Raw genomic sequence first — 245,341 nt, forward strand, 5'->3', positions numbered from 1 at the left:
GGAAGATATTCATTCTCTCTCTCCCTCCCTTTCCCTCTCCCCTTCTGTCTGTCTGTCTCTCTGTCTCCGTCTCTCTCTCTTTCTCTCTCTCCCCCTCTGTCTCAGTGGAAAATGAATCTTTCAAAGTAGAAAATAAATCTTAAAAAACAAACTGCTTTTTACTTCATGTATGGAGAACATGAAGTTTGGGCCTTTCCTTGTAAGCAGAGGGTCTAAAACATTCAGTTAAATGTTTCCTGGCCGGCGCCACGGCTCACTAGGCTAATCCTCCGCCTGTGGCGCCAGCACCCCAGGTTCTAGTCCCGGTTGCTGCTCTTCCAGTCCAGCTCTCTGCTGTGGCCCGGGAAGGCAGTGGAGGATGGCCCAAGTGCTTGGGCCCTGCACTCGCATGGGAGACCAGGAGGAAGCACCTGGCTCCTGGCTTCGGATTGGCGCAGTGCACCGGCCGTAGAGGCCATTTAGGGGGTGAACCAATGGAAGGAAGAACTTTCTTTCTCTCTCTCTTTCACTGTCTAACTCTGCCTGTCCAAAAAAAAAAAAATGTTTCCTATATGTTCAGACATCCTGAACAAAGTTGTCATATCTCATTGTTTGAAAATGATAGCACATTATAACTAGAGGCTGGATATCTCCTAGGATTGTTAGTCCTCTACTAATACTCTCCCTTCTTCATTTCTTTATTTTCAGGAGTGTTGTGTGGACATAAAACTCAGTAAGACTTCTACTTCCAACTATGACAGAGAAACTGGTACCTCACTAGCCAAACTACATTAATCATAAAATTCGACAAAGTATAGCGGGGCAACTTCTTTTAGATGCTGGACAACATGCAGCACAAAACAGGATTCCCAAGAGATGGGAAGCTCCAGAGGTGAGTTTCATGAATGCGTTAGCTGTATGTTTAAGGATATCATCCTGACATCCACAGTGAGCTAGTATCCAAGTAGACCACATGTTCCCGCTGAGCAGAGGAAGCAGAAATCAGAGTTAGGGTAGTCAGTGGCTGGAATCTGTAGGGTGGGACAACAGAAAAAAGGAAGCTAGCCAGCGCCATGGCTCAATAGGCTAATCCTCTGCCTAGCAGCACCAGCACACCGGGTTCTAGTCCCGGTCGGGGCGCCAGATTCTGTCCCGGTTGCCCCTCTTCCAGGCCAATTCTCTGCTATGGCCTGGGAGTGCAGTGGAGGATGGCCCAAGTGCTTGGGCCCTGCACCCGCATGGGAGACCAGGAGAAGCACCTGGCTCCTGCCTTCAGATCAGCGCGGTGCACCGGCGCAGCGCGCCGGCTGCAGCGGCCATTAGAGGGTGAACCAACGGCAAAGGAAGACCTTTCTCTCTCTCTCTCACTGTCCACTCTGCCTGTCAAAAAAAAAAAAAAAAAAAGCATTAAAAAAAGTTTTTTTCCTATAGATAAGGCCTGTGTAGTTTGGTGAATTCTACTAAAATTTAAAGAATAATAGCACAATGTGTTATTTGAAAAAACAGAAAGCTCGAACACTTTCCAGCTGTCCTTTTTTCTTTTATGACTTATTTATTTTATTTGAGATGTGGAGTTACAGAGAGGGAGAGGCAAAGGCAGAGAGAGAGATCTTCTTTCCACTGGTTCACTCCAGAAATGGCTGCAAAACTGGAGCTAGGCCAGTCTGAAGCCAGGAGCCAGGAGCTTCCTTCAGGTCTCCCATATGGGTGCAGGAGCCCATGGACTTAGGCCATCCTCTGCTGTTTTCCCAAATTAGCAGGGAGCTGGATTGGCAGTGGAGCAGCCAGGACTTGAACTGGTGCCCATAAGGGATGCCAGCACTGCAGGAAGCGGCTTAACCCACTACACCACAGTGCTGGCCATCCAAATCATTTTAAGAGATCAACATAACCCTGATATCAAAATCTACCAAATTTAAGAAAATTGCAGAACAACAGTACTAATTAATATAGGTGAAGAAACCTTAACTAAGTACACAACAGATCAAATCCAGAAAAGAGTAGAAATATTATATTTTTCTTTTTTGTCTATCTTCTCTGCTGTTGAAGATTTGTATTTTGTGTGTTTATAATGGTAGTGATCATCATCACTTCTAACAAAGGACTCCCTTAACATTTCTTGTAGGGCCTTTCTGGTTACCGTGAACTCCTTCAGGTTTTGCTTGTTGTGAAAAGTCTTTACTTCTCCTTTACTGCCAAAGGATAGCTTTGCTGGGTAATAGTATTTTTGGTTGGCAAATTTTTTTCTTTGAGGACTTTGAGCACTTCATCCTATTCTCTCCTGGCCTGTAGAGTTACAGCTGTTAATCTAATGTGGCTTTCTTTGTGAGTACCTTGACACTTTTCCTGTTTTTAAAATTCTGTATCTTATTTTTGGGTTTTTTTGTTTTTTGTTTTTTGTTTTTTTTTTTTGACAGTTGTCTTGAAGACTCATCCTTTGGGCTTCCTGCACCTGGATTTATTTGTCTTTTTCAAGATTTGGAAAGTTTTCTATGCCTTTTCCTTCTTCTGGAACACCCATAATGCTCATTTAATAGTGTCCTGTAAATTTTGAAAGTTTTCTTTGTTAACTTTGTCTGATTTCAAAAAAAAAAAAAATCTGTAAGTTCTGAAACCTGCTCAATACTGCTAATGTGCTCATATATTTTTAGTTTCATTTACTGAATTGTTTAGCTTCAAGATTTCAGATTAGTTTATGAACTCTGCTGAATTCCTCATTCCTATCATGAACTGTCTTCCTAGAATTGTTGAATTGCGTTCTGTATTATCTTGTATCTCATTGTTTCCTTAAAAAAATTTTGGGGGTGGGGGTATTTGGTGCAGATTAAGCTGCTGGTCTGGAACCCCTTATCCCATATAGGAGTGCTCGATTCCTGGCTACTCCACTTCTCTGTTAATGTGCCTGGGAAGCAGTGGATGATGGCTGAAGTATTTCATTTCCTGCTACCCACGTGAGAGACCAAGATAGGAGTTCATGGCCCCTCACTTGAGCCTGGCCCGACCCTGGCCATTGTGGCCATTTGGGGAGTGAACCAGCAGATGGAAGAGGAAGATTTCTCTTTCTCCCTCCCTCTCCCTTCCTCCCATTTCTCTGCTTTTCAAATAAGTACAAAAATATTTAAAAATATTTTTTAAATTGTCAGGCAATTCATCAATTTCAGTTTCTTTGTGATCTGTTTCTGGAGTTATTTCCTTCGGTGGTCGTGCTAATTCTTTCATGCTTTCTGTGCCCTTACTGTTGATTTTTGGACATCTGGTTGGTCAGTTGCTTCTTCCGCTTTTATAGAATGGTTTTTCAAGTAGAAGACTTTGTGCTGGCAGTGTGTTCTATGGTGTTAGTTGGATATACTATATTGGCTGTGGATCTAGGTTGGCAATTTACGTAGTGTCTGTGTAGCTTCTTCAGCTCTAATCAGTGTTGGTGATATCTGCAGGTGCCTCAGTGGCCTGGACTGCAGCGTTGGTTGGGAAGCAGCTTCCTTAATTAGGGCAGGTTCATGGCAGCTGTGTAAAGTGGGACAGTACTGACTGACCCATTATGGAAGCATCCATATCATTAGACCTAGGGCCATAGTTCCTAAACTCTGTTCTTTTTAAAAAAAATTATTTTCAGGGCCTGTACTGTGGCTTAGTGGGTAAGGTGGGTGAATTTCTATACATGCTTCTGTGTTCAACCTGTTGCAATATATACCAGTTTTGGTTTAGGTAGATGAAGAAAAATGTCACTTCATACAGACATATAACGGGAAAAGAAAATAGTAATTAACAGTCTTTTCAGATAACAGTATCCTTTGATACTTCCACCAAAAATTCACAAATGATTGAAAGGTCTTGGTTTTTAAGTCAATTCTCATAAAAATTATTTCTAAAACTGTCTTGTTTGGATGTACTGCCAAAAACTACCTGCTCTTTGCATAATTGTTTTTACCATGATTAAGATAAGCTTTTTTCAGGGCTGGCACCGTGGCACATTAGGTTAATCCTCCGCCTGCGGTGCCGGCATCCCATATGGGCACCGGTTTCTTGTCCTGGTTACTCCTCTTCCAATCTAGCTCTCTGCTGTGGCCTGGGAAAGCTGTAGAAGATGGCCCAAGTGCTTGGGCCCCTGCACCTGCATGGGAGACCAGGAAGAGGCACCTGGCTTCTGGCTTTGGATCGGCGTAGCTCCAGCCGTTGCGGCCATTTTGGGGGTGAACCATCGGATGGAAGACCTTTCTCTCTTTCTGTCTATAACTCCACCTGTCAAATAAATAAATAAATAAATAAGCTTTTATTTTTAAAGATTTATTTATTTGACAGGTGGAGTTATAGACAGAGAGAGAGAGAGAAAGGTCTTCCATCTGGTGGTTCATTCCCCAAATGGCCGCAATGGCTGGAGCTGGGCTGATCCAAAACCAGGAGCCTAGAGCCTGGAGCTTCTTCCAGGTCTCCCAGGTGGGTGCAGGTGTCCAAGGTCTTGGGCCATCTTCTGCTTTCTCAGTCCATAGCAGAGAGCTGGATCAGAAGTGGAGCAGCTTGGACTGGAATCGGTGCCCATATGGGATGCCAACACTGCAGATGGCGGCTTTATCTGCTATGCCACAGTGCCAACCCCAGAGATAAGCTCTGAACAGCAGGGAATCATATTCCCTTTCTTTTCCCCACCAAAAGCACCCCTGGTTGTTACTATAAAGCTGTATGGCTACAAAGCAAAAGAGCAAAAAGGTCCACATGGCCTGTGTGAAACTTGGCTTTTCAGGACTGGCTAGAAGATACCTGGTACCTTTTCCCTCCTGGGCCAAGCCTCACATAGGTGAATTTCAGGATAAAATTCAAAAACAGTGTTTTAAAATGGTGCTCATTATTCAGTGTCTCATGTGAGACTGAGATTCTTCTCAAAGAATTTTTTCTTCCAGCCAGGTTCATCCATAAAAGGTTGTTTCTCAAAACTTAGAATGTGGTAAAAGAGGAGGCAAGATACAAGATTTTTATTAAAAGTAGTTTAATATTATGTAAACTTGGCATGAAAGCTATTTATTTTTAAAATTATATCTAAAGACAAGTCAAATGAAAAAACACACAATGTCTTGAGTTAACCTTTGCTTTTCCTGTATAGGCAAAATTATTGAGAAATGTTTATTATCCCTTTTGAAGTAGCTAATGGCTGTCGGTGGCAAATTCTTGTTGCTTCCTTCATTGCTGCTCTCCCTTAAACCCCCAAATCTCTTAGCATCACATCACTGAGATGCTGGCCCGCCCATCCTCACAAGTCTGGGGCCCAGTGGACAGCCAGGCCCTCCTCCTCCACGCCGGCAACCATGTCCGCGACGGCGTTCCAGTCGAGCTTGCTGAGGACGCTGCCGGTGCTCTCAGAGGCGCTGTCCGTGCCGCTCAGCCCAGCGGGGAGCTCCGGCTCTGCCTCTTCAGTCGACGACAAGTCCTAGCAAATTGCAAGAACAGTCAGTTGTGGTCCCAGCCCCTGAGAAAAAACTAAAACATGAATGAAGGTGCCAAAAGCTGCCTGCCTATCAAAGGGCTGAAGGGAATGTGGAGGGAACCAGGGCTGTGGTTGTCCTTCCCATCTGCACCGACAGGAGACTTGCACATTCCCAGACTCTGTGTCATCACTGACAGTAAGCTGAACATTACCTGACCTCTGTCGTCAGAGTGGACAGAAGCGATTTTGGTACCTTGAATACAGCTGTTACTGTGTTTATGTTGTTTTTTAGTTAAGTTTTCCATTTCTTTGTGTGTGTGTGTGTGTTTGTATGTGTATATTTTAATTTTCAATTTAATTTAATTTGAAAGGCAAAGAGAAAGATCTTCCACCTGCTGGTTTACTTTTCAAATGCCTAGGATAGCTGGGGGCAGCCCAGGCTAAAGCCAGGAGCCTGGAATTTATTTCAGGTCATATCTGAGCCACCTGCTGCCACCCAGTGTATGCATTAGCAGGAAACTGGACTGGAAGTGGAGCTGGGCCTCAGTTCCAGGCCCTCCAAAATGGGATGTGGGCATCTCCAGCAGCATCCTGACTGCGCACCAAATGCCTGTCTCCAGGGTCAGAAAAATTCTGAAATATAAATGCTTCAGTACTAAGCCAGAAGAGTGCTACTTTGCGTCACTATTTCTTTGTTTCTTTTCTCTCTTTTTTTAAGATTTATTTATTTATTTGAAAGGCAGAGTTACAGAGAGGCAGAAGCAGAGAGAGAGCTTCCATCTGCTGGTTCACTCCCGAGATGGTCCCAACAGCCGGAGCAGCACCAATCCGAAGCCAGGAGCCTCCTCTGGGTCTCCCACGTGGGTGCAAGGACCCAAGAACATGGGCTGTCTTCTACTGCTTTCCCAGGCCACAGTAGAGACCTGGATAAGAAGTGGAGTAGCTGGGACTCAAACTGGCGCCCATATGGGTTGCCGGCACTGCAGGCGGTGGCTTTGCCTGCTACGCCACAGCGTCAGCCCCAATTCACTATTTCAAACTGACCTAACATCATTTACTATTTCTACATTGCACTCCCCTCCCCTCCAAAAACAACCCTGAAAAACATGGACTTTCCACTAGGAAAAAGTGCAGTCTGGAACAGTGCTTACTTGTGAAAGGAAACTGTGCCTCCTCTGAAGAATCTCATGGATTTCTGAGGGTAATGTCCAGGGACTCACCACGGTCTCCTCTCTCTCATACTCTATACACACCTGCTTTGTGTGAGGCACAAGCCCAGCACTTCCTTGTTTTTTTGTATGTTGCCGACTATGACATGGATCATTAGAACCTTTAAAGGGAAAAGAACAAAGCATACATTGAGACTGACTTATTCATTAATTTGTTGATTTGTGACTTTTATCATTTTAGCTAATACAGTCAGATTTTACCTAATATTTCAATTATGAGTTCTGGATATAGTTCACTTTAGAGTCCTCACAATTTCCTGTCCTGTCAACATGTGATATGAAAACTGGGCTGTGGCCCAGTGGGTGAACGCTCTGGCCAGAGGTGTGGCATCCCATGTAGGCCCCAGTTCAAGACTCAGCTGCTCCACTTCCGGTCTAGCTCTCCACTGTGGCCTGGGAAAGCAGTGGAAGATGGCCCAGGTCTTTGGGCCCCTGCACCCACATGGGAGACCTGGAGGAAGCTCCTGGCTTCATATTAGTGCAGCCCTGGCCATTACGGCCAACTGGGGGGTGTGTGTGTGAACCAGTGGATGGAAGACCTCTTTCTCTCTCACTCTTGACTTTAAAATAAATAAATAAATCTTTAAAAATAAAAATTGAATTTTGGTTACCTTTAAGTAATGATAAATATGAGGACGACAGAGTTAAGTGAGGAAATGCCACAGATAAAAACAAAACACAGCCGGCACTGCGGCTCACTAGGCTAGTCCTCCGCCTGTGGCGCCGGCACACCGGGTTCTAGTCCTGGTTGGAGCGCCGGATTCTGTCCTGGTTGCTCCTCTTCCAGGCCAGCTCTCTGCTGTGGCCCGGGAAGGCAGTGGAGGATGGCCCAAGTGCTTGGGCCCTGCACCCGCATGGGAGACCAGGAGAAACACCTGGCTCCTGGCTTCGGATCAGCGTGGTGTGCTGGCCATGGTGTGCCGGCCACAGTGCGCCGGCCGCGGCGGCCATTGGAGAGTGAACCAAAGGTAAAGGAAGACCTTTCTTTCTGTCTCTCTCTCTCTCACTGTCCACACTGTCAAAAAAAAAAAAAAAACACACATGGACTCTTCAACACTGTCTCTCCCTCTCTGCGACTCTGCTTTTCAAATAAGTATTTTTACAATTAAAGTTGGACTTTAAAAAAAAAACAAGATTATTTATTTGAAAGAGTTACAGAGAGAAGGACAGACTGAGAAGAAGTCTTCCATTTGCTGGTTCACTCCCTAGATGGCCACAATGGCCGGAGCGGCACCAATCCAAAGCCAGGAGCCTCCTCTGGGTCTCCCACGTGGGTGCAGGGCCCTAAGGACATGGGCCATCTACTGTTTCCCAGGCAATAGCAGAGAGCTGGATTGGAAGTGGAGCAGCTGGGACTCGAACCGGATCGAGGGTGGCATCTTTACCTACCATGCCACAGTGCCAGCCCCAAAGTTGGACATTTAATGATCCTCTCTCTGCAAACAAAGTAAGAACTATACAGAAAACAGGTAGGGACATGGAAGACCTCAATACATTATTAAAGAACCTTATCAAAGTTTCTGGAATGTTGCATCCAAAAGAAACAGGATGTAAGTTTTTAAACAAATTGTTAAGAAAACAGATTTCATGTATTTCATAGGTATGATTCTAAGATAACCATACTTCCATCCCTCCACAATCCTCCTTCCTTCCTTCCTTTTAATTTTTACAACTTTATAATTTTTACAGTTTTTATAACTTTAATCCACTCCATAATTACATCCCACATGGGATGCCAGCACTGCAGGTGGTGGCTTTGCCCCCTCCGCCACAGCACAGGCCCCTGTAATCTCATCTTAAAACACTATTTTGGCCAGCGCTGTGGCTTAACAGGCTAATCCTCCGCCTTGCGGCGCCGGCACACCGGGTTCTAGTCCCGGTTGGGGCACCGGATTCTATCCCGGTTGCCCCTCTTCCAGGCCAGCTCTCTGCTTTGGCCCGGGAAGGCAGTAGAGGATGGCCCAAGTGCTTGGGCCCTGCACCCCATGGGAGACCAGGGGAAGCACCTGGCTCCTGGCTTTGGATCAGCACAGTGCACCCGCTGCAGCGTGCTGCCAGAGCGGCCTCTGGGGGGTGAACCAACGGAAGGAACACCTTTCTCTCTGTCTCTCTCTCTCTCACTGTCCACTCTGCCTGTAAAAAAAACAAAACACACACAATTTTTATATGCGTGAATAGTTTTAATTTGCATTTCCTTGATGATTTGTGGTGTTAAGCATCTTTTCCTCCAGGCCACTTCTTATAAAAAGCTGCATTTCATGTATGTATTTGGAAGGCAGAACAACGGAGAGAGGATACAGAGAAATCTCCCATCTGCTGGCCTATTCCCCCAGATGACTGTAAGGAGCTGAAGCCATGAGACAGGAACTCATCCTAGTCTCTCACAGGTGGACAGGACCAAGTATATGGGTCATGTTCTGCAGTCTTCCCAGGAACACTGGCAGGAAGTTGGATCAGAAGCAGAGAAGGTAGGACTCCATTCAGCATTCCAATGTAGGATGCTGGCATGAGGCTGGCCCCCTGTTGGCCAACTCCATGTTATCTTTGGGGAAATACCTATTCATGTCTCTTTACTCATTTTTTAGTAGGGTTATATGTTTTCTGGCTATTAAGTTGTATGAATTCTTGATAAATATGGTGTGATATCCCAGAAATCATTGCCAAAACCAATGTCAAGGAGCTCTTCTGTTTTCTTTTAGGAGTGTTGTGCTTTTGAGTCTTTGGTTTAGGTCTTTCATCTATTTTGAGTTGATGATGCACATAAGGATCCAGTTTTCCCAACATCATTTACCAAAGACACTATCCTTCCCCAGTGGTGTTTTCTTGAAGCTCTTGTCAAAAATTAATTCACCAGCCAGCACCACAGCTCAATAGGCTAATCCTCCGCCTGCGGCGCCGGCACACTGGGTTCTAGTCCCGGTTGCTCCTCTTCCAGGCCAGATCTCTGCTATGGCCCAGGAGTGCAGTGGAGGATGGCCCAAGTCCTTGGGCCCTGCACCCGCATGGGAGACCGGGAGGAGGCACCTGGCTCCTGGCTTTGGATCAGCACGGTGCGCCGGCTGCAACGTGCTGGCCGTGGTGGCCACTTAGGGGGTGAACCAATGGAAAAAGGAAGACCTTTCTCTCTCTCTCTCTAACTCTGCCTGTCAAAAAAAAAAAAATTCACCATAAATATCTGAGTTTAAATCTGGATTCTACTGAGTCCCACTGTTCTGTCAGTTTTAGACCAGTACCATACTGTTTGATTACTGTGACTTTGGATTTGGATTTTCAGATCAGGAGTGCGACACCTCCCACTTTGTTGTTTTTGCTCAGGGTTGCTTTAGCTATCTGGGGTTTCTTGTGGTTCCATGTGAATTTCAGGATTGATTTTTTTCTGAGAAAAATGTCATTGGATTTTGATAGAGATTGCACTGAAAGTAAATATTGCTTTAGGTAGCATGGACATTTTCATAATACTAATTCTTCCAATTCATGAGTATGGACTATCTTTCTACTTATTTATGTCTGCTCCAATTTCTTTCATAAATGTTTCATAGTTTTCAGTGTATAAGTCTTTTACCTTCTTGGTTAGATTGTTTACTTTTTTTTTTTTTTTTTTAAGATTTATTTACTGATTCAAAAGGCAGAGTTAGAGACAGAGAGAGGTCTTCCATCCACTGGTTCATTCCCCAAATGCCCACAATGGCCAGAGCTGAGCTGGTCTGAAGCCAGGAGCTTCTTCTGGGTCTCCCACATGGGTGCAAGGGCCCAAGCACTGGAGCCATCCTCTGCTGCTTTCTCAGGCCAGTAGCAGGGAGCTGGAGTGGCAGTGCAGCAGCCGAGACTTGAGCTGGCACCCGTATGGGATACTGGTGCTGCAGACAATGGCTTTACTGGCCTAGTTTATTTCTATGGCAGAGAGAGAGAAAGCACACTCCCCCACTCTGTTGGTTCATTCCCCCAGTGCCTGTAATGGCTGGCACTGGGGCAGGCCAAAGCCGGGAGCTCAGAACTCAGTCCACATCTCCCATGTCAGTGTCAGGGACCCAGATACTTGAACGACCATCATCTGCTGCCTCCCAGGGTATGCATGAAAAAGAAGCTGCAATCAGAATCTGGAGCCAGGAATAGAATCCAGCCTCTCAGCCGGCGCCGTGGCTTAACAGGCTAATCCTCCGCCTTGCGGCACCGGCACATTGGGTTCTAGTCCTGGTTGGGGTGCCGGATTCTATCCTGGTTGCCCCTCTTCCAGGCCAGCTCTCTGCTGTGGCCCAGGAAGGCAGTGAAGGATGGCCCAAGTCCTTGGGCCCTGCACCCGCATGGCAGACCAGGAGAAGCACCTGGCTCCTGGCTTTGGATCAGCGCGATGAGCTGACAACAGCAGCCATTAGAGGGTGAACCAACAGCAAATAGGAAGACCTTTCTCTCTCTCTCTCTATCCACTCTGCCTGTCAAAAAAAAAAAAAAAAAAAAAAAAAAAAAAAAAAAAAAGAATCCAGCCTCTCTAATGGAGGTGCAAGTGTCTTAACAGAAAGATTAAATGCCCAATCCACCATGGATTTTTCAGCATGTTGATTATATTTACTGCAACTTTATTGAATTCATTTGTTAGATCAAACCATTTCTGGTGCTGCTCCTAGGGTTTTTACGTACAAGACCATGTCATCTGCAAGTATGGACAATCTTACTTCCTTTCTGATATTGCTTGACAGTATTCCAATACTACATAAAACTGGTGTGATTGAGCATCCTAGCCCACGTGCCACATCTTACAGGGAAGACTTTATCATTTCTGAGAAACTTTCCTTCTATACATAAACCATTAAGAAATTGTATCAGGAAAAGCTGATAAAATCTTGTGATTTGTCTTCCAGTCTACTATGTGATATATTACACTGACTGACTTGTGTATATCAAACCAGCCTTGGATGCTGGGATAAATCCTACTTGATCATGAGGTATAATCTTTCTGATATACTGTTCAAGTAATTTTGCTAATGTTTTATTGAGGATTTTTCTATCAGTGTTCATCAGAGATAATAGCCTGTAGTTTTTTTGTACTGGCTTTGTCTGGTATTGTTAAGGTAATGCTGGCCTCATGAAACCTGTTTAGAGTGTTCCCTCCAACTCAGTTTCTTCGGGAGTTTAGGAAGTATTGATGGTCATCTTTGGAAGTTTACTGTTTCTTCAGCTATAAAGCTATCTGCTGCTGGGCTTTTCTTTGTTGGAAGTTTTAAAATTACTATTTCAGTCTCTTACTGGTCGTTCTAGGCTATCTTCCTGATCCAACCTTAGTAGGTCATTTTTCTAGTTTGTTGAAGCATAATGTTAGTCTATTTTTTTATTTATTTGAAAGAGCAAGAAAGAAAGATCTTCCATCCTTTGGTTTCTTCCCCAAATGGCAACAACAGCCAGGGCTTGGCCAGGCCAAAGCCAGGGGCCAGGAACTCCATCTGGATCTCCTATGTGGGTAACAGGGACCTAAGTACTTAAGCCATCATCGTTTGTCTCCTAGGGTGCACATCAGCAGGAAGGTGGACAGAAAACGAAGGTGGGACTCAAACCTAGGCACTCCCATATGGGATGCAGGTGTCCAAAGTGGCAGGTTAACACAATGTATCACAAAGTCTGCCCCCCCCCCCTTTAAAAGATTTATTTATTTGAAAGGCAGAGAGTTACAAAGAGAGAGATGGAGGGAGAGAAAGATCGATCTTGCATCCACCGGTTCACTCCCCAGATGACTGCAATGGCCGGAGCTGGGTCAGGCCAAAGCCAAGAGCCAGGAGCTGCTTCTAGTTCTCCCACATGGGTTCAGGGGCCCAAGGATTTGGGCCATCCTCCAGTGCTTGCCCAGGAGCATTAGCAGGGAGCTGGATGGAAAGTGGAGCAATGGGGACTTGAAATGGTGCCCACATGGGATACCAGTGTTACAGGTAATAGCTTTACCTGCTATGCCACAGCCCAATCTGCGTTCTTTCTTTCTTTCTTTCTTTTTTTTTTTTAAGATTTATTTATTCACTTGAAAGGCAGAGTTACAGAGAGGCAGAGGGAGAGAGAGAGTCAGTCCTCCGTCCAGTGGTTCACTCTGCAAATAACCACAACAGCTGGAACTGGGACCATCCGAAATCAGGAATCAGGAGCTGCTTCTGGTCTTCCACGTGGGTGCAGGGGCCCGAGGACTTGGACCATCTTCTACTGCTTTCCCAGGCCATAGCAGAGAGTGGTACTGGAAGTGGAGTAGCTCAAACCACAGCCCATATGGGATGCCAGCACCGCAGGCAGCAGCTTTATCTGTTACGCCACAGTGCTGACCCCCAATCTTCTTTCTTAATGTAAATTTATTGCTATAAGCTTCCCTCATAGAACTTTCTTTCAGCCAAAAGGTATGCTGGTTCCACAGTAGTTTATCTCAAGGTATTTTTAAATTTCCCATCATATTTCTTCTTCAATCTATTGGTTTAGGAACATGCTGTCTAATTTCCATGTATCTGTTATTAGTATCTAAGCTCATACCACTGTGATTGCAAACAATAGTTTCAGTCTTCTTACATTTTGTAAGACTTGTTTTATGTCTCCAAATATAGTCTACCTTGGAGAATGTTTCACATATACTATAGAAGGATGTGTATTCTACTGATGTTGGATGGGAAGTTCTGTATAATTTCTTCCTAAAGTATGGTTCAGTTCCCTACTAAGTTTCTGCCTGGTTGATCTGTCCATTGTTGAAAGTGGGGTACTAAAGTGCCCTACTATTATTATTGTATTGCTATTTCTCCCTTCATGTCCACCAATAGTTGCTTTATATATTTAGATGTTCCAATGTTGGGTATATATATACTATTGGTAAATAATGACCTTCTTGGTCTCTTGTAACAGTTTTTCATTTACAGTCTGTTTTCTAACTACCATCACCTCACTCTCTTTCAGTTACTACTTACATGGACAACATATATGTATCAGTGAATGCTCTCTATGGTCAAAGGTAAGTTCTATAAAAAGAAACCCCACGACAAAACCAGGCTGACAGATGTGTTACTGCTATGTAGGCCAGCACACACTGCCACTCTGTTCCTTTATAACAGATCGCCAAACAGTACCTACTAGTCTTAGAAATCTGAAAGAAATCATAAAACTAAACCCCTTACCTCCACCACCCTCAAGACAAAACTGCTTCTACTCATGCCCGACCTGTGTCATTCAGTGGGCCACAGTCTAACCTCCTACCTCAGAGGTGGAGCTACCACTATATAAAAGAAACAGATCTCTTGAGCTTTCTATAGGCAAGGTTTCACACTATATCTTTATATGCTTCAGAGAACATAAAATCTTATCTCTCTGGAGTACTTATAAACAATATAATAAAATTATATATACTTTCAACTATTTTTTTTTTTTAAGATTTATTTATTTACTTGAAAGTCAGAGTTACACAGAGAAGGAAAGGGAAAGAGACAGAAGTCTTTCACCTGCTGCTTCACTCCCCAATTGGCTGCAAAGGCCAGAGCTGTGCTAATCTGAAGCCAGGAGCTTCTTCCAGGTGTTGCACATGGGTGCAGCGGCCCAAGGACTTGGGCCATCTTCTACTGCTTTTCCAGGCCACAGCAGAGAGCTGGATTGGAAGTGGAGCAGCCAGGACTCAAACCAATTCCCGTATGGGATGCCGGCACTGCAGGCGGTGACTACCTGCTACGCCACAGTGCAGGCCATTCAACTGTTTCTAAGGACATCATATTTTGAGGTATTTTATCTGCTGGTCTAGACATTGTTAGATGTTTACTTAGAAAACAATGAAAAGCTGAGAGTACTCTAAACTAGAAAGTATTTTACAAAAACATAAAATAAGGCACTTTGAGAGAAAAAAAGTAGCCTAGGACTATATAATTAAAAGCACAGGAAATAATGCTTCTAGAATTCAAACTGATCCTATAATGCGTGCATGGAGAAAAGAATGGAAAAGGACCAGATACAGGGACTGGAATTGTGGTACAGCAGTTGTAAAGCCGCTGCCTGCAACACTGGCATCCCATATGGGCACCAGTTCGAGTCCTAGTTGCTCCACCTCAGATCCAGCTCCCTGATGATGTGCCTGGGAAAGCAGTGGAAGATGGCCCAAGTCCTTGGGCTCCTGGCTTCAGCCTAGCCCAGCCCTAGCTGTTGTGGCCATTTGGAGAGTGAACCAAAGAATGGAAGAACTCTGGCTGTCTCCTTATCTCCGTAAACTCTGCCTTTCAAATAAAATAAATCTTTAAAAAGAAAAGAAAAGAAAAGGACCAAATACAACAGTATTTCAAAAAGTTTGTGAAAAATACATCTATCTTTTCATTCCATTTACCTATGAACTTTCTGAAGACCCCTCACAGAACTTCTAGAAACTACATCCATCAACATTAAACACTTGACTGATGGGTTAACTAGCAAATTAGACATTGCTGGAGAGAGACGGTACCCAGAAAGGCGGCAGCAGTGGAGAGACAGGCATAAAAGCAGGACGAGACTGTTTGCTATTTCTCATCATTCTCGTAGTATATATTTAAAAAATCATTGTTTGCTCGTCGTCATTATCCTTAGCCAAATTTAGTTCTTTAAATGAGGATAACTCCACGACCTCACTGGGTTATTGTGAGGATCAAGGGAGATAATACACATAAGGCGTGACACAACGGTCAGCATCTTAGAGGAAGTACAGTATATTCTAAGATTCAAACACGTTGTTGAAGCCGGTTTCCCCTGCTGTAAGATGGGGGTAGGAGTTGCTCTATCTACCTACCATAGTTGGTGCATCTTCACTGTTACAAAATGTAGTTTTCAGGTGAGAAAAACTAATGTTTACATAGCCGGACTAGAAATTTACCTGAGGCTACAGAGTAGGCGGTGAACTACAACTCCAAATGCAGTAGCACCAGAGCTGCTCCTCTGAACTGCAGTACCACACAACCACCCTTCAATCTGAGCCCAGAGTGGACAGTGAGAGACAGAGAGAAAGGTCTTCCTTTTTCCATTGGTTTACCCCGCAATGGCCGCTGCGGCCGGCGCACTGCACTGATCCGAAGGCTGGAGCCAGGTGCTTCCTCCTGGTCTCCCATGCGGGTGCAGGGCCCAAGCACTTGGGCCATCCTCCACTGCACTCCCGGGCCATAGCAGAGAGCTGGCCTGGAAGAGGAGCGACTGGGACAGAATCCGGTGCCCCGACCAGGACTAGAACCCGGTGTGCCGGCACCGCAGGCGGAGGATTAGCCTAGTGAGCCGTGGCGCTGGCCCCAATACTCGAAATTTCTACAAATTTAGTATTTTTTTATTTTATCCCTTACCTGTTCGGAAGGTAACCGGAGACCTCACAGCCTTTTTTCCTGCCACTCTGGCTCCACCAGCTTTTCTCTGTATGGTGAAAGTGGTAGTTCCTATAAAGACAAACTTTTTCAGCCTTTCATAGGCATGCATGATTTTTCAATCTTATTGGCAAGTTCTTTGAGGACAGAAACTCTACATCTGCTCCCAAGTCCTGCTCACAATAGGGCCCAATAAATGGTATTTTATTTAAATCAAGAAAGCAAAGCAAAGGGAAAACCCTAGTTTGAAAGTTGGCATCGTTTCTCAAATTGCTAATGTGTTTTGACAATATCTCTGGCGACTGGAAAAGCCAGGGACGTAACAAAACTGTTAGCAGTAAACACCTACATAAATTGCTGCTACATTCAATCAAGTTTTCTTAAAATTAATAGCAACCATTTATTCTCTGTTATACAAAATGTCTTATTTATAATCCTCAACAACCCTTTGATGTAGCTTTCTTCTTTTTAAGGTTTATTGGAGAAGCAGAGTGACTGTATCCAGAGAGAGAAAGACAGAACGCTTCCATTTGCTGGTTCACTCCCTCAAATGCCTACAACAGCGAGCACTGGGCCAAGCCAAAGCCAGGAGCCCAAGCACTTGGGCCATCTTCCATTGCCTTCCCAGGTGCATTAGCAGGGAGCTGGATCAGAAACTAAAGTGCCATGACTAGAGCTGCTGCTCTGACACTGGATGCCAGGGCTGTAAGCAGTGGCTGAACCCACGGCACCACAATCCTGGCCCCTGAGGAAGGTTTTCAGTGACACAGCCAGGGCACAAAGTGAGCTCCAGAACTCGAACATGAAAGTAGTTCTAGATGACTGCAGACCACAAAGTTTTCTTTTTTATGCCTATGATGATTCATTACTAATTATATAGCCTTTGCATTGTGTTTTTAAATTTTATTTATTTATTTATTTGACAGGTAGAGTTGTAGACAGTGAGAGAAAGAGACAGAGACAAAGGTCTTCCCTCCGTTGGTTCACTCCCCAAATGGCTGCCACAGCCGGTGCTGCGCCAATCCGAGCTTCCTCCTGGTCCCCACACGGGTGCAGGGGCCCAATCACCTGGGCCATCCTCCACTGCCCTGCTGGGCCACAGCAGAGAGCTGGACTGGAAGAGAAGCAATCGGGACCAGAACTTGGCGCCATAGGTGGAAGATTAATCAAGTGAGCCACGGCGCTGGCCAACATTGTGTTTTTAATAGGGGGCCTAATATCACTCTTCTACATGTGCGTATCCGTTTTCCCAAAATATTTATGCATTTTTATTTATTCATTTGTTTATTTTAAAGATTTTATTTTATTTTAAAGTGACAGTCGGGGATGGAGGGAGGACAGGCAGATACAGAGAGAGAGATCTTCCATCTGCTGGTTCACTCCCCAAATGGCTGCAACAGCTGGAGCTGGGCCAGTCTGAAGCCAGGAGCCTAAAACTCCATCCAGGTTTCTCACATGGGTGGCAAGGTCTCAAGTATTCAGCTATTCACTGCTTTCCCGTGTTCATATGAGACGTGGCTTAACCTGCTGTGCCACAATGCCAGCTCCAAACTACAGTCAATTTTTAAATTGATGTAGCCTCCTGTCACAATCAGCGTAACAACTGAGTGCATCCCACGAGAGCCCAGGTTATCTGTATTGTTATCTAGGAAAGCCCTGAGGTCAAATTTGGGCTTCCCTCCCGCTCCTCGCCCATATCAGGGGACCTAAAGACTCTCAGTGTAGCCAAGTGAAATGGGGGGTTCTGGATGTGGGACAGGCCCCAAGTCAAGGCACTCAGAGAAATTAGAGGAGCCACTCCAGTTTGCCTCTCTTATCTTTGCATTATCTAGGATAATATGGTGCTGTTATGACACAGTACAAAACTATTATACTAGTCCATTAATATACTCACATGATACTATTGCTTACAAAAAGCTATCTTTAAGCAAAAATGTTAAGTAGGCATTTTTTCAGTTATTCGAGTATTTCATTTGTTCAGTGTGAGGGATAATAGTTGAGAAAGAGAATGTGGCTACGCTCAAAGATTTTAGTCTAGCACAGGGATAAAAAGTTAAAAGAAGCGACTACAATACAAACCTGTTGTTGCATTGCTCAAGAGGGACATAAACATGTGATTAAGGGCTCAGAGGACAGAAAAATAGTATTGTGGCCATGCAAGTAATAGCCTCAGACAAGTAATAGTCCCAATTTTGAAATGAGGATGTAGAATTTAAAACTGATCGTATCACATCAGAACAACTACAGAATCAAGATTAAAGATGACATCAATCACAGAAATGAGACATTCCAGGTATACAGGAGAATTTCAGGTAAAGAATGGGAGCACAGGGGCTGGCGCTGTGGCATAGTGGGTAAAGCCACTGCCTGCAGTGCCAGCATCCCATACGGGTGCTGGTTCAAGTCTCGGCTGCTCCACTTCCGATCCAGCTCTCTGCTATGGCCTGGGAAAGCAGTGGAATATGGCCCAAGTGCTTAGGTCCCTGCACCCACGTGTAAGACCCAGAAGAAGCTCCTGGCTCCTGGCTTCGGATCAGCTCAGCTCCGGTCACTGCAGCCAATTGGGGAGTGAACCAGCGGAGGGAAGACTCCCCACCCCCCCATTCTGCCTCTCCTCTCTCTGTGTAACTCTGACTTTCAAATAAATAAATACATCTTTAAAAAAAAGAATGGGAGCACAAAAACATGGCACTTGGTTGGAAAATGGCGTGCATGTCAGGGGAACGGAAGCAGAGGAGACAGAGGGTAACACGTGCCGCCTGGAAGGCCAGGAGGGAGAGGGTCTGCGCCTCCCTGCACGGGTCGGAGGGGAACCGAGGTCTTCTGGGCCCAGGAGTAGGACGACCTATTCCGATATAATTTAAGACTTGTTCATCAGATAGTATGAAATGACGGTTCAATGTTTAAAACCCTTGCCAATTTAAATATTTATTCAATTTTAGAAAATACTTAGTTTAAAAGAAAATTGTTTAAAAAGCATAGTTCCCTGGGTTTGAAATTTTAGCTTTAAAAAGAGAGCAGTGTTTCCTCACTGTAATTATCAAAACCAAGAGTTGGGCCAGGTTGTCAGCCTCGCAGTGAAGACTCTATTCCGTCATCAGAGGACCTGGGTTCAACACCCAGCTGCAATCCTGACCCCAAGTGCGTGCTAACACGGACCCTTTGAGGCAGTAGTAGCTGGGTTCCTGCCACCATGTGGAAGACCTGGATTCAGTTCCTGGCTCCCGGTGGACTGAGGAATGAACTAGCAGGATGGGAGCTGTCTCTGTCTCAAATAGGTCAACAATTTTTTTCTGTTAACTAAACTATGAAGGACTTTACCTAAAGGACTGGATTTTATGGGGATTTCAACTTTGCAAATTAAGTCAGTGGATTCCAAGTACACAGACTCTGGACCCACACTGGGATTAAATCAGGGATCTGCTACTTCCTACTTGTCTGATCCTGGCTAGTTATTTAAGACTTCTCTGCCTTGGTTTTCTCTTCTTTAAAAGGAGCATATGACAGTACCTGTTTCATAGGGTTGTCATTAAAGAGCTTAAATAGAACTTGGCACATAAAACTAGTTATTACAGATTTTAGCTGCATACATTTTCAATGTGTAATCATATTATGAATACATTGTACTGTAGTGATCCAAAGCCAAATATGGCAAAATTTACTAAAGAAAGGCTGGCAATAAATAACAGATATGTCTTCAAATGTAGAAACAGATGTTCAAAGGTAAAAACCTGGTATTTCAAACTGAGGTTATTAGCATTCCTCTGATATATCGATCCTGTAATCCATCAGACCTGACTTGTACAAACGGAGAAACAGACCACTGAGTAAGTTACATTTAATTCATATTATTACAGAACAGTCACTACTTTAAAAAGATTCCAGGGGCTGGCACTGTGCTGCAGCAGACTGAGCCACCATCCACAGTGCCAGCATCCCACAGGGGCACCTGTTCGAGTCCCAGCTGCTCCACTTCCAATCCAAATTCCTGCTAGTGTGCCTGGGAAAGTAGCAGAAGATGACCCAAGTCCTTGGGCCTCTGTACCCACATGGGAGACCCAGATGAAACTCTTGGCTCCTGGCTTTGGCCTGGCCCAGTCTTGACCATTGTGGCCATTTGTGGAATTAACCAGTGGATGGAAGATCTGTCTTTTCCCCTCTCTCTGTAATTCTTTCAAATAAAATAAATATTTTTAAAGATTTATTTATTTATTTGAAGGTCAGAGTTACACAGAGAGAAGGAGAGGCAGAGAAAGAGGTTTGTCTTCTGTCCACTGGTTCACTCCCCAAATGGCCGCAATGGCCAGAGCTGTGCCGATCTGAAGCCAGGAGCTTCCTCAGTCTTCCCACATGGGTACAGGGGCCCAAGGACTTGGGTCACCCTCTACTACTTTCCCAGGCCTTAGCAGAGAGCTGAATCAAAAGTGGAACAGCCAGGACTTGAACCAGCACCCATGTGGGATGCCACTAGTGCAGCAGCGGCTTTACCCACTATACTACAACACTGGCCCCAATAAATAAATCTTGAAAAAAAAAAACTTCCAAATTGGGGCCCAGTGTTGTGGCACAGTGGCTTAAGCCACTGCCTGTGATGCCAGCATCTCATGTGAGTACTGGTTTAAAAGATTGTATTTATTTTATTTGAAAGTTAGAGTTACAGTGAGAGGGAGAGACAGAGAAAAAGGTCTTCCTTCTATTGGTTCACTCCCCAAATGGCCGCTACGGCCAGAGCTGTGCTGATCCGAAGTCAAGAGCCAGGTGCTTCTCCAGCTCTCCCATGTGGGTGCAGGGGCGCAAGGACTTGGGCCATCTTCTGCTTTCCCAGGCCATAGCAGAGAGCTGTACTGGAAGTGGAGCAGCTGGGACTAGAACCGGCACCCATATAGGATGCCAGCGCTTCAGGCAGAGGATTAACCTACTGCACCACGGCGCCAGCCCCGTGAATACTGATTTGACGCCTAGCTGCTCCACTTCTGATCCAACCGTCTGCTAATGTGTGTGGCAAAGTAGAGGAAGATGGCCTAGGTATTTTGGCCCCTGCCACACTTGTGGGAGAATGGTTGGAGTTCCAGGCTCCTGGCTTCAGCCTGGCCCGGCTCCAGCCTTTGTGGCTATTTGGGCAGTGAACCAGCAGATGGAAGATCTTTGTCTCTGTGTGTCTCTTCCCCTCTCTATAACTGCCTTTCAAATAAATAAAATAAAATAAAATAAAAATTTAAAAGGATTCCGAGGGCCTTCTGATTCCAAAGCTAGAGTACAAAATCCTAGTACAACTAAGTGTTTATTAATACCTCGATTTCTGCTGAAATCAGAGTTCCTTTTTGCTAAGATTCATAGACTTTCTTAATGAAAACACAGAGATGAGGTCCAAATTACACAATAAAAAAAAAAAAAAAATCTTGAACTCTTACCATGTGGCCAAGGTAAGCTTTGAGGTTGCCCAAATGGTTGCCCCTTATTGGTACAACTTGGCTTCCTTGTGTATCTGGCTTTTCCAGGCCGATTTACTGGACAATTGTGACCATGTTGAGTCTCTCTAAAAGTAGAAAGCATTGTGATATTCCTAAAATTTCCTGTCAGCTACACTTTAATATTTTAACAACCCCATCCACTTGTTACTGCTTCTTCTGTACCTTAGTGACCTTTAACGTAGAGAACACTCAACAAAGACTGTGTCTCTTGTATCTCAACCCCATTCCTTTATTCACAGAACTTTTTAGTTATCTCTTCCCATTTCAATCTTTACACAGCTGGCAGTTATTCATGTGCTTAATCCCTGTTACATTCTAGAAAAGACTCAAAAGGAACCTCTGGTATTCTCAGTCGATTCCAAACTACACGAAAGGGATCTGGTTATGTCAAGTCTGTGTTAGTGGCATTTCCTCTAGCCACTTAACTTTTATGAGTAATAATTCTAATCTAATCATTTATTTTTGGCAAAGGCAGTAATTTTTAATATGTACTGAAAATTCATAATCACCTTATGAGTCACGATACATAACTTGCATGTTTATTTGTCATAGGAATTTTTTTTTTTAAGATTTTTCATTTATTTATCTGAGAGGTAGAGTTACAGACAATGAGAGGGAGAGACAGAGAGAAAGGTCTTCCGTCTGTTGGTTCACTCCCCAATTGGCTGCAATGGCTGAAGCTGTGCCGATCCAAAGCCAGAAGCTTCCTCTGGTCTCCCACACAGGTACAGGGGCCCAAGGACTGCTTTCCTCGGCCACAGCAGAAAGCTGGATCAGAAGAGGAGCAGCTGGGAATAGAACCAGCACCCGTATGGGATGCTGGTGTCACAGGCAGAGGATTAGCCTACTGCGCCATGGCACCAGCCCCTCCAATTTTTTTAAATTGACACATAATTATTTATGAGTTACACTATTGATTCACGTATACACTGGTAATACTTTTCTTTAGCATCCTATGTTTAATAATTCCTGCCTAATAGACTATATCCAAGCCCCCTGAAAGTAAAATACGTAATGATATCTGTAACTGAGTGAGAGAGTAACTAGGCAGTGTGAGGAGGGAAGCAGAAGTGGTTGGCTAATGGGGACTGACTGCTTCGATGAGAGGGACAAGGACAAGAAACAAGCAGAGCAATTAGTAGGAAAATTACAGAAGCAAAACAGATATACTGAAGTGCTTTATTATAGCTTAGGTAGAAAATTAATACCATTTTTGCCTGTTTCCTTAATAATTCTATAAACTTACAAAAACCTCATATTTATGGGGCTATTTTTTCTGTCATCGTAACTCTAAACAAGTTAGATGCAAATAAAGAGAACTTGGTCACAAAGTACATTTCTTCTGGCTGGCACCGCAGCTCACTTGGCTAATCCTCTGCCTGCGGCACTAGCACCCCGGGTTCTAGTCCCGGTCGGGGCACTGGATTCTGTTTTGGTTGCTCCTCTTCCAGTCCAGCTCTCTGCTGTGGCCTGGGAGGGCAGTGGAGGATGGCCCAAGTGTTTGGACTCTGCACACGCCAGGAGGAAGCACCTGGCTCCTGGCTTCGGATTGGCACAGCGCTGGCTGTAGCAGCCATTTGGGGGGGGTGAACCAACGGAAGGAAGACTTTTCTCTCTGTCTCTCTCTCTCACTGTCTAACTCTGCCTGTAAAAAACAAAAACAAAAACAAAACAAAAAAAAAAACAAAGTACATTTCTTCTGCTCAGGGCTAACTACTCCCAAATGACATGACAACCTTGTCTTACCTTCTTGGAGAAGGGCAGTGTTGCCATCTGGGAGACTGAACAGTGCTGGGTTTGGAAGGCAATGGTTTCTGTGTGGGTCCTGGTAGTTGAGCTGATTCAGATAACAGTTCATTCATTAGACTGTACGCCTGTGAGATTCGACGACTGTAGTGGTCACACAGCAGCAATCTTTAAACAAACAGACACCATTTACTGAAACAGTCGCTTTCAGTTGCTATTTCGAGAGGAAACAGTGCCTAAAGAACAGGAGCATCTTGTTTTTGTTACCCGATGTTTTTCCAATTCTTTTCCTTGCAGTGATATTTCCTATAGTTTTATGTTTATCAACAAAAGGAATATCATAAAAAAACAGAATTCCTAAGGCATTACCTAGGCTGAGTGACAGTGGGCTAGAGAGAATATGAAGGGAGGAGCTACCAAACTCACCTGTCTTTTTCATGCTTCATCTTTTGTCTCAGCCGGATTTCCCTTGAAGTCATATAAAACTGCACCAGAAGTAACCAGTTAGTTCATTATTGTTTAATACGAGTATTTAAAACATTAGACATAATTTTGCTACTTAGGAAACAATGCAAAATGCCATATCTGCTGAAACTTCATAACCTAGCTAGCACAAAACATGAAAATGTTAAAACATGGAAATTCAAATAAAATCCAGTTTCATAAATGGAATATAAAGTATATATGCAGAAGGGAAGCAAGTTACCAGCTGAATGAAAATTTAAAAAAAAGGAACATTTTAGGAGCAGAGATCCCTATCTGTTATACTCAATCTTGTGATTAATCTCACCAAGAGCTTGCTTGAAAAAGTAGAAATGAGGCCAGCGCCGCGGCTCAACAGGCTAATCCTCCGCCTTGCGGCGCCGGCACACCAGGTTCTAGTCCCGGTCGGGGCACCGATCCTGTCCCGGTTGCCCCTCTTCCAGGCCAGCTCTCTGCTGTGGCCAGGGAGTGCAGTGGAGGATGGCCCAAGTGCTTGGGCCCTGCACCCCATGGGAGACCAGGAGAAGCACCTGGCTCCTGCCATCGGAACAGCGCGGTGCGCCGGCCGCAGCGCGCTACCGTGGCGGCCATTAGAGGGTGAACCAACGGCAAAGGAAGACCTTTCTCTCTGTCTCTCTCTCTCTCACTGTCCACTCTGCCTGTCAAAAAAAAAAAAAAAAGAAAAGAAAAGAAAAGAAAAAGTAGAAATGAGTCAGACATTTAAAATCATCATTTTTGGGGCCAGTGTTGCAGTATAGCAGGTAAGGCCACCGGCCTGCAACACGAGCATCCTATAGGGGCGCCAGGTTCAAGTCCTGCTGCTCTACTTCCAATCTAGTTCCCTGCTAATTCACACAGTAAAAGCAGCAGAGGATGGCCCAAGTGCTTAAGCCCCTGCACCTACGTGGGAGACCAGGAGGACGGTCCTGGCTCCTGACTTCCGCCTAGCCTAGCCCCAATCATTGCAGACATTTGGGGAGTGAACCAGTGGATGGAAGATTGTAATGTCTCTCCCTCTCTCTCTGTGTACTCTGCCTTCAAATAAATAAAATCTTTTAAAAATAAAATCACCATTTTGATGCTTCAAAAAGTGCTACATCCACTGTAGCCTGTAAACTCTTCAAAAATGTATGCCCCAGAAGGCAAATAGACAAACATCTATTATATGCATCTCATGCCCCCAAATTATTGTTGTTACATGTAAGATTAAATCTTTTTGTACACAATTACATATAAAAAAATTGGCCACCCAAAGGTAAATTAGCTTTCTTGACGTCATCTACGGTAGTATCTATAACAAATTAATCTTAATGATTTCTGATCGAAATTCAAATGAAAGGCCGGCGCCGTGGCTTAACAGGCTAATCCTCCGCCTGCGGCGCCGGCACACCGGGTTCTAGTCCTGGTTGGGGCGCCGGATTCTATCCCTGTTGCCCCTCTTCCAGGCCAGCTCTCTGCTATAGCCCGGGAGTGCAGTGGAGGATGGCCCAAGTGCTTGGGCCCTGCACCCACGTGAGAGACCAGGAGAAGCACCTGGCTCCTGGCTTTGGATCAGCGCGATGCGCAGGCCGCAGCGGCCATTGGAGGGTGAACCAACGGCAAAAAGGAAGACCTTTCTCTCTCTCTCTCTCTCTCCCTACTATCCACTCTGCCTGTCAAAAAAAAAAAAAAAAAAAAAAAAGAAAGAAATTCAAATGAAAATTTTAATTATATTAACCCCTTTTTAATCCTATACTTGTAATCAAGTAGGAACTAAAAACTAAGAAATGTGCTTATAATTGTGAATAAGATATTGCAAACACTATGCCCTCATAGCTAATTTTTTCTAAATTTGGACACAACTCTAAACATCTTTTTATATAAAAAATAATTTATTTTATTTGAAAGGCAGAATTAGAGAAAGAGAGAGAGAGATTTTCTATCAGGTGATTCACTCCCCAAATGGCTGCAACAGCCAGGGCTGGGCCAGGCTGAAGCTAAGAGCCAGGAGCTTCATCTGGGTCTCCCATGTGGGTGCAGCAGCCCAAGTACTTGGGCCATCCTCCATTGCTTTCCCAAGCACATTAGCAGAAACCTGAATCAGAAGTGGACCAGTCAGGACTCAAACCAGTGCCCATGTGGGATGCTGGTACTTCAGTTGATGGCTTAACTTGGTAATGCCGGCCCCAATTCTAACCGTTTTGAAAGTGATGTTACCATGGAGAGGGAACATACACACACTTTAGCATTGTGGTTATATATCACAGTAGTCCCAAAGGTCACTATCATTTCCCTAAAGCTATCCAAAAAATATATTAACAACATGCTTTTTCCAAGAAAATCACACACTTTAGACAACAGTTCAATTATTTCTGCATGATTTGGTATTTAAATGGCATAGCCTTAGCTGAAAAATTCTTACACAACGTGTTCTTTTACAAATGACAAGAGAATATATATATATATATATATATATATATATATATATTTTTTTTTTTTAAGATTTCTTTATTTACTTGAGAGGCAGAGTTATAGAGAGAGAGGGGGGAGAGACAGAGAGAGAGGTCTTCCATCTGATGGTTCACTCCCCAGATAGCTGCAATGGCCAGAGCTGGTCCGATCTGAAGCCAGGAGCCAGGAGCTTCTTCCACATGGGTACAGAGGCCCAAGGACTTGGGCCATCTGCTGCTGCTTTCCCAGCCCATAGCACAGAGCTGAATCCGAAGAGGAGCAGCCAGGATACAAACCGGCACCCATATGGGATGCTGGCACCGCAGGTAGAGGCTCAGTCCACTATGCCACAGTGCTGGCCCTGTTATTATCTGTGTCTGGTTTATTTCATTTAACATAATAGCATCCAGTTTCATCCATTTTGCTAAGAATGTTAGGATTTCATTCTTTTTTATATCTGAACAGTATTCCATCATATGTTTATATACCACATTTTTTTCCTTTACTCTATTGATCACAAATGTTGACTGCTGTGAATAGCACTGTAATGAACATGGCAATGCATGTTTGCTACGCTGATTTCCTTTCCATTGGGTATATATCTGGCTTTCTCATCTGTGGAAGTTTAAAAAAATTAAACTTGGAATAGTGTTTAGTAAAGGCTGGGAAGGGTGGGAGAGATATTAGATAGAAGGAAATTTTAGTGTTCCACAGTACCAAGAGCTGAGTATAATTCACAATATACACTGTATAAAGAACAGGAAGAGAGGAGTTGTTAGGCTCCAGACACAAAAACAGGATAGTTGGTTGGATCAATTTACACTATACATATGGGAAACACTGGGCTTATATCATGAAAATACATTAAGGGGCCGGCACTGTGGCGTAGCGGGTTAACACCCTTGCCTGAAGTGCCAGCATCCCATATGTGCACCAGTTTGAGACCTGGCTGCTCCTCTTCCATCTCTCTGCTATGGCCTGGGAAAGCAGTAGAATATGGCCCAACTCCTTGGACCCCTGCACCTGCATGGGAGACCCAGAGGAGTCTCCTGGTTCCTGGCTCCTGGCTTTGGATTGGCGCAGCTCCAGCTGTTGTGGCCAACTGGGGAGTGAACCAGTGGATGGAAGACCTCTCTCTCTGCCTCTTCTCTCTCTGTGTAACTCTTAGGAAGGAAAGAAGGAAAGCAGGGAGGGAGCGAGGGAGCAAGGGAGGGAGGAAATACGTTAAGCATGGTGGGGCAGCTGTTCAGTGCAGTCATCAAGAACTGGTTTGGGATGCCTGCCTTCCCTATCAGAGTGCTTGGTGCACGTCCCTCCTCCATTTCTGACCTAGCGTCCTGCTGATGCGCACTGTGAGACGCAGCAAGCACGTCATCGCTGCCAACAACACAGCTTGGGTTCCTGACTCCTGGCTTCAGCCTGGCCCAGCCCTGGTTGTTGGGGAGTGAACCAGTGGATGGAAGACCTCTTTGTGTCTGTCTCTTTGTCACTGTCCGTGTGTGTGTGTGTTTTTCTCTCTCCATTTCAAATACAATGACAATATTTTTTAAATGTACAACTACTACATGTTAATCAAAAAACATTAAAAATAATGTGTTCTAATGAGGCTGAAAAAAATGAAGCATTTTATTTCATTTTAGATTAAACAAAGATAAAAATATATATATATAACCTAAATTAATTTTCATACTAATATGATTATCAAAGTAACACTGCATTTTTTTTTTCACTTTTTGAAGAAAAAAAATCTGACATAGCCACAGTGATGCCTATATTCAGGGCTCAGAAAATGAACACTGAGTGTTTAAAAGGCAGTTAAAGGGTGGATGTTTGACACAGCAGTTAGGATACACCACTTGGGAAGTCCTGAATTCAACTCAGCACTCTGCTTCTGATCCAGCTTCCTGTTGCTGTGCAACTTGGGAGGCAGCAGGGTCTCTAACACCCTTATCAGAGACCTGGATTGAGTTTCAGGCTCCTGGCTTCAGCCTGGCCCAACTCCAGCTGTTTTGGGCATTTGGGGAGTGAACTAGTAGATGAAAGAGTTCTCTGTCTCTAGGGCTGGCACTGTGGTGCAGCAGGTTAAGCCATGGCTTGAAATGCTGGCATCCCATATGGGTGCCGGTTCAAGTCTTGGCTGCTCCACTTCTGTTCCAGCTCCCCTGGAACATGCATCCGGGAAAGCAGTGGAAGATGGCCCAAGTCCTTGGGCTGCTGCACCCACATGGGAGATACAGAAGAAGCTCCTGGCTTCAGCCTGGCCCAGCCCTGGCCATTGCAGCTATTTGGAGTGTGAACCAGAAGATGAAAGATAGCTCTCTCTTTGTCTCTCCTTCCCTCTCTCTGATCTCTGCCTAGCAAACTTAAAATAAGTAAATCTAAAAAAAAAAAGTTATCTTCTTTTCAAATAAAATGACCAAAAAAGGGGGGCAGTTAAGAAAAAGGGGCCAGCGCTATGGCACAGTGGGTAAAGCCATCACTTGTGACACTGGCCATCTCATAAGGGTGCTGGTTCATGTCCCGGCTGCTCTACTTCTGATCCACCCCTCTGTAATGGCCTGGGGGCCCATTGTCGGGGCCCCTGCCACCCTTGTGGGAGACCCTGTGAAATTCTTGGCTCTTGGCTTCAGCCTAGCCTAGCATGGCCATTGAGGCCATCTGGGGAGTGAGCCAGCAGATGGGAAGACTTCTCTTTTCCCCCAATACCCTGTAACTCTGACTTCCTAAATAAATAAGAGAGCGAAAGAAAGAAAAGAAAAAAAAGGAAAAAGAGCAAAGAAAAGAAAAAATAAAAGCAAAACAAGGGCCAATATATTGTGGCAGCACTCGGCTAAATCGCCTGTGACAGCAGCAGCATCCCATATCAGAGTGCTAGGTCGAGTCCTGGCTACTCTACTCCTGATTCCTCTTTCTGTTAATGCTCCTGGGAAAGCAGTGGCCAGTAGTCCAACTGCTTGGGCCCCGCGACCTATGTGGGAGACACGAATGGTGTTCTGAGCTCCTGGCTTCAGCCTGGCCCAATCCTGGCTGTTGTGGCCATTTGGACAATGAACCAGAGAATGAAACATCTCTCTAACTCTATCTTCCAAATAAAATAAATCTTTTTTTTTTTTTTTTTTTTTTTGACAGGCAGAGTGGACAGTGAGAGAGAGAGAGAGACAGAGAGAAAGGTCTTCCTTTGCCGTTGGTTCACCCTCTAATGGCCGCCGCGGTAGCGCGCTGCGGCCGGCGCACCGCGCTGTTCCGATGGCAGGAGCCAGGTGCTTCTCCTGGTCTCCCATGGGGTGCAGGGCCCAAGCACTTGGGCCATCCTCCACTGCACTCCCTGGCCACAGCAGAGAGCTGGCCTGGAAGAGGGGCAACCGGGACAGGATCGGTGCCCCGACCGGGACTAGAACCCGGTGTGCCGGCGCCGCAAGGCGGAGGATTAGCCTGTTGAGCCACGGCGCCGGCAAAAAATAAATCTTAAAAAAAAGAAAAACAACCTCACACACACATTAGCCACTGTCTGCAGGTACAAGATTAGACCATATTAAAAAAATTCTTCATATATAAATTAATGTAGAAAATCAAATTTTAAAACAGCTTTCATATGCACAAAGCTGTTCAGCTGCCCCTAACTCTCACCAAAAATTACAAAGAACAACTCCAACTGGTCACCTACTCACTCAACTTCCTGGTTAAAATGCTAGAGCCATAATGAGCCTGGAGGAGAAAACAAGTATTTAAGCTAGTTCAAGCAAAAGTGGTTTGTACAGTATCCTGCTACATTTTCTGAAGTTTCTTAATTTTTCCTGTGTTAAGTAAACAGCGACTTCTAAACAAATAAAATTTATTCAAATTACAGTCCTCTTTCTCTTGACTATTTGACATGATAAAACTACACAGTCTGTGGTAATTCCACTCCCGGACGCGGCGGACTTACCGGATTGCTTCTGGGGCAGAAAGGCTCATGTTCTTGCCCTCTCTTTTCTGCCAGCTGATGTAAGTACTCCGCCATTCTTTCTTTCCGCTTTCTTTTCATCCACACTTGAATCTCTCTCCTCTCTCTCTCAGTTCTTTGTGGACCCCTGCCAGAGCAACGCTGAATCCTGAGAAACAGAACAAGGTTTCGTTTACTTTTCCATTTTCATGCAGATGGGAAGCATCAGGACTGACCACTACGTACTTCCCCTGCTCTAGGCAGTTCGCTAAATCTGCTCCCTGAAATCCGCTGAAAAGGGACTCAGAACGATCAACTCCCCTATACATTTGCTTTAAGCTCTTTTCTCTTTAAACTCTCTATGGAACTTTTAAGAATTACTTATTTACTTATTTGAAAGGCAGAATGAGAGGAGGAGGAGAGACAGAGAGGGAGATCTTCCATCTGCTAGTGAATCCCTGAATGGTCCGAACAGCCAGGGCCGGGTGAGGCTGAAGTCAAGAACTCCATCTGGGCCTCCCACGTGGGTGGCAGAGACCCAAGCACTTGGGTGCACTTGCCATCCTCTTGCCCAGGCATCCAGCTTGCCCAGGCACATTAGCAGGAACCTGGCTGAGGACGCAGAGAAGCTGGGACTGCACCACAAGCCTGGATTTGAACTCTCACACAATTGTGGTCTCCTACATGGCTCTACTCTGCTTACTATTTCACTATTACAGTCCTAATGGTTTTCTTTTAGACTTTCTTATCTATAATCTATACTCTAGACTCCATCACTTCCAGAACTTGTAACATAGAGGGAACTGTTCTGGATCTCCCCAGCTCCTGCTCGGTTTCATGTCCCACGTTCACAGTCCAGCCAAGTCAATGACCAGGCATGGCAGGAACGGTTGGGTTGGCCCATTCCTGCAGGACACGGGTGACTCTGGGTGACTCTGCCCTCCTGGAACTCTGTCTCCCTAACCTTCTTTTCTTCCCTCTCTCCTTAACAAGAAGGCCTCAGATCTTCATTGTGGTCTAATGTCTGAGCTGAATCATGGCCGGCCCCCCGCCATGAGTTTCTACAGATCTCTTAGGATACAGCTCAAACTCTGGTGAAGTACCGCCTTTGACTCTCCTCCCCTGAACCCCTTCAGCACACTGACATAACTTGGTCATACATTTCTGTCTCCAATCAAGAGTAGAAAACAAATTTTGTTATTTATCACTCTTGACATTTTTTTTCCCAAAGACTTACTTATTTGAAAGGCAGAGTTACAGAGAGGTCTTCCATCCACTGGTTCACTCCCCAGATGGCACCAAAAGCTGGTGCTGGGCCAAGTGGCAGCCAGGAGCCAGGAGCTTCTTCTAGGTCTCCCACAGGGGTACAGGTCCCAAGCACTTAGGCCATCCATCCTCTGCTGCTTTCCCAGGCCATAGCAGAGAGCTGGATTGGAAGTGGAGCAGCTGAGACTCAAAGACAGCACCCATATGGGATGCCAGCCTGTAGGCAGTGGCTTTACCTGCTGTACCACAGTGCCAGCCCCAACTTTTGACATTTAATAGACTGATAATGTAATATTTATGTCATTAACTTAAAAACAGCAGAAAGAAACTGGTGCTATGGCACAGGTTAAGTCAATATTCATCTCTCTCTCTCCCCCCTCTCTCCAATTCTGCCTTTCAAATAAATCAATCTTTAAAAAAATATTAAAGGTAATTAAATGTGCTAGTTTAGGAAGTTAGGGTTTACAATGTCTTGTTTTAAGGCCATAATATAGCAGATAAAGTCCACTAAATAAATAATCTTTCTTTTTTTCGGAGGGGTGTAGACTGTTTTCTGGTCACAGCCTTTAAAGTCTGATTATAACACTATTTTTACTGAGGCAGTAAGTGGAACCAAGCTAGGAAATAAAGAAGTATAGCTGCTCCTTGTAAAGCTGACTCTAGAAATAAAGTCAACAAGTGAGGCTGTGGCGTAGCAGGTTAAGCCACCACCCAAGATGCTGGCATCCCACATGGGTACCAGTGGGGGACCCAGCTTCTCTACTTTGTTTTTTTTATTAATACTCCAACCTTTATTTAAAACTCATGTGCAACTTGGCATTTTCCACTAGTTTGGGGAGCAGAACCCTTCACTAGCTTTACAAACTTTTGCTTAGGTGCTGCCTGTATAGGAGCTTTAGCAGCAGCCACTGCTGTCTTTCTAGATGCCTGCTTAGTTTTTCTGGTTCCTTGGCAGCCCTGCTGGCTTGTTCTCATTGAGTCTGACTTCAGGTTTCTAACTTCTCTTGGCCGTTATATCAACAAGAAATGCACCAGTGATGGCCTCTGGAATCTGACTGCACGGCGAGTTCTTTTCTTTTGGATTTCTTCCGGCTGCCCCTTTTATTTTCTTCTGTAGAGGACAGTCCAGTTTATCTGCCAAGGATTCCTCTTGGAAAGAAACTCAGACTCGCATTCTGTGTTAAGAAATGAGAACACCTTCCCATCAGTCCTCGTGGCGCCTCCCGTGGCTGGGATCGATCGTGCACCCACTGCAGCTGTACAGCTCAACCTTCACGGCAGCGGCTCCCCAGCAAGGAGAAAGATGGCAAAGGCTGCTCCCCTCCTGATCCAGCTCCCTGTAAGTGCACCTGGGAAAGCAGTGGAAGTTGGCCAAGTGGTTGGGCCCCTGACACCCATATGGGAGATCCAGAAGGACTTCCAGGCTCCTGGCTTCAGCCTGGCCCAGCCGTGACTACTGGAGACACTTGGGGCGCAAACCAATGGATAAGAGATCTCTGTCTCTCCCTCTCTCTGCCTTCCAAATAAAGGCAGGGAGGCAGCAGGCAGGCAGCAGGCAGGCAGGGCTGGAAGGCGAAGAGAAGGGAACTAAAGGGAAGGGGAGGGGAGGGGAGGAAGGAGAGGAGTAGAGGAGGGAGGAGATTAAATGTATGACAGAGTGTTGAGACCCTGGAAAAACTCACTGAATACAATGTGCTATACTGAATAAACCAGTTATGTAATGTTGGGGGAGAGGGGCAAATGACACATACACATCACAAAAACTAGTGATGAAGAAAAAATATATTCTAGAATAGCTTCAAATTTGTTTCATGAAAACCACATTAAAAATGTCCAATTCTGGCTGGCGCCGTGGCTTAACAGGCTAATTCTCTGCCTTGTGGCGCCAGCACACCGGGTTCTAGTCCCTGTTGGGGCGCCGGATTCTGTCCCGGTTGCCCCTCTTCCGGGCCAGCTCTCTGCTATGGCCCGGGAAGGCAGTGGAGGATGGCCCAAGTGCTTGGGCCCTGCACCCACATGGGATACCAGGAGAAGCACCTGGCTCCTGGCTTCGGATCAGCGCGATGCGCCGGCCGCAGCGGCCATTGGAGGGTGAACCAACGGCAAAAAGGAAGACCTTTCTCTCTGTCTCTCTCTCTCACTATCCACTCTGCCTGTCAAAAAAAAAAAAAAAAAAAAAAAAAAGTCCAATTCTGAACATTTTTGAAACACCAATATTTTCAATGGGTTAAAAGTGAATTCTTGGGGTGGACATTTAATCACCATTAGCTGGCCACGTCTTGCTTCACAGACCCAAGATTGATTCCTGCTCTGGTCTAACCAGGTTCCTGCCACACACTTGGGTGACCTGAACAGAGTTCCTGGGCTCCCAGCTTCAGCTCAGTGTAGCCCCAGCTGTTGCAGGTATTTGGGGAATGAACCAGTAGATGGGAGCGCTCGCTCTCTCCCTCTGTGTGTGTGTGTGTGTGTGTGTCTACCTGTCCCTCTCTCTCTGCCTCTAAGAAGAAAAAAAAAAAAAACGATTTTTTCAAAGTTTACCTGGAGATACTCTTAGCTTGTTGTTCTGTTAAGCCAAGCTCTTCACTGGAAACTCCACCGCCGGTTATCAGATCATCAATAATGTCTGCAATGTCAGTCAGGCCGGCCATCTGGAGCGCATCAACGGAAGCACTGCATTTGCAAATGTAATTTGAGAAACATAAATCAGCATCCACAACGTAATGAAACAACACTAAACGTGGGAAACTACGCCTTTCAAGAGTACCTGGACACAAAATGAGAAACACGTACCTACTGTTTCTGATATACTAATTTCTAGTATTCTAGGCTTTTCTAGATGAAAAGCCTAGTCCACAACCAATGACTTGGCAAAAGCTTTATAAAAGGCAAACTCTTAAGGACCAAGAAAAAAGTCTGCAGATTTTGCTGCTGAAGGTCAATACACATTTAGTGAAGGGAAATGTAGCAAATGGAGTCTATAGTCTGTGTTAAAATAGAAAGGTATGTAACAATTTTCAGTTCTCAGTGGGAATTTATTACATTTCTTTAAACCATGCAAAGATGTATACTTTAAGAGTTCACATATATATTAGCAAAATTCCTAGAACATATATTTTTACCCAAATTTAATTAAAATCAAGAATTAGCTTTTAAAATATTTACCTTTCAAATAATTCATCACTGTTATTCACACCTTGAAGAAAGAAATGTTATTAATAAAAATTTCAGGTCTTTTTTTGTTTCAATCAGTAATCTCATATACAAATCATATACTCAGAAAAAGAAATATTTTTAAATCTCTTTTGCTTTAAATATACACATGTTTGTCCTCCTCTTGAATACGCTGTTTGGTACTAAGCATTGCCTGTATTACAGGATTGCTTCCTAGAATCTTGAGTATTCTGTGGAATATTTTTCAGAGTACAACTCCTCTTTCTTTAGTACACAGATTTTTTATTTTATCCTTTAACTTTAGCTCTCACATATGAGGGAGACATAAGGTATTTGTCTTTCTGGGTTCAGCTTTTCATTCTTCATTCAACATGATATCCTTCAGTTGCATCTTTGGTACATGGTGTGGAATACCGGAATGCAACTGACTTTAAAACAAAACAGTGGCCGGCGCCATGGCTCAATAGGCTAATCCTCCACCTTGCGGCGCCAGCACACCGGGTTCTAGTCCCGGTCGGGGCGCTGGATTCTGTCCCGGTTGCCCCTCTTCCAGGCCAGCTCTCTGCTGTGGCCTGGGAGTGCAGTGGAGGATGGCCCAAGCCCTTGGGCCCTGCACCCCATGGGAGGCCAAGATAAGCACCTGGCTCCTGCCTTCAGATCAGCGCGGTGCACCCGCTGCAGCGCGCTGGGCGCGGCGGCCATTGGAGGGTGAACCAATGGCAAAGGAAGACCTTTATGTCTCTCTCACTGTCCACTCTGCCTGTCAAAAAAAAAACCCAAAAACCAAAACCAAAAACACACACACAAAAAAACAAAACAGTAACAACAAAAACCCTCTAGTAATCTGAAAGTAATACCTTTTGGAAGATATCTAATTTAAATCTAAGAAGCAAATTAGTTGAAAGAACAGAAACTAAGGAATGACTTCTTTAAACCTTGTTCAATGTTAACTACATGTCTTTAAAACAAACAATTTATTAAATCTTCTATAAGTTTACCTGGGAAAGACAAGTTAACACAGGGACTTCCTGCACAAGTTCTTAACCAAAATCAGCAAGCTTTATTCCTTGATTACCACAATTCCTTATTTTTCATTTCAAACAGTGATACTCAACCCCATCATCTATTTAACTTGCCAGAAGTGGCCCCCAGAATAAATCCATTCTCAGTGAGTGTTTCCAAGTATTACGACTTCAGAAGAATGTGCTAAAAAATGGAAGTTAAGGGCTAGCGTTGCAGCACAGCAGGTTAAGCTACCACTTGTGACACCAGCATCCTACACCAGAATACCAGCTCAAGCCCCAGCTGCTCCGCTTCCAATCCAACTGCCTCCTGGGAAAAGAGCAGAAGCTGGCACAAGTACTTGGGCTCCTGGCTTCCGCCTGACCCAGCATGGCTACTGAGGTCATCTGGGGAGTGAAACAGTGGATGGAAGATCTCTCCTTGTTTCTCTATCACTCTGCCATTCCAATAAACAAAATGATTTTTTTTAAAAAGGAAGTTAATTGCAAAAGAAGAAAACTAAGCTATGTATGATCATTAAAGCAAGGGAATAGCAACATAACTTTCCAAAATGCTAACTTTCAAGAAACAAGTGAATTTTGCACTTTGTTTTAAAAAAATATAAATAGGATTTCTTAGTTTATAATCAGACACTGAGTATTAGAGAAAAACATTGTACCTCATCCATTTTTTTTAAAGATTTATTTATTTATTTGAAAGAGTTACACAGGGAGAGAAAGAAAGGCAGAGAAAGAGAGAGTGAGACAGAGAGAAAGTCTTCCATCTGCTGGTTCACTCCCCTGATGGCCACAACGGTCAAAGCTATGCCGACCCGAAGCCAGGAGCCTCTTTTGGGGTGCAGGGGCCCAAGGACTTGAGCCATCCTCTACTGTTTTCCCAGGCCATAGCAGAGAGCTGGATCGGAAGTGGAGCAGCCGGAACTCAAATTGGTACCCATATAGGGTGCCAACACTGCAGGAGGCGGCTTTACCCACTATGCCACAGTGCCAGCCCCACCTCATACATTTTTACATGCGTTATGACATCTATGGATAGTTTTCCTTCTTTTTACTTGCACCCTAATTAAGGAAGCTAGTACAATCCTGAAAGCATCATCTTCTTAACCTGGTTCTTTTAATTTCTCTTCTCATAGTAACTTTTGTTTGCCTTAAACATTAAAAAGAGTTTGTACTAATCCCCATTCTGAAATAATCTTTGACTTTATCCCCTTATGTTCTCTCTCTTTTCTACTTCCTTCAGTGTCAGATTTTTTTTTTAAGGTTGTATTTATTTGAAAGGCAGAGCCCCTCAGGGGCTGGCGTTGTGGTGTAGCGGATAAAGCCACCACCTGCAACATCAACGTCCTATAGGGGCAATGGTTTGAGTCCTGGCTGCTCCACTTCTGATCCAGCTTCCTGCTAATGGCCGGGGGAAAGCAGTGGAAGATGGCCCAAGTGTTTGGGACCCTGCCACCCACATGGGGGGTCCTAAATAAAGGACTTCAGCCTGGTCCAGCCTTGGCTGTTGTGGCCATCTGAGGAGTGAACCAGTAGATGGAAGATTTCTCTTTCTCTAATTATTCCAAATAAATAACCTTAGGGAGAAAAAAAAAAAAAAAAAAAGGCGCAACGACAAAGAGGGAGAGACTGAGATATCTTCTATCTGCTGGTTCACTCCCCCAAATGGCTGCAACAGCTCAGGCTGGACCAGGACAAAGCCAGGAGCCTGGTTATCCTGCGTGGGCTGCAGAGAGGCCCAAATACTGTGCTGTTTTCCAGTCATATTAGCAGTGAGCAAGACTGGAAACAGAATAGCTGGGACTCAAAATGGCGCTCCAATATGGGATGCCAATGTCACAAGTGGTGGCTTAACCTGCTGCACCACAATGCAGACCCCTTTTGTCGGAATCGTTAGGCAATTTATACTTAAAGCTTCCTGAACCTATTTTTGTCTCCAACCATCTATACTTTTGAGAGAGTAGAAAGCCCTTTAAACTCATTCCTCATTCCTGACTCTCACGGCTCATGAAACTGTCACTTTTTCTTGCAGTTCTTTTCAGAGACTCTGCGCACCCATCCCACTGAGGAGGCTCTTCTTGCTCTCTAATGGGTAACACTTCACAGGTCGGTCTCTGAGATTTTCCGTTCTTCCTTCTTGCTTGCAAGCAAATGTCACATCCATGTTCCACTTCTTCATCTACAATTGCAGCCTATCTGTGCCCACTCATCTAGGTTGGTATCTCCTTAAACTGTTACATCTGGCTTCAAATTGCTCTATAGTTTGACATCATACTTAGTCATCCTTTGCTACTACCATCTGGCAATTCTTTTTTTTTTATTATTATTTTTTTAAAGATTTAGGGCCGGCGCCGTGGCTCAATAGGCTAATAATCCTCCGCCTAGCGGCGCCGGCACACTGGGTCCTAGTCCCGGTCCGGGCACCGGATTCTGTCCCGGTTGCCCCTCTTCCAGGCCAACTCTCTGCTATGCCCAGGAGTGCAGTGGAGGATGGCCCAAGTGCTTGGGCCCTGCACCTGCATGGGAGACCAGGAGGAAGCACCTGGCTCCTGGCTTCGGATCAGTGTGGTGCGCCCGCCGCGGCAGCCATTGAAGGGTGAACCAACGGCAAAAGGAATACCTTTCTCTCTGTCTGTCTCTCTCTCACTGTCCACTCTGCCTGTCAAAAAAAAAAAAGATTTATTTATTTACTTGAAAGAGTTACACAGAGAGAGAAGGAGAGGCAGAGAGAGAAAGAGAGTCTTCCATCTGCTGGTTCACTTCCCAATTGTCCTCAATGGCCAGAGCTGTGCTGATCCGAAGCCAGGAGCCAGGAGCTTCTTCCAGGTCTCCCATGTGGGTTCAGGGGCCATCATCTACTGCTTTCCCAGGCCATAGCAGAGAGCTGGATTGGAAGTGGAGCAGCCAGGACTCAAACCGGCACCCATATGGAATGCCGGCACTGCAGGCAACACTATGCCACAGCACCAGCCCCCTGGCAATTCTTAACAGCTATTTATTTTCTCCTCTTTTATCCAGTCACTGACAGCACCAGCTATTTATTCAGAATATCTCGTTTCTTCTCCTTTCCCACAACCCTTCGCAGGCCCTCACTATTCACAGGTCAGACTGAGTTAAAAGCCTACTAACTGGTCTGTGTCCCCACATAGTCTACTCTTCCTCAAAGCTTCCTCCATCTCTGTTCAGCACGATTCCGAAGTACAAAACGCTGTAAAATCCTCAGATGCAACTGGAACTACTATCACCTAGCCTCACGAGTCCTGTTTAACTTCATTTGTCAACCCTCCCCCAGGGGAGGGAAGAGGAAAACTTCCAGTAACCAAGAAAACTCAGTAATGAAACAGATGCCCCGCAAGATGCTCTCCACAGCCCAGTCTCACACAGCTCAGGTGAGAGGAAATGACTGTCCCCCTGCGCTGATGACTAACACTGCAAAGGACTCAGGGAAAACAATCTGTAAGTTTTAAAGTCAGCTTCTTAATAGCTTTTATTTGAATAACAGCAATGCCATTTAAAAATAGCATTATTGGCCAGCATTGTGGCATAGTGGATTAAGCTGTGGCCTGTGATGTTGCCATCCCATCTGGATGCTGGTTCGAGCCCTGCTGCTCCACTTCTGATCCAGCTCCCTGATAATAGCCTGGGAAAGCAGTGGAGGAAGGCCGAAGTGCCTGGGCCCTGCCACCCACATGGGAGACCAGGAAGAAGTTCCTGGCTTCAGCCTGGCCCCACACTGGCCATCGTGGCCATCTGAGGAGCGAACCAAAGGATGGAAGATATTCTCTCTCTCTCTCTCTCTCTCAAAAATAGCATTCTTTACTGCTTATATTACTTTATTAATGGTGATAACATACTGTAAACACTCAGTAAAATAATTTTGATCAACCATCAACATCTGAGAGCTAAGGAAAAAATTTCCAAGCTACTGTCATTGAAATGCTGTATTTACCATGCCCTATTTCATATGACAAAATATACTCATTAGCACTAAAGAATATCACTGCTAATTTTTCCTTCCATATAAAATGGAACAAAAAGTGCTGCTAAATCTAAGTCTCAATATCTGCAATGGTAAAATGGAGATAATAAAACTAAGCCATGGGCCAAGCTTAAACTAGAATCTCTGCATATAAAAAGTGATCCGGCATAAGGAAGACCTTTCTCTCTGTCTCTCTCTCTCACTGTCCACTCTGCCTGTCAAAAAAAATTAAAAATTAAAAATTAAAAATTTAAAAAAAAAGTGATGTCTAGCACATGGCAGAGCCTCAGTAATTTGCAGCCAGTATTTTGTTTTCAAATTAAAATTCAAAGTTCTCATAATTTGCAAAGTTTAAATTTCTAAATGTTTGTGAAAATTAGACATGGTAATTCCAGTTGTTATTCTCATCTATTTAACCTTAGTTACAGAGAGATACGTGGCTGTAGTACACTTTACAATGGTGACAATATAACACACTTCTTCAGATGAATGGCTCAAGTTTTAACTTCCATGAGGTAAGTATTACACAATGGCTTCCACAAATTCTTCCTAATGTGGTCCCACTAAACACAGTTCAATAACACTGTGGTAGAAAGTATAGGTAAATAACAAAGATGAAGAACAGTACCAGGAGAAGCAGTATTCTGGCCACTGGAAAGGCTGACGGCTGAATCAGCAGAAGGAAATACACAGGTTTTCTGATGAGAATGATTTTCTGTTACTGAAAATTCAGCTTCTGAAATCTTGTCACTCTGATCTTCCCCATCCATATGAGTCAGGACATGCACTAATTCAGAACACATATTACAATTAAAAGAATACACTAGCCAAAAAAATCACATGAAAACAATTTATAATACTTCCACTGGCATCACAGATATATCAGAAGTTTGTAACATAATATTCTGATAAATTTTTACTGTATAATGAATTAATTTAATATGAAACAAAATTCTTCCATAGTAATAAAAAAACAATTTAAAAGGCATAGAAACCATACCAGAAGAACGGACAGAACGTCAAAAGAACAGATAGATTTGGAAAAAAGTACAGAAGTTTTATATGTTAAAAATATAGTCACAAAACTAAAATCATGAGGAATGGGTGAAAGAGCTAAGAGGACAGCAGAAAAGAGAACTGGCAAACTAAGAGGACAGATCCAAGATATCTGTGAGAACCCCACGGGGATAAGAGAGGGACTTATGGAGGGTGGGTCAAAGAGATAAGGGACAGAGTGAGCTCTAACAAACCTACAATGGACGGTTTGAGGAAAGAACAAAGAACGGGGTGGACACAACACTGCCAAGCATACCACGTGAAAGTTCCCATTAACCGAAGAGTCATTACTACCTCAATGGAAGATAAACACCTAGACACATTGTTTCAAAACAGCAAAATAAATCTAAAATGAGAAATCTTATGCATTCAGAGATATAAGGACATGCAATTAGACTGACTGCACATGGTGGATACTTAGTGACCAGAAATGTCAGTTGACAGGGCAGGCATCTGGTCCCATGATTAAGATGCCAGTTAAGACACCCACATCCCAAATTGGGGGTGTCCGGGCTAATACCCGCATCCACTCCTGACTCCAGCTTCCTGCTGATGTGGATCCTGGGAGACACTAGTGATGGCTCAAATAATTGGATTCTCACCAGCCATATGAGAGATCTGGATTGAGTCCCTAGTTCCTGGTGCTGGCCCCAAGACCAAGGCCACTGGGGGCACTTGGGAGGGAACCAGAAGTTCTGTCTTTCTGCTTCAAAAATTTTTTTAATAAAGAGAAAGAAATGGCAGAAGATAACTTCAAAATGGTGATGGAAAGCAGTGTTTATCCTGGAATTCTATATTCAGTTATAAGCTATCACTCAAAAATTATAGTACAATCAGTTATTTTCAAAGGCGAGAAATTTACCACTCACAGACTACATGAAAAAAATAAAGAAAATGAATATTTTAAGAAGTATCAGACAGGATGGTTTTTTGAGAACACTGAAAAAGCTGTCTTCTTTTGATCAGACTGAATAACAGAGTGCAGGCATAAACAACCAAAGATACAGTAGAAGGGCCAGCGCTGTGGCTCAGTGGGTTAACGCCCTAGCCTGCAGCGCCGGCATCCCATATGGAGTCCTGCCTGCTCCATTTCCAATTCAGCTCCCTTCTGGTATGCCTCAGAAGGCAGTGGAGGATAGCCCAAAGCTTGGGCCTCTTGCATTCACATGGGAGACCTAGGGGGAGCTCCTGGATCCTGGTTTCGGCCTGACTCAGTCCTGGCTGTTGCAGCCATTTAGGTAGTGAACAAGAGAATTGGAGATTTTTAATTTTAAATATTTCTTAAAAAAAGAGATACAGTAGAAATAAACAATATCACTCCAATCTCATCCTTTCAATAAAAAACAAAAAAACCCTTGCCTGGCCTTAACCAGAGCCTCCAGAGTCAGCTCACCTGACAACCTCAAACAGAGGCATAAGCACAAGCCCTGTGCAGCCCTCAGCTGTGTGTAACCAGTGGCTCAGAATCCACAGAAACTAAGATCCAGGCCACACTGCCTGCTTCTGGTGTCAAAGCTCGAGGAGGTTATTGGCTTCTCAGGGGGAAAAACGACCTTGAGGTGGGAGTCAATTACATTACAAAAATAACCCTAAACTAAAAATTGGGAGGCTGATGTCTTCAGTTCACATATTGAAAACTATTCCTGATTCCGGTATTCCAAGAAACAACATTATTCTTTCTGATCAACCCAACAAGGCTCAGTCCCAGCCCCTGCCACGCCCACAACAAACCTTCTTCAGAAATGCTGATGGTTTTTGAAGCTAATGGTTTTTCAATTTCAGAGCCAGGAGACAGTTCCTCATGATCCACCTGTCCAAACTGCAGAAAAAACACACACAACAAAACAACAGTTACAGATTTTATACACTGCTCGTATCAGTATCACAAATAATTTTATATAAGTTTTAAACATTTGCATTAATGCAACAAATAAAAAAAAGTGAATTAAATCCACTCTGAGCTAAATGATAGAGATCAGTGCAGAAGAGATTTTTCTTTATTTGTACCTTATATTATAAAGAATTTAAATTTTGGGGGGCCAGCGCTGTGGCGCAGTGGGTTAATCCTCCACCTGTGGTGCCAGCATCCCCTATGGGCACTGGTTCGAGTCCCGGCTGCTCTTCACATCCAGCTCTCTGCTATGGCCTGGGAAAGCAGAAGATGGCCCAAGTGCTTGGGCCTCTGAACCCACATGGGAAACCCGGAAGAAGCTCCTGGCTCCTGGCTCCGGATCGGCACAGCTCCGGCCGTTGTGGCCATTTGGTGAGTGAACCAACGGATGGAAGACCTTTCTCTCTGTCTCTCTCTCTGTCTATAACTCTACTTCTCAAATAAATAAACAGAATCTTTAAAATATAATTTGAATTTTTTTAAAGATGTATTTATTTATTTGAAAGTCAGAGTTACACAGAAAGAGAAGGAGAGGCAGAGAGAGAGAGAGAGAGAGAGAGAGGTCTTCCATCCACTGGTTCACACCACAATGGCTGGAGCTACACTGATCCGAAGCCAGGAGCTTCCTCCAGGTGTCCCACGTGGGTGCAGGGGCCCAAGGACTTGGGCCATCTTCTACTGCTTTCCCAAGCCACAGCAGAGAGCTGGATCGGAATTAGAGCATCCCATATGGGATGCTGGCACTGCAGGCAGCGGCTTTATCCGCTATGCCTTTCCTTCTCTCTATGTAACTCTGACATTCAAATAAATAAATAAATCTTTAAACAAACAAACAAAAAAAAAAAACAGAAAAAAAACCTTTCATTATAAAGAAAATTAAAATATATTATTTCAAAAAAATAATAAATATTAATTCAGAAAAAAAAAAAAAAGAGGCTCAGGAAAACAGCAGGATATAATTTGAGAACACGAAGGAACTTTGACTACCATCTCAGCAAAGGCATTTAAAAGATGAGGGAACACGGCCCTGGGGAGATTCAGTGACTTGCTTAATGGTAGAACACAGATTTCCACCCAAGTCTTCACGGCTCCTGTTTGAGTTCTAGCTACTCCACTTCCTATCCAGCTTCCTGTAATGCACCTGGAAAAGCAACAGAAGATGGCCCCAGTGCTTGGGCCCCTGCTACCCAGGTGGGAGACCCAGATGGAAATCCAGGCTCCTGGCTTCAGCCTGGCCCAGCCCTGGCAGCTGCAACCTTCTAGGGAGTAAACCAGCAGCTACTCTGTGTGTCTGCCTCTTTCTGTAACTCTGCCTTTCAAATAGAGTTAATAAATCTCTTCCTTTCAAACTGTCTTCCAAACTTGTGTTACAATTATTACTAAACATTCTAGTAGCAACTCTTCAGTGTATATATAGTTGTACTGCTGTTACAATCAAAACCAGGAGAACAAAGGCAGTCGTTAAGCAGACATTTACCCAGTACCTGCCATGGGCAGCACAAGGTTTAGCACCCACCTTCCAGTCTCAACGGCCTGGGCTGATAGGGAAGCTCTCCCACAATTGTTAGGAACTTTTCAGAAATGCCAGCCCCTATGCCTCCCTCACAGATTCAGCAGGGCTTGCTTGCACATTACCAGAAAAGCTAGCAGGGTGACCACCACACAGCTGTCCAACTGTCTAACGCAGCAGATCCCGGAGAGCTCCTTCTTCAAACGCCTCCACTGGCCAGCTTCCTCCTGGGTCTCTTACAACCCTGGGCTGTTCTCAAGCCTGCATGTTGAATCCTCATCCTTAAAAAGGAGTGTGCCTGGACTCTCTCCTGTGCCACCGTCTGCTCTCTCCTACGATCTGAACTCTCCTACCTAGTGATTCCAACATCTGAACCTCCAGCAAACACCTAACTTCTCAGCTCCAGGAGCATATATCCAATACCTACAATCTCACAGCACCTCATGTTTCACATGTGCCTCCCTCCCCAAACCCATGCGTACATAAACACACACGAGCACTTCCTCTGCCTGAGTTTAGAAAGTGGCCCCGGTGTTCACCCAGGCTGGACACCACTGTGAATCTGTTCTCTTCTTCGTGTTCCTTAGCTGATACCTCTCTAATTCCTGTTAGTGTCTCCCTCTAGGGAAGGTTTACCTGGATTACTATTGCATACCTTAGGTGTTTGGGATCCACTGAAAACTTATCAGTGGACCTCACATAAAACTAGCAGCATAGGGATCATTTGTAAAGCTTGTTAATAATAAAGATTCCTGAGCTCTATCCCAGACTTACTTAAAAATCAGAATCTCAGGGAACCAGGGCCCAGGAGTTTGCATTTATAACAAGTTTTGAAGATGATTCTAATGAGCAGCAAGGTCCAGAACCCCAGTGAGAACAACTGGCCCCCCTGTTCCCGGTCTTAGCCTTTCCAATCTACCCTCCACACGATGCCAGCAAGTCTGGTCACGTCACTTTACTGCCGAAAGCTCTGCAGTGATCCCCACTGCCTGCTTGCAGGATGAAATCCCAGTCACTGGACATGGCAAACAATGCTTCTTTCCTTATCTATCTCCCACCGTTGTCTACTGCTACAGTGGCAAAGCGCAGACCCACAGCCTCTACCTCCAGGTAACGCTGAGACACTGCCCGGCACCTCCCACCATGCGGCATCTTTCTGCTTTGCCCACATTCTCCCTACCTGATGATCACTCATCTTCTGGAGCTCGTGAGTCACCTCTGCAAAGCCTCCTCTGATGCCCACAGCTGCACTGGCCCTGCTGAGTCACAGCAGGCCAGGCGCACCTCGGAGTCCTCACCTGCTTCATGTTTTCTTGGTGTACAGATTCAACACCTTCTGTTAGAGTCTAAGCTCCCCAGAGTGAGTAGGCACTCTGCCTTACTAGGCTTTCCATCCCCAGAACTTAGTAACAGGCCTAGCATGTAGTAGATGCTCAATAAATGTGGAAGTGAATGAATGCAAGGGTGAGCAAGCCAGAATTAAGATTAGATTTGGAAATAAGTGAAGCCTCTGGCTTTAGCTGTGCTTACTAAACTAGCTCAGAAACAGGAGGAAAAGGTTTTATGAAGGACTTTGACAGCCAACATTCAATTTGATATGATAGTTCTAAGCCCGAGTTAAAAAATAAAATCAAAATAACCAAAAAACCCATAAGAATATTAGTCCTAGATCATATTATAGAAAACCTCTAAGGAACTGATTACTAACCTCCTACATGAAGTATTTCAGAGAAATTGTGAAGAATTCAAAAGATAAGAATAAAAACATTTGTGAAGTTATAAAATCTTTCAGGGGCAGGTGTTTAGCCTAGTGGTTCAGATGCCTGTGTCCAGTATCAGAGGGTCTGGGTTCAATTCCTGGCTTCAGCTCATGACTGCAGCTTCCAACTAGCGCAGAGCCTGGCAGGCAGTAGGTGATGGCTCCAGCAGTCAGGTCCCTGCCTGGACTGAGCTTCCCAGTTCCTGGCTCTGACCCGTTCTAGTCCGGCCCAAGCCAGACCCCGCTGCCATGGGTATCTGGCTCGTACACTAGCACATGGGAGCTCCTTCGAACAACAAAAGAGTTTCAAACCCTTTAAACATAAATAAAAAGTAAACATCTTTCAGAAGAAAACAATTTGTAAGCCAGGATTCTTTGAAATCACATTCTGGTTTTGTAATTCCTGCATTTCTTTCTTCTTCTTCTTTTTTTAAATATTTGTTTATTTATTTACTTGAGCGGCAGAGCCACAGACAGAGCAAGGAAGAGACAGAAAGAGAGGTCTTCCACCTGCTGGCTCACTCCCCAGATGGCAGCAACGGCTGGAGCTGAGCAGATCCGAAGCCAGGAGCTTCTTCTAGGTCTCCCACGTGGGTGCAGGGGCCCAAGCACTTGGACCATCTTCTACTGCTTTCCCAGGCCATCAGCAGGGATTTGGATTTGGAATTGGAGCAGCCAGGATTCAAACTGGCACCCAGACGGGATGTTGACACCACATGTGGATGCTTAATCTACTACGTCACAGCACTGGCCCCAATTCATGTTTTTCTTTTCTGGTATGAAGCATAGGTTCAATTCTTAGAAGCTTAAGGGAGTGTGGTTCTCAACCAGATGTGACTTTGGGCCCCCAGAACATTTAGCAATGTCTGGAGACATTTCTGATGGTGACAATATTTCTGATGGGGTAGGGGAGCCACTGGCATTCGGTAAAAACAAGGGATAATACCAAATATCCTATATTGCATGGGACACTTCTACAACAAATAATTATCTGGCCCAAACGTGAACAGAGCTGAGGTTGAGAAACTCTAGCTTGTAGAAACCAAATCTCCGATTATTTCAAAAAACCAAGGGGCCAGTGCTGTGGCATAGCAGGTAAAGCCACTGCCTGCTGCGCCGGCATCCCATATAGGTGGCAGTTCAAGTCCCAGCTGCTCCACTTCTGATCCAGCTCTCTGCTATGGCATGGGAAAGCAGTAGAAGATGGCCCAAGTCCTTGGGCCCCTGCACCTGCATGGGAGACCCGGAGGAAGCTCCTGGCTTTGGATCAGCGTAGCTCTAGCCTCTGTAACCATCTGAGTGAACCAGCAGATGGAAGATTCTCTCATTCTCTCTCTCTCTGCTCCCCCCACCTCTCTGTAACTCTGCCTTTCAAATAAGTAAAACTTAAAAAAAAGAAAAAGAAAAACCAAGTGCCTAAAGTTGTACTACACTATAAATCTTTAACAACTCAGTTAAGAACAGAAAAATGAAAACTGAAGAGAATCTACCTTACTACTAGGCAGGTTCAGCATTTCGGGGCTGGGGAAATCCTGCTCTATGTTTTCAGCGATGTTCTGTATTGCTAGCAGCTGTTGGTCAATCTCCTGAAGCTTAGAGGTGAGACGTTCTAGGCGGCAAGCGGCAGGGCTTGGGGCAGGGCGAGGTGCAGAGATGTCCCGCGGGAGCCTCCACAGCAGATAACCTTCTGTAGAGTCCAACTCCATGCTCTGGTCTTTGAACTGGAACTCTGGTGTGGGCAGATCTAAATGTCAACAGAAGATCACAAATGATTAAGGGGATAGGCACTAGCACTGCTTGGGTTGCCCACATCCCATATCGGAGAGCCTGGGGTTGAATCCAGCCCCTATTTCCAATTTCATCTTCCTGTTAATGCACACTGTGGGAAGCAGGTGATAGCTCCAGGAAATGGGTCCCTGCCATCCACACAGGAGATCAAGATTAAAGTTCCTGTCTCCCAGGTTTCCTCCTGGCCCAGCCTGGGCTGCTATGGACATTTGAAGAGTGAACCACTGTTTATCTCTCTGACTGTTTTGTTGTTGTTGTTGTTGTTAGAGAAAGGTCTTCCTTTTTCCGCTGGTTCACCCCACAATGGTCGCTCCGAAGCCAGGAGCCAGATGCCTCCTCCTGGTCTCCATTCTCCACTGCACTCCTGGGCCACAGCAGAGAGCTGGACTGGAAGAGGAGCAACCGGGACAGAATCCAGTGCCCCAACCGGGATTAGAACCTGGGGTGCCGGCGCTGCAGGCGGAGGATCAGCCTAGTGAGCTGCGGTGCCGGCCTGACTCTGCCTTTCAAATAAAATTACATGGGACTGGTGCTGTGGCATAGCAGATAAAGCCACCGCCTGCAGTGCTGGCATCCCATACAGGCACCGGTTCAAGTCCCGGCTGCTCCACTTCCAATCCAGCTCTCTGCTATGGCCTGGGAAAGCAGTAGAAGATGGCCCAAGTCCTTGGGCCCCTGCACCCACATGGGAGACCAGGAAGAAGCTCCTGGCTCCTGGCTTCATATCAGCATAGCTTCAGCCATTGCAGCCAATTGGGGAGTGAACCAGTGGATGGAAGACCTCTCTCTCTGTCTCTCCTTCTCTCTCTTTGTAACTCTTTCAAGTAAATAAGTAAATATTTTAAAAAATAAAATACATAAAATTTTTAAAACCCACAAATGCAATACAGTTCCTTTTTTGCCCCAAAACCCTTCAGAGCATCTCCAATGCCTTTACCTTAAAGTCCAAATGCCTTAGCATGACAAAAAAGGCACAGGCACACATAATCTTTCCTATCTTCCACTCCAGCTTCATCCTGTGCCACTTCATTCAACAAACACTCCATCTGACTCCAAACATACTCAACTTTAATTTTCTCAAATTCAGTAGATTCCATCAAATCTGAGTCAGCACACAATCTCTTCTCTCAGTCCAAATGCCCTTTCTCTCTAAATCATACTTGCCTTTAAGGGTTTCACCTAGGTATCTGTCCCATTGCAACTTTCAAAAGTTGGTTGGTATAAAGGGAAACCAATGAGATACTTTAGCAGCCACAGATACTTGGTTAGATGTACATTTTAACAATCCTAACAGACTGAATGCCACAGACACAAAAGAGAGAATCAGGTAAAGTTAATTTATTTGTTAAAAAAAAAAAAGGTCCAAAAGCAATTCACTGACAGAGGCAGCATGGAAATTCAAGTATGTCAATTTAAATCTAAAAGCCAAGTCTTCCACTTTACTACACACTTTTCCAGCCTGAAAGACCACTGGCTCATTTTCCTCCACCACTGTGGACTCTGGCAGCCCCAGAACAGGACAGAGAAAATCAAAGTTTCAAAACCTGAAACATTGGCACCTAGGAGTCAGAGTTATAGTGTAGCAGGTTAAGCTGCTGCCTATAATGCCAGCATCCTATATAAGCACCAATTTGGAGACCCAGCTGCTCCACTTCCAATTCAGCTCCCTGATATGCCCCTGGGAATGCAGTGAACCATGGCTTAAGGACTTAGGCTCCTGCCAGCCAGGCTGGAGACCCATATGAAGCACCAGGTTCCTGGCTTTGGCTTGGCCCAGTCCCAGCCATTGCAGCCATTTAGGGAGTGAACCAGCAGATGTTAAGATGTCTCCTCTACCTCCCTTCTCTGTTAAGTCTGCCTTTCAAATAAAATAAATAAAACTTGGGGGCTAGCGCTTTGGCACAGCATGGTAAGCCGCTGTAAGCAGTGCCAGCATCCCTTATGGACACTGGTTCAAGTGCTGGCTGCTCCACTTGCAATCCAGCTCCCTACTAATGCAACTGGGAAATCAATGAAAGATAGCACACATCCTTGGGCCCCTGTACCCTTGTGGGAGACCTGGAGGAAGCTCCAGACTCCTGGCTTCAGCCTGGCCCAGTCCAGGCTATTGCAGCCATCTGGGGCATGAACTAGTGGATGGAAGAACTCTCTTTCTCCTCTCTCTGTAACTTTCCCAAATAAATAAATCTTTAAAAATAAATAATAAATAAATCTTCAAAAACAAACCAAACCAAACCTTGGCATGTGGTTTGTAATACATGTGCTCGAATACTTCCCAAGTTAGGGGCTCCCCCCACCCATTTCCTCCTTGCTCCTCCTATCTCCTGAGTATCCGTTGGCTATTGACAAGGACCAGGCATTACCAGATTCTGTACCAAGAATCTTACAACCACAAAGCAGGCTTCAGGCTGCCCAACAGCTGTGGAACCCAGTAAAGACATCAGTTCTTTGTTGCAGTAAGTCTGACTACATGCTGGATAATTATTACAGGGTATAGGAACTTCGGGTCGGTGAGAAGTATTCTTACTAAATCTTAGAAAAATTTACCACAATGCAACCTAATTTATTATAACACTGAATATTTTACTGGAAAAGCATTGCTGGTTACCATACCTGTTTATTTTCAATGTGCCAATTTAGAGTTTTCTTTGTAAGTATGAGAATTCCCATTTTAGAAAATGTTTATTTTTACTTTATATGAAAGGCAAAGAGACAGGGATAGACAAAGACAGAGATTTTCCATGCACTGGTTCACTCCCCAAATGCCCCTAACAGTCACAGCTGAGCCAGGCCAAAGCCAGGAGCCCAGAACTCAGTATTGGATTTCCATATGTGAGACAGGGACTCAAGTACTTAAACCCAGTCTGCTGCCTCCCAGGGTCTGCATCAGCAGGAATTTGCATGAGAAACAAAGGAGCAGGCACTGCACTACGGGATGCAGATGTCTCAAATGGTACCCTAAGCACTGTGCAAAAACACTGGCTCTGGAGTTCCTTGTTAACGTCAAGACACCGATGAACTCTTACAGAACATGTGAGAAAAAAAAAACATGGGGACAGAGATCTGTGGCCTCCTTACAAAACATCCATGAATACAAGCTTTTCAGTTATTTCTATCCTGTATTACCTGTCCACTCTCCTTGGCAAAGGACTAGCCTTTCTCTCATTTCTTTTACAGTGGTCAGTACTTATCTCTTTTTATTTTCTAAAGATTGATTTCTATACGTGAAAGGCAGAGTGATAGAAACAGACGGAGGGGAAGAGAAAGGGGAGGAAAATACAAAGAGCACAACCCTCCCTCAGCTGGTAAAGCCCGAAGCGCCATCTGGGTCTACAGCACAGGTGGCAGGGGCCATGACACTTCAGCCATCCTCTGCGGCCCTCCTAGGCACATCAGCGGGAGCCAGATTGGAAGCAGAACAGCCGAAACTTGAACTAGCGCTCTGATCCTGGCATTGCTGGTGGCAGCTTGGCTCACCATGACACAACGCTGACCAGTGCTTATTTACAATATGATAGTAATTCAGGGGACAGGGAGGGTTATCTTGGCCATTCACCTCTGTCCTGCAGCATGACTGGTGGCACAGGTGAGCAAACTTCAGGCTCCTCCACTTCTGAAATGCCTGCTCTCCAACTTTTTCCTTCCAGACAGGCTAGAGTCCCTTTAGCAGGTTTAGGTAAATCCACAGCAGAACTGGAACAGTCTATCAAGAATATGAAAGGCATAAAAAGATTCTAAATAAGGTAATTAGATTAACAGCACATTGATCATTGTGAACATAAACATCCAAAATGACAGTGGGAATACAGATGCAAGCAGGGTAACAATGCTGAATTAAAGAATTTTTCAAAAGCTACTTATTTAAAACAGAGGAAAAAAATTATTACCTTGACTGTTAAACTTGTGTGGGGGAATAGCATTAGTAATTGAAGCAGCCAGATAATGTAACTCTGCAGATGACGGGGCTTCCCTGTGGTCGCTCTGCGGTCTGCTAACACCGTCAGGGGGAGACTCTTCTGCAACAGGTGATTCCTGCGGATCATCAGCTTGAATGTCAATCACCTTTATGTAAGAGCGGCCAGTCTGAGTCAAAACACGTAATAAAAAGCAAACAAACAAACAAAAAGATTACATTCCTTTTCTTCCACATGGCTACTCCGCAAAATAAGGTTTAATTCTTCATTCTTATTTATAACAAGGTAAGAAAAGCTTGTATGTGGCCTAACTTAGTAAAAGCTACGGGAGTACATTATTAGTCTTCGTTTCCTAAATTTTGGGAACACAATAGTGCTTTCACCTTTCCTACAAAGCTACATATATAACATATTTTTAGCCTCATTTCACCTATTCAGTCGAATGATGTCAGGATGATCACTACACATTTTAGCACAAAACTAGACTGATTTCTGAATAAAACACAAACCAAACTCGTTACCGTAGGAAGTGCTGAAGGCGATAAAGCTTTCTCTGGTATTTCTGTGGAAAGTCTGAGGTTTAGACATACATCTGGAACCAACTGCTGAGGAACTTCCAAAGGCTGATGTTCTAGAAATTAAAGAAACAAAAATAAAGAATGTAAAACATGTCTGTAAATAGCTCAAAATAATTAACTACACCAAATTAACATCAAACTGTAAAATATATTTCTGGGAAATCTAAGTAGAAGCTTCATGTTTACAAATAAAACAAATTCTATTCTATTCTAAGGGCAATTTATTCTCTAGAGTACTTCCTAATTCAACATAGTCTGTTGCTTTTCTCACTGTGGTGACAGATACTTTTTGTTTTTTATCCATGGTTTCTGGCTCATAACTTTCTTCCCCAAGGTGGGTCACAGGAACTTTTTTCTTCCCTGTCTCTCTCTGACCTACACCCTCTGATAGAGAAGACCCTCTTACTTCATATTAGATTGTATCCTATACTCTGGAAAAACAAACACTACACGAAGGGTCCAAGAGGTGCTGAAACAGACAGGCCTTGCTGGTTTTCCCCACCTAGCCTATCAGCATCATGCTTATGCAACGAAGTCTCCATATAAAAATCAGTAGGACAGGGGCTGGTGTTGTGGTGTAAAGCTGCCACCTGCAGTGCCAGCATCCCGCAGGAGTGCTGGCTGAAGACCCGGCTGCTCTACTTCTGATCCAGCTCCCTGCTAATGTGCCTGGAAAAGCAATGGAAGATGGCCCAAGTGCTTGGGCCTCTGCACGCATGTCAGGGACCACAATGAAGCTCCTGGCTCCTGGCTTTGGCCTGGCCCAGCCCCTGCTGTTGTGGCCATTTGGGGATGAACCAGCAGATGGAAGATCTATTTCTCTGCCTCTCTTTCTGTCTCTGCCTTTCAAATAAATAAATAAATCTTAAAAAAAAAAAAAAAAGAAATATTCAGTGGTTTTTAGAATATTTACAGAGTCTATAGCTGAATTCTGCTATCTGAAGTTCAACTATGTCACAAAAGGAAGCAGGTGTTTAGCACAGTGGTTAAAACGCAAGTCTGTGCCCCACATTTTACAGTGCTTTCATGCCAGGTCCAATTCCTGACCCGTTTCCTGCTAAGGTAGATTTTTCGTGCGTGATGGTGACTCCTAGCATGGCACTCTGCACACATAATATTTACAAGTCACTGTTCTCAGAAAAAAAGAAACAAACCATACCTGGAGAGGAAGAAATGATTTGTTGATTTTTCCCACATTCAGAAACAGCTAGTTGAGAAGTGGCTTCCTTGTCTTGTAATAAATTAGGAACTTGAGTCCATAAGAAAAAACACAGGAAGAATTTTGCAAACACAAGGAATATAAAATATATGAATACAGATAATCATATGATTTGCACAAATGGTGGTAGAAATGTGGACTGACAACAATTTGATTTTAACATAAAATCAGATATTCTTTCTATGCACATGCTGGGCCTTTATCTGAATGAGTAACAAACTCCTACTAACAAGCAGCTGGCCAGCTTTAGAAGACAAGCCAGCACTAAGGCAAAGACCCTCCAAGGCTTGCTCAAAGACATGCCCAGATAAAAACACTGGCACGTTTTATTCATTTACACTAAAAACATCTTACACATGTTCAACCTCATTCAGAAAAAAAGAAAACACAAATTAAAATAATACTTTTTGACCTACCAGATTGGCAAAGTAAAAAAACAAAACAGAACAAAATCAATGACAAACGAAGGCTCTTGTTGGGCATTGCCTAAAATCTCGATTACATATATGGCGCCTGGCGGATGTTCGAGGGGCATGTCTGCAGCTGCAGCGGTTAAAATCAGACCACCGGCAAGGATAGGTCCGCTTTAGTTCTGGACACGTGGACAGTGCGTGATCCCTATACTTTGCTTAAGGTGCCCCTGTGCGTGCTCCACCCACGCCTGCATGACCTTTTCTCTGATTGGCTCCCCTACTGCGCAGGCTTTATAAGCCTGTATACTTCCTCAATAAAGCGGTTCCTGCTTCCACAGAACCCATGGGTGCTTGTGGTGTGTTCATCCCTTACCTCTCCCGTTTGCCTTGCTGGGGAGTGTCTGTAGTGGCCCCTGCTGGTCAGGGGCCAGCCTAGGGCTTGAGACCCCAACAGGCTCTTAGGCAAGAAGATATTTCCCAAAGAATTATTTATAGGAGAAAAAACTGGAAACTGCTGAATGCAGTTTAATACAAGTGTGCTTCAAAATGTCCACAAAAATTGGAACAAAAAGATAAGTTTATTTTTGTGCCAAAAAATTTTGAAATCCAAGCATCAAAAAGTTCATTGGAAATGCACACTACAAAAAAACTATGCATGGATTTCAAAAAATTTTAGCAAGAAAATAAACTTATTTTTTCATTACATTTTTTCCAAACTTTTTGAGGTATCCTTTTAGTTTATGACACAGCTGAAAAAAAGGAATATGCTTACAAAGTACTTTTTGGTGACACAGGGAAATATTCAATGTAAGGAGAAATCAAAGTGAAATGAGAAGAGTACAAAATAAAAGTACTTCCTGTTACTCAAACTTAATCCACTCCTAAAATTGTGCTGGAAAGTTTTCAAGTAACATTATTACCATATTTCAATGGGGAACAAAGGTGTCCCAGAGCATCTGATTTTCCCAGATATCATTAAATAACTCTAAACACCTAATAACAACACATCAAGGAAACCTACATAACTGTAAAGCATTTTAAACATCATTTCTTCAATAACATCCAGTTAATTCACCAGTATGCATGCAACATGCAATAATATTGAACACACCACATACAAATTACCTTCAACACTGCAGCAAGTTTGCATTATGTTCTAAGTATACTAAAATGAAGTAACTCAAGGAAGTTCCAAAGTTTGTGGAAAATGGAATTAAAATGCAAGTTTATATCGGTGCAAAATCGTGTGATATCCATTTATATGAGTATGTTAAAGAGTAACATGTACTCTGGGAGCTGGCACTGTGGCACAACAGGTTAAGCCATGGCCTACCACGCCAGCATCCCATATGAGAATGCCAGTTCGAATCCTAGCTGCTCCACCTCTGATCCAACCCTCTGTAATGTACCCGGGAAAGCAGCAGAAGATGGCCCAAATGCAGGGGACCCTGCCACCAATGTGGGAGACTCAGATGGAATGGCAGGCTCCCAGCTTCTGCCTGGACTAGCCCCTGCTGTTGCAGTCATTTGGGCAATGAGCCAGCAGTAGATGGAAGATCTCCGTCTCTCCCTCTCTCTCTCTCTGTCACTCTTTTTTTTCCTCTTCACTGTCTTTTTTTCTTTTGTTTTGAAAGCTTTTACTTAATAAATGTAAATTTCATAGCTACAGTTTTTGGCCTCTGTTACTCTTTCAAGTAAATAAACTGAATATTAAAGAGAGAGAGAGAGATTATAAAGGAGAATGTTCAAAGGTACCTGGACAAAAACAAACATGGGGACTTACGTGGGTTAGATTCTCAGGAGAAAACTACAGAAGAGGGCAATACCTAGACAATGAGGGTTCAGACAGTAAAGGAGGAACTTGTGGTATATATTTTATCAAACTGTCATTGGCTGGGGACAGTGCTGTGGTGCAGTGGACGAAGCCACCACTGAAACACTGGCATCCCTTATAGGTGCCAGATGGGCATTGGTTCCCGGCTGCTCCACTTCCAGTTCAGCTTCCTGCTACCACACCTGGGAAAGCAGTGGAAGATGGTCCAGTCCTTAGGTCCCTGCACTCACATGGGAGACCCTGGCACAGCACCGGCTGTTGTGGCCATTTGGGGAGTGAACCAGAGGATGGAAGATCTCTATCTCTCCCTCCCTCTCTGTAACTATACTTTTCAAATAAAATTTTTTAAAGAACTATTTATTTATTTGAGCAGGAGAGTTACAGACAGAGAAATGGAAAGACAGAGAGGTCTTCCATCCACTGGTTCACTCTCCACAAGGTCACAGAGGCCAGAATAGGGCTAATCTGAAGCCAGGAGCCAGAAGCTTCTTCTGGGTCTCCTATGTGGGTTCAGGGGCTTAAGCATTTGGGCCATCTTCCCCTGCTTTCCCAGGCCAGAGCTGGATCTGAGGGGAGCTGGATTGGAAGAGGAGCAGTCAAGACATGAATCTGTGCCCAGATGTGATCCCAGCACCACAGGCAGAGAGTGGCTTAACCTACTATACCATAGTGCTAGCCCCTCAAATAAATAAATCTTAAACAAAAAGTCCTAGCTATGCTGCTTTCAATCCAACTTCCTGCTAATGGGGAGGCAGCAGATGATCACCCAAGTGCTTGGGTCTCTGCCACCCACATGAGAGATAAAGATGGAATTTCTGGCTACTGGCTTCAGCATGGCCCAACCCTGGCTATTGCAGGCATTTGAGAAGCGAACTAGCATACACTCTCTCTCTCTGTCTCTCCCTCTTTCTGACACTCTGCCTTTCAAATAAATCTTCTTAAAAATGTTATTGCCAGACTGGCGCTATGGCGCAGCAGGTTAATGCCCTGGCCTGAAGTGCCGGCATCCCATATGGATGCCAGTTCGAGATCTTGCTGCTCCATTTCAGATCCAGCTCTCTACTACGGCCTCAGAAGGCAATAAAAGATGGCCCAAGGCCTTGGGCCCCTGCATCTGCGTGGGAGACCTGGAAGAAGCTCCTGGCTCCTGGCTTTGGCCTGGCCCAGCCCTAGCTGTTGCCTGTTGGGGCCATTTGTGGAATGAACCAGTGGATGGAAGATCTCTCTCTCTCTCTCTCTCTCTCTCTCTGCCTCTCCTCTCTGTGTAACTGTGTCTTTCAAATAAATAAGTAAATCTTTAAAAAAAAAAATGTTATTGCCAGGGCCAGCGCTGTGGTGCAGCGGGTTAACGCCCTAGCCTGAAGTGCCGGCATCCAATATAGGCGCCAGTTCGAGATCCAGCTGCTCCACTTCTGGTCCAACTCTCTACTGTGGCCTGGGAGAGCAGTGGAGGATGGCCTGGGTCCTTGGGCCCTGCACCCACATGGGAGACCCAGAGGAGGATCCTGGCTTGGGATCAATGCAGCTCTTGCCGTTGTAGCCAGCTGGGGAGTGAACCATCGGATGGAACACCTCTCTCTCTCTCTCTGCCTCTCCTCTCTCTGTGTAACTCTTTCAAATAAATAAATAAATCTTTTAAAAAAAAGTATTGCCAAAGGGTATGGTTACAGCTAATCCAGTTAATCTTCATCTTCTTCATAGTTTGTTATATCATCCAAATTTTCAATAATGAACAAATTATTTTTAAAATAATAGTCTTTTACAGTAAGATAATATTAGAGTTAAAAAACACAATTCTGTACAGTTAAACCATTTGCTAAAAGTCTGAAAAAAAAAAAAAAGATAACTATGAAACAATCAGCAAAGCACTATTCAAGATCCTACTTGTAACGGTTACTTGAATGAGGAAGCTGTCAGGCAACATTCCAGATAATGGATCCTCCAACACTTCCTATCTGCTCTCCTTCTGGTCACAGGACTTGCTCCTCCCATTCTGCACCTGTTATATTCCTCTTCCAGCTCCACCTTGACTAGCCCCAGCTCCAAGCCTCTCAACCTTACACATGGAATCCCAGTCAACATAATTGAATGGCATAAAATACCTGATTCAAAGCATTATTTCTACTGACCTAGGCTGCTATTCATGTCTATTCATTTAGTCATTGAATAAATATCTTTACTACCTTTTACTTAAGCTATCCTAAATTCAGTTTGTACCTGGGTTGGGCAGAAGAACCTGGGACAAATTATTGAAAGTTCCTTTTAAGTCGCTGCCTTAAAGACAAAGACTAGATCTATTAAATATGTCAAAATATATGGGTTTTAAAAAAGGGAACACCTTACCTGGGTCTGTATTTGTACTTGCATCATGACTTCCTATAGCTTTCTTTCTTACAGAAGCCATGAAATGCAGTCCAGCTGAAGTAGTAACATCATCTTGTAGCATTTCTTAAATACAACAAAACATTACAAGAGATCACTAAAAAGCCAACAGACCACTCTGGGAGCCCAGAAGCATAGTACCTAACTCAAGAGAGGTGAGGCAGGGCCGGCGCTGTGGTGCAGCAGGTTAAAGCCCTGGCATCTCATATGGACGCCAGTTTGTGTTCTGGCTGCTCCACTTCTCATCCAGCTCCCTGCTGATGTGCCTGGGAAAGCAGCAGAGGATGGCCCAAGTCCTTGGGCCCCTGCACCAATATGGGAGACCCAGAAGCTCCTGGCTAATGGCTTCAGATTAGTTTGGCTCCAGCCATTGCGGCCATTTTGGGAGTGAACCAGCAGAGGGAAGACCTCTCTCGGTAACTCTTTCAAATAAATAAAAATAAATCTTAAAAAGAAAAAACATAAGTAGTGGTTCAGATTGGGCCTACAGGTCACAGGCTGTCAACCACTGATTTGAAACACACACAGGACGGACACTTGGCCTAGCGGTTAAGATGCCCACATCCCATATGGGAGACCTGGGTTAGATTCCAGGCCTCAACTCCCACCAATTCCAACTTCCCACCAATGCAGACCCTGGAGGCAAAGGTGACCACCCATGTATGAGTCCTTGTTACAGCATGAAATACCTGGACTGTGTTCCACACTCCTGGCTCCAGCCACAGTGACTGTCAGCATTTGAGGAGGGAATCAGAAAATGGGAGCTTTCTCTCCCTGTTTGTGTGTATCTCTCTGACTCTCAAAATAAATATATAAATAAAACTTAACAACAACAAAACAAACACACATATCCCCCATATTTGTCAAAGATAATATGAAATTCATACTGAATATAGTTCTAGAAGCTGATTTCTACCTCTTAACTTACCTATTACAATATTCATGCAAATACATACCAAAAGGAATGTCAAAATCTTCCAAAGGCTGAGGAGCAAGATGTTCCTGTGGTTCCTAAATGAATAAACTATAATTAACTAAAGACATCTATTATTTTTGAAAACAAACAAACAAACAAACAAAAAACCATTCACTAGGAAGACTGCTGATTCCTTAACTACAGGTTCAGTTTCTATTTTTCTAGCTTAATTATTTGTCCTATCAAATTTTTTATCATAAAATAACTTTATAAGAGTTGACAAAATTCAGAAGTCCAGCAATAAAAAGGAGTATTAACAATTTAGTGTGAGGTTATTAACTTATGTGCAATTCTCCATTGCAGAGTCTCTTCAAGGCACAAATAGTTACTGCACCCCATTAAAATTTTTCATGGAGTCAACAAATATTTTAGGGGTAGGTGGTACAATGGTGCAGCAGGTTAAGCCACCACTTTTTTTTTCAATTTCACAGGTAGAGTTACAGACAGTGAGAGAAAGAGACACAGAGAGAAAGATCTTCCTTCCATTGGTTCACTCCCCAAATGGCCACTACAGCCCCCGAGCTAAGCTGACCTGAAGCCAGGAGCTAGGTGCTTCCTCCTGGTATCCCATGTGAGTGCAGGGGCCCAAGCACTTGGGCCATCCTCCACTGCCCTCCTAGGTCACAGCTGGACTGGAAGAGAAGCAACTGGGACAAGAACCCGGCGCCCATATGGGATGCCAGTGCCATAGGTGGAGGACTGACAAAGTGAGCCACGGCGCCGGCCCCAAGCCACCACTTTTAACACTTGCAACCCATTTGAGTACTGGAATGAGTGTTAGCTATTTTGGCTTCTGATGCATCTCCCTGGTAATGCACTTGGGAAGGTAGCAGAAGATGGCCCAACCTCCTGGGCTCTTGACACCCACATGTGAGACTAGCATAGAGTTCCAGGCTCCTAACTTTGGCCTGCCTGGCCTCAGCTGTTGCAACCTTTGGGAATGAACCAGCAGATGAAGATCTCTGTCTCTGGCTCTCTCATTCTAGCTCTGTGTCACTTTGACTTTCAAATAACAATAAATAAATACTTTTTAAAGACAACAACAAATATTTTTACTAAGTGCCTCCACACATGCTCTTGAGCCATGACTTAAAAAATCTATGTAAACAAAAAAAAGTGTAAAAAAAAAAAAGTGTACTTTTGTTTAATCTGTTATCACAAAAACAGCTCAACCCAAATTTAGCAGAATGCTTAAAAAATTTGATTTAAAATACAGGTTACATAACACAGGTTTCGCAAATGTATGCTTCGGGAATCCTAGAAGCACCTCAGAGATAGGTGAAACTGTAACAGAAGCCCAAATAACATACTACATGCATTACAGTGTTACAGAAAAAAAGTAAAATGATTTAAAATAGAGAAAAGCCACACAGGCAGGGTGTAAACTGCAGTTTCAGACTTGCCATCAGGATGCTTTAAATAATCCTATGCGCCTGATGTGGTGGGGAGGGAAGCAGTAGGAACTTATGTATTAAGTGACATAAGGGCCGGTGCTGTGGCATAGCAGGTTAAGCCACCGCGTACAGTGCCGTCATTCCATATGGGTGCTGGTTTGAGTCCTGGCTGCTCCACTTCTGATCCATCTCTCTGCTATGGCCTGGGAGAGCAGAAGAAGATGGCCCAAGTCCTTGGGCTCCTGCACCCATATGGGAGACCTGGAGGAGCTCCTGGCTTCGAATCGGCGCATCTCTGGCCATTCAGCCAACTGGGGAGTGATGAGCGGATGGAAGACCCCCAACCCCGCCTCTCCTCTTTCTGTGTAACTCTGACTTTCAAATTAATAAATAAATCTTTTTAAAAAAAAGTTATATAAAGATTATCCTACTCACTTTTGGGACTTCCAGCAATAAACCACAAACACACACCAAACTGTGTATATAAAAATCAGGGAAGAATCTATAGTTGTTCCATACCTTGAGTTTCATAACAACTTCGGGATCATCACTATTAATGATAGAATCCTCTGGCCGGAAAGTGACACCAGATTTTCTTTTTAATTTCTCGGATCTTTTCGCTTGCAGCTCTTTCACAGCTCGACGTCTCTGCCTATTAAAAACAGCAGCACAGCACAGAGCATACTTTCATTACTGATACAAGGTTATCACCCTAAACAGGAAAATAGCTATCAATACGTTATTTTCAATATCATTTAATTAAATGAGCAAGATTTTCTGCTGGAAAACAAATATAAGCAAAGAAAGAAAATTAAAGAAATATAAAATTATTTTAACATCCACTACTACTGAACTGACTATTCTATGTCAGTAATGGGAATATCAGCACAGGTTATTCTTTTTATTTTGTTTCCTATTTTGGAACTATTATGTAATTTTCCAACTCTTTTTTTTTTTTTAATTTTTTTTTTTTTTTTTTTTTTTTTGACAGGCAGAGTGGATAGTGAGAGAGAGACTCTTTTCATTGGCTGGTGCTACACACTCTACCAGACACCTCCATTTGCCTATCTGAAGGTGTGAAGCACACTTGGTCACCTCAGTGAACTTCCAGCAGAGGGAAAAGAGGTACACAAACGCTAAGGGGAAGACTTAAACAGGGAATATTTGGAAAAGAATGGAAGGAATGAGCAACTTCTGGAAAGAGAACCATTTCTGGTGATAATTTTAGTGTGATAACTGTGTAATTTTAAATTTATTTTCTAGATTCAGTAATAATCTACCAATCTATGTAAGTCTTGAACATCCGATGTAGGTAAAATACTGTAATAAGTGCTTTTCAGTCTTGTTTTTATGTTTGTTTTTAATTTATGTGAGAGGCATAGAAAGTTCTCATTTGCTGGTTCATTCCCTAAATATCTGAGGTGGCCAGGACTGAGCTGGGCTGAAGCTGGAACACAACCAGGCCTCCTTTGTAGGCAGCAAGAACCCAGATACTTGAGTCATTACTGCTGCCTGTCTGGTATGCACTGGCAGGAAGCTGGAATCAGAAGCCAAGTATCCAATCCTCGTACTTTTTTTTTTTTTAAATCAGAGTTACAGGGCCGGCGCCGTGGCTCAACAGGCTAATCCTCCGCCTTGCGGCACCGGCACACCGGGTTCTAGTTCCGGTTGGGGCGCCGGATTCTGTCCCGGTTGCCCCTCTTCCAGGCCAGCTCTCTGCTATGGCCCGGGAAGGCAGTGGAGGATGGCCCAAGTGCTTGGGCCCTGCACCTGCATGGGAGACCAGGAGAAGCACCTGGCTCCTGCCTTCAGATCAGTGTGGTGCGCCGGCTGCAGTGCACTGGCCGCAGCGCACTGGCCACGGCAGCCATTGGAGAGTGAACCAACAGCAAAGGAAGACCTTTCTTTCTGTCTCTCTCTCTTTCCCTGTCCACTCTGCCTGTCAAAAATAAAAAATTTAAAAAAATTAAAAAAAAAAAAGTTACAAAGAAAGAGAAGGACAGGCAGAGAAAGAGAGGTCCTCCATCCACTTGTTCACACCCCAGATGGCTGCAACAGCTGGAGCTGTGCCAATCCGAAGCCATAGAGCTTCTTCTGGGTCTCCCACGCAGGTGCAGGAGCCTAAGGACTTGGGCCATCTTTCGCTGCTCTCCCAGACCATAGCAGAGAGCTGAATAGGAAGTGGAGCAGCCAGGACTCAAACTGGCGCCCATATGCGATGCTGGCACTGTAGGCAGTGGCTTTACCTGCTACACCACAGCGCTGGCCCCTAACCCTTGTACTCTGATGTGGGATGCTCATGCCTTAACTGCTAGGCCAAAAACCTGTCACAGCTTTGTTTCTTTACATACACATTCACTGTCCTAAAACAACCTGCATCACCTACTCAACTGCTTCCTTTAGGAGTCTGGAGAATATGGAAAGATGAGTAACAATAGGGCTGGCATTGTAGCAAACCCCCTTACCACACCAGCATCCCATATGGGCGCCAGTTCAAGTCCCAGCTACTCCACTTCTGATCCAGCTCCCCGCTAATGGCCAAGAAGAGCAACAGAAAATGGTCTAAATACTTGGGCCCCTTCCACCCAGGTAGGAGACAAGGATGAATTCCCAGGTTCCTAGCTTTGGCCTGGCTCAGCCCTGGCAGTTGTCGTCACTTGGGGAGTAAACCAGCAGATCAAAGATCTGTCTCTCCTTCTCTCTCTCTGTAATTCTTTCAAATAAATAAATAAATAAATCTCTTTAAAAATATAATATACTGCTTCAAGTTTTGGACAGTACATGGACTATTACATGATACCAAGTATGCGAAAGATGAGAGCTTATCCCGTTGCAGAAATACAGGAGTGCTTCAGACTATGAATAGTAGAAAATAATTCCTTCAACTGATGATAGTATTTGTCTTACAATATAGAAACTGCTCAATGCAATAAGTGTTCAAGTGCATGACACTTAACAGGGAAACAATATGCAACTACAGGCTAGGAGGCAAACAACATGACTCACACCTTTAGGACTATGAGATTGTAAATAATAATGAACTTGCTTTCAAGCGGTACTGCCAAATGTCATTTAAAACTTGCCTTTTTTTACTGTCTTTTACTTGTCTTACTTCAGATGATTCAATTTCAGCCTTCAGAAGCTGCAGGTGTGCAGAATCACCTTGTTCAAATAAACTATGCGTCAGTTTCTGCTGGCTTTTTTTAAAGGCAAGGAGGTTTTCAAGTGGGATAAGTTGTGGCTTCTTACACTATAAGAAACAGCATAATAATAAAAATTAAAAACTCAGCTGTGCCATACGTTAAAAAGTAAGAAAAACATTTCCTTAAATGTTTTAAAATGTGCAAGAGGTAAAACAAATCCAACATTAACAAACTGACTTGGACTGTAAGATGAGCGTCCATATCTTAGGAAGAAGAGATTTTCCAGCACTAACAAATTCCACTAGATTGTCCTTATCCAGACATCAAGCCAGAGGCCCCATCTTCTACATTTTATTCCCATATTAAAAGATCACCCTTTACGGCCAGCACTGTGGTATAGCAGGTAAAGCCGCAGCCTGCAGTGCCGGCATCCCATAAGGGCGCCAGTTCGAGACCCAGCTGCTCCACTTCCGATCCAGTTCTCTGCTAAGGCCTGGGAAAGCAGCAGAAGATAGCCCAAGTCCTTGGGTCCCTGCACCCACGTGGGAGACCAGGAGAAAGCTCCTGGCTCCTGGCTTCAGAGTGGCCCAGCTCTGGCCGTTGCAGCCACTTGGAAGTGAACCAGCAGACGGGAGGCCTCTTTCTCAGCTGATCTCTCCTCTGTTTCAAATAAATCTTAAAAAAAAAAAAAAAAGTTCATCCTTCTAGGGCCAGTGTTGTAGTGCAGTGGGTGAAGAAGCCTCTGCCTGCAATGCTGGCACCCCATCTGAGTGCCAGTTCATGTCCCAGCTGATCCACTTCCAATCCAGCTCTCTGCTAGTGATCTGGGAAAAGTGCTTGGGCCCCTGGGAGATCTGGAGGGAGCTCCTGGCTTCAGCCTGGACTAGCCCCAGCCATTACGGCCTTCTGGGGAGTGAACAATCAGACAGAAGATTTCTCTCTCTCTCTCTCTCTCTCTCTGTGTGTGTGTGTGTGTGTGTAACTAATTTTCAAGTAAATCTTTTTAAAAAATCATCCTTTTTACAACTAGACATGAGATGGCATAATATCTACCATTTCATTTTAAATTATTGGAAAGGGAGGATGCAGAGGCATAGACATAGAACACATGAGCAGTATACTTAAAACTCCTAAAGCAGGGCATTGGGAACTTGGGGGCTCATTAAAAAAACTGTTTTTAGAAATTCAGCTCGGGTCCAGCATTGTGACCTAACAGGTTAATCTACCTGCAATGCCACCATCCCATATGGGCACTGGTTCAAGTCCTGGTTGCTCCACTTCTGATCCAGCTCCCTGCTAATGTACCTGGGAAAGCAGCAAAGATGGCCCAAGTGCTTTGGCCCCTGCATCCATATGGGAGACTTGGATGAATTTCCTGGTTCCTGGCTCCTGGCTTCGGTCTGACCCAGCCCTGGCCATTGTGGTCATTTGAGGGGTAAACCAGTGGATGAAAGATCTCTGTCTCTCCCTCTCTGTCCCTGTAACTCTGCCATTCAAATAAAACAAATCTTAAAAGAATTCTTCCCAGGGGGCCAGCTTCGTGGTGCCAGCTGCCCGCCTGTGACACTGGCATCCCTCACGGGTGCCAGCTAGAGTCTTCACAGTTCCACTTTAGATTCAGCTCCCTGCTAGTGTGTTTGGGAAGGCAGCAGAAGACGGCTCAAGTACTTGGGCCACTGCCACCCACATGGGAGACCTGGAAGAGGCTCCTGGCTCCTGGTTCCTGGCTTCAGCCTGGCCCAGCCCTGGCTGCTGGGGCCACTTGGAAGGGCGAGCCAACAGACGGAAGATCTTTCCCCTTCTGCATCACTCTTTAAAGTAAATAAATAATTTTAAATTTTTAGAAGATTTTCTTTTTAAGATTTACTTATTTTATTTGAAAGGCTAAGTTACAGAGAGAGAGACAAAGAGAAAGAGAGAGATCTTCCATCCACTAGTTCACTCCCCAAATGGCTGCACAGCCAGAAGTAGGTTGGCCCGAAGTCAGGAGCCAGAAACTTCTTTCGGGTCTCTCATGTGGGTACAGAGGTACAAGTACTTGGGCCATCCACCAATATTTCCCAGGTGCATGAGCAGGGAACTGGATCAGAAGTGGAGCAGCTGGGTTTCAAACTAGTGGCCATGTGGCATGCCAGTGTCGCAAGCAGCAGTTTTACCCACTAAACCACAGCACTGGCCCCTGCACTCACATGGGGGACCTGGCAGAAGCTCCTGGTTCCTGGCTCTGGATCAGCTCAGCTTCGGCCATTGCGGCCATTTGGGGAGTAAATCAGCGGGTGAAAGATCTCACTCTCTCCCTGTTGCTACCTCTCCTTAAAACGCTTTCAAATAAATAAAATAAATCTTTTTTTATAAAAAAATTAAAATACATTATAATTATTTTACGTTGTTTTCTATGATTATAAGCATTATTTTTAAAAGAGAAATGTACAAGAGCTTCTTACTGAATAGACAGTATTCAGAGTATGAGAAATGCCCCTGCTTTTGCATCACTGCACAGAAATGCATTACCATAGTTTCTGGAGATAGACGGGAATGAAGTAATGACAGTCCTGAGTGTTTTCTTTCTTCTGCAACAGCTCTGATGGGTACTGCAGGAACTGTAACTGATGCTCTTGAGGCCGGTGGAACTATCAAAGGAGGTTTAAGTTGCAGGTGTAATAAGGGAAGTCCAAGGGAATTCTGAGGAGGTATCTCCAGGGGCCCAGATTTAATATTAAGTATTTTTTCTGGATCTGCAAATACTGAAGAGTCCTGTTGAGGTGTCAAGTTTTCTAGTCCAACATCCTGACCCAGGTTCACATGCTTAGGGATCTCTGTAATCACAGTTTCTGCCCATTTCTTCTGCTCAGCAGCTTCCGTTATGGCTTCCATATTGTGCTGGCTTCCATTCACATGAGATACTGCAGTAGTGTGCACTACTCTCTGGGGCAGAGGAGGCTGGGAAGATTTGGAGAATCCCCAAGCCTCTCGTGGTTGGGCCAGAGGCCTGAAAGGAACTGGTGGAACTCTTCCTGTATGTAAACAAAGGGGCTTGAACTCTTGCTTAGGCTGAAACTGAAGCAAAGGAAAACCATCACCTGGACTAAAAGATTTTGCAAGTGGGATGAGTCTAGGCGTCTTCTGAAGAACAGAAGGTGTGGACAAAAGGTACAGGTGAGTATTTCCAGCAGCGGCTAGAGGAAACCCAGTGGGTGGTAAGCTTTCAGATGCTGGAGTCAGTTTTCTCTTCTGGGATTGGCTGCCTAAATGATGTGAAGGAATACTCCCTTGTGGAACATTCTGGAAGAGAAAAAGACATACTGTGTAAGTGTAGAATATAGTACACATTCTTCTTATTTGAAAAATGTTCAATATGTTTTGAAGAGGGTGGAATGTAATTATACTAAAAAATTATTTACTCAAATAACAAAAACCAACAGTAGAACTACTACATTACCTGTACATTCCCATTGCTTTGCTGATCAGATTGGGTAACTCCTTCTTGGCAGTGTGGGCTGTCCCTGCCAGGCTCTCTGTTGTACTCTCCCATGAATTGTGGCTTAATAAAAATCCTCTCCTTAAGATTTCTACTGTTCTCTTCAACACAACCACTCCCGTTTGTGGGGTTCAATACTTGGCTTCCCCGGAAATGCACAGACTGAGACTGCTGTAGAAGTTGATGTATATCTGGTAGGTTAGCAAAGGATGATCCTACTATTTGCATTAAGCTCATGAAGTTGATCTGTTGCAGCTAGAGTAAAATAATCAAAGAGTTATATGAGAAAAATGGAAAGATACTAAAGGCAACAATCATCTTAGTATTCTATGACAGTCATACCTTTGTCTCGTTATCTGTCAGACTCATGAATGCTGAGCAGGAAGCAAAGCCAGGAGAATTTTTTTAAAAAAATAATACTGAATTTTTGTTTGAGAAGCAGAAAGAGAGAGAGAGAGGAGGGAGACAGACAGAGAGCTTCTATCTGCTGGTTCATTCCCCGGATGCCAACAACAGCTGCGCATAAGCTAGGGCTGAAGCCAGGAGTCAGAAACTCAATCCAGGCTTCCAAGGTAAGTGGCAGAAACCCACTTGAGTCATCTTGCCATCTCTTAAGTTCCACATCAGCAGGAAGCCGGATTCAGGAACTGGTTATTGAACTCAGGCACTCCTATATGGGATGTGGGAAACTTAACCTGACATCTTAACTGGTAGGCCAAACAACTCGCCTGACACTGCTTCTTTTTATAAAGACAAAAAGAGGTGTACCTTCTTATCAACTGGGAATATGAATTATTTTTTTATTTTTTTATTTTTTTTTTTTGACAGGCAGAGTGGATAGTGAGAGAGGGGGGAATATGAATATTAACTCATGAATGACTTAGGACTATTTGTAATCCAGTTTCCATAAACATCCCAGAGAGCACAGAGGAGGGATCTGATGGAGTGGAACATAACTGAAGAACTCCTAGAAAGGAACACTGAGTGCAGCAGTTAAGATGCTGCTTGGGATGCCCACATCAGAGTGCCTGGTTCGAGCCCCAGCTCCTCCACTTCTGATCCAGCTTCCTGCTAATGAGCTCCCAGGAAGGCAGCAATGATGGCTCAAATACTTGGGCCCAACATGAGAGACCAGGATTGACTTCTGGGCTTCTGGCTCCAGCCCAGCCCAACTCTGAATTTTGGGGGGACTGGTAGAATGAATCAGTGGAAGATCCTGATCTCTCTCTCTGGCACTCTTAACACAAAGTGCCAGGAGCCACAAACCCAACTACTGGAGTCATTACCTACTGCCTCACAGGAAGGCAGTAGCAGGAAACTGAAATGCAGAATGAAGCCAAGACTCCAACCTCAGCACTCTGATACAAGATGAGGGCTCCTGAGAGCTGTGCCAAACATCTATCTCTCTATTTTTAAAACAAGATTGATTCATATAGTATATAAATTTGTCCCCAAAATCTGCAAAGATTTTAAAAATAGGAGATAGTATTGAGATAATATCTGAAGAAGCATGTCCTAGGAGATGCTTACCTAAGATATCTGAAGTATAAAATGCTGTAAATCTCATGTCGACTACAGCTGTGGATATAGCAAGGTGCCATTCTAGCATATAATGTGGGCCAGGTATCAAAAGGGCACAGCCAAACAGTGGATACAAGTAATGAAGATGGCAAGGATGGCTAAGATAGTGATTCTGAATCTCTTGTGTGCTCAGAAATTTTGCAGAACACAGTAAACGCATAGAAGTGTGACCATAAAACTTTAACAAATGCTTCTAAAACTTTAAGCTGGTAGAACAAGTGGTATTACAACACAGAAAGGGTAAACTGGGGAGAATAAGAATAAAACCAGTTTTGATAAGTGCCATGCAACAAGGGCCCTTAGACTAAAAAAGAAAATTAGTGCCAAGATTCATCATAAAATGGCATAATACATCACAAAAAAAAGTAGATACAAAACAAATGAGCATGAGACTTGAGGAAAATGAAAGCTTCAAGAAAAAACAAAAATAATGAAAAACTGTAAGTAGACAGAGAAAAGGATAATCAAGTGAAAAGACAATGACAGGAAGTCCTGGGGATCAGCAACCTGAAATGCAGCTGCCAGCTTCAGCCATGCCAAGTCCTGCTCCGTGGATAAAAGATATGATGTGACAGCCACTGCTACATGACCTTTGGAGACCTCTGAGCAGAAGCCCACTGATTTGGTTTGACTGCCCCACCTCAGCTCTGGGAGCAGCTGCAGTGCTAAGGTCTCAGTGAAAAGAAGTCACTGTGAGAAGGCAGGAGCTTAGCCTGGACTCCAGGCCCCGGAGTTGCCAACTTCTGAATGATCAACTGCTCAAAGCACAGAATTTACCTGCATTTTAATTTTACCTTGTATTTTTCTGGAAGCCTATCAATATTTTAAAATTTCGCATATGTCATGTAGGCTTACATATTTCTATAGTGATATGCTTACCTGAACTAATTTAAACATTTCATCCTGGAGCATCTGCCTAACAGAATCTGAAGAATCCGGTAACTGAACAGTGTGTTCATTCTGCTGTGTCTTCTGAGGAACTGGAACAGGTGTTTCTGAAGCAACACTGACTCCACTTGGTACCAGAGGTGGAAATGGGCAAGACTTATCTTTAAATGCAGAAATCTGTGCGCTATGTGGAAGAATTTAGATTAAAAAAAATCATTCAACAAAAAACAAACTAGATGTTTATTATCTAAATATTCTGACCCATTTTTCTTCAAATGTAAAGGTTATTCGGACAGCTGTCAGAAAATCTCCACTGTAAAGCCTGTTCCTCTAGTACCCATCAGTCACTGGACACTGCGATCACATTTTCATCTGAATGCCTTTATTCAAGGTCCTGTATGGTTAGCAATGTTCCCCTTCCTGGGCTGTTAGAACCCAAAACAGTTAACACTTTATTTTTAATTTGTTTGGTCCCTGTAGACTTCTGAGTTTGAGATATATCCAATCATTCCAATTAACTATACAGACTTCACAATTTGGATTAGAAATTAGTTTTTTGACTAAACTAAAGGGGCCAAAGTAGAGTTAAGAAAAGTAGATAAAGAATGGGTTTTAAAAATGTTCAGGGGCCAGCACTGTGGCATAGCAGGCAAAGCCACCACGTACAGTGTTGGCATCCCATATGGGGTACCAGTTCAAATCCAGGCTGCTCCACTTCCAATCCAGCTCCTTGCTAATGAGCCTGGGAAAGCAGCTGAGGAGGGCCCAAAGTCCTTGGGCCCCTGGACCCACGTAGGAGACCAGGAAAAATCATCTGCCTCCTGGCTTCAGACCAGCCCAGCTCCAGGCAATAGTTATTTGGGGAGTGAACCAGAAGACTGAAGACCTCTCTCTCTCTGTCTCTCCCTCCGTAATTCTGCCTTTCAAATAAATAAATAAATCTTTCTAAACAAATGTTTAATCCCAGGGCTGGTGCTGTGGTGTAGTGGGGAAAACCACCACCTGAAGTGCTGGCACCCCATATGGGCGCCGGCTCGAGCCCCATTTACTCACTTCCGATCCAGCTCTTTGCTATGGCCTGGGAAGGCAGAAGATGGCCAAGTCCTTGGGCCCTGCACCCACATGGGAGACCCAGAAGAAGCTCCTGGCTCCTGGCTTCAGATCGGCACAGCTCAGGCCGCTGTGGACAATTGGGGAGTGAACCAGCAAAGGGAAGACTTCTCTCTCTCTCTCTCTCTCTCTCTCTCTCACTCTCTCTCTCTCACTCTCTCTCTCTGCCTCTCATCTCTCTGTGTAACTCTTTCAAATTAATAATCTTAAGAAAAAATGTTTAATTCCTGAATCAATAAAACCAACTACTGTATTTGAAAAATCTCTTTCTGTCCTCCCTTCTCTCTAACTCCGCCTTTCAAATAAATTTTTTAAAAAGATTTTTACAGAGAGAGAGAGGGAGAGACTGGATCTTATATCCACTGGTTCACTTCCCAAATGGCCACAATAACAAAGGCTGGGCCAGGCCAAAGCCAGGAAATTCTTCTGCATATCCCATGTGGGTAAAGGGGCCCAAGGAACTGAACCATCCTCCACTGCTTTCCCAGGCACATTAGCACATAACAGGATGGAAAGTAGAGCAGCCAAGAACCAAACTGGTGCCCATATGGGATGCCAGTGCTGCAGAAAGTAGCTTTATTAACCCACTGCAGCAGAATATTGGCGCTAAAATAAATCTTTTGTAAAATGTGAAAAAATCATATTATGAACATTTCATTTCCAAACAAACTCCAGAGTCTACCTTTATAATAAGCTCTCACAGAAAAATGCTTATTTAGAAGTAAAAATTAAGGTTAAGAACAAGCTCTGTTTTTAAAAATTACTTTAGAAGGATTATTCCTTAAACATTACCAGTACTCAATATTTTCTAAGCAAATACATTTCCTAAACAAGGCAGTAGGTAATTACTGTATTTAAATAAACTGAACACTATTTCCAAAACGCAAAGAATATATTAAATTGCACTTAGGTTTATTCACTCATTCCATTTCAATGGTAAAATCCACCTTCCATCAAGCATCTAAAATACTAACTAACAAAACTATCTGGCAAATCCACTGAAAGTAAGCATTGCAACTGATCTGCCTATTTTATTTTTTTATAAGATTTAATTATTTATTCAAAAGTCAGAGTTACATAGAGAAATAAAGAGAGGCGGAGAGAGAGAAGTCTTCCATCCGCTCCCCAATTGGCTGCAACGGCTGAAGCTATGCAATCCAAAGCCAAGAGCTAGGATCCTCTTCTGGTCTCACACGTGGGTGCAGGGGCCCAAGGACTTGGGCCATCCTCTTCTACTCTTTCAGGCCACAGCAGAGAGCTGGATTGGAAATGAAGCAGCTGATGGCCGGCGCCGTGGCTTAACAGGCTAATCCTCTGCCTTGTGGCACCGGCACACCAGGTTCTAGTCCCGGTTGGGGCGCCGGATTCTATCCCGGTTGCCCCTCTTCCAGGCCAGCTCTCTGCTATGGCCCGGGAAGGCAGTGGAGGATGGCCCAAGTCCTTGGGCCCTGCACCCGCATGGGAGACCAGGAAAAGAACCTGGCTCCTGGCTTCAGATCAGCGCGATGCGCCGGCCACAGCGGCCATTGGAGAACCAATGGCAAAAAGGAAGACCTTTCTCTCTTCTCACTCTCTCTCACTATCCACTCTGCCTGTCAAAAAAAAAAGGAAATGAAGCAGCTGGGACTTGAACCGGTGCCCATATGGGATGCAGGCACTGCAGGTAGCAGTTTAACCCGCTACGCCACATTGCTGGCCCTGATCTGCCTATTAGGACAACTTTAAGGCCCAGTGCTGTGGTATAGTAGGTCAAGACTCTGCTGGCAGCACTGGAGTCCCATAAGGGCACTTTGCACCCCTCCCCAGGAAAAAATTGGTCTAGCCATTTTTTTACAGTCTCTTTAAGTCTTTAAAACACAAGTGTTAGGGGGCTGGCACTGTGGCATAGCCAATAAAGTTCCACCTGCAGTGCTGGCATTCCATATGGGCACTGGTTCAAGTCCCAGCTACTCCACTTCCGATCCAGCTCTCTGCTATGGCCCGGCAGAGCAATGGAAGACGACCCAAGTCCTTGGGCCCCTGCACCTGTGTGGGAGACCTAGAAGAAGCTCCTGGCTCCTGGCTTCGGATTGGTGCAGCTCCATTCATTATGGCCATCCCAGGGAGTAAACCAGCACTTGGAAGACCTCTCTGCCTCTGCCTCTCTGTGACTCTGTGTGGCAAATAAATAAATAGATATTGGAAAAAAAAAAAAAAAAAAAGACCTCAAGTGTCAGAGAAATGTGATTTGATGTTGATTGATTAAATGTAAGGCTGTTCATCTGGAAAAAAAAAAAAAGAGCATTACCACAAAAATATCAGGATGTGTGCCTGGGGTGCCCTTTCAATGCTCCACTTACTTACACTTATTCTTAGTTTTTTGTCCAAAGAGTTAGTAATTATTTTGAAATGATATAGTAGACATCATTTCATTCTCTTATTCATAAAACATGATTATTTCAAAGTGATACAGAAGGCAAAATGTCTTACCTAGACATTTCTGAATTTGTATCTGCACTGAAACATGGAGAAATGGCATGTTCAGGGTTTGAGAGGGCTTCGATCATGCTGCAAATAAGTTAATAAGTAATTAGGAAGCAAGATATTCTTTGCATTATCTAAGGCTTAGGTAATCTAATACTGAGCCATCTGAAGTCTAAACATCCTCCATTCCTGTGTAATGCTTACCTCATAATTACAATCTGTTTACATTTGTCTCCATAGCAATTAGTAACAGATCCAAATGAAAGCTAAGAATAGGTCTGAATGACTTAACACACAACTGAAACACTGCTGACTGTTTAGCAATGAAAACAATAGAATCTAAACAAAGACTAAACAAAGAGAACTTTAGAGGATAGTGGGACACAGGCTCACTTATGAGGAAGACAGGCAATTTGCTCAGCATACTGAAGAGTCCACTGTCAAAACTGAAACTGTAGCCGGCACGGTGGCTCAACTAGGCTAATCCTCCGCCTGCAGTGCTGGTACCCTGGGTTCTAGTCCCAGTCAGGGTGCCGGATTCTGTCCTGGTTGCTCCTCTTCCAGTGCAGCTCTTTGCTGTGGCCCGGGAAGGCAGTAGAGGATGGCCCAAGTGCTTGGGCCCTGCACCCACATGGGAGACCAGGAGGAAGCACCTGGCTCCTGGCTTCGGATCAGCGCAGCATGCCGGCCGTAGCATCCATTTAAGGGGTGATCCAACGGAAAAAAGGAAAACCTCTCTCCCTCTAACTCTGCCTGTCAAAAACAAAACAAAAAAAAACAACCTGGAACTGTAAAGACTAGCTTTTTTTTTATTATTTGAAAGTCAAAGTTACAGGCAGAGAGAGAAAAAGAGATTTTCCATTTGCTGGTTCACTCCCCAGATGGCTTCAACAGCCAGGGGAAGCCAGACTGAAGCCAGGAGCCAGGAGCTTCATCCAGATCTCCCAAGTGGTTGGCAAAAATGCAAACACCTGGGTCATCTTCTGCTGTTTTATCCAGGCCATTATCAGGGAGCTGGATTGAAGTGGAGCAGACAGGACATGATCCCGTGCCCATGTGGAATGCTGGCATTATAGGCAGTGTATTTTTTTTTTTTTTTTTGACAGGCAGAGTGGACAGTAGAGGGAGACAGAGAGAAAGGTCTTCCTTTTTGCCGTTGGTTCACCCTCCAATGGCCACCGCGGTAGGCGCGCTGTGGCCGGCGCACCACGCTGTTCTGATGGCAGGAGCCAGGTGCTTATCCTGGTCTTCCCATGGGGTACAGGGCCCAAGCACTTGGGCCATCCTCCACTGCACTCCCTGGCCACAGCACAGAGCTGGCCTGGAAGAGGGGCAACCGGGATAGGATCGGTTCTCTGACCAGGACTAGAACCCGGTGTGCCGGCACCGCAAGGCAGAGGATTAGCCTGTTAAGCCACGGCGCCAGCTTAGGCAGTGGTTTTAGCTACTATACCACAACACTGGCCCCAAGACTAGCTTTGTTTGTTTGTTTTTGGTTTTTAAAGATTTATTTATTTGAAAGTCAGAGTTACACAGAGAGGAGAGGCAGATGGAGAGAGATCTTCCATCCTATGGTTCACTCTCCAATTGGCCACAATGGCCAGAGCCAAGCTGATCTGAAGCCAGGAGCCAGAAGCTTCTTCCAGGTCTCCCACATGGGTGCAGGGGCCCAAGGACTTGGGCCATCTTCTACTGCTTTCCCAGGCCATAGCAGAGAGCTGGATCAGAAGAGAAGCAGCCAGGACTAGAACCGGCGCCCATATGGGATGCCGGTGCTTCAAGCCAGGGCGTTAACCCACTGCACCACAGTGCCAGCCCCCCAATACTAGCTTTTAAGAACAGAAATATCTTTTACTCGAAAAGGCAAATGACATTAAATGTCTCCTGTTAACTATCCACAATCAAACTAAACAAAATTGTATACTGAGAACAATAGAAAATTATGTTGCCTCTCTTATCCAAGGTAATTCTTTTTTTTTTTTTTTTTGACAGGCAGAGTGGATAGTGAGAGAGACACAGAGAGAAAGATCTACCTTTTTGCCGTTGGTTCACCTTCCAATGGCCGCTGCGGCCGGCGCATCTCACTGATCTGAAGCCAGGAGCCAGGTGCTTCTCCTGGTCTCCCATGCGGGTGCAGGGCCCAAGCACTTGGGCCATCCTCCACTGTCTTCCCGGGCCATAGCAGAGAGCTGGCCTGGAAGAGGGGCAACCGGGATAGAATCCAGCGCCCCAACCTGAACTAGAACCCAGTGTGCCGGCGCCGCAAGGCAGAGGATTAGCCTGTTAAGCCACGGCACTGGCCTCCAAGGTAATTCTTAACTCCTAAAATTCTAAAAATTAAGAAACTGCAACACAAGAAAACTGCCTTTCCTTTCTTTGAAGCCAGTAAATGAGGCAGCAAATGCTAAATCCATCACAGCCCTCATGGCCAGCACGCAGCAATCAGAGCACAACAGTGAAAGCAGATGTGTAATGTGATTCCTAATGGCTCTGATTCAGTAGAACTGAAATCAGAGTGGGTGTTGTGGTATACTGAATGAATTAAGGCCCGGCTTGAGACATCAGCATAACATAGCAGAGCACTGGTTCAAGTTCTGGCTACTCCAATTCTAACCCAGCTCTCTGCTAACACACTTGGGAAACAGCAAATGATGGCTCAAGTACTTGGACCCTGCCACCCACATGAGACCCAGATAGAGTTCTTGGCTTCGGATTCAATCTGGCCCTGGATTGGCTGTGGGCAGGCACTTGGGGAGTGAACTTGCAGAAAACCTCTTTTTCTGTCATTCTGCCTTTCAAATAAATAAATAAATGGACAGGCGCTATGGTGTAGCACATTAACCACTACCTATAATACCCAAGTCCCATATCTGATTGTCAATTTGAGTCCCAGCTATCCTGTTTCCAATCCACCTTCCTTCTGATGTGCCTGGGAAGCAGCAGATGATGGCCCAAGTACGTGAGTCTCTGCCACCTATGAGGGAGACATGGATGGAGTTTCTGGCTCCTGGCTTCAATCTAACCCAGAGCTGACTGTTGCAGGCACTTGGAGTAATCAGTGGACAGAAATCTTTCTGTCTCTCCCTCTTTATCATCCCGCTTTTCAAATGAATAAGTAAAATCTTTTTAACATAAATGAACAAAAATAAAAATGGAATCATTGTATAAAGGTGGTTCTGTAATTAGCAGCAGAATAAACTTGTTCTATTTGCAATTGTCTTTTATTTTGATAAAGCTGACAATGATAGGAGAACAAAAGGCATTCTGGGTATTACTGTTTATTTCATTTGACCAAGATGGAAAAGCATAACATTCATCAAAATCACTGACCACAGCTATAAATTTCCCTAAAAACACAATACCACTATAAAGTAAATTAAGAGGTAAACGAGCTTACAACCCCGCCCACATGCTTTCCCCTTACCTTTCTAGTTCAGCTGGTTTGTTCTCCTTATTTGTTTCCAATGGTTCTTCCCTTGGAAACTGGGCCACTTTTGTGAAATGCTGTTAAAATTAATGGTACCCAAAACAAAAGGAGTGAAGCAAAGAGATATTACTGTCTTGGATATTTTGAGTTTCACAGAAGCCACCTGCCCAAAGTAAGTTACAACAGTCTCAACACAAGTGAGAAAACCACACACTACGGAGTACCCCCAAGCCCTGCTCCGGCCAGATGCATACACCGCGTCGCTGTCTTTGGCCTATCTCCCTGAGCCACCACTGCACATTCTAACGTACAAAGACAAGATGACATGAGGAGACCTACAAACTGCAGATGACACACACTCATCACCACATGATTATTAACTATCCTTTGAAGACAACTGTAAGATCAGGAAAAATAATCCTTTTGAAAAGAACGGTTATAATAATTGGAAATGTCTACGCCCCACCTGGAAATTTTAGAGAAATATAGCTTTCAAAAAATAATACAGGGCTTCTGCTGTGGCGCCTGCCTGCAGTGCCAGCATTCCATAAGGGCACCACTTCAATTCTCAGCTGCTCCACTTCTGATCCAGCTCCCTGCTGATGAGCCTGGGAAAGCAGTGGAAGATGGCCCAAGTCCTTGGGCCCTGCCACCCACGTGGGAGAGCCGGACATGGAGCTTGGCTCCTGGTTTTGGCCTGGCCCAGCATCAGTTACTGTAGCCATCTGGGGAGTGAACCAGCGGATGAAAGCTCGCTCGCTCGCTCTCTCTCTCTCCCCTTCTCTAAGTCTACCTACCAAATAAACAAATAAATCCTAAAAAAAAATCCAATTTAAAAGAAGAAAAAAAAAAGTGCACGAGGGTGGATGTTTGGCACAGTGGTTAAGATGCCACTTGGGATACCCACATGCCATACTGGAGTTCTTGGTTCAAGTTTCAGCTCCTGTGTTTCTTTTTTTAAATTTTATTTTATTAGACAGGTAGAGTTATAGACAGTGTGAGAGAGAGACAGAGAGAAAAGTCTTCCTTCCGTTGGTTCACCCCCAAATGGCCGCCATGGCCAGCGCTGTGCCGATCTGAAGCCAGGAGCTTCTTCCTGGTCCCCCATGCGGGTGCAGGGCCCAAGCACTTGGGCCATCCTCCCCTGCCTTCCCAGGCCACAGCAGAGAGCTGGACTGGAAGAGGAGCAACCAGGACAGAATCTGGCACCCCAACCAAGACTAGAACCAATTGGAGAGTGAATCAGTGGATGGAAGACTTCTCTCTCTCTCTAACTCTGACTTTCAAATAAATAAATAAATAAATCTTAAAAATAAATGCTGCACAATTCTAGAATCCATAGTCTATGTTTAAGAGATAACAGGTAGTTTTGCTTTGATGTATGTTCTAACAGTGAATAAAACATTTGGGTATTATTTAAATATTAGACACAAAAGTTAAATTACTTAGTGTTTGAGAGGCAGACACAGAGACCACTTCCATCTGCTGTTTCACTTCCCAAATGTCTAAAATAGCTGGGCCTGGAGCCCTAAGCCACAGCTGGGAACTCAACCTGGATCTCCCACTTGAGCAGCAGGGACCCAGCAATGTGAGCCATCACTGCTGCCTCCAGATTTGCAAGAACAGGAAGCTGGAAACAAGAGCTGGAGCTATGGACTTAAACCCAGACACTGAGATAGGGGACAGGCATCCCAAACATCTCCATCACCAAACACCAGCCTCAAGGCTGAAGAATTTCATTTATTATTTATTGCCTTACTTCTTCTAATTTCTGTGGCAAATTCGGCACGCAAATGGCAATGTTGGAATTTCTGAGACTTCCTTCAGGTTCTTTGGCATCTTCTAGAGAGAAATAGAAAGAGAAAACCAATCATTTGAAAAATCATCTATTGACTTTTATATTCAAGGAATATTGTAAGAAATAGTGTAATGACAAATACAGCACTCACCAAAAAAGTTTTTTAATGTTTATCTATTTTCATCTACTAGAAACACAGAGCATTAGAGACAGAACAGAGAGAGGGAAAAGAAGAAAAGAGAAGATAAAAGACACCCACACACCCACACACCCACACACCCACACACACACACCCCTTCTTTCCAGGTTCACTCCCCAAGTGCCCACAACATCCAGGGCTGGGCTAGGCCAAAGCCAGGAGTCGGGAACTCTATCTGGATCTCTCACGGATATGGCAGGCAACTAAACACTTCAGTCATAACCTGCTGCCTTCCAGGGCACATATTAGCAGGAAGCTAGACTCGAAAGCTGAGTCAGGAGTAGAGCACAGGCATTCAATACAGAATATGAGTATCTCAAGCAGTATCCTAACTGCTGACCCGAGCACTGGGCCTTCACCAGCATCTTAGCTGGTAGGCCACATGCCCACCCCTGACACACAGCTGCTATCTTAAGGAAGACAAACAAGGAGAACAGTTTAAAGTAGGTTCACAGAAATTAAGAGACCTATAATGCTCATATAAGCAGGAAAAGATGACTAATAATTGTAAAAACAAAAAGTCACAAATATAAAAATACTTTAGATTTTCCTGGTTTTATTAAAATTATTAGATGTCTAATAATTGTAAAAAAAAAGTCACAAATATACAAATACTTTAGATTTTCCTGGTTTTATTCCTCAGTGCAGGGTGGGCACTGAGGCACAGTAGGTTAAGCTGTCAGTTTAGAGACTCACAAGCCACACTGGAGTGCCTATTTTAAGTCCCAGCTACTCTGCTACTGATCCAGTTCTTCATTAATGTATCTGGAAAAGCAGTGACTGATGACCCAAGGACTTGGATCCCTACTATCCACAATGGAAACTCAAATGGAGTTCTCAGATCAGCCCTGGCCCCAGCCCTAACTATTGTGGGCATTTGGGGAGTGAACCAGCAGATGGAAGCTTGCTCTGATTCTGTTGTTCTGCCTTTCCAGTAGATGAAATTTTTTTAAAAAGTTACAAGTTAATATATTCAATATTTATATATTTCATAAATGCTCCATTCTCTAATATTTGGTTTTAGGCTAATACAAACAAACTACATTGGCTATAAGACTAAATAAGTGGCAGCGGGTTAACACCCTGGCCTGAAGCACTGGCATCCCATATGGGCGCTGGTTCGAGACCCAGCTGTTCCACTTCTGAACCAGCTCTCTGCTATGGCCTGGGAAAGCAGTAGAAGATGGCCCAAGTCCTCAGGCCCCTGCACCCATGTAGGAGACCCGGAAGAAGATCCTGGATCTTGGCTTCGGATTGGCACAGCTCTAACCAGCCGTTGTGGCCAACTGGGAGTGAACCATCAGATGGAAGACCTCTCTCTCTCTCTCTCTCCCTCTCTCTCTCTGTAACTCTGACTTTCAAATAAATAAATAAGTCTTTAAAAAAAAAAGACTAAATAAAATTATCTCAGACAATATCACGTATCAATTTCTTTTTTTTTTTTTAAGATTTATTTATTTATTTGAAAGTCAGAGTTATACACACAGAGAAGGAGAGGCAGAGAAAGAAAGAGGTCCTCCATCCACGGTTTACTCCCCAATTGGCCACAACGGCTGGCTGGAGCTGTGCCGATCCAGAGCCAGGAGCTTCTTTCGGGTTTCCCAACGGGTGTAGGTGCCCAAGGACTTTGGCCATCTTCTACTGCTTTCCCAGGGTATAGCAGAGAGTTGGATCAGAAGTGGAGCAGCCAGGTCTCGAACCGGTGCCCATATGGGATGCCGACACCGCAGGCTTTACCCACTACACCACAGCGCCGGCCCCCATGTATCAATTTCAAATTAATAAACTGAACTGACCTTCATAGTCTGATAAGTGAACATCCATTTCCTCTTGTGTAAATGCTTCCACTCCTAATACATCCTCACTGATATATACGTGTTCTTCTTCAGAGTTAGGAGTCATAGGAATAAACTCATCACTTGTTTGTTTTATTTCAGGGTTTTCTGCTTCAGTCAGATTTCTATTGATGAAAATGCAGCAATGAAAATTACAACTCACTCTAGGAGAAATAACTTGCTTTCATTAGATTCATCTTTTTAAAAAAAGAAGCAACTTTGTTTTCATAAAGTTTTTTTTTGAAAAAAACATTTCTGGTACATGGCAGGAGCTTAAAAGGTTGTTCAACGGATGTCTGAAAATTTTAATTTTTATTTACTCAAAGTATTTGTAAGTGTAATTTACTTAAAATTACCATTTCACAAAAGAATCTTCATGCCCTAGGGCTTTTGCCTAGGTGTTCAAAGACATATTACTTCTAGTATTATTTTACTTGTAAAAATGGGAAATAGGTCGGCACCGCGGCTCAATAGGCTAATCCTCCGCCTGCAGCGCCGGCACACTGGGTTCTAGTCCCGGTCAGGGCGCCGGATTCTGTCCCGGTCGCTCCTCTTCCTGTCCAGCTCTCTGCTGTGGCCCGGGAGTACAGTGGAGGATGGCCCAGGTCTTTGGGCCCTGCACCCGCATGGGAGACCAGAAGAACCTGGCTCCCGGCTTCAGATCAGCGCGGTGTGCTGGCCACAGCACACCAGCTGCAGCGGCCATTGGGGGATGAACCAACGGAAAAGGAAGACCTTTCTCTCTGTCTCTCTCTCTCACTGTCTAACTCTGCCTGTCCAAAAAAAAAAAAAAAAAAAAAAAAGGAAAATAAATTAATATAATAAAGGGATCTCTCGGGAAGACTCAGCTCTTCTCTTAGATGATACATGGTTGACCAATAGGGAAGAAACATATTTATAATGAACAGGTGATGCACCTCAGAAAGCCATTTCTTGCTGCTAGCTAACGCTCATTCCTTTAACTTTCAAGCATTCAATACCAGACCAGGTATCTTCTATTGAAAAGGAGGTTATATCAGCAACTTACTTCAAGATACTTTGACAAGACTGCTTCTGATCATTTGTTTGCTCAGTGCCACCTCGAGCTGCTGCAACTGAACAGCCACCATCTGTTTCAAGCTTCCTCTCAGTACCGGGTCCAGTCTGAGACCCAGTGGAATGATTCTCTAGCACCTAAAACAAACCATTTATAGTATTTAGTATTGTTCATTATCGAACCCTTTATTTTTCACCATATTTTATTATTCATACTTTCTACAGAAATTCTGCTGATTCTTATTCCTTTATCAAGTATTTACTACATTTGTTCAACTCAATATTCACTGCTAGGCAATTATCAAGTCTTTATTTGTAAAAAGAAAATCTGACTCCCTACCTAGTATTCCAGAAATCAGCCTTACGAATTTGTAAGATGTCATCACTGTTCTCAGGCCACAAAACAAAGGCAATAGAAGTATCGGCATCCCACATGGGTGCCAGTTCATGTCCCAGCAGCTTCACTTCCCATCCAGTTCTATGCTATGGCCTAGGAAAGCAGTGAAAGATGGCCCAAGTCCTTGGGCCCCTGCACCCACATGGGAGACCCGGAGGAAGCTCCTGCTTCCTGGCCTCAGATCAGCCCAGTTCCAGCCATTATCACCATTTGGGGAGTGAACTAGCAGATGGAAGACCTTTCTCTCTGCCTCCCCCTATATGTCTGTAACTCTGCCTCTCAAATAAATAAATCTTTAAAAAGAAAAAAGAAAAAAAAAAAAAAAACCACAGTATCATGTAAACTGTACACTATTTACCTTAGGGTAACAGACACTGATCTCAAAAAAGAAAATGCATCAAAAAGGAAAAAAAAAAAAAAAAAAAAAAAAAAAAACCTGACTTCTTAAAAAAGGATTTACGTATTTATTTGAAAGTCAAAGTTACAGAGAAAGAGGGGAAGACAGCTTCTACCCACTGGTTCACACTCCAGATGGCTGCAACAGCTAGCGCTGGGCCAGGCTGAATCCAGGAGCTTCATCCAGGTCTCCCATGTGGGTGGCAGAGACCCAAACACTTGCACCATCTTCCATTGCTTATTTTCCAAGCCATTATCAGGGAAACAGTTGGGACATGAACCCATATAGGACACCAGCATTGCAGATGGCAGCTTTACCCACTACAGCACAATGCTGGCCCCCAAATTCACATTCTTTTTTCTAGAATGAACTATTTTAGAATGAAGGCACTTGCCACTGACTACAGAAAAGAAAGAGCAGCTACTAAATATCATCAGCTCCTCTACTGACACACATCTGCCCTCCTGGTTTAGTGACCCACCCTCTTCGGCCTAAGTACAAGACAGACAGACATCCTTTAATGCATGTGATGAGACACCAGTAATAAAAATTGGATCGCTATCTACTCCTTCTTCCTCTGAACCCAAACCTGAAACCTAAAATATAAAGGTAGTATCAGTTATAATTACCTCCTCTTTTTATTTTTTATAGAAACACATAAAACTTCAAAACCTCACAGCCTCTTCTCTAAGAACATGACAAACAGTGAACAACTCCAGTGCAGCAAGATGACCCAGAGGCCTCAGAGCCCCCTTCCATGAGAGCATGGAAGCTTCGGCAGCAGCATCCATAGCCAGGGCTGCAGGGCTCGTAGAGACAAGGGGTAACAGTGGATCTCCACAACCAAGACAGCCTGCCTGGTCAATGACATGAAGACCAGATGCCATCAGGGAGTCTGGGGTCATTCACTTTTTCCTAAGAGCATCCCTCAAGGACAAAGTTTTGAAGACCAGGCCTGTACCAAAGCAGAATCATGCTGGCCAGTGGAGCAGGTTGGAGGCATTTGTCACCATCAGGGAACAATGGCCATGTTGGCCTGGGTGTTAGATGCCCAGGGAGGCAGCCACTGCCATCCAAGGAGCCATCTTCCTGGCCGACCTCTCCACTGTTCTCATGCCACAGGAATAACGTCAGCAAACAAGAGGATACCCCAGGAACAATACTGGCAAGTCCCACACTGTCCCCTGAAGGTGACAGGCCACCATGGCTCTGTGGTGACCCACCTCCTCTCCACCACTGAGGTCCTGGCCCTGAGGTCTCAGTGCCCAAGAAGCTGCTGCTGATGGCTGGTACTGACAAATGCTAAACCTCAGCAATGGGCAGCACTGTCACCTTGGACAACTTCATCAAGGCCACTTTAGATAACATCTCCAAGACTACAGCACCTGAACCCCAACCTCTGGAAAGGGACTACCTTCACCTAGTCTCCCTGTAAGGAATTCACTCATCATCTGGTGAAGACCCAAACCAGACTGTATGGACCCGGGTTCCATATGTGTTATGATGTACCATTTTTATACAAGAATAAATTAAAGTTGGGGCTGGCGCTGTGGTGTAGTGGGTTAAGCCACAACCTATAGCGTCAGCTTCCCATACGGATGCCGGTTCGAGTCCCAGCTGTTCCACTTACAGTCCAGCTCCCTGCTAATGCACCTGGGAAAGCAGTGGAAGATGACCCAAATCCTTGGGCCCCTGCACCCATGTGAGAGACCTGGAAGAAGTTCTTGGCTCCTGGCTTCAGATTGGCCCAGCTCCACCCATTGCAGCATTTCGAGAGTGAACTAGTGAATGGAAGATCTCTCTCCCTGTGTCTCCCTGTAATTCTACCTTTCAAATAAATAAATCTCTCCACTGCAGAGGAAGCCTCAATGGGGTATCCCACCTCCTTGCCAGCTGCTCTGCTGAGCGGCATGCCCTGGGGTAGCAGCAGCTCCCTGGCCCTGCCTGTGCCGGGCGGGCGCCTCCCAGAGCTTACTGAGTAATTCCAAGGTCTGGACTGGTTTGGGTTGGGCAAGGGGCCTGTCGTGCTGCTGTGCTGTGGGGGTCATAGTAACCCAAAAGGTGTTTTCCCAGGTCCTAGGAGGGTGGCTCAGCAATCCTAGCCCAAAGCCCCACACAGGTGCTTCTGTTTAGAATCCAAAAGCTTGGCCTGATGCTGAGTTGTTCAAAGGCGGTGGGAATCAAGCCCAGCCACTCCTTGGTGGAACTCCCTCAGCGCAATGAGCTGATCTGCACAGAACTACAAGCTGAGAGTGGAAGCCTGCTGAGTGGTTTGTATAGGTTCCTCGTGGCTACTTCTCCTTTCCAGCCTCCTGCTAATGCCACCCACCTGGGAACAAACATTTCCCTCCCGCTTTGACCCAGCCTCTGCCCATTTGGGCCTTTGTGGGCAGGGCCAGCAGATGGGAGTGGCCTCTCGAAATAAAAGCTTTAAAACCAAAAAATAGGCCGGCGCCGCAGCTCACTTGGCTAATCCTCCGCCTGCAGCGCCGGCACCCCCAGGGTTCTAGTCCCAGTTGGGGCGCCGGAATTCTGTCCTGATGCTCCTCTTCCAGTCCTGTGGCCCAGGAAGGCAGTGGAGGATGGCCCAAGTGCTTGGGCCCTGCACTCACATGGGAGACCAGGAGGAAGCACCTGGCTCCTGGCTTTGGATCAGCGCAGCACGCCGGCCGTAGCGCCCATTTGGGGGGTGAACCAACGGAAAAGGAAGACCATTCTATCTCTCTCTCTCTCTAACTCTGCCTGTCAAAAGAAAAACAAAAACCAATAAATAAATAAATAAATCTCTAGTATTTAAAAAAAGTGAATTAAGCCTATTTAAAAAACTGCAACACTTGGGCCGGCGCCGTGGCTCATTAGGCTAATCCTCCACTTGTGGCACCGGCAACCCGGTTTCTAGTCCTGCTTGGGGTGCCAGATTCTGTCCCGGTTGCTCCTCTTCCAGTCCAGCTCTCTGCTGTGGCCCGGGAGTGCAGTGGAGGATGGCCCAGGTCCTTGGACCCTGCACCCACATGGGAGACCAGGAGGAAGCACCTGGCTCCTGGTTTTGGATCAGCGCAGTGCGCCGGCCACAAAACACACCAGCTGTAGCGACCACTTGTGGGGTGAACCAACAGAAAAAGGAAGACCTTTCTCTCTCTCTCTCTCTCTCTCTAACTCTGTCAAAAAAAAAAAACAAAAAATACTTAACATAAAGCACTTTCATTCTAGTTATTTTACGAATTAAAGGAAGCACTTGAAAAAAATTAAGACATAAATTATAAAGAACACTATCATTAGTTTTCCAATTTAGCAGATAAAAAATAAAATCTAAACTATACTCATTTGTATATCATAAGTAATCGATGTACTTACCTTAATAATGGCCTTTTTTGCCTTGTATGTAGCAAAATAAGGCTGCTCCAAAAGCCATAATGAAGTAAGAATGGCTGCTGAAGAGGTCCTTACACGAATTACTGGGTTGTACCCACAGGCTGACTCAGTCATACCAGAATCACAGAGCAGTCGTCTGTCAGACCATCTTATCATCCACTCCAGCAATCTTCCTATACGGCCAAATGTGTCATCTACCACTAGAGGAAGGTCTTCTTGAGGGTTAATATCACCACAGTGAATTGCTCTGAAAAGGTATCTTTTAGTTTTGGTGGACTCAGGAGCCTGAACTAGGTGTGATGATCTCTGGATCTGAGGTTTCTCTCGATTATCAGCTTGCATTCTGTATATTGGCTTTTGTTTTAAACCAAATAATCCATTCTTCCTTTCATTTTTACTGACTTCATTTAAAGAGTTCTCTAAAAAAGGCCTGATCCTTTGATTACCCAGTATTGAAGTTGAAAGTGCCTGGTTTTCTAGATTGATGGCACCTTCATCATTTAACGAGGACGATTTCTCAGAATCATGACACTCAGGAATAATAACAAAGCAAGATCCAGCTCTAAACACACTTTGGCTCTTGGTTTTGCCCTGACGTCGTTTTAAAGTTGTATGTACATCAAAAAGTAAAGAATTCAGTTCGTGTTCTCTAAGTTGTCCAGAAAAGCTGGTGAGAAATGGAATGCTAGGATTCCTGGAACTAAGTAGGTCTCTTTCAAGAACATAACTCAAGAAAAGATCAAGGAATTTAATATATTCATCATCATCACGTTCAAATTCCCAAACACCTATTATAGGAAGCGCATTTTGTGGTAACTTTTCATGATCTTCTTTCCTTTTAGGGTTTTCTTTCTGATCATTTGTTTTCTTTTTATCACCAGGCTTACCAGTCAATGTTAATTTCCTGTGACTGGAGGCATTTCTATAGCAAAAAAATTAAAAGACACAATTAAAGATTATTTAATTACTATCACTGATCTTAGAATTGTCATTAAAATTTTCTACTGATTAAGTCATGGATCGTTTCTGTGCCTTTACTATATCATTCAAATGAGGTTGGACCACATGACCTCTAAGTGTTTTCAAGGGAGGAACATTTTAAAAGGTCAGAAAACACAACACGGTATCTGTAAATAAGAGATTAGAATTTCTTGACAGGGCAAGTGTTCAGTACTGGGGTTAAACTGTGCTTGGGATGCCTACAGCCCTTATCTATTTGAGTGCCTGGGTTAGAGTCCTGGCTCTGGTTCCGAGTGAGCTTCCTTCTAGTGCATGGTGGAGGCACCAGGTGATGGTTCAAGCACTTGGGTTCCTGCCAAGCACGTGGGAGATCCAGACTGAGTTCTGGGCTCCTGGCTTTGCAGGGCCTAGCCCTGATGTAGTGGGGATTTAGGAAGCAAACAGTGACTGAGAAGTACCCTTCTCCCTCTCTGTCTCACTGCCTTTCAAATAAATACAAAATGTGTTCACAGAAATTTCACCATATGAGAACATGATTTTTTTTTCCTAGAAGGAAAAATTAGTACTCTAATAGAGAATTTATGAATACAAATAGAAATGTACAAATAAAAATCAGAAACCATAATACACATCTTAATTTAGGGTTCTGGTTTTCCTTTTAGGGTTGTCCTTTCAGGTCCCCTCATACCAAGTACAACAAGCAGGACTTCCCCTTTTTTTTTTTTAACACATAAAGGTGAGAACTTCTTCTCATCACTTTCAGCTATTACGAAACCTGCTGGGCAGGCACCTTAACTCCCATTCACAATTACTTTGAAGTTGTTTCCTGATCCTTAGTTCCCTCAATAAGAGAAGGGGTGTTAGGAACTTGGGCAGGAGTCATCATATCTCTTCTTATTGAAAACACGCAATAAGCAATCTTCAGAGTATTTCTCATGCTAACATTTAAGCATAGTTGTTTTGTGAAGCAAAAACGGCATTTAAAACACTATTAGATATGATTTAAGTACATATTGGCAGTAGATGTGATAATTTTACTCAAGGAAGACTGTTCTTGGTTAGTCCTTTTTTTTTTGACAGGCAGAGTTAGCGAGAGAGAGAGAGACAGACACACACACACACACACACACAGAGAGAGAGAGAGAGAGGGAGAGAGAGAGATGTCTTCTTTCCATTGGTTTACTCCCCAAATGGCCGCCACAGCTGGCACACTGCGGCCGGCGCGCCAATCTGAAGCCAGGAGCCAGGTGCTTCCTCCCGGTCTCCCATGCGGGTGCAGGGCCCAAGCACTTGGGCCATCCTTGGATGCCCTCCTGGGCCACAGCAGAGAGCTGGACTAGAAGAGGAGCAACAAGAGGCCGGTGCCATGGCTCACTAGGCTAATCCTCAGCCTAGCGGCGCCGGCACACCAGGTTCAAGTCCCGGTTGGGGCACTGGATTCTGTCCCGGTTGCCCCTCTTCCAGGCAAGCTCTCTGCTGTGGCCAGGGAGTGCAGTGGAGGATGGCCCTGCACCCCATGGGAGACCAGGATAAGCACCTGGCTCCTGCCATCGGATCAGCGCGGTGCGCCAGCCACGGCGGCCATTGGAGAGTGAACCAACGGCAAAAAGGAAGACCTTTCTCTCTGTCTCTCTCACTGTCCACTCAAAAATTAAAAAAAAAAAAAAAAGAGGAGCAACAAGGACAGAATCCGGCGCCCCAATCCAGACTAGAACCCGGGGTGCCGGTGTCGCAGGCAGAGGATTAGCCAAGTGAGCCGCGGCACTGGCCCTTGGTTAGTCTTTAAGTCATAAGAAGGATAAACTGCATTGCAGATACTGAAATTATAAAGAAAAAAATCAGCTTGAATCACAGTAACTGAGACCATAAGAAAGATGCTCCCAGCCAGCGCCAGTACTCTAATATCCTTTAGAGTAGGACAAGTAGCACTTGTCACTCATATTGTTATTCCTATAGCACAATCAGTGAGGGTTGTTTTGACTAGAAATCAACTCATCAGTGACATAAAAAATTTTGGGAACATTTATTTTTCCAAGGAAGCAGATGCTTGTGACACAGATCCCAACCGTACCTCTGAGAAAAATGCATCCTGTTTTTTCCTTCAATAGACAAAGCTTCAGAGCACGTCTCTGCTGTGTCTGCATCACTCTGAGCCACAGAACTACCCAGTTCTGTAAGTGTGCTTCTGCTGAGGCTGGTCCCCAGGGAAAACCTGTCAAAGCCTACAGTCTCTTCCGGTTTTTCTTCTTCAGCTGGTTCCCATATATTCATCTCAAAAGGACCTATATTTCTCTGTACTCGTTTTAGGGCTTTCACCCTCACTTTATGGACAGAATGCATGATGACAGACATCATCTCCTCCGTCTGGGGCCCTGGAAAGAACAGAACAACAGGGCTTACTGTCCATCAGATCACTTCAACTCAAGGCATAAGCAGAATCAATTCTGGTACCTTCTGGGAACACATAACATAACCAGAGAATAAGGCTTGTATCCACATTCCCATAGGTCAGGTCTTCCTAAGGTATTTATTGGAAAACTATGGGTGGCATTCTAGAGTACAACTGCAGAAACTAAAGAATGAAACAAACAGAATTCAGACTCGATTAAAAAAAAAAAAAAGTGCCCTGGGGGAAAAAAATTAAAAAGTCATGTAGCTATTTCAAAAATCAGAAAAATAAGTATAAAATGAACGAGTAATCTGTATTTTTTCCAATTTTCCATTTCAACAGAGTATAATCTTAGCAACACAAACAAGGACATACTTCTTACTACAAATAATAGGAATCAAGAGCAAGCCAAATTTTTCTAGGCCATTTATAGAAAAATTTTTGAACCATTAGTTTTAAAAATTTTACACAGGATGAAGACGTTTTAAAGCATAGAAAAAAGTATTAAAATAAATCACAGTTACAATAAGTGAAATAATGTACAATTAGAATATAATGACTTAAATAGTTGATTCTAACTCTTAAAAAAAGAGAATCATTTGAATTCTTTCAAAATTTCCACATGATGAAAGTACTTAATGCTACTGAAATGTACACTTAAAAATAGTTAGAGGTAGTCTAAAACTAAACAGTATAGTTCTGCATACAGGCATATAGACTTACCTCTCAGGGTATAGCCTAAAGAACTAATCATGGGGCTCCAAACCCCTAAGAATCGGTCGTATAAACACCATCTTCTCTGTTACAATGATCATATTAAATGTTAAAGGTAACAGATAGACCGGTCTAAGTTTAAAAGGAACGGCATAAATAACATCAAGTACCCGGTAAATATAACAGAATTAAAAAAGGAAGGAAGGACCAACATGGGAAGCAGTCCACACAGCAGACTTCTAGAATGACTTTCACATTACATAACACTTTGACCTCAAAATCAACCCATAAGGCTTCCTGGTCGGGCTAAAAGGCCTGCAAGAGCATCTCAGGCATGGAAAGACAAGACGCTGTGAAAAAAAACCCTTCACGGAGGATCTCTGTGAGACCTCAGAGGAAAGAAAGAGTCATCAAAGAAGGAGACACTCTTCTCTGAAGGGAGAGGAGAACATCCTCTTTGTTTATGGCCGTGTCCAAACGCCGATAGAGTCTATGGTCACAAAAGGCCTCCATAGCCTTGCAGCCCATGGTAAGAGCCTCGGATGATCACTGATGAAATAAATAAGAGTGTTAATTGTTAAAGGAACAGCAGTAGTCACTGCGCACTTGATCCCCAGGTAGGACCTTTGTCCCTATTGGATTGCAATATGAGAATCGACTACAAATTCTCTCCCCAAACTGTACTCTATGTGTTGTATGTGGGTGTGGGGGCAAATTGTTGAAATCAATCAGGGCCGGCACTGTGGAGCAGTGGGTTAATCCTCCGCCTGCGGCGTCAGCATCCCATATGGGTGCCGGTTCTAGCCCCGGCTGCTCCATTTCCGATCCAGCTCTCTGCTATGGCCTGGGAAAGCAGTGGAAGATGGCCCAAGTCCTTGGGCCCCTGCACCCACATGGGAGACCCAAAGGAAGCTCCTGCCTCCTGGCTTCAGATCAGCATAGCTCTGGCCGTTGCGGCCATTTGGGGAGTGAACCAGCAGACGGAAGACCTTTCTCTGTCTCTCCCTCTCACTGTCTGTAGCTCTACCTCTCAAATAAATAAAATCTTAAAAATCTATGATTAGCATAGAGTTGGTTCTCTGTATATAAAGTCATACTAAAAATGACACATAATGAAGAAGGAAATGGGAGAGGGAATGGGAGGTGGGATGGGAGCAGGGTGGGGGGCATGGGGGAAAGAACCACTGTATTCCTACAATGTAAAAATGCATTCATTAAATAAAAAAAAATTAGAAGAGCAAATTTTATGTTTTATCTAGTTTACCACCTACACACAAAAAAGTTCCATAAAACCGGTTATCTTGGTTGCATAGGATAAAACTAAAAGCATAAAGAAGCATAAAGGGAGAGGAAGAATACATGTTTTCAATAAATACATGGAATATACAAAGCACTATATGTTCATTTTATATACCTCATGTAATCCTCTCAATAAACATTATGAAGCAGGTAATGTTATGCCCATTTTACAAACAAGGAAATGAGACCCAGAGAAACTGAGCAACTTGCCTAGGGTCACACAGTTCCCAACCAACACAGTCATGACATGAACTCAGCCCTGTCTGGTTCCAAAACAACAGAATCAGCCCTTCTCGATGGCCAAATGCTTTCACCTTCTCATACACCTATCTGTCCGGAAAGGCAAAAATGCACTGGAATGGAAGGAATGGAAATAAGTGCTTTCAAAACAAAAGGAGAACCTTCAGCACTTTAGCTACCTGAGAAATTGCAAATAATAAATACCTTTTACAACGTAGTGCCTGAGTCTCTGTTGAAGAGAATGGTATTTTTCTCTTAAGGGAACCCTTATGTCCTCAGGATTGGGAAAGGCTTTCACAAATATTTCAGCTACCTTCAGAAAAATAATTTTTTAAGTTTTATGAGCAGCATATATTTGGTTTCCATACCTCAAACATTTTATTTTAATTCAAAACATAAATGTGTGTTCATTACTATTCTTTCAATGTCAGATCAAAGCTCTCCTTGAGCATGAATCTGCCGATTGGAGTTTAGCATTTAACTGTAAACTTGAATATTTAATTGAAAAATAAGAATCACATACATTAAGGCATGATAGTTTCATACACACACAAAGATCAAAAAGTTCACAGAAAAGGCATATTGTAAAAAAAACTATACATGATTTCAACAATTCTGCACCAAAATATGCTCATCTTTCAATTTCACTTTCCAAAATGTATTTATTTTTTTGAGAGACAGACAGAGAACTCCCACCTGCTGGCTCACTCCCCAAACACCCAGAGTCAGAAACTCAACTGAGTTCTCTGGATGGGTGGCAGGGACCCAAGTCATCACCTGTTGCTCCCAGGATGCATACTAGTAGGAGGCCAGCTAGAATCCAGTGAAGCTGAGACTCAAATCCAAGTTCTCTGATGGAGGATGTGCGCATCTTTACAGCTAGGACCAAACGCCCTAAGAACATTCTGAAGTACCTTTGTACGTTATGTGGTTACCAATGTCAAACTGACAAATACAACACCACACAAAGTTACCATTTTGTATGTGAAGATACTCCCAAGAGTTGATAGAAAATGGAATTAAAAGATGAGTTTATTCTGGTACCAAAAAACTGTAAATCTGCACATATTTTTTCATAACTTGCATTTTCTATGATGTTTTGAAGATTCCTTATGAACACAACTTGAAAATTTCTGTATCAAGATAAACTTGTTTTTAAATTCCATTACCAGGGGTTGGCACTGTGGCACAGTGGGTTAACGCCCTGGCCTGAAGTGCCAGCATCCCATATAGGCGCTGGTTTGAGACCTGGCTGCTCCACTTCTGACCCAGCTCTCTGCTATGGCCTGGGAAAACAGTAGAAGATGGCCCAAGTCCTTGGGCCCCTGCACCCGCGTGGGAGACTTGGAAGAAGCTCCTGGCTCCGGATCGGCGCAGCTCCAGCCGTTGTGGCCAATTAGGGAGTGAATCAGTGGATGGGAAGACCTCTCTCTCCCTCTCTGCCTCTCCTCTCTCTGTGTAACTCTGATTTTCAAATAAATAAATAAATTTTAAAATAATAAATAAATAAATTCCATTAGCACAAGCCTTCTGAAATACCCTGGTATGTGTATTTGACAGGACAAATAAAACCTCTTTCCTTACCAAATTTCAAGTACGCAATACAGTATTAGTAACTTTAGTCACCATGTTAAAAATTAGATTCCCAGAATTTATTCATCTTATAACTGAATGTTGCAACTGAATCCTCTGACCAACATCTTCCATATCCCTGTCCCGCTAGCCTCTGGAAACTACCATTCTACTATCTGCTCCCATGAGTCTGACTTTTACAATCTCATGTGTACAATTTAAATAGTATGTCTTTTGACCCTAGAGATTAAACTAAGTGAAATAAGCCAGATGTATATGGAAAGTCATCATCATTCTTAATTAAAACAAAATGAAAAATCAGGAGCCAGGGTTGTGACACACTGGGTTTAGCCACCTCTTGCAATACCAGCATACTAAATCAGAGTATCTGTTACAATCCCAGCTGCTCTGCTTCCAATCCAGTTCATTGCTAATGTGCCTGGGAAAGCAGCAGATGATGGCCCAAGTACTTGGTCCCTGCCACCCATGTGGAAGATCCAAATGGAATTCTTGGCACCTGGCTTTGGCCTGTCCCAGTCTCAGCTGTTGTGGCCATTTGGGGAGTAAACTAGTAGACGGAAGATTTCTCTATTTCTCCTTCTGTCTCTTTTTGTCACTCTGCCTTTCAAATAAATCTTAAAAAATTTAAATAAAAATCTTTCAAAATTTGATTCTGACTTACTTTATTTTCATCTACAATCACATTACCTTTCTGATTGGTGGCAATTCTCCAAGAAGGCTCAAAATTATATCCTGAATAAGTTCCTCAATATTAAAAAAACGAGAGAACGGCAGCATTCTATATGCCCAGTCCACTGCACTGAGACAGTGCTCAACCATACAAGAATCAAACTCCACTTCAAGGTCCTAAAAGATAGAAAAAATACATTTCCTTTTCAGTTTAGATGAATAAATCAGAATGACTTCAAAAGAAAGCTTTGCTACAAACAAATCTTCTATTAAGTAATAATTTGCAAAGTAATATTTGTTCATTTTTCTTATTCTTGAGCAGGTAAGTACCTTTCCTCCTTTCACATTTTCTCTTGCTTTCTGAAACTGTCTGCAACTAAAGGATAACTTGTCACGGACATGCAGCATCCAACACAAAGCACAAAGTTCTCTGAAACAACCTAAAGCAAGAAAACAAATAGGAAAGAACATTGTATGAGTGTGATATCAACACAACAACTCCACCCCTGCTGGTTTTTATTTTTTTTAAATAAATGTCTCCATTTTGTTGATTATGAAAGAAACATATTCTCATTTTAACACCTTATAAAAATCAGAGACCTTTCAGAATGTTTATGCATATTACCCTAGAATATTTCATGCTTATCAATATCATGCATATCAATATTGCATGCATATCAATGTTGAAAACATAAAATAAATAAATGATTGCATTTATTATCATTTACTTGCCTTATAACTTTGGAGATACTTTCCAAAGCCAACACACACAGTTCTATAGTTAATTTATTAGGAAACTCACTTATTGACATGCATTTATCAAACTGAATTTTTAATACTGTTTCAAATAATAATTTGTAAATTAAAAGCAATATAAGAACACAAAGATATAAAACCGTACTAGGTATGCTGTTTTGCAATTTATTTTCTACATAATGTATGGTGGATATCTTTTCATGGTGGTAACATAGACATAGTAAAGGTTTTTACTACCGATATTCTATTGTACAAAGCAACAAGATTTAACTACACACAATGCCAGGGCTCACACTTCAGCCAGCAAAGCAAGCTTCCACTACTCTGCTAATCTTAATTTTCCTTACTATAACTAAGTATGAACAATTAAAGCACATCTCTACTGTTGTGTGGTTAATATAAATGGTCAGAATTTTTCAGTTTCTACAGAAGCTATTTAACTTATTTTTAAAATAACCATTACAGAGCAAGAAAGTACAGTTTGAAATTATGGAAACTGGCCGGCACCGTGGCTCAACAGGCTAATCCTCCGCCTAGCAGCAACAGCACACCGGGTTCTAGTCCCGGTCGGGGCACCGGATTCTGTCCTGGTTGCCCCTCTTCCAGGCCAGCTCTCTGCTATGGCCCGGGAAGGCAGTGGAGGATGGCCCAAGTGCTTGGGCCCTGCACCCCATGGGAGACCAGGAGAAGCACCTGGCTCCTGCCTTGGGATCAGCGCGGCGTGCCGGCCGCAGCACGCCAGCCGCGATGGCCATTGGAGGGTGAACCAACGGCAAAGGAAGACCTTTCTCTCTGTCTCTCTCTCTCTCTCACTATCCACTCTGCCTGTCAAAAAAAAAAAAAAAAAAAAAGAAATTTGGAAACTGAGCAGAATTTAGGTCTTCTACAAATCCTATAAGCTCCCAGGGAGATTACCAGAATCACCTAAAGACATTTTTATACTACAACCCACCTTCCCCACCATCAACTTCTGATTGGATTTAAAAGAGTAGAATGACATCTAAAGCTTTAGATGAACTTTTAGGCCGTGAATAGAAAATTATTTACAAGAGGAAATACGAATAATAAATTTTCAATATAAACATCAAAATAAAGGCATACAGAATGGGCATTTGGCTTAGTGGTCAAGATGTTGATTAAGATGGCCACATCTGGGGCCGGCACTGTGGCATAGTGGGAAAGGCCACTGGCTGCAATGCCCACATCCTATATGGCACTGTTTCGATTCCTGACTGCTCCACTTGTGAGTCAGCTCTCTGCTATGGCCTGGGAAAGCAGTAGAAGAGGGCCCGAGTCCTTGGCTCCTGCACCGTGTGGGAAATCCAGAGGAAGATCCTGGCTCATGGCTCCTGATCGGCTCAGCTCCAGCCGTTGCAGCTATCTGGGGAGTGAACCACCAGATGAAAGACCTCTCTCTCTCTGCTTTTGTCTCTCTAATTCTACCTTTCAAAAAGATATCCATGTCCCTGGGCTGGTGCTGTGTCATAGAAGGTAAAGCCACTGTCTGTAGCCCTGACATCCCAAATGGGTGCCAGTTCAAGTCCTGGTTTCTCCACTTCTGATCCAGCTCCCTGCTAATGCACCTAAGAAAGCAGGAGAGTAGGATGGCCCAAATCCTGGGGCCCTGCACCCACATGGGAGACCTAGAAAAAGTTCCTAGATTCTGGCTTTGAACCAGCTTAGCTCTGGGAGTGAACCAGCAGATGGAAGTTCTCTCTATCTCCCTCTCTCTGGGACTGCCTTTCAAATAAATAAAAGATATCCACTTCCCAGAGTGGAGTACCTAACCTGAATACCCAACTCCAGCTCTTGACTTAGGTTTCCTTCCAATTCAGGCTCTGGGAGGCAGTGTGATGGCTCCAGTAACTGGGTTACTGTCACCAACATGGGAGACTTGGATTGAATTCCTGGCTCCCGGAGATGGCACTGTGGCGCAGAAGCTTAAGTTGCCACCTGCAGCACCAGCATCCCGTATAAGCACTGGTTTGAGTCCCAGCTACTCCACTTAAGATGGTCCCAGAGCCAGCGATGTGGCTCAGCGGGTTAAAGCCCTGACCTGAAGCACTGGCATCCCACATGGGTGCCAGTTCTAGTCTCGGCTGCTCCTCTTCTGATCCAACTCTCTGCTAATGGATTGGGAAAGCAGTAGGTGATGGCCCAAGTCCTTGGACCCCTGCACCCACATGGGAGACCTGGAAGAAGCTCCTGGCTCCTGGGTTCGGATTGACAAAGCTCCATCCATTGCAGCCATCTGGAGAGTAAACCAGCAGATGGAAGAATTCTCTGTCTCCACCTCTCTCTATAACTCTGTCTTTCAAGTAAATGAAATAAATCTTTAAAAAAATAAAAATAAAACAAGGTTGGCCACAGTACTTGGGCCTCTGCAACCACATGGGAGACCGGGAAGAAGCTCCTGGCTCCCGGCTTCAGCCTTGCCCAGCCCCTGCCATTGTGGCCATTTGAGGATAGAAGATTCTCTCTCTCTCCTTCTCTCCATATCTCTGCCTCTCAAATAAATAAATAAATCTTATAAAAAGAAAGAAATGAATGAATTCCTGGCTTCTGGCTTTGGCCCTAACCCAATCCCAAACATTGTAGAAATTTGGAACATAAGGCTGGCGCCGTGGCTTAACAGGCTAATCCTCCGCCTTGCGGCGCCGGCACACCGGGTTCTAGTCCCGGTTGGGGCGCCAGATTCTATCCCGGTTGCCCCTCTTCCAGGCCAGCTCTCTGCTATGGCCCGGGAAGGCAGTGGAGGATGGCCCAAGTGCTTGGGCCCTGCACCCGCATGGGTAACCAGGAGAAGCACCTGGCTCCTGGCTTCGGATCAGCGCGATGCACCGGCCGCAGCAGCCATTGGAGGGTGAACCAACGGCAAAAAGGAACACCTTTCTCTCTGTCTCTCTCTCTCACTATCCACTCTGCCTGTCAAAATAAATTAAATAAATTTTAAAAAAATTAAAAAATAGAAAAGAAAGAAAAGAAAAGAAATTTGGAAAGTAAACTAGCAGATGACAGTTCTCTACCACTTTTTTTTTTTTTTTTTTGACAGGCAGAGTTAGACAGTGAGAGAGAGAGAGAGAAAGGTCTTTCTTTTCCGTTTGTTCAGCCCCCAAATGGCCGCTACGGCCAGCGCGCTGCGCTGATCCAAAGCCAGGAGCCAGGCGCTTCCTCCTGGTCTCCCATGCGGGTGCAGGGCCCAAGCACTTGGGCCATCCTCCACTGCCTTCCCGGGCCATAGCAGAGAGCTGGACTGGAAGAGGAGCAACCGGGACAGAATCCAGCGCTCCAACTGGGACTAGAACCCGGGATGCCAGCACTACAGATGGAAGATTAGCCAGGTAAGCCATGGCGCCGGCCTTCTACCACATATTTTTAAGAATAAAATGATTTTAATAAGTAAAATGAAGGCATATAAATCATCTTTTTTACCCACTAATCTTAAGGAATCGTAAGATTTGGCATGCTGTTTTAGCAGATAGGAAATAGGAGCCAGAGTTGAGATACAGCAAGTTAGGCCACCAATTTTGTGGTTTTTTAATCACACTGTTTTTCAGTTTTTTTCCTTCAGCTAGATATACAATGTCCCAATTGATGTTTTTCTTTTTAAAAATGTATTTATGTGAAAGGGTAAAAAGAGAGAGACAGGGACAGAGACAAACACAGAGAGATCTATTCACTGGTTCACTCATCAGATGGCTGCATGGCCAGGGCTGGGCAAAGCCAAAGCCAGGAGCCAGGAGCTTCATCCAGGTCTCCCATATGGGAGGCAAGGGCCTAAGTAGTTGTGCCATCTTCTGTTGCTTTCCTGGGCCACCAGCAAGGAACTGGTTCAGAAGTGGAGCAGCTGGAATATGAACCAGCACCCACATGGGATGCCAGCATCACAGGCAGGAGCTTTAACCACTATGTGACAATGCTGGGCTCCAGAACAAATAAACTTAAAAAAAAAAAAAAGTATCCCAAATTTAACTAACGAAAACATGACAATGTCATAGGTGTTATAATTTGTTTTCTATAAAAATAGAAACACATGTACTAGCACACACATAATAAATGTATGGAAGTATTTCAAAAAGTTCAGGGAAAATGGACTTATACAAATATAAATATTTTGGTACAAAATTTTTGAAAAAATGCCTAAGAGAAACCTTCACGGATAAGGTATATTACTGAAAAATTATGCACACATTTTTAAAAACTTTTTGCAAAGTAAACTTTTTTTTTATATTTGACAGATGAGTTAGACAGTGAGAGACAGAGAGAAAGGTCTTCCTTCCGTTGGTTCACCCCCCTAATGACCACTGTGGCTGGAGCTATGCCGATCCGAAGCCAGGAGCCAAGGGCTTCTTCCTGTTCCCCCATGCGGGTGCAGGGACCCAAGCACTTGGGCCATCCTCCACTGCCTTCCCGGGCCACAGCAGAGAGCTGGACTGGAAGAGGAGCAACCAGGACTAGAACCGGTGCCCATATCAGATGCTGGCACTGCAGGCAGAGGATTAACCAAGTGAGCCACGGCATCAGCCCCTAAACTTTTATTTTATTTCAAGGTTTTTTTTTTTTTTTTTTTTTTTTTTTGACAGGCAGAGTGGATAGTGAGAGAGAGACAGAGAGAAAGGTCTTCCTTTTGCCGTTGGTTCACCCTCCAATGGCCGCCGCGGTAGCACGCTGCGGCCGGCGCACCGCGCTGATCCGATGGCAGGAGCCAGGTGCTTCTCCTGGTCTCCCATGGGGTGCAGGGCCCAAGCACTTGGGCCATCCTCCACTGCACTCCCGGGCCACAGCAGAGAGCTGGCCTGGAAGAGGGGCAACCGGGACAGGATCGGTGCCCCGACCGGGACTAGAACCCGGTGTGCCGGCGCCGCAAGGCAGAGGATTAGCCTAGTAAGCCGCGGCGCTGGCCTATTTCAAGGTTTTTTGAAGTTCCTTTGTACATCCATAGCTGTTAAAGTACAGTATTTACTAGTAAACACAGGATAAAAGATCATAGAACAAACGACATCAAAGTCAATAGTTTTGAGCCTGTATCAAATGAAAAATGTATCATCATTTATATTAAGGCCTAATCTCTAAGCCAGATGATCATCTTGGACAAACCTATTGCTTTGGTAGAAACGTCATCAAGCTTGTGGTCTCCAGTTGCTCCTGGTCTAAAGAACGCTATTCCTCCTTTACAGTAATTAAGCAAGGACTGAGGGAAAGGACTCAATGAAGGTAGGGACCCTTTCATTCGAATCTGGAAGTAAATAATAAAATATGTTAACTGTCAGTAACATAAAACATTTTTTTAGGGAAAGTATAAAGAACAAGGCAGGTAAGAGGAAGCATACAGAATAGAAAACAGCTCAATTTCTCTGAGCACTAGAAAAATACAGAGAAGTTAGTTGTACTCTCGAAAACTTAATTTACAAATATAATTAAAGAAATTTATTAAATTATATCTCAAAAGAGAAAAAAAGTTTTAAACAAATCATTTACACTCGTTAATCACTTTCCCTGTACAAATGAATCTAACACTATCTCTGGCTTTTCCCACAGGCATAAGAAAGATAATTTTAAAATTTAAGTATCTAGGGGCCAGCGCCATGGCTCACTTGGTTAATCCTCCACCTGAGGCACCGGCACCCCATATGGGCACCAGTTCTAGTCCTGGTTGCTCCTCTTCCAGTCCAGCTCTCTGCTGTGGCCCAGGAGGGCAGTGGAGGATGGCCCAAGTGCTTGGGCCCCTGAACCCACGTGGGAGACCAGGAAGAAGCACCTGGCTCCTGGGTTCGGATCGGCACAGCGCCGGCTGTGGCGGCCATTTGGGGAGTGAACCAATGGAAGGGAGACCTTTCTGTCTCTCTCTCTGTCTGTAACTCTGTCAAATAAATACATATATTAAAAAAATTTAAGTATCTAGGGGCTAGTGCTATGGCGTAGCTGGTAAAGCAGTCGCCTGCAATGCCGGCATCCCATTTGGGTGCCGGTTCAAGTCCCAGGTGCTCCACTTCCAATCCAGCTCTCTGCTATAGCCTGGGAAAGCAGTAGAAAATGGCTGAAGTCCTTGGGCCCCTGCACTCGTGTGGGAGATCTGGAAGAAGCTTCTGGCCCCTGGTTTCTGATCAGTGCAGCTCCAGCTGTTGCGGCCAACTGGGGAGTGAACCAGCAGATGGAAGACCTCTCTCTCTGCCTCTCCTTCTCTCTTTGTTTAACTCTGACTTTCAAATAAATAAAGAAATCTTTAAAAAAAGAAGACACATTTATTTCAAAAAAATTTAAGTATCTAAATCTTATCCAAGACAGAACCATGTATAGTATCTAAAAACAAGTTCTAAAATCTTATGTCTATATATGTAAATTTTAAAAAAAGTAATGGGCCGGCGCCGTGGCTCAACAGGCTAATCCTCTGCCTAGTGGCGCCAGCACACCGGGTTCTAGTCCCAGTCGGGGCGCCGAATTCTGTCCCGGTTGCCCCTCTTCCAGGCCAGCTCTCTGCTATGGCCCGGGAAGGCAGTGGAGGATGGCCCAAGTGCTTGGGCCCTGCACCCCATGGGAGACCAGGATAAGTACCTGGCTCCTGCCTTGGGATCAAAGCGGTGCGCCGACCGCAGCGCGCTGGCCGCGGCGGCCATTGGAGGGTGAACCAAGGGCAAAAAGAAGACCTTTCTCTCTGTCTCTCTCTCTCTCACTGTCCACTCTGCCTGTCAAAATAATAATAATAATAATGACAGAATTATAAAGTCACAATTTGGCAACATCTAAAAGTGATGACTCCAGGAAAGGATCATCAATTAAACAATAAATTAAGTAAAAACGAAGGGTTGATGGGGAACTTGACAGAAGATGTGGCATGACCCAAACTGATTAACCTTACTGACAATAAAAATGAAATAAACAAGCCCACGTGCCACCTGAAATGCTACAACAGGGAAGTATACCACACCTGTGAGGGATTCATTTTGAAGAAAATCTGAACCTTACCAAATCTATCGCAATGAATACAGACTGATCAACAGGTTAAAGAAAACAAAAGGGAAAGAACAGGTTAAACAACTTTAACTGAGGAAATGACTGAACTAGAGTAAGACACAGGATAAATTACTCAGTTTCTCTAACAAATCAATAAAAAAAAAAAAAGTGTGGAGGGCCATTACATATACAAGAAGAGCAATCTGAGAGACTAAACTAGAAAGGATGAGCAGCAGGTTTGTAATCTATTCTTGCCCTCTACTTAAGACTTGACCTAATCAAATCGCCTTTGAAGTGCATTAATGACAGACTTACTGTCAAATACATTAATGGGATTTACAAGCAGGATGCCACCAAGAGGTGGAAAGGTAGAGCCAGCAAAGAATTGGGAACCCCAGTCCTACAGCCACATGGAACTGATTTATGCCAACAACCTGAGTCTTTGCTTTAAAACATTTATTTATTTATTTATTTGAAGGTAGAGTTACAAAGAGGCACAGAGAGAGAGACTCTGAGAGACAGATCTTCCATCCACTGGTTCACTCTCCAGATGGCTGCAACAGCTGGAGCTGCACCAATCCAAAGCCAGGAGCTTCTTCTGGGTCTCCCACAAGGGTGCAGGAGCCCAAGGACTTGGGCCATCTTCTACTGCTTTCCCAGGAAATAGCAGAGGGCTGGATCAGAAGTGGAGAAGCCGGGACTCGAACCCATATGGAATACCAGCACTGCAAGTGGCAGCTTTATATCCTACACCACAGCACTGGCCCCCATCCTGAGTCTTAAAACAACCTGCTCTTAAAACTCTGAAGATATATGAAGCTGCTACCTTGATTGGCCTTATGAGAGCTTGGGGTCTAATGGTTGAGACACCTTGTCCATGGAATGGGCATTGGTGCACCCAGGACAGCAGTTACGATGCTACTTCAGATGTCTGTATCCTATACTAGAATGGGTGGGTGTGAGTACCCCCCTTTCCTGCTGATCCAGTTTCCTGCTAAAGCACATCTTGGAAGACGGCAGATGATAGTAAAAATGTGGGTCCCTGGGGCCAGCGCTGTGGCATAGCGGGTAAAGGCACCACCTGCAGTGCCGGCATCCCATACGGGCACTGGTTCAAGTCCCGGCTGCTCCATTTCTGATCCAGCTCTCTGCTATGACCTGGGAAAGCAGAAGATGGCCCAAGTCCTTGGACCGCTGCACCCACGTGGGAGACCTGAAGAGGCTCCTGGCTTCAGATCGGCGCAGCTCCAGTCATTGCAGCCATATGGGGAGTGAACCAGAGGATGGAAGACCTCTCTCTCTCTGTCTCTACTTTTCTGTAACTCTGCCTTTCAAATAAATAAATAAATCTTTAAAAAAAAAAAAAAAAAAAGGTGGGTCCCTATCACCCATGTGGGAAACCCAGATGGAATTCTGGATTCTGGTTTTCATTTGGCCTAGCCCTGGTTGTTGCAGGCATTTGAGAAGTGAATGATGAGATGGGAAAATCTCTGGCTGTTTCTGTCCCTCACTGTCACTGTTTTAAATAAATCAATTAAAAAAGAAGAAGAAGAGGAGGAGGATGAAGGATCAAGAGTCAGACTGACTTGTACTTCTCAGGAAACAGCAAAGGGGATAGATGCTGATTAGTGGAGACCATGGAAAATAAATAGCCAAGAACTAACTGACCTTTCATGCTCTGAACCTAAAGAAGCCCCATACAATAATACCTCAAGGAGAAGTAGGGTAAGACCCTAGGCTCAATTTAAACTGAGACTAATTGTGAGGTGAGGAAAGGAGTAACTATTATTCCCATTAGACACCACTATCTATTGCCAGCCAGGATGGGACTGACCCAGAGAACAAGTTCAGGGCCCTCACCTTGAGCACAAAGAACTAGGTCTGCCTAGGATGCTTACTGTATATAAGCCTGAAATCCACAGATACATAGGGCAAGGGTCCTTGGAACAATGTCACTATTAAAAATATTATAGTATAGGCCAGCGCTGTGGCTCAATAGGCTAATCCTCTGCCTGCGATGCCAGCACACCGGGTTCTGGTCCCAGTCAGGGCACCGGATTCTGTCCCGGTTGCTCCTCTTCCAGTCCAGCTCTCTGCTGTGGCCCGGGAGTGCAGTGGAGGATGGCCCAAGTCCTTGGGCCCTGCACCCGCATGGGAGACCAGGAGGAAGCACTTGGCTCCTAGCTTCGGATCAGCGCGGTGCGCCGGCCGCAGCACGCCAGCTGCAGCGGCCACTGGGGGGTGAACCAACGGAAAAAGGAAGACCTTTCTCTCTGTCTCACTCTTTCCACTCTGCCTGTCAAAAAAAAAAAAAAAAATTATAGTATAAATATGAGGGTAGTTTGCAGCCGGTGCTGTGGCATGGCAAGTTAAGCCTCCACCCGTGGCACCAGCATGCAATATGGGTGCCAGTTCAAGTCTCGACTGATCTACTTCCGATCCAGGTCTCTGTTAATGGCCTCGGAAAACAGTGGAGGATGGCCCCAAGTGCTTGGGTACCTGCACCCATGTGGGAGACTAGGAAGAAGTCCTTGGCTCCCGGCTTTGTATAGACCCAGCTCTGGCCATTGCAGCCATTTGGGGAGTGATTCAGTGGAAGATCTCTCTATCTCTCCTTCTCTCTGCTTATAACTCTGTCTCTCAAATAAATAAATAGCCCACCAGATTATTATCAAGCCCCTTCTATCAGGTTCTATTTGCCTCTCAATCAGAAAACTTAATTGTAACTTAGACAGCACCTTTCTTAGCACATCTAATAATGACTCTGTCCTTTGTTCTAGACCCTGTCTAGCGTACTTGGGCCTCATTCCTTTGTAATCATAACCTCTACTCTACCACCAATGGCTCTACTCCCAACCTGTGTGTACTGATGGTCCTCTTCCCCACTTAATGCTGTATAATTGTTCAAACCTGGTAAATGCCACTCTTAGGATCATTGGTTACTATCCTCACCCTGTCTTTTATGACCTTGTCGAAATATGATCAGAGTCGGCAAACTTGGAAGGCTTCCATAGCCTTGGCAACTCATGACGACAGCCTAGGGTGGTTACTGGCACCATAAACTAGAGTGTCAATTTGTTGGGTCAACAACAGGAGCCACTGTGCACTTGCTCCTCATGTGGGATCTCTGTCCTTAATGTGCTGTACATTTTGATTTGATGCTATAACTAGTACTCAAACAGTATGTTTCACTTTGTGTGTCTATGTGGGTGCAAACTGTTGAAACCTTTATACTAAATTGATCTTCTGTATATAAAGAGAATTGAAAATGAATCTTGATGCAAATGGAAGGGGAGAGGGAGCGGGAGAGGGGAGGGTTGCGGGTGGGAGGGAAGTTATGGGAGGGGGAAGCCACTGTAATCCATAAGCTGTACACTGGAAATTTATGTTCATTAAATAAAAGTTAAATAAATAAATAGTAGGAAAAAAAAAAGAGAGAAAGAAAGAGAGTACTTCAATAAGTTAGTGGAAAATGGAATTTTAAGTTTCTTTTGATAAAAAAAAAATTTTAAATCCAGGCACAGCTTTTTCATAACATGTGCTTTCCATGAACATTTTGAAGACCCCTCGTATTTGTACACGTTAGCTGTCCAACGTGGTAGGTACATAAATGACCAAGACATTTCTGTACCTTCTGCATGACTTTTCGTGCCCACCTCAACTGCAAGATATACCACTGCGCCACAGGGACTGAACAGTGAGCAGCTCGGAAAAGTAGGAGAACACGCTGAAGGATTCCAGACACCTTTTGGCGATTATCTTTTTCAGCTTTTAGAAGAAGATCATCACCATCTTCCTGGGGAAAATAAAACAAGTTTAGTGGCTGGTAATAAGAAAAAGTAAAATGTTACAGTGAAAATACAGATAGGTTATTGATATTTAGGGCTTCTCAAACTAGAATGCTCCTGGAGATTTATAAAGGCAATTCTGAGGCATAGACTATGAGATCCCAACCATAGCTCTTTCTAAAGTTCTCTCTCCCTTCAAACAATGTACAGTCCCAAGCTAACCTTAGTCCCAAGTCTTACTCTATAACACGTAAGCCCAGTACTCTTGACTCCACTGGTAAAACGTTTACAGAGCTTCTCTCAAGCAAAATGTGTTCCCTTCCTCAGCCAAGGCAAAGTTCTGGAGAAGAACACAGTATTGCTATTTACAAGACAATTATATCAGTTAAATAATCCAGCAGAAAAAAAAAATAAGGTTTCCAATCAAAGCAAAATCAAAATAAGTCTTTCAAAAAAGTGAGACAATGAAGTAAATAAAAGATGGAAAAATACGACTTCTAATTCTGACATTTGTTATTTCATTCTTATCCAAAAAAAAAAAAAAATGCCCAGCCTTTAAAAGATTAATGAGAAACTTCTTTATTGTGCTACATCACTATAATTGTTAACATTCATAATTGAATGCTTCCCACATAACCCAGTTCCTGAACTAGAAGCTTTAACAGCATTTCTCACTGAAGCTTCACAAAAATGCCTTGAAAGGCACAAGTAGAATATCTCCAATCTGAAATGTTCCAAAATCCAAAACTTTCTGAGTACCAATATAATCCAACTGGAAAATTTAATTCTGTGAAATTATTGAAAATACTTGGCCACAGCACACCTGCCGCAGTGGCCATTGGGGGGTGAACCAACAGAAAAGGAAGACCTTTCTGTCTCTCTCACTGTCCACTCTGCCTGTCCAAAAAAAATATTATTAAAAATACAGTATACAGGCTGGCATTGTCGCACAGCAGGTTTAGCGGCTGCCTGCTACACTGGCATCCCAAATCTAGAGTGTCAGCTTAAGTCCCAGCTACTCTGCTTCTGATCCAGCTTCCTGTTAATGTGCCTGGGAGGGTGGTGAGAGATGGTACAAGTACCTGGGCTCCTTGCCACCCACGCAGGACACCAGAATGGGCTCCTGGCTTTGGCCTGGCCCAGTCCTGAATACTGTGGCCATTTGGGGAGTGAATCAGCACATGGAAATGCTCTCTGTCTCTCCCTCCCTGTCATTCTCCTTTCAAATAAATAAATTCTTAAATATTGTATAATATCACCTTTAATATATGCAAATAAGGTAAGTACGGACTCATTCCCATGGTACCTCACTATATGTTTAGGCAAGTATTCCAAAATCTGAAAACTTTCAAACCCAAAAAAGACTTCTGGCCCCAAGCAAAACAGATAAGGGATATTCAACCTATACTATTATCATCTGTATGTTAAGGAGAAAAGAAATGTAAACATCAGTTTAATACATTCCCTGATAATATACAAGTTTATTTTAAAGACTGGACAAAACTCACTTCAAATGAATGAAAAGAGTAGACTACGCTTACTTCACTAAGAACAGCTGGCTGGGGACAGTACAATGGCGGAGCTGGAAGATACAAGCCGACTGGCACCAAGCCCCACAGCCTCCTGCTGAAGTCCTTGGCAGAGTCCATCAGAAGCTGAAATGACCCTGAGAGAATATCTGCATCAGCCATAACTGAGGCCTTCAGTACCTCCTGCACTGAACCAAACAGCAGGTTTGCATCTTCCTCTTCAATGGGATCTAGCAAACACAAAATCTGGTTAAAATTTACATAGAAACTCTCATTTTGTAGTATAAAATTTTGAATCTGAGAAAGCTAACAGTCTAGAACACACATATTTGTTGACATGCGAAACATCCAAACTTACAGAAATTTATGAACTATACTGTTACTCTACAATTATAAAAAACCACAGCATAAGACTTTTTCTTTCCAGAATTACTTAAGATTTAACAACTACACAATAAAGATATTCTTGGCATGTAACACTGTCAAAAAAAATACTTGAAGAAATATTAATGGGAAAAACAATGTCAAGAAAGACACCAAAATAGACACTAATTGAAGACCATGAGTGAGTAACTTTTTTTCCTTTTGTTTAAAATTAATGAGTAGTATAGAGGCAGAATGCTATGTATGCTGGTAAACTACCTAAATAATGGCCAGGACTGGGCCAAACCAAACTGGCACCTGGGAGCTCAACCCAGGTCTCCCACGTGGATGGTAAGAACTCAGTCACTTGAGTCATCACTGCTGCCTCCCAATATCTCCATCAGTGGGAAGCAGAGGAGGAGGAACAGGAAGAGCCAGAGGCAGAACCAGGTACTAAACTCAGACACTGCAACCAAGAACACAGGCATCATCCCATGTTGCTTTTTCTTAATTGTCTATCATAGTTTTATAATGATAAAAACTAGTAAAATTTACTTAAGCTAAAAAATAGAAAAATGCAAAATGATCCTATGTAAAATATGGCTTCAGCCATATAAAATAACTATATATATGTGGACATGTCCCAGAGGTAGAACACAAGGAAATGTAGGCAGCAAAGCTGGAGGCTTCAAGCTTTGTCTATTACAAATGTTCTAAACATTCTGCAAAATATAGATATAATACAACAAACACTCATGTACTGACTTCTCATCCTTGTCTGGTGATAACATTCACTTTATATTCTTTATACGAAAATGCTACAAATATAGTTGAAATCTCAAGGACTAATTACATTCCACTCCCTCTCCCAGCCAGAGGTAGCCACTCTCCAGAAGTTGGTAAACAGTACTGGATTCCTATGCTCTTTCTCTTTTATATGCTACTAAGATTTTCCAACTCCTTATCTATCTATCTGTCTACCTACATTATCTGTTTTTTAATATATGTAATATCAAATTAATCTTTTTCTTAAAGATTTATTTGAAAGACAGTTACAGAGTTAGAACCAGAGAGAGAGAAAGGTCTTCCACTCGCTGGTTCACTCAGCAAATGATTGCAACGGCCAGAGCTGAGCCATTCAGGAGCCAGGAGCTTCCTCTGGGTCTCCAATGAGGGTGCAGGGGCCCAAGGGCTTGGGCCATCTTCTACTGCTTTTCCAGGCCACAGCAGAGACCTGGATCAGAAGTGGCACAGACTCAAACCAGCACCCATATGGGATGCTGGCACTGCAGGCCAGGGCTTTAACCCACTGCGCCATAGCACCGGTCCCTCAGATTAATCTCACGTTTATTAATCTACTCTTATGATGGTCTTTTTTTATTTACAAGATTTGTTTATTTATTTGAAAGGCAGAGTTACACAGAGAAAAGGAGACAAGGAGGGAGAGGTCTTCCATCCACTGGTTCACTCTCTAAATGGAAGCGCCAGGCAGAAGCCAGGAGCCATAGGCTTCCTCCTGGTCTCTCACGTGGATGTGGGGGCCAAGGACTTGAGCCATCTTCTGCTGCTTTCCCAGGCTCCTCAGAAGTGGAGCAGCCAGGACTTGAACAACACCCATATGGGATGCCAGCCCTGCAGTCAGCAACTTAACCCACTGGGCCAGCTTATCTAATAATTTTAACCACCTGCTGAGTTTTTATTTTGTTTAAGTTTATTTTCCAATTATGTCACACCCCTGCTCATCTGCCGAGTTCTGAGGGGTTTGTTTTTCATTTTTCTTTGAAAGACAGAAAGGAATCTTTCACTGCTGCTTCACTGCCCAAAACGCTCAGAATAGCCAGGGTGCGCCAGAGTAAAGCCATGGTCTGTAAGTCAATTCCGGTCTTCCCCATGGGTGGCAGAGACCCAAGCACTTGAAGCCATCATCTGCAGATCAGAAGCAGGGAAGCCAGGTCTTGAATCAGGCACTCTGTTAGGGGATATGGGTGTCCCAAGCGGTGATTCAACCACTGTGCTAAACAACTGCTCCCAATTTTTTGTTTTTAAACCAGGTTTTCTGAAGCATAATTTACATAACAATAAAATTCACACCTGTCCAATTATATAGCTCAATAAACTAACAAATTTATAAAGGACTGTAAGAACATTTCAATCACTCCAAGTTTTTATGTATCTCTGTAGTCAATGCCCCCTTACTCCCAGGAAACCACTGATGTGTCTCCCTCTTCCCCTAGCTTTGTTTTCATAGAATTCCACATATATTGACTCACACAGCAGTGGTCTTTGTTCCTATTTCTTTCATTAACATCACAACTCTACAATTCATCTATGTTATCACATGTTATCCTTTTCTCTCCCCTTTATTATTTACTGTGGATTTTTATGGGACTATTGCACATGTTTATGCAATTCACTAGGTGATGGACAGCTGGGGTGCTTCTAAGTTTTGGTTATTAGAAAAAAGCTGCTATGCTCTGGCCTCAGAATCAGCCCTTAAGGCATTTGGATGTGGCTAAAAAGCCCATGAGAGCATTTCAGGAATGGAAAGCCAAAACGCTGTGGCAAAAAATATCCTACATGAAGGATCTCTGTGAGTGAGATCCCAGTGGTAAAAAGGGACCATCAAAGAAGGATGTGTACTTTTCTCTGAAGGGAGGAGAGAACTTCCACTTTGCTTATGGCCCAGTCTAAATAATGACGAAGTTTGTGGATTCAAAAGGCTTCCATAGCCTTGGCGGTTCATGACAAGAGCCTCGGGTGATCACTGATGTTATAAAAAAAGTGTCAATTGTTAACAACAGGAGTCACTTTGCACTTGCTCCCCATGTAGGACTTCTGATCTTAATGAGCTGTACAATGAGAATTAACAGAAAAACTTGTCTTTAAACAGTACTTTATACTTGGTGTGTCTGTGTGGGTGTAAACTGTTGAAATCTTTACTTACTGTAGAGTTGATCTTCTGTATATAAAGATAATTAAAAATGAATCTCAATGAAGAATGGCATGGGAGAGTGAGCAGGAGGGGGGGACAGGAGGGGTGGGAGGGCAGGTATGGGAGGAAGAACTACTATATTCCAAACACTGTACTTATAAAATAAAATTTATATTTATTAAATAAAAGCTTTCTAAAAAAATAAAGTTTATCATCCAAAAAAAAAAAAAAAAAACAAGCTGCTATGAACATTAATGTATGGATCTTTGGGTGGACCTATACCTTTATTTCTTTTATCACATACTAGAAACCTGCTCTTTGTTCTCTGCCAATTTCCCTTACTTTCTTTAAAATTTGGCCTTTATATAGATATATTTTATCTAGAAGCACTTTGTATCTACGTATTTATTGTAGGAGAGTTTCCAGGTCATCTAAAACAACATATTATCAGAACTAGAAGTTCAGACTGGTGGTATTTTCCTAGTTTTTTTTTTAAAATCCAACTTTTATGTAGTAATGTCTTCTCATTAACTGAAAAATAAGAGAGAACTGCACAGAAAATTATCAAATAAATGTTTATAGTCAGATTTCCAAGAATTAGATATTATCTCAAAGTTTAAATTAAAAAAATTTAAATTAAAAAAAAAAAAAAAACTTTTAAAGGAGAGAGAGCCTTTAGCCTAGTAAGATGCTGCCTGGGATGCTCAGCCCCATGCCTGGGTTCAGTGCCGAGCTCTGACTCCTAACTTCACTTTCACCCTGAGAGACAGTGGTAATAGCTTCAGTAACTGGGTTCTCTCTACCCAGGGCCAACCCTGATCATTACAGGTAACTGGAGAATGAGCCAGTGAATGGGAGCTGTTTATATCTCTATTTAAAAAACAAGTATGTTCTTTATAAAAAAGTTTGTAACTTTTTTTTTTTTTTTTTTGATAGGCAGAAGTAGATAGTGAAAGAGAGAGAGACAGAGAGAAAGGTCTTCCTTTGCCGTTGGTTCACCCTCCAATGGCCGCTGCAGCCGGCACGCTGCAGCCAGTGCACCACGCTGATCCGAAGCCAGGAGCCAGGTGCTTCTCCTGGTCTCCTATAGGGTGCAGGGTCCAAGCACTTGGGCCATCCTCCACTGCACTTCCGGGCCGTAGCAGAGAGCTGGCCTGGAAGAGGGGCAACCGGGACAGAATCCGGTGCCCCAACCGGGACTAGAACCTGGTGTGCCAGCGCCACAAGGCGGAGGATTAGCCCATTGAGCCGTGGTGCTGGCCAAAAGTTTGTAACTTGTAGAAATCTATAGGAAGAAGTCTCACTCTTTAATGAAGTCAAGCTTTAATAAAAACACAAGGGCAGGAGCCTGGTTAAACCACCATGGGAGGACCAGTTCAAGTCCCGACTGCTCTGCTTCTGATCCACCTTCCTGCTAACATGCCTGGGAAGGTAGCAGATGATGATGGGCCAAGTCCTTGGGTTCCTGCCACTCCCGTGGAAGACCTGGATGGAATTCCTGAGCCTTTAAAACAGCAGATGGAAGATCTCTCTCTCTCTCTCTCTCTCTCTCTCTCCCTCCCTCCCTCCCCACTACATCCCGTCACTCTTTCAAATAAATAAACAAGTCTTTAAACACACATACACACACAAAGTCCCCAGAGTTATCCTGGTTTTACCATCAAATACACACAACTGCACACAACTGATTTAATCATGTTTTGCCTTCTGTAAAACAGATAACTTTTTAATATATCTAGGAAAATCTTTATAAAATATGCAATGCTTTTTTTTTTTAATTTTATAACACCACTTTTTTAAAGTTAAAAAAAAAGTATCATTTACGCAGTAGGTAAGAGTTGAAGTAAATCACTTCAAGTACCATTCCAGGATCCCATGATCCTATGTCTACAAAAGAAAATGATCCAAATGTAGCAAAATACAATTAGTATAATGATATGTATAGAAAGTAAGGAAGTCGTTCAGTTACTAACTCTCACATTATGAGCTGTCATCAGTTTTGGATGCTCCTATGATTAAGTATAAATATCATACTTTATTTTGGGTAAGCTTATTTCAAAGTGCTAATATATTTATAGATATGTACAAACTTTTTTTGAAAACTATCACAGGGTTTATTTTAACCTGATAAATGTATCAGATCTTATATAGATAACACACCTGTAAACTGTTTACATTTTGAGTGGATTTCATTTCTTGTTTCCACAGAGGCTGGCTGACCCAAAAAACATTGCAATTTTTCCTGGAAAATCTGTGCTGGAGCCATATTTAATGGGAGATTCAGACCCTTTTTTTTAGACCTGAAAGAACATCATATCAAAGGAAATGAAACCAAATTTTGAGAAAATCAAAGATTTCACACAAGTACTAATCATGAAATTTTAAGAAACAATGGAATTCACTTTATCTGTCCTTTGTTTTGAAAATAAAAATTTGAGTAAATTCTCTATGAATGCTCCCCACAGTTAAGAGCCTATACATTTCTCCATTCATTTTTCCTTCTGTATTACATGCACATGCTATTCAAACAAACCAAAACTTGTTTTTTGCCAGATGCCTTTGCTCAAGCTTGGAGCGTTTTCTCTCTCATTCATTACTCAATTTGTCAAGAGCCTATCTGGGTTCCATGCCATCCCAAATGACATTTACTACATAAAATATTTTCCTGCATTTCCCCTTACTTGGTATTATCACATACCTCACGAGACCACTGGCAGTTTTCTTACCATACTATTAAATTTTTTTTTTTTTTTTTGACAGGCAGAGTGGACAGTGAGAGAGAGAGACAGAGAGAAAGGTCTTCCTTTGCCGTTGGTTCACCCTCCAATGGCCGCCGCAGCCAGCGCGCTGCGGCCGGCGCACCGCGCTGATCCGAAGGCAGGAGCCAGGTGCCTCTCCTGGTCTCCCATAGGGTGCAGGGCTCAAGCACTTGGGCCATCCTCCACTGCACTCCAGGGCCACAGCAGAGAGCTGGCCTGGAAGAGGGGCAACCGGGACAGAATCCGGCGCCCCGACCGGGACTAGAACCTGGTATGCCGGTGCTGCAAGGTGGAGGATTAGCCTATTGAGCCACGGCGCCGGCCCACCATACTATTAAATTATTATAATGGTTTCTCCTATTTTCTCTATTATAAAGCTTAAGTGTCTTAGGTATAGTGACACGTTTATATCTGCTAAAGTACTTGGCATAAGGCTTGGTACAGAGCAGTTAATTAAAAAAAAAAGGTGGGCCAGCACTATGACTTAGCAGGTAAAGCTGCCACCTGCAGTGCCAGCATTGCGTATGGGCACCAGTTCGAGTCCCAGTTGCTCTACTTCCAATCCAGCTATCTGCTATGGCCTGGGAAAACAGTATGGCCCAAGTCCTTGGACCCCTGCTCTCGCAGGGGAGACCCAGAGGAAGCTCCTGGCTCCTGGCTTTGGATCGGCACAGCTCCAGCCGCCGTTGCAGCCAACTGGTGAGTGAACCAGCAAATATAAGACACCTCTCTCTCTGCTTTTCCTTCTCTCTCTGTATAACTCTGACTTTCAAATAAATAAATCTTTAAAAAAAAAGACTCAATTGAAAAATATAGAAAAGATATAACAGTGCCACAGCATTCAAAAAGTTAAAATCATAGATAAGTTTAATTTGTTTTAAAACTCAAATCCTATTATGAAATAAACACTCCACTGACTATAAGCTCTTTTTCTTAGAATTGTTTTTTGAAGATTTACTTTTATTTATTTGGAAGTCAGAGTTACAGAGAGTAAGAGGGAGTGACAGAGAGAGAGATCCCCCATCTGTTGCTGGTTTACTCCCTAGATGGCCACAATGACCATGGCTGTTTCAGACTGAAGCCAGGAGCCAGCAGCTTTTTCCTGGTCTCCCATGTGGTGCAGGGGCCCAAGCAGTTGGGTCATCTGCTGCTGCTTTCCCAGGCACATTAGCAGGGAGCTGGATGAGAAATTAAGCAGTTGGTGGGGTCAGCATTGTGGCACAGTGGACTGGGTCTCTGCCTGCCACACCGGTATGCCATATGGGTGTTGGTTAAAGTCCTGGCTGCTCCACTTCCAATCTAGCTCTCTGCTATGGCCTGGGAAAGCACTAGAGGATGGCCCAAGTCCTTGGGGTCCTGCACCCACGTGGGAGATTTCAGAAGAAGCTCTGGCTCCTGGCTTTGGATTGGCTCAGCTCTGGCCATTACAGCCATCTGGAGAGTGAACCAGCAAATAAAGACCTCTCTCTCTATCTGCCTCTGCCTCTCTAACTCTTCCTTTCAAATAAATAAATAAATCTTTTTAAAAAAGAAAGTGCTATTTGGACAATGTTGACCTAAGGATTCCATTTAACATATTAATACCAAAATAAAAGATATATAACACATCTTTAGGTGAATATCATATTGCATGTTTCCCTAAAAATACACACCTCTTGAAACTGCTATCACGTTTACAGAAAAATTGGAAAGCTACACCAATTGAAACAGATGTCTTCCAGTCTCCAAGTTTATGTGCCAACCATACCGCCTCTGGAATCAGGCCACCAATAAATAGTAATTCAAGGGCATATTCAACGGTCCACACATTGGAGAGATTCTGATCTCTAACAGCACTTGCCACCTTAGAGTGTTGCAGAGGAATAAACCGAAGGGACTGATCTGTGAGCAAATTAAAGAAAATGGATATTCTACTTACAACTCATGTATCCAAACTCATGCCTCCTTACAAGAGTGTATTTATCTCTTCCACTATTATTTTCCACACAAAACCACAGCAAGGTATACCTACAAAATGGGCTACAATAATAGTACACATGTGCTACACCATTTTTATTTTTTTTGTAAGCACTGATGAGCTTTTTTGTAAACACCCTGTAACCTTATGGTCCAGGAAGGTCGTGACCAACCAAGGGCTTGATGAAAGAGATGTCACTGACATCCTCCACCCCTGGAAGGCAACAATGCTTCAGACAGAAATTCAGAAACAGAGTCAAAACAGAATCCATTTTGGTGATGGCAACCCAAGTGGCTTTGGCAGGATTTACAAATCCAAGAACTACACAAAGAAAAATAAATCCAAACACAGATTTACATGAACTGGTTCATATGAGAAGGAAAGCACCTCAAGAAAACTGTGAAAGGAGCCCAAGAACAGGATGGAGAAAGTTAGAGTGTTGCAAAGGCCAATGCTCCTGCTGGAGAAAAGCAAGATTCTGCAACAACTTTATTTTCAGGGAGTGGGCAAATTTTTCATGACAGGATTCATAAAATGCAGAAACTTAAAAAAAGTGCAAAGAGAAAATCGTTCCTTGACCACATTACCTGCTTTCGTATGCAGTGGAGGAAGAATATTCACATTGTGAGGTGGCAAAATGCAAAGCAGCTGGTTGGTGAAATAGGCAGTCATGAAGCGAGCCATGGCCTGGACAACTCCGAGTGCCGCCTCAGGATGCACGCGCCCAGCCATTCCAAACTCAGAGTGAGACGTCCCAGGAACTAAGGAACACGGTCAAAGGAGGTTCTGATTAAACCGTCACAAAGTAGTCACATCTAAGGTCCCAACATCATACAAAAAGAAAGTGATAATAAAAATGCTTCTTCTGAGATGCACACCTAAGGCCTAGAACAGCTAAACTGCAACCATACTTCCTGCCTATAGGCCCTGGAGTTACACCAGCATCCCATCCATATAAGAGTACAGGTTCAGGGCCGGCGCTGTAGCACAGCAGGAAAAGCTACCTGCAGAGCCGGCATTCCATATGAGCTGGTTCAAGTCTTGGCTGCTCCATTTCCGATCCAGCTCTCTGCTACAGCCTGGAAAAGCAGTGGAAGATGGCCCAAGTGCTTGGGCCCCTGCAACCGCAAGAGAGACCTGGAAGAAGCTCCTGGCCCCTGGTTTCAGTTCGGCACAGCTGCAGCATTGCAGCCATCTGGTCAGTGAAACAGCAGATGGAAGACCGCTCCCTCTCTCTGTCTCTGCCTCTCTGTAACAACTCTTCCTTTCAAATAAATAAATAAATCTTTAAAAAAAAGAGTTCACATCCAAGTCCTGGCTGCTCTGCTTCTGATTCAGCTTCCTAATGCACCTGGAAAGGCAGTGGAAGACGGTATAGTGACACGTTTATACCTGCTAAAGTACCTCGCATAAGGCTTGGTACAGAGCAGTTAATTAAAAAAAAAGGTGGGCCAGCACTGGTAAAACTGCTGCCTTCAGTGCCGACATCCCATATAGGTGCCAGTTCGAGTCCCAGCTGCTCCTCCCCGATCCAGCTCTCTGCTAGGGCCTGGGAAACAGTAGATGGTCTAAGTCCTTGGGCCCCTGAACCCACGTGGGAGACTCAGAGGAAGTTCCTGGCTCCTGGCTTCGATTTAGCGCAGCTCTGGCCAAGCTCCAGCCCATTGTGGCCATCTGGGGAGTGGACCAGCAGATGGAAGACCTACCTCTCTGTCTCTACCTTTCTCTGAAACTGTCTTTCAAATAAATAAAATAAATTGGGGCCGGCACTGTGGTACAGTGGGTTAACGCCCTGGCCTGAAGCACCGGCATCCCATATGGGCACTGGTTCTAGTTCCAGCTGCTCCACTTCTGATTCAGCTCTCTGCTGTGGCCTGGAAAAGCAGCAGAAGATGGCCCAAGTGCTTGGGCTCCTGCACCCACGTGGGAGACCCCAAAGAAGCTCCTAGCTCCCAGCTTGGCTTCAGATCGGCGCAGCTCCAGCTGTTGCAGCCATCTGGGGAATGAACAAGCGGATGGAAGACCTCTCTCTCTTTCTCTGTCTCTACCTCTTTCTGTAACTCTTTCAAATAAATAAAAATAAATCTTTAAAAAAAAAAAGGCGTACCTGGACAATCATCGTGTTCTTTTACAGGTAGTTGGGACCATCTCAGTATTTCCCTTACTAGCAGATCACACAATCCTTGAGCATCATTTAAATTGTAACTATAGAGGTAGCAGTATAAGAGAGAAAGATAATAGCGTGTCTGAAGAAAACATGTCCTTCTTCCTCCTGAAATGGCAAATAATTAAGCACGTTGGCAAGGAAATGCTGTTAGTCTACTGATCATCAGACAGGAGTGTGCAACTTGTAAAAACCCTTACTACTGGATGAGAAATCTTTTTCCACCTCTCAAAATAAATAGATACTGGTTAAGTAGATAAATGAATAAAGCATAAAAAGCCACAGCAGTAGCAAATGCAATCATTGGCCAAATTTGATCACATAATAGCTGCCAGTAGGGGTTAGCTCCAGAGTCACCAGCTGAGAATTTCTCTCATTTCAGCTGCATGCTCAGTCCTATCATCTTACTGAACTGTCCTTATCAAAAATGCTATGTAGGAGCCGGCACTGTGGCTCAGAAGGTTAATGCCCTGGCCTGAAGCTCCAGCATCCCACATGGGCGCCAGTTCGATCCAGCTCTCTGCTATGGCCTGGAAAGCAGTAGAAGATGGTCCAAGTCCTTCCACTCGCGTGGGACACCCAGAAGAAACTCCTGGCTCCTGGCTTCGGATCGGCGCGGGTCTGGCCGTTGTGGCCATCTGGGGAGTGAACCAGCGGATGGAAGACCTCTTTCTCTCTGTCTCTACGTCTTTCTGTAATTCTCACTTATAAATAAATAAAATAAATCTTAAAAAAAAAAAAGAATCTTGTATTTAGGATCTAAATCTCATTTTTCCCCCATCAATAATCAACCACACAAGTTTCAACACTAACCAAACAAAGGACATGAGACTTATCCAGAGATCCCTGCAAATATTCCTGGTACTACAGATTTTAAGACTAATTTTAAATAAGCATTTCTGATAGTCTAGTTGCCTATATAATTTGTACTCTATTTGGGCATTAAAATATTATGAGCATTGTAAAAGTTGGAATTATTTTTAAGCTCTGAAGCAAATTAAAATATGTTCCCAGCAAAACCACTGCATGTAGCATTATCATCGCTCCTGTACCTTTCTCTTGGGTTTCTTGTAGCGTCTGCTTCCACAACTCAACAGACTCTTCATATGAGCCTAACAGGAAACACTCTTCTCCTAGAAAGTTTTTAACCAAAAGTCAGTCATATTTACATTGCTTTATGGAACTTTTTTTAAAAATTCAGTGGACACATCTCAGCCAAAAATTATTTTTGAAAATCAAACTGCAAGCAACTAAAAAATAAAAGCCTGGTTAACGATTTCACTTATTTGTAGAAACAGAAATTGTTTATAATATACTGAGAGGGCCAGCTTTGTGGTGCAGCAAGTTAAGCGGCTGTCTACAATGCTGGCATTGCATATTAGAGCACCAGTTCGAGTCCCAGCTGTTCCGCTTCAGATCCAGCTCCCTGCTAACATGCCTGGGAAAGCAGAGGACGGTGGCCCTAATACTGGAGTTCCTACAACCCACATGGGAGACTTGGATGGAGTTCTGAGCTCCTGATTTCAGCCTGGAACAGGCTCAGCTGTTGCAGCTATTTGGAGAGTGAACCAATGGATGGAAATCTGTACATGTCTATGAGGATGTATGTGTGTGTACGCGCGGGTGTGTATATGTGTGTCACTCTGCCCTACAACTAAATCTTTTTTTTTTTTTTTTTGACAGGTAGAGTTATAGACAGTGAGAGAGAGAGAGAGAAAGGTCTTCCTTCCATTGGTTCACTCCCCTAATGGCCGCTTCGGCCGGCACACTGCGCCAATCCAAAGCCAGGAGCTGGGCACCTCCTCCCGGTCTCACATGCAAGTACAGGGACCCAAGCACTTGGGCCATCCTCCACTGCCCTCCTGGGCCATAGCAGAGAGCTGGCCTGGAAGAGGAGCAACCGGGACAGAATCCAGCGCCCCAGCTGGGACCAGAAACCAGGGTGCCGAAGCCACAGGCGGAAGATCAGCCAAGTGAGCCGCGGCACTGGCCAATAAATAAATCTTAAAAAAGAAAAAAAAAAACAAAGATACTGACCATTGATAGGTTTCAGTTCTAAGGTTTGGTTCAAGCAGTCTCCAGCAGTCTGTAAGTTGGCCTGTATATGACACAACAAGAACTTGACAGTAGACGCTTCGTGCGCCATCTTTTCAGTGAACTGTATGTCACCTTCTGGAACTCTTCCACCTAATTGTGTTTGATACCATATAGTTTTCTGGTACAACAATCTCCACAGAACAACCAATCTGCAAACAAAATAAGGTGGTCTTTAAAACCACATTCAGACTCGTTTAGCCCCCTTCTTAGCCTGTCTTTTGGACAAGCAAAATAGTGCCTAAAATATGGGAGGAAATATGTTCAGAAACAGATCAGATTTAAATACAGTACTGAGTCCAATATGTAACACATATAAAACTTCATAAGTGATTCATGCACCTGGGGTTAATTTTTCAATAGCACTTAACCAAAATCTTCAAATAAGACCACAAATTACCCAAGACCATATATACATATGTATATGTGTGTATGTTACATAACATTTGACATAAATGCTAAAATATCTTAACAAAAATTTTATATATTTACCAGCTACAAAATGGTATTTTAAAACATGCACTTAAATATTATTTATTTAATTATTTAAAGATTTAATTTTATTTGAAAGAGTTATACAGAGAGAGAAGGAGAGGCAGAGAGAGAGAGAGAGAGAGAGAGAGAGAAACTTCCATTTGCTGGTTCACTCTCCAATTGGCCATGACAGTCAGAGCTGCGGTGATCAGAAGTCAGGAGACTGGAGCTTCCTCCGGGTCCCCCATGAGGGTCCAGAGGCCCAAGGACGTGGGCCATCTTCCACTGCTTTCCCAGGCCACAGCAGAGAGTTGGATTGGAAGTGGAGCAGATGAGACTTGAACCAGCGCCCATATGGAATGCTGGCACTGCAGGCGGTGGCTTTACTCGCTATGCCACAGTGCTAGCTCCCTTAAATATTATTTAAATATCATAGTGCTTCGGGACCTGCACTGATACACAGGAGGCTGAACCACCTCCTCCAATGTCAGCATACCACATGCATGCTGGTTCAAGTCCCAGTTGCTCCACTTCCAATCCAGGGCCCTGCTAATGTGCCTGGGAAAGGATCAAGAGACGGTCAAGTACTTGGGCCCCTGCCATCCACATGGGAGATCCAGATTGAGTTCCATGCTCCTGGCTTCAGCCCGGACAAGCCCTGGCCATTACGGCCAACCATGCATTCAATCAACGGATGGAAGTGTTCTCACATTCTCTCGTTCTCTTTCTCTCCCTGTAACTTTGCTTCCCAAATAAGTAAATTTTAAAAGAAAAAATAGTGCTGTGATGCCAAGTGCTAACGGAAACAGGATTTCCTTCTGCAGAGATAAAAACGTTCTGGAATTAGTGCTAATGATTTCACCATAAAATCCACTGAAATACACACTTATGCAAGAGCGAATTTTACAGTACGGGATTTCTTTACTTTTAAAGATTTATTTGTATTATTTGAAATGCAGAGTTACAGAAAGACAGAGGCACAGGCAGAGCAATCTGTCATCTGCTGGTTCATTCCCCAAATGGGCACAACAGCTGCAGCTGACCTGATCAGAAGCCAGGAGCTTCTTCCAGGTCTGCCATGCGGGTACAGGGGCTCAAGGGCTTGGGCCATCTTCTACTGTTTTCCCAGGCCTTGGCAGAGAGCTGGATCAGAAGTGGAGCAGCCAGGTTTCCAATCAGCGCCCATATGGGATGCCAGCATTGCAGGCAACAGTTTTACCCAAGATGCCACAGCGCCAGCCTCTATTTTTTTTTTTAAACATTGATGAGTTTAATTCATTTTCTTAAGCTCTTTATTTACACATTTGAAAAGCAAAGTTAGAGAGAAGGACAGACAGAGAAAGCGAGAACTTCCATTCGCTGGTTCATTCACCAAATGGCCACAACGACCAAGGCAAGGCCAGATCAAAGCCAGAAGCCAAGAGCTTCATCTGAGTTTCCCACATGGGTACAGAGGACCAGGCACCTAGCCCATCTTCTGCACATTAGCAAGGAGCTGGATCAGAAGTGGAAAAGCCAGGACTCAAACCAGTGTTCATATGGGATGCTGGCCTGCACCATGACTTAACTTGCTGTGCCACAGCACCAGCCCCTATTTATGTCTTTTTAAAAAAGCAAAAAAATCTGATGAAAATGGTGTCCTAATTTTTAAAAAAGATAATAATTTTTTTTTGAAAGGCAGAGCTTCAGAGAAGGAGGAAGGAAGGGAGAGGGAGAGAGGGAGGGAGGAAAGTGAGAGAAAGAAAGAGAAAGAGAGAAAGAAAGAGAGAGAGAGAGAGAGATGTTCTATCAGCTGGTTCATTTTCTAAACGGCTAGACCAAAGCCAGAAGCCAGGAGCTTCATTTGAGTCTCCCACATGGGTGCAGGGGCCCAAGCACTTGGGCCATCTTCTGTTGCTTTCTCAGGTTCATTAGCAGGAAGCTGGATTGGAAGTGGAGCAGCTAGTTCTTGAACCAGCGCCCATATGGGATACCAATGTCATAGGCAGCAGCTTAGCCCATTATGCCAAAACACCGGCCCCAGCTTTCTAATATAAAAGTAAATACTTATGGCCAGCGCCGCGGCTCACTAGGCTAATCCTCTGCCTTGCGGCGCCGGCACACTGGGTTCTAGTCCCGGTCGGGGCACCGATCCTGTCCCGGTTGCCCCTCTTCCAGGCCAGCTCTCTGCTGTGGCCAGGGAGTGCAGTGGAGGATGGCCCAAGTGCTTGGGCCCTGCACCACATGGGAGACCAGGAGAAGCACCTGGCTCCTGCCATCGGATCAGCGCGGTGCGCCGGCCACAGCGCGCCTACCGTGGCGGCCATTGGAGGGTGAACCAACGGCAAAAGGAAGACCTTTCTCTCTCTCTCACTGTCCACTCTGTCAAAAATTTAAAAAAAAAAAAAAAAAAAGTAAATACTTATACCTATGTCCTGGCTGGTGAACAAGGTTCGTTACTTGAGGATGAATCTTGAAAGATGACTTCCATGACCAGTTTCCATCAGAGCTACGTTCTTGAAACATTTGAAAGACAGGCACCACCAGTGAGTCTTGATCTGCTGCTCTATTTCCATCGGTTGATGCTGAAGTAACTTCAGGCTGAAGACTGTATATACCATTTAAACTGTCGGTTACCATTCTGAGTAAATAAAAACAGGCTAAAAGTTTCTCTGAGAATAACTGACCCTTTTGTTGCTGATCCAGCAAAAGTCTTAAAGTATTTGAGGTCAGCTTTATCAAATATCCCACATCTTGTCTGTATCTCACATCCCAGTACTGGACTGATAAACACTGAAGAAAAAACTGAAAGGTACCAAGTACCCATGTGTTATGTCTTGAGTTCTCACTTAAAAAAGGATCAAGTTTAGGTAAAGGACTTTTTACAAACTGAAGAATGTAGAAAAAATGAGTAATACAAACCACTGTATAATTCAACATTAAATTTTTTTCTGTCACATCTTTTGAAATTCCTATTGTCCATGCTGCAAGTAGATTTTTCTGGATGGAATGCAGTTCTGTAATGGTTCTGTCTGCCTCCTTGGTATCATCCTTTGCATGTATTGTATCAAACATAGATGCAAACTCCAATCTTCCTTCCTTGACACTACTAAATAGCACATCATTCTTTTTGTTTGAAAAGGTAAAGAACTGGTTTGGAAAATATTTGCCTTCATTTGTTTCCTCTGCTTCAAAATCCTAAATATGATAGAAAGAAATATATTTCATATCACTTAATCCCTATTAGGCGAAATCACTCTGGTGTTCTCAAATTTCTCTTTCCTTTAATAAGGGAAAAATGAAATGTGTTTCTTCAAATAAAGTCAAGCTACAAGTACCTGACAATCTGCCGTCTCTTCATTCACCTTCCCTGTTTCGTTTGCCTGCAAAAATCTAGGGACAGAGGAATCAGCTGGACGTTCATTTCCTTGGTGTTTTAACAGGCTAGACCTTAGGGAATCCAGTGATCTTAAGTTCAGCCCTTTGCCTTTTGGCTACAGGAGAAAAGAGGAAAATCAGATTTGTAATTCCATTACAAGCAATAAAAAATGTTATGGATAACTGTATATAATTACAAACATAGTTTATAGTTTTAAATTTGACAAGAACAAGGAAGCGAATTTTACAAATGGTACCAAAAAGCACCATACCTTAGACCGTAACACACTTTGGTATGCTGTCTCAAGCCTCTGGGTTGAGTCAAGTAGTAGTGATCTCATGAGCATGGATGGAGACAGATTATCAAGAAACCGTAGGGTTGTGACCATGTATCCATCAGAAACAATGAGGTAGGGTAACCGTGAGTGTGTGTTTACAGAAAATTTCTGTCTCATAGGGTCATTATCAGAAGCTGATGAATCTACAGAATTCTTTGACTCTTGAAAATGCTGTGGTCTAGCAAACAACATCAAAATTCAAGAATCAGTAAGAGATCTTAAAGGAAACAATCATACTACTCCAAAGAAGAAGCAAAATAAGGCTACAGAAGAATGAGAAAACAAGCAGCTGAAACATATACAAACAGATTAAATATTGGGGCCAGCGCTGTGGCATAGTGAGCTAAGTCTCCATCTTCAGGGGCCAGCAGAAGATGGCCTAAGTATTTGGGCCCCTACACCTTCATGGGAGACCTGGCAGAAGCTCCAGGTTCCTGGCTTTGGATAGGCCCAGCTCCAGCAATTGCAGCCATTTAGAGAGTGAACCAGCAAATGGAAGAGCGCTCCCTCCCTGTCTCTCCCTCTAACTCTACCTTTCAAATTAATAAAATTATTTTTTAAAAAAGATTAAATGTGCTTATATGTATCTAGTTGGAAAATATATTGATTAAAAGATATATAGGTTTTTAATTTTTTCCCCAAATTGTAGTATTTACTTTTTTAATTTATATGCAAAATATTTCAGGCAAGAATTAAAAGTTTACTTTTGGGGCAGGCGCTGTGGCACAGTTGGTTAACGCCCTGGCCTGAAGCATCGGCATCCCGTATGGGTGCTGGTTCGAGACCCAGCTGCTCCACTTCACATCCAGCTCTCTGCTATGGCCTGGGAAAGCAGTAGAAGATGGCTCAAGCACTTGGGCCACTGCACCCACGTGGGAGACCAGGAAAAAGCTCCTGGCTTCAGATTGGCGTAGCTCTGGCGGCCAACTGGGGAGTGATCCATTGGATGGAAGAACTCTTTCTCTCTCTGCCTCTCCTCTCTCTGTGTAACTCTTTCAAATACATAAATAAATCTTAAAAAAAAATTAATTTTATTATTAAAGAGAATTAAACAGTTGCCTTTCCTAATAAGGAGACAGCCACCCAGAGAAAGAAGAGAGAGATATCCTACCTGCTGGTTCATTCCCAAAACACTTTTTCAATAGCCAGAGCTGGGCCAAGCTGAAGCCAGGAGCCAGGAACTCAATCCAGGTCTCCCAATCAAGTGGCAAGAACTCAAAAAGTTGAGCTCTCACCTGCTGCCCCTCAGTTACACATTAACAGGAAACTGGAATGAGGAATGGAGCCAAGACTTAACAGAGCTAAATGATTTATAATTACACACGAATACTACCTTACTTCATTCACTCAACCCTGAGAGACAGTAACTATCACCCTCATTTCACAATAAAAGAGACAGAGGCTTAAAAACTAACTTATCCAATGTCACACAACTAATAAGTAAAAGAACCAACATTTGAATCTTGCTCTGGCTCACCTCAAATTACAAATTTAAATATGGGATAGTTATTATGATACATGACGTTAAGCCACCACTTGGGATGCCTGTATCCCTTACTGAGTGCTGGTTCAAGTCTTGGCTACTCTGCTTCTCATCCAGTTCCCGGATTATGCACCTAGAAGGCAGCAGATGATGGCTCCAGTACATGGGTACTTGCCACGCATGTGGGAGACTTAGATGGAGTTCCTGGATCCAGGCTTCAGCCTGGCCCAGACCTGGCTGTTGTGGGCATATGGGGAGTGAACCAGCAGCCAATGGAAGATCAACCTCCATATCTCTCTCTCATACTTCCTTTCAAATAAATAATTTTTTTTTTTTTTGGACAGGCAGAGTGGATAGTGAGAGAGAGAGACAGAGAGGAAGAGGAAGGTCTTCCTTTTTGCCGCTGGTTCACCCTCCAATGGCTGCTGCGGCCGGCGCATCTCGCTGATCTGAAGCCAGGAGCCAGGCGCTTCTCCTGGTCTCCCATGCGGGTACAGGGCCCAAGGACTTGGGCCATCCTCCACTGCTCTCCGGGGCCATAGCAGAGAGCTGGCCTGGAAGAGGGGCAACCGGGATAGAATCCAGCGCCCCAACCGGGACTAGAACACGGTGTGCCGGCGCCGCAAGGCGGAGGATTAGCCTATTAAGCCACGGCACCAGCCTCAAATAAATAAATTTTTTTAAAAAATTAAAAAATGACTAAATTCTAAAGTCTTCTATCCATTTCCAACAACTTTTTCCTTTTGGGGAAAAAAGTAGACAAACTCATGTGCCAAGTTAATTTTGATTTTTAGTTTATCTAAGTGAAATTCTAACAAAAAATGCCATATTATACTTTTACCAACTTTTATAACAATAAAGATAAATTCTTAGTGTTACTGAATAATTAAATAATGTACTTACAAAGTCACAATGTCAAACTGTCACCATGATTAAGCCACAAAAAGAAACAGAAGAAAACTATAAATAAACAGATAATGAGATAACAGAAAGAATAAAACAATTTGAAATGTGGTATTGCTAAAAATAAAAATACACAGTAAAAATAACACCAAAAAAGAGAAAAAGTCTGTAAACAAATTAAAACAATTCAAATGTCTCACCTATATGTTATTAGAGGATGAAGAGGAATAAATTCTGCTGGTCCAAATTCTATGGAGCAACCAAACGTAATTAACGTTAGCAATTCACCTTGACACGTCAGTAAAACCAAGGAGCCACGTTTTAATATACAAGCCAGAAAAAGACTATCTTGAGTCCAGCTGATATCACCTATCCAGTAGGACCTACAAAGAGCAAAGGACACATTAGAAAGGGCTCTTGGGGCCGGCGCTGTGGCATAGTGGGTAAAGCAGCCACCTGCAATGCCGGCATCCCACATGGGTGCCGGTTCATGTCCTGGCTGCTCCACTTCCAATCCAGCTCTCTGTCGTGGCCTGGGAAAGCCCTGGAGGATGGCCCAAGTCCTTGAGCCCCTGCACCCAGAAGAGGCTCCTGGCTCCTGGCTCCTGGCTCCAGCCGTTGAGGCCAATTAGGGAATGAGCCAATGGATGGAAGACCTCTCTCTCTTTTTCTCTCTCCCTCTCTCTTTGTGTAACTCTGACTTACGAATAAATACAATAAATCTTAAAAAAAAAAAAAAAGAAGAAGAAAAAGGGCTCTTGACACTTCATAAGAGGCTGTACCAGGTACAGGTGACACATTTCAAATACTGAGGCCAAAAGTAAAGATGGGAATCGGCACACACATCTCATGAATGTCACTTCCTATTGCTCATGAACATGCACTACAATATTCCAAATGGAAATTCAGTTTCACAGGCAATTCAAAAACTGAAAATATTCCCTAAAGAGGCAAGCTGTTTAAAAGGCTATGACTTACCCCAACCTTCCTGAAAAAATAAGCCTTCCCAATCCAGGCTTTTCATTTCAGTGTCTCCACTTAACCAAGTATTCCTCTACCTACTAATTATTCCACTCCCAAGAAGACAGAAAAGTACAATGAAAGAGAAAGTATGTTCATTTATCTTCCGCATCACCAGACCCTCCTTCCTTAAAATACTTGAGGCTTTCTATAAATAAAACAGCTTTTAGAGTTTATCAAACACAAACACCAAAGGTAGGCTAAACTGGATCACATGATCCTACTGAATTATTATAGATTTAAATTTGTCCAACTATTAGAAATGAAAATAAAAACACTACTTAAAACACTTAAGAGTTCTTACCTGACAAGTGAAGTTGGAACAACAGGATTCTTATTACTACATCCTTTAAGGCTACCAGAGTGAGTAACAAAATTCACTGTGTTTACAAATAATACCTGAGTTGCCTAGAAAGGAAATAAAGACAAAAATTATTAAAATTATTTTAATCATTACTTCTAACTGTGGATACTGGAATCCTACTACATCAATAAACTACCCAGGGAGTCTTTCCCAACTTGCAAGGCAATGTTGACCACTAACAGCCCAACATATTAATGCTTCACCATAAGAACATAAGTTATCACTCTCTCTTCTTTCCTCCTTTTCGCTTATCCTCTTTTTAAAATATATATGTATTGGCCAGCGCCACAGCTCAATAGGCTAATCCTCTGCCTGCGGCGCCAGCACACTGGGTTCTAGTCCCAGTCAGGGCGCCGGATTCTGTCCCGGTTGCTCCTCTTCCAGTCCAGCTCTCTGCTGTGGCCCGGGAGGGCAGTGGAGGATGGCCCAAGTGCTTGGGCCCTGCACCCACATGGGAGACCGGGAGGAAGCACCCGGCTCCTGGCTTCGGATCAGCGCAGTGCCGGCCATAGCGGCCATTAGGGGAGTGAACCAATGGAAGGAAGACCTTTCTCGCTGTCTCTCTCACTGTCTATAACTCTGCCTGTCAAAAAATAAAAAATATATATGTTTATATTTATTCATTCATTTATTTATTTATTTAGAAAGTCAGAGTTACAGAGGGAGAGACAGAGAGTGAGAGATCTTCCATCCACTGGCTCACTCCCCAGAGGGCTACAACAGCGCGCACTGGGCCAAGCCAAAGCTAAGAGCCAGAAGCCAGGAATTTCATCTGGGTCTTCCACTTTGGTGGCAGGGACCCAAACAGTTGGGCCATCTTCACCACTTTTCCAAAGCCATTCAAACACTTGGGTCATCTTCCCCTGATTCTATAGATTAACAGGGAGCTGGATCAGAGTGGAGCAGCCAGGACCCAAAATGGCACCTTTATGGGATGCCGGCTTCACAGGCTGTCACAATGCCACCCCCTCACCCTCTTTTTTACTTAGATCAACTTTAAAAAATCTTGGGGGACCAGTGCTATGGCATACTGGGTAAAGTCGCCACCTGCAGTGCTGGCATCCCATATGGGTGCCGGTTCAAGTCCCGGCTGCTTCACTTCCCATCCAGCTCTCTGCTATGGCCTGGGAAAGCAGTGGAAAACGGCCCAAACCCTTGGGCCCCTGCATCCACATGGGAGACCCGGAAGAAGCTCCTGGCTCCTGGCTTCGGATCGGCACAGCTCCAGCAGTTATGGCCAATTGGGGAGTGAACCAGCAGATGGAAGACCTCTCTCTCTGCCTTTCCTCTCTCTCTAACTCTGACTTTCAAATAAATAAATCAATCTTTAAAAAAATAAAAAACTGGTCAGCGCCGCGGCTCAGTAGGCTAATCCTCCACCTTGCGGCACCGGCACACCGGGTTCTAGTCCCGGTCGGGGCACCGATCCTGTCCCGGTTGCCCCTCTTCCAGGCCAGCTCTCTGCTGTGGCCCGGGAGTGCAGTGGAAGATGGCCCAAGTGCTTGGGCCCTGCACCCCATGGGAGACCAGGAGAAGCACCTGGCTCCTGCCATCGGATCAGCGCGGTGCGCCGGCCACAGCGCGCTACCGCGGCGGCCATTGGAGGGTGAACCAACGGCAAAAGGAAGACCTTTCTCTCTGTCTCTCTCTCTCACTGTCCACTCTGCCTGTCAAAAATTAAAAAAAACTTTGGCAGCTCATTTAAATAACTTTACCAATATACAATGTCAAGTTGGATAAGAAAATATCAATTTGAAGCATGTAAAGGAGTACTATGGGAAAAAAAAAAAAAAACTATGTTAAAAAAAGAAATCTCTCCCAGGGACCAGTGAAAACTCTGCTTTTCATTTCCTCTTTAACCTTAGCAGCAACCCAGAGAACGAAGCCATCTCCTCTGCAGAGTCCCGGCTCTTCCAGGAGGCGGCGGACCAGGGCCCCAGCTGGGAGCGGGGCTTCTATTAGATAAACATTTACGAGGTTATGAAGCCCCCAGTGGAAGTGGTGCCCGGGCACCTCATCACATGACTACTGGACACGTGACTGGTCCACCACAATGTGCCGTAAGCCTCGCAGTCCTGCAATGGACCCAGGAGAAGAAGCCCAACCACCAGACACAGACCCATGTCAGGGTCAGCTGATTGTTAGCTCAAGGGAGTGGGGACTGGGCTCAGCTCCAGCCCCTCCTAGTCACCTTTGGTCATGATGGCTGGGGCCACACCTTGATCAGACACCAGAGGGCCACGTGGAGCCCTAAGCATCACCCACAGCAGGCCCAGAAGAAGAGTAAGAACTGCCAGTGCCACACACTCTACGTGGACTTCAGCGACGTGGGCTGGAATGACTAGACCGTGGCCCCTCCCCCCGAGGCTACCAGGCCTTCTACTGCTATGGGGACTGCCCCTTTCCACTGGCGGACCACCTCAACTCCACCAACCATGCCATCGTGCAGACCCTGGTCAACTCTGTCAACTCCAGTATCCCCAAAGCCTGTTATGTGCTCACTGAACTGAGCGCCATCTCCATGCTGTGCCTGGATGAGTATGACAAGGTGGAACTGAAGAATTACCAGGAGATGGCAGTAGAGGGGTGTGGGTGCTGAGATCCAGTAGCCCTTGAGGACACACACCCACACACACACGTTCCCATCCATTCACCCACACACTACACAGACTGCTTGCTTCCTTATAGCTGGACTTTTTATCCTCAAAAAAAAAAACCTAAACATTCACCTTGACCTTATTTTATTTTATTTTTTTTGACAGGCAGAGTGCACAGTGAGAGAGAGACAGACAGAGAGAAAGGTCTTCCTTTGCCGTTGGTTCACCCTCCAATGGCCGCTGCGGCCGGCGCACCGCGCTGATCCGAAGCCAGGAGCCAGGTGCTTATCGGCACCTTGACCTTATTTATGGCTTTACAGGCAAATGTACTGACCATATTGATCACATATTTTGACAAAATATATTTATAACTAGGTATTAGAAGAAAAATAAAATGAGTTATTATGTTTAAAGGTAAAAAAGATCTCAAAAGTGGAGTTAACTCACTCTTTCGCAGATTACTTCTAAGACAGTTCTGTTTACTGACCTTTGGGTCTTTCTGATTAAGAGTTACTGCCAGTGTCAGGCCATCTCTTGAAAAGGCAGAGATGAGAGCTCCTCTTGACTTCACTGCTTCACACTCAGGAATTAGACTGCACAGGGCACAGTCTCGTTGTGCCCAACAGACACGGTATGGCAATAATCTAAGGAAGCAACAATTGAAAACAAAGTATTGTAACCTTTTTAAAAAGATTTATTTATTTATCAATTTATTTATTTGAAAGACAGAATGTGAGAGAAATATCTTCACCCACTGGTTTACTCCCCAAATGGCTGCAACAGCCAAGGCTGGGCCAGACCAAAACCAGGAGGCAGGAACTCCATCCTAGTATCTCACAAGGGTGGCAGGGGCCAAAGTACTTGAGCCAACATCTGCTGCTTTCCTAGGCACATTAGCAGGGAGCTGGATGAGGGCAGATCAGCCAGGACTTGAAACGCCACTCCAATATGGGACGCTGGCATCGCAAGTGTCACTTTAACCCACTGCATGCCCCACACGTCAGCCCCAGTAACATAAATTAATAAATAGTTCATTACAATAAATTAAAGGGCGGCTGACATCCCTACATGTCACATGTATGTAGGAGGCTTCTTAGCGACCTTTCATCGACAGTGCAGAAGAACAGCTATTAGCTGGTTGAACAAGTTCATAATCAGAACTAGTTAGGAAGCCATGCTCCACTGTCAACCCCTAAAACACTTGCTTCCACTGAAGGTTTACATAAACGTGTTTTCACTCAGAAGGAGTTTTTATAAGGATTTTTCTAAGTAGAAACAGGGCATCTTTAAGAAAAGTGTCAATGCTCTATATTTGATCTGAGTGATGGATATACATGTGTATATACTTATCAAAGTTCATCTAGTTGTACACTTAAAACTTGTTCATTTTACTTCAGGTAAGTTATTTAAACAAGACATGAAGCAAAAATAATAAATCTTAAATACTGTTAAGTTCTTAATGTATCTTTTCGATTTTATTGGCTTTTGAGAATAAAATTTTTTTAACAAATGAGCTTTTGGAGTCAGTGCTATGGTATAGCAGGTTAAGCCACCACCTACAGCATCAACGCCAGTTCGAGTCCCAGCTGCTCTGCTTCCTCTGTAGCTCCCTGATTATGCACCTGGGAAAGCAGTGGAAGGTAGCCCAAGTGCTTAGACCCCTGCACTCACATGGGAGACCCAGAAGTTCCTGGCTCCTGGCTTCAGTCTAGCCCAGCCTAGGCCGTTGTGGCCATTTGGAGAGTAAACCAGCAGATGGAAGACTTGTCTCTCTCTCGCTTACTCTATCACTCTAACTCCACTTTTCAAATAAATAAATAAATCTTTTTAAAATTTTGCATTTTTAAGTTTAGAAATTTAAAAATTTTTCATTTTATTTTAAAGGCAGAGACAGAAAGAGATCACTCATCTACTGGTTCATTCCTCAAATACCCATGACAGCCAGGGCTGGACTAGGCTGAAGCCAGGAGCCAGAAACAAACCAGATCTCCCATATGGATGGCAGGGATCCAAGCACGCAAACCATCACCATGGCTTCTCATGGTGTGCATCAGCAGGAGACTGGATTCAGAAGTACAATCAGGAACCAGACACTCTGACATGGGACGCAGAGGTCCCAAGTGGCACCCTAATAACTGCACCAAACACACACCCTAGAGCTGAGCATTTAATAGGTACAATATTAATTCCAAATAATTATACTATTTTTACATTTAAATTGAGCTACTTCACCTTAAATACTTGGACATGAAATTAGGGGAAGAAAGGAGTCATAAAACACAAAAGTTGAAATTCACATTAACGATTACAAATGATATGTGTATGTGAGCCAGAAGATAACAGTGCTTACAAAGGGACAGAAAACAAGGAAGAAGAAAACATTTACCTCACCTTATAGGTGTAAACACATTTTCTTGCCATCGAATTGCAAGAAATGCTAGCTTCAGGTATTCCCCAGAATAAAAGCTAAATGAACACAGGCAGCAGTCTCCAAATAGCTGTAAATAAATGGAATATACCTTAGTATAATATTAATCAGTAAATAAAAATTAAGACATAAAAAGCATATAAACCTATTTCTCATCATAAATAAAACAACTGAAAAATACTGGGATCTTCTCTGTGTGACAGTTCTTCAAAAAGATCACGGAAAATCCTGACATTGGAAAATTATGAAAGGATTTCAAAATTTTATGCACCAAAATAAACATCATTAATTCACATTTTCCACGAACTTTTTAAAGTACATGCATATTTTTATTCTTAACATTCCACTAATGATAACGTAATTTTTTTCAAAGCCAGAAACAGGTCCCAAACGGAAAATCAGGTTGAAGGTTATTTTTTTTTTTTTTTTTTTTTTTTTTGCCAGGCAGAGTTAGACGGTGAGAGAGAGAGAGACAGAAAGAGATTTATAGACAGTGGGAGAGGGACAGAGAAAGGTCTTCCTTCTGTTGGTTCACTTCACTAATGGCCACTATGGCTGGCGCTGCGTCGATCCAAAGCCAGGAGCCGGGTACTTCTTCCCAGTCTCCCATGCGGGTGCAGGCACCCAAGTACTTGGGCCATCCTCTGCTGCCCTCCCAGGCCACAGCAGAGAGCTGGCCTGGAAGAGGAGCAACCGGGACTAGAACTTGGGATGCAGGCGCCGCAGGCGGAGGATTAGCCTAGTGAGCCACGGCACCAGCAGAAGTTTTTTGTTGTTGTTGTTGTTTTTTAAGATTTATTTATTTGGAAGGCAGAATTACAGAGAGGCAGAGGCAGAGAGAGAGGTCTTCTATCAGCTGGTTCACTCCTCAAATGGCGGCAACAGCTTGTGCTGGGCTGATCAGGAGCCAGGAGCTTCTCCCAAGTCTCCCAGGAGGGTACAGGGGCCCAAGTATTTGGGCCATCTTCCACTGCTTTCCCAGGTCATACCAGAGAGCTGGATAAGAAGTGGAGCAGCCATGACACAAACTGGCACCCATATGGGATGCTGGCACTGCAGGCAGAGGCTTTACCTGCTACGCTGGGGTTTACAATCTAGGAGTATTTGTATGTCTGCAAGGAATGTTAGTAGTGGTTATCTCCAAGGAACAAAGGTAGTAGTTAGTTACTATGAAGTCTGGGGGCAGTCTTTTTTTTTTTTTAAGATTTATTTATTTATTTGAAAGGCCATTATAGAGAGGCAGAGGCAGAGAGAAAGAGAGGTCTTCCATCTGCTGGTTCACTCCCCAAATGGCTGGAGCTGGGCCAATCTGAAGCTAGAAGCCAAGAGCTTCTTCCAGGTCTCCCACATAGGTGCAAGGGCCCAAGTAGTTGGGCCACATACTACTGCTTTCCCAGGCTAGAGCAGAGAGCTGGACTGGAAGTGGAGCAGCTGGGACTCAAAACAGCAACCAATTGGATGCCGGCACTGCAGGTGGCAGCTTTACGAGCTATGCCACAGCGCTGGTCTACAATAAGTTCTTAAGAAAATATTGTCATTTATTGTGGCTACAGCTGGAAGGATTCTTATATATTTACTACTTTTATAATTTTATAATAAATTAGGGCACTGCCCCAAGAAGGAGAGGAACATAATTAAAGTTCAAAATGCAGTTGTTGTTTTTTTTAAAGATTTCTTTTTATTTATTTGAAAGAGACAGAAAGACAAAGAGGTCTTCCATCTGCTGGGTTACTCCCCAAATGGCCAAAATGACCAGGCTAGGCCAGGCAGAAACCAGGAGCTTCATCTGAGTCCCATGTGGGTGCAGGGGCCCAAACACTTGAGCCATCTTCAGCTGTTTTCCCAGGTCCATCAGCAGGGAGCTGGATTAGAGGTAGAGCAGCTGGGCTCTAAAACAGCGTCTTTATGACAAGTTATATTTCTAAGCCAAGAAACAAGAAAGGAAGGGCCAGCGCTGTGGCACAGTGGGTTGGGCTGTTACCTCCAATACCTGCCTCACAGATGAGTGAAAGTAAGAGTCCTGTCTGCACCACTTTCGATCCAGCTTCCTGCTCATATACCTGGAAAGGCAGCAGAGGAATGGCCCAAGTGCTTGGGCCCCTGCACCCATGTGGAAGACCAGGATGGAGTTTCAGGCTCCTGGCTCCAGCCTGGCCAAGTCCCAGCTATTGCACCCATTTGGAGAGTGAACCAGTGGATGAAAGATGGAAGATCTTTTTTTGTCTCTCTCGCTCGCTGTCACTCTGCCTTTCAAATAAGTAAATAAATATATTTAAAAAAAAAAGAAAGAGCCGGCGCCGTGGCTCCACAGGCTAATCCTCCGCCTTGCGGCGCCGGCACACCGGGTTCTAGTCCCGGTCGGGGCACCGATCCTGTCCCGGTTGCCCCTCTTCCAGGCCAGCTCTCTGCTGTGGCCAGGGAGTGCAGTGGAGGATAGCGCAAGTGCTTGGGCTCTGCACCCCATGGGAGACCAGGATAAGCACCTGGCTCCTGCCATCGGAACAGCGCGGTGCGCTGGCCGCAGCGCGCTACCGCGGCGGCCATTGGAGGGTGAACCAACGGCAAAAGGAAGACCTTTCTCTCTGTCTCTCTCTCACTGTCCACTCTGCCTGTCAAAAAAAAAAAAAAAGAAAGAAAAGAGGAAGTTCTTAGTTCAAACTGCTTTTTTTTTTTTTTTGACAGGCAGAGTGGACAGTGAGAGAGAGACAGAGAGAAAGGTCTTCCTTTTGCCTTTGGTTCACCCTCCAATGGCCACTGCGGCTGGCGTGCTGCGGCCAGCGCACCGCGCTGATCCGATGGCAGGAGCCAGGTGCTTCTCCTGGTCTCCCATAGGGTGCAGGGCCCAAGCACTTGGGCCATCCTCCACTGCACTACCTGGCCACAGCAGAGAGCTGGCCTGGAAGAGGGGCAACCGGGATAGAATCCGGCGCCCCAACCGGGACTAGAACCTGGTGTGCCGGCGCCGCAAGGCGGAGGATTAGCCTATTGAGCCATGGCGCCGGCAGTTCAAACCACTTTTAATAAAGTTTTTAAAAATGGGATCTAGCCGGTGCCGTGGCTCACTTGGCTAATCCTCCGCCTGCGGTGCCAGCACCCCAGATTCTGTCCTGGTTGCTCCTCTTCCAGTCCAGCTCTCTGCTGTGGCCTGGGAAGGCAGTGGAGGATGGCCCAAGTCCTTGGGCCCTGCACCCGCATGAGAGACCAGGAGAAGCACCTGGCTCCAGCCTTCGGATCAGTGCAGCGCGCAAGCCATAGCGGCCATTTGGGGGGTGAACCAACGGAAGAAAGACCTTTCTCTCTCTCTCTCTCTCTCTCACTGTCTAACTCTGCCTGTCAAAAAAAAAAAAAAAAAGTGATCCAAGAAATATCAAAATATATTTTCCATTATTTCACAAGTATTATAATGGTGACTACAGATAGCTATGCCACTACATACTCTGCTAAACAGCCTTCACATATAACATTTTCTCTTTTATTTATTTTTTTATTTATTTAAAAGGCAGAGTTACAGAGAGAGGAGGACAGAGTGAGACAGAAATCTTTCTATCTGCTGGTACACTCCCCAAATGGCTGCAACAGCCAGGCATGGGCCAGGCCGAAGCCAGGAGCCCAGAACTTGTCTCCCACATTGGTACAAGGGCCCAAGCCCTTGGGCCATCTTCCACTGCTTTCTCAGGTACTTTAGCAAAGAGCTGGACTGGAAATGGAGCAACTCAGTCTCAAACTGGTGTCCATGTAGGAAGCCAGAGTCCTAGGCCAAGCCTTAATCTGTTACGCCACTTACTGTCTCTTAAAAGATCTTAATTCCCACAATAACCTCTCTGACTTGAATTTTTACCTCATTTTTTACAAAAACAGCATTCACTATGGCTTCTTTATCTTCAGGGGAAGGCAAAAGAACTGTTTTTTCAGGTCTGATCTGGGACCACTGACCCACCAATGAAAGGCATTTAGAAGATAAGATACTCGGGGATTCCAAATACTCCCAAAGAAATATGCATCCAGAAAGTGTCACAAGCAGAATTCTTTTCCCATTTCCAGATACATACAAGTACAGTCTCAAAGAGCATGCTAAAAAAAAAAAAGAAAAGAAAGAAAATCAACTTCTGAAGTCTGAATTCCCCCTAAGAAGGTATATAACTTACTGATATTTAAAATAAGAAACACAAATGATATTACATTCACGATGTCAAAACTAAGAAACTACTAATACAAAATACAAACAATATCATTTATTATTAATTACTTATTACATGCTATCAAGAATCCACTGTTATCACAGAAATGTTAAGCATGAGAACTTTTCATCTTCAAGCTGAATCTAGCTATCACAGTTGAATATACAACAATATATATATATATATAAATACATAGGCAGACATACACACACATACATAGTTTCAAAGCAATAATGGGAAAATGCTGTATCATCATTTCTCCTAGTTAAACCAATTTAAACAAATAGGAAAATCTTACCCGTTGTAGCTTTAATCACTTCCTTAGGTTTTTCAGCTACTTGTATGGTTTTCAAACAATCTTGATCTTTGTTCCAAATGAAAAGCTCCCCTGTAGCAAGCACCCCAGCCAGCCAGGCACCTGTTTCCAGAAATGAAATACAATTTTTATGATCTAATAGTTCCATTAACATTACCGTAAATTATTAAAAATTAGCCTAGCCTCTTGAAAATATCTGTGTTACTTAACTGTTACTGGATGTTGTGAGGACAGTAACATCCTTCAACAAAGGCTGCAGACTAGGAATCTTCTTCTTTGTCCTTCCTGATAGCAAATTAATTTCATTTATGAATTTATTATCCAAAAGAAAAACACCTTCATTTTCCTAAGAGAAGAAAAAGAAATATGATAGATTTCAAAGAAATCCCAGAAGTGAATTCAACCTCGTCTAAATAAGTTATTCTAGAAAGGAAAACAATATAATATTTTAAAAAAGATTATACATTTGTACCACAAAGAATAAAATATTAAGGCTGATACCGTACAGTATCCTGAAGATTGTTCATTCTATTTTAAATATCTCTTTTTAGAATTACCAGGTAAGATGATCTAATTTTTTTAAAGATTTTATTTATTTATTTGACAGGTAGAGTTACAGACAGAGAGGGAGAGAGACAGAGAGAGAGGTCTTCCTTCCTTTGGTTCACTCCCCAATTGGCCACAATGGCCGGAGCTGCGCCGATCTGAAGCCAGGAGCCAAGTGCTTCCTCCTGGTCTCCCATGTGGGTGCAGGGCCCAAGCATTTGGGCCATCATCCTCCACTGCCTTCCTGGACACAACAGAGAGCTGGACTGGAAGAGGAGCAACCGGGACTAGAACCGGCACCCATATGGGATGCTGGCGCTGAAGGCAGAGGATTAACCCAGTGCGCCACGGCGCCGGCCCCAATCTAATGGTTTGAGTCTCAAATGCTCCACTTCTGATCCACCTCCTGCCTCATGTGCCAGAGAAAGCAGTGGAGGATGGCCCAAGTGCTTGGACCCCTACACCCAATGTCGGAGACCCCAAAGAAGCTCCTGGCTCCTGGTTTCAGACCCACCCAGCTCTGGCAGCAGTGGCCATTTGGGGAGTTGTGGTAGAGTCCTTTGTCTTTTAATTCTTTCTAACTGACATGACTAAAGTTGTGGTAGAAGCCTTCCCAAAGTCAAAAAAAATGGAGGAATCTGTCCTGGGAATGAAATGTGGTTGTTCCCTGCTTGTACAGGTATGCTTCAACTGTAGTTACTATCTGCTCATATGTAACTATTTCCGGTTCTGCTTGCTAGTACAGAGCAAGGGTGGTAACCCTTGCCAATAACTATGTACAAATGCACAGTATTGTATCCATGCCTGAGGCCACTATGTAACATTAGAATGTTCAATCAAATGTAACCATGTAACCATATAAGGGAGATATAGAGGGTAAAACCGTATCTAAGGAAATAGCTCTCTTTGTGCTGGGCTCAGGCTGTTGGATAAGAAATTATACATGTGATGTAGTATAGGAGGTTAAGCCTCTACCTGCGGCACCAACATCGCGTCTCATGTGGGCTGTCTGTGGCTTGATCTCTGACTTTAACAATACTACAGGCAAGTTTTTAAACTATTTACTTTGCAGCAGGGATTTGGCACAGCTCTTAAACTACCATTTAAGATGCCACATCCCTACCAAAATGCCTGGGTTCAGGTCCCAACTCTGCTGGATTCCAACTTCCTGCTAATGAGTACCCTGGGAGGTGATACAAGTGCTTGGATCTCCAACAACCACATGGAAGACCTGGACTAAGTTCCAGCCTCCCAGCTTCAGCTCGCCACAGCCCTTGCTACAGCAGGCATTTGAGAAGTGAACAAGCAGATGGGAAATATTTCTATCTTCCTGCTTTTCAAATACATAAAAATTTTAAAAAGAAATTCAAATTATTCAAGTGTTTGGTGCACTGGTTAAGATGTTGCTTAGGATGCTCACATTCCATATCAGAGGGCCTATATTTAAGACCTGGAACTCCACCCAATTCCAGCTTCCTAATAATGTGCACCCTGGGAGGTAGCAGGTGATGGCTTCAATAGTTGGGTCCCTGGCACCCACTTGTGACACTCTGATTGAGTTCCCAGCTCTTGGCTTTGGCCTGGCCCTGCCCTAGCTATTGCAGGCAATCAAGGAGTGAACCAGTAGAGAGGAGATCTCTTGTGTCTGTCTGTCTGCCTCTCTCTCTCTCTCTGGCTTTCAAATAAAATGAACTAATTTCTTTTTACAAATAAAAATTACCCAGAGGCTGGCATTGTGGTATAGTGGGTTAACCCACCATATGCAATACCAGCTCCCGATATGGGCACCAATTTGAGTTCTGGCTGCTCCACTTTCAATCCAGCTCTCTGATAACGCACCTGGGAAAGTAGCAGAGGATGGTCCAAGTACTTGGGCCCCTCCACCTACATCGGAGATGGGGAAGAAGCTACTGGATTTGGCCTGGCCCCAGCCCAGGCCATTGCAGCCATTTAGAGAATGAACCAGGGGATGCAATATTTCTTTATCTCTTCCTCTGTATAACTTTGCCCTTCAAATAAATATTTTTTAAGATTTATTTATTTATTTAAAGTCAGAGTTACACAGAGAGAGGAGAGGCAGAGGAAGAGGTCTTCCACCCGATAGTTCACTCCCCAACTGGCTGCAACAGCAGGAGCTGTGCTGATCCGAAGCCAGGAGTTTCTTCTGGGTCTCCCATGTGGGTGCAGGAGCCCAAGTACGTGGGCCATCTTCTCCTTTCCCAGGTCATAGCAGAGAGCTGGATTGGAAGTGGAGCAGCTGGGTCTTGAACCAGCACCCAAATGGGATGCCAGCACTTCAGGCCAGGGTGTTAACCCACTGTGCCACAATGCCAGCCCCAAAAATAAATATATCTTTAAAAAGCAAAAACTTCATCCCATACCTACTAAATTGAAAATTTTGGGAGCAGGACCCAGCTGTCTTTTAATAACCTCTCCAAGTGATTCTTTCCAGGGGAAGTTAGCTGATGCTGTAATTTCCCACAGGAAATTAGATGAACACAATAATCATTATAAATTATAAGAGGATTTCCTACTTTCCTTCAGGTAAGGAATCCCCATAGATCACGCGTGCCATACCTGGATTATTCACACACTGGTGCATTTCATCTCCCCCAGTTACAAGAGTACTTTATAACACAGGAAAGCCACAAAGGGAAGAACAATGACTATTCCAGTAGGGCAAAGTTCAGATTAAATATTCCCTCTTGATAGATGCCATCCCACCTACTTAAACATGAAAAACAAATTTTTTGGGAAAGCAAAAGCATTCTTCCAGACAGACCCCTTAACATTCTAGAAAGGCTAACTTGCTCAGTATAATCAAAACAAAACCCTGCTCAGTGGACCAGGGATCCTTCTAGAGATGATGCTTTATTTCCTTAAAACCACAGAACATTCCTGCATCTTACAGGCCAGCACACATCTAACATAAATTAAACTGGTATTGTCTGAAAACAGAAAAACATACCTGTCCCAACCAGGAGACTCGTGGCCAAGGCTTTTTCTGCTTGATACTTGTTGATGTCAAAACTTCTAATTTTATCTCCATACTTGTTGTCAGTCAGGTAAAAACACTCACATGATGCTGTAAATGAACAATCATCAATAGCCCATATTCAGTTAGCTATCTTAACTTAGAACTTTCATAACATTTGACAAATTACTTTTTCAACAGCTCGACTTCTTTTTTTAAAGACACTGACAACGCATTCAACACCTCATTCTGAACAGGCCGAGCATATCTGCTTTCTTGTGAAGTTGCTTCTTAGAAGATGAAGGCAAACATGAAGTAGGAAAGGATCTGGACAGGGTGTCCAAGCAATTTGCCTTTCTCAGTGTGGCAGACTGCACTGTCCAAAGATGGTCACAATACCTCCCATCAAACACTCTTACTGTGACTTCGGTACTTCTCCCATTGAGTGTTGTGCCCTATGCCTCCTCTCACAAAATCAGGAAGATGTCTGTGGCAATCTTGATGGACAGGGTGTAACAGAACTGATGTTCTGCATTTTCCAAGGCTAAGTCCTACAAGGTAACACAGCTTGCTCCCTGGAATAACTCACAAAGCCTTCGCGCACCCTGCAAACATTCAAACCACCCTGTTCCCAGAAGTGCTCCTATTAAGCAGCAGCTCTGCGGTGGGCATCTGGGCAGCACCAGTTAAGATGCTGTTTGAGATACCTCAAATCCTATCAGAGTGCCTGGGTCCAAACCCTGGCTCTGCTTCCAAGTCAAGCTTCCTGCTAAGACACGTTTGGGTCTTTGCAACCTATGAGGGAAACTGGGACTCAATTTCAGGCCCCCGGTTTCAGACTGGCCCAGCCCCAACTGTTGCAGGCACTTAGGGAGTGAACCCGCAGCTGAAAGCGTTGTTTTGTTTTGTTTTTTTGTTTTTGTTTTTGTTTTTGTTTTGACAGGTAGAGTTATAGACAGAGAGAGAGACAGAGAGAAAGGTCTTCCTTCTGTTGGTTCACTCCCCAGCGGCTGCTATGGCTGGCACTGCGCCAATCCAAAGCCAGGAGCCAGGAGCTTCTTCCCGGTCTCCCATGCAGGTGCATGGCGCCCAAGCACCTGGGCCATCCTCCACTGCCTTCCTGGGCCACAGCAGAGAGCTGGACTGGAAGAGCAGCAGCCGGGACTAGAACCCGGTGCCCATATGGGATGCCAGCGCCACAGGCAGAGGATTAACCAAGCGAGCCATGGCGCCGGCCCCTGAGAGATCCCTTTCTATCTGCTTTTCAAATAAGTAAGTTTTTATGATCATGGAAATATGGATATAAAAGATAAGTTTATTGTGATTAAAAAAAAACCTTTTTAAACACTTGATAGTTTTTTCATAACAGTTATGAACTTTTTGACGATCCCTCAAAAGCATAGATCTCAAAAATACTCTGCACTAAAACAAAGTTACAATTCCATTTGGCCTAATCCCACTGTGGACATTCAGCACAGCAGTGAAGCCGTGGCACCGGACACCCACCTCCTATATAACAGTACCTGGGTTCCCGATCTTGCTCAACTTCCGATTTTAGCTTCCTCCTCTGGCACACTGTGGGAGACGGCAGGTACTTGGGACCCTCCTTACCACATGAGACACCAAGATTGAGTTCCAAGGCTCCTGTCTTCAGCCTGCTCCTGCCCCAGCTGTTGTGGGCATTTAGGGAGTGACCCAGCAGATGGGAGCTCTCTCTCTCTCTGCCTTTCTAACAAGTTAAATAGTAAAATAAAAGACCACATAGGCGTACTTAAATATAACCGGGTTTTAAAGATTGACCTATTTGAAAGGCAGCATTACTGAGACAGAGAAGCAAACACAAAAGAGAGACAGAGAATCTCTCATCCTTGGGTTCAATCCCCAGATGGCCACAAGGGTCAGGCAGAAGCTAGGAGCTTCATCTGGGCCTCCCACATGGGTGGAGGGGCCCAAGCATTCCAGCCATCTTCCGCTGCTTTTCCAGGCGCACTAGCAGGGAGCTGGATCGGAAGTGGAGCAGCTGGGACTCCAAGGGGCATCCGCACCCAGATGGGATGCCTGGGCGACAGGTAGCAGCTTTACCGGCTAGACTGGACTCATATACAACTTTCATAATTAAAATGTAACAAGCCTATCACTTCATCCTTTCATCTTTCAGTAGCCTAAAAACCATGTCTGTTATGAAGCAAAGTTTATTTCTGCTACAGACTCAAGTGCCTCTCGAAACACTAACGCTACTGACGGATAATAAACATCCAGAAACAAGTAAAATTAGTTAATGGAACGGGGGAAAAACTCAATGACGCTTAAGGAATGCTAGGAAGAATAAAAGAATATATCACACAGAGGAAAATAAGAGGAAATAAAAATATACAATGGGGGGGGGAGACTCAGTTTCAAAAGAGTAATTCAAGTTCTGCGGTTGTCACCGCAGACGGGCCTAATAAATCGCGTCCATTCCTTAGAGCTCGACTGATGACCAATGAGGGTCACACTCAGGGGCTTCCTGGGGACAACCTTGTCGGTGTCACCCCTAGGGACCCGTGAGGGGTGACCCGGACTCTGTGGGGGAGGCGGGGCAGCCCGATGGGCTCTGGGGCACCCTGGGGCGCGGCGGAACTGGCCCCCGGCCACGCCTGCCCGAGGGCGACCCCTCGGGGCTCCGAGGCTCGGTCGGTCTGCCGGGGCGGCGGCGGCGCACAGCTCCCGGGAGACCACGGACGGGCAGGGCGCGGCGGCCGGCGCGCGAAGAGGCGGGCTGCGGACCAGCACGGCAGAAGGCCGCATCGGGGCACCGAGGCTGCTCAGGACCGGACGGCGCGGGGAGCAGGAGCACGGGGGCCAGAAACCTGCGGGAAGTTACCTCCTCCGGCGCCAAGGCCGCCCCACGCCCGGAAACCGCGGCAAGAAGACGGGTGAGCCACGGAGCCCGGCGCCCGGACGCCAGCCTGCGCCCTGACGACCGCGGAGGGCGGGGAGCAGCGCCGCCGCCGCTAGGGCGCCTGCGCAGAACGGCCGGAAGCGCGGGGGGAAGCTGGCGCGGCGAGTTCCCGCCTCCCTCCCGGCCCCTGGCGTTCCCGGATCCCCGCGCCGGGCCAGCCTGACGTGTTCGCCAGGCTCGGCAGGGAGTCGTGTAATGCGTACCTCACGGAGAGTCACTTCCCTGGCGGAGTGACCTACTCTGGTTCTCACTCACCCTCCTCTTCTCACGTCTTTGTTGCTGGCCTGGCTTTGGAGGGCATTGCCTTTACCGGTCGCTAGGCCAACCATGTAAATCGGCCTCTCCATGGGAGCTCTGTTGTGTTGGTTTATCCTGGCAAACCAGGTAGAAGAATTTCCTGCTACATCAGCTGTGCGCAGTGCGATGAAGTGGCAGCTGGGACACCAGCTTCTCAGCGCCATTTAGCTCAGAGATTACAGAATTGATGTGGGTCATGTCCCACCCGAAATCGTCAACTAGTGTGCGAAGCAGAAAAATTCAGAAGAAATCTCAACTTTTCCCCACAATTCTGGGTTCCCATTTCTAAATCTTAAGATGTGGAAATAATGAAATACCTGTTAGGGGGAAGGGACCCCCACTGTACATTCAGCTAAGGTTTTTGTTTTTTACCCCACTCTGAAGCCTCCTTGACAGGGACTGCATACCTGGCTTCATCAGAACTTAGCATCCTGTTTTAACCATGTCCTATCCTCCCCCCTCCTTTTTTTTTTTTTTTTTTTTTTAAGATTTGTTTATTTTTTGAAAGTTACAGAGAAAGGTGGAGCCCGAAAGAGAGGTCTTCCATGCACTGGTTCACTCCCAAGTTGGCCACAACAGCTGGAGCTGCACCGATCCAAAGCTAGGAACCAGGAGGTTCTTCCGGGTCTCCCAAGCGGATGCAGGGGCCCAAGGACTTGGGCCATCTTCTACTGCCATCTGAGGCCATAGCAGAGAGCTGGATCGGAAGTAGAGCAGCCAGAACTCAAACCGGTACCCTTATAGGATGCCAGCACTGCATGCAGCAGTTTTACCTGCTATGTCACAGCACCGGCCTCATATCCTATCTCTTGAAAGTTTTCTGCCTGGCTGTTGCATGCAACCACAGGACCTGCCAGATACAACTGCTAGCTTCAGCTTGAGCTCATCAAACCCAAAAATATAAATTAAACACAAACAACCTCCCTCTAAGCCTTCTGCAGCTGCTGTGTCTTGAGACACAGCCCCTCCTCTGTGAAATAAACTTTGCCATTTAATTATTGCTAACCAGTCTTGGCTGTCCCACATACCTTGGCCTGCTAAATAGCTGCTCATTTTGTGGCGTGTGGCCATCACAGTAAGAACAGTGTGTGTAATTCTGGAGTTGGCTGCTCCCTAACTTTAGTTTTTAAAAATGCAGTGGGCTGAAGGGCTGGTGCTGTGGCATAGTACAACCACACGGGAGACCCAGATGAAACTCCTGGCTCCCGGCTTCTAACCGGCCCATGAGCTGGGCTTTGGCAGCCATCTGGGGATTGAACCTATGGATAGAAGATTTCTTCTTCTTCTTTTTTTTTTTTTTTTTTACAGGCAGAGTGGACAGTGAGAGAGAGAGACAGAGAGAAAGGTCTTCCTTTTGCCGTTGGTTCACCCTCCAATGGCCGCCGCGGTAGGCACACTGCAGCCGGCGCACCACGCTGATCCGAAGGCAGGAGCCAGGTGCTTCTCCTGGTCTCCCATGGGGTGCAGGGCCCAAGGACTTGGGCCATCCTCCACTGCACTCCCTAGCCACAGCAGAGAGCTGGCCTGGAAGAGGGGCAACCGGGACTAGAACCCGGTGTGCCGGCACCGCAAGGCGGAGGATTAGCCTAGTGAGCCGCGGCGCCGGCCGGATAGAAGATTTCTATGTCCCTCTCTGTCTGTAACTCTGACTTTCAAATACATAAATAAGTCCTTAAAAATAAAAAAAAAAATTTTTAAAGTGGGAGGGTGGACAGTTAGCAGTCAGGCTAACCCCCTGCATGGACAGTCTCTCAGCCAAGTACAAGATCACCCACATAGAACCAACCCTTTCATACAAGTACCTTATGAGGGCATGCCCACCACGGGATGTCCTAAGGACCTCCTAGCAGACTCACCATTGGGACACCAAAATTGGATTAAGTTTCCACTCTCATGGGATCATCATTTTGACTTTGGGATTTACTCTGCATGACCTCTGGAGTCAAACCCTATTCAAACCATAAGAGTGACTAAAATTTGCTAAAATAAAAAAAGTGCGAGTGATATGTCATAGTGATGCTAAGCATAAAAAGAGGAAGACAGTTTTGTCCCCATTCAAAAGATTCATGGGGCGAGTGTTTGGCTTAGCAGTAAGGAGACTGAACATCTACTGCATCCCATATCAGTACCTGTGAGTGAGTCTCGGCTCTTCTCCCAATTCCAGCTTCCTACTAATGTGCAATCTGGGAGACGGCAGATGATGGTTCAGATACTTGAGTCCCCACTCCCTTGTGGGAGATCTACATGGAGTTCCAGCTCCTAGCTTTGGCCTGGCCCAGTCCCAGCTGTTATGGGCATTTGGGAAGTGAAACAGTGGGTGGGAGATATCTCTGCCTCTGCTGTATGCCTTGCGAAAATGAATTCAAATAGATCATGGACATTTATATTATAGTTCAATCATCAATGCCCAGACTGCAATATTCTCAAGTGCAACTTCTCTCTGGGATATAGGGAGATAAGAAACATCTCAAGTAGGCTTTAAAGAAGAGGAATAGTTAAATTGGAAGCACATCCACCTGGTGATACCTGTGGCCTTCCAGGTGGAGCCATCTATTAGGTTCATTAGACTCATAGATGAGAAGCCCAATGTGAAAGCCAAGCCTCAACCTCCTCTTCACCTGCTCTGTGCTTTTTAAGGCCACCTGTCTTTAACATACAGTGAAGATTTTCTTAGCAACATGAGTAGATTCTGAGAAATGCATTGTCACGTGACTTTTATAAACGCTGGGAAATGCAGTTAGGTGATTTCATTGTGGTGTGAACATCACAGTGTACTTACAAGAACTTAGGTGGTGTCAATCATTTGCCCCATACGGCTCCTTGATAAAAATCAAGAGACAGTAAAGGAGAGGTCTGAGGCTACAACCAGCTTAACAGGGCATAGTGTTTTACAGCAAACCCAGTTGTTTGTAAGTAGAAGGAATACCCACTAGACTAATAAGCATAGTAAACACATAAGCCAGCAACATAGTAATGTATCAAGGCTTGTGTACTGTAGGTATTTGTGTTAGCATTTCATTCAAGTAGTAGTAACATTCTAGCTAGAACAGGCCACAAGAGAAGTTCGTATTGGAGATTCGAAGGTCAGAAGTGAAGTAGTGGAGGGCTTGCAGCTGCACCTACTTCCCTCTGATTCTCTTTCAGAGTCTCCAACTCCTGGCAGGTATAAATATTTAGCTCCATGAGAAAGACGCTAAGCTTCTGCAGGACAGCAATACCACCAAGGGCAGAAGCAATAAGAACTAATGTGTAGGGGCTGGTGTTGTGGCACAGCAGGTAAAGCCACCACCTGCAGTGCCAGCATCTCATATGGGTGATGGTTCGAGTCCCGGCTGCTCCTCTTCTGATCCAGCTCTCTGTTATGGCCTGGGAAGGCAGTGGAAGATGGCCCATATCCTTGGGCCACTGCACCTGTGTGGGAGACCCAGAAGAAGCTCCTGGCTCCTGGCTTCAGATCAGCACAGCTGCAGCCATTGGGGCCATTTGGGGAGTGAGCCAGAGAATGGAAGACCTCTCTCTCTCTCTGCCTCTCCTTCTCTCTGTGTGTAACTGACTTTCAAATAAATAAATAGATCTTTTTAAAAAAAAAAAAAGAAGAAGAAGAACTAATGTGTGTATTAGTCTGCCATCATGAGCTCTAGCTCATTCCTGCGGTTCCCAGGCCATCCTTACTCTCTTTCAATCTACAGCATCTTCCCTTGCTGCCTGTCAACTTCAAGTTCCGGCATCTAATGCAAAGAAAACAGCCTAACAGAGACTGCTTGAACTAGCTTTCCTGACCACATGAGGTCAAATCTCTGTAAACACACACACAGAGAGACGCACACACACACACCCGCCCTTTCTAATGCTATCTTCCCTTTGAATCCTGACTGATATAAATAATATTCAATGTCACAAAATGTGAAAAACATAATAAAATTATTTCCCAAATGTTCTATTAAAAGATCATCTTGGCCGGCGCCGTGGCTCAACAGGCTAATCCTCCGCCTTGCGGTGCCGGCACACCAGGTTCTAGTCCCGGTCGGGGCACCGATCCTGTCCCGGTTGCCCCTCTTCCAGGCCAGCTCTCTGCTGTGGCTAGGGAGTGCAGTGGAGGATGGCCCAAGTCCTTGGGCCCTGCACCCCATGGGAGACCAGGATAAGCACCTGGCTCCTGCCATTGGATCAGCGCGGTGCGCCGGCCGCAGCGCGCTACCGCGGCGGCCATTGGAGGGTGAACCAACGGCAAAAGGAAGACCTTTCTCTCTGTCTCTCTCTCTCACTGTCCACTCTGCCTGTCAAAAAAAAAAAATCATCTTTGGGGTATAAAGTGGTGGTACAATGGGTTAACCAACACCTGCCCTGCTGGCATCCCTTCTCAGAGTGCTAATTCAAATCCCAGCTACTCAGCTTCCAATCCAGCTCCCTACCAATGCACCTGGGAAAGCAGTGGAAGATGGAGCAATTACTTGGACCCCTGCCACCCACATGGGGATCTAAAAGGAGTTCCATGCTCCTTGGCTTCAGCCTCGCTCAACCTCAACCTTTGCAGCCATTGGGAAGTTAACCAGCAGATGGAAGATCTTTCTCTCTGTTTCTCTCTTTCTGTCACTCTGCCTTTCAAATAATTTTTAAAGTGTTAAAAAATAATTCATCTTTGTTAAAGTAGCAAAAAGATTACAGACATCTTAGTCCTTACACTCACATTCACCCTCCAGAAAAGACAGGTGTATTCCCTCAACCCAAGCTTTGCTCTGATTAGAACAACTCAAGTCACATATGACCTTGGTCAATCAGTGTGGCCTAAAGAGAACACTGTGCTGATTGGTTTAGGCCCCACCTAATGGCCATTTATAAACTAACCACCATGACAAGATAAAGTGCATTACCTAATCCCAGACTCTCCCTGTCACCTGAAATGCAGCTATTGTAAGTGTGTGAGTCAGTTGGAAGGTCACACGGTTGGGCAGACAATAATACCTGCCCAGAAGTCACTTTGACAGCCCTTGGGATTCAGTAGAGACCGTTAAGCTGAATCACACACTCAGCTGGAATTTCCTGAGTGGTCAGAGACAAAGAACTTTATTTCTCACGGCAAACGCTGTGGGTCCATATGTCATTTCCATAGGAGAACATCACCCCCTGATTTCTCTTCCTAGGCTGTACTTAAGAAACTGGACACAGGGGCCGGCACTGTAGTACAGCGGGTTAATGCCCTGGCCTGAAGCGCCAGCATCCCATATGGGTGCCGGTTCTAGTCCCAGTTGCTCTTCTTCCGATCCAGCTCTCTGCTATGGCCTGGGAATGCTGTAGAAGATGGCCCAAGCCCTTGGGCCCTGCACTCGCTTGGGAGAACTGGAGGAAGCTCCTGGCTACTGGCTTCAGATCAGCATAGCTCTGTCCGTTGCGGCCATCTGGGGAGTGAACCAGCAGATGGAAGACCTCTCTCTTTCTCTCTCTCTCTCTCTGCCTCTTCTCTCTCTGTGTAACTCTGACTTTCAGATAAATAAATAAATCTTAAAAAAAAGAAAAAAAGAAAAAAAGAAAGAAACTGGACGCAAAATAGTCAGATAGGAAACTATGCACAGATGCCCTGATAATTTACGAAGTCACTGGTGCCTATCTTAATCTTATCTTTAGGCTGGCGCTGTGGCTCAATAGACTAATCCTCCGCCTGCAGCACCAGCACACCGGGTTCTAGTCCTGGTCGGGGCACCGGATTCTGTCCTGGTTGCCCCTCTTCCAGTCCAGCTCTCTGCTGTGGCCAGGAAGTGCAGTGGAGGATGGCCCAAGTCCTTGGGCCCTGCACCCCATGGGAGACCAGGAGAAGCACCTGGCTCCTGCCTTCGGATCAGCGCAGTGAGCCGGCCGCAGCGGCCATTGGAGGGTGAACCAACAGCAAAGGAAGACCTTTCTCTCTGTCTCTCTCACTGTCCACTCTCCCTGTCAAAAAAAAAAAAATCTTATCTTTAGACAAGTGTAGTGGTATTATTATAACATGTGTCTTCTCAATTTCAAGTCCAAAGTTTCTCTTGTTTAAATAAAACTCATCAGGAGGAAAAAGACAACAAACTTGGAAAAAAAAAAAGAGTAGGTCAAATACTGAGATAAGGCCCAAATTCCTTCTCTGTCAGGGCAGAACTTAGCAAAGAACACACATGCTTTAAGGAAAGTTCTATGTTCTTTTAAAAATTTATTATTTATTTTAATTTGAAAAGTGGACAAAGAGAGATCTTCCATTCACTGGTTCACTCCCAAAATACCTGAAATTGTCAGGGCTGGACCAGGTCAAAATCAGGAACTTAGTCTAGGTATACCATACAGGTGGCAGGGACTCGAGTACTTGAGCAATCACCTGCTGCCTTCCAGGGTACACACTAGCAGGAACTGGAGTCAGAAGTGGAGCTGGGACTCAGGCACTTTGATATGAGATGTGGGTGTTCTAAGCAGTGTCTTAATTGTTGTACCAAACTCCCACCCCAGATTCTATATATATATATATTTTTTTTTTTTTGACAGGCAGAGTGGGGTGCAGGGCCCAACCACTTGGGCCATCCTCCACTGCACTCCCTGGCCACAGCAGAGAGCTGGCCTGGAAGAGGGGCAACCGGGACAGAATCCGGCACCCCGACCGGACTAGAACCCGGTGTGCCGGCACCACAAGGCGGAGGATTAGCCTAGTGAGCCGCGGCGCCGGCCCAGATTCTATATTTTAATCAGTAGTTCAATATGTGCTCACTTTGAGAAAACTTATCCTATAATTTGTGTACTTTTCTGTATGTTATTTGGATTAAAAATTTTTTTGCAAATATAATATATAGAAAGCTACCATTTAAACAAAAATAAAACTCTTTTGACTAAGACAAAAGGAAACTTTCCAGGGGTGGAGCAAGTTTTTGGATGTTGGGGCTGGCGCAGTGGCACAGTAGGTTAATTCTCCACCTGCAGTGCTGGCATCCCATATGGGCGCCAGTTCTAGTTCCGGCTGACCCTCTTCCAATCCAGCTCTCTGCTATGCGTTACTTACCTCGACTCTTAGCTTGTCAGGGACGGTAACCGGGGACCTGCCGTCTGCTCCTGTCTTCTTCTCTGCCTCCTAACCTGTTAGCCACCATGCGTGAGTGCATCTCCATCCACGTCAGCCAGGCTGGTGTCCAGATTGGCAATGCCTGCTGGGAGCTCTACTGCTTGGAACATGGCATCCAGCCCGATGGCCAGATGCCAAGTGACAAGACCACTGGGGGAGGAGACGACTCCTTCAACACCTTCTTTGGTGAGACAGGCGCTGGCAAGCACGTGCCCAGGGCTGTGTTTGTAGACCTAGAGCCAACGGTCATTGATGAAGTTCACACTGGCACCTACCGCCAGCTCTTCTACCCTGAGCAGCTCATCACAGGCAGGGAAGATGCTGCTAATAACTATGCCCGCGGGCACTACACCATTGGCAAGGAGATCATTGATTGACCTCGTCCTGGACCGAATTCGCAAGCTGGCTGACCAGTGCACGGGCCTGCAGGGCTTCTTGGTTTTCCATAGCTTTGGTGGGGGAACTGGTTCTGGGTTCACCTCCCTGCTGATGGAACGCCTCTCTGTCGATTACGGCAAAGAAGTCCAAGCTAGAGTTCTCCATCTACCCAGCCCCCCAGGTTTCCACAGCTGTGGTGGAGCCCTACAACTCCATCCTCACCACCCACACCACCCTGGAGCACTCTGATTGTGCCTTCATGGTAGACAACGAGGCCATCTATGACATCTGTCATAGAAACCTCGATATCGAGTGCCCCACCTACACTAACCTGAACCCCCTTATTAGCCAGATTGTGTCCGCCATCACAGCTTCCCTGCAGTTTGATGGAGCCCTGAATGTTGATCTGACAGAATTCCAGGGGACCTGGTGCCCTACCCCCGCATCCACTTCCCTCTGGCCACATAACGCCCCCATCATCTCTGCTGAGAAAGCCTACCACGAACAACGTTCTGTAGCAGAGATCACCAACGCCTGCTTTGAGCCGGCCAACCAGATGGTGAAATGTGACCCTCGCCATGGTAAATACATGGCTTGCTGCCTGCTCTACCATGGCGACGCGGTTCTCAAAGATGTCAATGCTGCCATCGCCACCATCAAGACCAAGTGCAGCATCCAGTTTGTAGATTGGTGCCCTACTGGCTTCAAGGTTGGCATTAACACCAGCCTCCCACAGTGGTGCCTGGTGGAGACCTGGCCAAGGTGCAGCAAGCTGTGTGCATGCTGAGCAACACCACAGCCATTGCTGAGGCCTGGGCTCGCCTGGACCGCAAGTTTGACCTGATGTATGCCAAGCGTGCCTTTGTTCACTGGTACATAGGGGAGGGCATGGAGGAGGGAGAGTTTTCTGAAGCTCGTGAGGACATGGCTGTCCTGGAGAAGGATTACGAGGAGGTTGGTGTGGATTCCGTTGAAGGTGAGGGTGAGGAGGAAGGAGAGAAATACTAATTTTCCATTCCTTTGAGCCCTGCAGTGTGTCACACTCACTGAACTTCAGCTTCAACAGTAGCTGACAGTTATTAGACTTTCCCGGCTACATTGTCTTCACTCAATGTGATCATGTCCGTCTTTTCCATGTGTACCTGTGAGATATTTCCATCATGTCTGAAAGTAAAGGCTGCTATGGTCTGGAAAAGCAGTAGAAGATGGCCCAAATGCTTGGGCCCCTACACCTGTGTGGGACACTGGGAGAAAGCACCTGGCTCCTCGCTTCAGAGTGGCGCAGCTCCAGCTGTTGTGACCATCTGGGGAGTGAACCAACAGAAGGAAGACCTTTCTCTCTGTATTTCCCTCTCACTGTCTGTAACTCTACCTCTCAAATAAATAAATAAAATCTTTAATTTTTTTTGGATGTTTATAACATCATCCTGTAGACCATACAAAATTATCAACTTAAAAATTAGCCTGCCGCCGGCGCCGCATCTCACTTGGCTAATCCTCCGCCTGCAGTGCCAGTACTCCAGGTTCTAGTTCTTGTTGGGGAGCCGGATTCTTCTCCAGTTGCTCCTCTTCCAGTCCAGCTCTCTGCTGTGGCCCGCAAAGTGGAGGATGGCCCAAGTGTTTGGGCCCTGCACCCGCATGGGAGACCAGGAGGAAGCACCTGGCTCCTGGCTTCGGATCGGCGCAGCCGTAGTGGCCATTTGGATGGGTGAACCAACGGAAGGAAGACCTTTCTCTCTGTCTCTCTCTCTCTCACTGTCTAACTCTGCCTGTTAAAAAAAAGAAAGGAAGGAAGGAAGGAAGGAAGGAAGGAAGGAAGGAAGGAAGGAAGAAAGAAAGAAAGAAAGAAAGAAAGAAAGAAAGAAAGAAAGAAAGAAAGAAAGAAAGAAAGAAAAGAAAATAGCCTGCCATAGATTTATTGAATTTCATGTTCCTCCTGTGGTTGCCTTGGTAGGGCCAGACCAATTAATTCTTCCTCAGGCTGTATATGGCCTCCTGGCTTGGCATTCCTCACCCTTGGTGTAGACTAAACTTTAAAGAATGAGTAGGGCGCTGGCAGTGTGGCATAGAAGGTTAAGCTGCAGCCTGTGACATTGGCATCCCCCATGGGCACAGGTTTGAATCCTGGATGCTCCACTTCCAATCCAGCTCCCTGCTAATGCGGCTGGGAAAGCAGTGGAAGATGGCCCGAGTGCTTGGGGCCCTGCATGCATGTGGGAGACCTGGAAGAAGCTCCTGTCTCCTGGCTTCAGCCTGGCCCAGCTCTGGCCATTGCAGTCATTTGCTGAGTAAACCAGCAGATGGAAGATCCTCTCCCCCCTCACCCCGTAACTCTGCCTTGCAAATAAATAAAATAAATCTTAAAAAAAAAAAAAAGGCTGAGTAGAATTTTGAGAAGTGAGTCAAGAACCATCACATGAAATAAATACAGGATGTATTCAAGAAATGTGAAATGAGCTCACTGTGAACTCACTGGCAGATATAACTACGAGGTAACTGGCAGACACCCTCTCTGAGAATAGCCACTCTAAGCACACAGGGAACCTTAGCAGCCAGAGTGAAAGTGCATGCCTTTGTCCTCTCTTGGTGCCCCACCTCAGCTAACTGGGCCACGGGTTGACATATGTCTTAAGGCAGTGGTGTGTAGGTAAAATATTTAATAGCCTGCTTTGGGGGAAAAGGGTACCATCATGTATAGCATTGCACAATTTTGTGGGGTGAATTCTTGCATCATGACTGATTTCAGATTAAAACCTGATACCAGGGAGCCTGTGATGTAGCCTAGTGCGTAAAGCCCACCAGTGATGTCGGCATCCCAAAAGGGTTCCAGTTTGAGACCCATTTGCTCCACTTCTTATCCAGTTCCCTGCCAATGCCTCTAGGAATGCAGTAGAGGACAGTCTAAGTGTTGGGCCCCTGCACCCACGTGGGAGACCAGGAAGAAGTTCTTGGCTCCCAGCTTCCGACTGACCTAGATCTGGCCATTGCAGCCATATGGGGAGTGAACCAGTGGTTGGAAGATCCACTGGTTCACTCCCCAGATGGCTACAACAGCTGGAGCTGGGCTAATCCTAAGCCAGGAGCCAAGAGCTTGTTCTAGGTCTGCCACGTGGGTACAGGGGCCCAAGGACTTGTACCATCTTCTACTTCTTTTCCCAGGTCATACCAGAGAGCTGGTTCAGAAGTGGAGCAGCCGGGACTCAATTCAGCACCCATATGGGATGCTGGCACTGCAGGCAGTGACTTACCCACTATGCCACAGTATGGGCCCCGTAATTGGCTTTTACCTGTAAGGATCCACTCTGCACTCTGTGGAGGAAGGAAAGAGAGCCTAATGAAATTGGGTTCCTATTAGGAAGATAAAACAGAAAATGAAGGGGCCAGTGCCACTGCGATGCTGGCATCCCAAATGGGCACCTGCTCCACTTCTGATCCAGCTCTCTGCTAATGCTCTTGGGGAAATAGTGGAAGATGCCCCAAGTGCTTAGGTCCCTGCCACCCATGTGGGAGACCTAGATGAAGCCCCTTGCTCCTGGCTTCAGCCTGACTCAGCCCTAGCTGTCGTAGCCATCTGAGGAGTAAACCAGAGGATGGTCTTCTTAAAAAATTGTTGATTAGATCATGTGCTGTATTTTATCCTATTTTTTTTTTGACTGGCAGAGTGGATAGTGAGAGAGAGAGACAGAGAGGAAGGTCTTCCTTTTTGCCATTGGTTCACCCTCCAATGGCCGCCCGGCGCATCTCGCTGATCCGAAGCCAGGAGCCAGGTGCTTCTCCTGGTCTCCCATGCGGGTGCAGGGCCCAAGCACTTGGGCCATCCTCCACTGCCTTCCCGGGCCATAGCAGAGAGCTGGCCTGGAAGAGGGGCAACCGGGATAGAATCCGGCGCCCCAACTGGGACTAGAACCCGGTGTGCCGGTGCCACAAGGCAGAGGATTAGCCTGTTAAGCCACGGCGCCGACCATATTTTATCCTTTCTAAGATACACTTTCCCCCTCTTCCATTTTAACATCTCCAAGTGGGATGAGTCATGCAGCAGCTGTCAGCCAGGTGGCAGTAATTTCCTGTGCACACGTATGAAAGCTTGCAGAACCGTCATTAACTGCTTGATAGAAAATTCCTGAGTGAACAGTACAACACTCTTAAGAAATATCTCAGGGGCTGGCGCTGTGGCACAGTGGGTTAAATCTCCAGCCTGCAATGCCAGCATCCCATATGGATGCCGGTTCAAGTTCCAGCTGCTCCTCTTTGATCCAGCTCTCTGTGATGGTCTAGGAAAGCAGTAGAAGATGGCCCAAGTCCTTGGGCCCCTGCACCCACATGGGAGACCTGGAAGAAGCTCTTGTCTCCTCGCTTTGGATCAGCTCAGCTCTGGCTGTTGTGGTCATTTGGGGAGTGAACCAGCAGAATGGAAGAACTCTCTCTCTCTGGCTCTACCTCTCTTTGTAACTCTTTCAAATAAAATAAAATAATTCTTTTTTTTTTTTTTTAAGAAAAAAGAAATATCTCACCAGCAATGTTCTTGATGGCCAGACATTGTTCGTTGGTTAGGGTCTGGAAAGAATCTGGGATTTTACTCTACTTGCAAGCTATCTTATTACTGTGTCATGGGTGCTAGCAGAAAACAGGAGACCCTGGGGTTAGAGACAAAAGATGTTATTTGGGGAGACAAAAGCTGCAGGCAGAACTATAAGATGTACATGACATCCCCCAAGCTTCTCTCTCTTTTTAAAAAAAATATTTATTTTATTTATTTGAAAGAGTTACAGAGAGAGGTACAGACAGAGAGAGAGGTCTTCCATCCACTGGTTCACTCCTCAGGTGGCTGCAAAGGCTGGAGCTGCCATAGCAGAGTTGGATCAGAAGAGGAGTAGCCAGAACTAGAACCGATGCCCAAATGGGATGCCTGCGCTTTAGGCCTGGGCTTTAACCTGCTGCACCACCTTGCCAGCCCCTCCCCGTGCCTCTCAATTCCTGGGTGACTGAGATTCCCAAAGTGGATCATGTGATAGTAGAGGACTATTGAGGTGAGGGATTTACTGTTTTTATAGTAAATGGCAAATCGGCTGGCTGTTTGAACGTTACCTTGGCAAACACAAACCTGAAAAACACCCTGGATAAAAAGCAGTGAGGGCCTTGCATTCTTGGCATACCTTGCAGGGCATGGAACACTCAGGATCATAGTGATCGCTTTGCCTAAATCATTTTTTGAAAGATTTATTTATTTATTTGAAAGACAGAGTTACACACAGAGAGAAGGAGAGGCAGAGAGAGAGAGAGAGACAGAGAGCGAGCGAGAGGCCTTCCATCTGCTGGTTCACTCTTCAGATGGCCGCAATGACAGGCGCTGCGCCGATCCGAAGCCAAGAGCCAGGAGCTTCTTCTGGGTCTCCCATGTGGGTGCAGGGGCCTAAGGACTTGGGCCATCCTCTACTGCTTTCCCAGGCCATAGCAGAGAGCTGGATCAGAAGTGGAGCAGCTGGGACTCGAAGCAGCGTCCATATGGGATGCAAATCTGCAGGCAGTGGCTTTGCCGGCTACGGCCATTGTGCCGCCTCCAGCCCAATTAATGTTGACAAGACATCAATATGCATGTCAAGAATTGTTTCAGGGGTGGGTGTTATGGCACAGATGGCTAAGTTACTGCTCAGGATGCCCACTTCTCATATTGGAATGCCTGGGACTAAGTCCCAAGATTTTATTTAGTTGAAAGGCAGATACAGAGAGACACAGAGAGAAAAGTCTTCAATCCAGTGGTTCACTCTCCAAATGGCCAGAACAGCTAGAGCTGGACCTGTCCAAAGCCAGGAGCCAGGAGCTTCTTCTGGTTTTCCCATATGGGTGCAGGGGCCCAAACACTTTGGCCATCCTCTGCTGCACTCCTAGGCACATTAGTAGGGAGCTGGATGGGAAGTGGAGCTGCTGGGACTCAAAGCAATGCCCATGTGGGATGCCAGCGGTTTACTCCACTGTATCAGAGTGCTGGTCCCCTGCATCTGCTTCTGATCCAGCTTTCTGCTGACACCCTGGGGGCAGCAGATAATGATTGGAGTTCCTGGGTCTCTGCCACTCATGTGGGGGCCCCAAATGGAGCTCCTGGCTCCTGGTTTTGCCTGGCCCAGTCCCAGCTGTTATGGGCATTTAGAGAGTGAACCAACAGATGGAAAATTTCTCTTTCTTGCCCCCCCCCCCCGTAAACTCTGCCTTTCAAATAAGTAAATAAATCTTTAAAAAGAAAAGAAAGGTTGGCGCCGCGGCTCACTAGGCTAATCCTCTGCCTGTGGCACCGGCACCCCGGGTTCTAGTCCCGGTTGGGGTGCTGGATTCTGTCCCGGTTGCTCCTCTTCCAGTCCAGCTCTCTGCTATGGCCTGGGAGTGCAGTGGAGGATGGCCCAAGTGCTTAGGCCCTGCACCCACATGGGAGACCAAGAGAAGCACCTGGGTCCTGGCTTCGGATCAGCGTGGTGCGCCGGCTGCAGCGGCCATTGGGGGGTGAACCAACAGCAAAGGAAGACCTTTCTCTCTGTCTCTCTCTCTCACTGTCCACTCTGCCTGTAAAAAAAAAAAAAAAAAAAAAAAAATCTCTTATTTTAAAATGTATTGATAGGCACCCATTAGTTCACTCCCCAAATGCTGCAGTAGCTGGGGCTTACCTCACGGTGAAGCTAGAAGCCTGGAATGCAGTCCAAATCTCCATGTGACTGCTGAGGATCCATCTTCACCTGCTGCCTCCCAGGCTGCATGTTAGCAGGAAGCTGGATGGGAACTGGGCCAGGACTGGAATCAGGCACCCCAGTACGTGGTGTGGATGCCCCAAGCAGTGCCAAATGCCTTCCACAAACTTAGTGAAGTATTATTGTGTGTGTGCATCTATGAAAATTCTGTACTTGTTCTGTTCCATTGCCAGGTGTATCCTACACCAACACCTCACCATCATTATGACTGTAGCTTTATAACCAACCTTGAAATTAGGTCATGTTCCCAATATTCTTCTTCTTCTTCTTCTTTTTTTTTTTTTTTTTACAGGCAGAGTGGACAGTGAGAGAGACAGAGAGAAAGGTCTTCCTTTTTCCGTTGGTTCACCCTCCAATGGCCGCTGCGGCCAGTGCATTACGCTGATCCGAAGCCAGGAGCCAGGTGCTTCTCCTGGTCTCCCATGGGGTGCAGGGCCCAAGCACTTGGGCCATCCTCCACTGCCTTCCCAGGCCATAGCAGAGAGCTGGCCTGGAAGAGGGGCAACCGGGATAGAATCCGGCGCCCCAACTGGGACTAGAACTCGTTGTGCCGGCGCCGCAAGGCAGAGGATTAGCCTGTTGAGCCACGGTGCCGGCCCCAATATTATTCTTTTTTTGAACTACTTTGGGTATTCTAGTACCTCTCAAATCCATATAAATTTAAAAAATTATTTATTTGGAAGGCCAAAAGACAGAGACAGAATATTCCCATCTGCTGGTTCACTCCCTAAATGTTTGCAACAGCCAGAGCTGGGTTAGGCCAAAGACAGTGGCTGAGAACTCAACTTGGATCTCCCACATGGGTGGCAGAAACCCCCTAGTTTTGCCATCACCACTTGCTGCCTCCCAGGCTGCACATTCGGAGGAAGTTGGGATCGGGAGTAGAGCCTCATTTGTCAAACGCAAGCGCTTGATATGTAGTGAGGACGTCCCAAGTGGTGTGTTAACAGCTGAGCCAAATGCCTGTCCCTCCATACAAAGTTTAGAATCAGCTTGTCAGTTTGCATGAAAAAGGGGGGTTGCTGTGGCATAGCAGGTAGAGCCGATGCCTGCAGTGCTGGCATCCCATATGAGCTCTGGTTCGAGTCCTGGCTGCTCCACTTCCAATTCAGCTCTCTGCTATCCCCTGGGAAAGCAGTAGAAGATGGCCCAAGTGTGTGGGCTCCTGCACCCACGTGAGAGACCCAGAGGAAGCTCCTGGCTCCTGGCTTCTGATTGGCGCAGCTCTGGCCATTGTGGCCAATTGGGGAATGAACCAGCGGATGGAAGACTCTCTCTCTGCCTTCCCTCTCTCTGTGTAGTTCTGACTTGCAAATAAATAAAAAAAAATCTTTTGTCTGCTTGTTGGCTCCCCAGATGGCCACAATGGCCAGGGCTGAATTAGGAACTTCATCTGGGTCTCCCATATTGGGCCAAGGGCCCAAGTAGGCCATTAGCAGGGAGTGGAATCGGAAGTGGAGCAGCATGGACAAGAACTAACACCTATAAGGAATGCTTGCATCATACCACGAAGCTGGCCTCAGCACAGGTCTTATACATTTTTGCTAAAATTAATCTTATTTTATGGTTTTTGATGCTATTTTAAATCATTGTTTTCTTTTTTTTTTTGACAGGCAGAGTGGACATGAGAGAGAGAGAGACAGAGAGAAAGATCTTCCTTTTTGCCGCTGGTTCACCCTTCAATGGCCGCTGCGGCCGGCACATCGCGCTGATCCGAAGCCAGGAGCCAGGTGCTTCTCCTGGTCTCCCATGGGGTGCAGGGCCCAAGCACTTGGGCCATCCTCCACTGCCTTCCCAGGCCATAGCAGAGTGCTGGCCTGGAAGAGGGGCAACCGGCATAGAATCCGGCGCCCCGACCAGGACTAGAACCCGGTGTGCCGGCGCCGCAAGGCGGAGGATTAGGCTGTTAAGCCACAGAGCCGGCCAAATCATTATTTTAAAATGTTTATTATGTGTTGCTATATGAGATGTATAATATGTATCTGTGTACCTTGGCCATGTACCTTGTGACCTTGTTAGTTATGCTGATGCATTCTAATACTTTGTATATTCAATAAGATTTCCTACAGGTCAATCATGTTGTTTGAATAATAACACTTCTGATTTCCTTTAAATTATTTGAAAGGCAGAGTAATAGAGAGCAAGATAGATCTCTCTGATTCACTCCCCAAATAGCCAAACAGCTATAACAGCAAGGGCTGGGTCAGGCTGAAACCAGGAGCCAGGAATTCCATTTGGGTTTCCCACCTGGGGGGCAGGGGCCCAAGTCCTTGGGCCATTTTCCACTGCTCTCCCAGGCACAATTCAGCAGTAAGCTGAATTGGATGCAGAGCAGCCAGGACTGGTATCAGATGCCAGTATCACAGTGGCTGCTTAATCCATTGTGCGACAGTATCAGCCCCTACTTCTACTTTCCTAGCCTGTCTTACACCTTTCATTTGCTGTAATGAAACTGTCATGACTTCCAATATCATACTGAGTACAAGGGGTATATATTTTTGTTTGCAACTTTAGTAAGCAAACACTTATTGTGTCACCAAGTGTCATTTTAGCTGTGCATTTTTCATTGATGTCCTTTACTAGTCTGCTAATGTGACTACTATATGCCTTGGGGCATTTTTGTCTATCCTGCTCTGGGTTAATGGAGTTTTTTGGGAATGCAAATGAGAGATGTAGTAAAGTGATGTGTGTCCAGTATCCAGTTCTTTAGGGAAGCTCTTCTTTCCTGTCCCATATGGCATGGGTGATGATCCTATACCATTATACCTGAGGACTGAGTATGAAACAGCCCAGCACAATCAGAGCCGTTCCTAGGTCTTTGCTGTTAAATTGTATCTCCTTTGAGTTAACAGGATGATGTTACACTGCCCATACCCTACCAAGTGGAATGCAGTGAACTGCAAAAACAGAGTGAACATGAAAAGAAGGGCAGAGTTGAGCTAGAGAAAGCTCTGATGATACAGAGGATCTGGACCTAGCAATGTGGAAGCAGATCTGTATCTGGGGGACTTTTTAGCTTTGAGACCAATAAATTATTTTTTGGTAAAATTCACTTGAAATGTATACTTTTGCTCAACTGCAATGGAATTCTTATCTGCCTTCCTAGGACTATATAACTTATTCTGAGAGAGAAGGGAACATAATATATTTAAGGATTTACATTTTTAAAAGACCACTCTGTTCTGAATGTGGAAAAAGGAATGGAGGAGGGGGTCAACCTAGCGGCAAGAAGACCAGACACTATTATAGGACTCCACGTGAAACAGGATAACCTGAATAAACCCTGAATTGGACATATATGGATTTGCATAGAAGTTGATGACTAGTTGGATTTGGAGGAAGTGGAAATAATTTAAATAATCCCTACTTTTTCATAGTAAAGACAGGTAGAAAATAGAGGAAGCAGTGTGGGCAGAGGGTAGGGAGAGAGGGCTGGGTTCAGATTCGCTGGTATTCTGGCAGAGGTGCTCTAGGATATCATTGAAGGGTGGACTGGAGATAGGATATGAGGCTCCTGAATCCAACGTGGTGAACTGACTGATTTCAGTTAGTCCTCCTGCTGATAGAAGCTGCCAGAGAAAAGATGACACAGCTTTAAAACAAATGCTTAATTTCAAACAGGCTGTAATGCTGTAGAAATAAACTTTGTTTGAAGTACGAGTAAAAACAATAGTTTAATATTTATATAACTATTTGAAGCAGAATAATGGAAGTGAATTAAGACAGTAATTAATTTTGGACTTAAGTCTCACCATTCAACTTCAATTTTATTTTCATGAACAAAATAGTTTCAGTGATTTGCTAAAGAACTCATAAAACTCTGAAGAATGTTTTATTAATAGAATTTAAAGGAAGACATTGATAGAAAATAGAAAGGAAATTATAAACTCTTCCAAAACCTTTCTTTTTTTTTTTTTAAGATTTATTTGGGAGGTAGAATTACAAACTGTGAGATAGAAAGAAAGGTCTTCCATCCATTGGTTCACTCCCCAGATGGCTGCGATGCCTGGAGCTGGGCCGAAACCAGGAGCCTCCTTCAGGCCTCCCATGCGGGTGCAGGGGCCCAAGCACTTGGGCCATCTTCTACTGCCTTCGCAGGCCTTAACAAGAGAGCTGGATCAGAAGAGGAGCAGCTGGGACTAGAACCAGAGTCCATATGGGATGCTGGTGCTGCAGGTGGAGGATTAATGCACTGTGCCACAGCACTGGTCCTAACATTGTAGTTCTTAATTTCCTTGATGTATCACTACAATTTTCCTCTTATGAGCAGGATAAAAAATGGAGGCAGAAAATTACTTGAGAATAAGTAGTGAAAGTCAAGATGAAGCTAATAAAACATTTAAGTTTATGTGGTTAGTAGACAGATGTTTTATGAACAAATCAGCTGTAAGTCAGGTACAATTAAAGAAATGTTGAACATCTATCACACAGATGTCAGGATCAATAACAGTTAAGTCAAATTAGGTTTTTCTCTTTCCTAACCATTTAGCCAAGCTAGAGTGACTCCCCATTATGCACTGTTTCAGAGTATGTTAAGCAATGAATCACTGTCTCTAAAAGGAATTTTCAGTTTATGGAGGGTTGGGTGGCATAGCCCCGCAGTTAAAATGCTTGTGTCCCATCTGGAATACCTAGGTTTGATACTAGTTCTGACTTCTGACTCCAGATTCCTGCTACTGCAGACTCAGAGGCATCAGTGGTGGCTAAAATAACTGTGTAACTGATATTCACATGGGAGACTTGGATTTCTGGCTCCTGGTTCTGACCCAGCCACTGGGTCTTGGCCACTGGGGTCATTTGGAGAGTGAACCAGCAATGAAATTGCTCTCTCCCTCTTTCTTACAAATAAGATAAAACAACAAAACCCTTAAGGAAATACATACTATGGAAATACCACATATGGATTTAAAAATCTTTTACACCAAAATAAAGTTATCTTTTAATTCCATTTTCTGACAAACCATTTAATTTTTAAATTTGAGAGACATAGACACAGAAGAGCCCTTATCTACCGGTTCATCTCTAGACTGTTAAGTTCACCCTGCTATGAACTTTTTTTTTAAAAAAGATTTATTTATTTGAAAGGCAGGGTTAGAGGCAGAGAGAGAGAGAGAGAGAGGGAGGGAGGGAGGGAGGGAGGGAATCTTCTACCTGGTGGTTCACTCCCCAAATGGCTGCAATAGCTGGAGCTATGCCAATCTGAAGCCAGGAGTCAAGAGCTTCTTCTGGGTCTCCTATGCAGGTAAAACGGCCCAAGCACTTGGACCATCTTCTGCTGCTTTCCCAGGCCTTAAGAGAGCTGGGACTCGTACTGGCACCAATATGGATGCCAGCACTGCAGTGAGCTGTTTTACTAGCTATGCCACAGTGCTAGCCCTGCCATTAACTTTCTGATGTACCCTTGCTAATTGTTTAATAGTCAATACAAAGAAACATGTTGAGTAAAAATCTGTTGACCCAGTGGACAAATGTGCTAAAATAATACTGCTCCATGTTGGATGCACTGACTGCCAGGAACCGCATCAAGTAGCGGGTGGAACTTGATCTGTTGTGAAAGGCCATATAGATTATTATTATGGATGCTAAGGTTCTAGAGAACTAAACATTAAGGGACTTAATTTCTTCCCTTATGGAATCTTACCCTGGCTCCCACCAAAGCTATTGTGAGTATCTGCCATGGAGCTATATTCTTAAACTCTCTCAAAGTGTTTGATGTGAATAAAAGGGATAAGAGTTCAGATTTCTGGCCATTCATTTTTAATTTTTATAGATTTATTTATTTATTTGAAAGGCAGAGTTACACAGAGGCAGAGGCAGAGGCAGAGAGAGAGACAGAGAGGTCTTCCATCTGCTAGTTCACTCCCCAGATGGCCAGGATGGCCAGAGCTGGGCTGATCTGAAGCCAGGAACCAGGAGCTTCCTCCTGGTCTCCCACATGCATGCAGGGGGCTAAGCACTTGGGCCATCTTCTACTGCTTTCTTAGGCCATAGCAGAGAGCTGGATTGGAAGTGGAGCAGCTGGGGCTCAAACCAGTGCCCATATGGGATGCCAGCACTGCAGGCAGTGGCTTTACCCGCTAGGCCACAATGCTGGCCCCTCTGACCATTTAATATGCTAGTGTATAGCCCTTATAAAAGATGACCTTCAACATTGTGAGCTGAGTATATTTAACATATATATTAATGTTAGTGTATAAATGTGCTTGTCATAAAACTGGAGTTATAGATATGTATCCCTTGCAGAAATGGAATCACACTTAAATTATAGCACTTAAGCAATCCCTTCATTTTACATAGCCATAACAAGACTCTTAAATTTACAAAACTGATAATATTAGCTTATATTAATTTTACATATTCATTCAAAAAGATTAAACTAAAACTGAAAAGCTGAAAATTCTGAGAGGTAGCAATATTCAATTCATTACATGTTAGAACCTCAAAGGAAAAAGGAAGCTTAATTCTGAGAAAAAATGTGGAGAACTCTATGTTCTGTAAAAATTTAAGTGTATATGAACAATTTTCAAGATATATTTTAAAAACTATTACACATGCATTAGTGACAACTAGCAGAACTTAATTACTCTTATAAAGGAGAGAGTGAGAGTCCCATCTTTTAGCTTTTGTGTTAACTGTGGTCATTCCCACTCTTCTCCTCCCTGGTTGCTATGACTTTGGGTCACTTGGTTTAGCTATTCCAAAGCTGTTAAAGACTAATTAAAAACTACATAACTAACAATTTTGCTTTATACTTGCATACTGTGTAGCTTGGGTAAAGCCTGCTGATTGTAGAGTAGGGAGGAGGAAACATAGGGAAATTTCAATCCTGTAGTATCCTCCATGAGAATTGTTTACAAACTTGACAGGCACCAGAATTCCCTGGGGGCTTGTTAAAAGCCCAGTAGGTTGACTCAGTAGGTCTGAGGTAGGAGCCATAAATCTCAATTTTTAAAATTCTCAGGTGATGCTGATGCTGCCGGTTTGAAGGTCTGAAGCATTCACTTTAAGAAGGGCTCTGGTGGAATCAGTAGTCACAAGGCCAAAGAGTTGGGTCCCTCCCTGTATACATTTTGAGGACACAGAACATTAGTTGCAGGTTTATCACTTGTTTCATAAACAACCACATATATGTCAATCTTCAACTGACTGGTAGCTGGAGGAAATATTCCAAAGATGAACCCAACATATAAAAATTTTATTTTTATTAGACTGTTATTTGCCTATTTAAGGACTGTTGTAGAATATAGTATTATGGGTACAGACTTATTTAGCTGGCCTGTTTCAGTTTTGATATCCATATCCTCGGAGGAACTTCAAAAGGAATAATAAAACTTTCAAATTCAAAGTTTCAGCAGGCAACAGAATTAAAAACCAGAGTTCTAAAATAATTGTATCCTTGCGTTAAGATTATAATCTTACTTCAGTTGTGTTTTTTGTTTTTATTTTTTAAAGATTTGTTTCCTTGAAAGGCAGAGTTACAGAGAGTAAGAAACCACTGGTTCACTCTCCAAATGGCCCCAACAGCCAGAGCTAGGCCAGACTGAAGCCAGAAGTCAGGAGCCTCTTTCAGTTCTCCCATGTGGGTGCAGGAGCCCAAGCACTTGGGCCATACTCCACTGCTTTCCCAGGTCATTAGCAGGGAGCTGGATCAGAAGTGGAGCAGCTGGGACTTGAATTGTCATCCACATGGGATGTTGGCATCGCAGGTGATAGCTTTACTGGCTACACCACAACACTAGCCCCACATCAGTTGTTTTTTAACCCAATTACTGGACAACAAAAATAGTGGTCATAAAATATAAGTCATTGGCAAATGTACTATTTGTAGACATAAGCAACTTATTAAAAACACATTTCTATTAAAATTGTTCTTAAAATCTTAGATTTAGAACACCTGATGTCTGGACCCAGCTGAGCTTTTATTTTACAAATCAAAATGCACATATGAAATTACATTACAATATTAATGAAGCCGTTCTAGCTTTGCTTGAAGAGACTTAAAATTCCCAGTAATGGCTTGTACTGCAGCTGAAGAGCTCATTGACTGGAGCTCAACCAGGTAACCACAAACAGCATCCAGGCAGAGATTGGTAAATCTTCTCCTGCAAAGGAAAGACACCTGATCAACTACAGATAACTCAGAAATATTTCCTGCTATAAGGCTTCTTCCCTCCAACTTCTGCTAATATTACTTAAGAGTTCCACAGAAGGGCAAGGATTAGATGACAAAGTAAATGGCAAATAAATGAAAATAGAGAAAGAATTTTACAAGGGAGGTCAATTACCATATAACCAACATTTTTCATTTGAAGGCTATAATAAAAAGGAAGCAGCAGGGGTAATTCCTGTTACTAAAATATCTACTGAAATGATCAATATCACATAGACATAATTAAAATGTCACAGTCATAGGTCATTAATTCAAAGCAGAAAGAGTTCAGAAGCAATTGACAAGTGTGGGAAAAAGGGAAAAAAACTACTTTTTACACAGGCTGATCAATCTAATTTAAATAGTTATTGCTATCACATTTTCTCCAAACTTTTTTACCAAGATATTTATTAGAGGTGCTTAAAAGCTTTTTCTAGAATTCAATATTTAATTTATAGTTACCTCTCACAATTTAAAACTTGGCTAGGATTCTCAACATATCTTGTCAATAGTACATGTATACAATCCAAAAGGTGCAGTGGCTTCTTCATTCTGTTCCAGAATGGATCCTACAAAGACATTACATAATGAATTGGAAGCCAATCTGTGTCAACTTATTTTTCATTTTTAAGATCTATTTTATTTATTTAAAAGGTACAGTTACACAACAAGAGAACTAAATATCTTCCATTTGTTGGTTCACTCCACAAATTGGCACAGAAGCTGGAGCTGGGCCAAGATCCTCGAATTCCACCTGTGTCTCCCACAAGGGTGGAAGGGGTCCAAACACTTGGGCCATCCTCTCCTGCTTTCCAAGACATGTTAGCAGGGAGCTGGATCGGAAGCAGAATCTGCTGTGCACTAAGCTAGCTCCGATTGATTTTCCATTGTTTATGTTAAAAGCAGTCATCAGGGTCTAAGCAAAATTATTGCTATTATAGAGCACATATGTGCAGTACTAAACATATGTGTGGTTATGGTTAATATTTTGAATAACGTTAAAAACTTTTGTAGTATTATTCAGGAAGAGTATTTGATCTATGAACCCAATTTGTAAATATCTTGCTTAGGAATCTGAGGTTAAGAGAAAAATCTGTCTTCTTCTATTGGCTGTGATAACACTTTTACTTTGAACTCAGGCAGTCTTAATCTGATATAATAAAAGAATAAAATAGTGGTCACACAATCTTAAGTCTGATTCTGACTTCACTAATACCTAGCTATGTGACTTGGAGCAGGTTACTTAATGTCTCTGCTCCAATCTTTTTTCATATAAGAAACTACTCTTGCTCATTTTTATTATAGGCTTATTGAGAGGCTCAAATGAAGAAACACATATAGAAGTGCTTTGTAAAGCACTGCATGATGCTACTGTAAAAAACACCATTTACGAGGCAGCGCTGTGGTGTAACGGGAAAAGCCACTGCCTGCAGTGCTGGCATCCCACATAGGCACTGGTTTGAGTCCCGGATGCTCCACTTCCGATCCAGCTCTCTGCTATGGCCTGGGAAAGCAGTAGAAGATGGACCAAGTCCTTGGATCCCTGCACCCGTGTGGGAGACCTGAAAGAAGTCCTGGTTCCTGGCTTGGATTGGCGCAGCTCCAGCCATTGTGGCCATCTGGGGAGTGGATCAGTAGATGGAAACATTTCTCTCTGTCTCTGCCTCTCTGTAACTCTTTAAAGTAAGCAAATAAAAACCTAAAAAAAAAAAAAAAGGACACCATCTAGTTCAAGGAGGTTTTATTTGGATATTTTATCCTTTGAGTAAAAACTCAGATTAGGGATGACCATTGTGGCATAAATGGTTGTGGTGCCGGGGATGCCTGCATTCCGCATTCCATACTGAAATGCCAGTGTGAGTCATAGATACTCTGCTTCCAACCCAGCTCCCCTCCCCCCCTTTTTTAAAAAAGATTTATTTATTTATTTGAAAAGCAAAGGCAGAGAGAGAGGTCTTCCATCTGCTGGTTCACTCCCCAGATGGCTGCAATGGCTGGAGCTGCAGCAATGTGAAGCCAGGAGCCAAGAGCTTCTTCTGGGTCTCCCACACAGGTGGAGGGGCCCAAGGACTTGGGCCATCTTCTACTGATTTCCCAGGCCACAGCAGAGAGCTGAATTGGAAATGAAGCAGCCGGGACTTGAACTAGCACCCACAAGGGATGCTGGCACTGCAGATGGCAGCTTTATCCACTGAGTCACAGCACTGACCTCAGACAGCTTCCTTTTAGTGCATCCTAAGAAGTAGCAAATGACAGCAAGTACTCAGGTCCCTGCAACCCATGTGGGAAACTCAAATGGAGTTCTGTGCTCCTGGTTTCAGCCTGGCCCAGCCCTGGAAGTTGATGGCATTTGGTAAATGAATCAGTGGAATAGAAGATCTCTTTTCCTTTCAAATAAATTAAAAACAAAAATGTATGTATAATCTTATAATGTTCAATATTGTGATAAAGATCTATAAGCAGCTGCTGCCGCGGCTCACTAGGCTAATCCTCCGTCTTGCGGCGCCGGCACACCGGGTTCTAGTCCTGGTCGGGGCGCCGGATTCTGTCCTGGTTGCCCCTCTTCCAGGCCAGCTCTCTGCTGTGGCCTGGGAGTGCAGTGGAGGATGGCCCAAGTCCTTGGGCCCTGCACCCCATGGGAGACCAGGAGAAGCACCTGGCTCCTGGCTTCAGATTAGTGCGGTGCGCCAGCCACAGCGCGCCGGCCACGGTGGCCATTGGAGGGTGAACCAACGGCAAAAAGGAAGACCTTTCTCTCTGTCTCTCTCACTGTCCACTCTGTCAAAAAAAAAAAAAAAAAAAAAAAAAAAAAATCTATAAGCACAGATACTTGATGAGGCTACATGAATAAATAGTTATTTTGTTCTTTTAAAGAAAATGACAATTTGGGGCCAGCATGGTGTCGTAGTAGGTGAAGCCAACCGCCTGCAGTGCTGGCATCCCATATGGGTGCTGGTTCAAGTCCTGGCTGCTCCACTTCTGATCTGGTTTCCTACTATGGCTTGGGAAGGCAGTAGAGGATAGCCCAAGTCCTTGGGCTCCTAACCTATGTGGGAGATCTGGAGGAAGCTCGTGTCTCCTGGCTTTGGATCAGCCTAGCTCTGGCCAATGCGGCCATTTGGAGGAGTGAACCAGTGGATGGAAGACTTTTTCTCGCTCTGCCTCTGCAACTCTACCTTTAAAATAAATAAATCTTTAAAAAAAGAAAAGAAAATGATAATTTTTAATGTCATATGTTTTTCCACACCCAGTTAAGCTATTCCAAGAAAAAAATACATATAATTATGTTTATTGTTATTAAAAAATTCATTTTAATCTTGATATACAACAATGCAACTTTCATTATCAGTTTTAAAAGTCTGGTGTATAATTTTGAATACTCAAACAATGAAAAAAATTTCTATTACAACTATATTAGATTAAGTGACAACATAGATATAAACATGCAACCAAAACATCTGACTCTATCTAGAAAGTTACTTTAATTAAAGAAAATAATTGTTTTGCTTAATATTTTCCTTACCCGTGATTTGAACAACTGATCATAAACTTCTAGTAGTCGAGGTAATGGCACTCCAATTTCATTCATCGTCTGTATTACGAAGCCCACATCCCAGTTCAAAGTACATACTTGCTGCTCTAAGAACTGTACTATGAAATCTGGAGAGGGAAGCAGATCAGAAATTAGGGTTCTATTTTTTTTTCCTGAAAGTCAGAGTCACAAAAAGAGGAGGAAAGACATGAACTGAAGCCCAAATAGGATGCTGACATCGTAGACAGCGTCTTTACCCATTATGCCACAAAGTGGCCTTTCTTAACTGTTGATCCTAAACGGAAAGTCTTAATCCTAACTAAGTAGTCTATAGGGTGAAACCTACTTAGAAAACATTACAGGGGCCAGCGCCGTGGCTCACTTGGCTAATCCTCTGCCTGCAGCACTGGCATCCCATATGGGTGCCGGGTTCTGGTCCCAGTTGCTCCTCTTCCAGTCCAGCTCTCTGCTGTGGCCTGGGAGGGCAGTGGAGGATGGCCTAACTGCTTGGGCCCCTGCACCTGCATGGGAGACCAGGAAGAAGCACCTGGCTCCAGGCTTCAGCACAGCACTGGCTGTAGTGGCCATTTGGGGAGTGAACCAACGGAAGGAAATGCTTTCTCTCTGTCTCTCTCTGTCAAAAAAAAAAAAAAAAAAAAAAAAAAAAAAAAAAAAGAAAAGGAATAAAATGTCTTCCAAAAAAAAAAAGAAACAATTATAAAAAATTGCTTAATGAGAGATATACACCAGAAACCAGAAAATCTAGAGAAAGTACAGTAGTAGTTGTCTAGGGCTTAATGGTGGGAAGAGATGAGAAGTAACAACTAGGGGCTGGTGCTGTGGCATAGTAGGCTAAGCCTCCACCTGCAGCGCCAGCATCCCATATGGGTGCCAGTTCAAGTCCCGGCTGCTCCACATCTGATCCAGCTTCCTGCTAATGGCCTGGGAAAGGAGCAGAAGATGTCACAAGTGCTTGGACCCCTGCACCTTCATGGGAGACCCTAAGGAAGCTCCTGGCTCCTGCCATCGCATCAACACAGCTCCGCCACTGTGGCCATTTGGGGAGTAAACCAGTGGATGGAAGACCTTTCTCTCTGTCTTTCCCTCTCTGGAAGTCTGTCTTTCAAGGAAATAAATAAATCTTAGAAAAAAAGTAACTACTAATGAGGACAAGGATAAAGTCATATCATGAAGGTTGCACAACTCTGTAAACATGTTAAAACCATTAAATTGTACACTTGTTGTGGAGAAGACGTTTGGCATAGCTGTTCAGATGCCCATGTCCCATAGTAGAGCCTGTGTGATATCTGTCTTTGACTCCTGACTCCAGCATCTTGCTAATGCAGATCCTGGGAGGCAGCTGTGCTGGCTCAATTAATTAGGTTCTGCCACCAGTGTGGTAGACCTGGCTTCCAGTTCTGGCACAGGCCTGGCTGATGTGGGAGTAACCAGTGGACTGAAGTTCTCTGTTTTTATCTCAGCCTTTCAAATAAATAAGTACAGCATTTATTTATTTATTTATTTATTTGACAGGCAGAGTGGACAGTGAGAGAGACAGAAAGGTCTTCCTTTTGCCGTTGGTTCACCCTCCAATGGTTGCTGTGGCCAGCGCGCTGCAGCCGGCACAGAGTGCTGATCCAAAGGCAGGAGCCAGGTGCTTCTCCTGGTCTCCCATGGGGTGCAGGGCCCAAGCACTTGGGCCATCCCCCACTGCCTTCCCGGGCCATAGCAGAGAGCTGGCCTGGAAGAGGGGCAACCGGGACAGAATCCGGTGCCCCAACCGGGACTAGAACCTGGTATGCTGGCGCCGCAAGGCGGAGGATTAGCCTGTTGAGCCGCAGCACTGGCCAAAATAAGTACAACATTTTTTCAGTGTAAAAATCTACAATATTTCGGGACCGGTACTGTACCATAGCGGGCTAAGCCTTTGCCTGCCGTACTGGCATCCCACATGGACATGGATTCACATCCCAGCTGCTCCTCTTCTAATCCAGCTCTCTGCTATAGCCCAGGAAAGCAGCAGAGGACAGTCCAAGTGTTTGGGCCCCTGTACCCACATAGGAGGCCCAGAAGAAGCTTCTGGCTTCTGATCGCCCACCTCTGGCAGTTGGGGCCATTTGGGGAGTGAACCAGTGGATGCAAGACCTTTCTGTCTCTTCCTCTCTCTATAACACTGCCTCTCAAATAAATAAATAAAATCTTAAAAAAAAAATACCTAAAATATTTTGGAGAACTTAGAAAACATAGAAGAGCTGGTGTAGTGGCACAGTGGGTTAGGCCACAGCCTGCAATAGTGGCATTCCATATGCTCATATGAGCACTGGCTTGAGTTGTAGCTCTTCTACTTCCATTTCACTACACTGCTAATGTGCCTGAGAGAGCAGGAGAGGATGACCCAAGTGTTTGGACCTCTGCTACCCATATGGGAGACCTGGATGGTGTTCCAGGCCCCTGGCTTCAGCCTAACCCAGCTCTGCACGTTGTGGCCATTTGGGGAGTGAACTAACAGACAGAAGATCCCTCTGTTTCTCACTCTCCATAACTCTTTCTCTCAAATAAGTAACTCTTAAAGGAAAACAAAAAAAGAAAATACACAAAGGTACCAGAAAAAAAAAAAGACTAGAAAACAGAGATGGGGGCCAGCGCTGTGGTGTAGTGGGTCAGGTTGCTGCCTGTAGTGCTGGCACCCCTTACTGGCACCGGTTCATGTCCTGGCTGCTTCACTTCTGACCCAACTCCCTGCTATGGCCCACAAAAGCAGTAGAAGACGGCCCAAGTCCTTGGGTCCTTGCACCAATATGAGAGACCTAGAAGCTCTAGGCTCCTGGCTTCGGATCGGCCCAGCTCTGGCCATTGTAAACATTTGGGGAGCGAACCAGCAGATGGAAGACCTCTCTCTCTACCTCAGCATCCCACTCCTGGACAGTAGTTATTGATAATTTCCTTTTAAAAATATTTATTTGAAAGTCAAAGTTAGCGGCTGGTGCTGTGGCACAGCAGGTTAACACCCTGGCCTGCAGCGCTGGCATCCCATACGGCGCTGTTTCGAGACCTGGCTGCTCCACTTCCAATCCAGCTCCCTGCTATGGCCTGGGAAAGCAGTGGAGGATGGGAGACCTGGAGGAGCTCCTGGCTCCTGATCAGGCCAGCTCAGGCCGTTGCGGCCATCTGGGGAGTGAACCATCGGATGGAAGACCTCTCTCTCTCTCTCTCTCTGCCTCTCTCTCTGTGTAGCTCTGACTTTCAAATAAATAAATAAATCTTTAAAAAAAAAAAAAAAGCAGTCAAAGTTAAACAGAGAAAAGAAGAAACAGAGATATATAGAGATCTTTCATCTGCTGGCTCATTCCCTAGAAGGCAGAATGACCATGGCTGGACCAGGCTGAAGTCAGTAGTCAGGAGCTTCTTCTACATCTCCCACATGGGTGCAGGAGCCAAAGCACATGGGCCATCTTCTGCTGCTTTCCCAGGAACACTAATAGGGAGCTGGATGGGGAGTGGAACAGCTGGGTCTGGGTGCCCAGATGGTATGACAGTGCCACAGGTGACAGCTTTACCTGTTATGCTACAATGCTGGTGCTGTCACTGACAAATTTCCTTGTTGTTTTAAGTGTTTATTTACTTGAAAGGTAGAGAAATAGATCTTCTATCCATTGTTTCACTCCCCAAATGCCTACAACATGCAGGGCTGCACCGCTGAAGCCAGAAGGCTGAAACTTCATTTAGGTCTTCCATATGGGTGATAGGGACTTTAGTGCTTGAGTTACCGTCTATTGTCTCCCAGGACATGCATTAGCAGGAAGCTAGATAGGATGCAGAGTGGCCAGGAGTTGACCCATGCACTTTGATACATGATGCTGGTATCCCAAACAGTGGATTAACTGGGTGTGCCAGATGCCTACTTGATAATTTCTTAGTACTTTGAAGTTTATTTACTTATTTATAAAGATTTATTTATATATTTGAAAGAGCTACACAGAGAGAGGGAAAGAGAGTGAGAGATCTTTCATCCAGTGCTAGGCTAGGAGCCTGGAATCACTGAAAAAACTGCTATCAAACTGTCATCTGCAGAATTTATCATTCAAGGGCTTGGAGACAGGCAACAGGAATTCTAAAAACTTTAAGCTCTAATCCAGTTTGAAGTCCCCTGGAGTTTGTCTGCCTTTGAGAGATAGAAAAGGGAAGGGTTCATTTTCTCTGAATTTTATTGGGTTCAAAAAATAATATAAATCAAAGCAAAAATATCCTACAAAGGTATCATGTACAATATGGTATTTATAAAAAAAGAGAGGGGCATGCATCCTATATGTGCAGTGGTTTAGACCTAGATGCTCCACACTAATGAGCCTGGGAAACCAGTGGAAGATGGCCCAAGAACTTGGGTCCCTGAACTCACATGAGAGACCCATACGAAGCTCCTGGCTCCTGGCTTTGGTCTGGTGCAGCCCCAGCCATTGGACCATTTGGGGAGTGAACCAGAAGATGGAGGATCTTTGTCTCTCCACTTTTCAAATAAATAAATAAATCTTAAAAAAAGAAATCAAAGTACTGATTCATAAGTATTCATATAAACATTTATATATATGTGTGCACACATATGTATATGCTATTTTATTTTTCTGATTAATGAAATGGCATGGAAAGCACGCAGTTTTAATATTGAATCTACAAGAAAAAAGGATATGATTATGTGGCTTTATTTTTTTTATTACATACAAGAAAACAGCCTTAAAAGTCATAAATGGTCTGTCAAGAAGGTTGAATGTTCATTCAAAAAAAAAGTAATCCAGGGATGGCATTTGGTCCACTGGTGAGAATGTCATGTAAGACACCCAAATTCCCATCAGGTTGCTTCGCTTTGATAACAGGTTCTATTCCTGAAAACTTCTGGCAAATGCAGGCTTTAGGGGCAGCATAGCTCAGTTAATTGGGTTCCTGTCATCCATGTGGGAAAATTAGATTGAGTTTCTAGCTCCTGGTTTTGGCCCAGGGCCACTGCAGCCCAGGCCATTTCAGGTATCTGGAGACTGAGCCAGAGGATTTGAGCTCTCTGTCTCCACTGGTGTCAACTAACTAAATAAGATCAAATAATGTTATATTGTAGAAAATTCTTTTTCTTTTCTTTTTTTTTTTTGACAGGCAGAGTTAGTGAGAGAGAGAGAGACAGAGAGAAAGGTCTTCCTTTGCCGTTGGTTCACTCCCTAAGTGGCCGCCACAGCTGGCACGTTGTAGCCGGCGTGCTGCGCCGATCCGAAGCCAGGAGCCAGGTGCCAGGTGCCTCCTCCTGGTCTCCCATGTGGGTGCAGGGCCCAAGAATCTGGACCATCCTCCACTGCACTCTTGGGTCACAGCAGAGAGCCGGACTGGAAAAGGAGCAATTCGGACAGGACCGGAGCCCCAGCCAGGACTAGAACCCGGGGTGCTGGCGCCGCAGGCAGAGGATTAGCCTAGTGAGCCGTGGCGCCATCCTGTAGAAAATTCTTATGTTTCTCCATATTTTTCGGAATACAAAGTACTTACTTAATATTCTACTTTACATGGACCTATGTTGCTTTCTTTGTTTTACAACTGAGGAAAACATCCTAGATTAGCAAAGGCCTCATAAAAGGTAAGCTACTTAATAATTATAGTCAGCATATTTGGTTAAGAAAGAGGTTCAAGTAATTAATATTTTAATGCAACTTTTTTCTATTTCAGAGAAAACTATGCCCTCCATGTGATAAAGAATGATGGATGGAATCAATGAGATTATCCAGGCACAAAATCATCAGCCATTTTTCTTTTTCTCTTCACAAGCCTGTATACAACTACCAACAATATAATCACTTACTGTCAGCACAATATGCAAACATGGAAATTTACTCAAAAGAGAGTTTCATACTAAACTATTCATTAATAAATTCTGCTATTCTTTGGAGGTCTTTCTGGAAAGGTAGAATTAAACTGCTAAGATAAATAGCAATGAATTCACTCTGATGATATTTATTGTTCCTTATCTTTGAAGAAAACCATCAGAACAAAATAAAACATGTCAGCATCTAAAGTTACTGCTTACCTAAAGGAAAGAAACGAGGAGTGCCAGCATAAATCTTGCCAAGGAGGACAATCTTGAGGCTAAGTGCATGCATTCTGTCTGGGGAGCTCAACGTTACGCTATCATTCAGTTCTGTAAGAAAGAGGCATCATTAGAAACCTAAATTACTTGTAATACACAGGCTATTTAATTTTTCTTTGATGTTCAAAATACTTTAGAATTGGTATTCTAAGCCACATAGTTAACATCTTCTGTTTCTGCTAGTGTCTGATACACTCTCGTCTTATCGTGCTACTGCTTATGAGATTTTGAGGAAGATGTTTCCGTATCCTTTACCAGGCAGCACAAATCATAAAAATGACACATCCTCTTCACTGAGCATCCTCCTAAATATTCATGTACAATTACCCCTAGCATACACAGATGCCCTACATTTACTCTCTGCTTAGACAAAGATGATTTTCATGAATTTTACATATATTCCCTACTAGCAGTTTGTGTTCCTGTATTGAGTCACTAAGTAATGAATGTTAATACGTGTATCACCAAACACTCACCTTTCTCTACTATATCCTGCCAAAGCGTCTGCACCAATATAGGGTCTGAATAACCAGCACAATGAATTATTGCAAGTTTACACTCTGCAAGTTTAAACGGGTCGGCAAATTCTCCATAAAGCTGTGGGAGAAAATTCCGAAATTAAACATTCAACAAGAGGTCAACGTTCAGAGATTAATAATGGAATCCTCCTTGAAAATTACAGGTAACCAGGGGCATCAATCTGGCCTAGCAGTTCAGACACTGGTTGGGATACTTGTATCCGTTCTGGAGTGCCTAGGTTCATGTGCCGGCTCCACTTCTGAATCCACTTTCTTGCGGAAGTGCATCATGGGAGGGAGCAGGTGATGGATCCCGTAGTTGGGTTTCTGCTACCCGTTTAGGAGATGTAAACTGAATTCCCAGCTCTTGGCTTTGGCCTGGCCCATGTCCAGCCCCAGTCCCAGATGTAGCATGCATTTGGGAAATGAACCTGCAGATGAGCAGGCACTCTCTCAACAAAATATTTTTTTCAAAAAGGAAATTAAAGATAACCAAATATTTAAAGTTCCTAGAATATGACACGAAGATATAGTAACTTAATGTAGTAAGCCATAACTCCAGATGAAGGATGGTGGGTAGGGGTGGGCGCTGTGGTGCAGCTAGTAAAGCTGCTGCTCTGGACACCCACATCTTGTATGGGAGTGCCTGGTCTGACTCCAGGATACTTGGGGCTTCCCTTCCAGCTTCCTGTAAACGTGCCTGGGAGGCAGTCAATGACCAATCATGTATTTGGGCCCGTCACCCACACAAGAGACTCAGCTGGGGTTCCTGGCTCCTGGATTAGGCCTGGCCCAGCCCTCATTGATGCATCTGGAGAGTGAACAAGTGAATGGAAGATCTGTGTCACTCTGCCTTTAAACAAATATCAAATCTTAAAAAAAAAAAAAAAAAAAAAGAGTGAATGTGTGATAAATACATTCAGATAGATTTTGACTATGTGTCATTTTTTTTTCTTGGTTGGAGGGGAGATGTTACAATGACATTTCTTTTAGAGTTACTGGTGTCTAAACTAGAGGTTGAAGAATCAGGAATACTGACAAATTTCAAGGTGTTCCCAGGTACTTGGAAATGAAGGGGAAAGAACTGCTCAGAGTGGTACAGGCAGAGGTTTGGAGAGTTAAGTAAAGACAAGCTGCTTTTACTAAGGTGAGAAGCAAGCTGATTTTCCACAGCTCTCAAGTGAGGCTGAAAGGTACTTCAAATCTACTGGACTGGAAGAAGAAGCTTAGTCTTTGCTGGAGTGAGATGCAACACTGGTGATCTGTTAGCCCAGCAGCAAACTGCCAAGCATGGCTTATCTTATTTTATAGTACTAGGTTAATCTTTCTCATGAAATGCAAAGCACACTGCAAAATAAACAAGGTATCTCTATAAATTAAGATATCATTCGGGCCAGTGCTGTGGCATAGCAGGTAAAGCTACCACCTGCAGTGCTGGCATCCCATATGAGTGCCGGTTTGAGTCCTGGCTGCTCCACTTCCGATCCAGCTCTCTGCTATGGCCTGGGAAAGCAGTAGAAGATGGCCCAAGTCCTTGGGCCCCTGCACCTGCATGGGAGACCAGGAAGAAGCTCCTGGCTTCGGACTGGCACAGCTCTGGCCAATGCGGACAACTGGGGAGTGAACCAGCAGATGGAAGACCTCTCTCTCTCTCTCGCTCTCTGTCTCTCCTTCTCTGTGTAATTCTGACTTTCAAATAAATAAATAATCTTTTTTTAAAAAAGACATCATTAAAAGAATTCCACTTGCTTTTTCATTACCTTAGTTATGTCCATTAGCTCAGAATCCAACTGAGAAACTGCATCCTGCACAGAAGAATGATGGGAATATTGCCTTTGTAGAGTCTCTTGTATCTGAAGTTGGATCCTAGCAACCTAGTTTGGGCAGAAAATAGGACAAAGTAATTTCTTTGTGATAAATTAGCAGGTACTTGAAGGGATGACTCCTAACATCTGATTAAAGGTTTGCTAAAATAATATACACACGACTAAGTTCTCTTCAATGGAATGTGAGTGAAAGAAAACTAAGTAAATTCAGAGCTGTGGTTTTTAAGAGTGAATGTGCTGGGGCTGGTACTGTGGCACAGTGGGTTAAAGCCCTGGCCTGAAGCGCCGGCATCCCATATGGGCACCAGTTCTAGTCCCTGCTGCTCCTCTTCCAATCCAGCTCTCTGCTATGGCCTGGGAAAGCAGTAGAAGATAGCCTTGTACTTGGGCCCCTGCACCCATGTGGGAGACTGGGAAGAAGCTCCTGGCTCCTGGCTTTGGATCGGCACAGTTCTGGCTGTTGTGGCCATCTGGGGAGTGACCCAGAGGATGAAGATATCACTCTTTGTCTCTACCTCTCTCTGTAACTGTCTTTCAAATAAATAAAATAAATCTTAAAAAAAAAAAAAAAAGTGAATGTGCTCCTCACATGTGCTTTTTTCCCCTCCTTCCTGGAAAAAATACAGCAAAGATTCTAGGGAACCAGAAAATGGCATTTGTGTCACTAAACCAATCATGTAGAGGAAAGATACCTGCTAATCAGGAACACCCACTGTGCATTTGTGTAAATGAGCAATAAGCTTCTGTATTTAAGCCATTATACTATTTTTGAGTCTCTTAGTTTAAGTTCAGCCTACTCTACTTCATAATCTACTTAACAGCTTCCAGAATGCATGAGCAATCTACTGATGGAAAATATGGAAAAAATATTTAGAAATGCTGGAAAATATTTTCTAAATTATAACAAAATCTTCAGTGCTAATGATTTAAGTGCTAATCCTTAAAATCTCTTTAAGACATTTCTAAAGGTGAAAAGAAATAAAAATATGTAGAAGGAAATTAATAATAATGACCTCTACAGACCTATTTTTATTAGGGAAAGAAAGGAGAATAGAGTAACTATGTGGCCGCTGCTCTCTGGGTACAGAGCTTGCACATCTTTAGCACTTGCCTCCATCTTCTCCTCTAATTCATGAAGGAATTCGCCATCCGCAGCTATGGAGGAGATGGCAGTGGAGCTTTTGGCACTGAGAATGGCTCGAGCGATGTATTCCAGCCGCTGCTGAAGTGAAATTTCTGTGCTAGGAGAGAAAATCCCTTATTTTTACATGATTTCTTAAGCGCTGAAGAAAGAAATGTCAGTAGGATACATTATTTTAAACCAAATAAATTGAAACTTGAAAAATTACCATTTATTTTCAAATAAATCTAAACATCTTGCATTTCTAATAAGAGTGTTGTGCAATTTTAAACAAAGTAATTTTTTGTTTATATGTAAAGTAACTTCCTATCTTAAAACTTTAGTTAAGTATAATAAAACTAAGATGCTTCTAAGAAAAAGTTAAGGAAAATTTTTATTACTCTACATACTCATTTCTGTACCTTAATATGGCCTCTATTACATTTCATCTTTCACACAGCATCTAGAGTAACCACTTAAAAACAAAAATCAAATTATGTCATTGCTCTAAAAAAACTACTTATTTAATTAAGAGGCAGAGACAGAGAGGGCTCTTGTCAGCTAGTTTACTCTTCAAATGCCTACAATGGCCAGAACTGGGCCAACTTGAAGCCGGGGCTAGGAACTCAGTCTGAATCATCCACATGGGTGGCAGGGACCAACCAACTAGTTGATGCATTACTGCTGCCTACAGGCTCCACATTAGCAGGAAGCTGGCATCAGGAGATGCATATCAGGGATCAAATCCAAGTACTCTGGTATGGGACGCAGGTGTCTTAACCACTAGGCCAAACACCTGCCCCACACACTTTCTCAAAACTCTCTAATTGCCTCCAGCATCCCAAAACCTCATTTCTTGCACTCGCTCTTTCACTATCTCCAACCTCATTGGCTTTCTCTTTCGTGCACAAAACACTACAAACTTGTATATTGTAGTACCATAGCACCCACCATTCTTACTGTGCTTAAGTCTTTTTTCCTCCATTTCTATACATAGTTGCTTACTTATTCTAGTCTCAATTTAAGTGACAGTTTTTCTCAGGTCTTTTCTGGCAACTCCTAACCAAAGCAACTCCCAATTCCCTGGATACTTTCTACTACATTACCTCTTTTTTACTGTCTAGCACCTTAAGTCACCTATTCACTTATCTAATCCTGCATATTTTAAACATCAGTAGTGCTCAAAATACATCTGCGGGCTGACTCAGATTATGCTCTGAGCCCCTGGCTTCAGCCTGGCTCTGCCCTGGCTGTTGTAGGCTTTTGAGGAGCGAAATAGCAGATGGAAAAATCTCTCTATGGCTTTTAAATAAAAATTAAAATAAAAAAAAAAGATTCAGAAGGTAGTCTGAATAAAGAGGGTCTTATGAATATACTTTTGATACCTCCGGCACATTATTTTTTAAAAAATGTATTTATTTATTTATTTTGCAGGTAGAGTTTTATTTTGCAGAGAGAGACAGAGAGAAAGGTATTCCTTCCATTGGGTCATTCCCCAAATGGCCGCTACAGCCGGCGTTGCGCCGATCCAAAGCCAGAAGCCAGGTACTTCCTCTTGGTCTCCTATGTGGGTACAGGGGCCCAAGCACTTGGGCCATCCTCCACTGCCTTCCCAGGCCACAGCAGAGAGCTGGACTGGAAGTGGAGCAGCTGGGACTAGAACCCGGTGCCCATATGGGATGCCGGCACCGCAGGTGGAGGATTAACCAAGTGAGCCACGGCACTTGGCCCCTGACACATTATTAAAAGCAAAAGTTTTTTTTTGTTTGTTTTCGTTTTTTTGACAGGCAGAGTGGATAGTGAGAGAGACACAGAGAGAAAGGTCTTCCTTTTGCCATTGGTTCACCCTCCAATGGCCTCTGCGGCCGGTGCATCTCGCTGATCTGAAGCCAGGAGTCAGGTGCTTCTCCTGGTCTCCCATGTGGGTGCAGGGCCCAAGCACTCAGGCCATCCTCCACTGCCCTCCCGGGCCATAGCAGAGAGCTGGCCTGGAAGAGGGGCAACCGGGATAGAATCCGGCACCCCGACTGAGACTAGAACCCAGTGTGCCGGCGCCACAAGGCGGAGGATTAGCCTGTTAAGCCACGGCGCCGGCTGCAAAAGTTTGTTAAGAGCTGGAAACATTAGGTAAATCTCAGTAAAAACATAAAAATTCTACCAATGTATATATAACATGCATGAGGTTTTATTTCAGAAATCCAGATGTAACCATATAGGATCCAGTCTTCAAACGTTCTTCCCAAAGAGAATATTATAGCATACCTGTGCATGTCAGCCAACTTGGACAGGACACGGGCAGCACTACTAAAACTTCTGTTTTTCTCATAATATCTCCAGAGTAAATCCATGTAACAGACTTTGTTTTGATCAACTTTGGCCATTCGAGCTAGATGTGGCTCCAGAAATGGAGAAGCGATCTGGAAATTGTAGAGTTGCTCAGACAAATGTTCTGACCATTTTCTCATTTGTAAGTAGACAATATAGTATTTTAAGACAACTATAATTGTGCCTTGTTTCATGAAAACAAACAAAATTAGAATTCAACATTAACAGATAAAAAAAGGGGCAATTTTTCTCGCACATGTTTCTGTTTCACTACAAGTTAAAAGGAAGAGTTTAACAGTTCCTTTAGATTGATAAAAATTTACCTTATTATAAATATTCTAATAAACTTTGATGACACAACTATTTCTGTGCAAAGGCAACCTTGAAATTAGCAAATGCTATGTATTCATTTTATAGACTGAGGATCACGGACACAACAGTAAAATGTCATGTGTGAAGTCTCCTAATAGTCAATTCAGTGATTTGTACCCCAAAATAGAAATTAACCTAACCAGCCTCCAGATAATAAGAAAATTGGAGCAACAGTCAACTCTGCCCCTCAGAAAGGATACTGCATTACTTAGTTTTCTTTTAATTTTTAAAGGTAGGCACAGGGCAAAAACCTGAATTTCCTGTAACTGTAAAAAATGTGCTTAGATTATTGCATTATGTGATTTAAAAACATAAATTGTACTGTAATAAAAATATTTCCTACCTGTAGCAGCTTATCTGCAAGATCAGCTTGTATTAGCCAGTTATAAAGGGCAATACTAAAGAGCTCATCCTTCGATCGCTGAGCCAGTTTAAGCATTTGTTCAAACTAAAATAAAGAAAATAGCAAAAATTAGCATAGTTAAAGCTCTGTTTCTAGACACCACAACACTTTAACCCTACAAACCTCTGGAGAAAAATCAAGCATCTTGAAATGGTAACTTTTAAGAACCTCCTACAATGAACTTGTAACACAGTGTACTGTCAGAAAGAAAAACATGCCGTGTCCCTTACATGATGTCCAGCTTCTTCATTACTCAGCATATTGGGATCAGACGACAGAACTGGGGGGCCTGGCTTTTTGGGTACACTGGGAGACTGAGGAGCAGCCTTACTTTGATTTACCAGTTCTTGAAGGGTGTCTGTAATGCATTTATAACTGTTTAATCTGAAAAAGGATAGAGAAAGGTTAATTACATTATTAAACTAGAAACCAGCTGATTTACCTTGTCAAATTTAAATATAAAATAACTTGAAGTCTATTGTGGAGAATATCTGTAGTATATTTGGTATAAAAAAAAAATACAGGGGCCGTCACTGTGGTGTAGCAGGTAAGGCCACGATCTGGAGTGCTGGCATCCCATTTGGGTGCCGGTTCTAGTCCTCCGGCTGTTCCACTTCCAATCCAGCTCTCCTGCACCCGTGTGGGAGACCTGGAAGAAGCTCCTGGCTCCTGGCTTCAGATTGGCACAGCTGCAGCCATTGTGGCCATCTGGGGAGTAAACCAGTGGATGAAAGACATCTCTCTCTGTAACTCTGCCTTTCAAATAAATATATAAATCTTAAAAAAAAAACACAAATCAAGGCTGGCAAGGGTGCAGTGGGTTAAGCAGCTGCTTGGAATGCTGGCATCTCACCAGCATCCCACATTGGGCGAGAGTTTGACTCCCAGCTATTCTGCTTCTGATCCTGCTCCTTGATAATACACCTGAGAAAGCAGCAGATGGGGGACCAAGAACTTGGGCCCCTGCCTCTGATGTGCAACACTTAGATGGGGATCCTAGCTTTGGCCTAGCCTAGTCCGAGTCATTAAGTCCATCTGGAGAATGAATTCACACAAAGATCAGTCTCTACATTTCCCTCTCTCTGTTGCTCTGCTTTTCGAATAAATGAATAAATATTTAAAAATAATAATATAAATCATGTACTTCTTCCAGTAACTCTGAGAACTGTTTGGTGAAACATAAAGGTAAAATCATGAAAATGATTATATTAGCACAATATATTTTCTTTCTTGACATATACTTTTTTCTTTTAACAGTATCTCTATTATTTATTTTTTAAGGGTTATTTATTTATTTGAAAGTCAGAGTTACACACAGAGAGAGAGAGAGATAGAGGTCTTCCATCTGCTGGTTCACTCCCCAATTGGGTGCAATGGCCAGAGCTGTACTGATCTGAAGCCAGGAGCCAGGAGCTTCTTCCGGGTCTCCCACGTGGGTGCAAGGGCCTAAGGACTTGGGCCATCTTTTATTGCTTTCCCATGCCATAGCAGAGAGCTGGATGGGAAGTGGAGCAGCCGGCTCTTGAACGGGTGTTCATATGGGATGCCGATGCTTCAGGCCAGGGCATTAACCCACTGAGCCACAGCGCTGGCCCTAACAGTATCTATGTTATTTGTGAACAGTTGAAAAGTATCCTTTAAAGTAAAATACTAATATTTACTCTGAACTAGAAGTGAGAAAACAAAATGGCAGTTTTGTTTTCTAAAAAGTGATCTTACTAAAAGATTACATCATTAAAGTCTTTAAAAACTAGAGGCACTTTTAAATTTAATTATTTTATGTATTTTTTATTTATTTATTTTATATTTAAAAATTTTTTAAAGTTATTTATTTATTTGAGAGGTAGAGTTACAGACAGTGAGAGGCTGCAATGGGAGGAGCCTAGCCGATCCGAAGCCAAGAGCCAGGAGCTTCTTCTAGGTCTCCCACATGGGTGCAGGAGTCCAAGCGCTTGGGCTGTCTTCTGCTTTCCAAGGCCACAGCAGAGCTGGATTGGAAGACGAGCGCCCACATGGGATGCCAGCACTGCACCCTCTGCACCACAGCACCAGCCCCCAGAGGCATTTTTTAAAATATTTATATGCCCTGAAGAGTTTTCATCAGACTACAATTTTATCCCTAGGCTAAGAACTATAATCTGAATTCAGATAAAACAAAAAGCTATTTTTAAATGAAAGCATAATTCCGTTTTGGAAGAGTTATATGGAAATATTAATTCTCTAAGACTAAAAATCAAAACTTTACACACACAAAAGTCTGTATCCATAAAGCTGTCAATCTGTTAAGGTTTCAGAACTCACCTTTCTTGGAAAGCCTGAAGTCCTACTATGTCTTCTTCTGGTTCTCCATGTTTATAGAAATGAAGTCCAAGACCCTGAGGATCTTTTTTCTCTGCAGCAGTGAGAGAAAGTTCCACTACACCCTCATAAAAACGCACTAATGAGAAAGAAAAGGTACAACTTACAGCACATTGCCAAACTGGATAAGCTTTTTTTTAGCTGGCACATAAAAATAACAGTCAAAGTTATGTCTCTACTGTACATCGGTCACCTAGAAATGACAACATAAAAGATTTCCCTCTTAAAATGCTTTTCCAAAAACATTAGCAGGGAGCTGGATTGGAAGTGGAGCTGCTGGGACTTGAACTGGTGCTCATATGGGATGCTGGAGTCACAGGTGGTGGCTTAACCTGCTGTGACACAACACTGGTCCTTCATAAAATATTTCAAACAGAAAGGTCCTAATATGCCTACAAGTCAGCTATTAGATACTTTTTTATATTTCAAATAACAAAGAGGAGGGCTTTAGTTCCTCCTGGGAAACAATGTACTATGATCCAAAATAATATCTATGTTAACAGTTAAAGACTTTGCGTTATGTTAGATTTGACATAAAATAATTTTAAAAGATCAAGTGTTTGGCCTAGTCATTAAGATTCCACTTGGGACTTGTGCACCCCCTATCAGAGTTCCTGGTTTAAGTCCTAGTCCTGTCAGTTTCCTGCTAAGGTACATCGTGGGAAGTTGCATTTGACTGCTCAAGTTTGGGTGCTGCCACCTGCATAGAAGACACAAATCGAATTTCTGGTTCCTGGTTTCAACCTGGCCCAGCCCTGCCATTATGGGTACTTGGGAATGAACCAGTGGATGGGAGCTCTGTCTGTCTCCTTCTCTCTAATATGAGGTCTGGTTCGACTCTAGGTTAATCCACATCTGATCCAGCTCCCTGTTAGTGTGCTTGGGAAAGAAGCAAAAGATAGCCCCAGTACTGATATGACCCATGATGGAGACACAGATGGGAGTTGCTGGCTCCTGGCTTCAGCCTCACTCGGCCCCAGTTGGTGTAGCCATTTGGGGAGTGAACCAGAGAATGGAAGATCTCTATCCTTCTGTCTCTCCCTCTCTGTAACTACCTTTCAAACAAATAAATCTCTTAAAAAAAAAAATCAAAAATTGTTAAGCACTTTAATAAATCAAGGCAACAATCTAATAGATACAGTAGTTTAGCTGAGTAAGAATTAAAGCTCTAGTGTTAAAAAGTTACATATTTCAAATTACAAAAACAGCTTGATAGCTTCTGCAAAGGTCAGTGCTGTCATCAAATACTGGAATAAACACATTTTTTTTTTTCCAAAGATTTATTTATTTATTTATTTATTTGAAAGGCAGAGGCAGAGAGGCAGAGAGGCAGAGAGGCAGAGAGAGAGAGAGAGAGAGAGAGAGAGAGAGAGGTCTTCAGTCCCCTGATTCACTCTCCAGATGGCTATAACAGCTGAAGCTGTGCCAATCTGAAGCCAGGAGCCTGGAGCTTTTTCCAGGTTTCCCACATGGGTGCAGGGACCCAAGGACTGGACCATCTTCCATTGCTTTCCCAGGCCATAGCAGAGAGCTAGATTGGAAATGGAGTGGCCAGGTCTCAAACTGGCAGCTTTATCTGCTATGCCATGGTGCCGGCCCCTGAAGTGAACTCTTACGTTGTATCACTTGGGCCACTACTGTGGAACTCTTAATCATTACCTTTCTTCATTCATATACTGTCATTTATCCTCTAAGTAAAAGATGTGACAAATTTTTTGTTTCTCACCTTGTCGATACTGAGCACAAACACTGGAAAGGTCCACTTGATTGCTGATTTTTTGGTATTCTTTTAATGATTCCCTTAACATCCTTTCCTTTTCTGTCTTATTCTGAACTTGTCGGGAACGCTGGAGAAGCTCATTTGCCTAGAAGACATGATAAAAAGTTAAAAGATATCAAATTAAGCAGATAGATGCTGTCAATAAAATCTTAGAGTATGTCTACATTTATATGTTTATTTCCATTAAAAATAAAAACTCTACAAAACTTACTTCTTAACTTTAGGCAGAAAAATTTCTGACCAAAAAATCCTAGCTATTCTTAATTCCTCTCACAAATATGTTAAGCAAGATAGCTTTTGTCTGGCAATTCTCTTGCCTAGTCAATACATTATTGGTCAGCAGGCAGTCCGTGTGATACTGATTTATTTTTTTTCCACCTGTAGGAAAGGATCAATAAAAATTGCCCCATTAAGTCTATTTCAATACAGAGTTACTAAAAGTTTTACTGATTTTCCTTAATTTCTAAGGAGAGAAACTGGTACTTTATCAGTTTTCCTTAATTTCATGGTGATTTTCCTTAATTTGTAACCTTTATCTTTTTAAGTATGTCTGAGAAATATTATAAAAAGATTATTGATGAATGGCCGGCGCCGCGGCTCACTAAGCTAATCCTCCGCCTAGCGGCACCAGCACACCAGGTTCTAGTCCTGGTCGGGGTGCCGGGTTCTGTCCCGGTTGCCCCTCTTCCAGGCCAGCTCTCTGCTGTGGCCAGGGAGTGCAGTGGAGGATGGCCCAAGTGCTTGGGCCCTGCACCCCATGGGAGACCAGGAGAAGCACCTGGCTCCTGCCATCGGATCGGCGCGGTGCACCGGTCGCAGCGCGCCAGCCGCGGCGGCCATTGGAGGGTGAACCAATGGCAAAGGAAGACCTTTCTCTCTCTCTCACTATCCACTCTGCCTGTCAAAAAAAAAAAGATTATTGATGAAAAGCTTAGAGTTTACATGAATTTTAAGAAACTAAGTATTCTGGGGCTGGCGCTGTGGCGCAGTGGGTTAACACCCTGGCCTGAAGCGCCAGCATTCCATATGGATGCTGGTTCAAAACCTGGCTGCTCCATTTCCCATCCAGCTCTCTGCTTATGGCCTGGGAAAGCAGTACAAGATGGCCCCAGTGCTTGGGACCCTGCACAAGCGTGGGAGACCTAGAAGAAGCTCCTGGCTTCAGATCGGCGCTGCTCTGGTCATTGCAGCCAATTGGGGAGTGAACCAGTGGATAGAAAACCTCTCTCTCTCTGCTTCTCCTCTCTCTGTGTAACTCTGACTTTCAAATAAATAAATAAATAAACTTAAAAAAAAAAAAAAGAAACTAAGTAGTCCAACTCTTCTTACACTTCTAAGGCCAGAGGTAATGAAGACATCTACGTAAGGTCATATATTAAGTAAAACAAGACAGTTCCCAAGAACACCTCCCAGAGGAAACATTGAAACAGGTAACAAACCTCATACCTTAGAACACACGGCATCGTCAGTGCTATACAGAAGGGGGCAGATATCCTGCAAGTGCAAACTAATGCCATCAACAGCAGCGTTGTCTCTGATGTAGCAGTTGATGAGAGAAGCAATTAATGCCCCAGTGAGTTCTTTGTCCCTGATTACCAGATCTTTAAAAGTAGTGATCTTCAGCTGCTCTTGAAATTCCTAGGAGTATTAGGAGAAACTCCTTTAATTTATAGATATATTTGCTTACACACAAAATGATGAATTATTAAAATAACATAGGATAGACATTATAATTAAAAAGATATACATTATAGCAACGAATGTTTGCAAGCTTTATAAAAATCAGAGTTAAAAAAATCACCCAGAGTAGGTCTATTCCAAACCTCTTGCCTTACACATGAGCAGAGTAAAGCCCAAGTAGAGCCAAAATTAAAGCCACACCTCCTAACCTTTAGTTGTACCCAGGAAATAAGAATCATTGGGTTACATAAAAAAACCTTGGGGCCGGCGCCGTGGCTCAATAGGCTAATCTTCCGCCTTGCGGCGCTGGCATACCGGGTTCTAGTCCCGGTCGGGGCGCCGGATCCTGTCCCAGTTGCCCCTCTTCCAGGCCAGCTCTCTGCTGTGGCCCAGGAGTGCAGTGGAGGATGGCCCAAGTGCTTGGGCCCTGCACCTCATGGGAGACCAGGAGAAGCACCTGGCTCCTGGCTTCGGATCAGCGCGGTGCGCCAGCTGCAGCAGCCATTGGGGGGTGAACCAACGGAAAAGGAAGACCTTTCTCTCTGTCTCTCTCTCACTGTCCACTCTGCCTGTCAAAAACAAAACAAAACAAAACAAAAACCTTGGGTTTGTATCATATTGTCCCTTAGTAATGTTTGAATTTTATTATTCAACATTGGTTTTCATCTGCATTTGAACAAATCTGCTAATTAAAAATGGAGCTTTAAATGATGTTAAATTTGGGGCCAGTGCTGTGGCACAGTGGGTAAAGCCACTGCCTGCTAGTGCTGGCATCCCATATAGGCATCAGTTCGAGTCTCAGCTGCTCCACTTCCAATCCAGCTCTCTGCTATGGCCTGGGAAGCAGTAGAGGATGGCCCAAGTCCTTGGGCTCCTGCACCCACACGGGAGACTCAGAAAAGCTCCTGGCTCCTGATCCATTCAGTTCTGACCATTACGGCCATTTGGGGAGTGAACCTCTGGAGGAAAGACCTTTCTCTCTGTCTGCTCTGCCTCTGTAACTCTGCCTTTCAAATAAATAAATAAGTCTTTAAAAAAGTTGCTAAATTTTAAAACTAAAATCATAAATTTACAGAAATAAAAAAATGGAGTTCTATAGTATTAAGGTTGAACAGCACTGTGGTGCAGCAGGTTAAGCTGCCTCTTTTGACGACGCCAGCATCCCATAGAGGTGGCGGTTGGTGTCCTGGCTGATCCACTTGTATTACAGTTCCCTTCTATTGGTCTGGAAAAAGCAGCAAAAGATGGCCCAAGTGTTTTGTCTCCTACTACCAACATGGGAGATCCAGAAGAAGCTCCTGGCACCTGGCTTTAGTCTGGCTCAGCTCTGACACTGTGGCCTCCTCAGAGGTGAAAAAGTAGATGGAAGACTCCTCTCTCTCTGTCTCTCCCTCTCCCCCGTAACTCTTTAAAATAAATGAATCTTTATATAAGAAAAGTATTAAGGTGATTCATACTATAGCAAAATATTTCATTTCGTTTTATGAATACTACTTCTTACTGGATTTCAGCAAATATTCAAGCTGTATTCAAATTTCTGGATAAACAATTTGCATTGCTTAAGCACACAATGGGTGATAACAAGGAAATAAACTTTGAAGATGGCTCACAAATACTGTCTCATCTAAAAATCAGCTTATATATTCTATGTTCGTCACCCAATAAAACTCAACATCACTATCACAGAAAAGGAAAGAGTTTTTCACAATTAACCATATTAGCTTGAATTTTAAAAAAGGAAAACAAAGTGTATGTTTAAAAGAAAAAACTGCAAACAAAAAACCCAAAACCATTCCTCAGGCACTCCTGGAAACCAGAGGACTTTTAACTTTAAAAAGTGGTGGGCTGGCGCTGCGGCTCACTTGGCTAATCCTCCACCTGCGGTGCTGGCACCCTGGGTTCTACTCCCGGTTGCTCCTCTTCCAGTCCAGCTCTCTGCTGTGGCCCGGGAAGGCAGTGGAGGATGGCTCAGATGCTTGGGCCCTGCACCCACATGGGAGACCAGGAGGAAGCACCTGGCTCCTGGCTTCGAATTAGCACAGCGCGACAGCTGTAGCGGCCATCTGGGGGGTGAACCAATGGAAGGAAGACCTTTCTCTCTGTATCTCTCTCTCTCTCACTGTCTAACTCTGCCTGTCAAAAAAATTAAAAAAAAAAAAAAAAAAAAAAAAAAAAAAAGTGGTGAAGAGTCAAGAATTAAGCACTTCTGGGCAATCAAACAGACATACAGAATAAAGAAAGTTTTATAATGAATTCAGGTAATAATACCACTTAAATCTTTTTATTTATTTATTTATTATTCTTTCTTTCTTTTATTTTTTTACAGGTAGAGTTAGACAGTGAGAGACAGAGAGAAAGGTCTTCCTTTTTCCGTTGGTTCACCCTCAAGTGGCCGCTATAGTCGTCGCGCTGTGCCAATCTGAAGCCAGGAGCCAGGTGCTTCCTCCTGGTCTCCCATGTGAGTGCAGGGCCCAAGCACTTGGGCCACCCTCCATTGCCTTCCCGGGCCACAGCAGAGAGCTGGACTGGAAGAGGAGCAACCGGGACAGAAGCAGTGCCCCAACCAGGACTAGAACCCAGGGTGCTGGCGCCGCAGGCAGAGGATTAGCCTAGTGAGCCGTGGTGCCGGCCACCACTTAAATCTAATAATTGTTAGTCTTATTATAAATTAGGATAACCGAACAGTTTGTATCTCCTAATATTTGAAAGAAAAAAGCCTTACTGTGAAGTATACTATTCTTTCTGAAATAAATGGATCTGAACCCAACTAAGCCTACATAGACTTAATATCCATTTGATAGAAGACGTATGAGGTAGGGCTGGTGTTGAGGTGAAGTGGGTTAAGCCACTGCCTGCAGCATCCCATATGGAAGATCTTTCTGTTTCTACTCTCTCTGTAACTCTGACTTTCAAATACGTAAATAAGAGGATTTAATTGAGGCCAGTAAAAGAAATATAAACTGTTCATTTCCTATGAGAAACATCTTTTTTTCTTTTCTATTTAGATTTAATTTATTGAGACCACAGCTACAGACAGAGAGGTCTTCCATCCACTGATTCACTTCCCAAATGGCTGTATCGCCTGGAGCTGGTCTGATTCAAGCCAGGAGCCAGGAGCTTCTTCTAAGTCTCCGTAGTGGCCACTTGGGGGGTGAACCAACAGAAGGAAGATCTTTCTCTCTCTCTCACTGTCTAACTCTGTCAAATAAATTTTAAAAATATATTTTAAATAAATGAATAGAGTTAAGAGTTCTCTCACATACCACGAAGAAGTTCTCATATACTGCAGAAGCTTGCGGACTTGACCAAATGATTCTCTCAAGTTATCATACTTTAGTGCATCTTCCTATAACACACTGAATCTACTGTAACCAAAATAATCCCTCCCACGTCCAAGTGTAAGATGAAAAAGCATGCCAAAGAAAACAACATTGCTTGTAGCATTAACAGATCTTAAAACAAAGAAAAAAATCCTACCTTCTGAAGTTCTCCCACAATGAGAGTAAACTGATGTTCACAAAGAAGTTTCCATAAAGCCAGAGCCTGGTAGGATTTTCGAACTAACTGCTGGATTGCCTGAAGTGAAACCTTTTCACTCAGTTGAGCCTCTAAAGATAAAACACAATTAATGAAATTTTATAAAAGTAACACAGTTTTTTAAAAAAGATTTCACTTATTTATTTGAAAGGTAGAGGGAGGGGGAGAGAGAGAGAGAGAGCGAGTCTTCTATCCGTTGGTTCACTTCCTAGATGGCCACAATGTCTGGAGCTAAACCAATCCAAAGCCAGAAGCCAGGAGCTTCTTCTGGGTCTCCCACAAGGATTTGGGCCATCTTCTACTGCATTCCCAGATCATAGCAGAGAGCTGGATTGGAAGTGGGGTAGCTGAGTCTCAAACTGGCACCCTTATGGGATGCTGGCACTGCAGGCAGTGGCTTTACCCACTACACCACAGTTTTAAAAAGCAAAAAAGAAAAGACTGGTGTTGTGGTGTAGGTTAAGCTGCCACCTATGACACTAGTATCCCATACTGGAGCACCAGATGGTCTCAGCTGCTCTGTTTCCAATGCAGCTCCCTACTAATGCACCTTGGAGGCAGGGGAGGATAGCTTAATAACTTGGGCCCTTGTCACTCATGTGGGGAGACCTGGATGGAGCTCCTGGCTCCTGACTTCAGCTGTTGCGGCCATTTGGGGAGCTAATCAATGAATGGAAGATCGCTCTCTGTCATTCTGCCTTTCAAATAAATCTTAAAAATGAAGAAATGACATGAGTTGTTTGCTTTGTTTCAAATAAATACTAACTTACAGCTTATATTCCTTTTGTTCTCCTCCTTAGCCCTGTTAAAAGCAACAGTAATCATCAGTTGTTATATTCATGTTTTTAACCTCTTGCTACACTTATATGTGCTTCTGAGTGTTTGTCTATGTATATACAAATATAGAGATATTACTATGCTTTTAACAACTGCACCATGCTTTATCTACTGAGTTAAATGTCCCAGTCTATACATACCAATAAATATAAATTTTAAATTTTCATGGCTGAGTGTTCTATCATGTAAATATACCACAATTTGGCCCATTTCCCTCCTGAAGGTCATTTAGAGTGTTTCCAGTGTTTTGTTACCAAAAAATAATTCAATAAGTATCCTTAAAAAAGGTCTCCTAGAACAGCCAAGTTTCTCTAGGAATGAGTTTTTCTTTTTTTTAAGATTTATTTAGCTTATTTAAAAGATACAGCTACAGAGACAGAGAAAGAAAGACACAAAGAGAGATATCGTGCATCCACTGGTTCACTTCCCAAATGGCTGCAATGGCTGCACCAGACCGAACCCAGAAGCCAGAAGCTTCATCTGGGTCTCCCACATGGGTACAGGGACTACTTGGGCAATCTTCCATTGCCTTCCCAGGCACATCTGCAGTGAGCTGGATTGGAAAGTAGAACATCTGGGAATAGAACTGGTACCCATAAAGAATGCTGGTACCACAGGTGGTGGCTTAACCTATTATGCCACAATGTTGGGCCTGGAATGAGTTTTTCAAGTCCTGGATTAACATGCATTGACAGGTCATATCAATTTAGTTTGTCATGATAGCTTTCCTACTACCTCTTCAATAAGAAGAACAGGAAAAAAAAAATATCAGAGTATAAAACAGGGAAGAGTTATTTCAGGAATTTTGTTTCAGTTATGTTTTTTTTTTCTTTTTTTTTAGTTTTTTTGACAGGTAGAGTGGACAGTGAGAGAGAGAGACAGAGAGAAAGGTCTTCCTTTGCCGTTGGTTCACCCTCCAATGGCCGCCACAGCCGGCGTGCTGCGACCGGCGCACCGCGCTGATCCGATGGCAGGAGCCAGGGGCTTCTCCTGGTCTCCCATGGGGTGCAGGGCCCAAGCACTTGGGCCATCCTCCACTGCACTCCCTGGCCACAGCAGAGAGCTGGCCTGGAAGAGGGGCAACTGGGACAGAATCCGGTGCCCCGACCGGGACTAGAACCCGGTGTGCTGGCGCCGCAAGGCGGAGGATTAGCCTAGTGAGCCGTGGCGCCGGCCTCAGTTATGTTTTTACACATCTAAGTCTTAATGTTAAATTTATTTCCCATTGGGGGAAAAATAATTTAAATCTCCTCAAGAACGTATATCTAGACATGACGCTGATGGCCTTAGGAGCGTGCATGCGTTTCCGCTTTTCATCAGATACGAACCACCAAAGAGGCTGTTTCAATGTAAATGCACCCATTTGTGTAAACCCTTACCAATGCCTTGAAATGACTCACTAAAGGCCTTACACCAATCTGTGTAAACCTTCACCAATGCCAAGGCCTTACTAAAGCATCACTAGCAGTTCTGAAAAAAGGACTTGCAAAATGGCAAATAGAAAACTATGGCCAGTAGGAGGGAAGAAAGTAGCATGGACCAAAAATTAAGGAGAGGTCATAATTAAGAAAGAAAGTTCTATTAGCAAAAATATTGGATGTAACAAATGAATGAAAAAGCACATTAAACAACTGAGTGACACAAAAATGTATGCAAGTATTATAATTCATATTTTGAATAATTGATGGTTATAGGGACTTTTCAGTGTCCTTGCTCTTTCTTTGTTACTATTTAAAATAGATAGTAAGCACAGCCAAATAATTGATTCATATTCACACTTCTGAAAAAAGGTGAGTCATTAATCATTAGGAAAATGCAAATCAGAATTACAATGAGATACCACTCAAGCCCATCAGAATGATTATTTAAAAAACCTCAGAAAATGTTGTTAAATGTGTGAGAAACTAGAAGGTACTGCTACAGGGAATGTAAAATTGTGCAGCTACTATGGAAAGCAGTATTGCAGTTTCTCAAAAATTTAACAGAATTACCATGCTATTCAGCAATTCCACTGTTGAATATATAAACAGAACTAAAAGCAGAAACTTGGATTTTTGTACATTTATGTTTACAGCATTATTCACAACAGTAATGCAGTATCCATCAAGAGATGAATTTAATAAAGTGTGGCATCTACCTACATGTAAATACGTATTACTCAGCCTTAAAAAAGGAAATTGTGACACATGATATAACACAGATAATCCCTGAAGACAGAATGATAACTGAATCTAAACAATCACAAAAGAACAAATACTGGGGGACCAGCGCTGTACCCTAGCGGGTAAAGCCACCTCCTGCAGTGACAGCATCACAAGTGGGTGCTGGTTCAAATCCCAGCTGCTCCACTTCTGATCCAGCTCTCTGTTATGGCCTGGGAAAGCAGTACAAGATGGCCCAAGTCCTTGGGCCCCTGCACCTATGTGGGAGACCCAGAAGAAGCTCCTGGCTTCGGATCAGTGCAGATCTGGCCGTTGAGGACAATTAGGGAGTCAAATAGGTGGATGGAAGACCTCTCTCTCTCTCTGCCTCTCCTTCTCTCTCTGTTTAACTCTGACTTTCAAATAAATAAATAAATCTTTAAAAAAAAAAAAAAAGAAAAAGAACAAATATTGGGTCAGTTAATCCTCCACCTGCAGAGCTGGCATCCCATATGGAAGTCAGTTCGAGTCCCAGCTGCTCTACTGGGAAAGGAAAATGGTCCAAATGCTTGGGACCCTGTACACATGTAGGAGACCCAGAAGCAGCTTCTGGTATCTTCTTCTCTATCTGTAACTCTGCCTTTCCAATAAATAAATAATTTTTTTGAAAAGATTTATTTAAAAAATTAAAAAATGAAGATTTAATTATTTATTTGAGAGGCAGAGTTATAGAGAGGCAGAGGCAGAGAGAGAGGTCTTCCATCTGCTGGTTCACTCCTCAGATGGCCGCAAAGGCTGGAGCTGAGCTGATCTGAAGCCAGGAGCCAGGAGCTTTTTCCCAGTCTCGTACATGGGTGCTGGGGACCAAGGAATTGGGCCATCTTCTACCACTTTCCCAAGCCATAGCAGAGAGCTGGATTGGAAGAGGAGTAGCCAGGTTTCAAACCAGCACCCATATGAGATGCCAGCACTGCAGGCAGAAGTTTTACAGACTATACCACAGCACAGGCCTCAATAAATAAATCATTTAAAAAAAAAAAAAAAAGAACCTATACTGTATGATTTTATTTATAGGGAGAATCACAGAGTTAAATTCACAGAGATAGAAATTAGAATGGTAGTTGTCATGGTTTGGGGCTAAAGGTAAAATGGGGAGTTACTATTTTAGGCATACAGAGTTTCATTTCTAGAAGATAAGAAGTTTGGAGACAAGTGTTGGTGATGGCTGCACAACAATGTAAATATATCAAATGCAACTCAGGTAAACACTTAAAATTGCCAAAATGTTAAAATGCTAAAATTTCTGATACATGTAATTCACTACCACAAATAATGTTCATAAAGAGAAAAGGTGTGTTTGTTTCTTGGCAGAGGAAAATACGAAAATGTATGGACTAAAAGAGTTTTGGAAGCATCTGATATTCAAGATTATCCCACTTTCCCATCATATCAATGATATTTTAATAAAAACATTCAATGTTATCAGGCAAATTACATCCTAGAAAAGTCCACTGTTTCCTATTCAAGTAATAAAACTCTTTACTGGGGTCATACACATTTAACTAATTAAAATAGAATAATGTACCATGAAACTTCCTCTGTAGCTCCTGTTGCATTTGCTGGGAATTTCCATTTTCAGGACGCATGAATCCCATCAGCCTTTGCTGTACTTTGGCACTAGTGCTGAAACAAAAATTGCAGAATATGTGTGTGTGGCTTTCTGACAACTTTATTGAGATATAACTCATTTACTGTACAGCTTAACAATCCAACATGTATAATTTAATCTTAAAAAGTACAACCCATGAAAAGTGCTCTTATCCATAAAAAATGAAATATGTGAAAATAAGAAAGAGTTCATGGGGACTGGTGCTGTGGCATAGTGGGTAAAGCCACAGCCTACAATGCTGGTAGGGAACAGTTCAAGTCCCGTCTGCTCCACATCTGATACAGCTCTCTGCTATCACCCAAGAAAGCAGTGGAAGATGGCTCAAGTCCTTGGGCTCCTGCACCCATGTGAGAGATGCAGAAGCTCATGGCTTAGTTCAGCTCAGCTCTGGCCATTGTGGCCATCTAGGAAATGAACCAGAGGATGGAAGACCTCTTTCTCTCTGCCTCTCTGTAACTCTGCCTTTCAAATAAATATATAAATCTTAAAAAGAAAAGAAAAGCAAGAGTTCATGGAATAAAAACTACAATGCCGGCCGGCGCCATGGCTTACCAGGCTAATCCTCCGCCTTGCGGTGCCGGCACACCGGGTTCTAGTCCCGGTCGGGGCGCCGGACTCTATCCTGGTTGCCCCTCTTCCAGGCCAGCTCTCTGCTATGGCCCGGGAAGGTAGTGGAGGATGGTCCAAGTGCTTGGGCCCTGTACCCGCATTGGAGACCAGGAGAAGCACCTGGCTCCTGGCTTTGGATCAGCGTGGCCACTGGGGGGTGAACCAACGGCAAAGGAAGACCTTTCTCTCTGTCTCTCTCTCACTATCCACTCTGCCTGTCAAAAAAAAAAAAACTACAATTCCAAGGAAAAAAATCATATCAGAGAGACTAAACAAATGTACTTAAAAAATCATTTGAGCTAGTCAAATGATTGACAACAGTAGTGAATACTAGAGAATGAAACAGATGGAATACAAAAGAAGCAACAGAAGAAAATTTATCAAAGCTAAGTCTTTTCATTTTTCAATTATTTATTTAAACGACAGAGACATAGTGAGACAGAGATCTTTCAACTGCTGGTCTACACCCCAAATGTCCTGAACAACTGGGCCTGGGCTAAGTCAAAAACCAGAAGGCCAAACCTCAATCAGGGTCTCCCAGATGGATGGTAGGGACCCAGGCTGAGTGATCACCAACTGCCTCCCAGAGTACACATTAACTGGAAGCTGGATGGGAAGCAGAAGAGTCCTAAAGTGAACCACGAATTCCATATGGGATGTGACTCTCCTAAGAGGCATCTCTAACCACTGCACCTAATACCTACCCCCTGAGTCTGGTTAAAATGTTTATTTATTTAAAGTTGTCGGATGGGGGATGGGAGGTATTGATCTTATTTGCTAGTTCACTCTCCAAATGCTGGTAACAGCCAGGGCTGGGCTGGGCTGAAACTGGGAATCCAGAATTCCATCCAGGTTTCCCACACGGGTGGCAGGGACCAAGAACTTGAATAATTACTGCAGCCTCCCAGGGTGCACAGCAGGAGCTAGAATCAGGAGTGGAGATGAGACTTAATCTGAGGTATAACATAGTATAATTTCTCTCGTGACTTCAGCTCCCTAGTAATGCATACCCTGGGAGACACACGTATTGGCTTAAATAGTTGGGTCCTTGTCACTATGTGGGAGGCCTGGGTTTGTCCATGGTCTAACTTTGGCCAAAGCAGGCATTTGGGATATGAACTAGCAGCCGGGAACAACCTTCCCAAACCTGGCTCGTTTCTCTCTCTATGTATACTGATTTATCAAATAAATGAATAAAAATTTAAAAATAAAAAAGGGCAACATTGGTTCATATGTTAAGATACACATAAAGTGTTCTAAATATTTTTATTTATTTATTTTTGACAGGCAGAGCGGACAGTGTGAGAGAGAGACAGAGACAGAGACAGAGAGAGAGAGAGAGAGAGAAAGGTCTTCCTTTACTGTTGGTTCACCCCTCAATGGCCACTGTTGCTGGCACGCTGCGGCCGGCGCACCGCGCTGATCCGAAGCCAGGAATCAGGTGCTTCTCCTGGTCTCCCATGCGGGTGCAGGGCTCAAGGACTTGGGCCATCCTCCACTGCTTTCCCGGGCCATAGCAGAGAGCTGGCCTGGAAGAGGGGCACCCGGGACAGAATCGGGTGCCCTGACCATGACTAGAACCTGGTGTGCCGGTGCCGCAAGCGGAGGATTAGCCTATTGAGCCACGGCACTGGCCAAAGTGTTCTAAATATTACAAATAAAGAAAATTTATATAATCTTCTCAGGAAACAACCAGATACTACATTTTAACATTCAAAAAGCACTCAAACGAAACAATTCTACAAAAATTCATCTGAAGATTGCCAAACAAGTAAACAAACATGTAATCACTATACCTTTTTCATAATATCAAGAAATACAAATGAGCTTTTTATGAGTAGGAAGTTATATCATTAAACACTTGCATATATGTAACTGAATATGTAATCATTAACAAAAATAAGGTGAATTTCCCCATTGGTTTGGAACATTCTAAAGGATACAAATATCACATAAAAGTATAACTACTTACATGCTCTTTTTGCTTTTAAAGACAGATATATTTATACATGGCTTAAATGCTTATATATTCATATCTAACAATTCTTTTGAAATTTATATATATTCACATTACTTTTATTATTATTATTATTATTATTATTAACAGGCAGAGTTAGACAGTGAGAGAAACAGAGAGAGAGCTAAAGACAATGAGAGAGACAGAGAGAAAGGTCTTTCTTCCTTGGTTCACTTCGCTAAGGGCCACCACAGGCAGCTCTGTGCCAATACGAAATCAGGAGCCGGGTGCTTCCTCCCAGTCTCCCATGCGTGTGGCAGGGACCCAAGCACTTGGGACATCCTCCGCTGCCCTTCTGGGCCACAGCAGAAAGTTAGACTGGAAGAGAAGCAACCAGGACTAGTACCCGGCGCCCCAACTGGGACTAGACCCGGGGTGCCAGCTCGCAGGCGGAGGATTAGCCAAGCGAGAAATGGCACCAGACAGTAGTATGTATTTTTTAAGATTTTTATTTATTTATTTGAAGGCAGAGTTACAGAGAGGCAGATTCATACATACACACACACACACACACACACATATATATATATATATATATATAGAGAGAGAGAGAGAGAGAGAGAGAGAGAGAGTCTTCCATCTGCTGGTTCACTCCCCAAATGGTCCCCATTGGCTGGAGCTGTGCCAATCCAAAGCAAGAAGCCAAGAGTTTCTTCTGGGACTCCCACATGCATGCAAAGGCCCAAGGACTTGGGCTATCCTTTACTGCTTTCCCAGGCGATATCAGAGAGCTGGATTGGAAGTGGAACAGCCAGGACTTGAACTGGTGCCCATATGGGATGCCAGCAGGCAGTGGCTTACCTGCTATGCCACAGTGCCAGCTCTATAATATGTACTTTTATACAATTTTAAAATGTCCATCTTAAGTATATGTCCATAAGAAACCTTTATAGGAACACTCAAAATTGTATTATTCCTAATAGCCAGAAAGCTGAAACACCCCAAAGGACAATCAACTGATGAACTGAGAAATCAAAGAAAGTAGTGGTTCATGCTACAACATTTGAACCTGGAAAACATTATGCTAAGGGAAAGAAGCCAGGCAGAAAAGGTTACATAGTGTGTATTTCCAAAATATATAGAACAGACAGATTTACAGTGACAGAAAAAAGCTTAGTGGTTGGCAGGGACAGGAAGAGGGGAAATGGTTAGTGAGTGCTAATGGGCACAGGGTTTCTTTGTCATGAAGATTCTGGAGTTCTACAGTAGTAATGGTTGCATAACCTTGTGAATATACTTAAACACAGTGACCTAGACTTTAAAAGGATTAATTTTATGGTACATGAATTACATTAAAAAAAACACACACAATGTAAAGGAAAAAAACAAATAAATGAACATTATTTATTCTTACTTTGGATTTCCTAATGGTCCTCCAGCAAACTGGGAGTTTCGGTCTAGAAATTCTTGCAAACCTTTTAATTCCTGCAACACTGATTCCAGCAGCTGGCAGGGAACACTACTTTCAATCTGTAAGAATAATCATTTAGAAACACTGAGAAAACATATATAAAGAGGATACTCTATAAATATAACTGAATATAAGGTATTCTATCTTTATAAAAAATTGTTTCTTTTCTTTTTTTAAAAGATTTGTTTTATTTATTTGAAAGACAGAATTACAGAGAGGTAGAACCAGAGAGAGAGAGGTCCTCCATTCCACTGGTTCACTCCCCAAATGACTGTAACAGCCAGAATTGAACTGATCCGAAGCTAAGAGCCAGGAGCCTCTTCTGGGTCTCCCACACGGGTGCAGGGGTCCAAGGACTTGGGGTATTTTCTACTGCTTTCCCAGGCGTTAGCAATGAGCTTGATCAGAAAAGGAGCAGCCAGGACTTGAACCGGCACCCATATGGGATGCCGGTGCTGTAGGCTAGGGCTTTAAACTGCTGCGCCACAGCGCCATCTCTAAATAACTGTTTCTTATGATCAATTCTCACTTGCTAACTAGAATAAAGGGCAATAAAGGAAACACATAACCTTCCCCTCATGTTTCAAAAAGATTGATGCAAATAGAAAATCAACATCTTCACTGCTTTCCATGTGATAATGGTCACTGCCCAGATCACAACACAGAGTAACTCCAACACCCAAGGAGGCTTCTCGATGCCCTGTTGTAGTTAGTGGTCATCCCATCTCTGAAGTGTCACATCTTACTTTTACTACTAGATTGATACTGTCTGCTCCTGAATCCCATACAAATGGAATCACATACTGTGTTAGGTAAATACTTTACTCTTACTACAAATGTGTTCTTGGAGCTGGAGCTGTGGTGCAGCAGGTTAAAGCCCTTGTCTGCAGTATAGGCATCTCATATGGGTGCTGGCTAAAGTCTTGGCTGCTCCACTTCTGATCCAGCTTCCTGGTAATGTGCCTGGGAAAGCAGCGGAGGACAGGCCAAGTCCTTGGGCCACTACACCCATGTAGGGAGACCTGGAAGAATATCCTGGCTTCGGATTCGCTCAACTCTGGTCACTGTGGCCATTTGGGGTGTGAACAAGCGGATAGAATACCTCTCTATGTAACTTTTTCTTTCAAATATATAAAATAAATCTTTAAAAAAAAAAAGAAATGTGTTCTTTAAAAGAGTATATGGGTGGGACTGGTACTGTGGTGTAGTGGGCTAAGCCTCTGCCTGCAGGGCTGGCATCACACATGGGTGCTGGTTTGAGTCCCAGCTGCTCCACTTCCAATCCAGCTCTCTGCTGTGGCTGGGGAAAGCCGTAGAAGATGGCCCAAGTCCTTGGACCCTGCACCCATGTGGGAGATCTGGAAGAAGCTCCTGGCTCCTGGCTTCCCATTGGTGTAGCTCCGGCCATGTGACCATCTGGGAAGTGAACCAGCAGATGGACGACCTCTCTCTGTCTCTGCCTCTCTGTAACTCTGCCTTTCAAATAAATATATCTTTAAAAAAAAACAAGAAAAAAAAAAGAGTATATGGGCACCATGAGTCATCGGCATCCTATCTAAGAGTGCCCTGAGTTAAGAGCCAACCCCGCTTCAGTATACAGTTTCCTGCTAATGTGCATACTGGGAGGCAGTAGGTAAAGGCTCAAGTAACTGGCTCCCTGCCACTCACATAAGAGACCCAAACTGAATTCCTAGCTCCTGGATTTGACCTGGCCCAGCCCAGGTTCTTGTGGGCATTTGCAGAGTGAACGAGTGAATGGGAGATACCTCCTCTCTTTCACATACATAGAGTAAATAAAACTTCTTAAAAAGAGAAAATTAGGAAAGATAAAAAAATTAAAGGTTATCATAGTTAAAAATATTTGGTATCCTTTCATTTTAAAGGGAGACAGTCTTATAAATCATGTTTGTATTCTAGATTAAAAAAGGAACTTACTACTTGAATTTGTAATAATACAAAGCATTTTTTCTGTAAAGATTCATTTATTTATTTGAGAGAGAAAGTTAGAGGTGCAGAGAAAGAGAGAGAATGTCTTCCATCTGTTAGTTCACTCTTTAAATGGCCACAAGGGCCATGGCTGTGTCAAGCCTAAGGCAGGAGCCAGCAGCTTCATCCAGGGGCAGGGTCCCAAGGACTTGCGTCATCCTCTGCTGCTTTCCCAGGTGCATTAGCAGGGAGCTGGATTGGAGCTGGCACTGAAAGCAGCAGCTTTACTCACTACACCACAGTGCTGGCCCCAGTACAAGGTTCTACAAGATGTTTTCTTTTTTGACAGGCAGAATGGATAGTGAGAGAGAGAGACAGTGAGAAAGGTCTTCCTTTGCCGTTGGTTCACCCCCCCAGTGGCCACGCTGATCCAAAGCCAGGAGCCAGGTGCTTCTCCTGGTCTCCCATGGGGTGCAGGGCCCAAGCACTTGGGCCATCCTCCACTGCATTCCCGGTCCACAGCAGAGAGCTGGCCTGGAAGAGGGGCAACCGGGACAGAACCCGGTGTGCCGGCACCGCAGGCGGAGGATTAGCCTATTGAGCCGTGGCGCTGGCCAAGATGTTTTCTTAAAACAGTCTGGAGAATATGCCAATGCAAGGAGATTGAGGTTGGGTCCATGAAATTTTTGTGTGTATAAGCCGAAGTATTAAGTAGTAAATTTTGACCAATGACTCTATATATCCTTCAACAAACTTATGAGTAAGATACAATAGTCTTATTTTAAAGTGAGTTATCAGGCTCTAAAATGTTAAGAAATTTACAAATGATCAGATAGTTAATAAGCGACACACAAAATGGGGGTAGATAGTTGTTGAACACAAATGTACATAAAAGAAAAATCACTGCATCTTAGTAGTAACATTGGGAAATGTGAATCAACCTAATAAATTATTTACACCATCAACTGGTTATATAAAAATCACAGTAGTAAACACACTTACTGCAGTGATCTCTCTGTTGCCACTCTTGAATACTCTCTCCACAACTAAGCTAGCATCCCAGATGTTTCTGAAACAAAAAATATTTTAATGGATTGTGCTATAAATGCATAAAATCAATTAACATATGTAGTGAATCCCTTTCAAGTAAATTTAAAAAGAAGTTTTTGGGGCTAGTGTTGTGGTGCAATGGCTTAAGCCCCTACCTGCAATGCTGGCATCCCCTATGTGAGCACTGGCTAGAGTCTCGGCTAATGTGCTCCCTGTTGATGTGCTGGAAGCACTGGAGGATGATCTAAGAACCTAGGCCATGTCACCCACGTGGGAAATCTGGATGGATTAGTGCTGTGCTTCTGGCTTTGGCTTGGTCCAGCCATAGCCATTGCAGCCATCTGGGGAGTGAACCAGAGGATGGAAGATCTCTTTCTCTTTTTGTCTGTCCCTCTGTCACTCTGCCTTTCAAATAAATGAGTAAATCAAAAACAAAAAGAGGCATATTCCTCAGATTTACTACATAGGAGAACTAATTAGGTATGAAAAAATTAGGTTAGAAAAAATGGCCACAATTCTTTATCCCATCCTATACATATTCCCTTTGTCTCTCCTTCTAGGAGCTTAAATCTATTTCCCACATTCCAAATCTGGACTGGATCTGAGACTTCCCTCTGGCCAAGTGAATGTGGCAGAAAAGTGAATAGTAGACTAGTTCTGAGCCTTGGCATCAAGACATGTTTTTCATGGAGCCCTGATACCACCAAGTGAATTATCCTCGGCTGGCCTGCTGGAGGATAGGAGACCATATGAAGAGCAGCTCAAGCTGTCTTAGCTGAGGTGATTCAAGATCAGTCAATAAATATTGCCAAACATGTGAGATTCTAGCCAAGACAAACACATCGCTCTTGAACCTCAGAGCTGAGTGTCTATGCATAAGAGAGCCCAGAAGATCAGAACTGCCCAGCTGATCTATAGACACATGTCCCTGAGTAAATTGTGGTGCTAAGAATACTATATGTTAATATATACACATATACATTTTGAGACCATGAATATTCAGAAATAAAATACCTCAATGAATGCAGATAGATAATAAAAAGGCTGAATGACAGAAAACAATCTCATCAGTGGAAAAGTGAACTAAATCTAAAGTAAAATTTTGGAAATAAACTGTCCCAACTTTAAACATATTTCACTACTCAAAGCAGAGCAATGTAAGCAACAGTTAATTATTTCATGAAAAACTTACCCCATGATTCGAGAAAAGTATATGCAGATACCATTGTGCTTTCCAGAGTACACAATCTCTGGTCCAGTCACACAACTCATACTGGTGGCCTGAGTTACAGGGGTTCCCACAGCACACACTGGAGTTGACATAGCAGGAGGCTGTATACCTTGTACACACACAGAAAAAAAAATTTCTTCAAAATATAACCCTAAAAATTCAAAATTATCTATAACTCAAGTTGCATCTGGACAGAAAGGTGGGGCCACTTAAAAAATCATGGACTAAAATGATATTTAATATGTTTTTCTTGATAATAAGAGACTTAGGTGGGTGCCTGCAGAGACTTTCAAGTGCTGACAATACAGAATAAAAAGGGAAGAAAGCTTGTAAATGCTGCTCCTAATGCTGGGGGTGAAACAGAACTGATACTACATATTTTAGCACCCAATTACATTCTGGCACCCACAAAAGGGGCTTTCCGGGTATGGTATTAGAGATCTGAGGTAAAGGAAATCAGGGCCAGAAAATACTTGCTCAGATATCACTTCTACTAAATGACACTTATTTTCAAGGGAAGATGGCAAGTTAGTAATTTTCACACTAAGCATGACAGATAATGACACCATAATGTTAGCTTTTCAAAAAGATCAGAATTAGCAATCCAAAACATAAAAAAAAGAGGTACCTTGAGATGGTGTTCCTAAAAAGGATGGATTTGGATAAGGACTACCACTAGGAGCAGGAGAACCTAAGAAAAGGAACAAGAATATGAAGATTTATAAAATCACCTTCCAGTCTTTAGTTCAGTCTAATCAAAATTAGACTCATAAGCTCTTTTTAAGCCTAGAAGTGAGGAGTGCTATCACCCACAATAGTCAGGAATTAGGGACTCATCTTATTCCCCATTCTGTAATACTTTCCACTTGGGAAAACAAAATATGGGAGTTTCTTATCATCAAGTCACTCATCTCTCTCATCTTGAGTGAACACCAAATGAGTTCTATAAATATTACTATGTACATATTATGCATGCTAGCACACATTAACGTTTCAATGTTAATAAAATCATCAATTTTATAAGTCAGACTCCGTAGATTTACCAATAATACAGTAGTAACAACTAAAGCACAATCAAAAGCTTTACTGACTGAAATATAAAAAGTGTTCAACATTCAAACTGCATTAGAAGCAACTTCATTTCAGTATTTCATACTCACTAGAATAGACAGGAGACCCCAAGAGGGGACCAACATTACTTGGAGGTGGAAGAGAGGTTGGAAATCTCATCTGCGCTTCACCACCGTACCTGTTTGTACGACAACAGAGGCTGTGTTTATTCAGTAAAACTGTCCATTATAAAAGGTGGAACTGTTCCTAGTCTTGCTCAGTTTCCAAATAAAGATTTTAAATATTGCAGACTTTAAAATCTAGTGCTGACAGCAAAATATATGTATTAAGATACATAATAAATAAATACATATTCAGTAAATGCTGACTTGATATTGCTCCTAGGAAGAATTATAAAGGACTCTGGTAACTTCTAAAAAGAGACCTGCAATGCATGAAATTAATGAGTGAATAGCACTGTGATTTTTCATACTAGATTATGGTCACACAGTGTTTTTTTTTAAACTTTTATTTAATGAATATAAATTTCCAAAGTACAGCTTATAGAAAATAATTTTTTAATACTGTACGTTGGCAGGCGCCGTGGCTCACTAGGCTAATCCTCCGCCTGTGGCGCCAGCACCCTGGGTTCTAGCCCTGGTTGGGGCACCGGATACTGTCCTGGTTGCTCCTCTTCCAGTCCAGCTCTCTGCTGTGGCCCGGGAGGGTAGTGGAGGATGGCCCAGGCCCTTGGGCCCTGCACTCGCATGGGAGACCAGGAGGAAGCACCTGGCTCATAGCTTTGGATCAGCGGCCATTTAGGGGGTGAACCAACGGAAGGAAGACCTTTCTCTCTGACTTTCTCACTCTCACTGTCTAACTCTTCCTGTCAAAAAAACAAACAAACAAACAAACAAACAAAACTGTATGTTGAGCCACTGTTTAGAAAACCTGTATTCCATAATGGAGTGCCAGTCTGAGTCTTGGCTACTCTTCTTCCAATCCAGCTTCCTGAAAATGAGCCTGGGAGGTAGCAGATAATGGCTCAAGTGCTTAGGCTCTTGCCACCCATGGGAGACTCAGATGGAGTTCCTGGCTCCTGGCTTTGGCCTGGTCCAGCCCTAGTGGTTACAGGCATTTAGGAGAATGATCCAGTGAATAGAAGTTCTTATTTTCCCTCTCTCTCACTCTTTCAAATAAATAAAACTTTAAAATCTCATGGATACCAAATTTCCTTACAATGATTCAGAATCCCTCAATACTAATGGAACACTAATACAAACTAGATTTAGTGTTGGAAGAAGCAAAAAACAGAGATCAGATAGTAAATGAGGTAGACACAGAAGTTAAGATCAGAAACCACAGAGAGAATAATGTATATATGTCTATTAGCATTATAATCTTTCCAGACTTCAACCTTTTATAAATGAATTTGAGCAATTTGCCTACAAAGTCCCTCAATTATCGGACCAGACCTTCAACTATCACAATACCATCGACATCCATTTCTTATTTTTTTATTTTTTAAAAAGAACATTTTTTTTTTTTTTTGACAGGCAGAGTGGATAGTGAGAGAGAGAGAGAGACAGAGAGAAAGGTCTTCCTTTTTTTTGCCGTTGGTTCACCCTCCAATGGCCACTGCGGCCAGCGCATCGCGCTGATCTGAAGCCAGGAGCCAGGTGCTTCTCCTGGTCTCCCATGTGGGTGCAGGGCCCAAGCACTTGGGCCATCCTTCACTGCCTTCCCGGGCCATAGCAGAGAGCTGGCCTGGAAGAGGGGCAACCGGGATAGAATCCGGCGCCCCAACCGGGACTAGAACCCGGTGTGCCGGCGTCACAAGGCGGAGGATTAGCCTGTTAAGCCACGGCGCCGGCCAAAAGAACATTTTTTAAAAAAAGATTTATTTATTTATTTATTTGAAAGGCAGAGTTACAGAGAGAAAAGGGAGGAGGGAGGGAGGGAGGGGGGGAGAGGGAGGGAGAGAGAGAGAGAGAGAAAGAGAGAGCTTCCATCCAATGGTTCACTTCCCAATGGCTGCAATAGCTTGAGTTAGTGCAAATCGAAGCTTTACCTACTATATCATAACACCACCAGCTCCCCAATGCAACCATTTTAAAAAAAGAATGGTCCACTACACAGAAAACCTCACACACCTGAAAAAAGCTCGAGTAGCCCAAGCAGATACTTCTCTGTCACAGGCAGCAGTGGAGCAAGCAAGGATAAGGCATGTTGCACAAGCCTGGTCTTCCTATTTAAAAGTAAAAAGAAAAAAGAATTATCACCTCTAAAATTAATAAATACCGTAAAAGAACGTTTGTTTAGTGCTGCATCGTGTTTCTGTCTGTGCCTAGCAATGAGAAGTTGGTCAATAAACAGTTTCTGACTGAAATCAGCTCCTATTACAAATTAACAATACTGATTTTGAAGTTCACTACAAGCAGTACTAGTAAAGCATGCTCCCCTCTCATCTAGTTTCTGATTTAGTTGCTGGCTATCTAATTTTTTTCTCTACATTTTAGAAAACCATAGAAAGAGCTAACATCTTTTGAGTATCATTAGTCAGGCATCATTTTTAGAGCTGAGTGTATATTAAGCCTCACATCACATACTGTTGTAACATTAACATTCTCTGAATCTCAGACAATGTATGTAATTTACCCTAGTGGCACTGGGATTTTTAACACAAATGGTTTCAATCTAGAGTCTGTGTATTTAACTTAGACCTGAAATTCGTTATTTTACAATAAATATTCACAGTATTGCCTCATAATTTTTAGTTATAGCGTTGAAACACTAAATGTCTCCAACTATCTCAAAATCCTTTCTCAGATCAGTAAGCACAAAAGGCTTATCTGGAAAGGTCTTGTGCTTTTAATAAAAATGCATTTATCACAAAACTTGAATACAAGACTATCAACATACAGTAAAAAGAATTTATCAACAACAGAGAATAAAACTTTGACAGTTTAAGTTTATAACATTAACCTCGCTCAAAATGTCAGAATACAGTCACGTAGACATATAGACTGATAAAATTACCTGTTTATTACAATACTTTAGTCTCAACTTACATTAAGTTTAACTACCATTTCCACTGTTTCATTATTTAAAATATCACATTAAGAAAGTATAATTACCTGATGTAGTTTAAAGAATCTTTCAATCTCTTCTCCATCTCCACCCACGTTACTCACAAGTAAATGCCTCAGTTGATCTACAGGTCTAAGTTTGTGAAACATAAGACTCCCCTAAGAAATTATAAAAACAAAGAAAACAAGTAATAGATTTTCCAAGCTTGGCTAGTAGCAACTTTCTCTGCTATCTTATTTAACAAAATAAACAACACCAAAAATAAAGAATACAAACTAGTCAGTTAAAAAGAGCATCTATATTTCAACTGAAAACCTACCCTAACCTACATATTCATAGAGAAGATTTTATAAGAAAACATTGTAGGTTGGCATGCTGATGCAGTAGGCTAAGCCTCTGCTTGAGGTGTGGACATCTCACATGGGCGCTGGTTCTTGTCCTGGCTGCTCCTCTAATAATCCAGCTCTCTTCTATGGCCTGGGAAAGCAGCAGAAGATGGCCCAAGTGCTTGGGCCTCTGCACCAGTGTGGGAGACCCAGAAGAAACTCCTGGCTTTTTACTGGCTCTGCTACGGCCACTGCAGCCATGTGGGGAGTGAATCAGCAGATGGAAGACCTTTCTCTGTCTCTCGCCCTCTCTGACTGTAACTCTACCTCTCAAATAAATAAATAAAATTTTTGTTTTTAAAGATTTATTTAATAAACAAAATATTTTTTAAAAAAAGAGAAGAAAACATTGTGCCCTTTCCCCAAAGTTGCCCCTCAAACCGCTGGATTAGAGTTCGATTATTAACATAGCATACTTGTACTATGCCCATTTAGAAAAAAATAAAGTTGGATCCATATCTATACCTTATACCAGGATAAATTCCAAGCAGATCAAAGATTTAAAGAACAAATTAAATTACAGTAGAAGAAATTATGAATTTAACTCTTAATTAAGAATTTAATAATTCTTAATAAATTCTTAATTTTTAGTTAAGAATCAATCTTTTCATAAATCTCATAGTGAGGAAACATTAAAAAAAAAACTTTTTTTAAATTAAGAGGCAGAGAAACAGACACAGAATGAGCGCCACATTTGCTGATTTACTCCTCAAATGCCTACAAAACAGTCATCACTGAGCCTGGGAGCTACAAACTCCACTCAGGTCTCTCACTTGGGTGACAGGAAACTACTTGTGCCATCATCACTGCCTACCAGACACTGTGAAAAAGCTAGAACAAGGGGCCAGAGCTAGGAATCGAACAAATGCATTTTAATGTAAATTACAGATATTCTTTTTTCTTTTTTTAAAGATTTGATTTATTTGAAAGGCAGAGTTGCAGACAGAGGGAGACAGAGAGAGAGGTCCTCCACCCACTGGTTCACTCCCCAAATGTCCGCAGCAGCCATGGCTGGGCGAGGTTGAAGCCGGGAGCTTCTTCTAGGTCTCACACGTAGATGACAGGGGCCCAAGACTGGGGCCATCTTCCAACTGCTTTCCTCAGATGCAAAAGCAAGGAGTAGAGCAGCTGGGACTCGAACAGGCACACATATGGATGTCAGTGTCACATCAGCATCTTTACCTACTTCACCACAATGCTGGCCCCTACAGGTATCTTAACAAGCATCTTAACTACTACGGCAAATGCCTGCCCCAAGATGGTACTTTTCTTTTTGGACAGGCAGAGTGGACAGTGAGAGAGAGAGACAGAGAGAAAGGTCTTCCTTTTTGCCGCCACGGCCGGCGTGCTGCAGTCAGCACACCACGCTGATCCGAAGGCAGTTGCCAGGTGCTCCTCCTGGTCACCCATGGGGTGCAGGGCCCAAGGACTTGGGCCATCCTCCACTGCACTCCCTGGCCACAGCAGAGAGCTGGCCTGGAAGAGGGGCAACCGGGACAGAATCCGGAGCCCCGACCGGGACTAGAACTCGGTGTGCCAGCGCCGCAGGCGGAGGATTAGCCTATTGAGCCGCAGTGCCGACCTAAGATGGTACTTGTAATTGCAAGAGATAATCCATTAATAGAGGGAGGTCTAATTCAATATGGCATATCCATACAAAGGAATATCTTTCAAATATAAAATAGAATGAGAAAAAACTTCATAAACTAATATAGAAAGATCTCCAAAATATATTTTTGAAATATAAAAAGCAAAGTAGATGAGGTCAGCATTGTGGTACAGTGGGTTAATTTAACATTTGGATGTTAGCATCCCACATTGGAACTGCAGTTTGAGTCTTGGCTGCTGTGCTTCTGACCCAGCCTCCTGCTAATGTACCTGGGAAGGTAGTGGATGATGGCCCAAGTATTTGGGTCCCTGCCAGTTATATAAGAGATCTGGATGGATTTCCTGGCTCTTGGCTGCAGCCTGGCCCAGCCCAGAATGCTGCAGTTATTAGGGCGGTGAACCAGTGGATAGAAGACATCCCTTGCTCCCTCCTTCTCTAATACTCTGCTTTTAAAATACATACATACATACATACATACATACACACATAAATATTATTTCTAAAAGAAGGCAGAGCATACAATAGTGTAAATATCATACTATCTCTTGCTTACATATCCATAACACATCTTTGGGAGGATTCACAGATACTGATATTATGGATATGCGCTGTGGTGCAGTGGGTTAACACCCTGGCCTGAAGTACCGGCATCCCATATGGGTGCTGGTTCAAAACCTGGCTGCTCCACTTCCAATTCAGCTCTCTGCTATGGCCTGGGAAAGCAGCAAAAGACAGCCCAAGTTCTTGGGCCCCTGCACCCGCATGGGAGACTGGGAAGAAGCTCCTGGCTCCTGGCTTCGGATTGGCGCAGCTCTGGCCATTGTGGCCAGTTGAAGAGTGAACCAGCAGATGGAAGACCTCTCTCTTTCTCTCCTCTCTGTGTAACTCTGACTTTCAAATAAATAAACAAATCTTAAAAAAAAAAGAAAAAAAGAAAAGATAGTTCCTTTTGTAGCACTTAGCATTTTTGGCATTTATTAACTACTCCTTAAGAATATTCCAAAAGGAAACATTCCTAACCACTTAAGAAAATAAATCTATTAACTGACTACTTCAGAATATTTGAAAGAATCATTAAATATTGCTTCTCTTTCCACTACAGCAGATATGTACGTACCTGTGCTGAGAGGAGAACAAATTTCTTTGGCGGTAACATGTGCTGCTGCACAACCACTGGTGAGTCAGTTATTGGAATATGATCCTTATTTAATGGCGTAATTATCTTGTCTACTTTCAATTCATCTATTGCAGAAAGAGCCCAGGAATGACCATCAACACGGGTTGTCATCTGTGTAAGAGAAATAAACACTTTACCCATCTGATTTAACTAACACAAAGCAAAAGCTTCATAAAAAGAACACAAAATACAAACCCAATCTCTAAGGAAATCTAGATTCAATATATTAGTAATACATCAATATGAATGTTCTCAAAAGTATGCATTGAATTTTTACTATCCAATTTGTTTTTCAAGATTCTATTTATTTATTTGAAAGGCAGAGTTGCAGAAAGAGAAGGAGAGAGAGACCTTCCATTTGCCGGCTCACTCTCCAAATGGCTGCAATAACTGGTGTTGGGCCAGGCAAGCCAGGAACCCGAAGCTTTTCCTGGTTCTCTCAACTGGGTGCAGGGGTCCAGGTACTTGGGCCACCTTCCGCTGCTTTCCCAGGTGCATTTGCAGGGAGCTGGATCAAAAGTGGAGCAGCCGGGACACAAATAGGCACCCATATGGGATGCTGGCATTGCAGATGGTAGCTTTATCCACTACGCCATAATACCGGCCCCCTAGTATCCTATTCTTTTAATCAAGTACTTGATACTACTAAACTTCTCACAGTAGAGGACAAAAGCAAACTATTCTTAAGATGAATGTAGGGGGCAGCACTGTGGAACAGCTGGTAAGGCCGCCACCTGCAGTGCTGGCTTCCCACATGACTGCTGGTTCAAGTCCTGGCTGCTCCACTTCCACAGTAAAAGATGGTCCAAGTCCCTGAGCCCCTGCACCTGCATCGAAGACATCAAAGAAGCTCCTGGCTCCATACTGACGTAACTCTATCCATTGGGGCCATCTGGAAAGTGAATCAGCGGATGGAAGACATCTCTCTCTATGCCTCTGCCTCTCTGTAACTCTACCTTTCAAATAAATACATAAATTTTTTTAAAGATAAATACAAACATTACTTACTAAATCACAATTCTATCAACAACTAAAGAATGGTTATCTTCCATATTTCCAAGATAAGAATAATCTATATTGGTAGGTTTAATGTTCATATTTATTGGCACATAACCTTTTATTCTCTTGTGAAGTTATATTTCTTTTCTAAGCTACTATCATTTCTTTTTTTAAAGAAAAGATTTACTTATTTATTTTAAAGGCAGAGTTACTAAGAGGCAGAGAGAAAGAGAGAGAGAAAGAGAAAGAAAGTCTTCCATCTGCTGTTTCACTCCCCAAATGGCTTCAATGGCCAGAGCTGGGCCGATGCGAAGCCAGAAGGAAGGAGCTTCTTCTGGGTCTCCCACAAGGGTGCAGGCGCCCAGGTGCATGGGCCATCTTCTACTGCTTTCCCAGGCAGGCCATAAGCAGAGAGTGGAATCAGAAGTGGAGCAGCCAGGACTTGAACCGGCACCCATAAGGGATACCGGCACTGCAAGCTGCAGCTTTACCCTCTAAGGCAAGCACTGGCTCCCCATCGTTTGTTTTAAAAAAGTATTTTAGTCGGAAATGCTTCAGGGGTCGGTGCTTTGGCATAGCGGGTAAAGCTGCAGCCTGCAATGCCAGCATCCCATATGGGTGCCGGTTAGAGTTCGCCTGCTCCACTTCTGATTCCGCTCTCTGCTTATGGCCTAGGAAAGCAGTAGAAGATGGCCCAAGCCCTTGGGCCCCTGCACAAGGTGGGAGACCCAGAAGTTCCTGGCTCCTGGCTTCAGATTGGCCCAGCTCTGGTTGTTGCAGCCATTTGGGGAGTCAAACAGCGGATGGAAGACTCTTCTCTCTGCCCCTGCTCTTCTGTAACTCTGCCGTTCAAATGAATAAATAAATATTAAAAAAAAAAAAAAACTTCATTATATAATTTCAAATATCCCAAAAGATTTAGAATATAGTAAGCATTATTCTTATATATGTTTTATATTCTTTTGCAGTATCATTATAACACTTAACAATGTAATAATTCCCTAATATAAAGGAATGCTTAGTCAATATAAAATTTCCTCTGTTGTCCCCAGTCTCTTTAAAGCTGTTTTTGGAACCTAGGACTTAATCAAAGTTCATAAACTATGTTTGTTTCTTTATATTTTTAAACTAAAGTCCATATCTTTGAGAACTTGAGCATTATAGAAATGAAATAATACGATGTATAGTATTTAAGAAAAACATTAAGATTTATCAAGTGCTTCCTGTTTGTAAGGCACCACTGAGTGCTTTATACTGAGGAACTCATTTAGTCCCACAACTCCATAAATGTAGGTACTATTATTAGAATTACAAATGAGGAATTAGAAAGCCAAGATACAGGCCAGCGCCACGGCTCAATAGACTACTCCTCCGCCTTGCAGCGCCGGCACACCGGGTTCTAGCCCCGGTCGGGGCACCGATCCTGTCCCGGTTGCCCCTCTTCCAGGCCAGCTCTTTGCTGTGGCCAGGGAGTGCAGTGGAGAATGGCCCAAGTGCTTGGGCCCTGCACCCCATGGGTGACCAGAAGAAGCACCTGGCTCCTGCCATCGGATCAGCGCGGTGCGCTGGCCGCAGTGCGCCAGCCACGGCGGCCATTGGAGGGTGAACCAAGATACATTGAATCCTGTGCTCCACAACTTTGAGGAGGTGAAGTTAGAGTTCAAACCATGGTACCATTCCTACCCTATCCCCAACCTCACCCCCCATCAAAATTATATCCTCAGGGCAGCATTCTCAACAACAGCATTCTTACTGAGTTCTAAATCCTCCTATCACAGCGGAAGATATTTAGTAAAAGTTCAAAGAATAAAGGAAAGAGAGAAGCACTCCTTGGGGGTAGTAACTGTGGCACAGTGGGTTAAGCTGCTACCTGTATCCTATGTGGGCTCCAGTTCAAGTTCTGGTTGCCCCACTTCCAATACAGCTCCCTGCTATTGTGCCTGGAAAGGCAGTAGAAGATGGCCTAAGTCCTTGGATCCCTGCCACCCATGTGGGAGACCTAAATGAAGCTCCTGGCTCCTGGATTTGGACTGGCCCAGCCCCAGCTTTTGCAGCTATTTGGGAAATGGACCAGTGGATGGAAGAGCTTCTCTCTTTAACTATGTCTTTCAAATAAATAAATAAATAAATAAATCTCTAAATCAAAAGACGAACAAAAAAAATCCCTTTATTTCCTTACCTATCTATTATGCCAATTCCATGAAGCAAGTCATAAATTTGGTAGAGCTCATTCAAACCACACTCCCAACTCCAACCCTAGAAGTTGGGTTTTTTTGTACAACTTTTCCCATGCATTTCATTAGAAGGGCTCAAGTTTGAGAATAATTAGAAAGCAGTCAGTGACAGCTGAAACCAAAACAGAGCACCCAACATTCACACTCCAGTGGGGGGTGGTGTATCTGGTTTGATCTGCAGCCTCTGGGGACTTTGCAGGGATACCTAGGAAGTCAGAGATGAGCAGGACACCAAAAGGTAGCAGAGCGAGGCCTTCCCCCAAGCTCCTGGTGGGTTTGGGAGTAGGACTGGGAGGCCCAAGTGGATCCCATGAGTGTGTTCATGGCAGCCTTGCCCCTCTCCCAGGATAACTACACTGACTTCATGGGGTATATGGTGGTACTCATATTTGCTTTTAAAACAAAACTGTGTGTCTGTGTATTAAGAAGAAAGATAAAACAGGAAAAACATTAGTAATTCTCTCAGGTAGCGTTCAATGTACCATTTAAACTGTAAATTGTTACAATTTACAAAAGAAATTTATGTATGTAGGTAAAATTACAGACTAATTCTAAGTTATAACTAAAACGGGATGGTTATATTTTTAAATAGGACAGTGATCATTTCAGAAAACACACATGTATTTTCATGTATATTATTGAAGACATTTTAAAAAGGTCCAATATTTTATTTAAAGATGTTTTTAAATGATGACCATAATAACTTCTAATCTGACAGAGTGAAAACAAATAGGATATATTTGTAAAGTATGATTTTTAGCCATATAATATAAATTGCGATGATTTGAAAATGATTTGGCTCCCAAACACATAGAAGACTTTAAACTACAAACTCGTAAATTAATGGCTTAGTGCCATTAATGGTGGAATTATGATGACTGAAAGGTAGACCTACTGGGAGGTTCTTAGATCGTTAGAGGTGTGGTCTTAGAAGGTAGTCCTTATGAAAGGGTTGTTTATAAATGCTGAGCTTAGCCAGCCTCCATCTCTGCTTCCTCGCTTGCCATTCGGCTCTTTCTACATCCGTACTCCTTACTCCAACACTATTGCCCGAATCACAGCCCACACCAATGGAGCCGCCCTATCTGGACATGAACCTCCAAAACTATGAGCTAAATAAACCTCTGGTTTTTACAAAGTTAGTTTTCTCATGTATTTCAGGGTAGTGATAAAAAGCTAATACAGAAGCAGACAGTAGTAATTAAAATATAAAGCTCCTTATGCTATTAGTTTTTACTTAACATTATATGAAAGATTAGAACTCTCAGGATAACGTACCTGGGTTTCCATCATTGGCTTTTGGAATGGAAATGTATCATGATTGACACACCATAAAATGTCATTATCCTCATTTTCTGAAGCTGCCATCAGTAGAATACCTAAAAGTTTCATATATACAATTTTATTAAACAGTGTCAAATAATATGCATCCTTAATAGCATTAATAACATTAGTCTTAATAAATTTATGCACATCAATCTTTTTAACAAACTTATAAGCAAAATTAAATTCTCTCAGAGAACAAGTAAACAAGGGTAGAGCAGAGTCATTAGGTATTCTTGAGCTGATTCTATATTTCTTTCAGAAGGAACCCCCCCATTTTTTACCAATTCATATTTCTTAAGTTAGGATATATTTTATAATCAATACGTTCATCAATTTACTTACCAACAGAATAAAAATTCATTTAGTAAATAAAAAATACTGTGACTTACAATGGATATTAAATATTCAATGAAATAGAGTATAAGTACAGTAATAATTAAAACACAGAAAAAATAAAAATGATGAAGATACTAATGGAATAGCAGAGAAAAAGTACCAAAGAAGCAGTCTCAGCAAAAACTAGGTAATACAGTCTGATTTAGAAATTTACTGTCACACGATCAATTGCAGCTCCTCCAGCCTAATATGCCCTCTCTGACTTTAGTGGTACCAGTAATGACCCACTAGATAGTCTCAGCTGAGAACATAATTAATTAATAAAGCATACAATTGGACTACGAACAGTTGAGTTTATATCAAAGCAGCCAAAGATGTTTATTCACTTTTAGCATCTTAGAGTTTGAAAAATGCAATATATTGCATGAAAACACAATTAAAAACCGCAGTACTTTGTCCTGAATACATATCTAGCTTTCAAACTGACTCTTCTTTGTTATAGTATCAAATAAATAGTATCCAAAAGAATAAAAATACTTAGGAATAATCTAACAAAGAAGCAAGGCTGTACAGTGTATACACATCACTGAAAGAAATTAAAGGAGACCTAAATAAAAAGATAACTGTGACTTTAACATAGTTAAGATGGCTATAATTTCTAAAGTGATCAAAAAAATTCAATTCTAAAAATCACAACTGCCTTTTTTTACAGAAATTGACAAGTAGATCCTAAAATTCATATGGAAATGCAAGATTCAGAATAGTCAAGTAATCTTAAAACAATTTCAAAACTTACACAAAGCAATAGTAAGACTGCATGTTACTGGCATGAGGACATATAAGAGTACTTCAGAAAGTTTTTAAAAAATGAAATTAACAAATATTTAGATACAAAAAATCTAGAAATAAATGCATTGTTTTTCGTAATATATATTTCCTATGAAATCTTCTGAAGACTCATCATGGTAGTGCAAGAAAAAGAATTGAGATTCTAGACAGAACTCATACACTTAACGGTCAATTCATTTGAGAAAACGGTGCCAAACCAATACAATGGGGAAAAAATACTTTTTCAACAAATGATGCTCAGAAAGTGGATATCCACATGGTAAAGAATAAAACCAAACCCCTATCTCATAAGACTTATAAAAATTTATTCAAAATGGATTAAAGGCCTTGGGCTGGACTTGTAGCACAGTGGGTTAAGCTGAGGCTTGCTATACCAGCAGCCCATATGGGAGTCTGGAGTCCCAACCACTGTACCTGCAATCCAGCTTCCTATTATAGCACCCGCACAGGCAGAAGATGGCCCATGTACTTGGACTCCTGTCACTGCCTAGCTCAGGCATTGTGGCGTAGCAGGTTAAGCTGCTACCTGCAGCACTGGTGTCCCATATGGGTGCCAGTTCTAGTTCTGGCTACTCTACTTCCAATCCAGCTCCCTGCTAATGCACCAGGAGAAAGCAGTGAAAGATAGCCCAAGAGCTTGGGTCCCTGCATTTACATTAGAGACCTAGAAAAAACTCCTGGCTCCTAGTTTCAGTCTGGTCCGGCCCCACCAATTGTGGATACTTGGGGAGTAAACAAACAGAAGAAAAATCTCTGTCTCTATAACTTGGCTTTTCAAATAAGTATTTAAAATATTTAAAAAAACCTTAATTATTAATCCTGAAAAGTCTGTCATCACGATTTTTCACTGTTGCGTGCAGAATTCTACACATCCATAGACACTGACATAGTATTAGAAAAAGTCTTTGATTGTTTTTTGGCCTTTTGGCTAAGATCAAGTGAAGAAAAATCATTTGAGTTTTTCTATTTTAAAGGATGAGTTCACAAAGCCATGTATAAGATGTATAATACTGAATTTAACAAGATAGTTCAAAAACAAAGCTAATAACAAGCTAAAATTAAATCATAATTAAGAAATAGTTGGATTTAAAAATGGGGTTTTAATATACACACCAATTGAAAAATACTCAAAATATGTCAGTATAGAAAAAGAACACTGGATAAAAATCAAAAATTTTAAACTTTATTAGAACATTTGTTTATTAATTATTTTTAAATGCCTCAAAATGCCTTAAAATTTTAAAAAATTTAAGAATCCCACCTAATATCTGATAGTATTTCTTAACTTACCTTTACTATAAAGGGCTTTATGTACTTTGGAGGGCTTTTCCACTGTCGAAGATGCTGAGAATCCAGGAGGTAAGCGGACGTGAACTAGTGTCAGTGTGTTAGGACGTGCTAACGGCTGTCTGAACGGACAAGTGCTAAAATATAATCGAACACCTGACGATGGGGTAAAATTATTTATCAGTAACAGAAAATAAAGGATCTGAGGTACATATGTATTAAAGCAATGCTATATAGAAACTCAGAACTCTGTTAAAACTCTGTTAAAACCATATACCACTTTCCTAACTGACCTTAAATTGTCTGAGAAACAATTCTAACAAAATGGGGGCTGATGCTATGGTGCAGCGGGTTAACGCCCTGGTCTGAGGCTCCAGCAACCCATACGGGCGCTGGTTCGAGACCTGGCTGCTCCACTTCTGATCTCACTCTCTGCTATGGCCTGGGACAGCAGTGAAAGATGGCCCAAGTCCTTGGGCCCTTGCACTAGAGTGGGAGACCCGGAAGAAGCTCCTGGCTCTGGATCATCGCAGCTCTGGCCATTGTGGACAACTAGGGAATGAACCATCAGATGGAAGACCTCTCTTTCTCTCTGCCTCTCCTCTCTCTGTGTAACTCTGACTTTCAAATAAATAAATTAATTAATTAAAAAAAAAAGAAAGATGTTACTTGGAATTAGAGTTGAAACAACACATTTTCAGAGGAACATGGAACAAATCAAAGGAGACTGCTGCAGCTCGGGCTCGGTCACTAAATCTGAGGCACTCTACCTTTCCTGCTATAAAATGAGGAAACAGATGACACAAATCTTCCTATTGTCAATAGGCTTAATTTTATGAATTATTAATATGGTTTGATAGCTATTATGGAAGTAAAAACATTTCCAACCATAAATTTCCAATTCTAAGGATTCCAAAAAGGCAATAGTAGATATACTGATATGAAGAAAACTTACCTGCATGTGTGACAGCCAGTAACTGACAGTCCAGTGATTCAGAATTTTCAATCACTGCTATTTGAACAATTGGCTTAAAAACAGAACGATCAATGGTCCTAAAAGAAAGGAAAAAAAACTAAACTGTATTTTAAAGATGTGTCTTCTAAATTATGAGAAATACTTTCCATCAAGATTTTTACATGTCTAAATGTGCTAATCTTTTAGGAAAGTAATACAACATCAGCAAGAGCTGGTACAAATTCCCTGACTGTGTAGTTTGCATTAATATTTTTAAGATTAACTTCATTATTGAACAAAGGTTTTCTTAAAAGACTAAAATATTAGGCAAATGGTGGGTGGTAAACAAATGTTCTCAGAGCACCAAATAATCATTGTAAAGATCGTTACTGGGGCCGGCGCTGTGGCGCAGCGTGTTAACGCCCTGGCGCCGGTTTGAGACCTGGCTGCTCCACTTCCAATCCAGCTCTCTGCTGTGGCCTGGGAAAGCAGTTGAAGATGGCCCAAGTCCTTGGGCCCCTGTGCCCACGTGGGAGACCTGGAAGAAGCTCCTGGCTTCAGATGAGTGCAGCTGTGGCCAATTGGGGAGTGAACTAGGGGAATGGAAGATCTCTCTCTCTCTCTGCGTAACTCTTTCAAATAAATAAATAAATCTTTAAAAAAAAAAAAAAAGATTGTTACTCATTAAAAAGGGGGAAAATGGATCCTTAAATGGGAGAGATTTGGTGACCACCACCTTAACCAAGTATTCAAAAGTGGGAAAACTGATACTATGTGCTTTCTGACACAATGCAGTAAGAAGCTTCCATCATCTTAATACTGGTTTTAAGAAAATACTACTAAGAATCTATAATAAAGAAAAAGAGAAATTCAGAAATTGGGATGGGGCAGATGTTGTGGCACAGCAGGTTAAGCTACCGTTTTGAATGCCTACATTCCACAGTGTAAAGCCAAGTTGATCCCCAGATATTCCGCTTTCAATATAATTTCCTGCTAATGCCCCTGAGGGGCACCCCAAGTACTTGAGTTCCTGCCACCCACATGGGAAACCTGGATAAAGTTCCTGGCTGCTGACTTTAGCCTGGCCCAATCCTGACTGTTGCAGGATTTGGGGGAATGAATGAGTGGATGGAAGCTCTCTCTTACATGTTTCTCCCTCTGTGTCACTCTGCCTTTCAAATAAATTTTAAAAAAAAATCTTTAAAAAAAAAACTGGGACAAGCTATAAATAATTCTTTTGCCTCTCTCTCCCAAATGTCAACATTATAAAAAGTTAAGCTGGCGAGGAGGCTGTTCTATAGAAGAAACTAGACTGATGGCATACTTAAGCTCTGTTAACCAAAGGAAAATGGAAAAACAGCCATAAAAGATTTGGGGGAATACTAGGAAATTTTAATATTGTGTGATCATTATCAGGCAATGTTACAGACTTACTGTTAATTTTCTACCGTGCTTACATAAGAGACTTAAGAGGTCAAAGCTGGGGGTTGGCACTGTGGAGTAACAGTTATAGCCGATGCCGGCGGTGTCAGCCTCCTATATCAGCACTGATTCAAGTACCAGCTGCTCCACTTTCGATCCAGCTCCCTGCTAATGTCTGTGGGAAAGCAACGGAAGATGGCCTCTGTACCCACGTGGGAGACCCAAAAGAAGTTCCTGGCTCCTGGCTCCCGCCTGTTTTGCCCCTAGTCATTGTGGACATTAGGGGAGGAAACCAGAGGATGGAAGACCTTTATCTCTTGTATCTCTCTCTCTAACTCTGCCTTTCAAATAAACAAAATAAATCTTTAAAAAAAAAAAAAGTATGCTTATAAGTAAAAATCTTAACAAATGGTAACTTTATTTTTTTAAAAGATTATTTATTTGGAAGGTGGAGTTACAGAGAGGCAGAGAGACACACAGAGAGATCTTCCATCTGCTGGTTCACTCCCCAAATGGCCACAATGGGCCGATCTAGAGCCAGGAGCCAGGAAATTCTTCTGGGCCTCCCACATGGGTACAGAGGCCCAAGCAGTTGGGCCATCCTCTACTGTTTCCCATCCCAGAGAACTGGATTGGAAGTGGAACAGGCGAGACTTGAAATCAGTGCCCATATGGGATGCTAGAATTGCAGGTGGTGGCTTTACCTGCTATGCCACAGCGCCGGCCCCAAATGGTGACATTAGATAAAAGGTGTATCAGACTTTTTCATTATTTCTTTCATTTTATCTGTGGATTTGAACAAATTTCCAAGATAAAGTTGGGGAAAAAACAAAATCCTCTGTTTTCTACTTTTTGTTTTCAGAATTATTTTGCCACTAAAGAGCAAAAGGAAACATGTTGACTTTTAGATATCTGATTGCAGCACACAGACAACAGAAGCTGAAAATCTGAGGCCTTTACTACAAGGAAACAAAGTCTGTAGCTGGACAAGGCAGTTGGTATACATGCAAGTAGCAGGGTCAAGTGTTTAAAGACTTGGCTTCCAGGTTGGGTTTCAGCAGTTAGAAATCAGGCAAATCACAACACCTCTTAGTTTAGTTTCTTTATCTTTAAAATGAAGACACTACAATCATGATATATTACATTTTTCATTTGTGTAAATAATAAGATAAATCAAACTGTACCACATAGGCCCATTAAAAGGGTGGGTAGTTAGGGCCGGTGCTGTGGCAGCGTGGGTCGAGTCACTGCCTACAGTGCCAATATCCCCTTTGGGTGTTGGTTCGGGTCCTGCTCCACTTCTATCCAGCTCATCTGCAAATGTGCCTGGGTAACCAGCAGAAGATAGCCTAAGTCCTTGGCCTCTGCACCCACATGAGAGAACCAGAAGCTCCAGGCTCCTGGCTCTGGACTGGCCCAGCTCTGGCCATTGCAACCATTTGAGGAGTAAACCAGCAGAGGGATGACCTATCTCTCTCTGCCTCTCTGTAATTCTGCCTTTCAAATAAGTCAATCTTCAAAAAACAAAAGGGTGAATAGTTAAAAGAGATGCATCCTGACTCATCGCATCCTAGTCAGGATCCCTGAAATAGATCAACCAAACTTAAAGTTCCAGGCAAAACATACAAGCTGCCTTTCACACCTGTTTCAAACAAAACCTAAATTATTATCATTTTCAATGTTTTTACCTTCTAGATTTATTTTGAAGAAGGAATAATTTTAGCATACTATACACAAAGAGTATAATTATACCTACAAATGAAATGTCTTATAATCAACTGCCATTATTACCTAGCAATGTTTCCGGCAGCAGAGACAATAGCATTCTGTGAAACTGAGGCAACTCTGCTCATTCCTTGTCCATCATGGCCCAAATCATAAACCTATAAATAAAAAATCCTTCTTACTTAAACATGTTTATATACCATACACATTATGTCAAATAAAAAATTTTTTGAGGATACTTTAATTTTGTTAATTGCTAGAGATACGCCAACCTCAGAGATTTGAAATTTCATAAAAAGGAGCCATAAAAAGTGGTTTGGAGGGGCTGGCACTGTGGCATAGTGGGTGAAGCCAATGCCTGCGTTGTTGGCATACATGTGGGAGCTGGTTTGAGTCATGGCTGCTCCACTCAGATCCCATTCCCTGCTATGGCCTGGGAAAGCCACAGAAGATGGCACAAATCCTTGGGCCCCTGCACCTGTGCCACAGACCTGGAAAAAGCTCTTGGCTTCTGGCTTCAGATCGGCACAGACTCTGGCCATCTGGGGAGTAAACCAGCAGGTGAAAGACCTCTCTTTCTGTCTCTGCATCTCTCTAACTCTGCCTTTCAAATAAATAAATAAATAGAAAAAGTGGTTTGGTTTTTTTTTTTTTAAATAAGCACACAATGCACAGGAAAGAAGAATGGATATTATGAATATTCTTCCTTAAAAATAGGGATTTGGAATATCATTTAAAACGCAACCTAGATTCTTGCTTCCTACTAGTATGTACCCTGGGAAGCAACAGGTGATGGCAAAAGTGCTTGGTTCCCTACCAACTAAAATGAAGTATGCAGGTTGAGTTCTGGGCTCCTGCTTTTGACCTGGACCTACCCTATGTGCAGGCATATCAGGAATGAACCAGTGAATGACAGCTACCTCTATCTGACTGAATGTCTTTGTCTCTCATCTGTCAAATCAAAAACTAAAACTAAAACAAAGCAACAAAACGAGGAATTTTTTTCACTCTTAAATGGTAGTATATTAATACTTACCTGTATTACACCTTTCTCTGATCGTGTATATAAAATATTTCTAGAATTATCTATAGCAATTTGAACAATAGGATCTAAAACAAAGACAAACAATCCAAGAATTAATAAATTGAACACACTATCCACTTATACCAGATTCAAGTTGCTAAATTAGAACTCTGCATTCAGTGGCTTTCCTGTCTTGTTGTGTAGTTCAGCCCTATTTGTATAAGGCCCAAGCCACAAACATTCAGACACAAGAACACATGAAAAACAGATGTCAGACACGGTCATTGGGTTAACGGCGTCAAAAGTAAGTTCTTTGTTTGTTAACAGATGTTAAACCAAACCAAAAAAAAATTTCTAGACTACTTCTTCAATCTGTAGCCTTTAAATGTAATAAAAGCTAGAAACATATAAAATAACTACATTCATATCATTTTAGCTTAATACTTTATTGTGTGAAGGAAGAGCATTTTTTTTAAAGATTCATTTATTTGAAAAGCAGAATTAGAGAGAGACAGGTCTTCCACTCACTCCCCAAACGGCCACAAACACCAGGTGTGGGCCAGGTCAAAGTAAGAGCCAGGAGTTTCATCTGGGTCTCCTACTTGAGTTGTGGGAGCCTAAGCACTTGGGCCACCCTGCACTGCTTTCCCAGGGGCATGAGCAGAGAGCTGCATAGGAAATGGGAGCAATTGGGACTCGAACTAGTACCCGTATGGGATGCCAGCACTGTAGGCTGCAGCTATACCTGATACACCACAGCACCAGCCCCAAAGGAAAATAATTTAAAAATTCATCCTATCAACATTTTCAGGTGTATATATCTTATTTTACCAAAGTATTTTAAAATTATTTCATCAGTGTAAATCACACAGTTCATCAAAAACTCAGATATATTCTTCTTTTTTTAAATTAAGGTACTTCTTTCATTGCCAAAAGATTACTTTATTTGAAATATAAGCATTAAGTTAATTTTGGGCAATGCCTGTTTAATTTTACTGATAAATCAATTTTTTTGTCAACTCATATATATTCCCTCAATCTACAGAAATACATCAAAACTTTGTATATGACAAGGATTCTGCTTAAGAATTTTTTCACTGGCCAGCACCGCAGCTCACTAGGCTAATCCTCCGCCTGCGGCGCCAGCACACCGGGTTCTAGTCCTGGTCGGGGCGCCGGATTCTGTCCCGGTTGCTCCTCTTCCATCCAGCTCTCTGTTGTGGCCCGGGAGTGCAGTGGAGGATGGCCCAGGCCCTTGGGCCCTGAACTTGCATGGGAGACCAGGAGAAGCACCTGGCTCCGGCTCCTGGCTTCAGATCGACGCAGCGTGCCGGCCGCAATGAGCCAGCCGTAGCGGCCATTTGGGGGATGAACCAACAGAAAAAGGAAGACCTCTCTCTGTCTCTTTCTCTCTCACTGCCTAACTCTGCCTGTCAAAAAAAAAAAAAAGAATTTTTTCACCTGTATGCTTATAAAACAACTACTTTTGAAAAAGCTGTTTAATAACTGGAAGTAATATATAGAAGCAGATATGATCTTTTTATACTGTGAATTTGTTGTAGACTAGGCAGAGCATATATTAGATGTCTGAATATCTTTCTCACATATACACATACTTTGGTTTGAATTTGTGTAGCTGTTTCAATATATGTTCCATCATGTTACATTTATAGAAAATAAGTAACTTTGGGATAAAATCCATACGTTCTCCTTGTCTTATAAATTCTTCCCCCTTTAAAAGACCTGATGAGTTTATAAAAATTGCTATTTAATGTGACAATGAGCGAGTATTATGACACAGTGAGTTAAGTCGCCACTTGCAATGCCTGCAACCTATATGAGTATCAGCTTGAGTCCTGGCTACTCTGCTTCCAATTCAGTTTCCTACTAATAAGTCCTGGCGGACAGTAGATGAGGACCTATGTACTTGGGCCCTGCAACCCACATAGGAGGCCTGAGCTCCCGGCTTTGGACTTGACCAGCTCTAGCTGATGCAGACATGTTGGGAGTAAACCAGTGGATAGAACTCTTTCTCTCAGGGCCGGCGCTATGGTGTAGCGGGTAAAGCCGCCACCTACAGTGCCAGCATCACAAGTGGGTGCTGCTTCAAGTCCCAGCTGCTCTACTTCCAATCCAGCTCTCTCCTATGGCTTGGGAAAGCAGTAGAAGATAGCCCAAGTCTTTGGGCCCCTGCACCCATGTGGGAGACCTAGGAGAAGCTCCTGGCTCTTGGCATCCGATCAGCATGGCTTCGGTCACTGCTGCCAATTGAGGAGTGAACCAGTGGATGGAAGACCTCTCTTTCTCTCTCTACCTCTATTTCTCTCTGTGTAACTCTGATTTTCAAATGAATAAATGTATCTTTAAGAAAAAAAAAAAAAAAAAAGAAAAAAAGAAAAAGAAAAAAAAAGAGGGGGCTGGCACCATGGCTCACTTGGTTAATCTTCTGTCTGCAGCGCCGTCATCCCATATGGGCACCAGTTCTAGTCCCGGTTGCTGCTCTTCCAGTCCAGCTCTGTTGTGGCCTGGGAGGGCAGCAGAGGATGGCCCAAGTACTTGGGCCCCTGCACCCATTTGGGAGACCAGGAAGAAGCACCTGGCTCCTGGTTTCGGATCGGCGCAGCACTGTGCCAGCCGTAGTGGCCATTTGGGGGGTGAACCAACAGAAGGAAGACCTTTCTGTCTCTCTCTCTCTCTCACTGTCTATAACTCTATCAGTCAAATTAAAAAAAAAAAAAAAAAAAGGAGTTCTTTCGCTCTCCTATATGGGTCACTCTACCTTTCAAGTGGATGAAAATAAATTAAAAAAATTTTTTTAAATATGAAAACAATTCTGTGGCCAGCGTTGTGGCACAGTGGGTTAAGCTGCTGCCTGCAATGCTGGCATCACATATGAGCTCTGGTTCAATTTGCGGGTGTTCCACTAGTGATCCATCTCCCTAGTAATGCCCCTGGGAAAGCAGCAGAAGATGGCCCAATACTTGGGCCACTGTACCCACATAGGAACCCCAGATGGAATTCCTGGCTCCTGACAGTGAACCAGCAGATAGAAAGCTCTCTCTCTGTCTCTCCTTCTCTAGTAACTCTGTCTTTCAAATAAATAAATCTTTAAAACAAAACAATTCTGATTAGGAATGACAATTTGTGGAGCCAGCCTTGTGGCATAACAAGTAAAACTGACACCTTAATGCCAGCATCCCATGTGGGCACTGGTTAGTGTGCTGGCTGTTCCATTTCCAATACAGCTCCCTGCTAATGCATCTGGAAAAGCAGAAGATGGCCCAAGTGCTTGGGCCCCTGTACTCACATGGGAGATCTGGATCAAACTCTTGGCTCTGGCTTCAGCCTGGCCCAGCCCTGGCCATTGGGACCATCTGGGAAGTGAACCAGATGATGGATGATCTTTCCCTCTGTCTCCTCAACTCTCTCTGTAACTCTGCCTTCCAAATAAATAAATAAATACATCTTTTTTTTTTTTTGACAGGCAGAGTGGATAGTGAGAGAGAGAGAGACAGAGAGAAAGGTCTTCCTTTTCAGTTGGTTCACCCTCCAATGGCCGCCGTGACCGGTGTGCTGCGGCCGGCGCACCGCGCTAATCCGAAGCCAGGAGCCAGGTGCTTCTCCTGGTCTCCCATGGGGTGCAGGGCACTTGGGCCATCCTCCACTGCACTCCCTGGCCACAGCAGAGAGCTGGCCTGGAAGAGGGGCAACCGGGACAGAATCCGGCGCCCTGACCGGAACTAGAACCTGGTGTGCCGGCGCCACTAGGCTGAGGATTAGCCTGTTGAGCCACGGCGCCGGCATAAATACATCTTTTTTTTTTTTTTTTTTTTTGACAGGCAGAGTGGACAGTGAGAGAGAGAGAGACAGAGAGAAAGGTCTTCCTTTGCCGTTGGTTCACCCTCCAATGGCCGCTGCAGCTGGCGCACCGCGCTGATCCGAAGGCAGGAGCCAGGTGCTTCTCCTGGTCTCCCATGGGGTGCAGGGCCCAAGCACTTGGGCCATCCTCCACTGCCTTCCTGGGCCATAGCAGAGAGCTGGCCTGGAAGAGGGGCAACTGGGATAGAATCCGGCGCCCCAACCGGGACTAGAACCCGGTGGTCCGGCGCCGCAAGGCAGAGGATTAGCCTGTTAAGCCACGGTGCCGGCCTATAAATACATCTTGAAAAATAAAAGGACAAATGTTTTACTTACCATCTTCTGAGAATGTGAATTGTAGTAAGGAAGGAACAAGAAAAGATAGTGAACTCTTCGAGTGGTTTATTTTCCTACACCGTTGGCTAAACCAACCTGCTTCTGCCTTAAAAGATAAAAATAGAAAGATGACTTGTGAAAGTAATACAAGTTGTCATAATAACCACTATATACCCATATTTACAAAAATTTTCAAATCTTCATGAAATACCAAGGATTGTAAACAAAGTAAGGCTTATTATCCAAATTTAATTATTTATTTTAGGCTCAGAATTAAAAATAACTACTAAGTACAAGGATTTCAAAACATAATTATGAAGGTAGGCACATGGCGCAGCAGGGTGAGCCATGGCCTGCAGTGGTGGCATCCCATATGAGCTCTGCACCTCCCATGCAGCTCCCTAGTCACGCTCCTGGGAAAGCAGTAGAAGACGGCCCAAATCCTCAGATCCCTGCACCAATGTTGGAAACCTGGAAGAAGCTCCAGGCTCCTGGCTTCATCTTGGTCCAGCCCCAACCACTGATGCCATTAGGTGTCTTCAGCAGCATATGGAAGATATTGCTCTCTGTCTCTCCTCCTTATTAACTCTGCCTTTCAAATAAATAAATAAATCTTTCTTTTTTAAAAAGGGCCATAATTATTTCAAAATCCAACTGAGACTCAAAACATAACGAGTAATCCAATTAAAGCATAATTTCCAGAAATAAACTATGCATTTGTGTGTGTATACACAAAAAATATGTAATATTTATATATACACATACATCAATGTGTATGTCACAGTCTATAAAGACATGCAAAGAATTGATAACGGCTTGTCCCTCTGGGAAGAATACTAGATTTTGTTTCCATGGTGTAATCACTGAAGACTACAGGTTTAATTTTACGCTTGATTATTTTCCACTAGTATATATAAATGTCTTTATATAATCAGAATATAAAACCAAGCCCATCTTTTTTCATCAAAAGAGAGGGAAAGGAGTTCAAGTCCCAGCTACTGCACTTCCAATCCAGCTTCCTGCTTATGTGTCTGGGAAAGCAGAGGAGGGACCAAGTGCTTGGGAAGAAGCTCCTGGCTCCTGGCTCTTGGCCCACTCCTGGTCTTTGTGGCCATCTGGGGAGTGAATCAGTGGAAGGAAGACCTCTCTCTCAGTAACTCTTTAAAAAAAAAAAAGATGCTCAGATCCTGTTTCAGAGGACCTGGGTTATATCCCAGCTCTGCTACTGTTTCCAGATTTCCGGCAATGTACATCTTGGGAGGAAGCAGGTGATGGCTCACATAGTTGATTACCAGACACCCATGTGAGAGAAGTGGATGAATTGCCACCTCCCAGTTTTACCTCGGCCAGTACTGGCCTTCTGAAGCATTTGGAAAGTGAAACACGGGATGGGAGCACTCTCTATCTCTCAAATAAGTCACAAAATAGTTATTCAAAACAAGAGAGAGGGTAAAAAGTTTATGACAGACTTACTTGGTATGCTACTTCATATAAACAGCCATCCTTTCCAGCCAAGAAAATTCTGCCATTATCAGTGGAAGTTATTGTTAAAAGGTATGTATTATCAGTGGGAAGGGAGTATAAAGGATCTGGAAGCAACTGCATCCCACCAGACATACTGTCATTAAGAATTCCAGAACCTAATTTTTAAAAGAAAGAATACAATAATTATTAGCTTTTTCAAGATCAAAAAAATGATCTTTGTAGTATCTTCAGAATTCATTCCTACTAAATTCTTACTTGAAAGTGTCAATATTTTGAATTACTACAAGTCTGATACAAATAATTTGATAATTCAAGTTAAATAGAAACTATAGTACACATAAATATATAAAATGTGTAGTAAAACATTACATAAAAAATAATTCGAATTATTAAATTTCAAGAAAGAGCCTGAAGATTTGATAGAAATATTCAATTGAGTCACTGGAATCAAGCATTTCACCTAGTTTTTTTTTTTTTTTTTTAATTTTATCGTTTTTGTTTTGTCCCCTTCTCCCACTAGAAGATCTACAGAGGGCAGGAAAACCATTCAGAAGTGGATTAACAATATAGAGATCTTACAGTAAGTTATTTATATTTCCTGCTCAAAATCTTTCTTACCTTATTACTTTAAGGAATCAACAGTATATCTGAAAAATACTTTCCTATCTGGTTGGTTTTTAATTGCCCTCCCAGATAGAAGGCAAACAAGGCACCCAAAGGGAAGCATCTTTCTGGGATTTTTCCAGCACTATCCAGAGGGGTGGAATCTGGTATCTTAACACTTAGTTTAAATAATTTTCAAAAATCCCTATTTCCTGATCAGTCAAGCCCCAGAGAAGGCACTGAATTGCACTGCTGGTCTGACAACCTGGCAGATACACACTCACAGATGTCCAGTTCCTAGGTCACAGGGCCCACAATGTGAGACCACGCCCCAGCCACTCTCAGCTTCCCTTCCTTAAGAAATGCCATGTTTACAACAAAACCTCTCATTGATCCAGTCATTAAATGTTTATGGATTCTTCTCTATCTTTCTCAAGGAGCAGCTCCTTGAATGTCTGCCAGGACTCAATGAAGACCCACTGAGAATAAGGCACTGCGTTTGGCTCTTGGATTAACTCATTTCCTGTTGCTATAGCAAAATACCCAACGCTGGGTACTTTATAAAATGCAGAGGTTTGGCTGGCCCAAGATTCTGATGATTGGAAGAACCCAAGAGCACAGTGTCAGTGTCTAGCAAGGCACAGATTAGTTTTTAATAAGACTACTTACTGTCAACATAATGTTTTAAAAAACATAACATGGGTGCTCGCTTCGGCAGCACATATACTAAAATTGGAACGATACAGAGAAGATTAGCATGCCCCTGCGCAAGGATGACACGCAAATTCGTGAAGCGTTCCATATTTAAAAAAAAAAAAAATAAAAAAAAAATAACATGGGCCGGTGCCGCGGCTCAATAGGCTAATCCTCTGCCTGCGGCGCCAGCACATCCAGTTCTAGTCCCAGTCGGGGCGCCTGATTTTGTCCCGGTTGCCCCTCTTCCAGGCCAGCTCTCTGCTATGGCCCGGGAAGGCAGTGGAGGATGGCCCAAGTGCTTGGGCCCTGCACCCCATGGGAGACCAGGAGAAGCACCTGGCTCCTGGCTTCGGATCAGCACGATGCATTGGCCGCAGCGCGCTGGCCACGGTGGCCATTGGAGGGTGAACCAACGGCAAAAGGAAGACCTTTCTCTCTGTCTCTCTCTCTCTCACTGTCCACTCTGCCTGTCAAAAACAAAAACAAACAAACAAAAAAACATAACATGGGGGCCAGCATTGTGGCGTAGCTGGTTAAGCAGCCACCTGCAATGCTGGCATCCCATATAGGTGCCGGTTTGAGTTCTGGATGCTCCACTTCCATTCCTGATCCCTACTGTACCTGTGAAAGCTGTGGAAAATGGCCCAAGTGCTTGGGGCCCTACACCTGCATGAGACCCAAAAGAAGCTCCTGGCTCCCAGCTTTGGGCTGGCTCAGCCCTGGCCATTGCAGCCATTTGGGGAGTGATCCAGCAGATAGAAGATCTCATTCTCTGTTTCTCCCTCTCTCTGTAACTCTGCCTTTCAAATAAATAAATAAATAAAATTAAACCAATAAATAACATGTGGGCTGCCATACCTGTCTGCAAATTAGCATAGCTGAGTCCAAGGATTACTATATCCACAGGGGTTGCCAAAACCAGGAGGTGTCGTACATGAGGTTGAAAGATTCCTTAAAGAAGACAAAATATAGGAATTATTTTTAGAAAAAAAGATGCATAATTTAAATAGAACATAGTTTTTCATTACGAGCTACTGATTAAATAGTATATAAAATGTTTGAATCCAGTAACTTCTGATGTTAATGTATGATGATTTATATAAGTAAATAGCAGTAGAAAAGAACCACTTCAGGAAACAATCACTTCAATAGCAATCACTTCAGTATATAATAGCATTTAAAAAGTTACATTTTAAATAGTTTCAGTTCATTAAAATCTAAGACTTATACTTTCACATCCATGTTCATAGCAACATTCATTATTCATAGTATCTGAAAGGTGAAAGTAATTCACATATCCATGAACAGAAGATTAATCAAAAAGTAGCATCTATATACAATGTACTTTTATTCAGCCCTCAAAAGTGAATGCTGATACAAGTTACAACATGGCTATACCTTGAGGATATACGCTAAATGAAATAAGCCAGTCAAAAAAAAAAAAAAAAAAAATCACGGCCGGTGCCGTGGCTAAACAGGCTAATCCTCTGCCTTGCAGCACCGGCACACTGGGTTCTAGTCCCGATCGGGGCGCCGGATTCTATCCCGGTTGCCCCTCTTCCAGGCCAGCTCTCTGCTGTGGCCCAGGAGTGCAGTGGAGGATGGCCCAAGTGCTTGGGCCCTGCACCCGCATGGGAGACCAGGAGAAGCTCCTGGCTCCTGGCTTCGGATTAGCGCGGTGCGCTGGCCGCAGCGCACCGGCCGTGGTGGCCATTGGAGGGTGAACCAACGGCAAAGGAAGACCTTTTTCTCTGTCTCTCTCTGTCACTATCCACTTTGCCTGTCAAAAAAATAGAAAATTAAAAAAAAATTTTAAAAAAAAAGTAAGTATAATAAAATTTAAAAAGGCAGACTCATACCATTGAAGAGAATTAACCAGAAAACAGCCCCAATCACTTTATAAATTTCTAATTATAAGCAATTTGGAACAAAACTTCATTTGGAAACTCAACTATTTATCTGTATAAATTTACTTCTTACCAGCTTTTGGTTTCACAAGCCCCACAGCAAGAATAGTCTCACTAAGTCCATCAAAATAGGCAAGGTCTCCTCTGTCAATAATTGAAGAAAACATGTTACACATATAAAGAAAACAAAGTTGTATCTTACATGCTCTTTAAAGGTTAAATAAATTTAGAGAAGGAACATAATGAAAAAATAAGTCAGTATACCCAATTGTTTTATTCTAAAGACTATAGACAAAGACCTACCTAAGGCCATGAAAAATACACAAACAAAAAAGCAAATCTATTGAGTCACTTCAATAAGTTATCAAGAGGCCCACTTAAAAGAAATGCAAGGAAAACAGATGTCTTAAAAAAAATGTGGAATCTCTGAAAAAATCATCAGTACTATCTTTACTGCGGGGTTAGAGCTTGGGACCTATATCTGTACTACTCAAGAGAACAAGCTTGTAAAGGAAGGCTCTTGGGCCTCACTGAGAACTACTAAAACGGAAATCATATTTGAACATCCCTAGATGACTGGCATGCATATTTAGAAGTACTGATCCAGATGCTAATGAATGAAAGATAAACCAGGAAGCTTTTAATGAGTGGGGCACTGGCTACAATGAGGTTTGTTTAAATTCTAACCACAGTAAAGCCTTAAATACATACCCATCCTCATAGTTCCACATGAAAATGTCACTGTCAATGGTGAGCCAAGCTCTGCTGATAGGAGGGAATACGCCCATCATGCAGTTACACTGCATATCTGAGGTAGTGTGGATGTAAGGTAGAAACGGCTCAGTCTCATTTTTCAAAAATTTGCTTCAAAAACTTTTGACTTAAACTTGATTTTAAACATCATGATCAGTCTACAATTTAATAAAATAGCAAGCCATTCATATACTTCAACATACTTTAAATAAAACTCTTACACAAAATATAGCAATTAAACACAAAATAAGAATTCCAGTAATGAAAATACCATTTTTCACAGAGTTAAATAAAAGCTAATAGGATACGTCCAAACTGTTCGACAAGTTCAGGTGGGAGAGGAACTCTTCGGATGGAACTGATCTCTGGAAGATTGGGTACCGAGAGCAAACCTGGTCCTTGGAGAGGATAATCCATATCTGACATGCCAGAAACGGTGGGACTGTCTAAAAAAAAAAAAAAGAAAGAAAGAAAAGAAAGTATTGTAATAATACACTGCTCATCAGTTGGGCATAGAGAAGCATTACAAGCCATAAAACATGGTGCAGGAGACAGTTCCACAGAGACAGAGAAAATAAAGTCATTCTGAGCTGACACACACAAAGTAGGCCTGAGAAATTCCATTTTTTAAATGATCAAGTACTTCATCTCTGCAAATGATTTTTTAAAATGATTTATTTGAAAGGTAAAGTGAAAGAGAGACAAAGAATCATCCATCCACTGGTTCAATCCCCAAATGCCTTCAACAGCCAGGGCTGAGCCAGGGCAAAATTAGGATCCTAGAACTCCATCTGGGTCTCCCACCTGAGTCGCAGGGGCCCAAGCACCTGCCTTTCCAGGTGCACTAGAGGGAAGCTGGATCAGAAGCAGAGCTGGGCAGGAGCTGTGGCATAGTAGGTTAAGCTCCGCCTGTGGTACCAGCATCCCACATGGGTGCTGATTTGAATCCTGGCTGCTCCACTTCCAATCCAACTCCCTGTTAAGGGCCTAGGAAAGCAATAAAGGTGGCCCAAGTGCTTGAGCCCCTCAACATAAAGGAGAGCTCCTGGAGACCAAAAGGAAACTTCAGGCTCCTGGCTTCAGATCGGCTCAGCTCTGGCTGTTGCGGCCATCTGGGGAGTGAAACAGCAGATGGAAGACCTCTTTCTCTGTAACTCTGGGACTCCGTGCCCATAAAGGATGCTGGCGCTTAACACGGGTGGGCGCTTAACCTACTATGCCACGGTGCCAAGGCACTGGTCCCAATAAATCAATCTTAAAACAAAACAAAATACAGCAGAGCAGCCAGGTCTCAACCAGCCCTCTGAAATGGGATGCTGGTCTCCTAAGCAGAATCTTAACAACAATTGTCCTAAAAAATTCCATAGTTAACCTGGGAAGGTTATCTTTTACAGCAACTTACTCCACAGTAGCTTAGTGTTTTTCCATTATTTTATTAATCTTAAAATGGAAAGTATTTATAAAACTGTGTAGAAATTTGTAGATCAACTAACCTTGGGCAGAAAAAGATCACAGATGGGGGAAAACAGCTTATTGTCTTTCCCATTTAAACATTTACAGGTTAAAACAGTCCACGCCTTTTCCCTCTAGACTTCTCCCTCACACAAATATAACAAAAACAAATGCTAACACAAGGACTGTTTTACTGGGGAGAAAAGCCACAGAGAGTTTTATAAAACGCTCTCAGCAGGCATTCCTTCTCTTAAGACTCAGGTCATGAAGGGCAGGTAGCTGGTCTCCTCAGCTTGTCCTCCCTGGTCCTGACGCTGTGCTGCAGATCTGACTGATGACATAATCATCCCAGGCATCTTTTTAGGAATCTAGATGTTGGGAGGAACTGACATACAAAACAATTTTTGAATAATGAAGATTTAAAGAACACTCATAAGTAGGAGAAATATACAATTCATTTCTATGGACAGATGACCCAGCTTCAACAATTACCAGTAAGACTCAATCGTATTTCATTTGTAACACTGTTCACTCCTTCTCCAATGGATCCTTTGTAAAGCAAATCCGTATTTCATTCTAAAATGCAATTTTAATAAAATACTGCATATTTTAAATGGCAGTGGGAAGTGAAAGAGGAAATTAATTTTAGTGAACATGGGAATCATTAAAAAATACTTCAAAGAAAAACAGAAGACTTTGACAAGGAGTCTGGAAGAAATCTGTCAGGTAAATTAGAAAGAACATTCTAGAAATTATAGACTTTGGGAGTGAATCTGCAGATGGGAAGTCTGTTTCTCAAATAATCAGAAATAATTTCCTTTTTTTAAAAAAGTATTTATTTACTTGAAAGGCAGAATTAAGAAAGAGGTAGAAGGGCCGGTGCTGTGGCATAGTGGGTAAAGCTGCCTCCTGCAGTGTTGGCATCCCACATGTGTGCTGGTTTGAGTCCCGGCTGCTCCTCTTCTGATCCAGCTCCCCGCTAATGTGCCTGGGAATGGTCCAAGTGCTTGGGCCCCTGCACCCACATGGGAGACCTGGAAGAAGCTCCTGGCTTCTGCCTGGCCCGGCTGTGGCCACTATGGCCATTTGGTGAGTGAACCAACGCATGGAAGACCTCTTTCTCTCTACCTCTGTGACTCTACCTCTCAAATAAAATCTTTTTTTTTTTTATGAATATTCTTTTTTTTTTTTTTTGACAGGCAGAGTGGACAGTGAGAGAGAGAGAGAGAGACAGAGAGAAAGGTCTTCCTTTTTGCCGTTGGTTCACCCTCCAATGGCCGCTGCGGCTGGCGCGCTGCAGCCAGTGCATCGTGCTGATCTGAATCCAGGAGCCAGGTGCTTCCTCCTGGTCTCCCATGGGGTGTAGGGCCCAAGCACTTCGGCCATCCTCCACTGCACTCCCGGGCCACAGCAGAGAGCTGGCCTGGAAGAGGGGCAACCGGGACAGAATCCGGCACCCTGACCGGGACTAGAACCCGGTGTGCCGGCGCCGCAAGGTGGAGGATTAGCCTACTGAGCCGCGGCGCCGGCCTCAAATAAAATCTTAAAAAAAAAAATGTAAAATTCTGAAGAGGGAGCTTCTTAGGGAAAGCATTTTAAATTCTGTGCGACTGAAGCAAGGCTTCAAGAAAGACAGAAAAGAGAGATTGGGTTGACCAGGTAGAAGTGTGTAAAGGGATGAGATGTACAGTAAGACCAGAATGTGCTAACTTACATCTTGCTTTCAAAGCAGACAGCCAAAGCAAGTAATGATGTCAGGATGGCAGTTACTAACAGGAAATCTGGTCTCCTAAGACGAATTCAATGGTAAGTAGCTGTCAAGAGTAAATACTACCTCTGTTTTAATCATTTCTCTAATGACAAGTCTACTGATGAACAATGTTCATATATCAACAGAATCTTTTTGGTTCACCTTGCATACATGCTTATATGGGTTCTTGCTTACCAAAAATCTCATCTCTTTCCTACACTTCTCTGCTTTTCTTCAATTTCCATCTCATGAAGGGGTCATTTTTCCATCAGCCTAGAAAAACTGGTTATAATTTAAAACTATTAACCTTTCCAATCACCCCACTTCTGCGGACCAACAAAAGTACTCTGCCTTCCCCTCCCTGTTCACCAGCACTATTGAATTCCCTGCTCTCTTCCTTTATTCCACTGGTAGTTTTTTTTTTTTTAAAGATTTATTTATTTATTTGAAAGTCAGAGTTAGAGAGAGAGAGAGAGAGAGAGATCTTCCATCCGATGGTTCACTCCCTAACTCCCCAATTGGCTGCAGCAGCCGGGGCTGCGCCGATCCGGAGCCAGGAGCCAGGATCTTCTCCTGGGTCTCCCGCGCGGATTCAGGGTCCCAAGGACTTGGGCGATTTTCTACTGCTTTCCCAGGCCATAGCAGAGAGCTGGATCAGAAGTGGAGCAGCCGGACTTGAACCGGCACCCATTCCACTGGTGGTTCTAGCATCTCTCATCACTTCATATTATACTTACTCTACATAACAAAGTATATCTTCTAGAAATTATAGTAAATCTTCTAATATAACCTTGTGTGCCTTTCTTATTCACTGAAATATTAACACAAGGAATGAACAACAATGAGATTTTGATTCCTGATTTTGATCAGGAAATCCTTTGCATCTGGGAGCACTAAAAGGCCCATTTGGGTTGGGGTCTTTGCCTCATTCAGCTTCAACTGGGGATTCGCCTTCACTCTTGCCGTCTTAAGAATCTACAAAGAAGGAATTGAGGACGGAAGATTGAAAATAGATAGGGGGGTCTTCAAAGACAGAGCAAAACAGCGCCCTAAATCTCGGGATGTCCTTACCAGGACCAACTCTGAGGATAAGGACCAGGATTAGAGAAGTAGGCGGGGGTCTTTCTGTCTGAGAAAGAAGGTGACCTAATGGGCACCCATCACTCACTTGGGGCGGACACCATGAGAAGCTCGGAAAGGTCCGGATACATGCGGTCTTCTTGCAATTGCCTGTCGATAAGTCGCCCCGCATTCTCCAGAGCTTCCTGCAGCGCTGCAGCCGACGTGGAAGCCGGCATCACCGCTCCAAGCAAAGAAGACGGCATCTCCAAAATTGTAAGTATCCAAGTCCGAAAAAAATCAAAAACCAAAGAAAATTGAGAGAAAACCCAAGAAATCAGCACAGCCCCGCCGCTAACGGCGCGCGCGCCAAACGAGCGCTCCGGCGCCTCGTCATGACGTACTTCCGGTCCACCTGGCGGCGAACTGGGAGAGGCCGTTTTGGAGTTGGGCGGAAGTTGTTCGGAGAGATGGACGTTGGGGATGGAGCCAGGGGGTGGGAGATACTTTCGAGACGAGGAGAATGAGGATTTTGGAGAGAGGGAGGAAGGGAACAAGCGGAGGTTGTCTAGGGTCGGACGGAAGAAAGGGGGAAAAGGAGAGGGGAGGGCCTGGGGGAGAAGGGGCGGGGCGGGGGTGGGTGGGACAGGGAGGAAGGAGGGAGCGGGAAGGCGGGAAGTAGGTAACGGGTGGTGCAGGCGAGCCGTGGGGGCTGCTGGGGTTCCGGTGGATTTGAGCACGTGAGAGGAGTTGGGCTCGGGCTCTGCAAAGCCGAATCCCGCAGCGGCAACTGTTAGAGTGGGCCGCGCATCAAGCACTTTGACGCTTCAACCAACGTCTTTCCCCAGTATAGTTAGCGATTGTCAAACAGTTGACATGTAAACCGAAATTCCACGGAATTCCTCATGGACTTAGGAGTATAGGGTTTTCTACTTGCGCATCAATTTTCTTTGGCTTTGTGGCCTGTTCTGGTGAAATGCTACGTGTCTGTGGAGGCTTGCTTTCCCTGTGTGAGGTCGGATGCTGCTGCTCTACTTTTCCATTGTCAAAAGGGGGCAGACATTGTATTCCATCTTTTTTATTCCGAGCGCTCCGGACAGGGACTGGTATAACAGGGTTCCCAATACCCAGTGCTTGTGAAAAATTGGATTCCTAGTTTGTCAGCCACTGTACCTGTTGCTGGGTGTATGGAACTGTCAAAGTTTTTTGTCTTCAAGGGGCTTCACACACGGACACAAATAGCATTAAAGTGCATCACTATAACGTTCCTAGTGCAGTAGGGAAAGGAGCGGGGGCTGGCTAGGGAGGCTTTGTTCCTCCAAGGCAACTTGAGGGCATAAATCAAGGCACTCTTTCCTTTCTTTGCTTTCTTTCCTTGAAAGGCAGAGTTGCAGAGAGGTAGAGGCAGAGAGAGAGAGAGAGAGAGAGAGATCTTCCATCCGTTCACTCTCCAAATGGGCCCAAGCCATGTGGGCCATTTTTCCTCTGCTTTTCCCTGGTGCACTTAGGGAAGTGGTGCAGCCAGGACATGAGCTCATAGAGCTGGTCACTGTGGTTGGTGGCTTAGCCCACTGTGCCACAGCAATGGCCCTGAGGCACTCTTGAAATGTCACCTATGTAAGCATCATCCAGTTAGATTCTTTATAATCTAGCAAGTCAGTAACAAAATAAATTGGATCTTTGCAATTTGATTTTCATTTTTACTTCCTCAAATAAAAGGCTTGACTAAATTTGTGAATATTAAAAAGTTCTGTGTTACTAGTCTAAAATTTGACCTCATAACAAATACTCATATACTAGAATACATTTTACTATCGGTATATAAATAGGTAGTTTGGTCTCCAGCCGTCAATTTTTATTTGGTAGATCACACATTGAAATGAGGTGATAATATTCTGTTTTTGATTTGTGACAGAATAAACAATTGAAAGTTTTCATCTCCACCAACTGGACAATCTAGTAATGTTTGTCTAATAGTGCTGGGAAGGAACAAGGTCACAAGGGTCTTATTTCATTGCTGCTCTTCATTTACATATTTCCCATGGCTGCTTTCCATCACAGCAGCCAAGCAGAGTAGTGGGTTCATGGACCACAGGGCCACAAAACCCGGTGTTTGCTTCCCAGCTCTTTAAAGGAAAAGTTGGCTTTTCCAGAATAGAGATTCTAAAACTTTTTGGTCTCAGGACTTCCTGATACCCTTAAAAAGTCTTCAGAATTCCAAAGGGCTTATGATTTGTAAGAGTCATATTTTATTAATATTTGTTAACTCATAAAATGAAAGTTTAAAAATTCATTTACAAGTATAAAAAAACTTAACCCACAATCACATAAATAACACAATTTTATGATAAATCACTATAGTTTCTGAAACTAAAATGTTAGAAGAATGATATTTCACATTTTTACAAATCTCTTTTAGTTTTGTATTTAATGAGATCTGGGTTCTCATATCTGTACTTGCTCTGTGTTTATATATATGTATGTATATATATATGTGTGTGTGTATATATATATATATATATATATATATATATATAAATTGGCACCCATTTGGGATGCTGGTGCTGCAGGTGGAGGCTTAGTCTACTATGCCACGGCACTGGCACCCTTTGATTGCCCTTTAAAAACACTGGTGTGGCAGGTGTGTGCGGCATGTGGCGTAGTGCAGCATCAGCATCCCATACAGGTGCTGGTTTGAGTCCCAGCTGCTCCTCTTCCAATTTAGCTCTCTGCTATGTCCTGGGAAGGCAGTGTAAGATGACAGTGTTTGGGTCCCTGGGCCTGTGTGGGAAACACACAAGAAGTTCCTGGCTCCTGGCTTTGGATGAACTCATCAGCTGTTGTGACCCTTGGGAAGTGAACCAGCAGATGGAAGACCTTTCACTCAGTCTCTCCCTCTCTGTCTGTAACTCTGCCTCTCAAATAAGTAACTAAATCTTAAAAAACACACATAGGCCGGCGTCGTGGCTTAACAGGCTAATCCTCCGCCTTGCGGCACCGGCGCACCGGGTTCTAGTCCCGGTCGGGTGCCGGATTCTATCCCAGTTGCCCCTCTTCCAGGCCAGCTCTCTGCTATGGCCCGGGAAGGCAGTGGAGGATGGCCCAAGTCCTTGGGCCCTGCACCCGCATGGGAGACCAGGAGAAGCACCTGGCTCCTGGCTTCGGATCAGCATGATGCGCAGGCCACAGCGGCCATTGGAGGGTGAACCAACAGCAAAAAGGAAGACCTTTCTCTCTCTCTCTCTCTCTCTCACTATCCACTCTGCCTGTCAAAAAAAAACAAACAAACAAACAAACAAAAAAACCAAACAAACCAAAAAAAAAAAAACCACACACATAAACACACAGACACACTGTGAATATTTGTTCTTTGCAATGTGAAATTTGAAATCAACAAGGTCTCTTCTCTGTCTCTCTGCCTCTCAAATAAAATAATAAAAAGAAAGCTCTGATTTTATCATAGGCACCAAGAACCGTCAATTGTTTTCCCTGATGTGACTAATTCATTGATTTTCAAGAAAAAAAAATGTTTGCAAAATACATCTAAATAGCTGTAATTTAAGTGCCATTCTTTTAGTCAAAATGTTGTTCCATGAAAAGCTAACAATTCAATTACAAGTGGTTTTCTTTTAAACGACTGTCATACTCTTAAATGTGGCAGAAGTGCTTTATGAGTACTTCTCATATTGCCATACTGAGCATTAAAAAGGCAAACAAGTTTCAAGTGTCAATAAAATTAATAGAAGACTTCCTTAAGGATGTTCCTAGGGGAAAATGGTTTTGCTTATGTTGGATATGTACAGTGAAGATGCATTGAATACTACATTTTTTTTTTTTGACAGGCCGAGTGGACAGTGAGAGAGAGACAGAGAGAAAGGTCTTCCTTTTGCCGTTGGTTCACCCTCCAATGGCGCACCGCGCTGATCCGATGGCAGGAGCCAGGTGCCTATCCTGGTCTCCCATGGGGTGCAGGACCCAAGTACTTGGGCCATCCTCCACTGCACTCCCTGGCCACAGCTGAGAGCTGGCCTGGAAGAGGGGCAACCGGGACAGGATCGATGCCCTGACCGGGACTAGAACCCGGTGTGCCGGTGCCGCAAGGCGGAGGATTAGCCTAGTGAGCCGTGGCGCCGGCGAATACTACAGTTTTCACGCCACTGCCTTTATGTATGCTGAGCCACCTGGAGCTTTACTCAATGTTTAATTAATTGGAAGGCCATTACACTGAGTTGCCTCCAGGACCTTGGGTTCCTACATAAGCAAATCAAACCCTAACAATCATATTCTACACCAATTAGAAATATAAACTGGCCCCTAACTAGGGACTTTCTCTTGAATTGAACCAATCAGAAACCACCAGATCTCTAAGGACTTTCCACTGAAATGACCCAAATAAAGCTAATGTTACTGCTTAGCCAATTAACTATTTTCTTTGGTTCACTCTTGGAAATTCTTCTCCTTGTGTCCCTTTGGTGACACAAGGGCAGCCCATTTCAGGAGTCACTGTTTGCTCCAATAAAGTCCGATATTTTCTTGACCCACAGGTTATCTTTTAACACCATGTTGCTTTTGCATCATCAGTGTAAGTGTAGTAGAGTGAAAAGGTAAATCGTGTCTTGGTATCATGTGAAGCTAGCTTTGATCTGATCAGCATCTAGGGAGTCTGCAGTCAACAATGTGAGCATCACTGCAGTGTTTCTCGTTTCACTATCGAGCTCCCATGGGTAGGTGCAATGAGAAATAACCCTCTTCATTAATATGGAAATTCGGCAAGATCAGGGACTGTGTTCTGTGTCTCTACCAATCTCATTAGCATCTGGCACTTGACAATGGCCAACACTCATTGGGTGTGCAATATATGCCAGCCATTATTCTGGTTGATTTATCATGATTAATTCATTCAGTCAGCAGAAAAACCTATGATGTATAGCTTCTATTAAAAATTATTCACTTGGGCTGGTGCCGTGGCTCACTAGGTTAATGCTCCGCCTGTGTACCAGCATCCCATATGGGCACTGGTTCTAGTCCCAGCTGCTCCTTTTCCAGTCCAGCTCTCTGCTGAGGCCTGGGAAGGCAGTGGAGGATGGCCCAAGTGCTTGGGTGCCTGCATCCGCATGGGAGACCAGGAGGAAGCACCTGGTTCCTGGCTTCAGATTGGCACAGCTCGGTCCATCACAGCCATTTGGGTAGTGAACCAACGGAAGAAAGACCTCTCTCTCTCTCTCTCTCTCTCTGTCTAAAACTCTACCTGTCAAATAAAAAAAATTATTCACTTAACAATTAAAAAGTTAAAGCCTAGAGAGACTAAGTAACTCACCCAAGGTTACATTATCAAAACCTACATGCTATGGTTCTTGAAGCAGTTTACTTAACATTATGCCTCTTGAATATTCGATTAATAAATAAATTCACTTTGCTTCAAGCAAATCAGTTTCCCTTTATTCTTACTAATTTTGATTATGAAGATGTGTCATACAAACACAAGCAGAAAAAATCTGGTCTACCACAGATGTTGTCAGTACTGTAGTTATTGCCTTCATTCTCTATCAGAAATATAATTTGTCATTTTTCTTTAACGATCATGAGTATCTGTTCCCACCGGTTGATCATATTTATCTTCCACTTTGTTTTTCTCAGCCCTTTGAAGTTTAAAGTTTAGGGCATCATCTCAAACTTTTGCCCACAAGTCCTTGAATATTTTTATTTATTTTATTTGAGATGCAATGAGAGAGAGAGAGAGAGAGAGAGAGAGAGAGAGAGAGAGAGAGAGACGTTTCATCTCCTGGTTCAATCCCTAAATGTCCACAACCTCTGGGGCTGGGCTAGGCCAAGGCCAGGAGCCTAGAACTCCATCTGAGTCTCCCTTGTGGGTAGAAGGAAGTAATGATCAGCTGCTTCCCACGGGCATTATCTGGGAGCTGGACTAGAAGCAGAGCAGCTGGAACTTGAACCGGCACTCTGATATGGGATGTAGGCATCCTAAGTGGCAGCTTACCAACTGTGCCATGATGTCTGGCCCCAGTCCTTGATTAATGAGGAGTTGAAATAATCATTCAAGAAGCTTGGGGAAGGTATGGGTCACATAATGAACTATATTCTTAAAGTTCTAGTCCAGTATGTAAGTGCGTGCTTATCCTCAGGAAAGAGTGGCATGAATAATTTAATCTGTTAAAGTCATAATGAATTAGACTTATTGAAGTTCAAGTTTTGTATTTATATTCAGTATTTTGTGTTTCAGTAATCTCTTGAGATGAAACCAAACTTTATTATCTCAAAAATTTTTTTTTAAATTTAAAAAAAAAATTTTTTTTTTTGACAGGCAGAGTGGATAGTGAGAGAGAGACAGAGAGAAAGGTCTTCCTTTTGCCGTTGGTTCACCCTCCAATGGCCGCCGCGGTAGGCGCGCTGCGACCTGCGCATCGTGCTGATCCGATGGCAGGAGCCAGGTGCTTATCCTGGTCTCCCATGGGGTGCAGGGCCCAAGGATTTGGGCCATCCTCCACTGCACTCCCTAGCCACAGCAGAGAGCTGGCCTGGAAGAGGGGCAACCGGGACAGGATCGGTGCCCCGACCGGGACTAGAACCCGGTGTGCCGGCGCCGCAAGGCAGAGGATTAGCCTAGTGAGCCGCGGCGCCGGCCATTATCTCAAAATTTTTAAAAGATTTATTTATGTATTTGAATGGCAGAGTTACAGAGAGGCAGAGGCAGAGGCGGGGGGTGGGGGAGAGAGAGAGAGAGGTCTTCCATATGCTGGTTCACTCCCCAAATGGCTGCAAAGGCACGACTGCACAGATCCAAAGCTAGGAGCCAGGAACTTCTTCCGGGTCTCCCATGCGGGTGCAGGGGCCCAAGGACTTGGGCCATCTTCTACTGCTTTCCCAGGCCATAGCGGAGAGCTGGATGGGAAGTGGAGCAGCTGGGTCTTGAACTGGCACCCATATGGGATGCTGGCACTGCAGGTGGTTGCTTTACCTGCTACACCACAGCGCAAGCCCCTAGTACCTCAAATTTTATAACATCCTACATGCAAGAGGACTAGCTTTTGCCTTTAAGACTACTTTCTTTTATTCATTCACTAATTTAACAAATATTTATTGAGGGGCTGGCATTGCGGTATAATGGGTAAGACCATTGTCTACAGCACTGGCTTCCCATATGGGTGCCAGTTTGAGTCCCAGCTGCTCTACTTCTGATCCAGCTCCCTGCCTGGGAAAAGCAGCAGAAGATGATCCAAATATATGAGCCCCTGTCATGCACTTGGAAGATCCAGATGAAGTTCCTGGCTCCTCCTGGCTTAGATTTAGCCCGGCACTGGCAATTGCAGCCATCCAGAGAGTGAATTAGTGGATGTAAGATCTTTCTCCCTTTGTAACTTTGACTTTGAAAATACATAGGGGCCAACGCTGTGGCATAGTGAGCTAAGTCCCTGCCTGCTGTGCCAGCATCTCTTATGGTGCTGGTTCGTGTCCCTGCGGCTCCTCTTCTGATCTAACTCTCTATTTATGGCCTGGGAAAGCAGTGCAAGATGGCACAAGTGCTTGGGCCTCTGCATCCATGTAGGGGAGCTGGAAGAAGCTCTTGGAGCCTGGCTTCGGATAGGCTCAGTTCCAGCCATTGAGGCTTTTTGGGGGAGTGAACCAGTGGATGTAGGACCTTTCTCTCTGTCTCTCCCTCTCTGTCTGTGACTCTGTCTCTCAAACAAATAAATGAAATCTTAAAAAAGAAAATAAATAAATCTTTACAAAAATGTATTTATTGGACATCTACCCAGGCATTATACTATGCAGGAAAAGTACTGAATTTCACAATAGATAGAAGGACCTTAGTTGAGGAAGGTCTACAAAGATTTGTAAATGTTTACAATAGCAAGTAAAGTTTTTAATTTCAGAACTGGAAAATGAGTAGGGTGGATACAAGGGCATGGAAATTGGTAGAGTCAGAGTTTTCAGGATACCATGTTCTGAAGCTGCATATAGAACTTAAAGGAGGCTGGTAAGGTGGAAAATAGCAAAAGATGAATCTGGAAAGGCAGAAAATACTTTGGAGGCTATGCTGATAATTTTTCATTTTATCCTAAGAGCAATGCAAATGATGTTAGACTTGATCATTATCATTTAGAGTGTGTATATAAAGCATCAATTGGGATAGGAGGCTAAGATTAGCAGTGGGATTAATGAGTAACTATGAAAATATTTTCAATCATTAACATGTATTAAGAGTATATATAGTTTCACTGGACTTCAGAGATACAAGAATAAAAATATGCCATTAATTCATAGAATCAAGTTGTAAATAAACCATAACCAATATGAATTGAAAGCATAATAAATATGTGAATTAAGTACTTTGGGAACCGTTTATCTATCTATTATCAAGCATAGTTAATCATTGATGAGAGTCTTGGGTTAAGCACATGAGCTTATGAGCATTTTCTAACAACTCTTTTACCAGATCTTTTTGGTTTCTTTCTGTGTTATCTTCAGTCATGAAGTAGATACTCATTTCTTTCTTAAAATACACTCAAAGAGTGGAGAATTGGGATGTGCATTTGGGACA

The 245,341-nt window shown here is 43.7% G+C and overlaps 2 protein-coding genes, 1 non-coding gene and 2 pseudogenes across 9 annotated transcripts; 3 read left to right on the plus strand and 2 right to left on the minus strand.

The window, feature by feature from the left end:
• Positions 1 to 4,974: 4,974 nt before the first annotated feature.
• Positions 4,975 to 142,354, minus strand: CPLANE1 (ciliogenesis and planar polarity effector complex subunit 1). Of its 7 annotated transcripts, none has more exons than XM_062212626.1 (55): positions 142,255 to 142,354; positions 139,386 to 139,502; positions 136,082 to 136,217; positions 135,854 to 135,973; positions 135,315 to 135,448; positions 131,341 to 131,447; positions 129,437 to 129,593; positions 126,293 to 126,396; positions 125,169 to 125,351; positions 122,517 to 122,760; positions 122,205 to 122,360; positions 121,295 to 122,064; positions 118,357 to 118,565; positions 117,372 to 117,452; positions 116,263 to 116,427; positions 114,743 to 114,916; positions 113,851 to 114,079; positions 111,600 to 111,739; positions 106,157 to 106,374; positions 104,459 to 104,623; positions 98,974 to 99,112; positions 93,451 to 93,560; positions 93,139 to 93,297; positions 91,063 to 91,171; positions 88,288 to 88,588; positions 85,239 to 86,178; positions 81,083 to 81,228; positions 80,017 to 80,180; positions 77,983 to 78,065; positions 76,221 to 76,300; positions 72,803 to 72,880; positions 69,215 to 69,407; positions 66,716 to 67,009; positions 65,788 to 66,558; positions 63,213 to 63,383; positions 60,653 to 60,781; positions 58,720 to 58,774; positions 57,725 to 57,829; positions 53,075 to 53,164; positions 51,859 to 51,968; positions 51,311 to 51,506; positions 50,980 to 51,126; positions 47,126 to 47,379; positions 42,207 to 42,294; positions 40,048 to 40,206; positions 38,061 to 38,099; positions 34,413 to 34,443; positions 33,789 to 33,920; positions 29,988 to 30,153; positions 23,576 to 23,634; positions 23,150 to 23,317; positions 21,344 to 21,468; positions 15,915 to 16,004; positions 6,547 to 6,725; positions 4,975 to 5,398 (listed from the first exon to the last, which is right to left on the minus strand). In XM_062212626.1, exons 2-55 carry the CDS (start codon positions 139,464 to 139,466, stop codon positions 5,222 to 5,224), a joined length of 9,810 nt encoding a protein of 3,269 aa, XP_062068610.1. In that variant the 5' UTR covers positions 139,467 to 139,502; positions 142,255 to 142,354; the 3' UTR covers positions 4,975 to 5,221. The 7 variants fall into 7 exon arrangements, with proteins under 7 accessions (XP_062068610.1, XP_062068607.1, XP_062068606.1 ...); XM_062212623.1 differs by having other exon boundaries at positions 77,983 to 78,062; positions 135,216 to 135,448; XM_062212622.1 differs by having other exon boundaries at positions 135,216 to 135,448.
• Positions 128,168 to 128,951, plus strand: LOC133774414 (bone morphogenetic protein 4-like; annotated as a pseudogene).
• Positions 142,355 to 149,639: 7,285 nt separating the features above from the next.
• On the plus strand, positions 149,640 to 151,248 carry LOC133774196 (tubulin alpha-1B chain-like; annotated as a pseudogene).
• Positions 151,249 to 160,725: 9,477 nt separating this feature from the next.
• On the minus strand, positions 160,726 to 237,187 carry NUP155 (nucleoporin 155). The gene is made up of 35 exons (XM_062211711.1): positions 236,894 to 237,187; positions 232,832 to 232,969; positions 232,482 to 232,578; positions 231,844 to 231,914; positions 230,722 to 230,814; positions 228,553 to 228,719; positions 227,080 to 227,185; positions 222,898 to 222,971; positions 221,928 to 222,019; positions 218,715 to 218,812; positions 217,763 to 217,915; positions 215,240 to 215,340; positions 210,669 to 210,839; positions 207,604 to 207,714; positions 206,620 to 206,714; positions 204,577 to 204,665; positions 204,045 to 204,107; positions 203,378 to 203,525; positions 202,138 to 202,204; positions 199,153 to 199,268; positions 195,089 to 195,186; positions 190,466 to 190,596; positions 186,755 to 186,946; positions 185,255 to 185,393; positions 183,472 to 183,607; positions 181,401 to 181,554; positions 181,111 to 181,215; positions 180,333 to 180,487; positions 178,062 to 178,191; positions 176,885 to 176,998; positions 175,083 to 175,203; positions 174,547 to 174,657; positions 168,483 to 168,619; positions 165,422 to 165,528; positions 160,726 to 164,912 (listed from the first exon to the last, which is right to left on the minus strand). The coding sequence occupies exons 1-35, from the start codon at positions 237,048 to 237,050 to the stop codon at positions 164,774 to 164,776; spliced, it is 4,176 nt and encodes a 1,391-aa protein (XP_062067695.1). The 5' UTR covers positions 237,051 to 237,187; the 3' UTR covers positions 160,726 to 164,773.
• On the plus strand, positions 229,870 to 229,975 carry LOC133774776 (U6 spliceosomal RNA). Its single transcript, XR_009868153.1, has one exon. It is a non-coding gene; the product is annotated as a U6 spliceosomal RNA (small nuclear RNA).
• Positions 237,188 to 245,341: the final 8,154 nt, after the last annotated feature.

The sequence above is a fragment of the Lepus europaeus genome, chromosome 15, assembly GCF_033115175.1.
Source record: "Lepus europaeus isolate LE1 chromosome 15, mLepTim1.pri, whole genome shotgun sequence".
Classification (NCBI taxonomy): Eukaryota; Metazoa; Chordata; class Mammalia; order Lagomorpha; family Leporidae; genus Lepus; species Lepus europaeus.

Coding starts and splice junctions, on each gene's coding strand:
- CPLANE1 (XM_062212622.1), bottom strand. CDS start 139,466: ATGGAGATAAAATTAGAAGTTTTGACATCAACAAGTATCAAGCAGAAA. Junction 16,005..21,343: donor AAGCTTACCTTGGCCACATG/GTAAGAGTTCAA, acceptor TTGTCTTTATAG/GAACTACCACTTTCACCATA. Junction 6,726..15,914: donor TCCGGTTACCTTCCGAACAG/GTAAGGGATAAA, acceptor TTCCCTTTAAAG/GTTCTAATGATCCATGTCAT.
- NUP155 (XM_062211711.1), bottom strand. CDS start 237,050: ATGCCGTCTTCTTTGCTTGGAGCGGTGATGCCGGCTTCCACGTCGGCT. Junction 217,916..218,714: donor ACTGGCTGTCACACATGCAG/GTAAGTTTTCTT, acceptor CCCCATCGTCAG/GTGTTCGATTATATTTTAGC. Junction 186,947..190,465: donor TTGTGGGAGAACTTCAGAAG/GTAGGATTTTTT, acceptor TAATACTCCTAG/GAATTTCAAGAGCAGCTGAA.